Consider the following 288358-nt stretch of genomic DNA (forward strand, 5'->3'; position numbering starts at 1 on the left):
TGAAAAGATACATGCACCCCAATGTTCATAGCAGCACTATTTACAATAGCCAAGACATGGAATCAACCTAAATTTCCACTGACAGAGGAATGGATAAAGAAGATATGGTACATATATACAATGGAATATTACTCAGCCATAAAAAAGAATGAAGCAATGCCATTTACAGCAACATAGATGGACCTAAAGATTATCATACTAAGTGAAGTAAGTCAGACACAGAAAGACAAATATCAGTTGACATTACCTGTATGTGGAATCTAAAAAAAAAAAAAAAATGATACAAATGAATTTATTTACAAAACAGAAACAGACTCACAGTCTTCAAAAACAAACCTACGGTTAGTTACCAAAGGGTAGAGTGGGAGGGAGGGATAAATTAGGAGTTTGGTATTGACATATACACCCTACTATATATAAAATAGATAATCAATAAGGATCAACTGTATAGCACACAGAACTCTACTCAATATTCTGTAATAACCTATATGGGAAAAGAATCTGAGAAAGAATGGATATGTGTATAACTGAATTCCTTAGCTGTATACCTGAAACACAACATTGTAAATCAACTATACTTCAATATAAAATTAAAAAATTGAATTACTATGTTGTATTACCTGAGACTCATATAATATTGTAAATCAACTATATTCTAATAAAAAAAAAGATCAATCAATAGACTGAAAAAACCAAAACAAAAAACAAACCCCAAAGAATGGAGAAGTAGCTCTCAAGGATATCTAGAAATGTAACAAACAAAAAGCAAAACGAGCCGGGGTGGGGGGTGGACACCATGCTCTAAAGGTAAGGAGCTGCTTCAGATCATCCAATTAAGTGAAAAGGGCTCAAGAGACTCAGTAACCAGAGGAATTAAACAATGAGGAATTTTGTTTTTAGGCACTTTCTAGCACTGAGTTATTATTTTTATCTTTGGCTGACAAAGCATATAAGAAAATGGCTTTGAATCACTTCTAATTGCAGAGGGCTGTTGAATAAATTAACAAAAGGTAGTAATATAATATTTTCTTAACTCATGGAAAGGCTGAACTCTCCATATTAGAAGACAGATATTACTTATCTCTGCTAATATTAATTCTGCAAGTAGAAAATTCTCTCCTAGCCCTTCTTTCAAAATATACTCATTACTTACCTCGGAAATGAGCCATTTGAAGTTTTCTGATGTTGGGAGGCACAGTCTTGGTGCTTAAGAATTTACTAGATATTACCACTCAACCTCTTAGTCAGCACTGATCATGCTAGGCTGGAATGCTGTCAGCTTTGACTGCAAAATTAGGACCTTGGGCAATCTGATAGTTATCTACATTTATTTAGAACCCACAGAGGGCAGAGTTTAGATAGGTAAGGGAAGGCTTATTTGTAATGTTTCTAGTTCTATCCAGTAACTAAAGACAGAGGCAGACTGAAGATCAGAAATCTTTATTTGAAAGAGGTACACATAGTTAAACTGGGCAGTCAGTGATCAAGCAATCCAGTTCTACCAATAGCAAGACATTATTATTATTTAGAAAAAAGTCATTGGTGAACATAGCCAACCAATTTTCAGTGGAAAATAAGACTAAGTTCAATTTCAAGAGGAAGAACTTCACTGTAAACGTTTGTGTTTATAAATTAATTATTTTACCAGAACACACAAAATCAAGGCAGAGACTGTATAACGGGCAACTGGGTCAGACATAAGTATAAGGAACCCAAAAGTGAAGGAAATATTGCACCGATGCAGAAACAGACATTTAAAGAACTGTCATCATCAACAACCATATTTTTGCTAAAGAATAAACATTCCAAAGGAGCAGACTATTTGGTCAATACAAAAATTAGTAAGGAAATATTTTTAAAGTGCACATTCCCTGAAGAGTTCAATTTTATATGTAATACACATATTCACTTACGGAGATGATCATTTTAAAAGGTCTACAACAACCTGACCTTGCAACAAGTCCCACATACAATTTCTAATAGTCTGTGAGTGTCGGTATAAAATTACTGACATTGAGAACATTTCAGTGTAGTCTACATTGTTACTTGAACATTTTTCAGCTCCCAAAGTGGAAACTTTTGGGTAGCCAATAGAACGCTGGTGGTATGATGGCATTAGAAGAAATGTTGGGGGTTTCCAACACGATCTATTTTAAGTACACTTCTGATTATTAGACTTTTTATTATATTACTCTTACAGGGTTTCTTATTACAAGGACTTCATTAGAAGGAACCCATTATTAAAGGTATCAGAGCAATACTAAATGAATGTGAATGGTATTCAGCGACAGACAGGGATTTTCAGGCTGACAGATATCACAGCGGGTGCTAAACTATAATACAAATAACTTTGGATTTGTATAAAGTAATAAAAACTTTAAAAATATACTCGTATCAACCTATAAAATTTGAAGTTTCATCTCTTACATGGCTCATTGGGTAACCAGAATTATCAGTTTTTTTTTGGAAATGCCATAATGCTTTTAGAAAAGAACTAATCTGTAATTGTAAAGCAAAACTTTAAAAAAAAATGACATTGAACAATTTACCTTACAAAAGAGGAAATAAAGTAAAAAAAGGTTTCCATTAAAGAAACATGAAGAAGGTTTGTAAAAGAGTAGGATCCAGCATATTCTCAGTCCTTGTGCTGGCCTTTTAGGATAGCCCTGAAACAAGTACTGCTTTACACCAACTGTGGTAGAAAGAAAAGAAGCAGGAGAAAAGGTCTGCATTGATAGCTGTTTTGGGCAATGATCAAAAATATAGATGATAAGAATCCTAAAAATTTTAACTGATCAGTGCTAGCTTGATTAGGTATAGCATTAGCAGTAAGGTATAATTTCAAAAGTATATTTCAAAGGATTGGGCAGGAGGGTGGATGGTCCTCGTTTAGAGTATGCAAAGGAGCTATCAGTGATACTGGGTAGCACCAAAGAAAACCAGAGTGAATAAATTTTGTGTTGAATCTTGCAAAAAGAATCAGGTTATGTGTGTTTTCTACTTGAATCCTACAGAAATTAGGAAATCCAATTATTTTCAGCTAAACAGCACTGGCATTTATTTAGCACCCTCCAGAGAGTAAGTATTTTGGCCCTAAAAGATTGTGACCCATGAATAAGCTCCCCATTTGCCTGTGCCACCTGTACGGTGAATCAGACAGAAGGCAGATGGAGCACACTCAATGTACTTAAAAGGAGAACTTCTGTGCCCATCTCAGTAGAATGCTTAGTGCGCGAGAGATTGAAATACATGTAAAGGATATCCTATGACCTTTTTTGGGTGCTTGCTGTTTGTGGATCTAACGTGTCTATGCTTTTTCTAGACCACTGATATCTAGTGGAACATATTACACAGGTATCTAAGGGTATCTGATACACACCAGGAAAGGGAAACATTTCTGAAACAAGAGCTATACTGTCTTCTCACTCAAAAGAAAAAGGCAGTGCTCACAACCTGACACAGCCCAGATTGTTTCAACAGTCACTGGATGGTGAACGCCTCCTACAGCACTGGCTTCCGAGGGTTTTCTCCCCGCCCCCCGAAATTGCAATTCCCAATAAGAAAGTACGTTTTATATTGTGACCCGGTACACACAGTATAGCTTATTTAACTGAAACGATATTTCAGGAAACAATATTTAACCTTGTTACACGCAGAACTCTCTTCTTTTCTTTGCTATTCGATTTTTAAAATATGCTGATCTTGAACTGATTTTACGGCTCACTAATGGGTTAAGAACTACAGTTTGAAAAACACCCTCCTTGATGAGGATTTTAGCTGATCTTGAGAAAAGGTAAAGCAATGGCCCTGGAACCCAAACAGATTTCTCTGACTTGTGTTGGCTGGGGAATGAAAACACCCAATTCCAAACAGCTACTTCTCCCTTCAGTGTATGCGGTGTACACTTTCAGTTCCTACAGGCAAACTAACCCAGTACCTTGTCCCAACCTTTTTAATACTGGGGCTTTGGCTTGGCCTGAAGTACCAACTAAAACTGGTAACTAATGACTGAATAAGGTTCATAAAATTCGGCACTGAGTAGTGTCTTTATTTTTTACCAGACAGGAATAGGATACTACTTTGTAGGCTATTTCTAAGAGATGAGCTAGGTGCGTATGTATTCACTGGGACAGTATTATATTACTGCTACTACCATTGGAAAAAATGAGAGAGATAATTTTATGGAAATGATAAGTAAGTTTAAGACGATTTTCTTATTTGGAGGCCACAGGATAATTTGGGGTTGGATTAGGATTCTGGAGGAGAGAGGGACAGGGAAGGACTGCCTACAGCTAGTCATGATTATTTAGGAACCAGAAAATAACTCAGCTGTACTAAACTGAGCCTGGGAAAAATTCCAAGGTCTTGCTAACACCAGGGAAGAAGCAGCCAACATACATACTTTAATAGGGAAGCCACTGCAGAAGTGCACATGCTCTTTGGTTCAGAGAGTATTTTGTAAATGTGAAGAAATCACAAGCTTCTTATTGTATCAGAAATCAAAGTTGCTATGTCTAGGGACTTCCTTGGTGGAGCAGTGGTTAAGAATCCGCCTGCCAATGCAGGGGACATGGGTTCGATCCCTGGTCTGGGAGGATACCACATGCCACTGAGCAACTAAGCCCATGCACCACAACTACTGAGCCTGCGCTCCAGAGCCCGTGAGCCACAACTACTGAACCTGTGTGCCACAACTACTGAAGCCCATGCACCTAGAGCCCGTGCTCTGCAACAAGAGAAGCCACCACAATGAGAAGCCCGCACACTGCAACCAAGAGTAGCCCCCGCTCGCTGCAACTAGAAAAAGCCCGCACACAGCAACGAAGACCCAACACAGCCAAAAATAAAATTGATTCTTAAAAAAAAAGTTGCCATGTCTAGGGATCACAGTTTTCTGGAGGAGAGTTGGGAGGGAACAGACACTCTGCCTTCAGCTTCATACAATAAACACATATCAAGATACATGAAGGGTATAGGGCTATAGCTAACACATAATATCAATACAAAGAGATAAAGGACAGGATACTCAGGACATCTTCCATTGCAATTACCAAAAGACGAAGACAAGTTTGCAATTCTCAAGCAGAGAGCCACTGAACACAGTTAAATGTAATTCAGGGTAGATTATTTTTAAATACCATAAGATTATGGACTCTGTAATATTCAAGAAAAAGACTACAGAATCAAACACATAATTGTAAAATGTTACGCTAAAAAGACTGACACATCTAGTGATCTACTTATGTTCTTTGTTTAGATGAAGAAAATCTTCTAAGACAATTGATAAACTACTGCTCTTGAAATCGTGGGTCTTTCCATTCTAGAAACAGGAATTGATGGGAAGTGTTAGTGGGTAGATGACTGATGGGTGGAGAAAGAATAAGGAAAGATATTTCTAGGTTCTTATTGGTAAGGGAACAGGAAGGACAGGCACACTGACTTTGCATGTATAATAGTTACAAGACCCACTTTGCCTGGCCTCCAGAGGATACCAGAAGAATTTCTATCCTCTTTTAGACTTTTCCCTTTTACTATGGGATACCCAAATAGTTATGGGTCTGTATTTTTCTGAGTATAAAGTCATGAAACTGGAGTAGGTAATGAGGTACTTGGCTAATGGCACTGACTAGAACTCCAGTAAAACAACATTTCAGATGAGGACAATCTGATAAAAGCTTTCTGACTACCTCTACTCTTAGGTTTAATTCTAACGTATGCAAAATTGGCAGAGCTCAGCAACAGAGAAAAAGTGCATGTTACTTTGAATAAAGGTCATCATGGGAGCATGCACTATGATGAGATTTGAAATTTGTCATCTCGTGACTAAATTTATGTTCAGCAAAGAAAAAAAATTCTGAAGGAAACTATTATTAATAAACAATGAGATTTGTAATCAGAGGAAAATCAATAATATTTAGTAGCAAGATTTCGTCAGGAAGAAATACAATTACAGTCTGGCATGCTGTTTATTTTAGCTTTTACAACAAAGCAAGGAATCTGAGGAGAATTTCACAACCATTGACTTATATAGTCTCCAATTCTAAAAACAGTTTATAGTAATTTGGCGGTACGTTCAACATGCATCAAATACTTTGTATTATTCAATAACTAAGACACTGCATCATTCTCTTCATGGTTCACAATCATATATTCATCCCCTTTCACTTGAAAAAGTCCATTAATATCAAGGTACAAGGATCTTGGACAAAAATCAAGGAAAATACCCCCCCTGACATCTTTACTAATGTGTAGCCCATGATTTTTGTTCTGACGAGTATACACTTAAGAGTGATTCTCACTTGAATAATTGTAGAGAAAGCAAACCAGGAATTCTCAATCTATTGCCAACAGGACAGGTTACTGGGTTAGACTTTAGGGTACATACACTTACCCGACGTGTATAGAGAGGGGCTGTCTGTTCTGAAGCATAACTCGTATTAAGATGGTGGGACTTTTGTTTATTTCATACTACCAGTGAATAGGAAGTTGGTATTGTTAAGGCCTCAGGAATTTTCCTTTAAGGTCAGCAATCTATTAAACATGACCTTGGTAAACCAAGTAGATCTCAAGGAGTTGGCTTGAGGAAGTATTTCTAAGGCTTGAAAGTTCTGAGAGGGGCTTTCCCTTTTTGGGTAGCACACTCATTTCTTCAAGCCTTTCTTAGGATGAGGCTTGAAGGGGTATTAGTCAATCTGTATTATATAAAATAAAAAAGATTGTTTTTCATAGTCATGCTATGTACTTCAAATAGTAATTCAAACCTACCCTCTATTTAAAAAAAATAAGGAAAATCATACCAAAATATTTATCTGTAAAAAGAACTTCATGTTTCTAAAGAAACTATCCCCAAGGTTATCTTGATACCACTAAGGCAATGTTTGATTTGATCATATACCCATCACTCATTCAGGGACCTTGAAGCAAGCATGATAGAACTGTAAAATGTGAACTAGGAACATTACATTTAGCTCCATTAAATTTAGGCTAAATATGGGCAATTTCTCCACCATTACAGAGAATCACCTGGAGCAAATATTTAAGATTCATAAAAGAAATATTTCCTTTATAAAGTAATTAGAATTGTAACCAGATGCATGATTCAAGTTAGAAAACCAAACGGATCCCCAAAGAGTTGAAATAGTTTCATCACATAACTGTTTTACTTGATTCTGATTTTTTTTTTTTAAAGTACTTGAAATTACTTCTATACTATACTCCCCAAACAGGTTTTAGAAGGTACAAGGTAGAAATTGTAATGATTTATTGCTGTGTATCTTCAGGCAGCAGTCTCTGTCAGAGGCTCGGGGAAGGTTCTCTTGCTTCTTCTAGCTTTCTGAGGATCCACTGTTGTGGGGAAATGAAGCAACATTTACTTAACTTCAATGAACTTGCAATGACAAAATATAATGAATGAAAATCTAGAAGTTGTCTTTCCAGTTTAGTTAGGAGTATACTGCTATAGCCAATAATTAACTTCTCTATGCAGGAGAGATCATTCACTGACTTAAATGGCCCAGATGACTCAGGGACAATGGTACTGGGTTTGATTTAACAGTAGTAATAATGTTTTGCTAAGGTCTTCGGACTTAGATGTTCATCTTCAGAATAAGCAAAATAAAATGAAGCATCCTGAGAGAAGGGTAATTTGACAGCTGGATTGAATAACTCTGGCATAGTGTGAAAATCGTCTATGCAGAATTCCTTTCAACCTATGCCAATTCTGCATCACAAACCTTCACGATTCCATATACTGGATTCTACTGATTGAGTAGGAATAAGTACATATAATTCTACAGTGGTAGCAGCATAGCAACATTCTTGAGCATATTAGGTGCTTTTATGATACATTTTTCTAATTTGAAAGGATCTGAAATCACAAAATTAAAATGCAAATGAAGTGTAAACCTTTTTGTCAATAATGTCTATTATCATTAGGCCTGCGTGACAAATAAAAGCCATGGAGGTGATACTGGTGTTATCCCATTATGAAAAGCTTAAGCAAAGATATTTGTGCTTTTTTACTTAAGAAGAACCTAGTGAAAATAGCTCTAAGGTAAGTAGAGAAAGAGAAACGGACTCAGTAGCCTTCTCTGGATGTTTCTGGCAGAGCAGGAAGATTAAAAAGAAACCTTCTGGGATAAAATAACACGATGACAGAGATTAAATGGAAAACTTATTACAGAGAAACTGAAGGTAATGTCCTTCAGCAGCACAAAGAAGATGGCCTGAACGTCATGCTGTCATCATGCTCTACTGTCTCCCTGTTCCAGGCAACATGCATATTGAGGGTGTAGTAACTTTACCCCTCTCTCTTTGTAACTTGGCCTCCTTTCAGTTTTCTACTGTTAATATGTCAGTGTTACCTTATATCCCAATGTCTAGATAGAAAATTGCACAGCACATGCTAAATGGTCCAAGGTACATGTGTATGGGTGGGAGAGGTTTCTGGTTTGAGCTCCAGATGTGAGAAGTGAACTGGTAAATAATCATAACCAGCCAGGACCAACACAGAGAGGTCGGGAGGCCCAGGGATTCATTCAGTAAAGAACCCATGTGTTCTTATTGTAAGTTTTACGACAGAGTGAGTATACTTCAGTGTCAGGAATAGTGTCTTAGTTGTGACCAACGAGGTAGATACTCAATTCATAGTCTTCCTTTTCTTGACGGTGCACTTCCTTATAACTGCCATAATCCCTAAAGTATGTATAGTGCTTTTCAGTTCACATAATTCACATTTTGAGGAAGCTGAGGTTAACTGACTTCCCCAAGGTCCTACAGTCAAGAAGGAACAGAACCAGTATTTAAACCCAGATTTTCTAACCACAGGCATGGCTCTTTTTCCCTTGTGCCAGGCTACAGTAATTAAAGGAAAAAAATCACTATAGCTGTACAGTAGAGAAATAAACAATGTGGGGCTATACGTTTCCTGCTGGAGCTGGTAGATTAGCATTAGAGTGCATTAATTTCTTTCATTTGTTGGCTTTTTTTGGCAAAGTATTACAGTTAGGATTTAAAATAAGAGAACAATTTGATTTCAAAGACAAGTAGGTGTGTTGAATTCAATCTAATGAAAAAATAATTTGGGGAAAATATTATCTAGTTACATATATTAAAACTGTCAAAATGCAAACATAAAATTAAAAAACAAACACAACTTATCTGCCTTAAAGAATAATGCAACTTACATGGCTCTGAAATGAGAAGCTGCTATCTGTTTAACCAAAAGATTGACTATATTTACCCTTGCATCCTCTGGAGTCTTGAAGTTAATTATTTTTCCAAACTCTTTGGCATGGAATACAGACTTCACCCGCTCCTATAAACAGAATAAGTAGCTTCATTAACATGGGAATCTAGTTGTAGAAATACCATAAAGAAATGCCACCAAAAAAAAGCCAAGAATGAGAAATCAAGAAGAATCAAACACAAATGGAAAAAAAAAACCTAAATTCTAAGCCATCCGTTATCACTAAACCTAAGATAAAAAGTTTTAGGTGAGATTTCAGTTGCTAAAGCCATCAAGGGTTGATGCAGAGGATGGGAAGGAGATCAATCTAGAAGCAGTACCACTGTTTTCCCTCTCCAAGTAATGTCTCAGATAGTTCTTGATATCTGGCTATGGCCTCATGATAAATTCAGCTCAAAAATAATGTACACATGTATGTGTGCATACATATACACGTGTTGTATAGGTATGTATGTGTGTGTATGTGTTTATATATGTAACTTCTGACATTTTAAACCAATAAGAATGCAGTAAGAATGTAGCTTCAGGATCAAAGAAATCAGGGTGGGTCTTAGATTCTATACGATTGTCCTCCACTTTTTTTTTTTTTTTTTTTTTTTTGCGGTACGCGGGCCTCTCACTGTTGCGGCCCCTCCTGTTGCGGAGCACAGGCTCCGGACGCGCAGGCTCAGCGGCCATGGCTCACGGGCCCAACCGCTCCGCGGCATGTGGGATCTTCCCGGACCAGGGCACAAACCCGTGTCCCCTGCATCGGCAGGCGGACTCTCAACCACTGTGCCACCAGGGAAGCCCTGTCCTCCACTTTTTAATCTCCTTTGATATTCTGTTGTGTTTGTGGGAGGAGAACTACCTAATGGTGGATGTTAAGCATTAGAGGGGCAAACAGAATAGGATTATCGAGGAGGAGTGTGGTGATTACTTCTGTTAACCATGGGTAAGGACACAGAAGAAGCAATATTTTACTAGTCTAACAATTTCTATAAGTAATTCAACTAACCATGCATATACAGACTCCAGAAGAAATCAGATTATTAAAAAAAAAAAAGTATGATTGCTGATATAAGGTCTCAAGGGAAAGGTGAAAGGGGAAGAAATCAAGGAGGTAAGAAGTTTAGCCCTGGAGATAAAGAAGCTAGGAAATGCAATATGGGCTACAGCAGAGCCTAACAGCTACTACTATCCATCATTTCATATATGGCCACAGGGTTATGCATTTTCTGAGTGAATCAGAGAAATTCTCAATGGGTAAGTTGGTCTAAGATCCTCAAAAACTAACATCCAGTCTACTTAAGAGCTGCCCCATGTCTTTGGAATGAATGGTAAGATTGGATAAATGGTCTTCACTAGTTAAGCACAAGGCCTAGGGACAGTTCTGTTCTATAGGCTAGTCTAGAAGAAATCTGTTGTTTCTGCCTGTCTGCATCCAATGCCCCTTCTTCCAGTAACAATTTCTTGAATCTTCTTTGGGTAACTATTTTTCACCCTCTTTCACTCCCAAAACTTCATATAGACCTGACCCTTCCTTCTTGGTAGCACCACAATGATCCTGTGACCCTCACCTGGCCAACTGGCCCATTCCAGCCCCTGACTAAAGTGACTGGTTCAGGAACAAGGAAGTGACCAAAGGTGGCCCAGTGAGACCCAGTGAGAAGCTTTCATTCTGCTGAGCTAGTAGGATATGAGCCTGGAACTTCTGCTGGCCATAGTGTCACCAAACGATAGCCTGCTTGAGAATGAAGCCAAACTGAAGAAAGTAGAACCTAGAGATGAGGGCAGCAAAGATGGACAAAATGAAGGAGGAGAGGAAGGGTGTGAGAATAAATACTAATGACAGCATTTGAGCATAATTAAGCTACAATATATAGACTTGGGTTTTTCAGTTATATGAGCCAATTAAATCCCTCAAAATCAAACCAAACAAAAATAACAGTGAACAAAACTAACTTGGGCTGAGTCACATATTTCTGATTAATATAGCCAGTGCCAAAGCGGCCGTTTTCACATAGGTGTCTGGTCAAATACTGTGAGGCCAAATACATTATCTTTTATTTCTCTGTGTCACCTACAACCTACAGTACCTAGTGCAATCATCACAACTTACAGTGGATATAGAGACTCTGATGATTTACCAAATGACTAGCAATTTGCTGTATTTTATATCAATATCCAAATACCAAGTACTGTTCTAGCTGCTAGAAATCAGAGTGAGAAATGGTCTCCGCATTCAAGAAGATTATAACTGAATTAGGAAGATAATATCTATAAAAAGAGAAAGAACTATCAATAATGGGCTGTTAGAGCGAGAACTTTTCAAGTGTCCATCAGCAAGATTTTCAGGGAAAAAAAATTCTGTAGGCAACTGCTAGGGATTCTGAGGTGTACAAATATCTCACTTTAGTGCCGTGGATAGCAGTGGGAAAGCTGCGGTTCTGTTACTGAGTATAAAATGAGGGCCCAGTAACGTTGTGGTCCATGTAAGAGCACATAAAGTAGCACATTTTTTCTTGGCCTAGCTTTCTTTTCTTTAAGCTTGAGTAAGGCAGCAGGTGTAAAGAAAAACCATACAAAGACCAAGCAACATGTAAAAAAGAGGGAGAAACATTACAAAAGTAGAGACTATTTTAATGTGTTGTCTTCAGTTCCAAGTTTTCAAAAAAATCTATTCAACATACCTTTGCTTCAATGCGCAACCTTCTCTCATGAACAATGAATGGCTCTTTGGTAAACTCATCAAAACTATACTGCCACTCACAGGTAAGCTGTCCAAACGTTCCTTTTGTTACAAACAATACACCACTCAGAAAAAGAAAGAAAGAAACCACTTTAAAAACTGAAGCACTTATATCCAATAATATAATAATAATAATAGCAGGATACACATTCTTTGCAAGGGCACATAGAACATTCACCAGAAAAGACTATATTCTGGGTCATAAAAAACGTTAATGAATTTAAGAGAACTGAAATCATGCAAAGTATATTCTCAGATCATAATGAAATTAAACTAGAAAACAAGTAACGGAAAGATAACAAGAATACTTCCAAATGCTTACTTAAAAGCATACTTCTAAAAAAAATCCACGGGTCAAAGAATCTCACAGGAAATTAGAAAATAGTTTGAACTGAATGAGAATGAAAACATAAAATTTATGTAGCAACGTTTAGTGGGAAATGTATAGCACAACATACTTATATTAGAAAACATAAAGTACTTATAAAGTCAAATGTATAAGGAATGTTTTTAAGAAATAGGAAAAATGTAGAGAACCAGCTACCAAGCAATATTTTGGAGAACCTTCATGTAATTAATGCTTTAGAACAAAATGCTTTTAATACTAAGACTCCATGTAATATATTTACCAACCTGTATCAGAAAGAGGTTTTTAAAATTAATTCTTGTTTTACCCCCATTTTGAGGAAGGAAATCAAGAGATGAAAATTCATTCTGTCTATAATAATTCTATTTAATTTTTCCTTCAAAGGTCTTTCTTCCCCAAATCTTCTTTCTGGTTGAAACATCAATTGTAGGTAAAACCAGAGGTTTCTTTAAGTGACATATACTTTAAGTTTAGGGACTAAATTAAAGAAACAGCTGGCACCTGGCTAGAATGGAAAAGGAGAAAGCTAATGTAGATTTATTTCTTTCATCTCAATCTTCTACCTCTGATCCCCTCTTTCACCAATCTTGGATTATAGGGGCTGCTGGAACAAACCTACTGGTCTTCCAGTACATCTTCAACCATGTGAAAAATCAAAGATAGGCTAATCTTATTTCAGGCGCCTAGTACTCCCTCTCCTGATTAAAAGATTCTTTATCTTCAAGTGCAAAATTTGGAAAGAAAGGACCTCCTAAGTATAAATATCATCTTTCAATCAACTACAACTAGCTTACTACATGTACTCTGTCAAGGTTTATGTGACCTCATTTAAAGAGGTCTACTATGCCGAGAAGAAAGTAATTTCTAAAATGTTGCAATGGACTTCCCTGGTGGTGCAGTGGTTACGAATCCGCCTGCCAATGCAGGGGATACGGGTTCGATCCCTGGTCCGGGAAGATCCCACATGCCATGGAGCAACTAAGTCCATGCGCCACAACTACTGAGCCTGTGCTCTAGAGCCTGCAAGCCACAACTACTGAAGCCTGAGTGCCTAGAGTCCATGCTCCGCAACAACAGAAGCCACCGCAATGAGAAGCCCGCACACCGCAATGAAGAGTAGCCCCCACCTGCCACAACTAGAGAAAGCCCATGCACAGCAACGAAGAACCATCGCAGCCAAAAGAAAAAAACATGTTGCAAGATCTGGAAATAATAAACTTTGCAACTGACTCTTGTTTAACTCTGATGAGTCACCCTTCCCTAAGTCAATGGGGAGAAGGGTTAATAAAACATGAGTGAATGCTGCTATGAAGAAAATTGACTGTTGAAGCACTGTCTGTAAGTATAAAAGTTCAGAAACAACTTAGATGTACATTATAGCACAGTCATTTACAAATTAAGAAAGATCTCCACATGCTGACATGGAATACTCTTTAAGACACAGATCTTGGGACTTCCCTGGTGGTGCAGTGGTTAAGAATCCGCCTGCCAATGCAGGGGACATGGCTTCAAGTCCTAGTCCGGGAAGATCCCACATGCCACGGAGCAACTAAGCCCGTGCGCCACAACTACTGAACCTGTGCTCTAGAGCCTGCGAGCTACAACTACTGAGTCCGCATGCCACAACTACTGAAGCCCGCGTGCCTAGAGCCCGTGCTCTGCAACAAAGAGAAGCCAACACAACGAGAAGCCCGCACACTGCATCGAAGAGTAGCCCCCGCTCGCCGCAACTAGAGAAAGCCTGTGTGCAGCAACGAAAACCCAACGCAGCCAAAAATAAATAAATAGATAAATAAAAAGAGATCTTAAGTAAAAAATTAAGGTACAGGATGGTGTTAAAATAGATTCCTATTTACGTTAAAATATGCATGTGTATGCCTTTATAGGCAGATGTATGCTTTGATAGCATGTTTGCTTGTATAGACATAGAATATTTCAAAGATACAAAAGTAGTTGTCTCTAGGAAGGGGAAAAGAGGGACTGGTATCTGAGATGGAATGAATACTGGCTTTCACAACTATACCTTCTAATACTGTGTGAGTTTTCTATATTTTATGTTACTTTTTAAACAAGAAAATTAAGATAGTGCTATAAATTTGGGGCTCAGAAATTATTAGGATTAAAAACATTAAAAATGATTGCTAAGTTCAACAGTCAACTCGAACCAACAAGATGCTTATATAAGTTTACCTTTTTGGCAGTGAACAAAGCCACACAGCTGAATTAGCCACTCCTTTCTATTCAGCCATAATCTCTCCTCCTCAGCCACAGTTTCACTCTGCATCATCCAGAAATCCACCCTACTACTGCACTTGCTTATTCTTTTCCGTGGTTTCATAATAATACTTCCTGCAAACACTTGCCCCTCCGAGGCTATGCCACTGTGTATTTTTACATGTATCCCTCTACTGTCTACAGGTTTATTTGAAGATCTGGCGGTAGTTGGGAGTATCCCCCAAAAAACTAATGTCTCCAGTGGTATATCTACTTATGTGAGTGAATCTCTCTATATTCTAATGATTAGATACCACCAGAAGACTACTGACTTCTGGGGCAACCTGAAATTGCATACCTTTTCAGAGAGGGGGAAGGAATGGTACTGCCTACCCTTGAGAGGATAGTTTTACAGGAATTTCTCTATCCATTTAGTTGGTTGAAACAAATGCTAAAATATTTAATTTAAAATTATGTTTGTGCATGGTTATGCATTTATCTGTATGCGTACAAAGTTTTAGGCACGAGGCTTGTAGAGCAAGAGAACCATAATTAGTATGAATCAGTGTTAAATATGTGGAACAAGATGTGAATAAAAACTGCTTCACTTCATGAGTGGCTATCAGTTAACCCCTTATCAAATTATATTAGAGAAAGAAAGTTACCTTTTGGTTATCATTAACATGTCTGTTTTATTGATCATGACATGGGTAAAATATTTGTATTTTGCAAATCTTCCATTTTCCATGACCTAAAAAAAAAAGGTGAGAGTGAGAAAATTGATAACATCCTATTCTAATACAAGTAATGCCTTACTGATCCTCTAAAAACCTTTCTCAAGGGGGCAAATCATTAGCACACTTACCCAGTAAACGTATTGTCAGAAAGTTGAATATTCACAAAATCACTTCTGCTTCCTTTTTAAAAGCACCTATTTGTACTGCTTTATTCAAGATTACTCCATTGCAGCTATACCAGTGTTTAATGCTAGATTTTTAGAAGATACTGTTATTTTACAAAGTTTAAGTGGAACCTACTGAAGTTACTATTAAACCATCACATTCATTTTGTCTTGGAAAACAGATTAGTATTTGATCATACCTGTACAAAAACACATGTAAACACTAACACATATTTAAACATATGCATCACATAAATTACTATTAGCTCCCACCTTGCCTCTTCCCTGGAATTTCCATTATCTGCCTTACAAACATGCTCTTCTTTGCTAATTTCACAATTCATTCAAAATTAAGGAGCAGACCATTTCTGGACAAACAGGAAACCCCAGGACCAGCATATGCAATAGCCTTTATTTATCTTTAAGACTGCTGAAACACTATCCATGACATGATCAAAAATTCTTTGTCTCAAAAAATATAAAGTTAACGACATAAGCAAAACAGGCTTTTTAAAATCTGTTCTCAATATCATTTGCTCTGAGGATGGAGTTACTCTGGCTATTTAGAATATATAGCAGGCTAGACTATTATTTTTTAAAGGCAAGCAATGTAACTGCGACTAAGATACATCAAAAATTTAGCCAAAAATGTTAGATCTCTTGAAGAAATTCCAAAAGAGAATATAAAGATTCTGGAAAATTGTGTTCCATGAGGCTATATCAAAAAACTAAAATTATGTAATTTAGAAGAAAACTAACAAGTGATTTCATAATAAGGTTGCTTTAGAAGGCTGATACAATAGACTTTTTATGGGAGGAAGAAGTTAAAAAAAAAACCCAGCAGGATAAAACATACAAATTAACTGCATGGAAGAATTTTCTAACTTCAAAGATCCTAATATTGAGGAAAGAGTATCTTTACTATTTACTGTAGTGGGTGGGGCAATTAAACCCCAATTCCTGGAATTACAAATAAAAAAGGGACATAACCAGAGATTCAGAAGAAATTAATAAAAATTAACATAAATTATGCAAATAAATTTGTAAAACTAGGTAAAATGGGTCATGTTTTAAGAAATGATAAATTATTAACAGAAAGAAGCATCAAATATTGGAGAGGAAGAGGAGAAATTACTTTCAGATGACAGTATCTGGAAAACTCAAGTACACAAAATCCAGTAACTTTATTATATAAACAATAATCAGTTTGAAAAATGGAAGGAAAACAATCCTGCTTACAAGAGTAATAAAGATAAATATTTACACATAAGTTTAACAACATGCAGAATTTGTATGTTAAAAGCTGTAACAGTCTACTGAGGGGAATGACGGAAAATTTGAAAATGGAAATCCATGTCTTATTATTATTATTATTATTATTTTGCGGTACGCGGGCCTCTCACTGTCGTGGCCTCTCCCGTTGCAGAGCCCAGGCTCCGGACGCGCAGGCTCAGCGGCCATGGCTCACGGGCCCAGCCGCTCGGCGGCATGTGGGATCTTCCCAGACCAGGGCACGAACCCGTGTCCCCTGCATCGGCAGGCGGACTCTCAACCACTGTGCCACCAGGGAAGCCCCATGTCTTATTCTTGAATAAAAAAATTCATTATAATAAAGATGTTATTCCCCTACCCCATTTTTATACATACACACTCAATGTGATCCCAAAATGCTGTTTGTTCATTTGTTTTGGGGAGGGGGAAAAGTGATCTGACAATATTATAATGAAATTTATCTAGAAAAAAAAGTGATATTATCCAGTAAATTATGAAAAGAGAATGAGAACTACCCTAGCAGATATTAATACAATTTATAAAGTTGCAGGCGTGAAACAGTTTGATGCTAGTGGAAATTGTATACAGACATATCAATAGAAAGAATACAGATTCCAGAAACTGACCAAAATGCAATAGGATTTTATAAAATCCTATATATCCAAACATAGGAATTTAAGAAATCAAGACAGCATTTCAAATTATTGGTCAAAAACATGCATTTTCAAGTAAATGGTGCTTCAAGCAACTTGCTGGCTAAAGCTAGATTCCTACTTCTCTCTCTCTTTTATTTTTTTCCTACTTCTCTCTTTACACCAAATTAATTCCACATGGATCACTGATTTAACTGTACAAAATGAAACTACAGAAGTACTAGAATAAAATAACATTTTAATAATCAAAGTGAAGGGTTAAAAATAAAACACAGGGCTTCCCTGGTGGCACAGGGAACTAATGAATAGCAAAACAGTAAGCAAATAAACAGAAATAAAACAAAAATCAAAGAATAAATTGGGAAAATATCTGTCAATACAGTGATATATAACTAATTTCATAACACACAGAATTCTAGTAATATGAATAAACCAATAGAAGAAAAATGAGTAAAATCTATAGGAAAATGTGTAAAGGATATGAACAGGTAGTCTAGCAAAACACAAAATCTGACAATTAACATATGAGAAAATGTTCAATCTAACTCAAAATCAAGAAAATTCAAGTTAAATATATGTATCCTTTGAGCCAGCAATTCCACTGCTATGATTTATCTTATGCAAAGGTGTGCGAAGACATACTTATAGGAATCTTCATGGTTGTATTGTGTTAAATGCAAAAAACCTAAATGTTCAGAAACAGGAGACTGTTTAATTATAGTATAGCCATACAATGGGACATTACGCATGAAAAAGAAACAATCCTGCTTACAAGGGTAATAAAAGGTAGATCTGGGACTTCCCTGGTGGCTCAGTGGTTAAGAATCCACTTGCTAATGCAAGGGACACGGGTTCTATCCCTGGTCTGGGAAGATCCCACATGCTGCAGAGCAACTAAGCCCGTGTGCCACAACTACTGAGCCTGCGCTCTAGGGCCCCCGAGCCACAGCTACTGAAGCCTGTGTGCCTACAGCCTGTGCTCCGCAACAAGAGAAGCCACAGCAACGAGAAGCCCGCGCACTGCAACGAAGAGTAGCCTCTGCTCGCCGCAACTAGAGAAAGCCAGCGTGCAGCAACGAAGACCCAACGTAGCCAAAAATAAATAAATAAATTTATTTTTAAAAAAAGGTAGATCTGTGTGTACTGATACAGAAAGATGGGCAAGATATAACTGAAAATAAATTACTAAGAATGAATTACTTACTTAATGAATAAATTACTAAGAATTTCTGGAAGGGTTGGTGGTAACACACCAAATCTGTTCACAGCATTTATCTCTGGGCTTGGGAAGGATAACGGTGGAGGTGGGGTTAGAAGTGAAGCTTTTATTTTTAACTTTACATCCTTTTGTTTCAGTTTTTTGGTACTGGAAAAGAAATTAGCTTGAAAGTATTTTCTTTTGTTCTATATGGCCAAGTTTTAAAATATAGAATACAAATGTTGATTTCCTCAAGAACATCACTACTACTAGAAGACAAGAGTCTATAAACCCCATTAATCGATTACAATCTTCAAATAACTTGAAAGCTAATGGTTCAATTCTAAGTAACTAACTTCTATTTCAATATTATGTTAAGTCTGGGTATTGCAGTTGAGTCTGCCTTTCATCACTTTCCACTTTTCAGACCCAATCTAATCCGTACATTTAAGAAATTAAACCACTTTTAATAGTCACAATAGCATCTGATATAAATAAAAGCTAAAAAAAAGTAACTCATGCAGTGCTTTTTGGAGTTCATCAAAAACCTTAAATGCAACACTTGAAACATGAATGGTCAATCTTTAAATAAACACATCGAAGATAACTCAATATACAGCAAAATTTTGCTGGTCAGTCTCCATTAAAACATGCGACTATGGAATAAGAACAGCATTAATGAGAAGAAGCTACAACTTCGAACTAAATCCCATAGAAGGATGGGAGAGAATGTGATAGCTTATCAGCCATCATCTTCCATCATGCTGTAAAGAATCTACAAATGTCATGCCTTTGGTCACAATTTCCTGCCAAATTATTTGACTCTGTAAATTCACTACATATGAAGCTTTATACTTTTCAAAACATCATTTGTATTATTTTGAAAACCTGGAATTTTAGACCTCAAGGAATATTATTGTTCATCCAAACTAATCCCTTCCTTTTACACATGAAGAAATCGAGGATCATTTAAGTGTCCTTCCCATCTAATCTTCACAACAACCTTGTATTATTAGGTTAAGATTACATTTAAGTGACTTGCTTGGGGTCATATTGTCAGTTGCAAAACTGGGCTCAAAAAAGTGGTTTCTTCACTTCTAATGCCAGTGCTTTTCACTACACCATGATAGTATCAGTCACACGTTTCCATGGTACCTGAAAAAGGTCTTCAATATCCCTGGATGCTGGATGTTGCTGAGGAAGGCTGCTAAAGCTGCTCAGGCTGGCTTAATTTTTTTAGGTTAACAGCGTTCAAGTAGTGTAATATTAATACCTTATCTTCCTTCACCCCAATCAGATACTAGGTATGAATGTTTCTACTAAAATAATTTGGGATACCCTTTAAAATAAACGAAGAATTAGCAAAACCAGGGCTAGGAATCACATGTAGTCTTTGCATCAAGACCAAAGTTAGGCAGAAAAATCAATGAATTTGCCTGAAGTATCGAGTACAATAGCCAGTACTATAGACATGTTAGCCTCACTTACATGCTATAGTGTTAAAGGAAAAGCATTTTTTGCCTTATTCATTAAAAAAATATATGAATTATCCATCATCATTTAAGAACTTTAAGAAATAAACAGAGAAGCACAAAGGAAACTATATTCGTTATATATAATTGTCAGAACCTACAGGTAACAAAATGTATGGTTATTGATAAGGGTCAATTAGAAAAGTTGCATTAGAAAAGTTGCATTAGAAAAAGTTGCATTAGAAAAGTTGAGTATGTAAGCCTTAGTTTACTAGATATAAATAAATCCTAACCAAATTGATTATACGTTAGAAACACACAAAAAGTAGGAACTGGAAAGACAGTTGTGTCAGGGTTATCCTCTAATAATATCCGTATTTCCTGCCAGATAAGTCCCAGTACTTTAGAAAAAGAACATACCTAACAACTATAGTAATACAGAAAACACTGCTAACACTTTCCAACCATCTAAATGCTATGAATTAGCACAGTTCTATAACAAACACATTTCTGAAAAAACAAAGCAAAATATGAAAAGATAGACATGAACAAATCACTAACATGGAAGACTTTAAATCCCAAACAATATAAGGTGCTAATATTCATTGCAAATATATTTAAGAAAATTGGGTAAAGATAAGAATACAGTTAAACAAAAAACAAAAACAAAATCTGATCAAGATCTGTTTCTTTTGGAGGATGAGTTTCATAGAGGTGTATATATATATATATATATATATATATTTTAAAGATAGCAGCACGAGTGATAAAAGGAAAATGAAATTCATCTAGATGAAAAAGATAAAGAACAAAATGCTATCGAGCAAGAAAATCTACTGGATAATGAATAAATGGTTTTATAGATTGGCTAATTTGAATAGTTTGGAGACAATGGGGAAAGATGAAAAGTTTATCAACAGATTATACTAAAAAATTAAGTGTACTTTTAAAAATGACAAAATTCAGGGAGGTAAACAAAACAAATTAAAATGGTAAATGCTGCCATTTCTCAATTATTAAAGAAGTAAATAAATAAATGAATTGTAATCTTCTCTTTAGAGAAAAATGTAGTCAGTAAGTATAACTTCCTTAGAGTAATACGATTAAGGCTTAGGGATAAAAAAGGTTTTATCAATTCACTTTAAATATAACAGATCTGAGAGCTATAGCCAGGAAAAACAAGGTATTCAACTAAGCTTCATGGGCAAATATAGTAGAAATTCATTACCTGAAAGCTCAATGATTTCATATATATAGCAGAATAAATATAAACACAAGTGAAGAATTGGTATTTAGCTTATTATGTGAGGCAAATTGGTTTTTAAAAAAAATTGAATCTCATTGACTGTGTCACCAAATCTGAAGAGAAATAAGGCTTTGTTTAATCCCCCCCATACCTTTGTCTCCTCCCATGCAAATAAGCTATTTTGACAGTCAGCCAAAGTATAAACTATGCTGACAGCTTACACAGGACAGCTGAGCATAACACTGTGACATAAAATCAAATAAAAGAAACTATTATCTTAAGAGATGTGAATTGTCACCAACTGGTTCAACTAAAACAGTCTGGAGAAAGGACAGAATTATGCTCATGACATAATTATGTGCACTGACAACAGCAGACCATTAATTAACGTACCTAATACATTCTACAAGAAGAGCCAGAGAAACTGGTCAGAAATACTGTAAGTGGATAGTTACAAAAGTCTCTCTAATGCGTTTCCAGCAGAACCTCTACTGAACATTTACTGACCCATGATACTATATAAACTTGAAAAGAATAACATTTCTTTCAAAATACTGAAATAATTCAGAGCAGTCCAAATCACTGAGGTTTTATTGTTTCTATCGCTTACCAATTAATGTGTGGAAACCGTCACAACATTCTAACTATTCTATTAACCTTAAAAGAAAAAAAAAAAAAGGCAAAATTTAATGATGGCTTTTATTTTGGCAAAGAGGAGACAGATGAGGAATGTAGAATAATGATGACCAGGACCAGCATACACTGGTTATTACTCATCTGGAATAATGAAAATATATTAAGTTCCTATTAGACACTGTACTAATAATCACACGTATTACCTTGCTTTTTAATCTTAGCAACACCATCAAGGTACTATTATCTTGGTATTATATACCAAAGTACTGTTAGTACTACAATTATCTTAATTTTATAGTCTGGAATATGAGATCAGACTAGAATAAAAGACTATAAAGCTAGTAAAAGGAAAAGGCTAGTACTGAGTTCAGGTTTACATGGTTCCAGAATCCAGGCCCTGAGCCATACGGTATTACTGCACCCCAGGTAGCTTTACTGTCAAAATGAGTTAGCATAGAAGAAATACATATATTCCACTAGATGAAGTGCGATCCCATTTTAACAGCTCATTGGAATATGGATTCAGATAGTTCACAAGCTGTGTCACATCTCCTGTAATACTTCCATTTCATATAATACCCAGGGATAATTATCTCTTTGGAAGGTAGTAAGACTAATAAACAACTAACTCAGACTCAAAGTGCACAAAATGTCTAAATGTACATTTCTCCATACTGCTTCCTATAAGATTCTTTAGCGGTAAATTTTCACTGATATACAGTTCATCAGAATCATCACCAGATAGGATATCAGTTTCATTTGAATTTACAACTAAAGACTCTTAACTGGCAAAAAACTATACATGGTGTTTCCTTTTATAGATGACATTAAATTTTGTTTTTAGATGAATGAAAGCAGCCTGCAATCTAATTTTCTATGAAGATGAACTGTTTCATTTGGCAAGACAACAGCTTTTCTCTCATAGGATATTTGGCTAATAAAGAAGACTTTTCATAATTTATAATAAAGTCTTCTAACAATATTATTGTTAGAGCACACACTAAAATAAAATATGAATGAACTTTACTAAGCTCAAGTTATGTTGAGAACCTATGTGCTGTTGAAAGTAACCAAAGGACGTTGTAAGGTAGGGCTCTCATGTATCAGTAGAGAAGTCATGGGTTGAATCCCAGGTTACAATTTAGCACCTTTAGCTAAATAAAGCCTAAAGACCTTTTAAACTAAAACTTACTGCAGAATTTTAGCTCTATTTGCTCATCCTCGGTAAGCAGAAAGACTCAAGTTGAACCTATCTGAGCTTAACATTTTTATTTCTTTTAAATGTGCTACATTTTCTACTTTAATATTTATCCTTCCATAATATATTTATAAATTTATGGGATGAAATGATGACAAACTTTTGAAAAAGATTTAGTAATCAAATTAGTCTCATTTCAGTTACTGGATTAAAAAATAATTTAAAAATTCATTGTACACTTTTTTGACAAAGAGAAAACTGGAACCTCCCCTAAGTGGAACCATCACCTCCAGAAAAAGACTCAATTTCAAAGTCTTATTCACACAGTTATTTTTATGTAATTCTGGAAGGTTCTAAGTGGGGTGAGTTAGTCCACTGGTCCAAAATAAAGTTAGTGGGACTTACTACTAAATGTTCAAAAGTATATGCTTTCAAAAATGATGTGCCAAAGACTCTCCAAGAGAGTTCTATTAAGCTAATAAATGAGGTATGAGAATTGTATCCAAGTTGGACAGGTAATCTTTTCATGACATCTGCTTTATCTGAGATGCTAACTCTAATTTGCTTTGATAACAGAATTTGGCTCTCTTCAGTTTTCTCATCCCATTCAGAAGTATGCTTCTGGAGAGGAAGAGTTAAAAATGAAGAGTGAAATCCAATGGGCCTTTATCTCGTAGTTCTTGTCCACTTACTCAAAATTTCAGATGAAGCCAGGAAGAATGTTCAGCACTACTCTGGTGATCTGACTGCCTATGATAAGCCCGTTTTTTCCCAGATCAGTTGTAATTCTCTTCCGGAAGTAAAGGGAAAGACCACATCAGCTGAAGGTAGTTATCTTCCAATTGTTATTAAGGCAGTGTTTGAAGCTAATTATAAACATTTGTAATTTCTGAAAGAAAAGAAATATACAACAAACGAAAACAGCGTCCCTTCTACAACTTATATAATGGCATCTATGATATCTCTGTAAGACATGTAAGAGATTCAAAGAAAACACAGATAAAATTTTTAAATGTCTGAAATGGCTGAAAAATACTACCCCCATGGGACAACCCAGCTGTCAATATCTGTACACAATGAAAAACACAAAGATTATACATACATGTACATACACAAATGAATTTTGAGAAGATTTATTTAAGGGGTAAAGTTTTAAAAAAAAAGGCAGAGTCAAAAGGTAAAAATATGTTCAATCAAAAAGAAAAAGCTTCTACATCAACTATAAAAACATAGAGGGCTTCCCTGGTGGCGCAGTGGTTCAGAATCTGCCTGCCAATGCAGGGGACACGGGTTCAAGCCCTGGTCTGGGAAGATCCCACATGCCGCGGAGCAACTGGGCCCGTGAGCCACAATTACTGAGCCTGCGCGTCTGGAGCCTGTGCTCCTCAACAACAGAGGCCGCGATAATGAGAGGCCTGCGCACCGCGATGAAGAGTGGCCCCTGCTTGCCAGCCACAACTAGAGAAAGCCCATGCACAGAAACAAAGACCCAACACAGCCATAAATAAATAAATACATACATTAAAAAAAAAAACAAAAACATAGAAAGGTCCTGCTGGTGATAATGTATTCCAGAAGACCAGGTTTCCCACACTGGGGACCGAATGGGTCACATTTTTACTCTTTAGAAGTTAATAGTAACTCTATTTATAAAAATTTACAATAATAAAAAATATATAACAAATTTATATATTTGAATCATAATTACATGAATAAAAATTTAAAAATGAAATACACCATAATAAATGGTGGGGAGACAGGGTAAGTTTTTTCCTTTCTATTCCTATTTTTCTTTACTGAGCATATATTACTTTAACAATGTAGAAAATAATCTACTTTAATTTTTGAAAAATTTCACATCTTTTGTAAAATACTAAAACTGTAGATTGAGAATCAATGTTAGTCCAGTGATTCGCAAGAGAGATTTACCTTTTTCCATGGAGTGCGAGTCTCTAAATTTTTTAATTCAAAGAAATTCCAAGTTTTACTGATACATTCAAAAAATCTTTGTAGACATAATATAGTTAACAAGCTATTCATAGATAATAATTTACAGTATAAAAACATAGCATTCCCGATTAAGAATTATATACACTATCCTGATTATCTGTTTATAAAAACACAATGACTATATTTTGAATGCTCAAATAATTAAGGATCTCTAAGAAATAGCATAATGCAAATTTAGTAGATATCTTTGTTACCATTTCACTGCATAGGATATGTATATGCAATAAAGATGGTTACATTAAAAACCAATTTTACAAAATTATTAAATGTTTATTTTAAAGCTGATATTTGGAGGTACACTATTCCTATATACATATTGGTTGATACGAAATAATTGTTAAATAAATTTATCACACTGATTGAGAGATAATTACAGACATGAAAATAGGTCTACCACATTAAAACAAACCAAGCCATAAACTCCTACATATGACCATCATAAATTATTCTAATTAGCTCCCTAACATGGTCTGCGTTATTTGAAATCATGTTTCATTCTTCTTTGATTCAGGCCTTTCTGTAAGGTTTTGTATATAGTATGGCTTGTACTCACTGCACTTCATAAACTTGAATATTCATCTACTGAAATTAAAGATTACATTAACAATCTAAACATTTTTAATTGATCTCCATTTATTTCAAAGGTGTAGGGATAGGATAATAAATAAAACTGACATTCTCTTTACATAACCATCATAATTTTTATTTGACTTAAATGAATAATTTGTGTATCTTATTTAGACCCTATAGGACCTATAATATTTTGGACTACTACAATAAATTACAAATATGCAAGGAAACCTATAAAAGAAAAACCTGTGGCTTGAAGATACAGTAGAAAAGTACTCAGTAACAGTTGGATTGTTGTTTCTGGTCCTCCTCCCATCACTATAGGAAAAGTATAATGCAAAATTTCACCATGGGACTTAAATCAGACAAACTACTATAGTAGCTGTCACAGCAGTCATCATTCTATAGTGTACATGACCCTGGGATGTAAAATACAGCAGCACATACTTCTTGTTGAACTTTGATGTCCTACTCACAGATCTAACTCCATCTGTTAATTTTCATAACATGACCTTAAAGTGAACACTCAACACTACATCAATGATACGTGTTTTGAATAATTTCAAAAGGTAAAATTTATAAAATTCTGATTATTTTAAAAATAGAAGTAAATTGAAATTTATTCCAACTTCCTTTTCAATAAGGAATATTGAAAGTCAGTAATATTACTCTGGATTTACTCTGTTAAATCTATACCAATATGAGCATCAATTAATTTCATTTATAGGCTCTTAAAAACAGATTATTTATCCATGATGATAGGTGTTCACAATTTTAGGATTTTTATAAACTCTTCTTCCTGCCAGTTTTCACTATGTTATTCAAGTGCCAAGTAGACACAAAGGAAAATGGAGAATGAGTGATTATTCCCTTAGAAAAGAAGAAAGAACTCTCCATCCCTTTATCCCTTTTTCTATATATAGGCAGTGACCACATAGAAATTTGGAATATAAATAAAGTTAAAGGATATGGAAAGGTGTGGTATTACATAGTCAATCTTTCAAACTCAGCTTTCTCACTAGGCTTTATTAGATGGATACTCCCATTTTTAAAGTTCTAATTAATTACAGGGCCACTAATAAACAAACAAAAGAACGGTTCATCTCATTTAAAGTCCCAAAATTGAACTAATTTTCTATATATTTGATGAGGAATAAGAAGATATTTTTGTCCAAGTCCTATTTCTCCATCAAGAAAACAGAGCAATCCTCAGGCTTAAATTTTTCTCAAATAAAATTAACATAATAAATACATTTTTTAAACTGAAAAAATAATTAATACCTGTCAGCAGAGAAGCTTGAAAAGATTATTTCACTGGGGCAGGAAAACAGAAACAGAAAGAACAAGGCCAATTGTACTGTTAAAAGAATGTATGCCACTTTTAAGGGCTAAAAACTTAAGGATGAATCCCTAAGGTCACATGAACAAAGTTTACTAGTTACTAGAATATTATTTTAAATCTTTTTACTGTTTAAGAGATTTTAAATAAATGTAATTCTACCTCCAATTTTCTTTTCATTAAAATGGTAAGGCACTGCTAAAATATCCAGAACTTTTCCCAGATAAATTCATAAGGACCTTTGTGAAATCTGTACCACAGAATTAAGTGTCACAGACCAACCACAGGAAACTCAGTAAATTTCTTGCAAACAAGCAGTTAGCATTTTCTCCTTTAGAAAGGCCGCATGCTTAGCATAGTTGGAATCAAGAAGTCAATGAAATTACCAAACCCTTCCTTCCTCAGGCATACACAATACATAACAATAGACTATGTTCTTTCCAGCTTCCAGCAGAAGCAGCAAACTTTGATTTTGGCCAAGGGTGAGAGAGCAGTGGATGCAAGACAAAGACAAATTGTCTCTGATACCAGCAGTGACTATTTTAATGGTCACTGTTTTAATTTATTTACTTACTCCAAAAAGATAAGAATACTATATTTTGATGAAAACAGTAATTAAATTCTTTGACATTCACATATTTCTTAGTCCTAGCATACACAACCTGGATTTCTACTTAATTTGAATCAATGCTACTAGGCAGGTAGAAATTTCAAGAGCAAAATTTTTTAGCTTCTTTTTTTGTAAGCTCAATACTAAAAATCTGAAATAGTCATTTTCTAAGAAATAATGATTTATAGCGATAAAATCTTGATAAACCTAAGAATTAGAAGAGACTCAAGTCATTGGCTGAATAAATTCAACCAAAAGCTAAACAATTAAGGCAATGATCTACTACAGTCTAATATAAGCTCATTATAAGCAAAATGCTTAACATAAATTAAGGTAAATGTTCCTTTGTTGATCCAAATGCAGAGCAGTCATAAAGGTTTACACATCATACTATTAACAGTCATTAACTTTTTCGAGTTTTTTTTTTTTTTAAAGTACATCTGATATACTAGAAAAATAGAACAAAAAGTTTCATCTAAGTTTGAAATTAAAAAAAAAGCCTTCAGTATGCAAAACATAAAACAGATTTGCTTATACATCTTTCAGAAACATAGATAACATTTTCCCAATATTATCTAGAAGAAATACATATAATTATGCTTACTATAACAATTCTTCTGTCCTGAATTCATAACATTTTATAATAAGGATATAGCAAATGGACATGTACGCTAATAAGTAAATATAATGATTGTAAAACCAACTTTGTTCACTGTTTCAGAAAATGTATGCATAATAAAATGAAAGAACCAAAGAACATTTTTCTTCATTCTCAGACTATAAATTATTTCACTATCTAAGCTTTATGACAAATCATGAATGTTTCTTATAATAGTAGTTCAACCTATATGATTTTGGAATAGAACAACAAATTCGTATTGCTTCAAGTTATATAAGTTTGTTATTATTAAAAGAAATTTGACAAAGATGCTTTTAAAATACTAAATAAATATAAAATATTGACTGGCTATTACTATTCTTTTTCTTTTTTTTAACTCAATTACATTATATTACAGCCCAGAAAATTTACAGAGAACATTAAAAACAGCATTTTGCTAACAAATAAACAGATAATTTAAAATGAAACTAGTGCACATTAAAAAAAAAATTGTCTAACTTTAAATCTTAAAGACAAACTGTTATTACAAAGCTATAAAACACATAAAGCAAATGCTATAATATATGGTATGCCCTACTTTGGCTATAAAATACATTTTTCCGTGCTTAAATAATGCATAAATTTTTGTTTTTGAAAATACATAGAAAAACATTTTAAAAGGAAAACGTACTTTTGACTCCATATGGGCATTATGGTAGTAGTCATACAAAACATGTTAATGAAACATTCCAAATAAAATGACAAAGAACATATGAATTTGAACATTTCAGATCTGACTAATCATCGTCATCATCACTACTTCTACTGTGAGTCATAATCCACTCCCTGTAGACCTGAATTTTCTGTAAGCATGGTAAAGAAAAAAAGAAGCACAAATGTTAGTTAAGTATGGCAAATTGCTCGGAAAACATGTAAAATTATGAAATGTTCAAGAAGTCAATAATTTTGAAGAAGACTTCAGCTCTAAGTGTGGCAGTAATTATGGATATAATTTCTTAACCTAATAAGACTTAACTAAACTTCACTGGTTGGTACACTTAATGTATAGAATAGCTTGATGATACCAGTAAATTATTTTGTGACTATGTTAGAATTATTCTGTTTCTCTAGTGGGTAGCTTTAATCGACTATTAGGAAGCACTATAATTATGTGCCACTTTCTAGATAGAAAGGTACACAATAAGAGAGTGTATCTCATAATTATCATATATAGGCATATATAATTTAGTGAACACAGAGCACCCTTTTTAGAAAATCAGAAAACAAAAGGACGAACATTTGAAAGTATTAAATATTTTCTAAGGGCATTATTATTAAATCAGATTAAATCTAGGCAGATGAGATTTGAAATACTGTTTATATGTCATCTACTTCTTTGCCACAGCACTGGTATTTGTATATTTCAAAGTGTTTGCTAATAGTAAAGTTTTGATTCAAAAAAAGCACCATTACCACTAAAGCAACAACCCAATTCTTACACCTGTAAGAGAGTAATGCCAAACACAAACATCCTAAGGCATCTGGTGAATTCCTATAGGTATTCTGACTAATACTGTTTAATACTCTTGCTGAAAAATAAGTAATGGCTGACAAGGATTGTGAGATTTTAGTCATTTAAACAGCTCTTTTAGCAATTAATTCTACAACTGGCCTAATGAAAATAATAGGCATGTTTAAAAATACAGTCAATAGTCATGATCTTAAATTCCAAACTTCAGAGCTTTAGAAAACAATCAGTGGAAAAAAGTGTAGAACAAATTTACTTGTTACTGAAATCAGGTTATCAGCTGTGAAAAACTTGGTATGTCATGGCTTTCTTATCATCTGTTCTCTAATAATGAGGATGTATGTCTAAACTCTCCTCACTACTCATCCTTACTTCCTACTAAGTTTATAAAATAGTTTCTCAAGAAATAGTTTTGTGAAAGGTGATGTGATCACTATTCAGGTTAGTAAAATGAATTAGTAATATGTTAACTGTGTTCTAATAGGGGAAGGCACGTGCTGAGTAGATATGTATGTTTCAATTGTATAACTATAGGTGACTTCTGCAATATTTTCAAAGAATGATATACTGTCATTGTAGAGTTTGTCAACCTGCCATTTAGAACACATCTCTCAGTAGATTGCCAGTTCTATCCCAATATGCAATTATTCTGATGCTTTAAAAACATTTTAAACACAATGTAAAACCACTTAACTAAATATCACACATTAACACAATACTTGTAAGTTTATGGAAGTACTTTTAATGCAAAATTATATACTGTGAACGTAAAGATATCAAGTACTAGCAATACTTTCAAGTCTGTACTATGAGTATTTTCAAATATGTACAATTTATTATTACTATGAGTATTTTCAAGCCTCCTTGTTTTCAATTAAATGATTTAACTTAGTATTTCACAACTAAACAACAGAAACGACTTTAAATTGGTATATCCTATTGTGTATGTTATCTGCAGCATAATCCAGATTTTAAAAAGTCTAACTTTCAAAGTAGAAGTTATATAAACAGATAAAATATTCTATCTTCAAACTATTGTTCTAAAAGCTAATTTTCCTTACTAAAAGATGTTGGTTTTCATGTAAATTGCTTATCAATTCCACAGGGTTTTAAATAGACCACACAAACATAAAGCGGGAAGAGGGTCATGGCCATTTGAGCATCTTCAAAAGAAAAGCAGGAGAACCCAAGAATTCACAATAGCAGTGGTCATGATTTTTTTTTCCTTATGCATGCCTAACTGGACATGAGGATTATATCTGGAATAAAAGTTGTTAGTGGTTTGAAGGAAGCACCCTAAATAGAAATGGTCTAACTGGGTAAATAAGTACCATCAACTGTGAGGGCACATAAGGCACAATGGCTTTCGACTACTCTAGTAAATCCAGTACAGAACTAAGGTATCCTATAAAAAGGTCAGATTTGCTAAAAATCCTATACAAAAAGTTACCAATATAAAAGCTTTTCTTTGCATTCAAAATACTGAAACAGCTGTACGTAGTCTGTAAATGTTAAGACTAAAATTTACTGTTGGCTTTCACTTGCAAAGTCATGCATTAACTGTTTTCATATCAAACTTTTTGATGCCTGTAAAAAAGAAAAAAAAAATTCTTACAGTAAATAAATGTACATTTAAAACCTAAGTAAATGTAAGAAACTTTAAATGGAATTAAGCAAAACATAAAAGCCCAAATAATCTAATACATATTTAAAGCATTATATAGCTACTTTAAATAAAAAGCTGACTTGACTATATTAATCTTAATTCATAAGATATTTCTTCACCCACCTGTAACATTTGATTTCCAGTACCATCCCTCAACCTGTAAGGTCTGATAACTCCATCTTCATTAAAGAACCTAGGGGGTCGCAGACTCTCCACTTCATTAGAAGTCTCTGTAGCTCTAGAGGGAAAACATATAACTTGATTTTAAAAATTACTCAAAAACTCCTAAGTACACTTTAAAATGAAACTACTAAAAAAACGATCTTCTTTTGGATAAAATGAGACTATTACATCACTTCTCTTTTTTAAATTTTGTCTTCTGACACAAATAATAAGTTCTCTAGACAAATGTAGAACTGTAAAGAAGTGTGATTATAGATTCTCTTGGATTTTCTTTGTAGACAATAATCAGAGAATCAGCATATGAGTACTGCTTTTTCTTTTCTGGTTTAAGACTTTTAATTTCTTTTGCTTTTCCTATTTCCTATTATATTGCATTATTAGCTCCTCCAGCACAATGCAAAATACATGAGGGGATTGCAAGCATCCTTCTCTCATTCTCAACTTTAAAGGTAAAGCTTCTAAGAGTTCTTCATGAAGTATAGATATCAGCTTTTTTTTTTTTTGAAGGCACTGCTTGTTAAGTCAAGGAAATTCTACTCTTAGTTTGCTAACTTTTTTTTGTCATTGTTATTGAAAATCTTGAATGAACAATGAATTTTAAATACGGAATTTTCCCCTGGTCATTGCTGTGATCCTGTGGTTTATCTCCTTCAAACTGTTAATGCTTTAAGTCACATTACATGGTTTTCTAATGTTCACATACCCTCACATTCCTTCTAAGGCTTGATATGTACTGTTTGAAACACATATACACACTGCTGAATTTGGTTAATATTTTATTTAACATTTTTTGACTGTATGGACCTACATGAGAAAGAGTCATTTATTGTTCATTCATTCATTCAACAAACATTCACATATTCAACAAATATTAAGAGCTTACCATGTAATGTATCCATATGTATAGACACATACATATGGATCAATCTCCAATTAAAAGCAGAAATTGGCAGAATGTATAAAAAAATGTGATCCAACTATATGCTGTCCAAAACAGGCTCATTTTAGAGTCAAAAGACACAGATAAAGTGAAAGGAAAAGGATGGAAAAAGATATACCATGTAAATAAGAACCAAAAGAGAGCTGGAATGGCTATACTAAAATCAGAAAAAAATTAGACTTAAAAAAAAAATTCCTATTAGACACAAAGAAGGACATTTAATTTTTTTAATGAATTTTTATTGGAGTATAGTTGATTTACAATGTTGTTTTAGTTTCAGGTGTACAGCAAAGTCAATCAGTTATACATATACATATATCCATTCTTTTTTAGATTCCTTTCCCATACAGGCCATTAGAGAGTACTGAGTAGAGTTCCCTGTGCTATACATTAGGTCCTTATTATTATCTATTTTATATATAATAGTGTATATACATTAATCCAAATCTCCCAATTTATCCCTCCCCCACCTTGCCCCTTGGCAACTGTAAGTTTGATTTCTACATGTATAACTCTATTTCTGTTTTGTAGCTAAGTTCATTTGTACCACTTTTTTAGATTCCATATATAAGCACTATCATATTTGTCTTTCTCTGTCTGACTTACTTCACTCAGTATGACAGTCTCTAGGTCCATCCATGTTGCTGCAAACGGCATTATTTCTTCTATGGCTAAGTGATATTCCTTTGTATATATGTACCACATCTTCTTTATGCATTCATCTGTCGATGGACATTTAGATTGCTTCCGTGTCCTGGCTATTGTAAATAGTGATGCAATGAACACTGGGGTGCATATATCTTTTCAAATTATGGTTTTCTACAGATAAATGCCCAGGAGTGGGATTGCTGGATCATATGGCAGCTCTATTCTTAGTTTTTTTAAGGAACCTCCATACTGTTCTCCATAGTGGTTATACTAATTTACATTCCCACCAACAGTGTTAGAGGGTTCCCTTTTCTCCACACCCTCTCTGGCATTTACTGTTTGTAGACTTTTTTTTTTTTTTTTGTGGTATGTGGGCCTCTCACTGTTGTGGCCTCTCCCGTTGCGGAGCACAGGCTCCGGACGCGCAGGCTCAGCGGCCATGGCTCACGGGCCCAGCCACTCTGTGGCATGTGGGATCTTCCCGGACTGGGGCACGAACCCGTGTCCCCTGCCTCGGCAGGCGGACTCTCAACCAATGAGCCACCAGGGAAGCCCTGTTTGTAGACTTTTTGATGATGGTCATTCTGACCGGTGTGAGGTGATACCTCATTGTAGTTTCGATTTGCATTTCTCTAATAATTAGTGATGCTGAGAATCTTTTCATGTGTTTTTTAGCCATCTGTATGTCTTCATTGGAGAAATGTCTATTTGGGTCTTCTGCCCATTTTTTGATTGTGTTGTTTGTTTTTTTGATACTGAGCTGCATGACCTGTTAGTATATTTTGGAAGTTAATCCCTTGTCGGTTGGTTCATTTGCAAATATTTTCTCCCATTCTGAGGGTTGTCTTTTTGTTTATCGTTTCTTTTGCTGTGCAAAAGCTTTTAAGCTTAATTATTTTTGTTTTTATTTTAATTTTCATTACTCTAGGAGGTGGATCAAAAAAAGATCTTGCTGAGATTTATGTCAAAGAGTGTTCTGCCTATGTTTTCCTCTAAGAGTTTTATAGTATCTGGCCTTACATTTAGGTCTTTAATCCATTTTGAGTTTACTTTTGTGTATGGTGTTAGGGAGTGTTCTAAGTTCATTCGTTTACCTGTAGCTGTCCAGTTTTCCCAGCACCACTGATTGAAGAGACTGTCTTTTCTCCATTGTATATTCTTGCCTCCTTTGGGTGACCATAGGTGCATGGGTTTATCTCTGGACTTTCTATACTGTTCCATCGATCTATATTTCTGTTTTTGAGCCAGTACCATACTGTTTCGATTACCGTAGCTTTGTAGTATAGACTGAACTCAGGGAGCCGGACTGCTCCAGCTCCTTTTTTCTTGCTCAGGATTGCTTTGGCTACTTGTGATCTTTTGTGTTCCCATACAAATTATAAAATATTTTGTTCTAATTCTGGGGAAAATGCCATTAGTAATTTGATAGGGATTGCACTGAATCTGTAGATTGCCTTGGGTAGTACAGTCATTTTGACAATATTGATTCTTCCAGTCCAAGAACATGGTATATCTTTCCATCTGTGTCATCTTTGATTTCTTTCATCGGTGTCATGTAGCTTTCAGAGTACAGGTCGTTTGCCCCCTTAGGTAGGTTTATTCCTAGGTATTTTATTCTTTTTGATGTGTTGGCAAATGGGACAGTTTCCTTGATTTCTCTTTCTGATCTTTCATTGTTAGTGTACAGGAATGCAAGAGATTTCTGTGTATTAACTTTGTATCCTGCAACTTTAACCAATTCACTGATGAGCTCTAGTAGTTTTCTGATAGCAGCTTTCGGATTTTCTATGTATAGTATCATGTCATCTGCAAACAGTGACTGTTTTACTTCTTCTTTTCCAGTTTGATTTTTTATTTCCTTTTCTGGTCTGATTGTCATGGTGAATTCCCTATGAGTTATTGACTTTTGAGCTTCTCTGATGATTATGACTCAATAATTATATTTGTGAAACTAAAGTTACAGGTAGAAAAAAACTGTACCCTTTTTTCCAACCGTAACTCTAAACTAAAACTGGAAACACCCCATTATGGGCATAGTATGAAATACTGACTTAAAAGGAGCAACTAATTTAATGACAATACTTATTGCCATAGAACAGAAAGCTGGAGAAAGTACAAAGGAAAAAAGGTCAGGGAGATATCCACCCACCAATTTTCTAAGTTAGGTTTCTAAGTTAAATTCATTAGTATGAATTTAATCAATTGTTTTATGTGTTACAAACTTCTAGAAGAGAGGTAACAATAACACAACTACTAAATTTTAGTCTTATGCTAAATTTAATTTGGAGGAAAAGAGAACATGTTTAAAATTATTTGCACAAGTGAAGAGAAATAGAGGGAAAGGATATAATAGTTTCATAACAAAATAAGACCATAAAGGAAGGGGTGAACACAAGCTGAGTTTGAACCTGGAATGTAAAATGCCATTCTTTATTTCTCAAAAAAGGAGACAGAATATTATATTTGCTAATTTTGTAACTGATGTATAGCATTACATTATTGTAATGTATTGCAATCAAGGAAAGTGGAAAGCTTAACCTGCCAAACCTTCCCTGCCAAGGCTGCTGGGAATGAATGACAAATGAAGTAGAACTCTATGAAGCTGAAATGATGCAATACCAACAATTTAAGAAGTATCAAAAGCAATTAGGAAGATCATATGCAACTTGCCATTATTGCAGGTTCATAATTAAGTGCCTCAAGCCAAAGAGATTTATCTCATTTCTCTTGGTTTAAGCATTTTACTCATATTTTACATCAAAGAGAATTTACCTTTTTATTCCCTGAAATGTACTGCTAGCCATGTCTATGATGCCTCCAGTTGGCCTTGTCACTGCTCCAACTAAACCTTTCCCAAAACCTTTAAAGAAACCAGCCGCTCCTTCTTTTTGAGCTCCTGGATAGAAAAAAGACAGAGTTTTAGACAATTGGATTAGGAACGAAAATGGAATCAGTTTATGAAAGCCTTGGTAATATATATCACCCAAAGGAATCACTATACTTGCCTTTGATCGGTTTTGTAACAATTCCTGTTATGCCACTTACAAAACCCTAGAGGAAAAGCACAATTGAAAATTTACAATACTTTGACATGATACCTTGAAGAACCAAGTCTGGCTAACAAAAGAAATGCAAAGATCTGCTTTCTAGATACCATAAGAATTAACATATTTCCTAAGTATTTTATTTAAACAGAATATTTCTGGAGGCTACTGACATATTTTTTATTATGTCACAACCCATTGCTCCACCAACATCCAAATAATATTTGAGTGAATGAAAGTTTTATGTCTATTTCCTTACTCACAGATCGTGGCTTTAAAAGATATTCCTAAAATGTTCACAACCATGGGAAATTTCTTACAGAAACTAATCCTTTTCCTCCACGAGTGATGCCTTCTCTAAGACCAGCTGGTTGCTTGTTCATGGCTTCTCTTCTCTTCTGTTGGTAGTCTTCATCCATAGTCATAGCTGCTACCCCTTTAGCCATAGCACTGGTGATTTTGGAGGCAGCACCAGCTAATCCACCTAGCAAAATTGTAATACCTTTAGTAAAACAAAACATATCATTACTTTCTAGCATAATCATTCTTGGTAGGCATTCTGTTTCTTACCAACAGCTCCACCAACTAGTGCTTTCAGTCCCAGTGCCATTCCTTCCACAAACTCTTCAGGACCCTGGATGGCTCCCTAAAGGGTCAAAAAAGAATAACAATAAATAAAGTTACGCTTACGTTTAAAGGTAAATTTTTTTTTGGTATATACAAGGAAAGTAGTAGTGACAAAAAGAATAAAGATGTCCCAGAGAAAGTGATATCAGAAGAAAACTTCACATTAACATAATTCTCAGATATTTCATGACATTCAAAGTACAAAAGATAAAATGTTAGAAGTTGATCCAAACTTAGAAAGGAATATGACTCTTCACCAAAGTGTACAAAAGATGCTTGCTCGGAGTATATGTTATATTATGAGAAGGTAACCACAAACTACTCTATATAATATTTTAAAAAAGAAATAAAAACACTTTAATTCTTAATATTTTAGATTATAGTGTACAAAATAAATACTAGTTTTACTTTGTTTTTCATTATCTTCTATGTTTAAAAGTGAAAGTAGGAGAGTTTTGAATGTTTTGACAGAAATTTTTAAGGGACAGAGAACAATCATAATTTTTGCCATTGATTATTGTTTCACACAGTGTCAGCTTGCATGGTTATTTTTACTGTCTCACACCACTGTGCAAAGCAAGACTGTGTGTCCATGGGAATCTTCCTTCTACTATAGTACAAATTTTATCCACCTTTAATATTCCAACAGAACACTTAAAATTTGGTATTTCTTAGTAAAGTCTTAAGTTTAAGTTCTGAAGAAAAAGGTAAATATTTCTCCCAAGACTTCTCAAAAACCTCTTACCATTGTTTGCTTCAAAATAATGTCCTTTTGTTGTGTTTCCAAAAATCCATTCACAACTACAACTCAAGTTAACAACTGGGGTGATTATTATTATCATTTTTAATTGAAGTACAGTTGATTTACAATGTTGTTTTAGTTATTGGTGTATAGTAAAGTGATTCAGTTATACATACATATACACAAGTGTGTGTATATGTATGTATATATATACTTTTCATATTCTTTTCCATTATGGTTTATTACAGGATATTGAATATAGTTCCCTGTGCTATACAGTAGGGACCTTGTTGTTTATTTTACATATGGTAATTTGTGTCTGCTAACGGGATGCACTATTTATTCAAAAGTATTAGTGTGATATATTGCACAACACAAGATTAACTATTTTACCTGGTAAGGCTCATAAAAAAATGCTTCTACACCTTCAGAAAATTCTCTAATCAAGCCAAAGGGATTTCCCAAAACATCAAGTCCAAGAATGAGTACATACATCTGCTTAATGGCCTAAAAATGAAATAGAAACATTAGTCAAATCAGGTTATCAGACTTAATATTTTTTCCCCTTATATTCAGTACACACATCCAGTTTTTTTTCAGGCTAACACCCTCACCACCAATTTCAGCCTAAACCGTATCACCTTATTCATCAGTAGTCTTAGTTTTAAAAAGCAATTTGGTGTTAGAGTACGAGAAATAATATGACCTATTTACATAAAGTTTTAGAATATTCAAAATACTTTTACAACTATGTGTGACAGTTATTATTACTGCCACCATTTTATAGACTAGAGAAACATACAGGTCAAATGATGCCTGGAGCCATGGTGGGTAAACAGCAAAACTGGGATCCAAACCCAGACCTCTTAAGTCATGCTCAGTGATCTGTCCACCATACAACAGCTATCTCAATGCTCTATAAATTATACCACAAAATACAGGAGTCTTCAGAGGTGGACAAAAATCCACTAAAATAATATATCTGTCTGACTAAACAACTTAATTACACTAAAAATGCCCTGTGTTCATCAGTTACTTACTGATAAATAGTTTCCCTTGACCTATTCTTTTAAGTAAGTGAGCTGAATTACTTAGCTAATTATTATTTAAAGATTTACATCTAGTCCACACTGATCCAGGAAAGATTTCCGTCAAAGGCTAAAAGTAGAAAGGCAAAAAACTGAAATGGTGGTTGGGCTCAACTTCTTTCTACAATCCTGAGGGAAAAAACCATGTTTTAAAATTTTGAAACGGCTATTCCCTTCCTGGCCAAATCATTATACCTCTATAGACACATATGGCTTCACCATTTTATCACTTTGTCCCTCTGTAAAATAATCTCAGACAAACCTGTTTTGAATAGTGTCTTATTACTTCAGACTGTAGTTCAGATGTTGTATGGAACTGATAGTTGAGTTCAAAAAATGCAAGCCTGAAAAAAAAAACCCACACAAAAATGTATAAATATATAGAGAAAAGGAGATTGTTTTTAATATTAATGAATGGTTTTATTTTCTTTAGAATTTTTCTCCAAAAAAATTCCTTTTAGTACATTTTCCCATACCAGTCAGAATATCCACTCCTATATACATCTCTGCATATTCTGGTCAAAGAACCCTCTTAATCTGATAAAAGCTATGGATCTTATCTTCAGAAAAGCCATCAATATACACATATTTTCACAGAATTCAGGCATTTTAGAGACCCTTGGGTCCCACTCCTGGACATGAACTATATTTCTCAATTCTGCCCTATCATGGCCCACACAGAAAATGCCTGACGCACTGAGATAAATGGAAGAGGCTGCTCAAGAATGGCCAGGGTTCAGCTGCTGCAGGTCCTGCCTGATCAGCTGACAGCTGAAGAATCACCATCAGTTTATTTATAACCTATTCACAGCATATACCTGGAACCACTAATCGGGAAGTTCTATGCTAAGGATAGGACAGCAGCAAGATTAGAAATCTCATCCTACTTCTGATGTCTTCAAACTTGTGTTTTTAATTTTGACTGTTTCCTAACTTTTATCTAGATTTACAGTTATGTCTTATTAGACTCACTGATTCTTACTACTGTTCTTAATAATAGCTCTAGGTGCTATCTGCAAAGGTCATGCTCATCTAAAGTCTCCACTCAGACTCTCTGTCTCTTTGGTCAGATACTCTAATAGCTTACATTATGACTCACATTAAATTCTTGACTGTAACATTTAAACTGATCCCTTCACTTCTGCTATCATGGCATTCATTTTCTTCTAGTCACATATGCTTTGAAGAGTCTTGATCCCACAGGCCTTAAAGCAACATCTTTTAAGCACCACACATCACATCTTTGGGTATACACAGCTTCTTAGGAATCCTTCCCTAGGCCAAAAAGGCCTTATATAACACACAAACTTGCATGACCTCTGTCCCTCTTTCTTAAGGAAATTATTTAATAATTATTCTGTTACTTAATAGTTAAGGGTTACCAGGCAATATGTTTCTTAAATTATATTCCATTTAACAGCAAAAAACCATATTCAACCTATGATCTGCAATGTACTTTACATACTTTTTCACTTATAAAATTTTAATGTAAATATAAAATGGACTTTTCATCAATTTATACATTTGAATATTAAACATACTTAAAAACTACATCTTGTACATCTGTAAGAGTGGCACCAATACTCTTCAGCAAAAGATTTAAAGAATGAACTGCTACCAGTCCTTCAGGTTGTTCTGAATCTTTAGCTTCTTCACCACCTGAACTCAGTGAAACACTTAAATGCAACTAAAGAGATAAAGAAAGAAATATTTAAAGCACTTTCTTCATAATGACAGTTTTAACTCTTAAAATTCAATATAATCTTAAAGTCACTATACCATAAATAAGATTTCAAAGTTACCTAGATTATATCAAAATTAATAACTGGAATGTTGAAAGAATTTAAAATGTAAACAGCCCTTTAAAAAATTTAAATTCAACCATGTAATGTATGATATTTAGTTCAATCCAATTCTTTTGGTAAACCTAGGAAAATATTAATCTTCATATATTTTTTAATAACATTAACAATCTAGAAGTTGAAATTGTTGAAAATTAACTCAAATATCTCCAAAAGTGAACTTTTCAACTATTAGAATTAAGTTAGCGTGGTAAAGCCAGTTAAAAAGCACTTTTGTATTATATGTATTATATATAGTATAAGTAGTTAATACGTAATTTTCTTCAAGTATTATGTAAGTTAACTCATAGAAATTTTATGTTAAGAACTTACTTTTAGTTCCATTCAATCTTCAATTTTAAAATCAAGGTTACTTTATAAATTAATTTCAAACTTATACTAATATCATACACAAAAGTTTGAAAATTGTCACTCAACACCTTAATAGATAGCAAGTTAACATAATGTTAGGTCAAGGTGTAAACATATAAACATACTGTAGGTGGCTCCACTATTATTTCCACATGATAAAAAATTATTATAAGAATAAATAATAAAAATTTAAAAGTATCATTACTTTGTTATTTACTTATATTTGTAATTGTGAAGTTATAGAACTTATATACTATTAAGAATATAATTTAAATGTTGTATTCCCCCAAACAGATCAAATCAATCTGCTATTACCAAGATCATCAAGGACAATAAAAATGACTTATTTTCCCCCTACCTTGATAGGAGATATATGAAAGTATTCATAGAGACTGACTTGTGATGAATCTCCTAATGAAACTATTTTATATTCTTCTTGGAAAGCTTCTGTATCTTTATGAAAAAGCTCAACCTATAAAGGAACATAAAATATTAAAAACATAAGGGATATTTCTGTATAAGTATTAAGCTAATAGCTCACATGCTGCAGAATACTTCCCCATAATATCCAGATTCAACACTGCTCATGATTGGGAACCTACAGCCTTAGAAGGGAAACTAACATCTCTACTGTTAGGAAAGTTCGGTCACTCACAAACTGATAAGCATATCTTCTATGTTTCCATCCAATACGTTAAAAGACACTAAGGTTTTCTTCACGTGACCATAGATTTTATTCCAAAAGGCCACTAATCCAATCCATCAACACTTTCTTAGGAATAATACAATCATAATGTACTTGCAGCTGTTTGATAAATGCATTACTGACATCTACAGAGGTCACTAATATAAATCAAAAAAGGGAAGGCACTGAAAGTAATTTTTCATGAAGTGATTAGTGCTTTCATTCTTGATAATCAACACTATTTCTTTTGCAAATGCTCACAAATCTAGTACTTCTGTGTTGAGAAACGGCCCAACATTCACATTTTAACTTATTAACAAAAACTTCAAAATGATAACCTTATTAAAAGTATATTTAGAAATTCACTTCTGGGATAATGGTGTAAGGAGATCTTTAGCTCTCCAGTGAAACTGGTAAAATTTATTTAAAAAGACAAACTTTTAAGGCCTCTATACCTAAGGGTATAACCAAATGAAACATCTATTCAAGAAAATCTATAAAAATTTGGTAGGAAAAGTGACTCTGTGGTATTTGAAAAAGGACCATTCTCTCAGTTCCCCCTCCCAACTCAGTAAGCCAGAACTCCAATCTAGACTCAGAGTTCCCTCTCTGCCCCACCTCCAACTGGAAGACTTTCATCTTGGGAGGAACAGAGGTCAGCATTTCTCATCCTGCCCCTAGCTACTAGCTGCTGAGCCTAAACTACAGGGGAAGAAGGAGCTTCCCTCTTCTGCCCAGCCTCCACTCAGAGAACAAAGGCTCTACTTGGGTGTGACACCACTGAGAATACTGAGGTCTGATCACCCTTGGCCCACCTCTAGAGCTCCAAAGCTCTGGTCCAGAGATATTGCCTGGGGGTGGGGGTGTATGTGTGTGTGGGAGTAGACTTTAAAACAGACAGCTCCTCATCTCTTCCCAAAGAAACTGACTTCATTTACAACAAAATGTAAAGTTCAGGCCTAAGAGTGCTCTAGGAAACAGTGAATGTTGTGGTGGAAGGCAACTGGGAGGAAAATCCTTGATTCAGTGAAGATACAGGCTAAACTGTAGGCCTGTTAAGTTTCTGTGAAAGAAAGAACTGGGGAAAGAGACGGGGGTTGGAACAAATAGCAAACACTTATCTTCAAATCACTTCCTTCAAAGGAGGCCAAATTTGACTGGATTAGTCTGTAGAGCAATTTATGCCCTAAGGCATTACTGAAAAAAACCAGAGCAATCATCCAGCAATTAGCAGTTGTGATCATGGAAAGAAATGCAAAGAGCCCTGTAAAAATCACTTTTATTCCAGGGTAACTGTAGGTGTCCCAAATCTTCACCTCCCTGAGGAGCGACATCAAAGGCTTAACAATGCAGGGAAAGGTAAGGGTGGGGGTAGGGTAGACTTCAAAAAAATAATCCAGCTAGTCACTGAACTAATAAATAAACCAGTAACAATAATAAGCCTTGGAGAAAGGGGGACAAGTACCCAGCACTGTTTCAGTATACAGTTGACCCTCTGTATGCACAAGGTTCCACATCCGTGGATTCAACCAACTGTAGAATGAAAATATAAAAGAAAAAAAAAATCCAGAAAGTTCTAAAAACCAAAACTTCCATTTGCCACACCCTGGCAACAACTGACATAGCATTTACATTGTACTAGCTATTATAAGTAATCTAAAGATGCTTTAAAGTACATGGAAGATGTGTGTAGGTATATGCAAGGACATCTTACCTTTTATTTGCTTTATCCCTTTTCTCATCAAATATCCTGGCATATCCAAATTTCTAAATTATTAATCAATACAAAGGTAACCCAGAAAAATAAAATAGGAAAAAAGTGATGTAAACATGACTGATTATCCTCTGCCCCTTACTACTGGCCTAAAACCTTTCCTCCTATTTGCTAAGTCATCTTAAAAAGGTTATTTCTCTTGCTTCCAACTTCTATAATCTGAAAATGTGATATCTGCCAATGTAGAACCACGGCAGCATAATAAAAAAATTTTAATTTTTAAAACCATTTTAATACATTTAAGAATGTATAATGTTATAATTTTTTAAAGTCCTCCTCTTTCCCTAATTCTTCCCATCATATTATAAATAAGTCTTACCTCCGTTTTTTCAGTTACTTCAGCTGCTGTCATAAGTTCTGATATAGCATAGACAAACCCAAGATCTAACCTGAGATCCATTTCTTGGATCAACACTTTGAAATACCTATAATACAAGGTGAAAAACATTTAAAAATCATTGATTAACTGCATTAACAAAATTATATAGGAAAAAATATTAGATAAATATTAAAACATTGAAACTTAGGACTTTTTAGGTGAATGAATTAAAAAATGTCACGGCAACACTGTTCATAATGGCAACAAACTCATAATATGAAAATGCCTACAAAGAGGAAATCGGTAAGTAAACTGTGGTATATAGTCACACAAGAGAATACTACATGCTAGTGATAATAAATAAACTCTAGCTACATATAACAAAATAAATTGTAGTAAAAATCTGAATGAAAAAAGCAAGTCCCAGGAATATATTTAGTTAAAGAATTTTTCTTTAATTAGGAAAAATTTTGGCAAAGTAAGAAGCATAATGTTTAGGTACACATAAACAATAAAACAGTATTTTAAAAAGGGAATAAAAATAGTATTTATCTTGGTGATAGGGTGGAGGAAACAAGAAGTATGGTAGTGATACACAGATGGATGTTTCTGTCAGTGTTCTATTTTTTGAACTGGGTGGTGACTGAATTGAAAATATTATTTTCTTGTTTCTAAAACAGTATGCAGTAATTATAGACAACTTAATAGAGAAAACAAATAAAAAAGAAAATAACAAAATACACACAATTCAGAAATGACTATTGTTAATACCTAGGTATAATTCATTTGGAGCTTTCTGACTCTCCAAGATTATGAAATAATTGATTTTTCCTATGACCTTTATAATTTAATATTTTACACTTAAATCTTTGACTCATCTGAAATTTATTTATTTAAGAGTACAATTAACTCATATTTAAATTAAAACATTAAATGCACACACAATAAATGTACTAAGACGCTTACTTAATACGTGATATCTGCGAATGTCCTGCAGATCTCATGACAATACAGACATCTGTAAAGGGCTTTGGTGCTGTAAAGATTAATAAATATGATTAATAATGCTTTAAACAAAAGATAAGCATTTTCTTGCAATTTAATACACATCACAGTGGACAACTAAATTATTTACTAAATCATGAGTATCAATTAAAATTACTGATATCTGTAAGATCTATCACAACCTTAATTTCAGACTCCAGGATTGTTTTTTTAATTATCTGTATTCACTCTAAGGTTAACTGATCCTTTAAATTAGTGATTTTAAACCAGAAGTATGCATTAGAATCATTAGGAAGTCTTTGTGAAAACAGATTCAGGGTCTTATCTTTTTATTCAAAGGTTCTAGTGGCTTCTAAATTAGGGGTTTACAAATTAGTAATTTTTTTTTAAATTAATGTCTCTAAACATTATATATATATTTCTAAATAATCTTTTCTTCAGTATTCACTCAGTTTTATTGAAGTTAGTTGAGTACTTCCTGGTTTTTTTTCAAGCTGTTTAATTTTCCAGTGATCCTATAGACACTAAACTTGAGAATGGTTTCACTTCATATTTTTAAAGTAAAAGAAACCAAATAGCTAATACAACCATTTTTATGGCAATGTAAAAATACAAACAAACCTGAATCCATGGTGACCGACTTAGGAGGTTTAATGGGGTAAAATACAAATGGAAATATAGCACCATGTATCTGGTTTTGGATCTAAGAAAACAAACAACAGGTCAGTATATTAATATGTTAATTATAGAACCTGACTGGAATAACAAAATTTAAGAAGTACAAGGAATCAAAAACTCTAGTCCAACAATGAAACTTAAGTACTAGACAAAACAGACTATGCGAATACATTTATTGCCATATTCCTTTAGAATATAATTTGACTGTCTTTTCAAACTCACCTGTATTCTGTAAATTTGAATTCTAAATGATGATTGATGTGCAGATGTGCTATATTCTACTTTTAACGCTGGAAGGTAATTTCTTCTTATAGCTATTACATGTGGCTGCAGAATTTTCATGTTAGTACCACTAGGTGTGAAGCGAACCTGAAAAATATGCCCACACACACACACAAACACATGGAATTTCTCTTTATTTATTAATTGATTAAAATTAGAAATCTGTATCAAAAAACTTTAAACATAATATTAAATAGTAGGCTAAATATTTGATGAGATTTTGACTGAGATCTTTATACTCCATATCCATACAATTCACAGAAATATTCACATAATCCTTATAACTTGGTTTTATCACTTTTTATATAACTTTACTAAAATTTATCAAAAAAATAAAGCGATAAAAGAAAAAACAGTTTTAAAAATAAAATAAAGCAACTTATTGCCTTCTTGTTAACCAAGGAGTAGATCATTAGCGGCTTAATAAAGTCTGAATCTTGATACAGAGAACTATCCCTTTAAAATATTCTATATAAAGTATGTATAATAGGATTGATTGTTTTGTAAGCAAACTAGTCTCTCCTTAAAAACTAACTTGTGATTCACCTAATTACAACAGATAAAAATTAAAACTTCATATCAGTACTTAAAAATATTACCGGAATGTTAGTGTCCAACTCAATAACCTTATCTTCTGATGGTGAAGATTCAGTATATTCCTTAAATTCTTTCTCTAACTTCTCAGTGTGCTTTACACTCATTGGCTTCCATCTTGCCTTCTTCTTGGGTTTTGTCTCCCAAACCACATCAGAACTTATATATGAAAGCAAAAATCATGGTACTAATTTATAAACATTTTCATTTTATCTGGTTTATTACATGAATTACCATTACTGAAAAACCTTCAGTAAATTTTTGCAATATCCCTAGTTGTAAGCAAGCACATTACAAGTTTAAAAACATGAATTCATTCAACCAGTACTTATTAAACTCCTATTTAGGCACTATTCTAGGTGGCAGGGAGATTATCAGTGAACATTTCTGCCATTTTGGAGCTTTCTTTTACCTGAGGAGTGATAGACAATAAATAGTAAATTAGCATCTTTTAATATATTAGGAGGTGAAAATGCTTTTGAAAGAAGAAAAAGTAGACGGGGTAAACTGGATGTGGAGTACGGGGATATGCAAAGTGGCAGGGGTTGCAGCATCAGAAAAGAGTGGCCACCAGAGGTGTCATTAAGAAGGCGAGATTTCAACAGTCTTAAAGAAGATGAGGGAGTTATCCAGCACAGAAGAGAAGAACAACATTTCAGGTAGAGAGACAAGCTAGAGCAAAGACTCCAAGCAGAGCATGCCTGTAGTCGTCCAGGTAGAAGAGCAAGGAGGCTGGCAAGCCTGGAACACATTAAGAGTAGAAGATGAAGTAAGACAGATAATGAGAGGTAAAATAACGTAAAGCCTTGAGGATACTGTAAAGACTCCGAGTTTTATTCTGAGATGAGGACCCACTGAAAGATTATGAGAAGATAATCAGCCACATAGTCTGACTTAAGGTTTAAGAATGTACTATGTGTTGGAGTGGGAAGAAAGAAAAAAAAGTGATGAAGACTAGAACAGGAAAACTTGTTAGGAATGTAATGTAGTAAGCCAGGAGAAAAACGGTGATGGCTCTTCCTGCGGTGGTCTAAGAGTGAGGCAGTACAAAGTGGTCAGATTCTACGTGTGTTTTGAAGCTAGATCCAAAACACTACTTTTAGATGGATTAGACGTGGGGTGTAAGATAAAGAGAGGAATCAAAGATGATTCCAAAGTTTTTGGCCTGAGCAGCTGGAAGAACGTAGTTGTCATTAACTCCAGTGGGAAAGCAGGTTTTGGTAGAAGGAGATCAGGAGTTTGGTTTTACATACTACAAAGCTTAAGAAGTCTCTCAGATACCTGAGTAAAGATTTTATGTAAGTCGTTGGATAGATAAGTCTGGAGTTCAGGACAAAAGTCTGGCTGAAGATATATTTTTAGAAGTTTTGGGCATATATATGGTATTTGAAATCAAAACTGAAACAGAGAAGAGGACTAAGGTCTGAGAGCCTCAAGGTACCCAATATTAAGCAGTTGAGAAAAAGACAAGCAAGCAACAAGTAAGAATAAGAAATGTTGGAACAGAAAGAAAAACCAAGGTGGTGAGATATCCTGGATGTAACATCAAGGACACTGTATCAAGAAGGGATCTGTGTTAAATGTTATAAACATAATCAATACAAAGACTGGTAATTGTACACTGGACCTGGCAATACTTAGGTCTCTGGTGATCTTACTAAGACCAGTTTCATGGTATACTGAAAGCAAAAACCTGTTTGGAATAGTTAAAAGAAAAATGCGTAAAAAAAGAATTGGAGATAGTGAATATATCTTCTGTTATAGATTAACACTTCTAAGGGGTTTGGCTATAACGTAAAGCAAAGAAATGTGCAGTAGGTAGCAGGAAAAGTGGGTCCAAGAGAATTTGTTTTTAGTTGAAAGAAATTACACTGGTTGGAACAATTCAATAGAGAGCCAAAAATTATTGAGGTAGGAGAAAAAAAGAAGAGAATTGCTGGATCAATGTCTCAAGAGGCAAGAGTGAATGAAATATAGTGCAAAAGTAGAAACGTATGTTTAAATAGGAGCACATACAATGTATCTATGATAACTAGGAAATGTGCCACTGCAATATGTAGGTAAAAAATATTGGTGCATAGGAAGCTGAGATATTGGGAGTGGGTCTTTGGACGTTCCCTTTTGATTGTGTCAGTTTACTTGGTGAAGTAAGATGCAAGGCAGTGAGCTGAGAGAGAATGGAGGTTTAAAAAGAGATAAAGTGTGAAACAGTAATCTAGGAGAGACAGTGAATGGAACAAATCTAATTTACTAAAAAATTGCTATAAGACTTAAATGCAGAATTTAAAAATCTTTCCACATTCTAAAATTACTTCACTTGTTTTGCTTACTGAAGTATGTAAGTTATCTAATTTTATTTATGCTATTTGTTTATTCCTTCTAAAATTTATGTTCACTTAATAAACAGAAAGGTAGAAACCATGTATTAATCCCCTTTGCATTCACATCATTTAGCATAGGAGATAGCACATATCAGGTTTCACAGGCTTAAAATCTGTTATCTATTAGACATTTTAATTTAAGTAATAAACATATTTTTGAGAACAAAAAAAATTTCTAAGAAAATAGTTTTAACATGCCTTTTTATTTATTTATTCATTTGGCCACGCCGAGTGGCATGCAGGATCTTAGTTCCCTGACCAGGGATTGAACCCGTGCCCCCTGCAGAGGAAGTACAGAGTCCTAACCACTGGACTGCCAGGGAATTCCCTTTAATATGACTTTTTAAATGGCATGGATAGCATTCAAGGAGAAGTCAGGGGCATTTCTAGATGAATTTACATAGAAAAACAAAGTCAAATCTGTATCATATACCTTTAATTTATATATTTATTTGAGAGTTTAACTCAAGTAAAGGATTAAAACTACATTATCCTTGTTATACAGACTGCAATATAGAAACGCTCTCAAATTTGGCAGTAATATACATAAATTAATTTTAAGTGTTTATAAACAGGAATATTAAGTGCAAAAGGGAAAGAGTTTTACTGGTGATGACTTATGTGGGAAATGGTAAATACAGTATTATCTTATTAGATCTTAAAGTGCCAAGGTCAAAGTAGAAAGTGATTAGAAAGTGAAATGTACAGTGTGGGGAATATAGTTAATAATAATATAATATCTTCGTATGGTGACACATGGTAACTAGACTTATTGTGATCACTGTAATGAACAGAAATACTGAATCACTATGTTATGTACCAGGAACTAACACAGTGTTGCAGATCAAATGTACTTCAAAAACAAACAAACAAACTCATAGAAAAAGATTAGATTTGTGGTGTACCCTGCACTGTGGTAGGCGGTAATGAACAGTTAAACATTTCCTTATGACATATTAAAGAAAGAAAATATACCTTTGATAAGTTGAATAAATCTAATTTTTAGAGAGCTGGGAAAATCAACAACATGATGAGATAAATTTGATTTTTGGTATGTCTTTATCTCAAAAGGCAAAAAAAAAAAGCATCAAAGCACTTTTAAATTAGCATTACCTCAGATTAGTATCAATGAATAGTCAAAACAGAAAATTTAAACTAACTCATTTTAGATTTTACGATCACCACTCTTAATGATTAAGAACTGAGCACTTAAATGTATCCAAATTTTAACGCATCTAACCTTGTAATGCCAATATAGGCTACTTCTTGCTTTGTATAATTGTTGACAAGAGAAATTCCAACATCTTGTAATGCCAACACAATTTCTTGCTCTGCTAACTCTGCTTTCTCACTTTCATATGTCACTTTAAATACCCTTGGATCTTCAGTGAATAAAATAATGCGTTGTAAGCCTTCAAAGAATGAAACTAAATAAATGGTCTTTTCCTCCAGATTTATAGGTGTCATCATATCCTGAAACAAAATCATCAAAAAAATTAAATAATTAGAGTTTGGTCACATCCAACATGAAATCTAGATTCCACATTTGAAAAATGAGAATAGTAATGGCACTTCGTTCCCAGGGTTGAACAAAATAAATTTGTAATTGTATAACATTTGGAAATTTACATAATTAAAATCAGTTGATGACAGCTTCTGCCATCATCATTATGAAGTCAGGAAGACAGGTCAACTGTTCTTTTAATACCATAGTAAAATCTAATTAAATAGTCTTCCTTTCTAGGCTAATCAATAACACAAAATTTTATTTTCTCTGATTTATTATAAGACTAATCAATGTGTTATGCATTAAAAGTTGTTCAGTCAGAAATTCATATTTCCTTGTAGAGCTGATCTAAATAAGATAAAGAATATCTGACACCTCAGTTGCATGCTCTACAAAGCACAAATACTACAGGGTTAATTCTGCAGGAAGCCTTTATATATAAGTATTGTGCTGATATCAGGGTCTTCAGTTTCAATAATTAACTTCTAATAATTAACTGTCAGCAATGAATTTCTAGTTAAGTGAACACTCTGATTAACAGGAAATTATAATATATAGTACACATTCACGTTATAATCCACTAAAATTAAAAATGAGTTGTTACCACAGTCATGTTACTTATAACACTTTCTAAAATAAAATACATAGTACTAAAACTACATTAAGATATAAATAAACTAATTTCCAAATAATTCTGAAGTTTTTCTAATATTTACACTGGATTACAGATTTACCTTTATAAACGATCTATCATTTTGATATAAATATTATGCTATAAATATGCAAAAGTACTAATCAACAGGTCAAATATTTGATTATTTTTATATTAAAATGAAGTCTTTTTTCCTGAATAAATCTAATAATCATGAATTTAAAAAATAAAGTTAGGCCCATTATGGGCAGCCCTCTCAAATACATTCAAAGAACACTGGATTCCACAAGAGCAACACTGAAAGGACAATGAAAAAATACCATCAATATGCTAAGAGAAAACAATTCAGAACCCAGAATTCCTTACTCAGCAAAAATATCCTTCAGTGAAGAAAAGTATAGGAAACAAAGATGCCTAAAGACAAATGAAAACTACTAAATATCATCATCAACAGAGACTCACTCAAGGAAATTCTATAGGAGGAATTAAACACTGGCAAAAGGAAAGTGATCCAAGGTGAGTGTCTGAAGCAAGAAAGGAATGTTATGTAAATAAAATAGTACTTATGTGGGAGAAAACATTTTACAAAATTCAATATCCAGGCATAATAAAAATTTTTGGCAAACAAAGACTAGATGAGAAGTTGTTTAACCTCTTATCAAACCCCCGAAACAAACACACACACCAGACTTTGGCAAAGATCCCACTTAAAGGTAAATATTGAAGTTATATAACTTGAGACCAGAAATAAGGCAAAGACATGTGTTAATATCAGTTTTATTGAACAGTATATAGAGATGCTAGCCAGTCCAGTAAGGCAAAAAGAAATTAAAGATGAAAGGACTGAAAAGGAGAAAACAAAACTCTCATTATTTCTAAGTGTCATGATTGTCCATACGGAAAAATAAAAAACAAATAATCAATATTAATAAGAGAATTCAGTGAATTTTCTGGATAAAAAAATCAACACACAAAATGCCATTACACTCCCCTACGCTAACAAGCTTAATTTAAAAAAGATACCCGGGGTTTCTGCTCTGGTAACTGATGACTAGGTGGTCCTGGACCAACACTCTTCCTAACAGCAAAAGCTGGACAAAATCTAAAAAGGAAAAATATGTGTTTGAAAAGACAGAAAAGTTACCAAGGTAGTGAGAATGGGGCCAAGATCTGAGAGAGAAAGAAAGCCAACAAAAGTGAACTTTGTATTCAGAGTTCACAAGTGCCAGTTCTAAAAGTAGAAGCAAACACTGAGAGCTTAAAAAAAACATTAAAATTGGGAGTCTCATGTTTGGAAGGACCAAAACTGGAGTGCAGGGCATACCAAAAAGAATGGTCAACAGCTTAGGCTTTTAGTTGAGTCCCCAAAGGGCGATTCTTTAGGTGCCAGGGTAAACTGGAAATACACAAGTCCTCACAAGGACTGAAGACCAGGTTCAAATAATTTCAGTCCCCATTAAGGTACTCTCCCCCTAGACTAGCTACCTTACAAAGGTAAAATCACATGTTTTTAAGAGAAAGGGAACATCATATGGAGCCTCGAATTACCTTTAAAATTTTTCATATACTATGGCCGGCACACAGGCAAAAATAAACATGCATAAAGTATGGATTTGAGTGAAAAACAAGAAAAAAAGAAAATATAAAAATATCCATATGAAATCTAGATATTGAAATTGTCAGATAGGCTTCAAAGTAGTTATGATCAAAACATTCAAGAAATTATGTAACAAGACAGAATTTTGGAACAAAAACTTCTACAATAGAAGTCTTAGAACTCATCATTTCAATAACTAATATTAAGAACTCCATGGATGATTTTAAGAGCAGATTAGATACAGCGAGAGAAGTATAGTGAAAAATAGGTCAGAAGAAAATATCCATACTGAAGGAAGGAGAGAAAAAGATGAAACAATACAGAACAACACATAAAAGTCGTCAGACATGATGAAAAGTCTAACATTTATGTAATAGTGAATTCCAAAGATAAAGAGAAAAAAAGAGGTGCCAACCCTGAAATTTGATATCCAGCAGAAATACTCCACTAAAAACAGGGCAAAATAAAGACATGTCCAGAATGAAACTGATAGAAAACTCATCAGCTGCAGACTCTGATAAATGGAATACTGGCTGCCATATCAGTAAACAAGGATGTTACAGTCATCAGCTATTGTAGCTACAGCCTATGGTGAGCAGGCGAGCCCTGAGGAAACTCACGAAGAATACCTGCCATCTAGCAGCCATCGGACTGCAGCCACTCCCCACGGTGAGCCCTGAGGAAACTCAGGATGTGAAAACACAGGATACTGGCCCGAGATAGCTGAGGTGCATATTAAAGGAATGATTTCAGTGAGCCCAGACTCTTGCATCTTCCTATACACAGAAAAGTGCTAAGTTCCTTAACTTGGGATATCTGGTTTTCTTTAATTAACAATAATCTTTTGATGTTCCTGACTACCTGCCCTTTGTTGTAAAACTTCTATATAACCTGGCTTCCCCTATTGCCTCCTCGGAGCTGTTCTCTCTCTGGGTTACTCGAGATGCTGCCTCCCGGGCTCGAAGTCCTAAAAGCTCCCACCCAATAAAACATAACTCTCAACTTTTAGGTTATAAATAATTTTTTAGTCAACAACTCACACTAAAAAAATAGTAAAGAGAAGAAAAATGAACCCAAACAGAAGTATGGAGATGCAGGCAGAAATGAGAAGTGGCAAAAGGAGAAATATGTGGGTTAATTTAAATGGAATACTAATTGTAGAAAGCAGTAATAATACTTCTTATGGGAGTTAACCTATTTAGAAATAAATCACACGACAATATTACATAAGACAGAAGGAGTAAATGGAGTTAAAGAGTTCTAAAGTCCTCACATTACTGGGAAAGTGGTACAAGTACTAATTTACAGCAGGTTTTAATAAGTCAAGAATGAATGCTGTAATACAGTAGGAAGCTAAAGCTTTAGGCTTCTGTTAATGTGATGATCTTTTTGTGTCCCTTGCAGAAAACCTACAAGCTATGCTCATGGGTTGTTATAAGAGATATCTGCTACTGTGGGGTAGGGCTTCTAGGTCAAGGGGGCTCATAACACACCCAGTGAGCTTTGTTTTCCCTCACATCAAAGCTGTTGTTTGAAGTGACCAAAGAGAATACCTCCTAAACTTGTCTGATGCTCCCTGCTGGTATGCTATGTTTCCTGGCCTGTATCCACCCAAGCAGGCAGTTGTAAACTGTGGCCTATGATAGTTTTGTAAGTCTGAATGTTTAAGCCTAAAAAGATACTGTGGTGGGCACTGTAATATTACATACTGATAAAAGAATCAATTTAACAAAAAGACATAACAATTCTTAATTTGTATCTACCTAATCACATAGTTTCAAAATATAAGAGCCCAAATTAACAAAACCAAAAAAGGAATGTGTAAATACATGATTTTAACCACCACTCTCCAAGTAACAGAACAAGCAAACAAAAAATTTAATGAGATAGATTTAAACAATTCAACAAAACTTGAATAAATCAACATATATATGTAACAGGGAACAGCCGATTTTGACTCCATGTTGGATCTCTTTCTTTGACTTTAACCTTTGCTTTTTGTTGCTTTTGTTATTATAATCATACATAATGGCCTGCCTCAGGGAACCCTGCCTCTCTGCCTGAACCTTAAACTAAAGTACCTCTGTTCAGCTCACAGGGAGACAATCTGACCCTGCCCACCTGTGACTGGCTGCAGAAAAGAAGAAACTAACACATTCCCTCCCCAATGAAGGCCACTGTGAGGAGATGTTTTGCAAGATAAATGGGCTTTTTACTTTAGTTCCTAATCTCCTCCCCTTCTCTGTTCTATAAAAGAAACTGGCATCCAGATCCCAACAAGATGGTTTTTTGGGTCACTAGTCCGCCATCTTCTCAGTCTGCTGGCTTTCTGAATAAAGTCGTTATTCCTTGCCTAAACACCTCCCAGGGCTTCCCTGGTGGTGCAGTGGTTGAGAATCTGCCTGCCAATGCAGGGGACACAGGTTTGAGCCCTGGTCTGGGAAGATCCCACATGCCGCGGAGCAACTAAGCCCGTGAGCCACAGCTCCTGAGCCTGAGCGTCTGGAGCCTGTGCTCCGCAACAAGAGAGGCCGTGACAGTGAGAGGCCCGCGCACCGCAATGAAGAGTGGCCCCCGCTCACCGCAACTAGAGAAAGCCCCTGCACAGAAACGAAGAGCCAACACAGCCATAAATAAATAAATAAATAAATAAATTTACAAACACCTCTCAATTTACTGGCCTGTCATGTGGCGAGCAGAGCGAACTTGGACCTGGTAACACATAGAATACTGTAACCAACAACTACAGAATACATATTTTTTTCAAATACACATAAATTATTTACAAAAATTGACCACATGCTGGCCTACAAAGTCAATTTCAATAAATTCCAAAAAATTGAATCAGAGTATGTTCTCTAGTCACAGTGGGATTAAGTTAGACATAAACAAACAAAACTAGAAAATACTTCTGAAAAGTGATAACCTAAGTAACCATGAAGCCAAAATATAAAAATAAGTCACAATGAAATTTAGAAAATATTTTTAACTAAAAAATAAGTAACATAAAACACAGGAAAATTTGTGAGATAAAATTAATACTGTTTTTGGTAGGAAGTTCGTGACTTTAAGTGATTTGAAATAAGAAGTGAAGAAAGCCTAAAAAGCAATGATCTAAGTATCTGCTATGAACTCATTTGCCCCCTCCCGCAATTCACATGCTAACGTCTCAACTTCCAATGTGACTGTGTTAGGACATAGGGCCTTTATGGAGGTTATTAAGGTTAAATGACATCCTGGGGGAGGGGGAAGGTGTAAATAGGGTTCTGATCCAACAGTATTAGTTTCCTTATAAGAGATACCAGAGGGCTCGCTCATTCTCTCTTTGCCACGTGAGGACACAGCAAGAAGGCAGTCATCTGCAAGCCACGAAGAGGCCTCACCAGATTCACCAGAACCTGACCATGCTGGCACTCTGATCTCAAGGTTCTAGCCTCCAGAACCATTAGAAATAAATTTCCATTGTTTAAGTCATCCAGTCTAAGGTATTTTGTTATGGCACCCTGAGCAGACTAATACAATATCTATTTCAAGAGTTTAGAAGAAACTTATCAAATTAAAACAGAAGAAAGGTGAAAGAATATAGATTAGAGCAGAAACAGGTGAAAATGATAACAAATGTATAAAAGAGATCATCAAAAGAGCAAATTGATGGTTTTCTGACAGACAAAGCTAAACTGAAACTAATTAAACTAATAAAATCTCAGCAAAACTTATCAGGAAAAAAGGAATGAAGGGACAAATAGTCTATGCTAGGAATGAAAAGGAGAATCATCCGCATAAATATTAAAAGATAAAAAGGTGGATATTATGAAAACATTTATATCAATATATTAGAAAAGAGATGAAATAAAAGCATTCTTAGAAAACCTCTTACCAAAATGACACAAGTAGAAATAGAAAGCTGAACTGCCCTATATTTAATAATAAAATAGCATTCATAATTTAAAACCTTCCTACAAAGACTACTGCAGGTTAAGATGGCTTGGCTTCACTGGTGAATTCTATCAAATATTCCAAACATTCTAGAAATCATACCAATCTTACATAAGCTCTTCCAGAAAACAGGAAAATCATAGATATTTCCCAGCATGTATTAGAATGACCTTAACATCAAAATCTGGTTAGGACATTACAAGGCAGGAAAGTTACAGCCCAACTTCTCTCATGAATACAAGCAAAAGTCTTAAACAAAGCATTAGCAAGTCAATTCCAAAAATACAAGGTTGGTCTAATATTAAAAAACCAACCAAATAAGACAAAGCCCAGATTACATATAATCATCTCAAAAGATTACAAAAAGTCATAAAAATTAATAAAAGTTCAATACTCATTTGATAAGAGAAATAATAACTAGTGGCAAGAAAAAAGACACTGGAATAGGGAACAAATTAAGATAAAATTTGAAAGACCAATAAAACTTTAACAAAACAATTACTGAAAGTCATTTAATATGTTACTGCAGAATGTTTATACCTAACTTTATTATTATAAAAAACAACAGTTTGCCATCCAGAGATAAATTCTTTCATTAATAGATCCCTAAATATCCTTCACAGAAGTTAAATTGACTTGGGATGACTTTCAATGCAAAGAATGTATTTATATTGGTTTATAAATTGAATGCTGAAAATACCTGTTTACCCTTTATAACATAATAGAAGCAAATAAAAAGGCAGACAAAATAAGACTGTTTCCAGTTTTAAACATTTCTGGTTAAGTTAAAGTTTCAATACTGTTTTAAAAATCTTTCGCAGTTTTTAAGAAGTGGAAACACAAAAGAGTCCTCAAAACTAGTAAGGCTGAAAGAGAGTAACTTAAAAAATAAATAAATAAAAGACTTCTGAGAACACCATAATAAATCAATCCAGTACATACATCCTTTTGTGTTACTTCACCGTGGCTTTCTCCACATCTCCACTTCAGCTTTCTAGAGCCTGCTGGATCAGCCCACGTGTAAAGAATTGCTTTTCCAGGAGGGAGGGAATCTTCTATTTCACAGAGGGAACTGACATAAATAGTAAAAAAATATGCATTAAAGTAAGTGCAAGTATACAATTATTTAAAGAATCCAAAATAATACTTCATTAATTCTGAGTCCGTTAATTGAGATTTGTGATAGTTCTGATTAAGAGTAGCCTGAAAATTTTCCTCAGGCTTCCTTGGTGGCGCAGTGGTTGAGAGTCCGCCTGCCGATGCAGGGGACATGGGTTTGTGCCCCGGTCCGGGAGTATCCCACATGCCGCGGAGTGGCTGGGCCCGTGAGCCATGGCCGCTGGGCCTACGCATCTGGAGCCTGTGCTCCATGGCGGGAGATGCCACAACAGTGAGAGGCCCGCATACCGCAAAAAAAAAAAAAAAAAGAGTAGACTGAAAATTTTCCTTATACAATAAAAAAGTGGTTTTCTGAGAAAATAATGAGAATATTTCAAGGGAAATATTTGTCCTATTTAGGAAATAAATATCTCCAGGTTGCTGAAACTACTTTGCGAACTTTTGTTTTAATACAAATTAATTATAAAAGAAAATTATTCCACTTACTTTATCTTATCTATACCAAATCTAAGAGAATTTAATTGGTAACCCTTTCCAAAGTATTGTTTTTACTGTGGCAAAGACAATACAGCTCAATTATTTCTAAAAACCATAAGACATGGGATACAAATCTAAGAAACTCAGTCAACTCATAAAACGATTCCCCAAAAGAAAATGGAGAAGCTACAAACCAAAGAAATAATAAAATATAACTTTTCTGAGCTGAAGAAGCTGACTCTGCAGATTAGACTTCATTGCGTATCAGACTAAATTAATGGAAACAGAATATCATCCTAGATAGAGCTTTGCAAAATGTTCAAATTTTAAGAAAATAGAGGAAAACCTGCCTATAAACATCTAGGACAATCACAGTTACCCATGAAGAAATAAAAGTAAGACTGTTCTTACACTTTTCTGTAATACTGAATGCCAGAAAACAATGGAGCAGTGGCCACACAATTTTGAGGCAAGAAGTTATGACTTAAAATTTTCTGTCAAGTTGTTAATTTGCAAGAGAAAGACATTTTCAAATAAGCAATAGCATAACCTATTATCCACAAACCCTTACTTTTTCCAACCAAGCCAGAGATGACTAAAAATAAAATTTTAAGAACTAGGATGTAGAAATATTAAACAACTAAACCAGTCAAATAAATTAACTTGTTGTTAATATGCTATGAATCAATGCAAATACCTTCAAGAACATATTTTTGAAAAACTAACCATTTTATATTCATCTGGGTCAAAAATCCCAAATTATATTGATAAGAAACTGAGAATTTGGAAAGAGAAATTAAAGATGTCAACTACTCCAAATTTTTCATGGATGAATTAGCAGATAACTGTTTCACTCTCAAAATTTAAAATGCATCAAAATCGGGACTTCCCTGGTGGTCCAGTGGTTAAGAATCTGCCTTCCACTGCAGGGGACATGGGTTCGATCCCTGGTCGGGCAACTAGGATCCCACATGCTGCAGGGCATCTAAGCCCACACGCCGCAACTACTGAGCCCACACACTCTAGAGCCTGTGCATCACAACTAGAGAGCCTGTGTGCCGCAACTATTGAGCCTGCATACTCTGGAGCCGGTGTGACACTACTAGAGAAAAGCCCACGTGCCGCGACAAAGAGCCTGCACACTGCAACTAAGACCTGATGCAGTAAAATAAAATAAAATAAAATAAAATAAAATAAAATAAAGTAAAATATGCATCAAAATCTCCAAGAACACAAAATAATTATCTACAAGAGAAACAAAATGTATATTTTCCAAATCATCCTTAGAAGAAAATAATCCATATTACCAAAAAGTATGGCAAGGAATTATAAATTAGTTGTTATAAGAATTACAAATGGGTTCAACATTTTTTTTTTTGGGTTCAACATTTTTATTAAAAGACAAACAGGTTCTAACATTATAAAACTGGAAATAAATTCTCAACAACAGAAGAACATTTGATTATAGTGCATCTAAATGATGGAATATCATGCATTCATTGAAAATTGTGTTTTTGAAGCAAATTTACATGCTCACAATAGCTGTTAAAAACAAGAGATTCAGAAATATAAACAGACAAAGAGCAATAGTAAAAAAAATAACTGAATCAAAATGCTGACAGTGTTGGGATTCCAGGGATTATGTTTTTCTTTTCACAGTTTTCCTACAGAATTTTAAAAAATAATGGACAGTTGTTATTTTTATATGTAGGAAACAATTAAAAACCATATTAACAACAACAAAAAAGCCAAGGGTAGGGAAGGCAGAGGAAACAAAAGCCCTATATTCCTTATTTTTCTATGAAAAAATATCAAATGTAACCGTGTTGATCAGATAAATTTGGTTTAAAAATATTTAGAAATGCTTTAATTCATATAAATTTTAATCTATTTAATTCACTGCAGAATATTCCTCATGAAAAAATTCATCTCAAATTTATCTCAGGAGGGCTTCCCTGGTGGTGCAGCGGTTGAGAGTCCGCCTGCCAACACGGGGGACACGGGTTCGTGCCCTGGTCCGGGAAGATCCCACATGCCGCGGAGCGGCTGGGCCCCGTGAGCCATGGCCGCTGAGCCTGTGCGTCCGGAGCCTGTGCTCCGCAACGGGAGAGGCCACAACAGTGAGAGGCCCGTGTACAAAAAAAAAAAAAAAAAAAAAAATTTATCTCAGGAAATTCAAAGAAAATAAAAAGTAACCAGAGTCCTCAGAATGTTAACTATATATGTGTACAAGTCTTAACCTCACAAGAAAATAACAACACAATGTGACAAACACTTTAATCTATATATTAATTTTATAAATTTCCATTAAAACTGTAATTTTTAAGTTTCAGAATTTCTACACAGGATCACATTCTAGTTTCTCCCTTATCCCTTACTTTTACAACTGTAACAATGAAGTAGATAAAATTTCTAGACACTTTATATCTGAAATGTACTATAAAGAAGAGTGCAAAGTCAAGGCTGAGCCTGTGCGTCCGGAGCCTGTGCTCCGCAACGGGAGAGGCCACAACAGTGAGAGGCCCATATACCACAAAAAAAAAAAAAAGGGAACCCTTGTGTATTGTTGGTGGGAATGTAAATTGGTGCAGCCACTATGGAAAATAGTATGGAGGTTTCTCAAAAAACTAAAAACAGAACATGTGATCCAGCAGCTGGATTATCTGTTCAAAGGAAATGAAAACACTAATTCAAAAATTATATGCATGTTCACTGCAGCATTATTTATAATCACCAAGACATGGAAACAACCTAACTGTCCATTGATGAATGAGTGAATATAGAAAATGTGGTATATATAAAATGAAATATTATTCAGCCATAAAGAAATCTTGCCATTTGAGACAACATGGATGGAACTTAATGGCATTATGCTAAGTGAAACAAGTCAGAGAAAGACAGATACTGTATCATCTCACTTATATGTGGAATCTAAAAAAAATCAAAAAAAGAAAAAAGAGAACAACCAAAAAAACCAAACACACAGATACAGAGAACAGATTGGCAGTTGCTAGAGGCAGGGTTGGGGTGGATGAAATGAGTGAAGGTGGTCAAAAGGCACAAACTTCCAGTTATAAAATGTATAAATCATGGGGATGCGAGGTACAGCATGGTGACTATAGTTAATAATACTCTATTGTATGTGTGAACGTTGCTAAGAGAGTAAATCTTAAAAGTTCTCATCACAAGAAAAAAAAATCTTAACTGTGTTTGGTGATGGATATTAACTAGACTATAATGGTGATGATTTTACAATATATACGAATATTGAATCATTATGTTGGACACCTGAAACTCATATGTTATATGTCAATTATGTTGGAATTTTTAAAAAAGTAAATTATAGATCTCAAGTCAGTTTTAACCCTACATACTTCAGTATACTTTTTTTTTTTTAATGAGGACATTGTTTTACATGGCCATAATGCCATTAACGGTGTTTATACTCTTAGGAAATTATCATAAAGTCAATGTCTCATCAGCTAGACTCTGCTAAAATCAGGGGATATTGTATTTGTAATAATCTTCTTACCTTTGCTTATATTGAACAATGTCATTCTTGGTGTGATTTATTAACAGGAATGGAGCTGCTCCATCACGATAATCTGAAAATGTAATAACTGTAGAATGCTCAGCCAAATTAACTTCTGCTATAATACCTCCAAGCTAGAAAAAAGGAAAAGAAAATATTCTCTAATGTGATAATTTTCCAAAGAATATTAACCAATAACATTTAATAATAAAAACTATTCATAACTTAATATATTTTTTGATGATTTGAAAAGTAATTCAGGATTTTATACTGCATTTCTGGAAAACCATGACTCTCAATTATCATATACAGATGGGTCAAATTCAAGATGTGGTATATTGTAGTATTCTAGGCACTTTAACTCAGCAGTCCCCAACGGCGGGGGGGGGGGGGAATGTTCAGACAGTAATGTGAGCCATGGTTCGGTCAGTAATGTGAGCCATGGGGAGCGGCACATGAAGCTTTGCTCGCTCGCCTGCCACTCACCTCCTGCTGTGCGGCCCGGTTCCTAACAGGCCAAGGACCAGTACCAGTCCATGGCCCCTGGGTTGGGGACCCCTGCTCTAACATTCCATATAACAGTTAAATTGTTTTATGTCTCTTGCTTCCTTTTAGAACTTTTTCCCTTTGCAAAGAGAAATGTTTGTTCATTTTTGGTGAAACAAACAAACAAAAATCATTTAATAAAAAAAAATTAGTAAGTATATATTAGCTTCTCTAACTACACACACAAAAGAATCACTTACCTCATTACCCAGATGCAATAAAATACAACTTTCTTGCTTGTTAAAATGTATCTTTTTGGGAGAGCCTTCACTTCTTTCAACTTGAATAAGAAGTTTATTAGAAGCATCCTCAGGCCAAAAGGGGATACACTAAAACATATATTACATATATTTATTTAAGTAAAACTGATTTCACCATAAAGACCTTTATCATTTTAATAAACCCATCAGAGTAGACTCAAAATAGTCTTAAACCTCTTTCAACACTGCTCTGGTTACTGAACTGCTTAGCTATAAACTGCTGACTTCAAGATGGGGTGCCACTTGGGGGCACTTTGAACACAAGCAGTAATGGGTAGTAAGTTGAAGAGTTATTGATAGAGCGCTGTGAAGAGGCGTTAGTGTGGTCCAGATCTAGAGATGGATTGAAAAAAAGTAAGTAAACTGAGCCAAGTGATCAGTTTAAAACAGGGGAATGTTCAGTTACTAAAAGTTATAATTGGGTTGTGGGCATCACTTAGTAATTAAGCAGTAGTCAAAGTACACACAAATGTCAAGTCAGGACATATATTAAATCCAGAGTCCTGGAAGTCAAATAAGGATTAAAAAAGCAAAAACAAAAGCAAAAACCAAGAGAAGTATCTAAAGTCTAAAGTTCAGAGTAGAAAACAGGCTCAAAATCTTAAGAAACCACCTGGACATCAGTGATCTGGAAACCAGACTAACGGAATAGGAGACAGTCAATGCACCCAGAAAGAAGACCAGACAACAGGAGCTGGAAACAAAGAAAAGAGCTAAAAGGACAGGAATGGAGAGCCAGCCTTGTCTGTAAACTATTATGTAAATCAGGTCTTAGTGTGATCCGACTCTGACCAGGCTGGTAACTTCACATAATTCAATGAGACTGCACATGTGCTCATCATCACCATACGACCTGAGGGCAATGTAGAAGAAGCGAGATGTTAGAGTCAAGTGCCTTAGCTTGATAAAGTCAGTTTTATTCAACCATAAAAAGTAATTAATGGAACTAGACATGGGACATGGTTAAGGCTATAACAGGCTGAGAAAATTCCCACTTGAGGCTTCTTGCAACCCAGTGGAAACTTATCTGGGAGTCAAAACAGTAGCAATACTAATCCAAGCATATTTCCCAGGAGGAACTGAGAAGACTAAAAACGATGTGCTCTCTGAAAATCCCCAAGCCTTGCTTATTTGTAAGCCTTCCTTACAAATCAACACAGCTAATAATCATAAATATGCATTTTAAGTTAAGGTTGACTACTGTAAGCCAAAATTAAAATGTGAAGATTTTAAATTAGCAAAAGAAATTTATCTTAAGAAAAGCTAAGGGACTTCCCTGGTGGTCCAGTGGGTAAGACTCTGGGCTCCCAATGCAGGGGGCCTGGGTTTGATCCCTAGTTGGGGAACTAGACCCCACATGCATGCCTTAACTAAGAAGTCTGCATGCCACAACTATAAGACCACATGCTGTAACAAAGATCCCACATGCCGCAACTAAGACCTGGCGCAGCCAAAATAAATAAATAAATGTTAAAAAACAAAACAAACAAAAAAAACACAGAAAAGAGAAAAGCTGAAGTTGACAACAAAAAGTAAAATAAAAAATAAGTTGTTGTGCATTTGTAATTGTAATTACTGTAAATATAAACTAACTGTTGGAAGACAGAAGCTTAAATAAATGTTAAAAAAAGAGAAAAGCTGAAATTGATAACAAAAAGTAAAATAAAAAATAAGTCCTAATGCATTTGTAATTGCAATTACTGTAAATATAAACTAATTGTTGGAAGACAGAAGCTACAGATTAGGTTTTTAAAAAGAGAAAACCCAATAATCTTATCTGCAATTGACATATAAGGCAAGACATAGAACTACTGTAAATAAAAGTATGGAAAAAGATATACCTAGAAAATATATAGAGTAAAACAAAGCTGCAGTTATAATTTGGCATCTAGATATATAGAGAGCTCTACATCCAACAAACCAAGAATCCACAGACTTAATGAGCACATATGAAACATTTGCCAAAGAAAATCTATATTCACTCGACAAATATTTATTGAGAGCATACTGTGTTTAATCACTGTTCAGAGCCCTCTAATAGCTCTCTCCATTTCACTCAGAGCAAAAGCTAAAATCCTTGTAATTCACAAAGTTTTGTGTCACAAAGTTCTGCATGATTACTCTTTATCACTGTTATGTCTTGTTCTCTTCTAAATACTTTTCCCTCTCCAATAATATCGGCCCCTTTTGCTATCCCTCAACCATGCCAAATATTCTCCCATTTTAGGGCACCTACCCTGGCTGATCCTTTGTCTTTAATGCTCTTTCCCCAGATATCCACACTGCTGAGGGGTCCAGCTCCTGGCTAAAAACCTATGTGCAATTTTTCAAGTCAGACCACTGGTAATTACAAAGGCTTTACCTTTATCTGGCAGGTCTCACAGGGCAAAGCTGCCCTCCCCATACCAGACTAGGTGCACAGCCAGCGCACTGCATTCTCAAGAACTCAGCCCTCACTTCTAGCCATGCCCTTACAAATATCTGCATTCCTACTACAGGCATCTTTGTCCAGAGGCCTCTTTACCAGGGCCTTTGGCAGAGGCCTTCCTCAAGAATCTCTGCAACACCTCTTTATCAAGGAGAGAGGTGGAACTTCAAGATGCTTTTTCTCTACTCTGACTTGGTGCTCAGTACTTTTCCATTCCTAGCCCTTCCCCTTTGTTTTCTGCCACCCCCAGATCCATAAAACAGTAAGAGTTATTTGTTCAGGGCTCCCCTGACAATGACACTACCCTCACTGATCCACCTCACCCCTAACTAACGTTGTTCCATAGGAAAAATGGTACAAGGGGAGGTGGTGCTTTCTTCAGTTTAGCCTCTTACTTATACTATTGCAGTAAGTAATTAAAGTCCTGAGTATTACTTTCATTTTAGCTTGTTGTCTTTATCAGCTATTCCTGTACCTGGCATCTCAGCTCCAACTCAGCTGAACTCTTGACAAGTGTACCTCTCACATTTTCTCCAAGTTTGTTCAAATGTGACCTCAGTAAGTCCTATCCTTGACCACCTTATGTAAAATTATAGCCCACTTCTTGCTCATTAGAACTCTTAACACCTCTTAGCCTGTCTTATTTCCTTTTTCCCTATTAGACCTGTCACCTTTAAACATACTATGTATTTTACTAGTTGACTATAGTATTATCCATTTAATGATTTCCCTATACTCCCACTGAAATGTAAACTACACAAGGACAGGTACTTGTGGTTTTGTTAAAAGATGTATCACAAGGCACATAGGGAGTACACACAATAAATATTGTTGAAAGAATGAACAAACAGGCAAACATGAAAAAAGGTACACCTTCTAGAAATGAGAAATGTAATTCAAATAAAAAACTCAGTTGGGGCTTCCCTGGTGGCACAGTGGTTGAGAGTCTGCCTGCCAATGCAGGGGACACGGGTTCGTGCCCCAGTCCAGGAAGACCCCACATGCCGCGGAGCGGCTGCACCCATGAGCCATGGCCGCTGTGCCTGCGCGTCCGTAGCCTGTGCTCTGCAACGGGAGCGGCCACAACAGTGAGAGGCCCGCATACCGCAAAACAAAAAAAACTCAGCTGAAGGCTCAAATAGCATATATATATATATATATATATACTGCATAATATATATAGTAAAAGTGAAAATCTATGAAAATATATATGTAGAATTTATCCAGAATGAAGCAAAGAGTTATACAGATAGAAAATATAAAAAAGATAATAGGATATATGGAAGAAAGAATATGAAGTCCTAGAACAAATCTGATTAAAGACCCAGAAAGAGGAAATGGACAAAGAGGAGAGGTAGTATTTAAAGAGACAATAGCTGCAAATTTTACAGAAGGTATGAAATATATTAATCTACAGGTCTAGGAATAAAGTATCTCAAGCAGGATATATCAAAGGAACCCACATGCAGACAAACAGTAGTATGACTGCAGAACATCAAAGACAGAGAAAACTGTGAAGGCAGCTAGAGAAAAGGAAAGATAACCTCCAGAGATATGACAGAATCACAGCAGAATTTTCAACAAAAATGGAAGCCAGAATATAATGCTACAACATGTAGAAAAAAATAGAATTGATTATCAAGAAAAAGTATCATAAAAGAAAGGTGATGATTAAAACTTTTATGGATAAACACAAACTGATGGTATTTACCTCCAAATCAGCTCTAAAGGAAATGCCAAAGGATGGTACATCAAGAATGATTCCAGAAAGATGGTTTCAAAGCAAAAAGGCATAATGAATAAAAATAGCAAACACTTCTCTAATAATCCTAACATACTCAAAATAAAATTTCTTCAGAAGTATTCTGTTAACCTCAGGCAGTCTTTCAGAAAGCTCTTACCCAGAGTCCTAATAGCTACAGATAGAGTAGAATCAAAATTTCATTCCTAAGATACTACTGTCTTCCTAAAATAACTAGCTTAACCTACCCTGTAAAGGCATTTCTAACAGCTTCCTAAAGAGAATAAATAATTTCCTTCTCTTTGCTGCATTTATACTTTACCCAGTCTTCTACTGCCATATTTAACGACATTTGGTTAGTAATTATTAAATGTCTACCTCTATTATCAAGCAACACATTCCTAGATGACAATGTTCGGATTTTAATAATTAATTATTTACTTGGTTTATTCTGGTACAAATAAATACTCAAATGTTCATGGAACTGAAACAAAATTGGGAGGTGGGGGTGGAGAGTTAGAACATTACATAGTGATTTCATGTATCAAACTTCAAGGGAAAATGAAAATCTAAAGAGGTACCTTTTTGAAATTCATCTACCCACCTGCTCCAAATCAAGAGAGAGCCATTTATCACTTCCCTCTTCAGCCACTGATATACGATATTTACTTTTGTTTTTAAGCAAAAAAAAGGGTGTAAAGGTGACAATTCTGGTAATGTTAAAACTGCTAAGATCTATAGTGACACCAACCTACAGGAAAAAAAAAATAGCAACATTTCAAAAACTATTCCATTATCATAACATCCTGATAAAAATTAAGTACTCAGTACAGCTTAAAAAAAATTTCCTGATGAGCATAAAATGAACTCACTTGATATTCCATTTTCAGGCCCTTACATTTAACAGCTCCGTGACTACCAACAGTATCAATTGAAAACTGATCTGACAATTCACTATCAGTTACCATAAGCTGAACCTAGAAAAAAATATTTCAAATATATTAGTATTTAGGTACCTTTAAAAATTCCTACCTAAGTTGATATATTTTTTGCTTTTTAGCTTAAACTAATATTATACTGTTAATGCACTAAACCCTTCCCAAGACTAAATTTTAATCTTTTTAACCTCAAATATTTCACAAATGTTATTTCTACCTACTTCATAATATTTTATTCTTCTAAACAAACAAAAAGGAGTGATAAGTAGATAAAGAATGAAAGTCAAAAAAACTTCGCATACCTTATTGTTATTAAAAAAGTGCTTTGGCTGAAAAGAAAAGAGAACTGGCTTTTTATAATTAGGTGGATGCTTTCGATGAATTCCATCTGCTTTATACTGTAACATTCGACCAGTTTTATTGACCATCCAATAAGGACTGTGAAATGCCATAACCGTCTGGCCAGTATTATAAGTTACATGGATAGCAATATCTAAATCAGTCTTTTCTATTTCTGTAACACAAGTAAAACTGATGAAACTAATATCTTGTTGATTAGGTTTTATATGATATTCACTTTTCCAATCATGATTAAGATAGTCAAGTAATTTTAAATGCAGCCTGGGTTTATCCAACTGTACAGTACAAATCTGGGCTGAATGGCCTTCATGTAGAGTAAAAACTCTATGTTCGGTGCCCTATAATAAAAAAAAAATACAGTAAATTTTTAATGTTTCAGAATAATACACCAAAATATTCTATTTAATGATTCCAAATGCTATACAAATGATTCTGAAATACCTCTGTCAGAAAAAGAAGACTTATGTTCATGTTCTAACTTTGTCAACTGTATAAATTTCTATAAATTGAGATTTGAGTTACTATATTTGTAAAATGGTCTAAATGATCTACTTCAAAGGACTATTGTGAAAATAAAATAAAATAATATAGTGTGAAATTCTGCTGGCACTAATGAAGATTATAAAACACTATAATTAGTAAAACAAAAATCTTATCCACTAGTGATTTTAGTTGTGAAAACTACAAAATAATGAAAAATGTATGTAATCCAAAATAAGCAATCCCTACTAACTCTCATTTTTGATTTTTAACAAACTCTCATAACCCATTTCCAATCACTGTTTATACTGAATCTTACGTAGCTTTTAAAACTGTTCATTTCTCTCCACTCACGCTTGCATTACCTTAGTTCATGTCACTGTAACCTCTCCCTTTAAGAGTCTCCTAACTGCTCTTATCTCCTCTAAGCCCTTTTCTACACCGCAGCTAAACTGTCTTTCTAAAAAGTGATCATATCCTTTGGAAACTAGCAAACAGAATGTGATCCCTAAAAGCATCAAGTTAAAAGTTCTATTAAAATGCAACATAGATAGACATTCCATCTGGGTATTTCACCTGTTTTTCCAGCAACTCTAATCTGGTTCCCTCCTGTTATAACATGGGAATCTCTTCACTTTAAGATTTTAAATTACTTAAAGCAAAAACAAGGTAAGCTATCAATACTTGACATGCTCCACAAAATAGAAGAGTAGTGCTGGTGGTGCTAGAGAGGTAAATAAATGGGAACGATATGCCTGTCAGGCACTGTGCTAAGTCCTTTACAAACATTATTTAATTTGATTTCACCATATCCCAATCATGAAAGTTTTATTACTATCCCCCTTTTATAGGCTTGGACAAATGATTTAGAAAGATAATGTAGCTTACCTAAAGACACAGCACTAGTAAGCGATAGAGGTAGGATTCAATCTCAAATCTATCTGACAGCAAAGTGTAAATTCTTAACCACTATGTTATCTGTCAACCATATGGAAAACAGATATTCTTAAACCACAGATGTGTTCACTCCCCCACTCCGAAAAAAAATTTAACAGAAAAGTGTAAACAGAGTAAATCCCAATAATTAATAATTAAAAGACTGCAATAAAATAATATACTACAATGAAGAACTACTTTCTTATATTTGAGAAGCAATGGCAAATGGAATATTTACTTAAAATCCCAAGATGGAGAGATTCCTGTTACAGCAACAGGAAGGAATCAGATGTAATATCTTAAAAAAAAGAGTATTTAAAAGAAAAAGCATCTTTATAGGGCATAAAATCCTTTTAGAAAACTAGCACAAGAATAATACAATGTAGCAAGTTTTAAGTCTAGTACTATCATTTTAATACTAATTCTCATACATGTTTGAAAAGTTAGTATCCATCTTTTAAATATACATGAAATATACATGCATGGAAAAGACTGAAAAATATATATTTTAGAACTGAAATGATAACTTCATCAGAAGTGCTACCTTCAGATAATGTGATTATAGACAATCTTAATAATCTCTATTTTCTAAAATTTTCTACAGGAATATCTATTACTTTCATAAATGATTTTTAAAATGGCATATCATATTTGTGTGTATGAATTATATTCAACTTAGTAGTCAGATTTCTAACGTAAATCAGTGGAAAAAAATTTTTTTTAATCTTCTTTCATATAACATGATTGAAACATTTCTTTTCCATTTGAAGAATATCTGTACTGTCTATTCACCAGTACTATAATTTTTATTAGAATTTTAAAACATTGTTTTATTGTTCATAACTTTAAATAACTAAAGCTACAAAATCAAAGACAGGAGGGCATTAAAAAATTCCAGAATACCTCTATATAATAAGCAATCTTGTAAGGAAGAAAATTTCGGAGTAGAATAGGTGGCCACAAATGCATTATATATGGTAAGTCCCAACCATCTTCTGAATACACTGACAAAGATGTCAAATTATCTTTTTCTGGGACAATATTAATGATAAATGGCTTCTTGGAAGGGTTTATAGATCTACATTTCTTCTTGAGAAAAGTGCCATCATTTTTTATAATTTCTTCAAAATCAATTCCTTCACACATTTGATAGTCCTCATCTTCTGGCTTCAGGGAAAGGAGTGATCTACATAAAAGATTAAAAAATACATTTTAAAATGCTTTAAAAGAAAATACATGTTTAACTGTTTGATTACAGCTTCGGAACAATGAAATTATCTCCCTCCATACTACTGTAATAAATTTTTATATTTTCACATTCTTCTTAGAGATAGGTAAGATAGACATATAGATACCAATTTCCATCTTAACTTTCTGGAAACCAATCAAGTTATTTGGCTTCCAAGAGAAGAATATTTTTCTTACAAACTTGCTGTCTTAAAAGTATGTTTACAAGATAATTGGTTTCTCGCAGAAAATACGTAATCATACAGGTCATATATGCAAAACACACACATACAGCTGTGACTTAAACACTAACTTAAAGAAGTTGGCTTTCCTGGGTATGTGGTCCCAAGTACATACCATGATTGAGTTTGTGAAGCAAAAATATATTTCTACTGAAAAATTAATCATCGGCTTCTCAAGGTTAATCAAATGAAAGCTTTCAACAGATACTTAGCTTTACAGAAATGTTGAGCATAGTTGCAGAAGTGGTTGTAAGAAGACAGTAATAAAATTACTAGGTGTCACATATGATTAATCCTTATATTTAAAAATCACATTCTTTTACATTGCAAATGTACTTTGGGTTTAATAATTTTTTTAAACCTAAGGTGTGTCCACATATAAACACTTAAGTATTTTTATACTTGTAAAACTAATTACCTATGATTGTGACACTATCCCTTACTGTGTGACAAGTGTCAATACTATCTCTAGCTGTGATTGTTTTCTTAAGCTCTAGTCCCCCCAATTTTAAATATCTACTACATATTTCTGTAATGATGTCGGATGGTGCTTTAAATTGCTAAATTGAACTCTGAACCCTCCACACCCACTTCTCTGTGCGTCCTTTTTTCAGGAACTTCCAGCTATTGGCACTCTGGACTATAAAATAATATTAACTCTTCCTTATTCCCCCCTTACATACATAGATATAGTTACCTGTCAAATCAGTTATCAGATTTAGCCTATTTTACTTCTACATTCTCTCTGAAATTTCATTTTTTCTCCATCAAGACATTTATTGGACTATTATTTACCAATGAGAAGGTAAAACTGAAAATGAACAAATGGTAAGTCATTCTTTACTCTTAAGGAGATACCAATCACATGGGAAATGTAATGTTAAAAGATAACTACTGCACTGTGATAGGTACCCCCCCTCAAAAAAAACCCAGATGTACACTGAAGACTAAGGGCATGAAGAGTGTGGTTAACTCTTTCTAGATTGGCTGCAGAGTGTTTTCCAGAGGTCACAATTTCCCCCAAAAGCTTTGTTTCTGAAGGGTAGAGCTGAACTAGAGACATATGCAAGGTTAAAGGAAAGTTTAAGAAATGAATGAAGAGAAAACATGAGACAGATGATCAATGGCAAGAGGTTTTGAGTGAGAAGAGCTGATGCATTAAATGGTCTTAAAACAGAAGAACACCAAATGTTCTGAGAGAGGAAGAAAGAAATAGGTATTAAAGATGAAGATAAAATTTATATAAATGGGGGCAAGACAATGAGCGAGCAACTATCCCAATGTGGACTTAACCTTTCAAATTTCATATTCCAACATGCACACTACATTCCAGTCAAACCCCTAGTCTTTTATAAACCTGTACAAATTCTGTGCATTCACGCCTCCTTATCTTTGTTATGCAATTCCTTCCATTTAAGATTGCCCTTCCCCACTAATCTCCACATTATTATATTTTAACTACAATTCATGTACGTCTCTCAGGAGTTAATCATTAATCCCTTCTTTCCTTTTCATAGTTTTCTGCAACTAAAACGTTTTCTGTGATTCTCAACAACCCATTGTTTTCTACTTTCTGTACCTATATAATATATCAATCTCTCAAGGGGAATAGCCATGCCAATTCCTCTTGGTATCTTACAGTAGTGCCTTCCACACAACAAAACACTTGGTAAATACTTGTTAAATGAATTGAATTTAAGAATAAGTATACCTAAATTCTACAGAATGATACCCATTTGTTAATTTAAGACCTCACATCTTAAATATGAGTATCTATATCTAAGCATTAGATTAGAAGAATATCTAATGTGAAGTCCAAGCTAGTCAGTCATTAATAATTCTAATTAAGATAGATTAACTTCCATGTAACACATATTTAGCCTTGAACAAAAAAGTGTAAAGATACTCTAATGGCCTAACTTTTCCCTTCTATGGACAGAAACACAAAATATATAGTAATATTTACTAAAAATAAAGCAGAATGCCATTAACATTTATTATCCAAGGACAAAATGGATTTCCTCACAGAAACTTTTGAACATATCTTACATGCTACTTTTTAATCTAGTCTTATAACCCACTCCAAATCCTCTCTAGAACAAGGTCAGATACTATAAACAACTATTTTGTGGTTGTTCTCTAGACAATATAACTCTTTCCCTCAGCAAGTCTGAACTAAGCAATAAAACTCATTAGGGTTAGAAGGTCTAGGCAATAAAACACTCATTAAGGTGAGCAGGCCTACTCTCTGAAAATATGTGCCTAAAACTGCTAGGCTGTATTCTAAGCATTAGGGACCCAATCTTGAACTCCTACGTATGGGGCAGAATAAATAGAGGTAAGGAATATTTTGGCACTGCTCGTAATTTTGCCTCCATCCTTTTGTAGCATAGGTCTAAAGGTCCATGTCTAGAGTGTGTTTTGAAATGGTACTTAACAAACTATGATGCTTATTCTGAGGAAGTTTTTATTCTCCAAGAGAGTTTAATCTCCCTAAAAGAGATTATCTTCAATTCCAGATTAAATATCCTAAATAATAATAATACTTGTTTGTAATATTAAGCCTATGATTAAGAGACTAGCCCATCATTAGTACTGTTACAATTTTAATAGTCCTTTCTTAATACATAAAAGATTTTATATGTACTATACAGCTGACCCTTGAACAACACGGGTTTGAACTACACGGGTCCATTCATAAGCAGACATTTTTCAGCAAATAAAGTACTTGATGACTAGCAGTTGGTTGAATCCATGGATGTGGAAATAGAGGTGTGGAGGACTGACTGTGGGACTTGAGCACCCAAGGATTCTGGTATCTGCAGTGGGTCCTAGAAACAATCCTCTATGGATACTGAGGGACAACTGAATGTGTATTTTTGACTACATGGGCGTCAGCACCTCTAACCCACATGTTGTTGAAGGATCAACTGTCTATCTCTATTTACATTACAATTCTATCAATGAACAATTAGATAAATATGTAGATTAGAAGATAAAATATTTTACATTTTCTAAAGAAATTTCTTAAAAATTCTATCATAAAACCCTAGAAAAGTAAAAATCACTTCATAATAGTGTAAATAAATCTAGAAGCCACCAATCATGCTCAGTAAGAAATTTTTTAAAAATCATAAATATATATGACTATGGCCATGATAGTTATATTGCAAGCATGTAATTTATATTTACTAGTGAAAGCATAGATAATTTATAGGATATACATTATACACATTAAGTTAAATAATATTTCTTTAAAAAAATCTTCTAAGAGTGCCGAAACTTAAATAAGTTAGATGAGATATTAACAAGATAGATTTGATCATGGTTTGACAACTTAAAGATAGATATCACTACTAAATCAGAAACTAAAGAGTGTATAAGAGACCTTAGGGCAAACAAAAGGATAAAGAAAAAAATCACCGGTAAGATGCTAATGGTATGTTAAATTCACTTCCAGGTGAAGCCGTTCCCAATAAGGTGTCCCCTCCATAAACATAAAGTGGTATTGAAAAATGATTTCTAATCTGGGAAAGAAAAGTAACATTTAGTATCATTAATCTAAGAATCTAAAGACATTTAAAAAATATTCCATCTAAATATCCCAGCAAAGGAATTATCAGGCAATATTTATCTTGCTCATATAAATTAGAAAAAAAAATCCAAACATGCAATTATCTTTGCTAAAAATTACAAGGAAAAGTTTCCAGTTTTAGAGAAAAGGAATCTCAAAAACAAAACTTTAAAAATCTTAGAAGAAAATAACATCTTCTTGAACTTGATATAAGGAATAACTTTTCATTTAGACAAAAATAGAAAAAATTAATAGGAAAAATATTATATCCAAGTTTTAGATGTCTATATGATAAAAGTGAAAAACAAGCCACTGGCTGGCAAATGTCTACCTTTTTACATCACTGTTGTATGCTACTCATTGAATCAAAGAGTGTGGAGGGAATAGCTCACCCAGTGAGTAGCATACAACAGTGATGTAAAAGATTAACATTATTTTGATTAACACACATTATCAGATAAACCTCCGTTTATATTTGGGATAGACCAAACTGGTTAGTAACACCATTTTCTTGTATTATTTCTATATCTTACTAAAATCTTTATATTTTAAAAATCATACCAAAATATAAAACATACTGAGTGCAAACTAAGAACTGATAAATATATAAACTTAACTACACTATATTTTATTTCTAGATAAACTGTTTGCTCTACCGATTTAAAAGAAGAGACATATATTTTCATTTCTATGAAAGTACCTATAAGAAATTTAACATTAATGTTTTACTATTTAATAAAATTCAAAAGTAATCTACGATAATGACGCAGCCCAATTGTCATCTTTTATTTTATTTTTTTTTTAGCGGTACGTAGGCCTCTCACTATTGTGGCCTCTCCCGTTGCGGAGCCAAAAGGCTCCGGACGCGCAGGCTCAGCGGCCATGGCTCATGCGCAGCCGCTCCGCGGCATGTGGGATCTTCCCGGACTAGGGCACGAACCCGTGTCCCCTGCATCGGTAGGCGGACTCTCAACCACTGTGCCACCAGGGAAGCCCTGTCATCTTTTAATACAGTTCATCGTAAATCAAAAATGAAAGAGAAGGAACCTCTGTTTTCAGCCCTGATGGAAAAATATAGACCAGATATAACTTCCCAATATAAACAACCAAAACACCAGGGAAAAAAAATACACATGAAGTAATGGACAAAAAGGTGGCACAGGAAGGAAGGAAAGGAAGGAAAGGAAAGGAGGAAGGGAGGGAGGGAGGGAGGGAAAGAAAGAAGGAAAGAAAGGGGGAGGGGAAGGGAAGAGAAGAGAAGGGAGGGAGGGCTAGAGAGAGAGAAAGAGGGAGAGAAAGAAAGAAAGAAAGGGGGGGAGAGAGGGAGGGGGGAGAGAGAAGGGGAGGGGAGAGAGAGAGAGCGAGAGGAAGGAAGGAAGGGAGGGAGGGAGGGAGGGAAGAAGGAAGAAAGAAAACTCCACCAAGATAAGCCCTAAGATTGTCACCTCATCTTACTACCTGGAGAGTTTCTGGATTACTGGGTGGAGAAGAAGTCAAACAGAGCCCAGTCTGAGTTGAAGAGATAGATATAAGAATATGGGAAAGCCAATGAGGCTTACTCTAACAGCACATTACATGAGAGAGAAGATAGCTGCATGGAGAGGTGAGAGTTACAGAGAGGTAACTCCTGAGACTTTAAGAGTGCCCCCTGTTCCAAAGACTTCAGTACAGTACTGTCTGGCACATGCACGTCAGTACACTGTCTAAGGCTCAGTAAAGATCCATCTGAAAGCCGCAGGCAGAACAATCTCTGGTGCTGACACACAGTTCCTTTTCTAACCAACCGAAGTGGTAAAATCTTGTTTAGTACAAAGGGTATTGGTTACAGTGCTTTACTAGTGGGGCAAAATTAACCCTAGGCTACAGGCTGCTTGAGTCTCACCTAAGAAGTTTTAACACAAGCAATGAAAGGATCACTTTCCAACGAACATAACTGTGTTGGAGAATTAAGTTCAAGAATACATAAAGGGGTACAAATACATCTAAAGCACCTGACGAGGTAAAATTCACAATTTTAAGCAACTGGTAAAAAAATTACTGGACACACAAAAAGAATTTTAAAATGACCCATTAAAAAAATGAATAAAATGAAACAAATCAGAAATGAAACACATGACAGAATTAGTAGACAAGGATATTAAAACATTTATATAACTATATTTGATATGTTCAAAAGTTAGGGGAAAGCTGAGGATATATAAAAAGACATGGAAAATGTAAATAAAAATGCAAGTTGAACTTCTAGACATAAAAATACATTGGATGAGATTAAGAACAGATTAGACATTGAAAAGTGAACTTAAAGACATAATAATAGAAACTATCGAAACAGAAACATGGGGGTCGGGGGAAGCTGAAAGAAAAAGTGAACAGAGCATTAGACAGCATAAGTTTAAACACTCTAATATATACCTACTTGAAGAAAAGAAGAGAGGGGGAAGACAGAAAAAAATATTTGAAGAAACAATGGCAACATTGTTTTCTAAAGTTGATGAAAACTATAAATCCACAGATTCAAGAAGCTTAAAAGACTCAAGTACAAGAAACATGTAGGATTCATCTCAACCAAATTTCTTAAAACCAGTAATAAAGGGAAGAAACTTAAAAGTATATAAAAATATATCACACATTTCGTAGAACAAAGGTTAAGAATAACAGCAGACTCTGGTCAGAAACAATGTTAATAGAGTCAATAGTGAAATGACATCCTAAAAGTATGGAAAAAATAACTGTCAATCTAAATTTCTACACCCTGTGAAAATAAAAGTGAAGTAAAAGCAAAAATAGTTCACTGACAAATTTCATTAAAGACACAAAATTACTAGAAGAGCTCACTCAAGAAGTGACAGATAATATGAATAGCCCTTAAAGTGAAACTGTGGTTTAAAAACTTAAGAAAAACATCACAAGAAAACTCTATACCAACACCCCTCATGAACATAAATGCAAAAATTATAAACATGAATTTAGCAAATCAATTCAACAATATATTAAAAGATTAATACTTCAAAACCAAATGAGGTTTATCCTGGGAATGCAAGGTTCATTTAATATTTAAAAGTCAATCATTATTTAATATAATAATTAAAAATCAATGTAATTCATCATATTAACAATTTTTTTAAAAGATCCTCTCGATAAACAGAGAAAATCATTTGACAAAATGCAACATTCATTTCTGATTTAAAAACTCTCAGTAAACTACAAACAGAGGGATCATGAACAACAATAACAAAAAAACAACTCAAAATATACTCAATGGTCAAAGATTGAATACTTTTCCCCTAAGATTGAGAACAAGATAAAAACATCCACTTTCATAATTTCTATTCAAATTGTACTGGAGATTCTACCCAGTGCAATAAACAAGAGAAAAGAAAATAGGGCTTCCCTGGTGGCGCAGTGGTTGAGAGTCCGCCTGCCGATGCAGGGGACACAGGTTCCTGCCCCGGTCTGGGAAGATCCCACATGCCGCGGAGCGGCTGGGCCTGTGAGCCATGGCTGCTGAGCCTGCGCGTCTGGAGCCTGTGCTCCGCAACGGGAGAGGCCACAGCAGTGAGAGGCCCGCGTACCGCAAAAAAAAAAACACAATAAACATCAGATTGGAAAGGAAGAAGTAAAAATATTTTTATCTGCAGACATCATAACTATCTCTATCTATAAAAAAGCTACTAGAATAAATGTATCTAGTAAGGTTGTATAATACAAGTTAATACAAAAACCAAATGTATTTCTACTAGCAAGAAAAAATCAAAAATTAATATTAAAAATGCCAATTTAATCAAAATTTCTAAATAAAAATTGAAAACTTGAAGTCTAAAATTTAAATGGAAATGGAAAGGACTTAGGCTAGCCAAAACAACTTTAAAAAAGAACAAAGTGGTACAACTTGTACTACCTGATTTCAAGACTGAGGATTAAGTAGTAATCAAGACAGTGTGGTACTGACATAAATAGATCAATGAAACAGATTAGAGACCTCAGACATAAACACACACAGATATGGAGATATGGTCAATTTATTTTTGACAAAAGTGTCAAGGCAATTTAATGGAAAAAAGGATAATCCTGGTCAGAACAAATGAATAGACAAGCGGAAAAAAATGAACCTCAACCCTCACTTTATATCATATACCAAAATTCATTAAAAATGGTATGTGGTATATACATAGAACAGATTACTACTCAACATGTAACTGCATGCAACATTAATACACAAAAGTTGACACATACAAAATTATCCTGAGTGAAAGAAGCCAGACTCCATTCTCTACTTCATTCATTTACATAAAATTCTATATTGTGTAACTAATGCACCACAAGAACATATAAGTGGATGCATGGGAATGGGGAGACAGGTGATGAGGAAACTTTTTGGGGTGATAAGTATGTTTATTACTTTGATTGTGATGAAGGTTCATATGTGTATTTTTGGTCAAAATTCATCAACTTTAAATATATGCAGTTTATTGTACATCAATTTTACCTCAATAAAGGTGTACAAATTTCTCTCACTGTATTCTCTAATTGAAACGAAATAATAAATACATACTACAAAGAACTAAAACAAAATATTCAATTTTTTTTTGTTTTTGTTTTTTTACAAAATAATATTCCAAAAACATTTACAAAATATTCCTACAACTGCTCGTATTACAGTAGTATAATTACTGATAATGATTATTCTTTTTGCTATTAGCTATATTTCTATTACAGTTTGTATTCTTTTGGTAGTAATTTGCTTTAGTTTTTTTTTTTTAATTAGCATACAAATATACACAATATGACCTCACAAAAAAATGAATCATTCCGTACCTGCACTGGGGAGCGAATTGTTACCTTCTTACTTCCTTCCACTGCATCAATTTGACAAACAATAGATCTTTCAACTCCAGACTCTCTGTGTCTTACAGTGTACAGTCGTTGTCCCACTTTTGTTAAAGGGATTTTATCAGCAGTAGAGTGGTTAGCAGGTGCTAAATTAAATATACATGTTTGAAAGTTTTTATTATAATTCATCATATATTAATTTTAAGTAGACATTTTAAACCAGAAACATCAGATGATTTCTTAAACGTATGAATAATTATCACTGAAAGCTACACAAAGGGATATTTTAAGAATCCACAATACATACCTACATCATTCATTTAAAACCTTCAAAGCATTTTACCAAAAAAAGTTTTTAATTGAAAAAGAAATCTCATTCAGTAGTTTAACCTAAGACAACAACATAACCTTTTAAAAATAACTGACTGATGAGAGAAATTACTAGAAAATACAAGAACACTGTTCTCTGGTTTGCTGTCATAATAACCAGAGCCTAATACATTCAGGCAGTCATTGGCAACTACCAAGTAGCTGCAATTTTTCAGTTTTTAAGTTTTTCTACCAACCTGTGACACTTTGTGATATCTAAGGTTTGATTAAAAATTTACAGTTTTATCTAATATATATATATACATATATTGTACTGGGGTGAATTATCTATTTATATAACCTTCTTCCCTACTATCCCATAAAAATGTCAGTTTAAAAACAAACAGAGGTAAAATTGATGAGAATAATTCATGGACAATGCTGGGACAACACCTGAAACCTAGCCACTGTTATGAATCATTTCCTGACTAGGAAAAAGTATTAGCTATCAGTTTTAGTACCCCTCCTCCATGTCTAATTAACCTTTCTAATATCCTCCCTTCCATAACTACTTAAATGTCAGACTGTCAGAAAGTGGTGTCAGTGAGGCTTTGGGACTATTTAATATTTAACTTCACAATGACTATATACTATGATAATTTTAAAATGTATTTACTTTCACCTCTCATGAAAATGAAAAACTTCTGGGAAACATAAAGGACAAAGGAAAAAAACCTCTACCTCAATAGGCAGAACACAAAAACCATTTACAAACCCCAAAACCATTACCCTGTGCCATTTCATGAATTCAAACCTTATTCTGAATTCGTTCAGTTGCAAAACTGGTGCAATTCTACTGAGTTATACTAAAAGTGATTAAAACAACCACCTATAGCTAAGTCTGTAAATGCTGACTGAGGATGAGATTTAATAATTTTCCTCTCCAAAACATAAAGTAGTAAGTTACCATACTCTAAATAAAGCAGTGGCCAAAGAAAGTCAGAATTTGAAATACAAAGATAAAGTGACAACAGCAAGCAAAGCCCCGCAAAGGAAATAATGAAATTTGCAAAATATTAGAAAGGAGATAAAAAACCTGTGAGACACCACAAATGAGTAAAATGGGATATAAAATGTAACTTAAAAGAAATTAAAGCCCCAGGAAGGTAATTTATCACTTACTAAGAAGAATGAAGAAGAATTTGCTGCTTAGGCTGGTCATTGCATTGAAATGATCATTGTCTTTAGTTCGTATATAATCCATACTTAAACTCTCCTCATTTTTCAATACATATGATTTTGCCATAGGTACGCTGAGCACACTAAAAGAGTCACTTGGTGAAACAGAGATACTAAGTCCAAGAGAATTTAAAATCATAAATGGTGCTAGATCCCTTATGAAGGCAGCTGAAGATCCAGTGGCAGCTTCTGTAAATGCCTAATAAGAAAGGGTTATCATAAATAAAAGAAAATGTAGAAAACTAAACGACAAGCAGAACACTAATGGACATATGACAAATAACTAAGTTAACAAAAAACTTCTTGTTCAATAAAAGAAAAGGGTTAACTCAGACTAGTACACCAACGTTTAAAGTTTCAAGTTACTTTTCTTACCTTGACTAAATTATTTAACATTACAAGGCCACATTTGGATAATGTAATGTTTAGTTGGTCTTTTGAATGGAAAGTGATGACAGTTTTATATTCTGGTACCTTGTAATTTTCTTCTTCTGTACTTGAGTCAACAATGGCCTTTTTGGCTTTCTTTTTCATCTAAAATAAAATATAAATTGTAGAAATATGAGAAAAATTTGTTCCTAGGAGCACAACATAACTCACTTTGCAAAGGAAAAGCAAACATTAGACAAATTCCAATGACAGCATTAGAGAGAGCAATACATTTTATCAGTTCCACTGCCTTACTTGGAATTACTTGGACATCAGCCAACTAAGGTCGCATTGGATAGAAGCAGTATTGGAAGAAAAATTCTCCTCCTCCTCAGTTATACTAAAATGGCAGGCACAATTTAGAAGGGAAAATAACCCCTAAAATTACTAAATGCATGGAGCATCTGAATGAAAATTAGAAGCCCATACATCATAGCATGTGGAAATTCAGGGCAAGAAAAGTCATTTAATCTACTGGTGCTATAAATGCTATAAATAAAGAACAGAAACCTAGGGACTTAAAAAGTCCAACAATAGTTGCAGAACAGTGCCACTAGGACCTAGGGCTCATGTGAATCAATACCACCTACCTCTTTTTAGAACTCACAGGTCTACTGCCTATGTGTATCCTGACCTAACAACCGCCAAATAAGTTCCTTTATCCAAATCTTTTATCTGAAGTATGTGGAAAATCAAATGTCCTGGTTTAATACATAAAGCTGGATATGCCAAGCTAGTCACCTTTACTGTTCCTTTAACTGGCTTTAAACCACTGAACATTTGTCTGCAGGTTGACTGAATCATTATTAGGGAGGAGATATGCTAGGAATGCTGCAGTCTCTTGCTTCAGAAGCACAATTTCATCCATCTAAAGGTCCTGATTCGTATGATTACATAAATATTATATTTTCTTCTATATATACACCCTTCAGAGATCAAAGAAAACTTGGGATAGACAACAACCTTCAAGAAAATGCTGGCGATATTTTAACATGACGGTTATGTGTGGGGACTCTGAAGCCAGTATTTAATTCCACCTCTTCCAATTTAAAGGTATTATTGCTTTATGGAAGTCCTTTAACTTCCACAGTTTCAGTCCCATCACATGTTAAAATGAAGTTTAAAACTGTATATTCTTCAGAGGTTTGTTGTAAGGGTTAAAGCAAAAGTAGATTATTTAGAACAATGTCTAGTGCATAATAAATGTTACATAATTATTTGTATTAGAAGCCCATGAGGCAATGGCCTTGGGTTTGAAAATTACATTCAGAGGTCAAACAAGGAAGCATGTGGAAAGGCTCATAATGAGATACCTGAACTCTGTTGCGACTAAAGTATGTGTAATGTGGACATCCTCAATATTTGAAAAAAATTTTCAGACTTCAAAAATACCTTGATTCCAAGATTCCATGGTCTAAAATCCTCAGTCTGATCAATTTCTAAGGGTTCAAGCAAAGGTTCCCACACACCAAACATTTCATTGTAATAATGTACCTAGAGAGAGAATTTTTAATTTTTTAAATAAGGCACTCTGATATTTTCTAAAATGATCTTCCATGCTGTTTCCCACCAGCATTCCATTTTGGCTGTGCTATTTCTTCCATGTGAAAACCATCTACATGGCATTCATTAGTTTCCTCATGCTTTCTTCACTTGGCTAACTTAGTGGTGTAGTCTTCACAATTTAATCCAGAAAAAAAATCTTTTTTAGGTATCTTCCCTTGACTTTCAGGCTGGGCTTAACATCGAAAGCTGTGTTCATCTATCAAACACTACTGACATTTTTTAAACATATCTGTCTACCTCCACTGACTTTTCGAAAGCCCTTGAGGCAAGTAACATATGATTCAATAAGTATGCACTTATTTGAATTCTCTGAACTTCTTGGACATCCTAGATCAAATCCTCTGCAAAATACAGATAATTCTAGCTAAAATCTGGAAAGTTGAAATCTAGTCTGTCAGTTCCACCTCTATTAGCATATAACTCTGTATCAACACAAATGTTATAGGAGCTTATAAATTTTCATATTTACTGACTTAGGTAGAGTATCAGATTAGTTTCTACTTGACATCAACTCAATTAATAATTTAAAGCAAAATATCTCTGGGATGATTCTATGTAGATAAATTCTGAAGCAAAATATATGTTGGTTCAAAGCAAATATCTTCCATATAACTAAAGGACTCTCACAAAAATCTGAAAGACCTTGGTGGAGTCTCACTACATTATAAAGATTCTGCGTTATATAAAAGTATAAGGCATATTTTTCTCATTCTTTATATTACTATTTTAGAAGAGATTAAGAAATAGTCTATTATCATTTTAAAGGAAAAAGGATATTCAATTTAATTCTTAAAATTAAGAATTTTTCACCTACTCAAAACTGTCTATTAATATCATCAACTTTAAGATGAATGAAACCAGTTGAAATATAAACTTAATATGGACATGTACTCTAAAAGTAACATACACATAAAAACAACTATATCAAGGGCATAAATTTGTACACTTTCTTCCAAAAGTTTTGTGAACCAACATCATACTTAGGATAAATTTAATTTAAATGTTTAAGTAAGAGTCCCCAAATAGTCTGTGTATAGCATTATTTGTTATAAAATCTGGAAAAATACTACATATGCTTACTTCTAGCTCAAGCTGACAGTGGAGATTTATTAGGGAACTCCAGTTTTTGCCTTCCCCTGAGAAACGTGACTTTGCCAAAAGCATAGGTACTGTTCGATGACCAATTCCAGCCCCAAGAACTAGAAAAATAGAATCAATGTTCATTCTTATTATCTCTCCTTTGGGTACCAATTCAGTTGGGGAAGCTATTTTTTCAACTTCATTTGGTTCTTCAAGAAACCACATTTTTAAATTCTTTGTATCCTTCTTTTCCCATAAATGTGCTGTAGAAGAAGCAGTTTCTTGTGGGATGGTTTCCTTAGCTGTATAAAGTGCTGAAGTTATGGTAATCACAGTGTTTATGATAACTGGTGAAACCTAAGGGGAAAAATTTAATTAAAAATCTACATAAACCACTTTCAAAAAATACACACTTCAAAAAACATTAAATATATTTGTAAAGGATCAAGAGGAATTAATATTGAACTAACCTTACTACCAAGAAATAGTAGATACAATTTGCTGCCCACAAAAAAGTTTTTTGATTATCATAACTAATTTCAATAGTTAAAATATTTATATGTCGATATTAAATGGATCAACTATACATACTATAAGGATGTTAACTACAGAAGCAGTCAACTGCCAATAACAATATATGAAAACATTCATTATAAAATATGTATTAAATACCATTTTAAAATTACGTGTCAAAAAAGATTTTCAAAAATAGCTTTTTTTTGCTTATTTAACAAAAGAGTTGCTATAATAATTGCTTATTTCTAAGTTTTATTAATTTTTTCAAAAGGGCACCAACTACATTGTAACTTACCTTCAGTGTCAGGGATTTTACTGATAATTCAATCACTTGTGGATCTGTACGTATCTGAGTAGCTTGATAGAACAAGTCACAAGGCTGCAAAACCTGTGAGAGAAAAACCAATACTATTAAATTAACATGTTCTTAAAATATTTTTATTTAAAGACTTGCCCAGTAATAGATAAGTATGTTAAATAAACAAGTTAGTAAAAATAACTATTTAAAAACAAGTGAATCAATAAAACATTTCTTAATTATCCTCTTATTCATTATTTATAAAAAATAGAAAGTACTAACATTAGCAACACTATTGATACAATAAGTAAAAGAATTTCTTAAATATGCTTAAATACATGAAAATTCCTCAAAACTTGTATTCTGTATTTTATTTTACATAAGTCCATTGGAATCCCTGGGGAATTGGTTCCAGAACATACACACCTGTCCCCTGCCCCCTACCCCTCACCCATGGCAGATACTAAAATCCAAGGATGTTCAAGTCCTATATATAAAATGGCATAGTGTTCAAAGACAAATACTATATGATTTCACTTACATGTGTAATATAAAAAATAAAAAACAAACAATATAAATGAACAAACCAAACAAAAGAAACATGTAGATATAGAGAACAGAGGGGAAGGGGTGGGGGACAAAATGGGTAGAGGTCAACTGTATGGTGACCGATGAAAACTAAATATTTGGTGGTGAGCATACTGCTGTGTATGCAGAAGTAGAAAAATAATATTGCATACATGAAACTTATATAATGTTATAAGCCAACATTATCTCAAGAAAAAAAAGGCATAGTACAGTCAGCCCTCTGTATCCACAGGTTCTGTATTTGTGGATTCAACTGTGGATTAAATTACTAAAATAAAATTTTATCATGGTATTTTTTTCCACTATAAAATGAAGTAAAATGAATTAATCTATATAGGACAAGCTACAAAAAATGAGAAGAAAAAATTAGAAATACATTAGACTTACTAAATAATTCTTAATATAATTATAAATTAACTGAGTTTTCCCTAACTATGGTAAGCATAAATCTGTCCTGTAGCCCCTAGTGACTCACGTTCCTCCCAAATGCAAAATATATTCACCACCTCCTAAGGGTTCCTTTTTAATATTTATTTATTTATTTACTTATTTGGCTGTGCTGGATCTTAGTTGCGGCACATGGGATCTTCGCTGCGGCATCCAGGATCTTTTTTTTTTAGTTGTGGCATGCGGGATCTTTTGTTGCGGCATGCGGGATCTAGTCCCCTGACCAGGGATCTAATCCGGGCCCCCTGCATTGGGAGTGTGGAGTCTTAACCACCGGACCACCAGGGAAGTCCCCCTCCTAAGGTTCCTAATAGTCGCCTCCCATCACAGCCCAAAGTCCAAAATCTCATCATCTAAATCTGTATCTCATCACATAATCAGTTCATCTACATCTCTCATTAAATAAAAATTCTAAAATCTCATCTCTCTCATCAGCTCAAAGTCTAAAATCTAAATCAAGTCCAAATGTTGATGAAGTTCCTGGGTGTAATCTATTAAGTACAACTGCTGGGGCACAATTTCTCTTAAAACTGAAACTAAGATGAGTTGCTTGCTCCCACCACTCTCAACATAGAATGGTGGGACAGATATAGGATAAGAATTACAGATATTCCAATTCAAATATAAGGCAGAGGAGGTTCCTTAAAAAACTACAAATAGAACTACCATATGACCCAGCAATCCCACTACTGGGCATATACCCTGAGAAAATCATAATTCAAAAAGAGTCATGTACCAAAATGTTCATTGCAGCTCTATTTACAACAGCCAGGAGATGGAAGCAACCTAAGTGTCCATCATCGGATGAATGGATAAAGAAGATGTGGCACATATATACAATGGAATATTACTCAGCCATAAAAAGAAATGAAATTGAGCTATTTGTAATGAGGTGGATAGACCTAGAGTCTGTCATACAGAGTGAAGTAAGTCAGAAAGAGAAAGACAACTACTGTATGCTAACACATATATATGGAATTTAAGGGAAAAAAATGTCATGAAGAACCTTGGGGTAAGACAGGAATAAAGACACAGACCTACTAGAGAATGGACTTGAGGACACGGCGAGGGGGAAGGGTAAGCTGTGACAAAGCGAGAGAGAGGCATGGACATACATACACTACCAAACATAAGGTAGATAGCTAGTGGGAAGCAGCCGCATAGCACAGGGAGATCAGCTCAGCGCTTTGTGACCACCTAGAGGGTGGGATAGGGAGGGTGGGAGGGAGGGAGACGCAAGAGGGAAGAGATATGGGAACATATACATGTATAACTGATTCACTTTGTTATAAAGCAGAAACTAACACACCATTGTAAAGCAATTATACTCCAATAAAGATGCAAAAAAACAAAACAAAAACAAATACAAGGCAGAAGGAAGCCACTAGTCCAAAGAAGCTCTGAAATCCAGCCAGATAAATAAGTTTCTTGATTAGATTTCAAAGTCTAGGAACAATTCTCTGTGGCTCTCAACTCCACCGTGAGTCATCCTTCCTTTTTTTTTTTTTTATAAAAGGTTGCACAGGGCTTCCTTGGTGGCACAGTGGTTGAGAGTCCGCCTGCCGATGCAGGGGACGTGGGTTCGTGCCCCGGTCCGGGAGGATCCCACATGCTGCGGAGCGGCTGGGCCCGTGAGCTATGGCCGCCGAGCCTGCGCGTCCGGAGGCTGTGCTCCACAACGGGAGAGGCCACAACAGTGAGAGGCCCGTGTATCGAAAAAAAAAAAAAAAAAAAAAAAGTTCGTGAACCTTTAATAAACATGTGCATGTGTCTTTTTGAAATATGGTTTTCTCTGGGTATATGCCCAGTAGTGGGATGCTGGGTCATATGGTAATTCTGTTTTTAGTTTTTTAAGGAACCTCCATACTGTTCTCCATAGTGGCTGTATCAATTTGCATTCCCACCAACAGTGCAAGAGGGTTCCCTTTTCTCCACACCCTCTCCAGCATTTGTTTGTAGACTTTTTGATGATGTCCATTCTAACCAGTGTGCAGTGGTGCCTTACTGTAGTTTTGATTTGCCTTTCTCGAATAATTAGTGATACTGAGCATCTTTTCATGTGCATGCACCCCAATGTTCACTGCAGCACTATTTACGATAGCCAGGTCATGGAAGCAACCTAAATGCCCATCGAAAGACGAACGGATAAAGAAGGTATGGTACACACATACAATGGAATTTCACTCAGCCATAAAAAGGAATGAAATTGGGTCATTTGTAGAGACGTGGATGGACCAAGAGACTGTCATACAGAGTGAAGTAAGTCAGAAAGAGAAAAACAAATATCGTATATTAATGCATATATGTGGAACCTAGAAAAATGGTACAGATGAACCGCTTTGCAGGGCAGAAATAGAGACACAGATGTAGAGAACAAACGTATGGACACCAAGGTGGGGAAGCGGTGGGGGGGTGGTGGTGGTGGTGTGATGAATTGGGAGATTGGGATTGACATGTATACACTAATATGTATAAAATAGATAACTAATAAGAACCTGCTGTATAGAAAAAAATTAAGTAAAATTTAAAAAAAATGAAACTATTTTCTAATATAAATGACTATGATATCAATTAAAGTTCAACTAATTGCAACTTATCAAAATGTATGTGGCTAAAACAGCTAGCTGGCCATAAATATCTTTCTCAAAATTCCCAATAATCATAGATGTTTCCCTTATATGGTTGTTCAGCTAAGGATCTCCTTTTTTAGACTTCTACTTCCATCTGTGAAGGAAAAAACTTGTGACCAAGCAATAATCCACCTACAAGTTGAAAAGTCATGTTAAAAAAAAAGTCTGCGTGATATAAAAGAATGAAATTGGAACAGTCTCTAACACCATATACAAAAATAAACTCAAAATGGACTAAAGACCTAAATGTTAAGATGATACTATAAAACTCCTAGAAGAAAACATAGGCAGAGACCTTTGGCATAAACTGCAACAATATTTTTTAGGATCCCTCTCATGAAGCAAAGGAAATAAAAGCAAAAATAAATAAATGGGACCTAATTAAACTTAAAAGCTTTTGCACAGCAAAGGAAACCATTGACAAAATGAAAAGAAAACCTACCAAATGGGAGAAAATATTTGCAAGTGATATGACCAATAAAGGGTTAATATCCAAAATACAGAAACAGCTCATACAACTCAACATCAAAAAACCAAACAATCAGATTAAAAAATGGGCAGAAGAACTGAATAGACATTTTTCCAAAGAGGACATGCAGATGGCCAACAGGCACACGAAAAATTGCTCAACATAGCTAATCATCAGAGAAATGCAAATCAAAACCACAGTGAGGCATTACCTCACACCTGTCAGAATGGCTATCATCAAAAAGAACACAAAATACAAATGTTGGCGAGCATGTGGAGAAAAGGGAACCCTTATACACTGTTGGTGGGAATGTAAATTAGTGCAACCACTATGGAAGACAGTATTGAAGTTCCTTAAAAAACTGAAAACAGAACTACCATATGACCTAGCAATTCCACTCCTGGGTAATAGCCAAAAAACCCAAAAACCCAAATTCAAAAAGATACATGGACCTCAATGTTCAAAGCAGCATTATTTACAATTGCCAAGATATGGAAGTAACCTTAGAGGCCATCAACAGATGAATGGATCAAGAAGATGTGGGGTGTGTATACATACACACACACACACACACACACACACACACACACACACACACACAGAGGAGTACTACTCTGTCATGAAAAAGAATAAAAATTTGCCATCTGCAGAAACATGGATGGATTTGGAGGGCATTATGCTAAGTGAAATAAGTCACACAGAGAAAGACAAAGATTGTACGGTATCACATGTAGAATCTAAAAAATAAAATAAACTGGTGAATATAACAAGAAAGAAGCAGACTCATATTCTAGTGGTTACCAGTGGGAAGAGGGAAGCAGAAAGAAGGGCAATATAGGGGTCGGGGAATAAGAGGTACAAACTATGAGTTATAAAATAAGCTACAAGGATATACTGTACAACAGAGGGAATATAGCCAATATTTATAATAACTATAAATGGAGCATAACCTTTAAAAATTGTGAATCACTATATTATATACCTGTAACTTATGTAATATTGTACAGTATCTATGCTTCAATTAAAAAAAAAAGTCTGCTTGAAACTATAAGCATGCTACCTAGGCAACCTTGCAAAGTCCCCAAGGAAAAAAACAGGAGCAGAGAAGTTATCTCAAAACTTCATGGTAGTTTACCTTCTAGTTATTTGTGAAGTGCTTTAGACACACACACACACACACACACACACACACACACACACACACACACACTAAGCAGAAGGCAATATTGCTAAGTAGAGTGAAATGGTCAGCAATTTCAGAATGATATGGAGAATGGGGCTGAAAAAAAAAATTTTTTTCAGAATCTGCCAAAAATGGGCTTTAATATGGGCCCTAGTAAGTACTCCTGGCTGTCAGATGGGATGCAGAGAGAAATACTATATACTAGTGGATATGAACCAGGAGTAAACAAGGCTTTACAACAACTGCAACCCAGCCTCTAATAAGTTTAATTCCTACTAGATAAAGGTAAACTGTTCCCAGTCTAGATGTCGAACAAAGAGCAAGTGAAAACCTCCTTACAGGAAGAAAATAATCAGTGAAACCTCTATAACATTTCATTATACTGTCTGGCATTCAATAATAAAGTATCTGATATAAGAAGAAACAAAAACTAAAGAGAAAACAGAAATAAACAGAGATGACTCAATTATTGGCATTATCAAGAACAAACTTTAAAGTAATTTTGATTAATATGTAAAAAAAATGAATGACAGAGGGGTCAATAAAAAGAAATTATATAACTTAAAAATGCAATACTAGAAATTAAGAACTTGATAATAATGTTTAATAGCACACTAGACAAAACAGAAGACAGAATTAGGAAAAAAATTAAGAAAATTAGGAAAAAACATCCAGTGTGAAGCATGGAACAATATGAATGGAGAATAAAGAAGTGTGCTTAAGTGACATATGGAATATGACTAAAATGTCTAACAAGAAACTGAGAGTCAAAGAAGGGAAGGAGAGAAAATATGTGACATAGAAGCAATATCTAATGAGATAATGACAAAGAATTTTCTAAACCTATGAAATACACAAAGCTACAGATTCAAGAAGTACCACAGGCTCCAAAAGAATAAATATAAAGCACATCTAGACATACCATGAAAGTTTTAAATGTACATAGCTACCAATTTAAAACTTTATATCCAGCAAAATTATCCTTCAAAAGAAAAAGCAAAATAAAGACATTTCCACACAAAAACTGACAGTATCTGCCACCAAGAGACCACATTAAAATAAATACTAAAAGGGGCTTTTCAAAAAAATAAAAAATAAATAAAATAAAAGGAGCTTTTCAGGAAGAAAATGATTCCAGATGTAAAAATGGAGATGTAGGAAGAAGTAAAAAATAATAGAAACAGATTATATGTGGTTAAATATAAATGAATACTGACTGCAACAAAAACAAAAATACCCTGTAGATTCTAAATATATATTGAATTAAAATCTATGACTACTATTACAAAATGGTAGAAGAGGATTTAAAGCATTCTAAAAGACTTAAAAGTGGTAAAAACATTTATATTAGACTTTACTAAGTCTAGAATGCATGTTATAATATCCAGAAAAATTTAAAAGTCCTATTAATCCCCCAAAAAGAACAATACAGAGAAGAAAACAACATAAAACATATGGAACAAATAGTATGAATAGTAGGTCACAGATTTAAAACCAATTACAGTACAGGAGTTACAGTGAGTAAATGCACTAAATCTTAATTAAAAGACTCAACTATGAAAAACAAATAAATACGCTGCTTACAAAAATACCGTAGCTTAAACATAAGGAAACTGAAAGGTTAAAAGTAAAAGGATAGGGCTTCCCTGGTGGCGCAGGGGTTGAGAGTCCGCCTGCCGATGCAGGGGACACGGGTTCGTGCCCCGGTCCAGGAAGATCCCACATGCCGCGGAGCGGCTGGGTCCGTGAGCCATGGCCGCTGAGCCTGAGCGTCCGGAGCCTGTGCTCCGCAACGGGAGAGGCCACAACAGTGAGAGGTACCGCAATAAATAAATAAATAAAAATAATTTAAAAAAAAAAAAAAAAAAAAAAAAGTAAAAGGATAGGAAAAAATATACCATGCAAATGCCACAAAGAAGCTGGAATAGGTATACTAATAGTAGGTAAGTAGAATTTAGAAATCATTTCCAGAGATAAAGAAGACATTTTAATAAAATGGTCAAATCTACCAGCAAGATTTAATACAGAATGTGTACATATTTAAATGATCTAGCTTCAAAATATATAAAGGAAATATTGAAAAAACTAAACATAAAATAGCTAAATTCACAATAAAAATAGATTTTAATAGATTTCTTTCAATAAACTGATAAAATGGACAGGGAAAAAAAAGGTTCTAAGAATATAGCAGATCTGAACAATGTTATGGACAAAATCTATCTAAATAGAATGCTATTCCTCAAACAACAAAACACACTTTTTCCCCAGTGGACATTCAATATTCATAAAAACAAAGCCAACCATATCCTGGGCCATAAGATAAGTCTCAACAAACTTCAAAGAATTAAAATCAGAATATGTTAATAGACCACAGTGATATCAATGTAAAAATCAACAATAAAAAGACAACCAGAAAACCCCTAAATATTTGGAAATTAAGCAAAACCCTTCTAATCCACGCATAAAAAATAAAAATGAGGAAGTATTTTTAACAGAATAAAAATACAACATATCAACACTAGTAGCTGTGCTTAGAGGAAAAATTACTCTCTTAAAAGGCATATGCTGGGAAGAAAAAAGACAGAATATCAATTATCTAAGCATCCATTAAGAAGTTAAAAAAATTACAGCAATTTAACCCAAATAAAAAAACAACAACAACAATAATAAAACAGAAAACAAATGTATAATGAAGGGAATCAAGCAGGTGACATTTTGGTCTTTAGAAAGACTGCCTTTGCTGGGCTCCCTTAAAACTGTGTGCTGACATATTACTAAATTCTGACCAAAAGGATGTGAGCAGAAGTGGTATGTGCAACTTCTGGGCAGTGCTCTTAGAATGGGCATCCCTTTTTGCCTTCATGTTCTCTCCTTACCACCACCACTCACCCCCAGCAACCTGCAACGTAGGTACATTGTGAGCTATCTTTGAACAAGCAGATTAAGTTACAGCCTACGAATAGTGGAACAAGATGGAAAGAGCCTGGTTCCCCTACATTACACCAGAGCCATTAAACTGAGTCATTATTCCATGTTTCTAGAAAGAATACTTAGTTCTACCATGCATTAGCTACCTTTTGGAGGGGGGACCTCTTGTTACAGCAGCCTAATTAATATCCTAATACAAAATTTCATACCTAAAAATTGGCACAATTGCAACAAAGTAAAAAGTATCTGTGACTGATTTAGCAACTGGATAGACAAGGGATATATCAAAATACAAAGCTGATAATTCTAACAATGCTACAGCAAAATATTTGGTAAAACTGCTACTGGTGGTACCTAGGAAGACAGACCATGTTCTTAACAACAACAACAAAAAAGCCTAAAATTTTAGCTAGACAGGTCTGGCTAGAATCTTGATGTGTATTAGCTCCTTCTTTCTATTGTTTGCAAAGGCCTATAAGAGAAGGGAAAACACTGAGGAGAGCCAAGCTCTAAAGAGGAAACTCAGCAAGAAATAAGACTGTGGCTGCTATTTTTTCTCTGGCAATTTTTGTTAAGATCAGACATGGGAGCCAAAAAAAAAAAAAAGATAACAGATGTGGCTATCCCCCTCCCCCAAACCTACTGTTAAAATAGCCTTTACTAAGTCAGGATGAAGGGAGGATAGGCAGATGACAGATTCGTAAATAAAACAAGAAAACCACCCTGTGAATAAATAGTAGCTTTGGATATTAAGGTTACTTACAAATGGAACCACCGAGATGGCAAACTAAACGTTTAATGAACTAAGGACTGCCAAAGAGACCAGTATCTGGCATACAAAAGCTTGTTATTATTAAAACTGCTAAAACAATCTCCAAGTAATAAACTCAACAGGAAGTAAGCTGTGAAAAAAGTGCAGTTCCCGAAAAAAGAAAACAGCCACTTCAGATGTGTCTACAGTGCATAATGATTAAAAGAAAAAAAAAAAAAATCTCTCAGAGGGGAAAGCCAGAGCCACGTGAGAAAATGAGGACAATGTTCTTTCAAGAGAAAAAAAATCAAGGACTCCAACTCGGTCTATCCAAGGAATTTACTCCACTGCTGGAGCTTAAAGTTTTCACAATTCCACTCAGCAGGATATGATAATTGTTATGAAATCAATGACTGCCAAGTGTTTCCCATTCTTTCTTTTTCTGAATGTGTTTTTAAATTGCAATTATCCTGTCCTTACAGCACTGTTACACTAGTGGTTGTGTAGATAGTGGTGAAGTGTGTGCCTGTTGAAAAGTGGTAACTTATTTGTCTAGTACTTAATATACTGCCAGATCAAAAGAAGTCACATGCAGACTCAACAGAGAAAACTGTCACCTAAAGATCTTGAACTCTGAGCTGAGATTTTATCCCTTGAGGAACAAGTGAATATGTTTTATGGGTGAGAAAAGACAAGTATGGATTATCTGTATGAACAAAGGAAGAAACCTTTGAGTGGACTGTAAGAAGACCCTCTAGTTGCCACCTGTTATCTGTTCTCCTTTTCTTCCACAGTAACAGAAATTTCATCTGAGCATAACATAGCTCAGAAAAGAGACCACATTCTCCAACCTTTTTTGAAGGTAAGGGTGGTCATACAGCTACATTCAAGCCAAAAGACTGAATAGAAAAAATACACATAAAACATCTACGTATAACCTAAAAGAGAATCAGTATGCCTTCCATTTTTTATTTCTTCTCTTTGCTTAGAAGTGAGCCATCAGCCTTGCAAACTAGGGAAACAGTCTATCCTATATCCTAACCAATACATAGGTATTTACTTTTAACAAAATTACATCTTGTATTTCTATGTTGTTAATACTTAGAATATTTATACTTCTATTACTCCTGTGGGAGTCTAAATATTTTTATAAGTGTTTTATACGAGTACTAGGAGTCAGATAGTTAACTTGAAAAGACGTTTTTGAAGAAATGAATTTTAATCAGTTATGAAGAGGAGGAAGGCCAAGAGGATATTAGAGAATAAAATACAAATGTGAAGTATGTCAAAACAAGTGGCTGATGGTACAAATAAGCCATACGGAAAAAAGGAAAAAACGTGTCTGAGCAAAAATGTCTAGATGGGAGAAAAAAATTAAAAATAATAAAACTGAAACAGCACCAGAAACAATTGGTAGTAAGTCTTAAAGGCCAAAAAGCAGTGTGGAATTGATATGGTTAGAAAGTCAGAGTAAAGTCTTCACTGAGAAGTATCTAGATGAAAGCAACTTCTTAGTGAGACTATCTCCACAAACACATAAAACAATAAGGAACAACTGGAAAAATGAAAAAGAGTTTCAAAGCTGGTGTAATAATAATCTACATTAGGCTCTACAAGCAGAAAGAAAGGCATTTTACAGAGTAAGGTTGGAAAGTATGTAGGCACTTTCTTAAATGACATACACTAAATACAAAATAGTTTACAATTAAGCTAATAAGTAAATAGTAAACTCACAGTAGTGATTTTTCCTTTTCTCTTGACTGGAAGAAATGGGCATGCTCTCACTTGGAGATCTTTAATGGCAGCGGTCATTGTATTATTTTCAAAGTCACCTTGCCAACAAATCTCACATTGTGTTGTAATGACTAAGGCAGGGGCATCATTTCTTGTCATATCAGCCACAAACACAATTTCAGGATTTTTAATAATAATATTAATTTCCCACTTCTCTGATTGCTGTACAAGTGCTAAAATAGAAATAAAAACAATGTTTTAAAATAGTTATAAATCTTTCTTATATACATTACTTATGAAAAATTATTATTTATAGGAAAATGTTACTTTCATTCTAAGTAAAAAGTAAAATAAAAGAATCTTAGGTCCCAAAGGAATTTACTGCAACCCTCTCGGTATAAGATTTAAAGAAGGTATAGCCATAAGAATATTTCAAAATGTAGGGAAAAATCTCCACTATTTAATGGCAGAGCTGGAAATAAATCTAGTTTCTAACTCTCAGCTTGACACTCTTTCTACTATACCACAATGAATGAAATATGTAAAAGATAGTAGAAAATTATAAATATTGAATATAACAAGAATAAAAGAGGACTTTAAGTTAAAATACTATCTTTAATTATGAAAAGGAGTGGCTGTTTCATTATTCTCTTTCCGTTTTCTTCCAACGAATTCTTTCAAATTACTGTCTTCAAAGAAGTACAGTTACTTATTTTAATAAAGGTCTCATAATTTTTGAACCCAATATATATTTACACCTTGAAAAATATGCAAACTGTACATCTTATCAGAAAACACATTTAAGTTTTCCTTTTACCTCTGAAAAATAAAGATTTTTAACTTATTTAATCCACTTAACCTCATCATCTAGAAGGCTAATCAAGGTAAGTGCTATTATAGCACTTCAATAATACAGATATTAAATGTTTTAGCCAATAACTAACCTTCTTCTTTAGCAGTCCATGTTTGAACACTGGTTTCTACAGCAGTGCCTGTAGTGTAGGCCTCAAGAAAGACATTTGCAACTGTCAGCAGAAATTCCACACTTGCACAAATATACATTTCTTGAAGGACTAAATCAGCCACCCAACCGTCTCTGACTCTCCTATACCTTATATCCATCATGTCCTTTTTGTCAAACCCAACTGTTAGTCCTATCATTCTGAAAAACACAATAATAACAGTTCCTATGAGTATCTTACAAATAATCAAACACACCAATAAAACTCAAAGACCTCTTATCCCTTTCACTGATAGCAAACCAGCATTCTGAAGTCATTTCTCTTAGTAAGATCACAAAGGACTCCAAATAATAAACTTACAGACTTTGGGAGCTCAACTGTTTCATAAATTAGGAAGTATATCCTTAAGAAATTATCAGAATTTTGAATCTCAGCATATTTTTTCTCAATTTTTCATATATTTCCCATTACAATTTGCACGGATTAATAATTTAGATAATACAGATTAATTTAAAAACTGATTTAATTACACTGATTATTTCTATATAACCCATCAATCAACCATTCAGCAAGAACAGCACATAACCAGTGCATTTCAAATGTTGGCTTAAAACTATGGACTCAACTGCATTGAAGCTCTGAAGATTTTAGTAAATTTCCAGAAAACGAACATGCAACTTTGGGAGTAAGTTCTGTAAAATATACCAACCATTTCTCAAGTAAAAACTTAGAACACTATTACCTAGGAGTTGCTTTCTTGACATGAGGCCTTTTGTCATCTAAAATACAGTTTTTTAATGAGAAGGAAGAAAATGTTGAGTCATCTGTATACATTTTTAAAGTACTTATAATATTCTCCAACTTAAATTCAGCAAGTTTCAGAGAAGGATCACGAATATCTGTAAATGAAGTCTGTGGAAGAGGAAATCAATACAAATTTTACACAAAAACACAAATTTAAAACATATTTTAAGACATGAAATACCACATTCTCTATCTCCAAAGAGCTCATAATGAAAGGCATGAAAAATAATAACTTTAAAATTTTATTTTTCATATCACTGGCTATAGGAAAGAAAACTCATTTTAAAAGGCAAATAGTTAAAATTATTTTATTATTAAAGTGAAAAGATCAACAATTTTTCTCAGAGGAACAGATATTCCAAAATATAGGAAACAAGAGAAAATATATTTTTTCTTCTTCACCTTACCTGTTTAGGACCTGGACTATACAATACCATGGTGAGATAATCAGTTCTGAAACTCATATTTAGTGTTGTCTTAACTTGGGAAGCATGTGAATGTACTTCTACCACAGCAGCTGTCACTACAGTTGTTCCTTGGAAAAATTAAAGTTATTGGACAAAAGAAGAAAGTCAGGAATGGTAGAACTCATTAAAACAGACCTGAACTAGATTTAAGATAATTGTTAAATAAATGGGTATAGTATAATGTTTTTCCAAAAAATTTAAAAGATTTAAAAATTCTGATGTTGAACTCACTAACTCCTGGCTTAGGATTCTTTACATAATAACCTGAGAGTATTAATTAAACTCTTGGTTTACTTTTAATAAACTCTTGGTTTAATTTTTGTAAAACAAGAATAAAAGAACTAACCACTGGGTTTGTTTTGGAGATTAAGCAAAACAGCATGTGTAAAATGCATACTAGAGTACCTGGTATATGTGTTTGGTATTTAAATTTTACTTCAAAATCTAAAACCAAACAAGATACTTTAGATGACATTTAAAAAATTGTTCCACTAAACAAAAGGATCCAAAATTCAATCTTTTCTACGTTTTATATTTTGGGACAAGGTATTATATATACATGGTACATATTAAATGGACATATAATAAAAACACAGCAATTCGTAATTCTCATTCTACTAGACTCCAGAGACAAGGACCACCATTCCAGGTAACTTATTTTTTAATTTCGGTAAAATTTACATCCGTGAAATGTATAGATCTTATCTGAAACATTTAATGAGATTTCATAAATACATACATCCATGTCACCAACACTCCAATTAAGATACTGAACATTCACATCACTCCAAAAAGTTCCCTTACAACACTTTCCCAGTCTATCCCAACCTCCCTACCATTCTAATTTCAATCACCTTAGATTAGTTTTGTGGGTTCTTAAATTCTGTATAAATGCAGTAAGATATATCATACTCTTTCATGTTTAGTTTCTTTCAGTTAATATTTCTGAAATTCACCCATGTTACTGTATGTGTCAGTAGCTCATTCTTTATGTACTCTGAAAATACACTGCATGAAAATTATTTCCAGATTTAAGCTATTATGAATAAATCTGCTGTAAATATTCCTAAATAAGTCATTTTGTGTATATATGCACTTATTTTGGGGTGCAGTGGGAGTAAATACTTAGGCTTATAATTGTTTGTTATAGGGTAGGTATACATTAACTGCCTAACTTTGTCAAAAGTAGTTATACTATTTCACTTTCCTAAGAGCCACATGTGAGAGTTTCAGCAGTTTCACATTCTCGTCAACATTTGGTGTTGTCAGTCTTTTAAACTTTAGTCTGGTAAACGGAAGTCTTCCTGATAAATAACTACGTTAGCATCTTATCATGTGCTTACTGTCCATTTAACCCATTATCCTTTCTAAAGTATCCAAATCTTTTGGGCATTTGTTTTTTAAAAAGTTACTAATTTCAAGGAGTTCTGTATTCTAGATATAAGAACAAGGTCAGATAAAGGCATCTTGAATATTTCGTCTAGTCTGAAGCCCAATCTTTCACAATCTTGATACTATCATTTCTCCCCCTTTTTTTAAAATTAATTAATATTTTTTTAGCCGCGTTCGGTCTTCCTTGCTGCGGCGGGCTTTCTCTAGCTGTGGTGAGCGGGAGCTCCTCTTCGCTGCGGCGCACGGGTTTCTTATTGTGGTGGCTCCTCTTGTTGCGGATTGCAGGCTCTAGGGGCATGACCTTCATTAGTTGAGGCGCGTGGGCTCAGTAGTTGTGGCTCGCGGGCTCTAGAGTGCAGGCTCATGGTTGTGGTGCATGGGCTTGGTTGCTCTGCGGCATGTGGGATCTTCCCGGACCAGGGCTTGAACCCATGTCACTGGCATTGGCAGGCGGATTCGTAACCACTGTGCCACCAGGGAAGTCCCTGACACTATCTTTTGATGAGCAGAAGTTTAACATTTTGACGAGGTCTACTTTACGAAGTTTTTCTTTTATGGTTAGTGCTTTTTTATCTATCCAAGAAATCTTTGGCTATCCCATGAAGATATTCTTTCATGTTCCTTCTTCTAGAAGTTTAAAAGTTTTACCTTTCAAATATATGCCTTTCATCCATCTCAAATTGATTTGTGTATGGTGTGAAGGGACAAGTTCAATTTTTCCTACATTTACCTAGTTATGACAGCACCATTTGTTTAAAAGTTTATCTTTTCCCTATTGACCAGTCTTTGTTGAGTATCAGTTTACTTGTATGTCTTCTGGACATTCTGTTTTACAAATCTATTTGTCTATGTTATGCCAATAACATACTAACTTAATTATTGAAGATTTATTGTAAATTGTGAAATTAGATAGTGTAAATCTTTGCTCTTTCATACACACACACACACACACACACACACATACACGGCTATTCTTGATCCTTAGCTATATAAGCTTTTAAAGTAATTTTTAAATTTCTATTAAAGTTTGACTGGGATTATGTTGAATATATAAATCAATATGGTGAGAACTGACATTTAAGCAATACGGATATTTTAACAATACTGAGATTTTTCAATGCACAAACATGGCATACATTTTCATATATATAGGTCACTTAGTTTTTCTCATGAGTATTTGGTATCTTTCAGTGTAGCAGTCTTGCATAATTTTGTTAAATTTCTTCCTAAGTATGTTTTCTGATGTTATTGCAAATAGTTTTAAAAGTCCTATTTCTCAATTGTTACATATTAACCCTGTAATCTTGTTAAAAATGCGAAATTGATTTAATTCTAGGAATTTGTTGAAGACTTCTTAGGGTTTTCTGTCTAATCAATCATGTTGAGAAAAAAGGCATTTTTAATTCTTTCTACTCTGTAGACCTTTTCTTGGGGACTTCCCTGGCAGTCCAGTGGTTAAGACTCTGCGCTTCCACTGCAAGGGGCGTGGGTTTGATCCCTGGCTGGGGAACTAAGATCCCACATGCCACGTGGTGTGGCTGAGAAGATATTAAAAAAAAAAACAAAAACCTTCCTTTGGCTGTATTGCTCTGTCAATGACTACCAGCTGAACAGGAATGGTGAATGTGGACATTCTTGCCTTGTTCCTATTTTAGGTGGAAAACTTTCTACTTCATTATTAAGTATGCCTTTTTAGACATTTCTAGTTTTTATCACAAATAGGTGCTGAATTTTAAAAAATGTTTTTCCTGCATCTATTGAGGTGATATAACTTTTTCTCCTTTCTCTATTAATTTGGTGAGTTAGCTTAATTGATTTTTGAGTGTTAAACCAACTTTTCATTTTGGGATAATTCTCAGTTAGCCAAGATGAAATATCCTATATCCTTATTGCTGGATTCAGTATACTAATATATTGTTAAGAATTTTAATGCCTGTGTTCATGAGGGATACTGGTGTGCGATATTCGTTTCTTGAAGTGGCTTTTTCTGTTTTGTTTTTGATTTTAGTTTTTGGTACCAGGGTAATGCTTGCTTCATAAAATGTCTAAGGAAGTGTTCCCCTCTCCTCTATTTTCCAAAGAGTTTAACACTGGTATTATTTCTTATTTAAATATTTACTAGAATTCACCACTGAAATTCAATTCTTTTAATAGATACAGAGCTACTCAGATTTTCTATTTCATCCTATGTCAGTTTTGGTAATTCTTTTTTTCCAAAAAATTTTTACACTTCATATAAGCTCTAGAATTTATTATCACAAAATTATTCATAATATTTCCTTATTGTCCTGGTAGTGAACTACTGCAATCTAATTAATTCTGATATTGATAATTTATTTTCTATCAGTCTTGCTAAGGATTTATCAACTTCATTAGTCTTTCCAATGAAAACAATTTTGGACTTTGGTAATTTTCTCTCCTGCTTATCTGTTTCTCTTTCACTGATTTCTACTGTTGTCTATATTACTCTCTTCCTTTTATTTATTTTGGGTTTGATCTGCTCTTCTAGTTTCTTGAGGTAGAAGATTTTATCTTTGATTTTTAACTCCAGTATAGTCCTTTATAGCTACAAATTTTTCAGCACTGCTTTAGTTGCATCCCACAAATTTTGACATTTTATGTTCATTATTTTTCAGTTTAAATAATTTTGATTTCCCTTGTTTTTCTTTTTTAACCCATCAGTTATTCAGAAATTGTTTAATGTCCAAGTATTTCAAGCTTTTTTGACATCCAATTGCTATTGATTTCTAACTTAATTCCATGTGGTCAGAAAACTTTAGCCCCTCCCTCCCCACAATGGTCTATCTTTGTGAATATTCCAGGAGTCCTTTAAAAAAAAGTATATTCTGCAATTGTTGAGTGAAGTATTATATTATATCAATTAGGTCAAGTTTTTTTAACAGTATTCAAATATTCTATATTCTTTCTGATTTTTTAGTCTATATTCTATCAACTAAGAGTGGTGTGCTAACTATCCAACTATGATTTTGTATATGTGTATATCCTCCTTTAGTTCTGTCACTTTTTGCTGCACATATTTTGAAGCTCTGTTATTAGCACATATACATTTAGATTTCTTTGTGAATTGATCCCTTTAACTTCATTAAAAAAACCAAAAAAACAAAATTGTATGTGTCTTTTTGAATTATGGTTTTCTCTGGGTATATGCCCAGTAGTGGGATTGCTGGGTCATATGGTAATTCTATTTTTAGTTTTTTGAGGAACCTCCATACTGTTCTCCATAGTGGCTGTATCAATTTACATTCCCATCAACAGTGCAGGTGGGTTCCCTTTTCTCCACACCCTCTCCAGCATTTATTGTTTGTAGATTTTCTGATGATGCCCATTCTAACTGGTGTGAGGTAATACCTCACTGCAGTTTTGATTTGCATTTCTCTAATAATTAGTGAAGTTGAGCATCTCTTCATGTACATGCACCCCAAGGTTCACTGTAGCACTACTTACAATAGCCAGGTCATGGAAGCAACCTAAATGTCCATTGACAGATGAATGGATAAAGAAGATGTGGTACCTATATACAATGGAATACTACTCAGCCATAAAAAGGAACGGAACTGGGTCATTTATAGAGACGTGGATGGACCTAGAGACTGTCATACAGAGTGAAGTAAGTCAGAAAGAGGAAAACAAATATCGTATATTAACACATATATCTGGAAACTAGGAAAATAGTACAGATTAACTGGTTTGCAAGGCAGAAATAGAGACCCAGGTGTAGAGAACAAACATATGAACACCAAGTGGGGAAGGGGAGGGTGGGATGAATTGGGAGACTGGGATTGACATATATACACTAATATGTATAAAATAGATAACTAATGAGAACCTGATAGACCTTCTTGACTCAAGAGTTGCTACACACTTTCAATTTGTATAAAATACAGAATCTGAAAAGCACAATAAAAAATGAAGTACAATGAAACGAGGTATACCTGTAATTTCTTTAGGAATGGGTATAAAGAAACTAAACTTTGAGTCACTGGAAATCTGAAAATTATTGTTTTCACATTTAGATGATGGTTTGGCCATATATAGAATCCTAACTTCAAAATAACTTTCCTTAGAAATTTGGCTATATTACTCCATTGTCTTTCATCCTCCATCCATCCCATCCCATCCAGTTTCATTCATGATAAATCTGATTCCAGTCACTTTTTCCCCAAGCCCTAAAAGGCAGCCTGGTTTTTCTTCAACTAAAAATATTACTTTTGTTGTTCTGACATTTCATGAACATGTGTTTGCATGGGGAGTCTTCAATCAGCTTGAAACTTGGTAGATTCTTTACATCCAAGATTTTGTTCCAATATTTACTTAGTTCTGGAGAGTTTTCTTCTATTATTTCTTTGAAAGATTCTTCTCTTCCATTCCCTCAGTTCTTTCTCCTGAAATACTTATTATTCTGGAAATTGGACCTTTTAAACTAAAGCTCTACCACTCTTAAGTTTTATATCACTTTCCATCTCTGTGCTTATCTTTTCTCTGTGTCATAGGAGATTACATTAACCATACAGTCCAACTCAGTACTTACATGCTAACCCCATGCTTTGTGCATTTGTTTTGTTTCAAAATTTCGGCAATCATATTTTTGGTTTCCAAGAACTCTTTCTTATCTTGGAAAGGCAGAAAGTAGTGAAGGTAGGATCCGGTTCTTATATTCTCAAAATCCTCTGATTATGAATTAGAGTTTGTTTTCTGTTTGTTCACGTTCTCTTTTGTTTCCTTAATTATTTCTGTTTCATTCAGGAAACACTATCTCTTTATCTTGGTTGCTTTCAGGCTTAGGTTCTTGTGATTTTCTTTATATCTGACCATAATATTTAACAATAACGGACCAGGCTGGTTATTCTAGCTAGTAAGAATGAGGATTCCGGTAATGTTACAAATGTAGGTTGTTTCTTTGCTGGGATTCTCCCTGACTGGAAAAGCTGTGCAATATATTAGTGCTTTGCAAGAGTGGGTCTTGTGAACTCGCAGATTTCACTTTGAGGTAGGCAGATTTGGGGTTCCTCAAAATGCCAGAATGAAGAGAACTTTATTCTAGTGAAGCAAAATCATCTCAGCAGTTCTAATTAACCCAATTCTCTATATGTGCTGGTGCTGAACTTAGCACCTAGTTAGGATTCTACATAATAAATTAAATCCAACATTGGATGCAGACTTCTTCTGAGTTACAATTCCCTCTGCTCTATTCCATCCACCTTCTAATTATTTGTTGAAATCCATCATTTACTAATGATCATCCTCTCTTGACATCTCTAATATTTTGATACTCCTAATATTAATACAAAATATTCCATCTGGAACATATGCTGCACTAGGAATAAGGGAGAAGGAGGGGATGAAGAGAAAAATTGAAAATAAGGACTTACAGGGAAGTTGGGATAACAAGAATAAATACATACTAAGGAATTTTGTCACAACGAGACTTGAAATTTTGATTCAAAGAAAAAAAATCAACAGAATGACTAATAACAGACAAATCAGAAATACCTGAATGAGATTAGCTAAAGAGAAAAGATTTATAAATCTTATTTTACCCAAACCTAGAACTAGGAAGAATGAAAGGAAGGATAGAAGGAAAGAAGAAAAGAGGACGGGGACTAATTTAAGGTTAAGCACATACCTCCTGAATGGTGTGAAGCATTAGTAGCACCACTAGTAACACTAGACTGATCTTTTATTACTCCACATGAGGCACTATCACTTTCTTCATACCATATGTTGCCGTGTAATGTTTTAAAAATAGTTGTTATATCTTCTTGACTAAGAATGAACTGTTAAAAAATAAGATTTGCTTATTTTAACATTACTATTTCATGCAGTCAAAAATTTTCATACAAGAAAAACAATTTTCATTTCAATCCTCTAAAAAGCCAACTTTTAACATATTAGATAATTCTACTAACTGAATATTCCATTTTTGAAATGACCATGTGATCTTCAGTACCTTGTGAAATACAGAACTAAACTAAATGTCAGCATCAATGAAGCTATGAATGATGAACGTTTTTTGTTATGAATGTAGCAATTAACCTACTAATTTTAAACCTTTAAAATGAACTTTCATTTTCAAGTATTCATGTAGCGCCTTTGTATTTTTTTGGTTAGTAAGCATCTCAATTTACAAATATAGAATAATCAAAAATAATAAATTTATACAATTGAAAATATTTTACAAGAATTATTTTAGTTGATCCTCACAAAAGTCGTAGGTTAAAGAGTATAATCCTGATTTTATATGAAGGTGAGGCTTGAATCATTAAGCATCATGCTTAAGTCCACTTGAAGAATGCAACACACTAACTCAAAACTCCATGTGTTGCAAATTTAGCCTAAAACCACTAGCATAAGACCTGTCTTGAAAGCTGTGACTGTTAATTTTATGGCAACCTGACTAGGTCGTGGTATGTAGAGATTTAGTCTAGATGTTATTATTCTACATGTTATGTGTATATATATATGTATATATTATATAATATATATATAAAGAAACACACACACATATATATACACATATATGTATATATGTATATGTATATGTGTGTATATATATATATATATATATATATATATATATATATATATATGGTCCTGCAGACCACCTACAAATGCCCAGCTGCCTTCTGGGGCAGATCCACTAGAATGAAACTGAGTCTTCCCCTATCAAGAGACACCCGAGGAGTTAGCAGCTGTTGCAGTCCACCTTAGGGGACCACATATTTGACTCCCCCTGGATCTCAACTTCAGAGTCAGGGAGAGGTTAAAACTGAGTCTTCAAGAAGTCAGTCTAACGCATCCAGACCAAGAGTATACACCCTCATACATACATACACACACACACACACACACACACACACACCCCACATATCCTATTGGTTCTATTTCTCTGAAGAACTCTAATACAACAGCAATTCAGTTAAAAAAAAAAAAAAAAAAGACCTGTGAGTTTTAAATTGGTATGTCTAATAACCTCAAAGGGATAACTTTAATTCCACAAAATTTAAGTTTTATTTGCATCAGGCTTCCTTTGACTACATTTCAAAAGTGATAAACTAATCTAGTGTTTTAAGATTAACTCCATGTGTACCTTATTCCTGCTACTTATGTTTTGTTTTTAAATTTTCATTTATTCATGACACTTATTTTGTGATTATTACGTAGCAGGTATTGCAAAAATAGTATATTCATATAAATTAATAAAATGAAATTAAATATTACAACTTCTAAACCATAGTCTTTCAATTAGTGCATGTTTACTGAATACCCCCGAAATAACTGATATTAATCATTACTCTTCACTCTTGCCAACAGCTCAGTACAGGAAGCTGGAAGAACTGTAAGGATTCAAGGAATACTGGTCTGTGGCTCCTACATTTCAGGACTGGCTGTGTATGCTACCACCGAACATCTGACAAGTCAAAAATCACAAACTGCAGCACTTAGCCTGGATGCATTAGAGCAACCGATTCTAGGCTCTTTGTGATGCAGAGGATGATGTCCAAGAGGGTTCCAATGTGTGAACCTGGGGGTGAGCCACAACAGCTGCTAACTATTCAGACAGATCACTGCAGGGGAAGACCCAATTTGATCTGTCCTGGAAGGCAGCTGGGCATTTGCAGAAGGTCTGCAACATCATCTGAACATTCTGCATGGATTCTTCTCTGGAGAAGAGTGAAGGAAAAGGGTGTCCCAGCCGCCCCACACAAATCTGCCTAATGACTGGGCCCAGTGGGGAGAAGATTTGCCCAGTATGCTAGGTAGAACTTGCTACTTATGTTTTATAAGTTTCTAACTGTTGTCTTACCAATACAAAGAGACTTCAATTATTTATCTTAAGAAGATATGGCCCATTTATAATTTAAGGAGTCCATATGATCTTATACACAGAGTTGAAAGATCTTGAGTTGAGATCATCATTTTCTTTTACATCTTTATTGGAATATAATTGCTTTACAATGGTGTGTTAGAGATCATCATGTTTTAAGCTTTAAATACATTTTTAAGTTACAAATCTGAAATTTTTTAAATGATGATTTTCTCTTTTTGAATATAATTTTTATGGGGAGAAATAGAAAGGGAAACGCGGGTGAAGGGAGGGAAGAGAATCTGTTAAGTAGGTTTCTTAAAGAAATCTTCCAGAAAGAGTGTGTGTTGCTGTCACTTTAGCAAAACATGTGATACAGTTTTGACTTCCATCCAGTCGAGAGGTAAAAATACGAACTTGTGGATAATTACACTGGAGATCTGTGACGCGATATCAACCAATAGGGAAGTAAAGTTACGTCTAAATTACTAACCATTTGCCATTTTCATCTTCAACCACTCCATTCTTCTAGGACCTTTGCTACGTTACTTCATATATTCCCATAGCTTCAAATACCATCTATAATCTGATGATTTCCAAATCATTATTTCCAGCCTTAGACCTCTCCACTAACATCTTTATTAAAATATCTAACTGACTACTTACAGCACCATGTCTAATATTTGTTTCCTTCATGATATTTACCATAATTTAGAACTATTTTAATTGTGTGCCTGTGGACTTTTTTACGGTCTATCTCACCTCTGGACCACCACCACCACCAACCCCTACGTTACACTGGTAAATTCCATGAAACCAGAGATAATGTCACAACTTCTTTGCCACAGGATCTCCAATATCTGGCACAGGGTCTAACATTCAGTAGGCACTCAAATATTTGTTGAATAAATGAATGACATTCAATGCATTCTAGGTTGTATGCTATTATTTCATTTGTGACCAAGGTAATTAATATACAACTTATACACACAAAATGACTTATGTCCCCAAGCAATATTTTTTAAGAAACAAAACAGGAATCAATAAGCATTCAAAAGTTACCTCCATGGGCTTTAGTTGAGCATTTACGTTAAAACAAGGAACTTCCTGGTACCACTCCCAGGATAAATTTCGCTCAACAATCACCTCAAGATTTAGTGGCAATAGTAGATCCAGTACTTCCTGGTATGCATCATTAATAAATTGAGACCTATAAGTAAAAATAAAATTGTTTTGAATAGTTTCATACAAAATCAGATAGTTAAAAAATTAATCTTTTTATATACAAATAATAGAAATCAATAATGTTGTGTGTGTGAAGAGAAAAATAAAATCGAACAGGCTTTCCATGTAAAATGAGAGATGAAAGTCACACACTTTCAAAGTCACCCACTAGAAACCTACAAGAAACCTGGGTAACTTTCTCTGAGGTGAAGTGTTCCATGTTGAAGAAAAATGAATTTTTTCAATAGGATTTTACAATATGTTAAAAAGCGCCAAAAATATACAAGTTGAACCGGTTTGCAGTGCAGAAATTGAGACACAGAGGTAGAGAACAAACGTATGGACACCAAGGGGGGAAAGTGGCGGGGAGGGGTGGTGGGATGGTGTGATGAATTGGGAGATTGGGATTGACATATATACACTTATATGTATAAAATGGATAACTAATAAGAACCTGCTGTATAAAAAAAATAAAATAAAATTCAAAAATAAAAAAATATATACAAGTTGGACAATAAACTCTTAAAATGAGAATTATCTCTACATCATCTATAAATATACATTACACGAGACATTATGAAAACATTTAGGGGCTTCCCTGGTGGCGCAGTGGTTAAGAATCCGCCTGCCAATGCAGGAGACATGGGTTCAAGCCCTGATCCGGGAAGATCCCACATGCCACGGAGCAACTAAGCCTGTGCTCTATAATTACTGAGCCTGCACACTAGACCCTGCGAGCCACAACTACTGAGCCTGCGTGCCACAACTACTGAAGCCCGTGTGCCTAGAGCCCATGCTCTGCAACAAGAGAAGCCACCACAACGAGAAGCCCGCACACTGCAACGAACAGCAGCCCCTGCAACTAAAGAAAAGCATGTGTACAGCAACGAAGACCCAATGCAGTCAAAACTATATAAATTAATTAATTTTAAAAAAACATTTAAATTCACTGATTTACACATGTTAGCAGATTACCACATATCCCCTTACTTCATAAGAAACCAATTTGCACCATATGAAATTCCTATTTCTATGGATCAAATATACTTGAATATGGACAATTTCATATTAAGTTGAACCATATTTGCCTTTCCAAGTACTTATAAGGGTAGGACTGATGCTCAGGAATGATGAAAAGAGTAGTAGGTTACCAAACCCCTTTCAAGTGACATGTGACCAAAGAAGCCTCCCATTATACCTTCAAACGACAATCTCAAGGTGGTACTCCTCAATAATACATTTATATTTTAATTGGCAGCAAATCCCAAATTCTTCAACTAGGGAATGAAGCTATGATTGTAGAATTTACATATCACCTATTCAATTGGAGAGAAATATGGGAGTCACCAGGGATCTCCTAGAATTCCTAGCATCATATCATTGAATGTATTAACTATAGGGTAACATTATACTTAGCATGTATGCATCCTTGCAATCTCCCTTAATGGTACTAAGTTAAGGAATCTAAAAGCTCTAAGCGGATACTACATGTACAATTTTAACAAGTGAATATGAAAATATATAGCTATGCCATAAGTCATTAAGTCAACCTTATACTGTTAAAAAGTTATGCTGTTTCCAATTCATCACTGTAATAAATGATACTTGGTTCATTATCTTTGTACATGTCTTTGAGTAAATTTCTTCCTCTGGACTAATTTCAAGAAATATTAACTGCTGTGTCAAAAGATTACTTCCTCTGGAAAAACCTTTCCTTACCAGTACTAGTCTTCCAGGGAATTAAAGTTTTTTCCATTAGGAGAATTTTGTAAAGACTGAAAGAAATGGAAATCCAAAGGTGCAATGTCTGGTGAATACGGCGGATGAATCAGAACTTCCCAGGCAAGCTGTTAACAGTTTTTGCCTGGTCATCAAAGAAACATGGGGTCTTGTGTTATTCTGATGGAAGATTATGCATTTTCTGTTGACTAATTCTGGATGCTTTCCTTCGGGTGCTGCTTTCAGTTGGTCTAATTGGGAGCAGTGCTTGTTGGAATTAATTGTTTGGTTTTCGGGAAGGAGCTCATAATAGAGGACTCCCTTCCAATCCCACCATGTACACGACATCACCTTCTCTGGGTGAAGACGGGCCTTTGGTGTGGTTGGTGGTGGTTCATTTCTCTTGCCCCATGATCTCTTCCGTTCCACACTGTTGTATAGTATCCACTTTTCATCGCCTGTCACAATTTGTTTTTAAAACAGAACATTTTCATTACGTTTCAGTAGAGAATCACATGTGGAAATATGGTCAAGAAGGGTTTTTTTGCTTAACTTATGTGGAACCCAAACATCAAAGTGATTCACATAACCAAGCTGGTGCAAATGATTTTCAACGCTTGATATGGATTTTTTGAGTATGCTGGCTGTCTCCTGCGTGGTATAACATTGACTGTTCTCAATTATTGTTTCCATTTGATCGCTATGAACTTCAGCTGGTCTACCCGACCATGGAGCATCCTCCATGGAGCACCCTCCAGTGAAAAATCTCCAGCACGAAACTTCACAGTCACAGCACCTTCTCCATACACTGCACAAATCTTTTTTTGTGTTTCAGCTGCGTTTTTACCTTTCTTGAAATAATAAAGCATAATATGCCAAAAATGTTGCTTTCTTTCTTCCATCTTCAATATTAAAATGGCTACACAAAAATTCACCAACTTTGATAAGTCTTTTTTTAAATGCACACTGATATGAGAGCTGTCACATATAATCTAACGAAACTGTTTCGAATGAAGTTAAAGACAACTAAGTGCTACTATAGCCATCTTACGGAAAAAACTGGACGACCCTTTTGGCCCATCCAGTGCATTTAATAGGTCATTGTCTTGTCTGTAGTTTCAATTAGAATGAAAGATTCATGAGGGTAAGGACTATATTTATGTTATTCTTTCATGTACTGCCAGTACTTGGCTCAGATGATTACAATATGACATGTACTCCTCAATTATTTGCCAAACTAAATACAAGAAATTGGATCAATATATAAATAACAACATATGAGAGTATCCATCTCCCTGCACCGAGTGAGAATTACTGATTAAGATTTTCTAAATTTAATATGCAAACATTTCACTGTATTAATTTTCATTCCCTTGAATATTAATGAGGTTGAACATTTCTATTAGCTATACACACCAGCTATCACCATTCCTATAAAGAATCTAGTCATGTTCTTTACCAATTTTTCAAATTATCTTTTACTTACTGTCTTAAAATATTTAAGGATTTTTATCCTTTATTACAGATGTTGCTAATTACCCCATATGCTATGTTTCCCAGAATTTTGTTTTGGTAATTAATATTCAGAAACTTATACTTTTATACAGTCAAAGCCAATTGATATTTTTCCCTTATCACTTTTCTTCTTTCCTCAGTGCTTAAATTAGCAAGTTCTTCTCTACCATATGACTGGTACTTATGTGTTATTTGTCCATAGTTTTTTTTTTTTTTTTTTTTTTTTTTGCGGTACGCGGGCCTCTCACTGTTGCAGCCTCCCCCGTTGCGGAGCACAGGCTCCGGACGTGCAGGCTCAGTGGCCATGGCTCACGGGTCCAGCCGCTCCAAGGCACGTGGGATCCTCCCGGACCGGGGCATGAACCCGCGTCCCCTGCAGCGGCAGGTGGACTTTCAACCACTGCGCCACCAGGGAAGCCCCTGTCCATAGTTTTTCAAAGAGCATTACTGAGATAATTCATATAATATACAATTCACTCACCTTTAGTTTTTTTATGCTTATAAATGGCATTATGCTCTGGGGCCATTTTAAACAGCAAAATCACCTAGGAAAAGCCCCTAAATGCAAAAAACATGGCACACAAAAAGGACACTGTTTACAGCATAGAGTTCAAATAAGAAGACAGGGCGTCACCTTGTTTAACACCTCAGCTGGGAACAAAGGCCTTGGGAGACCCAAATTTCTTGCAGCTCTGCGCATGTCCACAAATGACTGTAAAAGTGCCATGAATATTGATTTTGTGGTTACAAATAGGTTTTAGTAAGCAGAAATATTCACAAATATGGAATCCGTGAATAATGGGGATTGACTGTAATATATATGAATAATGATGCACACACACATACACACACAGTCAGCTGCTGAGTTTTCTACTGTTTCACTAACTTAATTATTTTAATTTTGTAATATATTTTACTGGTATTTAATGTAATTTATTTTAGTAGTACCTCTAATGTTATGATTCTCCCATGCCCAATCTCAATTTAAAAAAAAAAATCTTTTCTACATCTTGCCCCCAATTTATATTTCCAGAAAAACTTTACAATAATTTTGAAAGGCTTTTAAAAAGAACAGCTGTTGTGATTTTTCTATTATCAGTGCATTAAATGTATAAATTAATTTATAAGAAACTGACACCTTTATAATATTAGATGTAGGAAAATATTCTCTGAAAAATTATTCAAGATTTCTTTCTGGCCCTTGGTTAAGTTTTACAACTTTCCTTATAGAAGTATTATAAACATCTTTTAAAAATTTTATATTGCAGTTAACATCTTTGCGATAAAATTACTTCAGGGAAAATTGGTTTACTCTATAAATGAGTAATTATGTTTCTAGGAATTCATCTGAAGGAAATGAATTATCCTGAAGAAATGAGTAGAAAATCATATAAGTATTGAGAAACAAAGATATCAATCATCATTATACTGCTATTTAAAACAACAATAAAAAACTTAAATTTTTAACAGGCAGATGGATTTTTTAAAAAACTATGTATTAAAATATTTAGAAAAAATTATACACTCAAAATAATATGGAAAAATGTTTATAGCACATTTTTAAGAGAAAATTACAATCTGCAATATACAACAGAATTCTTATTTCACTTAAATATATGTGCAGATATAATAAAATAGAAAACAATTCCAAATTATTAACAGTAGTTATCTTTGGGTGGTCATATCACCAGCAATCTTTTACATTCATCCCCAATACCATTTTATGTATTTCTTCAATAAAAAAATTCTTTTTTGGACAGAAAAGAATATATATTATTTAATGCTCTAGAAACGCTTTTTAAAAACAATCTATTTGTAATACAGACTCACACCTAATTCATATCTATATCATTGTTTTTTTAATTTTTTAAAATTGAAGTATAGTTGAATTACAATGTTCTGTTAATTACTGCTTTACAGCAAAGTGATTCAGTTATACATATACACACATTCTTTTTTTATACATATTCTTTTACATTATGGCTTATCACAGGATATTGAATATAGTTTTCTCTGCATTACAGTAGGACCTTGTTTATCCATTCTACTGATACATATAAAAGCTTACACCTGGGACTTCCCTGGTGGCGCAGTGGTTGAGAGTCCGCCTGCCAAAGCAGGGGACACGGGTTCGTGCCCCGGTCTGGGAGGATCCCACATGCCGGGGAGTGGCTGGGCCCGTGAGCCTGCGCATCCGGAGCCTGTGCTCCACAATGCGAGAGGCCGCGGCAGTGAGAGGCCCGCGCACCGCAAAAAAAAAAAAAAAAAAGTATACATCTGCTAACCCCAACCTCCCACTCCATCCCTCCTCACTCCCCTTGGCAACCACAAGTCTGCTCTGTATGTCTGTGATTCTGTTTCTGTTTCATAGATAGGTTCACTTGTATCATGTTTTAGATTCCACATGTAAGTGACATCATTTGGTATTTGTCTTTCTCTTTCTGACTTACTTCACTTAGTATGATAATCTCGAGTTGCATCCATGTTGCTGCAAATGGCATGCTTTCATTCTTTTTTATGGCTGAGTAGTATTCCATTGTATATATGTACCATAGCTTCTTTACCCATTCATCTGTTAATGGACACTTAGGTTGTTTCCATGTCTTGGCTATTGTGAATAGTGCTGCTATGAACATAGGGATGTATGTATCTTTTTGAATTATAGTTTTGTCCAGATACATGCCCAGGCGTGGGACTGCTGGATCATCTGGTAGTTCTGTTTTTCATTTTCTGAGGAACCTCCACACTGTTTTCCACAGTGGTTGTACCAACTTACATTCCCACTGACAGTGTAGGAGGGTTCCCTTTTCTCCACACTCTCTACAACATTTGTTATTTGTAGACTTTTTAATGATGGCCATTCTGATGGCTGTGAGGTGGTACCTCACTGTAGTTTTGATTTGCATTTCTCTAATAATTAGTGATGTTGGGGCTTCCCTGGTGGCGCAGTGGTTAAGAATCTGCCTGCCAATGCAGGGACACGGGTTCGAGCCCTGGTCCGGGAAGATCCCACATGCCGCGAAGCAACTAAGCCCGTGCACCACAACTACTGAGCCTGCACTCTAGAGCCCACGAGCCACAACTACCGAGCCCGCGTGCCACAACTGCTGAAGCCCGCACACCTAGAGCCTGTGCTGCGCAACAAGAGAAGCCACCGCAATGCAACGAAGTGTAGCCCCCTGCTCGCCACAACTAGAGAAAGCTCACATGCAGCAACAAAAACCCAACACAGCCAAAAGTAAATAAATTTATTTTAAAAAAGAAGAAGAGTTAGCGATGTTGAGCTTCTTTTCATGTGCCTGTTGGCCATCTGTATTTCTTCTCTGGAGAAATGTCTATTTAGGTCTTCTGCCCATTTTTGGATTGGGATTTTTTTTGTTGTTGAGTTGTATAAGCTATTTATATATTTTGGAAAATAAGCCCTTGTCAGTCACATCATTTGCAAATATCGTCTCCCATTCTGTAGGTTGTCTTTTCATTTTGATTATGGTTTCCTTTGCTGTGAAAAAGCTTGTAAGTTTGCTTAAGTTCCATTTGTTTTTGTTTTTATTTCTATTGCCTTGGCAGACGGACCTAAGAAAACATTGGTATGATTTATGTCAGAGAATGTTTTGCCTATGTTCTCTTCTAGGAGTTTCATGGTGTCATGTCTTATGCTTAAGTCTTTAAGCCATTTTGAGTTTACTTTTGTGTATGGTGAGGTGTGTTCTAACTTCACTGATTTACATGCAGCTGTCCAGCTTTCCCAGCACTACTTGCCAAAGAGACTGTCTTTTTCCCATTGTATATTCTTGCCTCCTTTGTCAAAGATTAATTGACCGTAGGTGTGTGGGTTCATTTCTGGGCTCTCTATTCTGTTCCATTGATCCATATGTCTGTTTTTGTGCCAGTACCATGCTGTTTTGATTACTGTAGCTTTGTAGTATTGTCTGAAGTCTGGGTGGGTTATGCCTCCTGTTGTGTTCTTTTTCTTCAGGAAGGCTTTGGCCATTCTGGGTCTTTTATGGTTCCATATGAATTTTAGAATTGTGTGTTCTAATTCTGTGAAAAATTTCATGGGCAATTTGATAAGGATCACATTAAATCTATAGTTTCCTTTGGATAGTATGGTCATTTTAATAATCCAAGAGCATGGGGTATCTTTCCATTTCTTCAAATCATCTTCAATTACCTTTATTAATGTTTTACAGTTCTCAGCATATAAGTCTTTCATCTCCTTGGTCAGGTTTATTCTTTAGTATTTATTTTTGGGGCTGCAATTTTAAAAGGGATTGTTTTTTTACATTCCCTTTCTGATATTTCATTGTTGTTGTAAAGAAATGCAACTGACTTCTGTATGTTAATCTTGTATCCTGCTACCTTGCTGAATTCGTTTATCAGTTCTAGTAGTTTCTGTGTGGAAGCCTTTAGGTGTTTCTCTATATAGTGTCATATCATCTGCATATAATAACAATTTTACCTCTTCCCTTCCAATTTGGATACCTTTTATTTCTTTTTCTTGTCTGACTGCTGTGGCTAGGACTTCCAATACTATGTTGAATAGAAGATGTGTCTAGATCATTTCTTGAAGTCAAACAAGACATGATTAAATATAGATGCATATACGTTGTTTTTAGTAAATTCAGACTTTTACACAGTTTAAACTCCAAGTTAATGAGCCTCCTAAAGGTTTAAATTATTATTGTATGTCTACAGCCTATTATTAAAATAGAAGTCTTTCATTTCAATATTTCCCTGTAATTTCTGAAATCCCTGGACTTGGCTAAACAAATCATTCTACATTTTCCTATGTCTTCACTAAATGTATCATTCATTTCTTATCTTAACTGAAACCCAGCTTTCCATGAAGCTCTATTAAAGTCTGATTTCTCTCCAACACTCTATCTACCTCAGAGTTGAGGGATACAAACCATTTTTCTTAATTTGGAACAATGCTCATCCACTCTCTCTTCTACTCCTTTAAGAGTAACACCATCCAGGTTAACCACCTTCTATTCTTGCTGCAATCTATCAATAACTAGTCAGTGTTCATTTTTGAAGACTTTGAGACTACTGAATCTCCAGTTTATAAACCACTCTCTATATTCCATTAGTCTATCTGTATTTTCTTGTCTTCAATTTCTTCCCTCTCCATTATCTGTCAACATGACTTTCAATATTTACAATCTTGTCTCACTATCTTCAGTCACATCTGCTTGTTAAAAACTGTCTTGCCTAAATCCAACAGACTGTTGGATTCCAAATACCAAATATCAAGTACTACATGAAAAAAAATCATATACTGTTAATTCATGGTTATCAACATCAACATGATCCTCAACGCTACTTCAATACATTCTCCTGGTTCCCTTTCCATCGTTTTGCTTGCTCCATCTTAACCTCTTTTGAGGGATTTTCATCTGCCATTCCTTAAGTATGGACATTCCTCAGCATTCTGCCCCACATGTCCCACTCTACAAATTCTCTGTGTGACCTTATTCACTTTGATGGCTTCTATAACTAGTTAAATATTATTAAACACTCCCAAATCTAGAAATTCAAACACTTTCCAATATCCAGACACTATATCTAGGTGCTTTCCAGATCCGGTTCTAGATATCTTCATATAAAAGTCATGTAACCATTTTCAAGTTACTTTGCCCATAAGAGAACTTGTTAACATCTCCACTCTACTTTTTTTCTGCATTGCTCTGTCATATCTCGCTGAACTGCATTATTACCAAATGCTGAATTTTACAAACCTGCAAGCTGGAGTCTATTTTAACTACTCTCTTTTAACCCTGACACCCCTTTAATAATCAGTTACCTTTAATTCTACTTCTCAAATTTGTCACACCTGGTTAGTCCTCTACTACCTCACTTCCTTATCCTAGACTGAGTCACATCTAATTCTTATGTGAATTACTCCAGCAGTTAGCAAACCATTCTTTCAACTTCCAGTTTTGTCTCCTTTTGACCTATTTTCTACAACCCTTCCAAAATCTAAACGTGATCCTGTTTTTATGCATCAGCTCATAAAATTCATTAAATAGTACCTATCTCAACAATCTAATGAGGGAGGTACTATTTATTCATCCCTTGTAAAGACTGCTCACTACGATACTTCACGTTCCTAGCACAGTGCCTGGGATACATTACATGCTTAATAAATACTCAAATATTCAATTGATGGAAATTTCTCCTTCCATCTAAGATGAAATATCATGAACTAGATTTACTCTCCTGCCTGAAACAATTCCTCCCTCCCCTCATAAAGACACACATGCAAGATATGTTAAAAAATGTTTTTCAAGATACAGGACATTAGGCAATGGGCACTGATTACTGAGACAAGAAAAAACAAGATAAGCCGTAATGCTCCAACTTCAATTGTTTTGAGATAATTTAAAGGTCATGGAAAAGCGGAGAGATGGATAAGCCAAGAAATAACCAGTAAAGTCCATGAGTTATGAAGACAGACCTGAGAGTCCAGGGAAACCAAGGCAGCTAGAGTTCATATGGTAAAATTCCAGAGAGGACAGAGCTACAGAGAAGGACTCCAAAATTGTAGTACTAAATGCCTATACTAGAAAAGAAATATTCAAATCAATCATCTGAGCCACCACCTAAAGAAACTTAGAAAAAGAGCAAAATTAAACCCAAAGTAAGCAGAAGGAATAATGAATATCAAAGTAGATATCAATGAAAAAGAAAACAGAAAAAGAAGAGAAAAACCCAAAGCTGGTGCTTTAAGAGCAATAAAACTGAACTGTCAAGAATGGATAACCAGGGAACGGCCAAGATAGAGGAATAGGAAGACTCTAAGATCACCTCCTCTCAGGAGCACACCAAAATTACAAATATTTACAGAGTAACTATCAATGAGGATGACCTAAGACCAGCAGAGAAGAAGCTATTTAAAAACTAAAGATATAAAGAAGGAACCACAACAACACAAGTAGGAGGAGTGTAGACACGGTATAGTAAAGAACCATACCCCCAGGCCACAGATGGGAGGATAATTATAATTGCAGAAGTTCTCCCCAAGGAACGAGGGGTACAACCCTCCTCATCAGGCTGCCCAGCCTAGAGTTCCCAGAATGACTGGCTTTGAAGACCAGTGGGGCATACTTTTGAGAGAGTCAAAGGGCAGTAGGAAACAGACTCTACTCTTAGAGAGTGCACACAAAATCTCACATGTTCTGAGACCAAGGGAAGAAGCAGTAATTTAAAAGGAGCCTGGGTCAGACCCACTTGCTGATATTAGAGAGCCTCCCAAAGAAGCAGGAAGCTTCTGGTACTCACGCTGGGGACACAGACGCTGGCAGAAGCCACTTCTGGATGCTCATTCAACCATGAGGACAATGCTGCAGGCAAGCAACATTTTGGAATCCTCCCTCTAGCTCATTAACACTGGGACCCGTCCCAGCTCACCAGTCAATAGGCACCAGTCCTGGGACATCCCACAACAAGTAGCTAGCTGAGCATTGACACAGCTCCACCCACCAGCAGACCAACTCCCATAGGACCCCCTGAGCTCCTGGCCTCCCCAGGACCCAGCCCTGCCACCTGTAGGCTGACACCAGCTCTGGGACCACCAAGCTCTACAGCAAGAGACCACAGGGCCCAGCTCTGACCATCAGCAGGCCGGCACGCTCCCCCTCCGAGGACATGACCTTACTCCCGCAGTGGGCAGACACCAGCCATGGGACCACTGGGCCCCAGCCCTGCCCACCAGTGGCCCAACACCAGCTCTGGGACACCTTGAGACTCTCAACCACCCCAATATCTGGCCCTGCCCACCTCAGGGATGACACTAACTCTGGGACACCCTGAATACCGCAGCCAGCTTTGTCAGGAACTGGCCCCGCCCAGGAATCCCATTCCTGAGTATTTATTCAAAGAAAATGAAAACACTAATTTGAAAAGATACACATACCCGTAAGTTCATTGCAGCATTATTTACAGTAGCCAAGATATGGAAACAATCTGAGTGTTCATCAGTGGCTGAATGGATAAATAAGATGTGGTGCGTGTGTATATGTATGTATGTGCGTGTATACACACACACACACACACACACACACACAATGAAATATTACTCAGCCACAAAAAAAGAATGAAATCCTGCCATTTGTGACAATATGGATGGGCCTAGAGGATATTATGTTAAGTGAAATAAATCAGACAGAGAAAGATAAATACTGTATGATTTCACTTATATATGGAATTTAAATAACAAAACAAATAAGAAACGTTGACAAAAGAGAAACCAGTCATAGATACAGAGAACAAACAGGTGCTTGCCATAGGGGAGAGGGGTGGGGGGAGGAGAGAAATAAGTGTGAGAGATTAAGAGGTACAAACTTTCAGTTACAAAATAAATGAGTCGTGGCTATGAAATGTACAGTGTGGAGAATACAGTCAGTAACTATGTAATATCTTTGTATGGTAGAGATTTACCATGGTGATCATTTTGAAATGTACAGAAATACTGAATCACTATGTTATGATACAGGAACTAACATAGTTCTGTAGGTCAGTTATGCTTCAAAACAAACCAACTCATAGAAAAAGCAATAAGATGTGTGGTTACCAGAGGCAAGGGGTAGGAGGAGGGCGAACTGGATGAACGTAGTCAAAAGGTATAAACTACCAGTTATAAGATACCTAAGTACTAGGGATATAATGTGCAACATGATAAATATAATTAATACTCTTGTATGTTACATATGGAAATTGTTAACTGAGTAAATCCTAAGAGTTCTCCTCACAAAAAAAATTCTTTTTCTATTCTTTTAATTCTGTATCTATAGAAGATGATGGATGTTTACTAAACTTATGTGGTAATCATTTCATGATGTAGGTAAGTCAAATCATTATGTTTACAGCTTAAACTTATACAGTGCTGTATGTCAATTATATCTCAATAAAACTGGAAGGGAAAAAAATAATGGATACCCAGTTATCCCATAGGAAAAAAAAAAAGATCAATAAAACCGATTAACCTCTAGCCAGGCTGATTAAGGTTATAAATTATAAATATCAAGAATGGGGGAGGTAACATCAATATAGATACTAATGAGTAAGAAGAGAGTATTTTGAACTTTATGTCATAAAACTCTACAATGTAGGTGAAATAGACACATTTCTTGAAAAAAATTAACAATCACTCAAAAATAATTAATTTGAATAGTCCCAAGTTTACAAAAGAAATGGAAATTGTAGTTAAAAATCTCCCACAAGCAAATACCAGCCCCCGTGGCTTCACTGGTGAATTCTACAAAATATTTAAGGAAGAATTAACACAGTTGTACTCAAACTATCGTAAGTGTATACGTATCAAACTTATCAAACTGTATATTTTAAAAGTATGCAATTTATTATATACTAATTATATCTCAATAAAGCTGTTTTTAAAATATTCAGTTGATGGAAAGAATGGCAGGAGGGAGACAGACCTGCCAGAAGCCAGAGAAGCAGCAAAAATAAAAAGGAAAAAAATAAATAGAATGAGATCAAAGAAAAAAATTACAGAAAGAAAGAAAAGAGCAAGTTTAAGTAGTGATGAATCCAAGTTGTAAGAGGAAAAGGGCATTAAATCTAGAATAGATGATTAGAAACAGCACAGTAAAAGTTCTGGAAACTATCTGGATATTCACTTATTCCCCTAATTCCTAATCCTATGCAGAGTGAATATATAAGATTGTACTCTACTGTGTGTGTGTGTGTGTGTGTGTGTGTGTGTGTGTGTGTGTGTGTGTGTGTTGTGTGTGTCTTTAATTAGCGTATCAGATCCACAGCACAAAGGTGATAGAGTACTTCGGGTACTGCTGTGTTTGCTGAGTGAATAAATATATTAGAAATTCTCCCATTTCTTCCATAACCTTATAATTTATAAAGAACTGCAAATAAGTACAAATATTCTTCCTCAGATAACAAATTTTACAGCATTCCTAATTACCTAATGAGGAATTTCCCAATACTTCCTAGGTTTTTAAAAACTAGAAGACTATAATTGATCTTACCAAAAAATACTTGGGGAAGAGGAAATCACAAAATTAAGTACAGTTATAATAAAATTAAGTTCCACTCTAAACAGAAAACTCAAGATACCAAAGCCTTTAATGTAAAAAGTTAGAAAAAGATTGCATTCTACATAAGTATATTTGTGAAAAGCTTACCTGTATAGTCGCATTTCACTCAGCTTTATCGTTATCAAATCAATAATGGGTGGGGGGTTGATCTGACTCTCTGTTATCACATGGAATGTATTTTTCATTGTAATTAGTCCAAAATCAGCAACAAAAACATTTTCAGAAACTGGAGACTGTGGGATAACCACAACTGGGGCTTTGATGTCAACATCCAATGCCATTCTAGAACTCCTTTGTGCCAGTTCTTTTACACCAGTAGCAGCCATTTCTGCTGCCTGAACAGTTGCCTCTGCCAAGGCTTGTTTAGCTGCTTGAAAATTATCTATAAAAGCCTATAAAGAAAACAGAATTATATTCTTAAGGCTACCATTAATGAATAAAACTATTAAATGTATATTGATATTTCCGATTTTACCTCCATAAGAAAAATTTTCTCTTGGAACAACTAAGCATTATTTATTCAAAGTCTGACTTGTCTATATTAAACCGTAATTTTCTGCAATAAAGGTTGAGAAACACAAAGATACAGATACAAAAACACAGTAAAACAGTAAAAATCTAGTCCCTGGACTAAAGCAACATGTGGATGCTCCAATGTTTCACTGGCATCTATTTCCCTTTTTATCTCACTTTCCTTAATGGCTCAACAATCACACTGTATTTCCCTACACAACCACAATGGACAGAGAGCTTATTTATGTTTTTAAGATAAAACAGTAATAAAAATATGTCTGTCAAGAACTCTAAAGTTTTCTGATTCCTGAAATGTGGGGAAAATACTAAATGATGTAAAATACACCCAGAATTATACTTAATTTTCATGTTTAATTAATTTCATGTTTTAATTATTTTCAATAATTTTTTAGTATAAGGCTATCACAAAGGGGCTCAGTGATATAATGCTTCTGAATTATAAAAAGAAATTAGAAAAAATTAAACAAGAATACTTTTTCATTTTTACTTTTTATGTACAAAAAGGTTTTTATGGCTATAGGAAAAACTGTATGATAACCTCAGTTAAAAAGATCACAAAAACAGCAACATTATTTATTTAGAATCAACTGATTATTTAGTTTATATACCACAATTTAGTTAAAAGAATGAATAGTGAAGTCATAGAGACAGGTATGACACAGGAAAAAACATCAGCTGACAGCAAGGGAAAAAAAAACACAAAACTATAAAAGGCAGAAACAGAACTTAAATACCTCAGGGAAGTGTCATATAGGGATTAAATCTAAATCCCTCAAAGCCCCAAATATTCACAGAACTAGAATGCAATAGAAAACATAATTTTCTTAATGACCAAAACAAACTTCAATTATATATTTAGCACTTTTAGTTAGAGCTGGAAGTCAGGTAAAACACTCAAACTAATAATGTATAAAGAATTCAATTAATATAGATAACATATATGATATATAATATACATATATTTAATATGTTTATAAAATACATATTTCATTAGCTAGAACATTCCCATGTGAAAATGATGTTATATAAACAGTATACTATACATTTCAGTCATGATATATGGTACCCAGAATATCTTGAAAAATCAGGACAAAAAAAAATCAAGTAAGGAATGCTTCATCTATGCTTGATGCACAGCAAACACTTTCCAACTAGTAGGAAAGAATAAATAAAAAACCGATTAACATACTTACCAATACAGAATACAGAAATTTTGTGACAAGAACTACTTCAATGCAACCAACAGTTAAATTAACTTGACTGTCAAACACATTCATGTCTGTGTACGCAGAACCAGCAGTTGCACCCATATAAGAAACGATTCTGAAGCTGAAAACTTCTTTTCCAGTAATATAAACAGCCTTAATGAGAGAAAATTTAATTGTCAAAATCCACTTTCGAAATGATATGTCTTCAGTACAAAAATAAAGCAAACGCAAGATATACACACATATCTGGAAAATCTTATAAGTAGTCAAGACAAGTACAAATATGACAACAATTCTAACTTTTTTTTTTTTGCGGTACGCGGGCCTCTCACTGTTGTGGCCTCTCCTGTTGCGGAGCACAGGCTCTGGACGCGCAGGCTCAGCGGCCATGGCTCACGGGCCCAGCCACTCCGCGGCATGTGGGATCTTCCCGGACCGGGGCACGAACCCGTGTCCCCTGCATCGGCAGGCGGACTTTCAACCACTGCGCCACCAGGGAAGCCCCTAACTTCTTTATTAGAATCTACACTGCAAGTTTTTTCAAATCAGTAGTGGCAACTCCCTTTATGGGCCATGAAATCAATTTACTAGGTCTGGCACAAGACTTTTTTAAATGGAAAAAACAGAAAAAAAATCAGAATACACATTTTCATTTAGTGTGTATACATGTGTACTGAGAACTGCCATATAAAGGTATTTTTCAGTCACTGTCAAAACTTAATATAATCTATTTTCTTCATTTGAGATATGTGAATAATTATCCAGATCCTTCCAAGGAGTTTTCTCCTATCACTATACTTCTGTTCCTTACTAGTTTGTCAAGAGTCATCTCAATTGCCAAACAAGAATTACCTACAGCAGTATAATGTCTCAAGCTCTGCAATACCAGTTAAAAATGGTGGAGATATTAGCAGATGTGAAATGTCAAAAATATTCTGAAAGATAAACAGAGCACTCACTAACTTAGTTTATAGCTTTCTTGACCCTCTAGATGCTAGAAGTAAGGCAGAGGGGCTGAAGAATCATCAAGAAGTAAATGAATTCCAACCATGGAACAAAAAAACCTCAGGAATCAAGGATAGTTGTCTGAAGGTTGAGGTGTAAGATGAGACTAAACAGAAGTCTATAGGAATTCTGCTTCTGCCTAGGATGTAGAATGCTGGAGAGACAGTTACTCCAAACCTTAAGAACAAGAAAAACAAAAACAGATAAACTACAAAATCATAACTTTTCTTAAAACCATTAGAAATCTGAGGTCACAAGCCAACTAAGCAGCCTAAATTCTAAAGAAAAAAGGTACCTTCAAGAGAGAACCTTAAGCACCAGCTCACCTGTGGTAAGGGGCAGAAGAAAAGAGCTGTCAGATACCATACAAGCTAAGTAAGAAGTCAGATAAAATGGTAAAGGTTGACTATGAACTTATAATGTGATATACAGAATCCCTGGGAGTCAACAGACACAAGAGGAGCTCACACTTAGTTGCAAGCACTTCACTGTGTGCTTTCTGCTGGGAACTCCTGAGGGACTGGGGCCAGAGTGGAATACCAGAGGAAGCTTTCCTTGGTACAACCCTCAAAGAGAGGAGAAGCCTCCACTCTAGAAAAGGCCCAAAGTTCCATCAGGATTATTCTCTTAGAAAAGAAGCCTTAAGAAATTAGCAGACAGGCAGTAACCTTGTTGCCCTCAGAGCACAGGTGAAGATACCATACCCTAGAGGAAAAGATAAAACTCCCTCTACACTCGGGGGAAGAAACCGTCCTGGGACCCATTATAGAGCACCTTCTACTGGAGCAGGAAGGCATACTCTCCCATACAGGAGCTACCAAAGATCTGAGTCAAATGCCATGGGAGGGATGGACAGGATCACCAAGAATGCCCCATTTCTGAGACCTGGAGAAACAGATCTGGCTAGACTGAACCTGAACTAGGACAACTGACAAGCCTACCTAAAACATTTTCCCACTCTACCGCCACCCCCAAATACCATCAAGATGGCAAGCTCTACGAAAAAGCAGCAGTAGACTCTAAACATCAAGGAAAGAGCCAAGAGTATGGAAAGAGAACTTTCTGAGGTACAAGAGTAGAGGAAAAGTCAACAGCACAGTATGAAGCAGCACTCCAACAAAAAATCCCCCACATAGCTGAAGGGATGTGAAGCAGTGGTATACTGAAGGGAATCATATTAAACAAGAAAACTCAAACCCAGTTCAGCTCTCCATTAACTGGATTCAATCCCCCATGTTAATAGACTAGCAGAAATAGGAGGCACACTCACTTTCAGACATAAATACTATTCACTTCTGTCTCTATTATCCTACATAGGATGTCTGACCGTCAATCATTAGTGACGAAACAACCCAAAAAGCAAGAAGAAAATAAATGACAAAGCAATCAACAGAATCAGACTTGCTTATAACATAGATGTTGGAACTTTCAGCCGGTGGATTATGAATTATTATGATTACTAAGGTAAGTGCTTCTAGTGGAAAATATGAATGAACAGACTGAAGAATATGAGCAGAGAAATGGAAAACAGAAAAAAGACTCAAAGGGAAATATTAAAGATTAAAAAAACATGGTAATAGATGAAGAATACTTTCAATGGGTTTATTAGCATATTCAATGGAGCCAAGGACAAAATCAGTGAACTTAAAAATAGGTCAAAAGAAATTACACAAGCGAAACATAATGAGAAAAGAATGGGAAGAGTTGAACAGAGGATCCAAAGGTTATGGGACAATATCTAACAGGAATCTAATAAGAATTTTTGGAACCCAAGAGGAAGAAGAATAGGAGGAGGCAGAGGAGGAAGAGGAGGTGAGGAAGCGAGAGAGGTGGAAGCAGAACTATTTGAAAAGGTATAAAAAATATTGAGACAGATCCAGAAAACTCTGAACAGGACAAATATGAAAATATACTTTCATATACCTAGCATACCATACACAAATTCTCAAGGCAGTCAGATAAAGATGAGAAATTATGTACACCTAGCAAAAATATCACTCAGAAAATGAAGGTGAAATAAAAGCCTTTTTTTTTTTCCAGTTCTGATGCCTCCTTCCTGCCAAAAGATGAAATAATTCGTAACCTGCAGACCTGCATTATAAGAAATGATTAAGTTCTTCGAGTAGAAATACAAATAACAGAATTTTGAAGGTACATGAAGAAATGAGTTCCAGAAATAGTTAGAATAAAGGTAAATACATCTCTTATAAAAAATTAATTGCTCTAAAGAAAACTGGCTAAACCCCGATTGGTAGGTATACATTGTGGGCTTTCAGCATACACAAAAGTAAAATACATTACAATAATACTGTAATAGGCAAGAAGTAGGAATTGACAGTATAGCACTGTTAAGATATGCGATACTACATAAAGCAGTAAAATATCAATGGAAGGTAGACTGTAATATCCCTGATACTATTAATCAATAAAAAACAATATCTTCCATAAGTCACATGAGTGACTTGTGACTATCCCCCTTGAGCCCAACAGAAGAGAAGAAATTTTCATAAGGCAGTGTTTAGTGCACAGAGGTTGTGGCCTAGGAGACAACAGGTGCAGATAAGGGGTAAATAAAACACCATACTGAAAAAATGGGTATTTTAAGTAAAAATCTGTAAATTGAAATGTAAGGTCCCCACATTCTTCAACCAACTGGCTCCCTGAATCTAGACTGTCAGGCCTATACTTATAGTACTTTTCTAAAAGGAAAATGACTGGCCTGAGAGAGGGGAAAAAAAAAACAAACTTTAGATACTCAAGTTTTGAGGCCATCAAATCACTACATTACTGACTGACCATCTACCGTGATGTCCACCTGTCCCAACTCCTGCCCACACAAAGCTTCCAATCAGCTCTGAATATCTAGGCAAAATTACAAAGTCCTTCTAGGAGAAAGAAAGTGAAACTGTCATCAGAATCATAAGCAGCAATGTGACTGAACACTAGGCCAGAAGACACAGAATAACGTGTTTAAGATCATCTAGAAAAAAAAATGCAAGCTAAAGAATCAAAATCCAGCCAAAGTACTCTGTAAATATAAATGTAATGCAACATACAGACACTCATGGAGTACTACTCTTATGACTATGAGCCCTGCCTACAGAATCTACCAGGGAATAAACTTTTAAGTAGCCAAAATTTTGAAGATGTCAGCATAAAGACTGGTGAAAACTCCCATTTAATAAAGAAGAAATGTTTGAATCAGAATATTATCATTTTGCAATCCTTAATGAAATAATGGTTTTTAACATTACAAAAACGACAGCTAGACACTGTGCATCCTTTGAAAATACACAACACCAACTATGAAGTATTCTTGCCCTCCCCAGCCCCTGTAAAAAAAACCAAAAATAACCCTGAATCTCACTGAATGAGATTTAACTATCAATTTACAGGAAATACAGGGAATAGAGGAACATGTTAAATATCATGAGAACACAATCAGCACAAGCTGATGGAAAATTCTACAAAACAAATAGGATAGCAACAAATGTCAAGGGAGAGAAAGACAGAAAATTATAGATTAAAACAGACTTGAGAGGCATATTAATCAAAACGCAATGTATGGACCTCCTCTGGATCTGATCTAAACAAACTAAAGGAAAAAAATTATGAGACACTCAAGGAAATATGAGAACTCACTGTATGGTTGATAACATTAAGAAATAACTGTGCCACCGGTCAGAACGGCCATCATCAAAAAATCTACAAACAAGAAATGCTGGAGAGGGTGTGGAGAAAAGGGAACCTTCCTGCACTGTTGGTGGGAATGTAAATTGATACAGCCACTATGGAGGACAGTATGGAGGTTCCTTAAAAAACTTAAAATAGAACTACCATACCACCCAGCAATCCCACTACTGGACATATACCCTGAGAATACCATAATTCAAAAGAAGTCATGTACCACAATGTTCACTGCAGCTTTATTTACAATAGCCAGGACTTGGAAGCAACCTAAGTGTCCATCGACAGATGAATGGATAAAGAAGATGTGGCACATATATACAATGGAATATTATGCAGCCATAAAAAGAAATGAAACTGAGTTATTTGTAGTGAGGTGGATGGACCTAGAGTCTGTCATACAGAGTAAAGTAAGTCAGAAAGAGAAAAACAAATACCATATGCTAACACATATATATGGAATCTAAAAAAAAAATGGTTCTGAAGAACGTAGGGGCAGGACAGGAATAAAGACTCAGATGTAGAGAATGGACTTGAGGACACGGGGAGGGGAAGGGTAAGCTGGGACGAAGTGAGAGAGTGGCATGGACATATATACACTACCATATGTCAAATAGATAGCTATTGGGAAGCAGCTGCATAGCACAGGGAGATCAGCTCGGTGCTCTGTGACCACCTAGAGGGGTGGAATAAGGAGGGTGGGAGGGAGATGCAAAAGGGAGGAGATATGGGGATTTATGTATATGTATAGCTGATTCACTTTGTTATAAAGCAGAAACTAACACACCGTTGTAAAGCAATTATACTCCAATAAAGATGTTTTAAAAAAAGAAATAATTGTGCCCAGCCCCAGGCCGGGAGGCCCACATGGGGGAACTGCAGGCTGGGGCCCCTCTGGACGATGGCAGCGGCTGGACAGGAAGTGAGGAAGGAAACGAGGAGGGCACTGGCAGCAGTGAGGGGGTGGGGGGAGACAGGGGCCCAGGCACAGAGGGTGTATGGAGTCCAGACATCGAACAGAGCTTCCAGGAGGCCTTGGCCATCTACCTACCCTGTGGCTGGTGGAAAATCATCCTGTCTGATGAAGGCAAGATATATGGTCGGAATGAACTGATTGCCCGCTACATCAAGCTGAGAACGAGGAAGACTCAAACTTGCAAACAGATCTCTAGTCATATCCAGGTTTTGGCCTGAAGGAAATCGAGGGAAATCCAGTCCAAGCTCAAGGACCAGGTTTTCAAGGACAAAGCTTTCCAGACAATGGCCACCATGTCCTCGGCCCAGCTCATCTCAGCACCTTCCCTGAAGGCCAAACTTGGTCCTACCGGTCCTCAGGCCCCAGAGTTTTTCCAGTTTTGGTTGGGGGGTTTTGGGCCCCCTGGAATGTTCCAGATGTGAAGCCATTCTCGCAGACACTGTTCTCCTTGTCACTGACTCCTCCTGACCTCCCAGGGTACAAGACCCCCAAGCCCTCTCACCTCCTGCTTTGCCTCCACCTGCCCCATCAGCCCCAGCCTGGCAGGCTCGGGCTCTGGGCACTGCTCGGTTGCAGCTGGTGGAGTTCTCGGCCTTTGTGGAACCTCTGGATGCAGCTGACTCTTACCAGAGGCACCTGGTTGTACACAGCAGCCAGCACTACCCCAGCCCCAAAACTCCCCCCTTCGGGATTGTGGACGTCCGGCAGATCTATGACAAATTCCCTAAGAAAAAGGGCGGTCTGCAGGAGCTGTATGACTGTGGGCCCCCCACGCCTTCTTCCTGGTCAAGTGTTGGGAGGACCTGACCTGGGGGCCGAGTGGTGGAGGTGGGGGCCGGCAGCAGCAGTGGTGGCTTCTATCTAGTGAGCAGCCAGTAAGAGAGCCTGGAGCACATGACCCTCACCTGTTCTTCCTGTTCCAAAGAAGAAGGTCTGCTTCTTTGGCAAGCAGGTGGTGGAGAAGGTGGGGACGGAGCATGCCCAGGTGGAGGACGGGAGGTTCATGTACTGCCTGCTGCGCTCACCCATGTGCGAGTACCTGGTGAATTTCCTGCACAAGCTTTGGCAGCTACCTGAGCGCTATATGATGAACAGTGTCCTGGAGAACTTCACCATCCTCCAGTGGTGACAGAGACACCCAAGAACTGCTGCTCTGCACCACCTACGTCTTCGAGGTCTCCACCAGTGAGCGAGGGGTCCAGCACCACATTTACCGCCTGGTCAGGGACTGAAGGGGGACCCCAGAAGTGGCCCACCCCCGGAATACCCTCCTCCCAGGAAGGACCTCCAGCTTTCCTCACGTTTCGTCCTTGGGGAGGGGGCTGCTCCCTATTAGGACCTTGAAAGGTGGGTGGTGAGTTGAATGGGCTGGGACTGAGAAGAAAGGATGGATCCTGATATTGGGACCTCACAGGGGTGTCTGAAAGGACAGGTCACTCCAGAGCATTTGACACTGGGGGCAGGAGTGAGACAACCCCTGGAACAGCACTGGTTTCTGTCTCTGACAGGTACCCTTCCCCTTCTCTGTTTTGGATGTTTTGGAAGGCCCCAGTTACACACTGGCTTGTCGCTCTCTGTTTTTCAGGGCCCTCTTTTTCCCAATCTGCCTCACCTTACCAGCCCCATCCTGGGACCCTGATACCAAATTTTGAAGGTTAACCCTTTCTGTGCAGGAGTAAAGCCAGCTGGGCCCTGGAAATTTTTTTTTTTTTTAACATTACAAGAGATATTTATAAGTGGGTGTTAGGGTCATGACATTTTCTCAGCTGGGCAAGCCAGTGGGGTGAGGCTTTTAAATCTCATGTCCCCTTCTAAACAAGCTGTGGCGCTAGGCTGTGTTGCCTCCTTCTCCTCTCCTCCCCCCAAAGTGTGTTCTGACAGAGGATAAAGCTATTTTACCAAAAAAGAAAGAAAGAAAGAAAGAATTGCTTGCTTTTTAAAGGCGAAATACCAATGGGATTTTTTCTTTGGTAGACCATGAAAGATTCTAAAATTTATATTTATATATGTAAACGCAAAAGTCCAGGAACAGCCAAGACATTATTGAAGAAAACAAACAAGATGGAAGATGAATTATAAAACTTAAGAATTAAGCTCAATAATTCAGTTTGGAATTGAAAGGCAGTATAAAATAGTTGTTAAGAGCATAAACTACAGAGCCTGAATGCATTACATCCAGGATGTTAGATGAAGCTCTACTAGATATGTGACCTCAAAAAAAACCTTTATGTGCTTCAGTTTCTTTATCCATAATATTGGAAAATGAAATTCTGATCTAAATGACATTTGTGAAGATTAAATAACTTAATATTTATAAAGCATTTAGAACACTATCCAGCACCAGGTAAGGACTATATGTATGTTTGGTACTGATTCAAGAATAAGTAAACCAATGGAACACAAAAGAGAGCCCAGAAATAAATCTATCCATATATCTACACTTAATATTTAATAGATATAGTACTATATACAAGTAAGAAAAGGATAGCTATTTAAATAAATGATACAAGGAAAAAAACAACCCAATGCGAAAAGAAAAATGAAATTGGACCCCAGCCTCAATTATATAGAAAAAATCAATTCCAAGTAGGATGATAGACCTAACAGTGAAAGGCAAAATTATATAACTTTTAGAAGGTCACATAGGGGAATAACTTTATGAATTCAGGGGATGGAATGATTTAGAAGACAAAATTCTCAAACCAAAAAAGAAAAGAATGATAAATTCAACTTCATTAAAAGTAATAACTTTTGTTCATCAAAAGACATCATAACCAAACTGGGAGTAACTATCTGAAACACAAACTAAGCAAGGAATAATGTATAAAATATTAAATGATTTCCTACAAATCAATAAAGAAAAAAATAAACATTCCTTCCTCTGAAATTGATAAATTAAACCAGGTGTCAGCAAACTACAAACAGCAGGATTAGGTAAAAATGGTTTACATACTTTTAAGTAGTTAAAAAAAAATCTAAATAATATTTTGTGACATATGCAAATTATATGAAATTTACATTTTATTATCCATAAAATAAAATTTTACTGGAACACAGCCAAATCACTCATTTACACAAATGACTGCTTTCACACTACAAGAGCAGGGCTGAAGAGTTGCAACAAAAACTTCATGGCCCACAAAGCCTAAAACACAATCTGGCTATTCACAGAAAAAGTTTACTGGCACCTGAGTTAAACTAATAGGCATCTCATAGAAGAGCAAGTATAAATAGTCTCTAAGTATATGAAAAGATGTGCAATTTCATTAGGGTGGTAAGAAAAATACAAACTGAAAACACCATATCATACACTCCAGATCTTCAAAAAATGTAATATCTGACAATTCCAAGCACTGGCATTGAAATGAAGTACCAGATCTCTCTTCCACTGCTCCTGGGAGTACATATGCCACTAGAAATAGATTCTCTGAAAAATGCTTGCATGAGATATGTCCAAGAACATATCAGAAGACATGTATTGATACAAGACTAGTTACAGAAGCAATACTCATAAAAACAAAAGAGTAGAAACTAAATATACATCAACAGAACAATGAATAAATAACCAGTGGTAATAAAAATGAATGAACTATACCTACAAACGACAACATGGATACACCTCAAAAATATAATGAATGGGGCTTCCCTGGTGGCGCACTGGTTGAGAGTCCACCTGCCGATGCAGGGGACACGGGTTCATGCCCCGGTCCGGGAGGATCCCACATGCTGCGGAGCGGCTGGGCCCGTGAGCCATGGCCACTGAGCCTGTGCGTCCGGAGCCTGTGCTCTGCAACAGGAGAAGCCACAACAGTGAGAGGCCCGCGTACCAAAAAAAAAAAAAAAAAAAAAAAAAAAATATATATATATATATATATATAAATAAAATGAATGATAAGATGCAAGGCTAAAGAAATACATATAAAATATGATCTCCTTTAAAAAGGGGAGTGCAAGATGAAACAACGTGTTACATAAGGATTCATACATAGTTGGTAACTATGTATAGTTGGTAAAAATACAAAAAGCCGGACATAGTTAACTCTCCAAGGAGACAGTACAATAAAGTCAAATTAGGGCATACTGGTGACTTCTGGGGTATGTTCTATTACTTGACTTGAGGGTTGGGTATAAAGGTATTTGTTTTACTGTTGTTCTTTACATTATATTACTTGCTTTTGTGTATATGCTATATTTCAAAATAAAACATATTTCCAAATACCACAAAACTGGGCAATATATTGTTTAAGGATGCAAACATATAAGGTTAAAAACTACAATGAAGAGTAAGGAGGAAAAAAAGCAAGGATATACAATTTATATAATAGCTTGTTATAATCTCAATTTTTAATAAAAATATGTAAGAATAGAAAAACCATATGTGCAAAAATTCCAAAAAAGATCCACATTACCAAATCTCACTCAAGAAGAACAAGAAAATCTGATTAGACTTACATCAAGTAAAGAAATGGAACAGTAATTAAAAATTCTTCCCCACAGAAAACCTCAAAGCCACACAGCTTCACTGCTGAGTTCCATCAAACACTTAAGAAGACATAATATATACCAATTCTACATAAATCTTTCAGAAAACAGATGAGAAAACACTTCCAAATTCATTTTATGAAGCCAATATTAGCCTGATACTAAAGACAGAAAAGTATAAAACAGTTAGAAATACTGGTGTACCTACCCCCAAGAATTAACAAGCTTAACAACTGGATAAATTTTTAAACACTCATAATTTACAGTGATATTTTATTTCATGAGAATGTCAGGTCAGCTAGAATCTTTTTCAGGTTATGGCACACATAAATAACAGTATCTGTACAATGATACTAGTATAAATGAATGCTGCTCCAGGACAGAGCAAAATAATCTGAGAACTCTAGTCCCTTCTCCAGCTGCCCAGAAAGCTGAAGGGCTCAATATATTATACTTAAACCCACTCAGGGCACAATAGTGTGTCATGGAACAGTTAATTACAAAGCTCTGATCCAGGGCAAAAAGATTATGTCTCTTTGGTTCATTGACATGTGGAGAGTTAATGAAGGTAGTTTGTTTAAAAATCATATATATTGGAATCAAAGTCAAAAAATATGGAAAGGAAAATGGGGTGGGACAAGAAGACACAAGTGAGAAACTTCATTTCGTAGCTTTTCTTAAGTTGGATTTTTAACCTTAAAGATGCATTAAAAATAAAATTACAGAGAAAAAAAGTAAATGTCTTAGGTTATAATATCAGTTCCATTACTAACTACTTGTATGACTTGTAGTAGATTCATTTATTTATATTAGCTTTACTTTCTAAATAGGACAAATAAAATGGACAATCTACTTCCTGAACGCTCTAATACTATAATTTTTCAAATAAAAGCAATGGAAGCAAATCAAACCATGGCTTCTGAAAAATTTCTTGTTCTTTATTCCTATGAGCCATGTACCTTTGATGTTTTGGGGACTCTTGTTATCTCATGCTAACAAACCACAATAAGAAAATATAAGGCATAAGAATTTTTATTTAACATAAAAATCAGGTCATCACTGTATCTCATCAGTATTATTTGCTAATAAGCCTATACATCTATTTCCTTTCTTCCTGTCACATTCCGAACTTTGACTCCCTGACTCAACAAGTACCTCAGCCTTTTCTAATCCTACTATTTGATAGTCTCTTCACTCCTTTAAATATACCACCTTACCCAGATGCTCCACTGTTTAAAAATTACCTGTCCAACTCCACAACAGTATCTAGTCCAAGAACCTTACTCTCTTGCACCCAGTAACAACAAAAGGACCTATACTTCAACCACTAGCCACCTAGTTCCAAGGACTCTCTTAACATTATAATGCTACATTAATAAGTATCCATGAAAATAAACTTAAAAAAAAAAAGCTCGTTTATTCAATCTGACTTCATATCCTCTGCTCTGAAATCTGAAATGCATTACAAGGTTCATAATACTTCAAAATAGCAAAAAGATAAAAAGTAAATAATGCATTTGCTACTCCCCTCCCCCCCTCCCCACAAAAGCACTCCACAACTAAGTTCCAGCAGTATCACTTGTACTAATTTCATTTATGAGATACTTAATCGTCATTTTACAAATAAACAGATTCTGAGATTAGGCCACCCAACTACTGAAGAGCAGGGCTAAAATAAGAACCTAATTATGCCTAACTTCAAAGCCCATGGACCTACTAAGACACACTGTTAAAATCCGATGACTGTTTAATTTATACCTATGAACAATCTTAAAGGACAATTATATTTAATAATGTTAAAGAACAGAAACAAATTCATACCTTTTTGTATACAGCTGCTACATCAGAATCCAGAACAATTATATTCCTTAGCTTTGCATTTACTTCAGTCACTGATGGCCTCATAATCATCTCAGAATCAAGCCCTAAGGGAAAAAAAAATTATTAAATTCTTTTTCCTTCATTTAAAAGTTCTGAATTTACTTTTCCTCAAATCTTATTACCTTCAATCTTAATTTCTGAAATGTTGTGTTTCTGATCTTGAATAAAGATCTGTAAACATGATAATTCTGCTAAAATCTGTAAGGTAATAATATCTTCACTCTTGGATAGTTTTAAAGCTGCAAAAAGAAAGTCATATTGTAAAACACAAGACAAAACTTTTAGTAGTTACCTCACTACACTTATAAAGTAACTGAAATATCACAACAATGATAATGCTAGAGGAAAATGTGATTTGCAAATTGAAAGCAAGCAATATATTACCTACTAAATTAGGAATGCTAAAGAAAATCAAATCCAATGAAAACAAAGCCAAACAAATGCAAAGAGACAAAACAAAAATAGTTCCTAGATGAGAATAACATTTGAAACTAAGAAGTTGTAGTTCTAAAATCATAAATCTTTTGCGATTTAATGATTACAGGGTGATACATATTATTATCAAACTTGCAACTTTTGACTGCTTAAAAAAGCACTCCGATTAAAAAATATACTCTCATATTATTCAAATTTTGTTAGTTCTATTTTTCTAATTTAAATAATATTAAATGCATGAAATTTGATTACATTAAATACTTCTACTGTATAATCTTCAACGAAAATGAATGATAAGATAAATAAAAGCCACTTTTCTTCAGCAATAATCACTTTACTATTATTTTCTAAAATTAACCTGGTATATAATGAATCTTTCTAAATATTAATCTAGCAATAGAATTCTAAAGCCAATATTATAATAATAACACAAGAGCCAAAATTTATTGATCTACTTAGTAAAAATTTGATGTTGAATTTTAAAGAAACATACGTATTTTTTTAATAAACTCTCCTTTGTCTTCAGTCTCTGCAATATGCACTGGGGCTGGTTTTTCCTCCGAATATGGAAGGATATTATTAAAATAATTTATTGTATTCAGAAGTGCTTCAGTATGTAAATGAATATCCAAAGAGGAAAAATTCACCTAAAGAACAAAGCTGATTTTAGTAACACAACAAATATTTGTCTGTATTCTTTGTGGTATAAAGGATACAATTTATAATATTCAATTTTTATCCTCAATGATCTTACAGTTCTAGTTATAAAATAATTTTCATAATATATTTGCTTAGAAATACAGTATCTAATTAAAAAATAAATTACTATTCACCTATACCTTAATCAGTTGCACAACATTGTTATAGGTGTCCTTCAACGTTGTTATGGGTAAATTCTTTTCAGCCTATACAAAGTGAAAAAAACAAATCTGTTAGATTATCATAGGAAGACATACGTATATATATAATTACATAATGGTCCTAACACACATTTATATAATTTTGCCAGCTATTTATTTATATATATATATATGTAATTACTTAAACAAATGACTGCTTCACCAGAACAAATTTGCTAAGTATTCAATAAATGTTACATACTATCTTGCTTATTATCAAGAGTGGATATCTAGGTATTATCACATGTAGAGGACAATCATTTAGTCAGCGACAACTCTGTAAGATACTTCCCAAATCTTCCTATATGTTAAAACAAAATTTTGACGCAACAGTCTGCCAGGTATCAAATACTCTGTGGTATCTTTAGATTTGGAACATTTCTACAATATAAAAGCTGTTAATTCATAAACAACAAAACACTAAAATAGCTATATCAATAATAGTAAAAAATGGTCTTAAAAGTGATATAATTCTCATTTACCATTAAGTACTGTAATTATTAAAATAACATGGCACTTACATAAAAACAGATCAATGAAAACAAGGGCTAAATCACATGTAGACCACAGTACACATAAAAACTTAATAAATGACGAAATGGTTATCATAAATCCATAGGAAAGGAATAGAGTCACTGACAGCAGGAAAATTAGGTAACTTCAAACAATGGTGGGAAATCAAGTGAAAGCCTCATCTTATATCCTATACCACAATAAATTCCATCAAGACTGAAAAGTTTGTTGACATCCTGATGGGGGGGGGAAATAGCCAAACTGCAGGTCATTTCTACTTAGAATGTGGGCTGCTTATTATCTTGCTATGTGAAGTGTTTATAAATCACAAGTATCTAACAGAGGATGACAAAACAAAAAAATCTTTAACTTTTAGGAGTTATAGCGATCACATCAGAATGAAGATTAAACTGAATATTGCTAAACTTATAAAACTTGATTTTAATATTTCAGCAGCATGCTTACCATAACAAGAACATAAATCAAACTACTTACCTTCACATATTCCAGGGTTAACAGATCTTCCATTGTGTTATCCAGTGTTGTAATCAAATAAACTGGTTTCTTGTTTTCATCTAAAAATAATTTCTAAAATTATTCTTTCATAGAAAAACTAATGGAAAATAAATGCAGGCAATATTAATAATTATAGAATTGGAAAAGAAGGATTTCCTGTATCATATCAATTCTGGGCCTTGATTTCTGTATTACTCAACTCAGGTCCTTCATCCTTTATTTTAAACTCTAAAAATGTAATTTCATCTCACAATTCCCTTCTCTTATGCCACAATGCTGAAGATTCTTACCCTTCTAAACCTAGATAGGAAGATGAAGAGATTCTAGTCCTGAGTCATAGAAATAGCTAGAAAGAAAACTGTCAGTATCTCTAAAATCCTAATTGTAGAGAAAAAGCATCAGGTATCTGATGAGAAACTAAATTGTTGGCTGTATTAGTTTAGATTAAAATAAACTATTACCATATTATCAGTCTTTACTAGTTGTATTGTTGCTGCTGCTCAAAATCTACGAAGATAAGTGAGGAAACTGCTGTAGAATAGTATTTTGTGTAAAGTCTTTATAACTATCATCAGCAAATTACTTACGACTGTTCAAAATCAATAACTAGATACTGGAAGAAAGGACTACAAACCAATCATACTACTCTTCAGGAAAAAAATGCAACATATTTCCACAGAATCCTCCAGATTTAAAAGCTTATTAGCAATTAAGCTAGTCTTCTACTGTAGATGCTAATCACATTTCAATCCTTAAGAAGGTCTCCACTTTTTTCACACATTTATTCATTCATTGAATAACTATTTACTGATCATTTACTTTGTGTAAGAAATTGTGCTATTCACTTCTTCCTACTCTTTCTAAGAAAACAGAAGCAAATATATTACAAAATAGGTGCACTAATAATTATATATCTTGTATTATGTGTGTAAGGGTTTTCTTATCATTTGTTTTTGGGAAAACAAAAAATTATAAAAAACATAAATATTAACAACTGCTATGATACTTCTGGATTACTGGTGAACACTATCAAGTTGGTTTACTTTTCTTTCCAACTGCCAGAGCAAACTTGATGTAAAAAGCATAATAAAGCAGAACTCTGTATCTTCCATGTATGATAATTTTTTCAGGAAGAGATAATCATAACACAATTCACCACATGCAAGTTCTCAGAGGCTACAGAACAAGTGTAGAGTATGGAACTAAAATGTATAAATCATATCCAATGATTAAGTTTTCAGGTCACAATACTTAATCTGCTTCCCAAAATACAAAGATCACATTTAATTCAGGGCTCACAAAAAAGGGGAAGTTTTCATTATACCAGTTAACTGACATCTTTTGTCTGGGAATGAGTTCCCAGAGAAGATGGCCTTCTCAAATCCTTGAGATGTACATAAGCATATTCCTTACCTTTCTTATTCCCACAGATAGTTCATTTTTACTTTAGTTCTCTAACTCCCTTATTTTCTGTATCTCAATTCACTGGGGAAAAAAATTCCTAAATGAGCTCAAAAGATTTCACAAGATAGCTTCCATTAAAAACTTAAATAACTTATAAACATTAAAAAAATAAAAAGTCAACCATCAAAAGAACATGGAAGAATTTCCTGGTGGCCCAGTAGTTAGGATTCGGCACTTCACTGCCAGGGTCCAGGTTCTATCCCTGGTCAGGGAACTAAGATCCTGTGAGCTGTGCAATGCAGTCAAAAAATAAGTTTTTTTAAATTAAAAAAAAAAAGAACATTGATTCCAGGACAGCTAAGAGTAAGGTACTTTTATACACATGCAAATAGAACACATTCATGTGGTCTCAAAAACAAAAGTAAAGCCCTACTAACTTTTAGTTAGAAAAAAATTATTTTAGCCAACTGTATCAATGATCACTTTGAACATCAATGATCTAAATGTACCAAATAAAAGACAACAATTGCCAAAATGGATCAAAAAACAAGACCCAAGTATACACTGTCTACAAGAAACCCACTTTAAATACAAAAGTATGTATAGATTGAAAGTAAACAGATGTTTAAAAATATATTATGTTAACACTAATAAGGAGAAAGCAGAGATAGCTATATAAATTTTCAGACAGAGCAGACTTCAAAGCATGCAAAAGTTATCAGGGATAAAGAAAGGCATTACATAATGATAAAGGGGTCAATTCTCCATTAGAACACAACAATCCTTAAGGTGTACTTATCTAACAATAGAAAGCAAAAGTGATAATACTGCAAAGGGAAATAAATGAACCCACTACACTTCACACCCCTCTATCAAAAATGGACAGATCTAGCAGACGAAAAATCAGTAAGGACATAGTTGAACTCAGTAATACCATCAAATAACTGGATGTAATGGATATCTACAGACTACTTTATCCAGCAAGAGCAGAATATTCATTCTTCTTAAGCTCACATGGAATATTCACCAAGATCAACCACATTCTCAGCCACAGAACACACCTTAGCAAATTTTAAAAAAAGAAATCATACAACGTCTGCCTTCAGACCACAACAGAATTAAAATAGAAATCAGTAACAGAATAGTTGGAAAATTCCAAAATATTTGGAGAATAAACAACACACTTCTAAGTAACACGTAAGTCAAAAAAGAAATCTTAAAGAAAGAATTAAAAAACACTTGGAACTGAATAAAAATGACAACACACCTAATCAAAATCTGTGGGCTATAGTGAAAGCTGCACTTAGAGGGAAACATAGCACTGAATGCATATATTAGAAAAGAAGATTTAAAATCAATAATCTATGCTTCCACATCTTAGGAAACTAGAAAAAGAAGAAGAGAACAAATCCAAAGTAAGCAAAAGTAAAGAAATAATAAAAATTAGATCAGAAATCAATGAAACCAAAAGCAAGAAATCATTAGAGAAAATCAAAGAAACCAAAAGTGGTTCTCTGAAAAAAATCAACAAAGTTATACATCTCACCAGGCTAACTTAGGAAAAACAAAGAGAACACAAATTACTAGTATCAGAAATGAACAGAGGACATCACTATAGGTATCATGCACATTAAAAGAATAAAGAAATACTATGAACAACTCTGCCCACCAATTAGATAACCTAATAAAATGGAACAATTCCTTGAAAGACATACCCTGTCAAACTCACACAGGAATAAACAAACTGAATATTTATTAAAGAAATTAAGCCAATAATTAATACCCTTCCAAAACAGAAAGCACCAGGCCCAGATGGGTTCACTAATGAATGTTAACAAACATTTAAGGAAGATACTATACCAATTCTGTACAATCTCTTTCAGACTATAGAAACAGAAAATACTTCCTAACTCATTCTATGACGCCTGAATTACCCTAATACCAAAACTACAAACGCACAGACCAAAAAAAAAAAAAAAAAAACGGGGGAAAGGAGGAAGAAGGGAAGAAGAGAACTACAGGACAGGAATTTTCATTAACACAGATGCAAAAATCTTCAACAAAATAATAGCAAATTAAATCCAACAGTGGAAAATATTATGCACCATGACCAAGTAGGATTTATCCCAAGATAACAGGCTGGTTCAACATTCAAAAATCAACTGACATAATCCATCACATCCATAGGCTAAAGAAGAAAAACCATATGATCATATAAATTGATGCAGAAAAGGCATCTGACAATATCCAACAACCACTCATGATAAAAGCTCCCAGTGAACTAGGAATAAAAGAGAACTTCCTCAACTTGATAAAGAGTATCTTCAAACAACCTACAGCTAACATCATAATGGTGAGAAACTCAAAGCTTTCACACTAAGGAACACGGTAAGGATGTCCTTCCCCTCTTACCACCCATTTTCACATTGTAATGTAGGTCTTACCAAATACAATAAGAGAAGAAAAGAAATAAAAGGTATACAGACTAGGATGCAGACTGGGATGGAAGACATAAAACTGTTCACAGATTACATGATCATATATGCACAAAATCTAAAAGAATCAACAATAAAAAAACTCAAACTAGTATGTCATTATAGTAAGGTTGCAGGATACAAGTCAACGGCTTTCCTATATACCAAAAAAGGACAAAGTGGAATTTGAAATTAAAAACACAATTTTCATTTACATTAGCACCCCGATAATGTAATTCTTAGGGAAAAAAATCTAATAAAATATGCACAAGACCTCTATGAGGAAAACTACAAAACTCTAATTAGTGTTTAGAGTTCAAGAATCCAAATATATGGAGAAATGATCCATGTTCAAGGATAGGGAGACTCAACAGTTCCAAGATGTCAGTTATACCCAACCCGATCTATAGATTCAATGCAATACCAATCAAAATTCCAGGAACCAATTCATGTATACTGACAAATTGATTCTAAATTTCATAAGGAGAGGCAAAAGACCCAGAATACCTAAGACAATACAGACGGTCCCCAACTTACGATGGTTTGTATCATGATGGTAAAAAAACTTATATCCACATCTGGTGGCAGGGTCTGGGGAAGGGGCGGCAGGCGCCATGTCAGGCCGTGAAGGTGGCGAGAAGAAGCCCCTGAAGCAGCCCAAGAAGCAGGCCAAGGAGATGGACAAGGAAGATATGGCATTCAAGCAGAAACAGAAGGAGGAGCAAAAGAAACTCGAGGAGCTAAAAGCGAAGGCCACGGGGAAAAGCCCCCTGGCCACAGGTGGAATTTAGAAATCTGGCAAAAAGTAAGCTGTTCCTTGTGCCTGAGGCAATGATGATCCTTAGTTCCATTCCTGTTTAAACATCTGGATTAAACATCTGGATTCCCTGCCATAACATCTGTTGCCACCTATAGCTAGAATGAAGTGTTGTCTTGGAACCTATTGTACATTTAAGAATAAACTTTTGTGAAAAAAACCAAAAAACAAAACAAAGAAAAAAAAACTGATAAACTTACAACTACTGTACCCTTACAACCATACTGATTTTCACTTTCAGTACAGTATTCAATAAATTATATGAGATATTCATCACTTCATGATAAAACAGGCTTTGTGTTAGATGACATTGCTCAACTGTAGGCTAAATAAGTGTTCTGAGGATGTTTAAAGTATGCTGGGCTAAGCTATGATGTTCAGTAAATCAGGGGAATTAAATGCATTTCAGCTTAGAATATTTTCAACTTACAATGGTTTGTTGTGACATAATACCATCGAAAGTTGAGGAAGATCTATATTAAAGAAGAACGAAGTTGAAGGACTGACACTACCTGATTTTAGAACTTGCTATAAAGTTACAGTAATCAAGGCACTGTGGTACTGGCAAAAGAACAGACAAAACAGATCAATAGAACACAACTGAGAGTCCAGAAATACACTTCCTTAAATATACTCAATTGATCTTGGACTAAACAGCAAAGCAACACAATGGAGAAAGACAGTCTTTTTGACAAATGTTGATGGACTAAATGGATATCCACACACAAAAAACCACCCTTCACAAAAATCAACTCAAAATGGATGATGCATCTCCATATATAATACAAAACTATAAAATTTCAAGAATATGGGAGAATATCTAGACATTCTTGGATTGGCAATGACTTCTTTTTTTTTTTTTTTGCGGTACACGGGCCTCCCACTGTTGTGGCCTCTCCCATTGCGGAGCACAGGCTCCGGACGCGCAGGCTCAGCAGCCATGGCTCATGGGCCCAGCTGCTCCGCGGCATGTGGGATCTTCCCGGACCGGGGCACAAACCCGTGTCCCCTGCATCAGCAGGCAGACTCTCAACCACTGCACCACCAGAGAAGCCCAGCAATGACTTTTTAGGATCCAACACCAAAGGCATGATCAAGAAAAGGAAGAATCAATAAACTGGACTTCATTAGAAATAAAAATTCTTCTCTGCAAAAGACTATAAGAGAATGAAAAGACAAGCCACAGACTAGAAGAAAATATTTGCAAAAGACACATATGATAAAGGACTGTTATCCAAAATATACAAAGAATTCTTTAAATTCAACAAGGAAACAAACAATACAATTTAAAAAATAGGCCAAAGAATTTAACAGAGACCTCACCAGAGAAGATATACAGATGGCAAATAAACATATGAAAAGATGTTCTACGTTATCAAGGAAATGAAATTAAAACAACAGTAAGATACACTACACACCTTATTAGGATGCTCAAAATCCAGGCCATTGACACCAAACACTAGTGAGGATGTGGAGCAACAGGAACTCTCTTCATTACTGATGAGGATGCTAAAAGGTATAGCCACTTTGGAGAATGTTCGAGAGCTTCTTATAAAACTAAACATACACTTATATTAGACTCAACAGTTGTGCTCCTTGGTATTTATCCAAAGAAACTGAAAACTTATGTCCACACAAAAACCAGCATATGGATGTTTACTGCACCTTTACTCAGAACTGGCAAAACTTGGAAGCAACCAACACATCCTCTGGTACTTGAATGGATAAACTGTGGTACATCACACAGTGTATTAAGTGCTAAGAAGAAATGAATTATCAAGTCATGAAAAGACATAGAGATAACTTAAATACATATTAGTAACTGAAAGAAGCCAGTCTGGAAAAGCTAGATACTATATAATTCCAACTATATGACATTCTGGAGAAGGCAAAACTATGGACAAAGTAAAAAGATGAGTGGTTGCCAGGGATTGAGGGATGACAGGAAAGGATGAATAGATGGATCACAGAGGGCTTTTAGGGCAGTGAAACTACTGCGTACGATACTGTAATATTGGATACATGTCATTATACATTTGTTCAAATCCCTTAGAATGCACAACACCAAGCTGAACCAAGTAAACTATAGAATTTGGGTGTAGTGTGTCAATGTAGGTTCATCAGCTGCAACAAATGTATCACTCTGGTGGAGAATATTTATAATGTGAGAGGCTATGCCTGTGTAGGTGCAGGGGATATATGTTAAATCTCTATCATCTGCTCAACTGTGCAGTGAACGAAAAACTGCTCTAAAAATAAAGTCTATTAAAATAGTTTTAGTGTCATCTCTACACATAATAATGTTCTTATGCTAAAAAGGAATATAATGAAATTAAACTAATGAATAGTTTGTCTTTTCCTTTAATTGAGGTATAAATGACATAAAACATTTTATTAGTTCCGGGTGTACAACATGACTCCATATTAATACACATTGTGAAATGATCACCACAATAAGTTTAGTTAACATCTGTCCTCACACTTACTTAGAAATTCTTCTTCTTGTGATGAGTACTTTTAAGATTTGCTCTTTCAGCAACTTTCAAATATGCAAAACAGTATTATTAACTACAGTCACCATGCTGTACTTTCCATCTCTATGACTTACTTTATAACTGGAAGTTTGTGCCTCTCGACCCCCTTCACCCATTTTCTGCAGCCCCACCCCCCCACCTATGGCAACGACCAATCTGTTCTCTGTACTACCTTGGTTGTTTTTTTTTTAGATTCCACATATAAGCAAGATCATACCATATTTATCTTTCTCTGACTTATTTCACTTAGCATAATGCCTTCAAGGTCCATTCATGTTGTCACAAATGGCAAGATTTCATTCCTTTTAATGGCTGAGCAGCATTCGATGGTATCTATTGGGCTGGCCAAAAACTTCGTTTGGGTTTTTCCATAAGCTCTTACGGAAAAACCCGAATGAATTTTTTTGGCCAACCCAACAGACAGCACATCTTTATCCATTCACCCATTAATGGACTCTTAGGTTGCTTCCATACCTTGGCTATTGTCAGTAATGCTGCAATGAACATGAGGGTGCACATATCTTATCAAGTGAGTGTTTTTGCTTCCTTCAAATAAATACTCAGAAGTGGAATTGCCAGATCAGATGGTAATTCTATTTTTAACTTTTTGAGGAACTTTAATACTATTTTCCATAGTGTCTGCACCAATTTACATTCTCATCAACAAAGCACAAGGGTTCCCTTTTCCCACATCCTCACCAACACTTTTTATTGCTTGTTTTTTTGATAATAGTCATTCTAACAGGTATGAGGTTATATCTCATGGTTTTGATTTGCATTACCCTGATGATTAGTGAGTTGAGCATCTTTTCGTGAACCTGTTGGCTACTTGTATGCCTTGTTTGGAAAAAATGCCTATTCAGATCCTCTGTCCATTTTTGTTTGTTTGTTTTTTTCCCTATTGAGTTGTATGAGTTTTTTGTATTATTTTAGATATTAACACCTTATATCAGATATACGAATTGCAATTACATAACACTATTTCATAGACTGGCTTTTCATTTAGTTGATGGTTTCCTGTGCTGCACAGAAGCTTTTTAGTTTGGTGTAGTTGCATTTGTTTATTTTTGCTTTTGTTCCCTTTTGGGAATCAGAACCAAAAAAATCATCACCAAGACCAATGTCAAGAAGCTTACTGCTTATGTATTCTTCTAGGAGTTTTATGGTTTTAGGTCTTACATTCACATCTTTAATCCATTATGGGTTAATTTTTATTTATGGTGTAAGATAGTAGTCCATTTTCATTCTTTTGCATGTGGCTGTCCAGTTTTACCAGCATCATTTATAGAAAAGTTACCCTTTCCTCAACGTATATTCTTGGCCCCTTTGTCATAAATTAATTGATCACAGATATGTGGGCTTATTTCTGGGCTCTCTATCATGTTCCACTAATTGATGTGTCTGTTTTTATGCCAGTACCATACTGTTTTGATTACTATTGCTTTGTAATATAGTTAGAAATCAGGGCTCATGATGTCTCCAGCTTTGTTCTTCTTTCTCAAGATTGTTTTGGCTATTTGGGTCTCCCATGGTTCCACACAAATGTCAGAGTTTCTTGTTCCAGTTCTGTGAAAAATGTCATTGGTATTTTCATAGAGACTGCATGGAATCTGTAGACTGCCTTAGGTAGGATATACATTTTAACAGCATTAATTATTCCAACCCATGAGGCACAGAATACCTTTCTGTTTATTTGTGTTTTTTTCAATTTCTTTCATCAATGTCTTATAGCTTTCAGTGGATAGGTCCTTTACCTCCTCAGTTAAATTTATTCCTAGGTACTTTGTCCTTTTTGAGTCAATTGTAAATGGTGTTGTCTTCTTAATTTCTCTTTCCTGATAGTTTGTTATTAGTGTATAAAAAAGTATGTTGACTTTGTATCCTGCAACTTTAATGAATTTGTTGATTAGTTCCAACAGTTTTTTTGGTGGAGTCTTTGGAGTTTTTGTACATATAATATCGTGTCTTCTGCAATAGTGACAGTTTTACTATTGGGTCAATTAATAAATCAAAAGAGAAATTAAAAACTACCTTGAGACAAATGGAAATAGAAATACAACATACCAGGGGGCTTCCCTGGTGGCTCAGTGGTTGGGAATTCATCTGCCAATGCAGGGGACGTGGGTTTGTGCCCTGGTCCGGGGGGATCCCACATGCCGCAGAGCAGCTAGGCCCGTGTGCCACAGCTACTGAGCCTGTGCTCTAGAGCCCGTGAGCCACGACTACTGGGTCCACGAGCCACAACTGCTGAAGCCCACATGCCTAGAGCCCATGCCCCGTGGTGGGAGAGGCCACCGCAGTGAGAAGCCTGCACAACACAAGGAAGGGTAGCCCCCACTCACCACAGCTGGACAAAGCCCGCACACAGCAATGAACACCCAACGCAGCCAAAAAAAAAAAAGAAATACAACATACCAAAATTTATGGGATGCAGCAAAAGCAGTTCTAAAAGAGAAAAGCATGGATGCCTACTTTAAGAAAAACCTCAAATAAACAACCTTACTGTTTACACATCAAGAAATTAGGCAAAAAAAAGAACAAAACCCAAAGTTAGTAGAAGTAAAAAATAACAAAGAAGAGAGGAGAAATAAATGAAATAGAAACCAAAAGACAGCAGAAAATATCAATTAAACTAAAGAGCTGGGGCTTCCCTGGTGGCGCAGTGGTTGAGAATCTGCCTGCCAATGCAGGGGACATGGGTTCAAGCCCTGGTCTGGGAAGATCCCACATGCCGCGGAGCAGCTGGCCCCATGAGCCACAATTACTGAGCCTGCGCGTCTGGAGCCTGTGCTCCGCAACAAGAGAGGCCGCGATAGTGAGAGGCCCACGCACCACGATGAGGAGTGGCCCCCACTTGCCACAACTAGAGAAAGCCCTCACACAGAAACGAAGACCCTACACAGTCAAAAATAAATTAAAAAAAAAAACAAAAAAACCCTGAAGAGCTCATTCTTTGAAAAGACAAAATTGACAAACCTTTAGCTAGATTCACCATGAAAAAGAGAGAGGGCTCAAATAAATATTATCAGTTATGAAAAAGGAGATGTGACACATGATACCACAGAAATTTAAAGGATCATAAGAGACTAGCATGGATATTTTTATATGTTAACAAATTGGACAACCTAGAAGAAATGGATACATTTCTAGAAACATACAACCTTCCAAGACAGAATCATGAACACATAAGAAGTCTGAATAGAGCAATAAGTCCTAAGGAGATCAAATCAAAACCTCCCAACAAAAAAAAAATCCAAGAATAGATGACTTCACTGGTGAATTCTATCAAATATTTAAAAAGAATTAATACCAATCCTTCTGAAACTCTTCCCAAAAAAATAGAAGACCAGTAAACATTTGCAAACTTATTTTACGAGGCCAGCATTACCCTGATACCAAAACCAGACAAGGACGCCACAAGAAAAGAATATTCATCGGGCCAATATTCCTGATGAATATAGATGCAAAAATCCTCAACAAAATATTACCAAACCAAATTCAATACTATACTAAAAGGCTCAAACACCAAGATCTAGTGGAATTTGTTCCAAGGATATTGCAGTTCAACATCCACAAATCAATCAACATGATACACCATGTTAACAAAATGAAGGATAAAAATCATATGATCATCTCAATAGATGCAGAAAAAGCATTTGACAAAATTCAACATCCATTTAATATAAAAGCTTTCTACAAAGTGGGAATAGAGGAAATGTATCTCAACATAATAAAGGCCATCTATGACAAGCCCACAGTTAATATACTACTCAAACAGTGAAAAGCTGAAAGCTTTTCCTCTAAGATCAAGAAGAAGAGAAGGATGCTGACTTTGCCATTTTTGTTCAACATAGTATTGGAAGTCCTAGCCAATGCAATTAGGCAAGAAAAAGAAATAAAAAGCATCCCAATTGGAAGTGAGTAGTTTTTCTTAATATTCTGATGGAATTCATGAACCATTCAGAATTATGTTTCAAGGAAAAACCTCAAAATGTAAAGGAGGAAAAAAAAAACATAAAACTCTTCTAACAGCCTGCCAAAGCAAACAGAAACATTTTCTAAGATATCATATAATTTATATGTTAGGATTTGGGATATAAATTGTTTGTGGTAGGTAGAATATTTTCACACCCCTCCCACAAGGATGTCCATGCTCTAATCCCCCTAAACCTGAGAATATGTTATTTCATATGGTAAATGTAACATTACAGAGATGATTAAGGTTAAGATTAAGGGGAAATTATCCTCAATTGTCCAGATGCACCAAATCTAATTACCTTAGTTTTTTAGAGTGGAAGAAAAAGGTAGAAGAAAAGGCTAGAGAGATTACAGCATGAGAAGGATCTAACACCCCATAATGGTTCTGGGATATAAAAACAAATTAGTGCAAGGACCTAGAGAGGCCTGTAGGAGCTAAGGCCAATCCTCACCTTATAGGCAGCAAGAAAACAGACTTAAACCATATAAAACTAAATTCTGACAACACCTGAGTGAGCAAGAAAATAGATATTCCCCTACAGCCTCCAAAAAAGAAGTCCTATTGACAGCTTGATTTTTTTCACATTGAGACTTGTGTCAGACATCTGATATACAGAACTTTAATAAATTTGTGGTAAATTGTTACAGTATCAATAGGAAACTTATTCAGTATTTTAGTATTCAGTTAAGTAGACTTAAAATTAAACCATTTTCCTTAATGAGAAAAATTGTCTTCATTTTCTCTCTAGTCTACACCTTAGATTCCAAAGTATAATATGAAAGTTTAAGATTAACACATTTCTTTGATAATATTTTATCATATGTACTAAGCACCTAGAGAATTTATCTCCAGAAGGTAATCAAACAGTAAAATTAATTAATTTAGTTTTTTAAAACAGAGATTCTTACCAAAATATTCTGGGCATTTTAAGCAGACCTCTTTCAAAAAGGCATTTGCTTTCAAATCAAATGTTCTAAGCTCAATGACTGTGCCCAATCCCAAGACATTAATTTCTACCACAGGTAGTTCACAATCTCCAACAAGGTGACAGAATTGAATCAAAACCTGAAAAAGAAAGAAAAAAGAAACTACGACTACCTAAAACAAAAAAATTGTTTATACTGATGGTGGCTATATATGGATATGTGAGGTATACGTGTAGTATAAATGACACATATTTAAATTTAGGAGAGATTTTATACACACACATATACAATACACACATTGTACAAATTATTTTCAATAAATATATACTGAATAACAATAATACATCTAAACTCTTAAATCTTTTTTTTAAGTGAAAGCGGATTTATTTAGAGAGATACACATTCCACAGGCAGAATGTGGTCCCTCTCAAAAGGTGAGGGTGGCCAAACCTTTAATTATTAAGGAAATTAATCTTCAAAGAAAGGGGAGGAAGAACCACAAAGTAACATCTGGATTGAGTTTAAATAGGATGAAAACAACACTGTCCATTAGTAATGAGACTATATAAATGAGCTGTGAATAGTAGAAATGACTGACAATTTAAATAAGCCATATTAATTTTACCATAGTACATACAATGCATACCTCTGGCACTTCAAATCTTATTTTATATTCAGTCATATTTTTTGAACAATCTGGCTTTTGAAGCTTTTCTTGTTGAGGACTTTTAATTCTAGATGGAGGTTGAAGAGGCTCTTCCAAGGGACTACATGGGGCATCAAAAAACTCCTCATCTGAATCTAAATACCATAGAACATTTAAGTCAATAATCAAAATGACTGATTTAATAATAACATTCTAATAATTTTTCTGAAATAAATATGAACACTAAAACACTATTTCAAAAAATTGAATGTAAGGTCAAAAATAAATAGAAAAGAATATAAAGATTACATGTGAAAAAATAACATTCTTAACAACAAAATGTATGGAAAATACAATCTTTAGCTTAATGAACATCATCTTTAAAATCACAATACTAAAAACTGCTAAAGAAAATTTCATAGTAAATGCCAATGCCAATTATTACATACATGATGAATACTCAAAGGAACACACTAATATGCTCACTCTACCTGGAAACAGGTAAACAGGACTTAGTTACAAGCACTGCAATATTAAAAGTAGAAGGCAGGCCCTAAAGTTTGAATGGAGAAACTGAGATCAAGCACTACTTCACATATGCATGACTATATAGGAATATATATATGATAGTAAATTTCTACAACATGCTATTTAAATGAACCCAAAATCTAGTAAAACCATTAAAAGAAGGTTTAAAGGAAACTAAAATCATCTAAGTATATCCCTAAGAACATAAAATTGAATTTTAGGGTAGATGATCTCACAAACATTTCCTCCCCCTCCCCACCCACCCTGGTCACTACAAAGAAAGGAAAACATTCTCTAGAAAACTGAGGATCAACATGGCAATTTCTGTTATTTAACATTTACAATTTTTAAAGTTTTAAAAATAGAAAAATACATGTATTTTTCTTTCTAATGCAGTCAAAAAAGCATGTATTTCATAACAAAGTATTTACCAGTTTTCATATGTTAATGAAGGTATTAAGGTTTGATTTTTTTTTCCTTTAATAACAAAAAAGGAAGTGTAAAAAAAAATTACTATAATGAAGATCTCCAAAAGCTAAGTAACACATTATAAATTAGACACAAAGTTTCATGGGGTCTCTTAGATCACAAAGGATAAAGACGATTAATTTGCTAGCGGTCCCTGTGATTATGGGGTTCAACTTTTATATACCAAAAAAAAATCCCACTGCAAAAGCAACTTTAAGGAACATCCAAATTACACTGTTTTAAAGGAATTTTAGTGAAATTCTGTGGATAATATGCAAATATCTGCTATTGCCTGAAAGTTTTTATGTGGTCCCAAAATGAATTTTTTTCATAATATATTTATAACAAGGAAAATTTCCTAAAGTAGTTTCATTTTACCATCTTCAACACATGGAATTTCCAAAGGAGAAAACTTTTTCTGTGAAATCTGTGATGTTCCCAAAGAAGTGGATCTTTGAATCTGGAAGAAAAGTTAATTCACTGTCAGTTAGGACACAGAGTTTTATTATACGTTCTAAGACAATTCTGACAACACACACACACACACACACACACACACACACACACACACATACACACCCCTCAATGTGAATTAACTGGAAAAAAATCCAGCCTGAATTAGAAAGTCAATTTGTAAAATGTAGATTTAAAGAAGTGCTTTTACAATTTCAAGGCTAAATATAAATTGCAGAACTGTTATAATCAGTTAATCAGGACTGTTATAATCATACGTATACACACAGAGATGTGCATGTTTCTATGTGTGTGTATTAGTACATGCTATAAACATTTTCAAAAAACTAGAGAAGCAGTAGTTAACCACTGAGAAGAGGGACTGGAAAAGAGAAGAAAGGTAGACTTATTATTTCATTCTTTTGTTTACTATTTGCACCTTTTACTATTTCATCATTCTGTCTTTCAATATGTAATTTTAAAAGTCTATTCACAATGAATTGAATTGTTTTACCCAAAATTTCTGTGGCTGTTACATATACTGTTTGTGGAATTTTCTTTTTTAACTCGTGCTTTCATTAATTTTGAAAATACATTACCTGAAGTGGTTTGACAGGGACATTTACTTCAGTTGCAGGTGGGGGTTTTGGGATGCTTTCAATCAATTCCAATATCCCTTGCAGTTTTTTGTCTGAGATTCGTAAAGAAACCAGTGGTAAGTTTCCAAAAATCTTGAATCTGTATCAAAAAGACAGAAATCATTATAAAAAGATGACTGTTCATCTTAAATTATCTAAGAATAATAAAATGTGATTTTAAGTACTAAATATTATCTACACAGTCCATGGGACAAATTATCTCACAATCTACAGTCAAATTCCCATCATTTTACCTTATTAATCAATCTCATCAGCTGAACTAACGTCATTATTTTTCAAAGGCTTATTTTCTATTATTATTATGTTTACTATCTCTCTGCTATTTTGCCAATGCTAACTGACAATATTTATGAAGTGTTTACTTCAGACAGGCATTAAGGAAAACACTTGATATGCATTATCATAAATAATTCTCACAACCTAATAGGAGGGAGACAACCTATTTCTGCTCGCTGTTTCTTATAAGAAAGAAATGTGTACATATGTACATGGTTCCTATCAGGAAACTAAGGTTGGCAGGTACAAATAACTTGTCCAAGAGATTATATATTTAAAACCAGGTTTAAAAATCAGATCTGAATGAAAAATCAAAATCATATAAGTAGATGCATATAACAAAATCCAATACCCATTCACCGTAAGAACTCACAGTAAACTAGAACAAAGAAGAACTACCTCAACTTGATGACGAATATCTTTGAAAAACTTACAACTAACATCATACTTAATAGTGAGAAACTCAGTTTTCCCACTAAGATTAGGTGCAAAACAAAGATATCCCTCTCACCACTCCATTTCAACATCACACTGGAAGCCCTTAAATGCAGTAAGCCAAGAAAAGAAAACAAAAAGCATACAGATTGGTAAAGAAGACATAAAACTGTCTTTGTTCACAGACGACACGATCATCTATGTAAATTATCAAGAAAAAAATTCCTGAAACTAATAAGCCAATACAGCAAAGTTGTAGGATATGAGATTAATATGTAATAGTGAATTACTTTCTTATATACCAACAATGGACAAGTATAATCTAAAATTAAAAATACAATACCATTTACATTAGCACCCCAAGAAAGTAATACTTAGGTATAAATCTAACAAAATAAATACAAGATCTGTATGAGGAAAACTGTAAAACTCTGATAATATATTAAGAACTAAATAAATGAAGAAATATTCCACATTTAAGGGTAGGAAGATTCAATCTGTCAAGATGTCAGCTCATCCCAAACTGATCTATATAGAGTCCATGCAATCACAATCAAAATCCCATCAAGTTATTTAATGGATATTGACAAACTGATTCTAAAGTTTAAATGGAGGGGTAGAAGACCCAGAATAGCCAACATAATACTGAAGAAGAGCAAGGTTGGAGGGTTGATATTCCCTGACTCAAGACTTACTGTAAAGCTACAGTAAGCAAGACGCTGTGCTATTGGCAAAAGAATAGACAAACAGATCAATGGAAGAGAACAATGGAACAGAATAGAGAGTGCGGATACAGACCTCCATAAATATAGTCTATTGAATCGCTGACAAAGGAGCAAAGGCAAAATAATGGAGGAAAGACATTCTCTTCAACAAATGGTGCTGGAATAAATGAATACCCACATGCAAAAATTAATTCAGACAGGCTTTACACCCTTCACAAAAGCTAATACAAAGTGGATCACAGACCTAAATTTAAAATGCAATACTATAAAACTCCAAAAAGATAAATCAAAGAAAACTTAGATGACCTTTTTAGATACTTTTTAGATACAACACAAAGGCACAATTTATGAAAAAAATAATTGATAAGCTGGATTTGATTAAAATGATAAACTTCTGGGACTTCCCTGACAGTCCAGTGGTTAAGACACCACACTTCCACTGCAGAGGGCACAGGTTTGATCCCTGTTCGGGGAACTAAGATCCCACATGCCGGGGCCAAAAAAATTAAAAACTTCTGCTCTACAAAAGACAATGCCAAGAGATTTAGAAGACAAGCCACAGAGTGGGAGAAAATATTTGCAAAAGATAGAACTCATAAAGGACTATTAACCAAAAAGTTCAAAAAAAATTTTTTTAGTTTATTTTCTTACATAGCAGGTTCTTATTAGTTACCCATTTTATACACATCAGTGTATACATGTCAATCCCAATCTCCCAATTCATCCCACCCCCACCCCCACCCCCTGCCACTTTCCCCCTTTGGTGTCCATACGTTCTACATCTGTGTCTCTACTTCTGCCCTGCAAAACGGTTCACCTGAACCATTTTTCTAGGTTCCACATATATACGTTAATATACGATATTTGTTTTTCTCTTTCTGACTTACTTCACTCTGTATGACAGTCTCTAGATCCATCCACGTCTCTACAAATGACCCAATTTCGTTCCTTTTAATAGCTGAGTAATATTCCATCGTATATATGTACCACATCTTCTTTATCCATTCATCTGTCGATGGGCATTTAGGTTGCTTCCATGACCTGGCTATTGTAAATAGTGCTGCAATGAACATTGGGGTGCATGTATCTTTCTGAATTATAGTTTTCTCTGGGTATATGCCCAGTAGTGGGATTGCTGGGTCATATGATAATTCGACTTTTAGTTCTATAAGGAACCTCCATACTGTCCTCCATAGTGGCTGTATCAATTTACATTCCCACCAATAGTGCAAGAGGGTTCCCTTTTCTCCACACCCTGTCCAGCATTTGTTGTTTGTAGATTTTCTGATGATGGCCATCCTAACTGGTGTGAGGTGATACCTCATTGTAGTTTTGATTTTCATTTCTCTAATGATCAGTGATGCTGAGCAACTTTTCACGTGCTTCTTGGCCATCTGTATGTCTTCCTTGGAGAAATGTCTATTTAGGTCTTCTGCCCATTTTTGGATTGGGTTGTTTGTTTTTTAATATTGAGCTGCATGAGCTGTTTACATATTTTGGAGATTAATCCTTTGTCGGTTGCTTCATTTGCAAATATTTTCTCCCATTCTGAGGGTTGTCTTTTCATCTTCTTTCTGGTTTCCTTTGCTGTGCAAAAGCTTTTAAGTTTCATTAGGTCCCACTTGTTTATTTTTGTTTTTATTTCCATTACTCTAGGAGGTGGATCAAAACAGATCTTGCTGTGATTTATGTCAAAGAGTGTTCTTCCTAATTTTTCCTCTAAGAGTTTTACAGTGCCCAGTCTTACATTTAGCTCTCTAATCCATTTTGAGTTTATTTTTGTGTATGGTGTTAGGGAGTGCTCTAATTTCATTCTTTTACATGTACCTGTCCAGTTTTCCCAGCACCACTTATTGAAGAGACTGTCTTCTCTCCACTGTATATCCTTGCCTCCCTTGTCATAGATTAGGTGGCCATAGGCGCGTAGGTTTATCTCTGGGCTTTCTATCCTGTTCCATTGATCTATACTTCTGTTTTAGTGCCAGTACCATAGTGTCTTAATTACTGTAGCTTTGTAGTATAGTCTGGAGTCAGGGAGTCTGATTCCTCCAGCTCCGTTTTTTTCCCTCAAGACTGCTTTAGCTATTCGGGGTCTTTTGTGTCTCCATTACAAATTTTAATATTTTTTGTTCTAGTTCTGTAAAAAATGCCAGTGGTAATTTGATAGGGATTGCATTGAATCTGGAGATTGCTTTGGGTAGTATAGTCATTTTCACAATATTGAGTCTTCCAATCCAAGAACATTGTATATCTCTCCAACTGTTTGAATCACGTTTAATTTCTTTCATCAGTGTCTTATAGTTTTCTGCATACAGGTCCTTTTTCTCCCTAGGTAGGTTTATTCCTAGGTATTTTATTCTTTTTGTTGCAATGGTAAATGGGAGTGTTTCCTTAATTTCTCTTTCAGATTTTTCATCATGAGTGTATAGGAATGTAAGAGATTTCTGTGCATTAATTTTGTATCCTGCAACTTTACCAAATTAATTGACTAGCTCTAGTAGTTTTCTGGTGGCATCTTTAGGATTCTCTATGTATAGTATCATGTTATCTGCAAACAGTGATAGTTTTACTTCTTCTTTTCTAATTTGTATTCATTTTATTTCTTTTTCTTCTCTGATTGCCATGGCTAGGACTTCCAAAACTATGTTGAATAATAGTGGCGAGAGTGGACATCCTTGTCTTGCTCCTGATCTCAGAGTAAATGTTTTTAGTTTTTCACCATTGAGAATGAGGTTTGCTGTGGGTTTCTCATATATGGCCTTTATTATGTTGAGGTAGGTTCCTTCTATGCCCACTTTCTGAAGAGTTTTTATCATGAATGGGTGTTGAATTTTGTCAAAAGCTTTCTCTTCATCTACTGAGATGATCATATGGTTTTTATTCTTCCGTTTGTTAATATGGTGTATCACATTGATTAATTTGCGTATGATGAAGAATCCTTGCATCTCTGGGATAAATCCTACTTGATGATGGTGTATGATCCTTTTAATGTGTTGTTGGATTCTGTTTGCTAGTATTTTGTTGAGGATTTCTGCATCTATATTCATCAGTGATATTGGTCTGTAATTCTCTTTTTTTCTAGGATCTTGTCTGCTTTTTGGTATCAGGGTGATGGTGGCCTTAGAATAGAATGAGTTTGGGAGTGTTCTTTCCTCTGCAATTTTTTGGAAGCCTTTGAGAAGGATAGGTGTTAGCTCTTCTCTAAATGGTTGATAGAATTCACCTGTGAAGCCATCTGGTCCTGGGCTTTTGTTTGTTGGAAGATTTTTAATCACAGTTTCAATTTCATTACTTGTGATTGGTCTGTTCATATTTTCTGTTTCTTCCTGGTTCAGTCTTGGAAGGTTATACCTTTCTAAGAATTTGTCCATCTCTTCCAGGTTGTCCATTTTATTGGCACTGAGTTGCTTTTAGTAGTCTCTTAGGAAGGTTTGGATTTCTGCGGTGTCTGTTGTAACTTCTCCTTTTTCATTTCTAATTTTATTGATTTGAGTCCTCTCCTTCTTTGTCTTGATGAGTCTGGCTAAAAGTTTATCAACTATGTTTATCTTCTCAAAGAACCAGCTTTTAGTTTTATTGATCTTTGCTAATTGTTTTGTTTCTATTTCATTTATTTCTGCTCTGATCCTTATGATTTCTTTACTTCTGCTAACTTTGGGTTTTGTTTGTTCTTCTTTCTCTAGTTCCTTTAGGTGTAAGGTTTGATTGTTTGAGATTTTGCTTGTTTCTTGAGGTAGGCTTGTATTGCTATAAACTTCCCTGTTAGAACTCCTTTTGCTGCATCCCATAGGTTTTGGATCATCATGTTTTCATTGTAATTTGTCTCTAGGTATTTTCTGACTTCCTCTTTGGTTTCTTCAGTGATCTCTTGGTTATTTAGTAACATATTCTTTAGCCTCCATGTGTTTGTGTTTTTTATGTTTTTTTCCCTGTAATTATTTCTAATCTCAGAGTGTTGTGGTCAGAAAAGATAACTGATTTGATTTCAATTTTCTTAAATTTACTGAGGCTGATTTGTGACCCAAGATATGATCTAACCTGGAGAATGTTCCATGCACACTTGAGAAGAAAGTGTAATCTTCTGGTTTTGGATGGAATGTCCTATAAATATCAATTAAATCCATCTGGTCTATTGTGTCTTTTAAAGTTTGTGTTTCCTTATTAATTTTCTGTTTGGATGATCTGTCCATTGGTGTAACTGAGGTGTTAAAGTCCCCCACTATTATTGTGCTACTGTCTATTTCCTCTTTTATAGCTGTTAGCAGTTGCCTCATATATTGAGTTGCTCCTGTGTTGTGTGTATATATATTTATAACTATTATATCTCCTTCTTGGATTGATCCCTTCATCATTATGTAGTGCCCTTCCTTGTCTCTTGTAACATTCTTTAAAGTCTATCTTATCCAATATTTGTATTGCTACTCCAGCTTTCTTTTGATTTCCATTTGCATGGAATATCTTTTCCCATCCCCTTTCAGTCTTTATGTGTCTCTAGGTCTGAAGTGGGTCTCTTGTACACAGCATATATATGGGTCTTGTTTTTGTATCCCTTCAGCAAACCTGTGTCTTTTGTTTGGAGCATTAAATCCATTCACGCTTAAGGTAATTATCGTTATGTATGTTCCTATTACCATTTTCTTAATTGTTATGGGTTTGTTATTGTAAGTCCTTTTCTTCTCTTGCGTTACCCACTTAGAGAAGTTCCTTTAGCATTTGTTGTAGAGCTGGTTCGGTGGTGCTGAATTCTCTTAGCTTTTGTTTGTCTGTAAACCTTTTGATTTCTCCCTGGAATCTGAATGAGATCCTTGCTGGGTAGAGTAATCTTGGTTGTAGGCCTTCCCTTTCATCACTTTAAGTATATCATGCCACTCCCTTCTGGCTTGTAGACTTTCTGCTGAGAAATCAGCTGTTAACCTTATGGGAGTTCCCTTGGATGTTATTTTTCATTTTTCCCTTGCTGCTTTCAATAATTTTTCTTTGTCTTTAGTTTTTGTCAATTTGATTACTATGTGTCTCGGCATTTTTCTCCTTGGGTTTATCCTGCCTGGGACTCTCTGCACTTCCTGGACTTGGGTGGCTATTTCCTTTCCCATGTTAGGGAAATTTTGGACTATAATCTCTTCTCATATTTTCTCAGGTCCTTTCTTTCTTCTCCTTCTGGGACCCCTATAATGCGAATTGTTGCATTTAATGTTGTCCCAGAGGTCTTTTAGGTTGTAGGCTGTCTTCATTTCTTTTCATTCTTTTTTCTTTATTCTGTTCCACAGCAGTGAATTCCACCATTCTGTCTTCCAGGTCACTTATCCATTCTTCTGCCTCAGTTATTCTGCTATTGATTCCTTCTAGTGCATTTTTCATTTCAGGTATTGTATTGTTCATCTCTGTTTGTTTGTTCTTTAATTCTTCTAAGTGTTCTTTAATTCTTCTAGGTCTTTGTTAAACATTTCTTGCATCTTCTCGACCTTTGCTTCCGTTCTTTTTCCGAGGTCTTGGATCATCTTCACTATCATTATTCTGAATTCTTTTTCTGGAAGGTTGCCTATTTCCATTTCATTTAGTTATTTTCCTGGGTTTTATCTTGTTCCTTCATCTGGTACATAGCCCTCTGACTTTTCATTTTGTCTATCCTGTGAATGTGGTTTTTGTTCCACAGGCTGCAGGATTGTAGTTCTTCTTGCTTCTGCTGTCTGCTCTCTGGTGGATGAGGCTATCTAAGAGGCTTGTGCAAGTCTCCTGATGGTAGGTACTGGTGGTGGGTAGAGCTCTCAAAGAATACTTAAAGCTCAATAATAAGAAGACAATCTGGTTGAAAAATGGACCAAAGATCTTAACAGACACCTCATCAAATAAGATACATAGATAGCAAATAAGCAAAGATGTTCCACATTATGTATAATCAGAGAAATACAAATCAAAATAAGAATAATGAGATAGTACTACACACCTACTATAATAACCAAAATCAGGAATACTGACACCACCAAATAATGGCAAGGATGTAGAGCAACAGGAACTCACAATTACTGCTGACTGAAATGCAAAAGGGTATAGCCCCTTTGGAAGACAGTCTGGAAGTTTCTTAGAAAACTAAAGATACTCTCACCATATGACCCAGCAATTGTGCTCCTTGATATTTACCCAAAGGAATTTAAAGTTATGTCCCCACAAAAACCTGCACATGCATGTTTATAACAGCTTTACTCCTAATTTTATATGAATCAAGTTTATCCACAAAAATTTTATATTCCAATTTTATCACCAAAACTTGGAAGCAACCAAGATGTCCTGCAGTAGGTAATGGATAAACTGTGATACATCAGATCATGGAATATTATTCAGCTTAAAAAAAAATGAGCTCTCAAGTCATGAAATGACAGGGAGGAACCTTAAATGCATATTACTAAGTGAAAGATGTCAATGTGAAAAGGCTTTCTCTTCTATAATTCCCACTATATGACATTCTGAAAAAGGGAAAACTATGGACACAACAAAAAGATCAGGGCTTGCTAGGGCTTGAGTGTGACAGGGGAGGGATGAATAGAAGATTTCTAGGGCAGTAAGAATACTCTATATGATAAACTCTATATGAAACCACAATGATGGCTACATATTATGCATTTGTCCAAACCCATTCAAGGTACAACACCAAGAGTGAACCATAATGTAAACTATAGACTTTGGGTAATTATGATGTGTAAATGTCGGTTTATCAATTCTAACAAATGTACCACTAGGTGGGGGATGTTGTTAATGGGAAGGCTATGCATGGGTGGATGCGGGGGGTGTACGGGCAATCTCTGTAGCTTCCTATCAACTTTTTTGTGACACTAGAACTGCTGCAATATGAAGAAAGTCTTTAAAAAGTAATAATAATTTTAAAAGAGACTGACATCAAAGAGAGAATAAGTTTTCATTCACCATTTTTATCCCTGCATTTTAACTTACTTTTTCAATCACACACAATGACTGCTAAAAATATACCTGAATTACTTGAGAAAATTATATGCTTTCTTTTACCTCCAGTAACCTAAGTATTTGTAACTAATCCCATACATCCTAATTTAACAGGTACATATTATAGATCTGTCTCATTAATGTACCTAAACTTTTCAATTTCTTTAAATATGCCAGCTTAACAACCTGAGGATGACAGGTACCAAAATAATACCTAGCAAATAACAGAGGATTTCCTTTTATCTGCCTTAAACTTTTTAAGCTCAAACTTCAAAGGAAGTTGCCTGATACTTGTAGAGTTCCAGGACTTTATATAATGTCATATCCACTTTATATTGCTCACAACTTACAAAACTGAAATCAAATGCTTCTCAGATTTCATCTTTCTAAATCATTATGGTTTCTGCTTGTGATTGTTTTCGGCACAATTTTCTGGTCCTAACTTATAGCCATTTTAGTATCATAAGAATACTAGTACAGAAGGCTTTCCTGGTGTCTTCCGCCTTTATTCGCTGTGTCTGGGTGTAACGCACTGAACCAGAGTTTGGCAAAATATGGCCATGGATTAATCCAGCCTGCTGCTTATTTTTGTAAATAAAGTATTAACTGGAATACAGCTATGCCCAGTTACTATGTACTGTTTATAGCTGCTTTCATGCTAATATAGCAGAGTTGAGTAGTTGTGACAGACAATACAACTTCAAGCCTAAAACATTTAATATCTGGCCCTTTAAAGAAAAAGTTTGCTGAGTGTTACACTGGATTAATCTCTCATACTCTTGCATTCCATTATCTGTCTATATATAGACATTTTAACCAACTGTTTTAATTCCTGCTAGGCTATGCATATTCCCTACATTACTGGACGTAAATTCTCCCTAATCATAGACTAACAGCAATCTAAAGCAAGGGAAGTTAGCCATTTCTTCTCTCAGAGTAATATCACTTTTTTTTGGTACCCTGTAACATCCTAGATTCTAGCATATTTAAGTATAAAATGCTGAAAAAAAATCTATTCGCAAACATGTTTGCAACAGGAAATTACATACATCTTTGTCCTTTCTCACATACTGACAAACTTTAAAAGAAATATCAGACAATAGTAAATAGGCAGGAGGACATTTGGGAAGGAAGCCAAAGAACCTAAGCATGCCTAAAATTAACCTATACCTAATGCTTGATTGTAAACAACAGCAAAATGTATAGAATGGTTTTCTTTCCTCTTCTCTTTCTCGAACCAAATTCCTGGCATTCCTCTGCTTTAAGACACTCAGAGTCCCAGTTTGATATTCTTGAATAAGGAAGTCTAAGAGAATGAGAGTAAACTGCACAATGTTTTCTAGAGAATTGAGTCCTATAATTTGAAAGGCAAAAAAAAAAAAAAAAAAAAAAAAAAAAGGCGGCGTGTAAGTTTCTCTTAGGTCTCTTCCTTTCACATGGTGACAACAGTAAGTAGTATGAACCGGGTCTGCAACATAGCATATGGGAAAAAGACCAGGCTATCACTACTTCCTACTATCTCTTCCCTCCATACTTGAGCCACAAAACCTTGAGCACTGCTATATGAGCATTCTCTTCTTGCCTCTCTAATAACAATTTCACTTAGATTGTTTGGTAGTTGCTAGATGTGTCTTTCTTTAAATTTTAAAATAGATCTGTGGCTGAGGTTTGAATGCTTGCAAGGGAGAGAAAAATTACTGGTGGAAAGAAAAGGTGAAAGGGCTACCTATGGTCTTAAACTATTTAGGACTAAATCAGCTAACTAGTCCAGTCTAATTTAACAGACTTCTATATTTAGGATACTGGGCTCAAAGCATCAGTCAGCTAACAATAAAATATAAAGATTTTGGTAAAAGCAAACACATGATAAATATAAAATCAAGTATTATGATTTTTTATTTTAACTTCACCTTTTATTTTCTACAGGACTTAGAAAATATAAATCTGTGCTAATGGGTACAATATATAATAAAGATATAACTTGTGACATCAATGACATAAAATGGAGGGGGTGGAGCAGTAAATAGTAGAGTTTTTGTATGCAATTAAAGTTAAGTTGGTGTCGGTTTTTTTAAAATTGTCAACTTTACAATGTTATAGGTAATCTCCATGATAACTAAAAAGAAAATATCTATAGAACGTGCATATGTGGAAAAGAGAAGGGCAACAAAACACGTCAGAACAAAAAATCAACTAAACACAAACGAAGGCCATAACAGGAAAAAAGGGACAAAAAGCTATAAGACATACAGAAAGTAAATAACAAAATGACAAAATTAATTTGTTCCCCATCAGTATTTATTTTAAACATAATGGTTTAAACTTCACAAAGATATAAATTGACAGAATGAATTAAAAAAAAAAGATCAAACTATATGTCTACAAGAGACTGACTTTAGATCTAAGGACACAAATAGTTTGAAAGTGAAAGATATTCTATGCAAATAATATCCAAAAGAAAGCAGGAATGGCTATAGTATCAATCAAACCAGACTGTAGGTCAAAACCTGTTACAAGAGACAAAAGACATTATTTAATAAAAAGTCACTTCATCAAGAAGATATAACAATTAGAAACATATATGCACCAAACATCAGAGCTCAAAAATATATGAAATATTGACAGAGTTGAGGGAAGAAATAGCTCTACAATAACATTAGACTTCAATACTCCACTTTCAATAACTGATAGAACAACCAGAAAAAAGATCAATAAGGAAATAGAGGACTAGAACAACACTGTCAACAAACATAAACAAAACACTCCTCCATCAACAGCAGAATACACATTTTTTCATACATGCACATAGAATATTCTCCAGGATAGACCAAATTTTAGGTCATAAAGCAAGAGTCAATAATTTTTTAAAGATTGAATAAAAAGCATCCTTTCTAATCACAATGGAATGAAACTGGAAATCAACAGCAGAATGAAAAATGTAAAATTACAAATATGTAGAAATTAACACATTTACTGTTAATGAGTCAAAGAAGAAATCGCCACGGAAATAAAAAAATATCTTGAGACAAGTGAAAATGAAAACACAACATACCAAAATTTATAGCATACAGCAAAAACCGTGCTGAGGGAAATTTATAGCTATAAACACTTATATTGAAAAAGAAACATCTCAAATCAGCAACCTAACTTCATGCCTTAAAGAACTAAAAAGGAGCAAACCAAACCAAAAGTTAGCAGAAGTAAGGAAATACAGATTAGAGCAGAGAGAGAGAAAATAGAGAATTGAAAAATAATTGAAAAAAAATCAACAAAAGAGTTTGTTCTTCAAAAAGATGAACAAAACTAAAGAACCTTTAGGTAGATGGAGATAAAGACAGAAAAGACTCAACTAAAATCAGAAATGATAGTGTGGATATCACTATCAATCCTACAGAAATAGGAAGGATTTAATGCCAACAAATTGGATAACCTAAATAAAATGGACAAATTCCTAGAAACACACATCTATCAACACTGAATTTTGAAGGAACAGAAAATCTAGATAGACCTATAACTAATATGGAGAGTGAATCAGTAATCAAAAATCTCACAACATTTCACGAGTGAATTCTACCAAACATTTAAAGAATTAACACAAATTTTTCTCAAACTCTTCCTGGAAACTAAAAAGAAAGGAATACTTCCTAACTCATTTTAAGGACAGCATTACTCTGATACCAAAACCAGACAAAGATAATACAAGAAAAGAAAACTACAGACCAATATCCCTTACAAACACTGATGCAAAAATCTCCAAAAAAAACACTAGCAAACAAAATTCAACAGCATATTAAAAAGATTATACACCATCACCCATCACCCAGGATTTAACCCTGGAACGGAAGAATGGTTCAACATATGAAAACAAATCAATGTAATACACCACATTAACAAAATGAAGGGATAAAATAACATATGATCATCTCAACTGATGAAGAAAAAGCATTTGGAAAATGCAACACGTTTCCATAATAAAAACACTCAAAAACTAGAAATAGAAGGAAACTACCTCAAAATGATAAAGGTCATATATGAAGAAACCACACATAGCACACTCAATGCAAAAGACTAGAAGCTTTTACTCTATGATCAAAATAAAGGATGCCCACTTAAATTACTTGTATTCAACATAATACTGGAAATTCTAGCCAGAGTAATTAGGCAACAAAGAGAAAAAAAAAAGGTATCCAAATTGGAAAGGATGAAGTAAAACTGCCTCTGTTCTAACATGAAGTGGTCGTATATGTAGAAAACTGTAACAATTCCACACACACAAAAAATGTTAGAACTAATAAACAAATTCATCAAAGTTTCAGGATACAAAATCAACTTGGAAAAATCAATTGAGTTTCTATTAACCAACAAAGAAATTAAGAAAACAATTCCATTTATAATAGTATCAAAAAGGATAAACTTAACCAAGGAAGAAAAAGACATACACTGAAAACTACAAAATAATGCTGAAAGAAATTTAAAAAGACACAGGTAAATGGAAAGACATCTTGTATTCATGTATTGGGAGACCTGATGTTAAGATGTCACTACTGAAAACATTTGCAGATTCAATGCAATCCATATCAAAATTTCAATGATACCTGTTGTTAAAAATAGAAATATCCATCTTAAAGTTCAAAAGGAATCTCAAAGGACCCCAAATCACCCAATCAATATAGAAAAAGATTAATGTTGGATGACTCATGCTTCCTGATTTCAAAAGTTACTACAAAGCTACAGGAATCAAAACAGTGTAGTACTGGCATGAAGACAGACACAGAGACCAAGGGAACAGAACAGAAAGCCCAGAAATAAACCGTCACATATATGGTCAAATGATTTTCAACAAGGGTGTCAAGACTATTCAATAGGGAAAGGCCAATTTTTTTAACAAATGGTGCTGAAAAAAACTACACATCCACATGCAAAAGAATAAAGCTGGATCCTTACCTTACACCACATCCAAAAATTAACTCAAAAAGGTTTCCTAAGCACTAAAAATATAAACTCTTTGGAAAAAAATATACAGGAAAAACACTGGATTTGGTGATAATTTCTTAGATATGACAACAAAAGCACAGGCAACAAAGATAAATTAAACTTAATCACAATTCATAGATTTTGTGCATCCAAGGACACTATCAAAAGAGTGATAAATAAGACAATCCACAAGAAGAAAGAAAATATTTGCAAATCATTTTATCTGGTAAGAAGTTAATATCCAGGAAAATATTTTAAAAAAACCAAACCTCCAACTTAACAACACAAACAACCTAATTAAAAGGTGGGCAAAGGACCTGAACAGACATTTCTCTAAAGAAATATATAAATTGCCAATAAGAACATGAAAATATGCTCAACATCACTAATCATTAGAAAATGCAATTCAAAACTATAATTAAATACTACTTCACACCTGTTAGGATGGCTATTATTTTTTTGAAAGGGAGAAAATAACAAGTGTTGGTGAAGAGGTAAGAGAATTTGGAACCCCTGTGAATTGCTGATGGGAATAGAAAATGGTGCAACTGCTATGGAAAACAGCAGTACAGTTCCTCAAAAAATTAAAAATAGAATAATCCAGCAATTCCACTTCTGGATATATACCCCCCAAAATTTAAAGCAGGGACTCCAACAGATATCTGTATACTGATGTTCACAGCAGCATTATTACAACTGTCAAATGTCCATTAACCCATGAATGGATAATATATGATATATACATGCAATGGAATTAGGCCTTAAAAAAAATGAAATTCTGACATACACTACAACATGGGTCAACACGAAGACATTATGCTATGTGAAATAAACCAGGCAGAAAAGGAGAAATATTGTACGATTCCACTTACATGAGGTACCTAGAGTAGTCAAATTCATAGAGACATAACACAGAATGATGACTGCCATGGACTTGGGGGAGGACAGAGTGGGGTATTATTGTTTAACAATGGGTAGAATTCCAGTCTGTGAAGCTGATATGGTGGAGTGGTTGGACAGAAATGTGAATGTACTTAATGCCACTGAATGATACACTTAAAAATGGTAAATTTTGTTACATATAGTTTACTACAAAAAAAATCAATGAAACATGGCATTTCTTAGCTATATAGCTACTAAGAAAATCTACAATCACATGAAACAGGTAATACATACTTGGGCATCCTTATATCCATGAAAACCATGGCCTTAGAGAGTTCCACATTGAAGTGCATAGGTACCAAGATATGCTGTGTGGATACATTGAGTTTTCGTGCTTCTTTCCAATTATCACCTAATTACAGAAAACAGTACGTGTTTTAACACATGTGTAATTTGAAAAACATACTAAACCTAACATTACCATTAATACTTCATAGTCATACGGTGCATGGTATGAGGAAATCTTCCTACATCTAGATAATCTTAATGCCATATTCCCAGGTACACATACTCAGCAGGTAAATTCTTTTCCCTTTCAAAGACTCTATGTTTTAATAGGAAAAATGCTTATTAAAATGTTAACAACAACATAGCTTTAATCAAATCTACTGTGCATCCTTGGCAATCACTATGCCAACCATACATTACTCAAAAAACATGGCTCTGATGCAATAATGAAAAAGGTAGGGAAAAGTGCAGTTCTTCAGTATTAATTAATAAAAGTTACATTTAAGATTTATAACTGACACTGTTCTAGGCAATGTTTAAATTTTCATTTAATTCTCACAATGATGTATAACATCCCATTTTAGAAAAATGAGACTGAGAGGAATTTACAGCTTGCTTATGGTCAAAAAGCTAGTGAGTGATAATAAGGCTGAAACTGCCACCCAGGTCTGCCAACATGCAACCCTCTGGCAACATTCACTGCAGTGTCACAAGCCTAAATGTTCAGTAAAGGAATGGCTAAATAACTGACAGCATAGCCTTAGAACTTTAGCCAGTAAAAATCATGAATTTAAGTGCCCAAAATATTACTGGTAAATGAAAGGGAGGTCAGCATATAAAACTATGTAAATCATGTTAAAAACGCATTCACAAACACTCCCAAACACCACACAAAATACATCCCGTACATTCATAGGCACACACATTGAAAAAAACACCAGGGCTTCCCTGGTGGCGCAGTGGTTGAGAGTCCGCCTGCCGATGCAGGGGACGCGGGTTCGTGCCCCGGACCGGGAAGATCCCACATGCCGCGGAGCGGCTGGGCCCGTGAGCCATGGCCGCTGGGCCTGCGCGTCCGGAGCCTGTGCCCCGCAACGGGAGAGGCCACAACAGTGAGAGGCCCGCATACCGCAAAAAAAAAAAAAAAAAAAAAAAAAAAAAAAAAAAAAAAAACACCAAAAGGATATCCACTAAAATATCAACAACGCTCATGTGTGAGCAGTAGGATAAAGAATGATGTTTTTGTTTTTCTGTATTGTCCAGATTTTCTAAAAGACATGTCTATATTACAAAGAAATAACTTTTAAAATTTATAACAAGATTAATGGGATCCATATAATACAAAGCAGTTTCATGTACATTATTCCATTTGAACCTAATAATACCATAAGTCAGTTAAAACGTCAGTCAAGGAAAACCAAGCAAATGAAAGCTTAGACTCCTGAAGACAGGTAGTAAAATGGACTTTATTACAATTTTTAAAATTCCAACAGTACCGAGATAAATCAAATATTTCCTTCACTTCTCAATTTACAGATAAAAAATAAGATATTTAGAAGCATGTGTTTCAGTATTTATCAGGGAAGTCTATGACAATTACATAAAGTAACCCCAATGTCAAAAAAACCCCTGCCCCCCAAAAGATTTAATTATTTAAGAATAGTTAATGCTTATCAAAAACAACTCCAAGGAATTCCAATAATTTTCAGATAATAATAATGAAATACTGAAAACAATTTTTTACAAAGCATCTCAATATCTTAACTATTAGTATGGCTCATGGACTTTGAAAACCAGTTACCAAAATGTATCAAACACACCAAAATATAGTAATGTATTCCTTGAAAATAAATTTATGGATTTTTCTATAAACAATTTGCATTTGCCATCCACTATACTTCTGGGCTCCTTTTACACCAACTGAAATATGATAAAAATAAAAACCAAGTTCATTACTCTTAAAGCAAGTACAGTTAAAGAAAAAAATCAAATGTTCCAGTCCTATATACACTAACATTTTTAATAATCGTAACTTTAGGATCTCATTGCTCCTCCTTCTATTAGTTAGCTCAGATAATTAAAATTTCACCATATACACATCTCAATGTTCACTAACACCCTGGAGATTCAGAAGCAATATAACAGTGGAAAGAGGGCTCAACTAGTCTGGGCTCTCTATCTATTTTAATGGATCCTGACAAGTGAATTTCTGGCTTTGGTCACTTCAACTAAAAAACTAGATCCAGATCAGAGATGCCTATTTGTACACCAAAGTGAATAGGGTAAAGGTATTCCTAAGATAGTGACCTTCTGCAGTCTTTGTGTAACTGTTTACAGTCTGGGCTATCAGAGCCCCTAAGCTGGCTGCCTCTGGCCTTGAGCAGCCTCTTCTGGTTATCCCATTGTGTAATACAAATACCACTTTAAATATGTGCCAGTGCTTTCCAACCTTTACTGGTATAGATCAGGATTTCTCAATCTCAGCATTACTGATATTTGGGCCAAGTCTGTTGTGGGGTGGCTTTCGCCCATATTGTATGAGGTTTAGTAGCATCCCTGACCTCCACTCACTAGATGCTAGTAGTGCCCCAACTCCCCACTCGTGACAACAAAAAATGTCTCTAGACATTGTCAATGTCTCTTGAGGGATAAAATCACATCTACTTGAGATATTGCTCCTAGGAAATATCTACTATCACTTCTAATTCAAAAATATAAAAGTTCTAACATATTTAGGATGAAAGTCTTCAGAGAAACTGTCTAAAAACCTAATTAACCACTTCAGCAAAATGAATCAACAAATAATGCACTGTATACTTACCAACTCTGCTATAAAGCAGCTGTATGCTTGTAAGCTGAATATCAAAGGAATCATAAGCTCTATGCATTATCTCTTCAAGTTTCGCCCCACCTTGTTTTAAATCTGGTAATTCTGAACGAATTTTACTTGTCACCTTGAAGATAATTTTAATAATTTAAATTACTTCAAAATGAAAATATAAAGTTTTATCTTTCAGACTATAATATAAAAATTTAACAGGAGGAGATAAACTCACAAGCTGACATACATTATAAGACTATTAGAAATGTCTTTATCCATGACATATATAATGAGAAGGCCAGGTATAAAGTTTTACATATTAAGTTATATTTTCCAATCATTTATATTAAAAAAGGGGAACAAAGCCAGTCCTGGTAAATAATAGATCTAAAAATTTTTTTAATCTGCTAAGAAGCCTTTTTATTAAAAGCAAAATTAAGAGACAAATATAACTTACAAAATGTTTCCATGGCACGATGACAGATATTTAGATAACTTTATAAGAAGAAGTGAGAGCCCACAATTAAATATTAGTGTACCTGAATTTTAGTTCCAGCTCTGCCATTTATGCAACCCCAAGCAAGTTATAGTTGTACTTCCCCTTGCTTGGTATACTATGCATACTACTGTTTTCACTCAAGTATCCTGGAGATCACTTCACAGTAGTATATAAAGATCTTATTAATTCATATTTATACATATATATATATATGTATACACACACACATACATGTATGTGTATATATATTTTTTATTTTTCCCTTTATTTTACATAGTTCATGTGAAGTAGACAGTCAAAATTGATTATCTGTTTGAAAGGTAATAAATTTTAGGCAAAAGGTTAAGCAAATTGCCTCAGGTCATAAAACTAGAGAGATACCCTTCTGACCACTATACCTTTCCACTGGCTGTTTCCACTATACCGTACTGCCCATAAACCAATTCCATAACTAAGTTCAAATATGAATAATTATCTGTATAAAATTTTATTATAAATGTAAATCCAGCAGTGTCTACATAATTACTAACTGAAGAGTAATATATATATATATATATATATATATATATATATATATATATATATATATATATATATATATATATAAAATAAGGAGAATGTCAATATTAAGGAAAGGCACGTATTTGTTAGGTAGCCAGAAAGAGCATTCCAATATTATCCATCCCTTCTGGGTCGTTAAATTGTTAAAGTTATTCCTCTACATTTCATGATCTGGAGTACTGCTGTCCAACAGAACTTTCTATGATGATGGAATTGTTCTCCATCTGTTCTAATACAGTAGCCACTAGCCATCTGTGACTATTAAACACTTGAATGTGGCTAATGTAACTAAGGAACTGAATTTTTTAAAATTTTAATCAACTTAAACAAATACACGTGGCCAGTGGGTACCATACCGAACAGCATAGATCTAGAAACACCGAAAGAAACGTATTCTCTACTCAATACTGAGGGGAAAAATCATACATAATTGAATAAGAAGCAAAATGCAAGAAGACCATCTCTCAATTTTAGGATTATTTAATAGAAATATTAAAATGCCAATATCTAAAGTATATACACAAAAAATTTCAGAAGGATGAATATATATTTGATTACTTCCAGAACTCCCCTTCATTCTACACACTTTAATTGACCAAGTAATAAATTTAAATTGAAAAGGAAATAAACTCCTCAAGCATTACTCTCAAATTTTATAAATATAATTCTTAGGTTCACCTCTGACCTTCAGCATTCAGTTGGTCATTTTCCTATTAGAAATGTAGGGAAACTATCTAATTAAATGAAACTTCACTTTACTTGCCAGAAGGGAAGATTCCTCAAATCCTAGTTTCTGCTATTAAGCTAAAAATATACCAAATCAAACCTCTAAAAACCAAAATACATCTTAAACAAAGAAACACCATAAGTGGCATATTATAAAATAATTATTAGTAGTATATACCTTTAGATGACCAAGATCCAAAAGAAGCAGATTTGATGTAGGGTTAAAAATTCCATCTTGTGGGATAATAATATATGAAGCCTTCAAATTAATTTTGAGATCAAGAACTTTCTGTGTCTCAATAATATACAGCAGACCTGCATAAAAGTTAAATCTTTAAAATGAATTGTTTTCACAAATTACTCAAGAAATAGAGAATCATTAAACACATGAATTGGTAGCACAACCTTAAAATAATGTGAAATTAGTATTAATTTTAAAATAAACTTGAGCAAAATATTTTCAATATAAAGTAAGATATTTGTTAGTCAATGTGTATACTCATTAAATATAACTGAGTACAAAACTGGAATACTTCTTCAAAAAGAAGTTTTTGACCCATAAACCCAATTTGGGAAAACTGGGGAGATACACATCTAAAAAAATTAAGTTACATGAAATATTAGAATCTATATAATTCTTCCCAATTCGTGAACTTAATACAGCTACTTCTACCATACTGAACAATGATACTTGATCTTTATATTACTCTGAGACAACGAAAATCCTGGATTATTAAATCATCTTCAATAAAACTGTATGTAAACCAGAAAAAGCAATCAGAACTTTCTATGAAAATGGATGAATCTACCAAAGTGAATTTTAACTAAGATAAAGTCTTGAACTTATACTAAAACATTTAACTAGATTTCTAAATCTTGGTAACATGAATAAATAGGTAGGCAAACCTACTCTTCCACTAAAAGCAACAAAAATGGTTGGATATAAAGCAAAACAAACAAACAGCAACAACGAAACCTACTAAAAACACTAAGAGGAGGCAAGAAAGTAAGGATCTATGAAGCCAAAAATCAGATTGAAAGAGAAAACCTAACAGATTTAAATGGGAGCCATAAAAATTTTATCCTGAGACCATTTTCTGCACTTGGTAAACTCTGGAACTCCTTTCCATAGCCTCACAGAGTATAAAGAACAGATGACAGGGCTTCCCTGGTGGTGCAGTGGTTGAGAATCTGCCTGCCAATGCAGGGGACATAGGTTCGAGCCCTGGTCTGGGAAGATCCCACATGCCGCGGAGCAATTAGGCCTGTGAGCCACAACTACTGAGCCTGTGTGCCTGGAGCTTGTGCTCTGCAACGAGAGGCCGCGACAGTGAGAGGCCTGTGCACCGCGATGAAGAGTGGCCCCTGCTCGCCGCAACTAGAGAAAGCCCACACACAGAAACGAAGACCCAACACAGCCAAAAATAAAAATAAATAAATAAATAAAAAAGAAAAAGAACAGATGACAAAAATGAGGAGTCTACGGCTTCCCTGGTGGCGCAGTGGTTGAGAGTCCGCCTGCCGATGCAGGGGACACGGGTTTGTGCCCCCGTCCGGGAAGATCCCACATGCCGCGGAGCGGCTGGGCCCATGAGCCATGGCCGCTGAGCCTGCGCATCCGGAGCCTGTGCTCCGCGACGGGAGAGGCCACAGCAGTGAGAGGCCCACGTACCACAAAAAAAAAAAAAAAAAAAAAAATGAGTCTAGCAGGAGTTCTTTTCATAAATCTGGGATCTAAAAGGTACATACTCAAAGTAAGAGTAATCCATAAGTTAAACCTCCCTGTCCCTAAAACCTACCCATAGAATGCAAAGAATGTCTCTGAGAAAAACTGGGAAAAAGGGGTCGTCTTCCTGTGAATCATAATCACAATACAGTCCTCGAGTGGATATGTAGCACAACTTTTGTCATTCCAAAATATCTCAAGTAATGACTTTAGATAGTGGTCCCACCAACATGCTCGAGATACCTGGCAGGAAAAAATGAAATTCTTCCCTGAATGAAAGTCCATTTATCCTAGACTTCAGGGAATTCTCCCAAATAATTTTCCAATAAAAATGAGCAGCTCACAATCAAAACTCAACAAAAAGACAAAGGTTAACATGAATATAAGAAACAGCAGAAATAAAAGAGAGGAGAAATAAAAACACAAAAGTCTTAACATAATGGAACTGAAGAGATAATTATCTGGTGAGACAATATAAAATAACTATACAGTTGACCCTTGAACAACACAGGTGAGTCCACTTACACAAGAATATTTTTCAAAAGTAAATATTTACATTACTACATGGTGTCTGGTTGGCTGAATCTGGGGATCTGGAAGAACTACAGATACAGACGGCCAACTGCAGATTATACACAGATTAACTCTCGCATTATTCAAGGGTCAACTGTGCTTACAATGTTTGAAGAAATAAAAGACAAGTTTGAATATATCCATGGGAAAGAGAACTATAAAGAATAAAAAATCAGATTTTAAATATAACAAAGCAGAATTCCTAAAATGAAAATATAATCATTGAAAGTAAACACAATGAAAAAAAAAAAAGAAAGTAAACACAATGGGAAGATTATTAAGCACATTAGACAGCTGAAGAGGGATTCAGTAAAAATCAGAAGATAAATTAAAGGAAATTACCCAGCATGCAACAGAGGAAAAACAGATGGAAAGAAAACAAAATATATAAGTTAAGAATGACAGAGTAAAATAAGCTAAAATATATTTAGCCAGAGTTCCAGAAGAAGAGAATCAAGAGAAAAAAATCTGAAGAGTTAATGGCTAGAAATTTTCCAGATGGATTTTCTAGAAATAATGAAATCTACCAATCCTCAGATTGGTCCACAGTTGGATACATCATACTGAACCTATAGAATATAAAAGATAAAAACACCTTAAATGTAAAAGAAAAAGGATAATCTACAAAGAAACAGCAAACACACTAACACCTGAATTTTCAACATCAGTAACAGGAGCCAAAAGACAGTAGAATGGTCACTTCAGTGTGCTAAGAACAATATAATCATCAACTCTGAATTACATATCCAGTAAAAAAAATATCCTTCAAAACTGAGAACAATTACTTTCAGACCAAAACCAAACGATACAACAAACAAAAAAGTTTGCCATCAGCAGACTCTCAATAAAGAAAACAATGTATAAATGAACTACCGAAAGAAAGGAAATAATCCCAGATAAAGGGTGTTAAGTTCAAATAGGAATGAAGAGCAAAGAAAGTAGTTGATATATAGGTAATTATAAACCAATGCATTGACTCTACAAACAAAAATTTTTCTATGAAGTTAAAACAAGAAAAAACTAACAATAGCATGTAAGTAATGAGGATGGTGAAAGGAGTTAAAGTGTTCTAAAGTGTTCCTTGCAATGATTGGGAGAAGGTAAAATGTTTTATTACATTTTATCTCAACAAAAATTTGTGTTTTAATTACTACAGTAAAAAGAGAAAGAGAATATTTAAGTTTCAAATGGTACAAGGGTGGGAGTGGAGGAAGTAATGCTAAAATTTATCCAAAGGCAGGAAAGAAAAGTCAAGAAATATGACTGTCAGTATCACAGCTTGAAAAACATCCCAAAATATGTTGTTGACATGACACATCTAAAAATAAAGATAGAGGGAAAAAGTAAGTAAAAGAATAAAAAAACTTATAGCAGGCAAATTATAACCAAAAAAAACCCTAGAATATCCATACTAATATCAGAACAAAAAAAGAAAAAATATTAAAAAATTAAAGCATTACTAAAAATATTGACAACTTCATACAGATAAAAAATTTGGTTCATTGGGAAAAAAATATCTCTGCATGTAAGTAATATAGCACCAAACTCTATAAGGAAGAAAATTAAAGATCTACATGAAATAGACAAATCCAAATGCAAAGTTTGGTGTTCTTCATATATTTCTCTAAATAACTGTTAGAATATGGTGAAACAAGAAGGAAAAAATTCCAGTAAGGATACAAAAGATTTGAAGTACATGATAAACAAATGTGACTTAAAGGATATGTATAGATATTAAAAAGATATGCTTTTCAAACATATATGGAATATTTTTTAAATTACCATATATTGAGCCAGAAAGCAAGTCTCAACAAACTACAAAGCATCAAAAACCAGAGATCATCTCTATAGTCCACTATATTTTGAAAATGGAATCTCTAATTTAAAATCTTCCCCAAAGAAATCTCCAAACCCAAATTATGCCAAACACTGAAAGAAGAAATGAGACCCAACAAACCAATTGGCTGAACAAACCAATCTTACACAAATTCTCCAAAGAATAAAAGATGCAACTTTTATTTTCTGAGGCCAATATACTAAAATCTGGAAGTCATTACAAGAAAGGAAAATGACAGGCCAGTTTCTGTCATAAACAGAATTTCAAAAATCCTAAAAAAATTTTTGCAATTAACTTGAATGTGGTACATAGGTTAGACCTTTCTAAGTGTAAGAAATGATTATCATTATATCTAAATTTAAATATAAAGGTACCAAATTAGCTTCAACTAAAACTGTATCTAGTCTAGAAATATAAACTCAAAAAATACTTTACCAAAATCAGCATAACATGACTGAAAGTTTAGTATAGGATAAGTACTTAATTCACCAACATTAATACTGGCATTTACCTGCTGCTGTCTTATCACGAAATTCTTCAAGTTTTGTCAAAGTCACTGAAGTCAGCTGTGCTAGATTTACCTCTTTTGGAGGTCTGAAGAATTCCACTATACTATTTACTGTTCTCTGTTAAAATAAGCATCATTAACATGAGGCACAAACGCAAGGCAAATTGAAATATATTAAAACTTAGGAATTACAAAAATGCTTACTGCATCATATAGCATTTCTAAAGGTTCAGCTTCTATGATACACCTTTGAGCAACAGTTTCATCTAATGGATTTATCTCAAATATAATTCGCAAGAGTGATGCAGCATCATCCAATGAAGACAGGAGGCGGGGTTTTGTTGAATTATCTGGTAAGCCAGTAATATGAAATGAACCTATTTTGGTTTCGAATCTGCATGAAAAAAGATAGGACAGAAATTAGCAATCAGTACAATTTTAAGGTATTTTTCAAATTAAAAATAATAAAATAAAAATAAAAACAATTGCACTTTAGGGCTTCCCTGGTGGCGCAGTGGTTAAGAATCCACCTGCCAATGCAGTGGACACAGGTTTGAGCCCTGGTCCAGGAAGATCCCACATGCCACAGACCTACTGAGCCCACAAGCCACAACTACTGAGCCTGCGAGCCACAACTACTGAAGCCCGTGCGCCTAGAGCCCCTGCTCCGCAACACAAGAAGCCACTGCCAACGAGAGGCCCGCACACTGCAACGAAGAGCAGCCCCCACTTCCTGCAACTAAAGGAAGCCCGCACATAGCAACAAAGACCCAACATAGCCAAAAATTAAAATAAATTTATTTTAAAAAAAAATTTCACTTTGCATTTCTTGCTACTCCATTCCATGCACACTGAAGAAAATACACAACTATTAGATCTAAACTGACATAGATTAGTTCACAAAGAACTCTATTCACATGTTGATTTCCAGATTAAGAAGCTTTTGAAGGGTCAGGGGTTTCTGGTTCCCTATGAAAGGAGTCTGAAGTCACCACTCCATATTAACAACAAGTAAAAGGCTGAACAAACCAAAAAATCAACAACTCTTCTTCGATATGTAAGAGAGGGGAGTACACAGGGCAAACTGCTGCCCCTAAGACGGAAGACACAGACAGGGAGTGCAGTCATGGCTTACCAGAGCAGAGATCTGCAAAAAGGAAACCACCACGGACACTAGAGCCAAGGTTGAAAAACCTAAACTGTAACTGAATTGCTGGAAACTTAGTGTGGACAACTCGGAGAGTTAAAAACTCCAGAGGGAACTATTACCTGACACCGGGCAGAATGGCCATCATCAAAAAATCGACAAACAATAAATGCTGGAGAGGGTGTGGAGGAAAGGGAACCTTCCTACACTGCTGGTGGGAATGTAAAATGGTACAGCCACTATGGAGAACTGTATGCAGGTTCCTTAAAAAACTAAAAATAGAGCTACCAGATGACCCAGCAATCCCACTCCTAGGCATATAACCAGAGAAAACCACAATTGGAAAGGATGAATGCACCCTGATGTTCACTGCAGCACTAGTTACAATAGCCAGGACACAGAAGCAACCTAAATGTCCACTGACAGAGGAATGGATAAAGAAGACATGATACATATATACAATGGAATATTACTCAGCCATAAAAAGGAATGAAACAGTGCCATTTGTGGAGACATGAATGGACCTAGAGATTGTCATACAGAGTGAAGTAAGTCAGAAAGAGAAAAACAAATACTGTATAATATCACTTATACGTGGAATCTAGAAAAATGGTACAGGTGAACTTATTGGCTAAGTAGAAATAAGAGTCACAGATGTAGAGACCTTATGGTTACCAAGGGTGGGGGAGAAGGGGGACGAATTGGGAGATTGAGATTGACATATATACACTACTATGTATAAAATAGATAACTAATGAGAACCTACTGTTTAGCACAGGGAACCCTACTCAATGATCTGTGGTGACCTAAATGTGAAGGAAATTTTAAAAAGAGTCAGAAACTAACACAATATTGTAAAGCAACTATACTCCAATGAAAATTAATTAAAATAAAAAACTCTAAGGGGACCCAGCCACAGGGGAGTCCCCCAAATAATATGAGATACACCTCCAAGAATTCGACCAGGTTCCCACAGTAAATATTGGAAAAATATCCCCTCCTCAGTTAAGTGGAGAGGACGATGAACCATTCAAAAATATGCCAGAGCACTCTGTTGTTCTTAGCAAGGGCTGCCCTCTGGAGACACAAGTTAAGTAGAGCCTTACCTAATGGGGTATTATCAGAGCCAAAATGACCAAAGGAAGGGAAATATCCAACTCCAGTCAAGTCTACCACTCCATATGGGGGGAGGGAAATACCCAACTCCAGCCCATACTGCCCATTCTATCCCCGCTAAGTGGGTAGGGGAAAAATCTGAGACACTGTTGTTAAGTTCACAGTACAGAAGCACAGGCTCATTCAAAGACTGAGAGCTCATCACAGAACTACAAAACTCTTCCCTTTCTCCCACATCTTATAACCAAATTATTAAGGACCTATTTACAGCAATTCCTTTTACCCAGTATATAATGTCTGGCTATCAGGAAAAAATAACAAGGCATACAAAAAGGCAAAAAACACAATTTGAAGTGACAGAGCAAGCATCAGAACCAAACATGGCAGGGATGCTGGAATTACATGACTAGAAATTTAAAGCAACTACAATTAATATGTCCAACGGTTAATATGTCTAACAGATAAAGTAGACAATCTGCAAGAGCAGATGAACAATGCAAACAGAGGGATGGAAATCCTAAGAAAACCAAAAATGAATGCTAAAGATAAAAATCACTGTAACAAGAATGACTTTGATGGGTTTATTAGGAGACTGCACAGTTACACAGCTAAGGAAATCCCTGAGCTGGAGAATAGATCAGAAAAATACAGAAAGCATTTCTAAAAAATCAGAATAGAATACCCATGCATAACTACGAAAGTTGTACTGTACAAGTAATGGGAATACCAGAAGGAGAAGAGAGAAAGGAACAGAAGAAATATTTCAATCAATAATGATTGAGAATTTCTCCAAATTAATATCAGATACCAAATAGCAGATTTAGGAAGCTCAGAGAACATCAAGCAGAATAAATGCTAAAAAAAAAACCCCACAAAACAAAAAGCAAAAAAACCCCACTGCACCTAGGCATATTTTCAAACTACAAAGAATCAAATATAAAGAAAAAAAATCCTAAAAAGAGCTAGAGGGGAAAAAAATCCTTACTTATAGAGAAGCAAAGGTAAGAATTACTTCCACATTCTCAGAAACCATACTAGCAAGAACAGGGTATAATAAGTATTTTAAAGTGTAAGAGCAAAAAACTCTAAACTAGAATTCTGTACCCCGTGAACTTTCCCTCCAAAAGTAAAGAAGAAATAAAGACTTCCTCAGACAAACAAAAATGGAGAAAAATTGTTGTCATTAGACCTGCCTTTCCAGAAATATTAAAAGTAGTTACATAGAGAGAAGAAAATAAATGTAAGTTGGAAACTCAGATTACATAAAGAAAGAGCACTGAAGTAGGAAAGTGAGGGTAAAATACAAACATTTAATTGTCCTAACAGATTATTAGTATGTTCATTGTTAATAATCTAACAGTGTATTGAATAACAGGAATGACACAAGGGATCAGAGGAAGGAATTAAGATATTTTGTTATTACTGGGTACTCACATTACCTGTGAAATAGTATAGTATTATTTCAAAGCAGATTTAGATCAGTTGTTTAAGAAAAAAAAAAAAAATGAAATTGAGTTATTTGTAGTGAGATGGATGGACCTAGCGTCTGTCATACAGAGTGAAGTAAGTCAGAAAGAGAAAAACAAATACCGTATGTTAACACATATATACGGAGTCTAAAAAACAACAAAAAAAAGACAGGTCATGAAGAACCTAGGGACAAGACAGGAATAAAGACACAGACCTACTAGAGAATGGACTTGAGGATACGGGAGGGGTAAGGGTAAGCTGGGATAAAATGAGAGAGTGGCATGGACATACATACACTACCAAACATAAAATAGATAGCTAGTGGGAAGCAGCCACACAGCACAGGGAGATCAGCTCGGTGCTTTGTGACCACCTAGAGGTGTGGGATAGGGAGGGTGGGAGGGAGGGAGGGAGACACAAGAGGGAAGAGAAATGGGGACATATGTATATGTATAACTGATTCACTTTGTTATAAAGCAGAAACTAACAGACCATTGTAAAGCAATTATACTCCAATAAAGACTTTTTTTTTTTTAAAAAGAAAGGGGCTTCCCTAGTGGCGCAGTGGTTGAGAGTCCGCCTGCCAATGCAGGGGACACAGGTTCGTGCCCCAGTCCAGGAAGATCCCACGTGCCACAGAGCAGCTGGGCCTGTGAGCCATGGCCACTGAGCCTGCACATCTGGAGCCTGTACTCCACAACAGGAGAGGCCACAGCAGTGAGAGGCCCGTGTACCGCAAAAAAAAAAAGAAAACAGGTATTCCACAATAAAGATGTTAAAAAAAAATTAAATAAATAAAAAGGCAAAAAAAAAAAAGCTATACATACTACTATATATAAAATAGATATCTAATGAAGACCTACTGAATAACACAGGGAACTCTACTCAATACTCTTTAATGACCTATATGGGAAAAGAATCTAGAAAAGAGTGTATATGTATAAGTTTTTCACTTTGCTGCACAGCAGAAACTAACACATTTTAAATCAACTATACTCCAATAAAAATTAAACATTTTTTAAAAAATTAAAATAAAACAAACAAAAAAGTATATTAAATGCTCTAGGGCAACCACTAAAAAAAGTTTAAAAAATTTTAACTGATGTGCCAAGAAAAGAGAGAAAATGGAATCATACAAAATGTTCAATTAAACTGCAAAACGAAGAAAAGACATGGTAGACAAAAACAGGAACAAAGAACAAGGGCAATAAATAGAAAACAGTAACAATTATAGTAGATATTACTTTTAAGAAAATAAGAAAATAAGCCACAGAATAGGAGAAAATATTTGCAAACAACACATCTGATAAGGACCTGTTATCTAAAATATATAAAGAACACTTTAAACTCAACAAGAAGAAAACAGACAACACAATTAAAAAATGGGCTAAAGATCTTAACAGACACCTCACCAAGTAAGACTGACAAATAAGCATATGAAAAGATGCTCTACGTCATATGTCATCACGGAAATGAAAATTAAAACAACAGTGACATACAACTACATACATATTAGAATGGCCAAAATCTGGAATAATGACAACACCAAGTAATGACAAGGATGTAGATGGAGCAATAGGAACTCTCATACATTGCTGGTGGGAATTCAAAATGGTACAGTCACTTTAGAAGAAAGTTTGGTGGTTTCTTACAAAATTAAGCATATTTTTACCATGTGATCCAACAATCGGCTCCTTGATATTTACCCAAAGGAGCTGAAAACTTATGTCCGTATAAAACCTACACAGCTGTTTACAGCAGCTATATTCATAACTGCCAAAACGTAGAAGCAACCAAGATGCCCTTCAATAGGTGAATGGATAAACAAACTGTGGTACATCCAGACAATGTAATGTTATTAAGTGCTAAAAACCATGAGTTATCAATTCATGAAAAGACATATAGGAAGCTTAAATGCATATCACTAAGTGAAAGAAGCCAGGCTACACACTGTATGATTTCAACTACAGGGCATTCTAAAAAAGGCAAAACTATGAACACAGTAAAACAATCAGTGGTTGGGGGAGTGAGTAAGGAATGAATAGCAGAACGGAGGATTTTTAGAGCAGTGAAAATACTGTGTGTGATACTGTAACAATGGACGCTCGTCATTCTATGTTGTCCATACCACAGAATGTACAACAAGAGTGCACCATGATGTAAACTATGGACTTTGGGTGATTATGCCAGTGTAGGTTCATTTTTAGTAAAAATGTACTATTCTGGTGAGTGGTGTTGATAATTGCAGGGGGGCTCTGTATGTGTAGGGGTAGAAGGTATATGAGAAATGTCTATACCTCCCTCTAAACTTTGTTGTAAACCTCAAACTGCTCTAAAATAATAAAGCCTTAAAAAAAAAAGTTAATGGATAAGTATTGTCTTTGGAAGTGACAGAAAAAGGTGCTCAAATAATCGAGTTTCTCCACTGAAATGACGATTAAACTAACAAAAACTCCCAGAATCAACTTTCTTGCAAGTCTGGAATTTAATAAAAAACTTACAGCAACCAGGGAAAAATGAAAGAGGAAAAGACAGCTGAATTTCAGAAAGATAGCACTCTGGCATTTCTGTTTATCTGCCTATCATCCCCATTCCTTAGCAAAGCATTCAATAAAATTCAACATCCATTCATGATAAAAACTCTTACCAAAGTGGGTATAGAGAGATCATATCTCAACATAATAAGAGCTATTTATGACAAACCCACAGCCAATATAATACTCAGAAGAATTCCTGCTAAAATGTAGAACAAGACAAGGATGCCCACTCTTATCACTTCTCTTCAACATAGTACTGGAAGTCCTAGCCACAGCAATCAGACAGGAAAAAGAAATAAAAGGTATTCAAATTAGTAGGGAAGAGGTAAAGTTGTCATTATATGCAGGTGACATGATACCATATACAGAAAACCCTAAAGACTCCACAAAAAAAACCTACTAGAACTGATAAACGAATTCAGCAAGGTAGTAGGATACAAGATTAGCATACAGAAATAGGTTGCATTTCTTTACACTAACAATGAAATATCAGAAGGGGAATGTAAACAAACAATTCCTTACAAAATAGCATCAAAAAATAAAATACAAAAAAAAAAAAAAAAATAAATAAAATAAAATAAAATACGTAGGAATAAACTTCACAAAGGAGGTTAATGACTCATATGCTGAAAAGTACAAAACATTAATAAAGTAAACTGAAGATGATTCAAAGAAATGGAAAGATATCCCATGCTTTTGGATTGGAAGAATATTGTTAAAATGGCCATACTACCCAAAGCAATCTACAGATTTAATGAGATCCTTATCAAATTACCCATGACATTTTTCACAGAACTAGAACAAATAATCCTAAATTTTATATGGAAGCATAAAAGACCCAGAATTGCCAAAGAAATCCTGAAGGAAAAGAACACAGCAGGAGGCATAACCCTCCCAGAATTCAGACAGTACTACAAAGCTATAGTAAACAAAACAGTGTGATACTGACACAAGGACATATGGATCAACAGAACAGAATAGACAGCCCAGAAATAAACTCACACAACTATGGTTAATTAATCTTCGACAAAGGAGGGAATATACAATGGAGAAAAGACAGTATCCTTAGCAAATAGTGTTGGGAAAATTTGGATAGCCGCACGTAAATCGATGAATTTGGAACATACTCTCACACCATACACAAAAATAAACTCAGAATGGCTTAAAGACTTAAATATAAGACATGACACCATAAAACTCCTAGAAGAGAATATAGGAAAACATTCTCTGACATAAATCATACCAATGTTTTCTTAGGTCAGTCTACCAAGGCAATAGAAATAAAAGCAAAAATAAACAAATGGGACCTAATCAAACTTACAACCTTTTGTACAGCAAAGGAAACCATAAACAATATGGAAAGACAACCTATGGACTGGGAGAAAATATTTGCAAATGATGCGACTGACAAGGGCTTAATTTCCAAAATATACAAACAGCTCATACAACTCAGTAACAATAGCAACAAAAAAACCAAAACCACTGTAAATCAAAAAATGGGCAGAAGACCTAAGTAGACATTTCTCCAAAGAAGATATACAGATGGGCAACAGGCAGATGAAAAGATGCTCAACATCACTAATTATTAGAGAAATGTAAGTCAAAACTACAACAAGGTAGCACCTCACACTAGTCAGAATGGCTATCATTAGAAAGTCTACAAATAACAAATTCTGGAAAGGGTGTGGAGAAAAGGGAACCCTCCTATACTGTTGGTGGGAAAACAGTATGGGGGTTCCTCAAAAAACTAAAACTGGAGTTTCTATATGATCCTGCAATCCACTCCTGGGCATATATCTGGAGAAAACTATAATTTGAAAAGATACATGCACCCCAATGTTCAATGCAACACTGTTTACAACAGCCAAGACATGGAAACAACCTAAGCGTCCATCAACAGAGGAATGGATAAAGAAGATGTGGTAGGTATATACAATGGAATATTACTCAGCCATAAAAAAGAATGACATAATGCCATTTGCAGCACCATGGATGGACCTAAAGATTATCATACTAAGTGAGGTAAGTCAGAAAGAGAAAGACAATCCCATACAATATCACTTATATGTGGAATCTAAAAGATGACACCAATGAACTTACCTATGAAACAGAAACAGATTCACAGACATAGAGAACAGACCTGTGGTTGCCAAGGGGTAGGGGGGAGTTTAGGATTAGTAGATGCAAACTATTATATATAGAATGCATAAACAACAAGGTCCTACTGTATGGCACAGGGAACTATATTCAGTATCCTATGATAAACCATAATGGAAAAGAATATGAAAAAGAATACATGTATGTATAACTGAGTCACTTTGCTGTACAGCAAAAATTAATACAACACTGTAAATCAACTATACTTCAATATAAGTTTTTAAAATTAAATAAAAGAAAAAAATGGGCAAAGGAATTTAATAGACAGTCCTCAAAAAAACTATACAGAAACAGCCAATAAATACATGAAAAGATGCTCAACATCATTAGCCATCAGGGAAGTGCAAATCAAAACCACAGTGAGATACTACTTTACACTCATTTAGGATGGCTGTAATCAAAAGGACAGGGAAGTGTTGGCAAGGGTGTAGCTAAATGGAAAACTCACACAATGCTGGCGGGAATGTAAAATGATGCAGCTGCTTTGGAAAACAGTCTGTCAATTCCTCAAAAAGTTAAATATAGAGTTACCATTTGAGGCAACAATTCCACTCCTAGGTATATAAACCCAAGAAAACTTGAAACTTGTCCATACAAAATACTGTCCATTAATTTTCATAGCAGCATTTTTCATAGTAGCAAAAAAGTGGAAACAAACCAAAAATATCCATCATCTGATGAATGGGCAAACAAAATGTGGTGTATCCATACAATGGAATATTATTTGGCAATAAAAAAGAATGAGGCACTAATTCATGCTATACCATGGATGAACCTTGAAAATATCATGCCTATTAGTAAAAGAAGCCAGACAGAGAAGGCCACATATTATATGATTCCATTAATATGAAATGCCCCAAACAAATTCTTAGAAATAGAAAGTAAATTAGTGCGACTTCCCTGGTGGTGCAGTGGTTAAGAATCCGCCCCCAATGCAGGGGACATGGGTTTGATCCCTGGGAAGATCCCACATACCATGGAGCAGCTAAGCCAGTGTGCCACAACCACTGAGCCTGCACTCTAGAGCCCGCGAGCCACAACTACTGAAGCCCATGCACCTAGAGCCCGTGCTCCACAAGAGAAGCCACCGCGACGAGAAGCCCGCAAACCACAACGAAGAGTAGCCCCCGTGCGCCACAGCTAGGGAGAGCCCATGCGCGCAGCAAGGAAGACCCAACGCAGCCAAAAATAAATAAATAAATAATTTTTTTTAAAAAAAAGAAAGTAAAATAGTTTTTACCAGACACTGGGGAGAGGGAGCAATGGGGAGTGACTGCTAATGGGTATTACTGTTTCCTTTACGGGGTGTTAAAATGTTCTGTAATTAGGTAATGATAACTGTTGTACAAGCTTGTAAATATACCATGTGGATTTGGTATACAATACAATGTGACAAAAAAGTGAATTGTACACTTTAATGGGTGCATTGTATGGTACGTGCATTATACCTCAATAAAGCTATTTTAAAACAGAAGATAAAAGAAAGACACTCCCAGATAAAAACAAAATTGTTAATGCTGTTTCTTTTTCAATACTGTGATTGCTGACATTTTTGTATTATTCTTTAGTGTCTCTCAGCATGAAGTTTTCTACTGAACATGTGTTATTTTAACAATCCCAAAATATATATATTAATGAAAAAAACTACCTTTCTAAAAATACAAAAGGACAAATTAAACCGCAGTACTCTTTACAAAATACTGTATGACTAAATTCCAATCTCACAGTGAAATATTTTCTTACGGATAAGAGAAAATAAATTAATACTTACTTAACTGCTTGTGCTCCTGGTCTTTGCACAATCAAAGTGCTAAATTCTTCCACTACAATATCTAACAGTTCAGATTTTTGTTGTTTTTCTCTTAGAATAATAGACATACTTTTCAAGTGAACAAAAAACTTCATGGCTTCAAACTAGAGTATATTCAGAGGAATAAAATGAAAAAAACTATTATATATATATATATATACAACAAATACTCCTATTTATATAGTTTATTCTTTCCAAAAACCAGAAAAATACTTCAAACACAACCCTTCGTATATTAAAGGATCACCACATAACACTAAAAAGTAGGGGACAATTTTCATCCCTACCTTGGAAACTAAAATAAATGCAATATTTATAGACTCAAAGAAAGATGACAGAACAACTCAGTAACGTATATTTCTGAAAGGATTAAAAATAGGCATATCTATCACTAAATGCTCAGGTATAAGGCAAGAAAACATTTTACTGTTTTTGGCAAGGTTGGATCAACTGCTGTTTCACTATAGCCAATTGCTTCATATAGTAAAGTTTTTTCTTCAGGTGTCAACATTTCTTCAAGACCTAAAAATCATAAAGAAGTGTTTTATGTTCTTAACTGGTAACAAGATAAAACCGACCCAAAATTTAGCTGTTTTTAATAAATTAAATGCAAATTTTACTCTCTTTTTATAATACTTTTAAGAAATTATATTCACTGAATGCTAGATGGCATTGCCAATTTTAGAAGGTTTATTCTCCCAAAACATGAATTGCTAGATACATAAATTTAGCAATATTAATTTCTAAATATTTGTATTAAGCACACAAAATAGATACCTGTATTAGGCACTTAATGGCATTGTGTTAAACAACATACTTAGTGTACAAAGTAGGTAATATTAATACCATTTCTCCACATTTTATTACAGATGATGAAATTGAGGTTTAGAGAGCTTAAATAATATGCCAGGGCCACACTGCTAATAAACGATAGATCTAGGATGTAAACCTAAGCCCCTAAGCCTCCATGGTCTTAAGCATTTTGTTGGGAAGCAAAAATCTTTCCAACAAATAATTTCGATAAAAATTTACAGTGGTTTATACCCTTTCGGAATTTTTATTTTATCTATGACTGTGCTATATGCACTTACTAAATCCTCTAGACATAATGCTCTTTTGCAAGCATTAGTAAGATTTTAAAATTTATTTTATTTGATTTTTATTTAACACATATATTTACAATATTTAATAGTAATATTACTGATAATAAGAATTATAATAAATAAATAAATAAGACTTAAAATGTCTATTTTAATGAAAGAGAAAATTTCCTGCAAAACTTAATTTCACACCTGATGGTTAGCTACACTACCATAGCCTGATGATTAACTGCACTACTATAAAATGAAATGGACATACTCCCAGGTTTAAGATCTGGTTGTTGTTTAGTATATGATTCTGACCAAGTCCACAGCCAGCTAAACCATCCTTTATTATCCTCTGACTCTTGTGCTCCTTCTCTGAAAATCCTGTATCCAGCTTTCTTTACCTAAAATGAATAAATTTACAAATAAATGACAAATTATCCTTTATTTAGTAATCTAAAGAAACAGGATGATATTTCTAAAACTTATCTACTTTAGTGAATAAGTGTAAACAATAATCATACTGACAATAAAACATAGTAACCACAACATTGGCCAAACATCAGAATTTAGGATTACCAGGTACTTAGCACCACTGTCTTATAAGCAATGGTAATGGGGGGGAAAAAATTGGCTTTCACCTTCATATGAACTCTCAGTATTTGATAAACCCAATTAGTTAGAAAGAATTTTTTTCCCATAGAACCTGTCTGGTTTAAATACATGTAGCAAAACAGTGCATGAAATTTTCTTGTAAAAGAAATAAGCAAATTTGAACCCTTTTTAGGAAACAGTATATTACAGCACAATACCAGTAACATTACAACATCTATCAAATCTGTATAAATTCTAGATTTATTTTTACTAATTGAAAGACAATCTGGAATTACCTCAACTTCTGCCTGTTGTCTTGCTATAGTTATATTAAATACATCCAAAGTCTTTTCCAACTCCTAAAAATATAAATAAAGTGTGTTTACATAAATAACTTTATATAAATAATTTTCATTTTTCTCTATCAAATTGCTATACTAAAGAAGAGATAGGAAGCAGAAAACAGGTCACCCATCAACATAATATTCCTGTTAAATTCTGAAAAGCAATGCTTGTATATACGTCAGCTTGGAAATTAGTAATGATGGAACAACTTTCTCAACAAAGAAATCATACATGTCATGCATGTAAGAGTTAGAATACTACAAGATACACAGGCACGTACTAGAAGATAACATACATGCACTGTTTTAAATGACTTTTATTTGGGCTTTAACTACAGTTAAGGGTAAACACATTAGTGTCACTTTCAACTAAAAATACAACTATACGTCCTTCATATTACATGCACATTTCATACGTCATCATTAAGATATATATATCAAGTAGATCTAGATACACTTAAATCTTGTTTTTAAATTTTATACTTTTCCAAGTATTTCAGTATAGCTACTGAAATAAATTTTATACTCTTCCAAGTATTTCAGTATAGCTACTGAAATAAACTGAGATAAGCTCAATCTTTCATCATATCTATACATTATTTCCATGATTACTTTTGAGAGCTTCATGCTCAAACCACTTTTAGTCCCAAAGAGAAACAGTGATGACCAACCATTACCTGGAAAACTTTACTCAGGGTTCTACAGTCTAGTAGACTTAGAGGGTTAATGTTAAGATCCAAAACTAGGTAAGGAAATCTGTAACCACCAAAGCAGAAACCCAAGCATTCATAATAGCCTAGGTCTTCAGAAAGTCTTCTATTTCAAAAATAAAAATAAAACTCAATCTTAGGGAGTTTTTTGGAAATTGGCCTGGATTCAAAATAATTCCATTACTTTTGAGAGACTAACTCTTCTTAGACTCCCTAAGCTGTACTTCATCCATCAGTAAAACAGTCCCGTCTAGAATATACCATAATGCTAAAAGATTACGACTAATATTTAGAGAACTCAGGAGCCAGCTAATTAAACGTAAAGTTGCTGGTGAAGACCAGAAATGCCACAAGGATTAAGAGGAAAAAAAGCACTGTTTGAGCAAAAAATTCAGAAAAGTTCATACAAGAGATGGGATGTAAGCAAAACTTGAGGAATGAGTGAAACTGAGATAGAGATGAAGAAAGGCAGATGGAATGCATGAGCAGACTTGGCTATAAGTATAAGCATATACATATAGAAGACAGGAAATTTATTTGATTAATGCACAGTTAGATGGTAACATAGGGAAAAATGGAGTGGTGACATAACATAAGGCTTTGAAACCAACACAGAGAAGACTGGAATCAATGGAACAAATACTTTCTAGGCTTTTGAGGTTTGTAAATGTCATAATAATGAGGCTTCCAGTTACTATTTGCATAAACCCAAATCTCTCCAGATTGAGGAGAATCTCAAATTCCAAATGCACACAGGAAAACATCACCAGGGTTTGTAACATCCAATAGAAGTTAAGGAGTATGAAAAAGTCTAGTAAGTAAAAGAGACAGAGAATGATCAGTACAAATTAGAACAGATAAGTAGGGAGTGTTAGTCACTAAAGACTGAGGAGTTAAGTAGTACAAAATATTTAACAAATTTTTTAAATGCTAACCTCCAAAGAGTTGAAAAGTTCACCAGATGGCTTCTTACTTGTTAGCTTTTTTTTATACAGTTCTTTATATTGCTTCATTTTTTGCCTATGTTCTCTTATATGCTTCCATGACCACATCCGTAAGTGGGGCCGAACATTTACTTCAAGAATACCACATATAGCATAAACCCACCTAGTTAAAAAATAAAAACAAAAACCCTACACTTAAAAACACTCTCAGACCAACAGTATAAAATATAACTGATACTGCTTCTACTCTAACAGCATACATAATACAGAGACTATGAAAATGGTATATTATCTGGGCACTTGCTTCTTCCCAGCCCTATTAGTAATTAACAATACACTATTTAGTCTTACCTCTTTCCTAAATGAAAATAATCAAAATCACTGAATTTTGTTACAATAAATATAGTTCTACAGAAAAACTATTAAAGTATTAATTGGCAACTAGCACTTCAGCCACTTCTATAGTAATTAAAATAGTCAACTGAAAGAGTAATTGCAACTTCTAGAAACTAGGAAAGAGCTTAATAACTGGAAAAATAAGACTTTTGAATTTTAAAAAGGGGTTGCACTTTATAGACTACCATAACCCTTTCAGGTTTATAATAGGTTTAATATGTCTGATACCAAAGTTTGAAAACTAAAAAAAGACACGGTTAGAAAACAAACTGGGATATGTTTCTTAATAATTCCAAAAATACAGTAAATGAATGGAATGCTAGTATTTCCAGTTGTAAATTCATTATAAAGAATCCTTTAACTTAATTTTACTCATGTAATAAGCAAAAGCCACTACAAGTGTTTCAAGACAAATATTACATTATAGTTTCTATCAGCCCTTAAAGAGTATCTCAAAAAGTCAAGAAATTCACTTTTATACTGTATTTTTTAAATCTTAAAAAACTTAGATTGAGCAATTCCACTGGGTATCTACCTGAAGAAAATGAAAACACTAATTCAAAAAATATATGCACTCCCATGTTCACTGCAGCATTATTTACAAGAGCCAAGATATGGAAACAACCAAGTGCCCACTGATGGATGAATGGATCAAGAAAATGTGTGTATATATATACACACGATGAAATGTTATTCAGCCATAAAAGGAATAAAATCTTGCCATTTGTGACAACACGAATGGCTACTGAGGGCATTATGCTAACTGAAATAAGTCAGACAGACAAAGAGAAAGACAAATACTGTATGATCTCACTTATATATTGAATTTTAAAAAATGAGCTCATAGATCCCGAGAATACACTGGTGGTAGCCAGAGGCAGTGGGTCGGGGATGCTCAAAATGGGTGAAGGGGATCCAGAAAACTTCCAGTTATAAAATAAATAAGTCATGGGGATATAATGTACAGCATGGCAACTACAGTTACTAATACTGTATGGCATATTTGAAAGTTGCTAAGAGAATAGATCTTATAAGTTCTTATAACAAAAAAAATAGTTTTGTTAACTATGCATGATATTGGATGTTAACTAGACTTATTGTGGTGATCATTTTGCAATATATACCAATATCGAATCATTATGTCATACGCCTGAAACTAATATATGTCGATTATACTTCAATTTGAAAAAATTTAAGGCATATTACCATTCTTTGGCATGGTAGTGGAGAGGTACATCAGGTTTGAATTTCCTATATGGTAGATTTTGCGTCATCATATCAACCGATTCAAGAAGTTCCATAAGACTGAAATACTGAAGAATGAAAAAATTAAAGTTCTTAAATGTTTCAGATTTTTGTTTAATTGTCAAAGATAAAAGTTATTGACTTTTTAAGGAAATGTTATCATATACCATTGAGTTTTTGAAAAACATTTAAAATCTTAGCTCTCCTTTTATCAAACTATAACTCACAATTTAAAATTTCATTAAAAAAAATCACCTGTGGTTTATTAAGTTCAATTGTTATGTCATGTAACTCAATATCCAGGCTTATTTTGGGGGCAGAAAAGTCAAAATCCAATCCGCGATTCATCTGAAGTTTGGCATTAGCAGATATGGGGCGAAATACTGGAAAATAACACAGATTTTTAAAAATTAAATTGAGTTTTTTTCAAGAGTCTCAAAGTGCTAAAGGAATCAAGTTGAAAATGCTGATTTTCATTTCTTATATACCCTTTCTACAGCTCCCAGATTTCCATACTGCTATGATTTGATCATATGAACTGTCAGTGTTGAAGAGTCTTTTATATTTTTCCTATCTATAATTCATATTGTCTTTTATGAGTACAATAAAAGCTAAGCGAACTCCTCAAAACAACAAAATAATCCTTACAAGCAGGAACACTCTCTAAAAGGCAAAACAGTCCAGTAAGACAATTTTAATAAAAGTATAGTTTTAAGGAATGAATATAATTAGAAATGCTAAGGGGAAAAATATTTTATTTAGCCACTGACTTTCATTATATAATTATAATTCCTGAATTTTGGGTCAGTGTCTCTGTATCCATCTGTCCCCCCCCTTTTTTTTTTTTTTTTTGTTTGTTTGTTTGTTTGTTTTTTGCGGTACGCGGGCCTCTCACTGTTGTGGCCTCTCCCGTTGCGGAGCACAGGCTCCGGACGCGCAGGCTCAGCGGCCATGGCTCACGGGCCCAGCCGCTCCGCGGCATGTGGGATCCTCCCGGACCGGGGCACGACCCCGCGTCCCCTGCATCGGCAGGCGGACTCTCAACCACTGCGCCACCAGGGAAGCCCTGTCCCCCCTTTTAACTTGAAAAAAGAGAGGAGATAAGATGAGAGTTTATCCAAGATAACCTTCTTGGCTCAACTCATAATCTAAGATTTCTCTCAACCCTTTGTATTTAGTGCCAAAAAGAATAAGAATAATGCAGAGGGAGACCAGTAATAGCAGAATCTAGAAAGATATCAACCCCTAAATTATAAGCTAATTTGTATACAAAGATAATATATTCCTCTTCTTTTAATCATCCCTCAGGCATAGCACTAAATTCAAAAATACTTTTTTTTTTTTTGCGATACACAGGCCTCTCACTGTTGTGGCCTCTCCCGTTGCGGAGCACAGGCTCCGGACGCACAGGCTCAGCGGCCATGGCTCACGGGCCCAGCCACTCCGCGGCATGTGGGATCTTCCCAAACCGGGGCACGAACCCGTGGCCCATGCATCGGCAGGCGGACTCTCAACCACTGTGCCACCAGGGAAGCCCCCCAAAATACTTTTAATTTGAATAGAACAAGAAGGTATTCATCAATAGGGGACCAGTTAAATTCATTACTCTATACAACAGAATACTATACAGTTAAAAATGAGAAAAATTTATATGTACATAAATGGAAGGATATTGAAAGAGAAAGTTTAGAAAGTATATGTATAAAGCAATAATACCAGTATTTGAAAAGTAAAATTATTCCTCTCCTCCAGCTTTAACTCTTGTTAAACAAGACTATACCACCCACTATACCCTCCTTGGTTACAATAATTTATCCACCCCTGGGCTTCACCCTCTCCTATCTCTCTCAGATTTTAGCTCCTGGCAACTCTAATTTCTGGATTATTTCAATATACAAATGATCGTTCCAATATCATAGCCTCTCAGTTCCTTGGACTCTTCCCCCCTCACCTCATCCACTAGACCTTATCATACCGATATCCTCAACCTCTCAATAAATTCAGGCTCAAGCATCCAACTCTCCTACCACCACCATCTATCTCTCTAGTAATCCAATACCAAACCTCAAGTCTTAAGGGAACTACCATTCATTGATCCTCTTATCTTTGCTCTGTCTTTCACTTCTGCTTCATGTCCTCAGCTCTCTCCCTACCCTGTTGACAGTTATTTCAGTCATTCCCTTGCATTCACCCTTTAACTCCTTGGCCCTTCTCACTTCGTTAATACTTACTAGGCAAAACTCGAATTCTGAATAAAGCCACTCTATTTACTCCACACCTCTATTTACTCCACATCAATACCTACGCAGCTGTATGTGGTTGGGAAAAAACAAAATCACACTGATTGGTCTCACGTTAATGTCATAAATCTCAAGTAGGTACTTAATGTTGTTGACTAATCACACAACATTCTTTTAGTCCAGGGATAGGCCAAACCTATACCACAGCCTGTTTTTGTATAGCAAGTGAGCTAGGAATGATTTTTTTTTTTTTTTTTTTTGCAGTATGTGGGCCTCTCACTCTTGTGGCCTCTCCCGTTGCGGAGCACAGGCTCCAGACGCGCAGGCTCAGTGGCCATGGCTCACAGGCCCAGCCACTCCGCAGCATGTGGGATCTTCCCGGACCGGGGCACGAACCCGCATCCCCCGCGTCGGCAGGTGGACTCTCAAACACTGCGCCACCAGGGAAGCCCAGGAATGATTTTTATACTTTTAAAGGGTTGTTTAAAAGAAACAGAAAAATATGTGACAGAGACTATACATAACCTATAAAATGTAAAATGTTTGTTTACTACATGGCCCTTTGCAAAAAGAAAACTAGCCAAACCCTACTCTGGCCCAGTGGTTCTCAAACTGTAGTATTCATCAAAATCACTAGGACAGCTTGTTAAAAATAGATTGCTAAGCTTCACTCTCAGATGTTCTGATTCAGTATGTCTGGGATGGGCCCTGGAATTTATATTTCTAACATGTTTCCAAGTGATACTGATATTGCTAGTCTAAACAGCACTTTGGTAATACTGCTCTCATCAATTCATTCTCTCATTCCCCTACATGGCCATCTCATAGCCCCTCCTCCATCTGAAAACCTCTAATTCCTCAGATAGTTTAAAAAAAAAAAAAAGAGTTCAGAAGAAAAAAAACCCATTAACTCCAATCACCATATTTACTTGTTCACCCAACACTAAGACTTCCTTCCTCCCTCCCTCCCTTCCTTCCTTCCTTCCTTCCTTCCTTCCTTCCTTCCTCCCTCCCTCCCTCCCTCCCTCCCTTCCTTCCTTCCTGGCTGTGTTGGGTCTTCGTAGCTGCATGCAGGCTTTAGTTGCAGCAAGCCAGCGGCTACTCTGCATTGCAATGCATGGGCTTCTTATTGTGGTAGCTTCTCTTGTTGCAGAGCACGGGCTCTAGGCGCACGGGCTCAGTAGTTGTGGCCTGTGGGCTCTAGAGTGCAGGCTCAGTAGTTGTGGCACATGGGCTTAGTTGCTGTGCGGAATGTGGGATCCTCCCAGACCAGGGCTAAAACCCGTGTCCCCTGCATTGGCAGGTGGATTCCTAACCACTGTGCCACCAGGGAAGTCCCGGACTTCTCTCCTATAATTGAAATCTACCTTATAAACAAACTGACCATGATCCTACCTGTGGCAAAGCACTCCACTTGTACACTAGATTCTACCCCCTTTCACCCATGTCAATACAGAAATAATCCCTTCTCTCTCTTATTTTTCATGTTCTATGGATCATTCCAATCCTAGTCTATAAACAAGATGCTATCTCTCCCATTAAATAAAAACACAAAAAACAAAACCAAAAAGAAATCCTTCATTCATCCTTCCCCCTCCAGCAAGTGTGCCAGTTATCAACTGATTGCCCATAACCTCCAGATCACCCTTCCCTGCCTGCTCTAAAACCTAGATTTGGGTCCTTTAGATAGTTTTTCTTTATCAGCTAGCATAATGTTAATCTTTATCAGCAGAGGACACGGGAGAGATACTGCAGGAGCAAGGAGTTATGCTTCCTGGTTCTAATGTACTCATTCAGCAGACTCCTGCAGTGCCATGGTTCTGCAACACGCAGCTCCTAAAGAAAATGGCTTCTCCAGTGTCCAGGTCCTCCAGCACAACAGATTTCTTCAGCACCAGACTCCTGCAGTACATGGCAGCTTGCACCATCCAACAGCCAGCAAATTCTCTCAGTACGCTGCTAAGGCAGTTTTAGAGTGGAGTGCCTTCTGGAGACAACTCTCCATGAGGCTCCCTAAAGGGTCTGTTTCCCTAAAGTTCCTGAATGAGAATTTACAGGTTTAACTGGCAGGGCACCACAGACTTTCCTGCCTCCTAGTGACCCATGGCCACACCCTTTCCAACAAGTTCTAGATCTCAGTGCTGAGGGAGGTAGACCGCCTTCTTTGGACACTCCACCTAAGTCCTAGGGTAAGGGCTGTTCCTTCTATCTACTGTTCTTATATTCTTTAGCGTTCTCTTTACTTTTTACTAGCCAATCCCTTGTTACTCTAATCCCCTGTTATATTTAGTAATTCTTCATAAATACTTTCCCTGCTCAAATTAGTATGTGGTTTCTCTTTCTTCATCAGACTCTGACTGAAACAGCCAGAAATAACAGCAGGGTAAAGGAGAAATAAGACAAATTTGAAGTGACAGATTTGAGAATCATCAACACACATGACACAGAAAAGTGTTTTGTTTCTGCATATATATTATAAATATATTTAATTTTGTGGGAAAATTAACATGAAATATCAGTGACATCAACAATATTCATTTAAAATTTATACTGATTACTTTAATTGTACATTTATTTTATGAGATGTACTTACCAAAATCATAACCTTTTGGAATAACACTTTCATCAACAATACCATTCCTCAGGCTGTCCTATTAAAAGACAAATTGATTTTATTTATATTCGTGTCAATATACCTTTATTCTACAAAATCCTATTATATGCAAAAGAAAAATGCCTAAAAGCAATTAAAAAAATAACTCAAACTTAGCAGAACTTGGCTAAGAAAATATTAAAATGGTTAGACACTATCTCATTAAACTATTATATAAGACTGCTCTAGAAATTTTTAGGATATGTGTGTTTATATATATGTGTACAAGCACATACACAAAATTTGACAGAATTCAACATCTATTTATGAAAAAAACTCTCAACAAAGTGGGTACAGAGTTAACGTATCTCAACATATGAAGGCCATAGATGACAAGCCCACAGCTATCATCATACTCAAGGGTGAAAAGCTGAAAGCTTCTCCTCTAATATCGGGAACAAGACAAAGAAGCCCACTTTGACCACTTTTATTCAACAGAATATTAGAAGTCCTAGCCAGAGAAATTAGGTAAGAAAAATAAAGGCATACAAATTGGAAAGGAAGAAGTAAAACTGTCACTATTTGCAGATGACATAATAATATAAATAAAAAACCCTAAAGATTCCACCAAAACCTGTTAAAACTAATACTAAATGAATTAAATAAAGTTGCAGGATATAAAAATCAATATATGGAAAACTGAGGTGTTTCTATACACTAATAACAAACTATCAGAAAGAGAAATTAAGAAAAAAATTCCATTTACAATTGCATCAAAATGTAACAATAAATTTCACCATGGTGAAAGACTTGTACCCTGAAAATGATAAGGCACTGAGGAAAGAAAATGAAAAGGACAATAACTGATGGAAAGACATTCCATGCTCATGGATTTGAATAATTATCATTGTTAAAATGTCCATATTACCCAAAGCAATCTACAGATTCAATGCCATCACCATCAAAATACCAACTGCTTTCTTCACAGAAATAGAAAAAACAATACTAAAATTTGTATGGAACCACAAAGGAACCCAAATAGCCAAAGCAATCTTGAGAAAGAAGAACAAAGCTGGAGGCGTCATGCTCCCTGATTTCTAAATTACAAAGCTTTAGTAATCAAAACAATATGGTACTGGCATAAAAACAGATACAGATCAACAGAATAGAACAGACAACCCAGAAATCCCATGCATATATGGTCAGTTCATTTATAACAAAGGAGCCAAGAATATACAATGGGGAAACGACAGTCTCTTCAATAAATGGTGTTGGGAAAACTTGACAGCCATATGCGAAAGAATGAAATTGCACTACTACCTTACATGATAAATGAAAATAACTCAAAATGGATTAAAGACTTGAACATAAGACCTGAAACCATAAAAATCCCTAGAAGAAAACAGGTGGTAATTTCCTTGACATCTGTTTTGGTGATGATTTTTTGGATTGGACAACAAAAACAAAGGCAACAAAAGCAAAAATAAACAAATATGACTACACCAAATTAAAGGCTTCTGCACAGCAAAGGAAACCATCAATTACATGAAAAGGGAACCTTATGAATGAAAGAAAATATATGCAAATCATATACCTGATAAGGGGTTAATATCTGAAATATATAATGAACCCATATAACTCAAAAGCAAAAAAATAAACCATCCAATTAAAAAATGGGCAGAATACCTGAAAAGACATTTTTCAAAGAAGAAATACAGATGGCTAACAGGTACATTAAAAGATGCTCAACAACACTAATCATTAGAGAAATGCAAATCAAAACCACAAAGAGATACCACCTCATACTTGTTAGAATGGCTATTTTCAAAAAGACAAAAAATAACAAATGTTGGTGAGAATGTGAAGAAAAGAGAACCCTTCTGCTCTGGTGGTGGGATGCAAATTGGTGCAGACACCATGGAAAACAATAGCGGAGCCTCGAAAAATTAAAAATAGAACTACCATGTGATCCAATAGTTCCACTTCTGAGTATTTTCCTGAAGAAAACAAAAGCACTAACTTGAAAACATATCTGTACCATGTTCACTGCAGCATTATTTATAATAGCCAAGATATGGAAACAACCTAAATGTCCTTCAAAAGGTGAATGAAGAAAATGTTTTACACACACACAATGGAATATCACTCAGCCATAAAAAAGAATGAAATTGTGTCATCTGTGACAACACAAATGGACCATGAAATAGCTCAGAGAAAAACAAATACTGTATTATCTCACTTCATGTGCAATTTAGGAAAAAAAGACAAACTCATAGATACAGAGAACACACTGGTGGTTGCCACAGGTGGGGAGTGGGGATGGGCAAAATTGACGAAAGGAGTCAAAAGGTCCAAACTTCAGTTATAAAATAATTATTATGTCATGTGGATGTAATGTACAACAGGCGACTGTAGTTAATGATACTGTATTGCGTATTTGAAAGTTGCTAAGAGTAAATCTTAAAAGTTCTCATCACAAGAAAAAAAAAACTGTGTAACTGTGTATGGTGATGGATGTTAACTAGACTTACTGTGGTGATCATTTTGCAATATTTACAAATATCAAAACATTATGTTGGGGCTTCCCTGGTGGTACAGTGGTTGAGAGTCCGCCTGCCGATGCAGAGGACGTGGGTTCGTGCCCCAGTCCAGGAAGATCCCACATGCCACGTTGTGGCTGGGCCCATGAGCCATGGCTGCTGAGCCTGCGCGTCCAGAGCCTGTGCTCCGCAACGGGAGAAGCCACGACAGTGAGAGGCCCGCGTAACGCAAAAAAAAAAAAAAAAAAAAAAACATTATGTTGCATACATGTAACTAATAAATGCTGCATGTCAATTATACAAAAAAAGGCATGTATTTATATGTTTCTGTACAGACACATATATATTCACCTATTTCCGCTAATGGATTTTGCCTAAGGAAAAAAAGGACAACTGACTACAGTATGTCAGATAAATGACAATGAATAAAACCTTATGCAAAATATGATACCAACAAAAGTGTATATGCATATATCAAAAAAATTTACTCACCAATGATTCATCATAATTACTAAGATAAAACATCTGAGACTTCACATTCCAATAGGCAAAAAGGTTATCCAATAGGATTAACTGAAAATAAATCAATTTTATTATAAGCCTCATTTTCACTGAAGATTCTTTAACATATGCTTTTTTCTGAATCTCAAATATTTGGTCATATAACAGTTAAGCAAGTAAACACAATTCACAAAAATCCTTATCTATATATTATCATTTGCCTTCCTAATTAAAAGTATCTTTTGTCAAGCCCATGGGTTGAAAAAACATATTTATTTTACCTTACGAAATAGTTTCTCAGTTTCATCATGTAAACATGGAATCCAGTATTGATCAGTTGTCTGAAAAGGAAAATAAAAAGCAGTAAAAAACTGTCACTTGCATGTGAAATGGCAGAGTGATAAATAGAATCTATCATGCCCTAGACCAAGTTTCCATTAAAATGTCCTTGAAAACAACATTCAGGGGCTTCCCTGGTGGCGCAGTGGTTAAGAATCCGCCTGACAATGCAGGGGACACAGGTTCGAGCCCCGGTCCGGGAAGATCCCACATGCCGCAGAGCAACTAAGCCCACGCACCACAACTACTGAGCCTGTGCTCTAGAGCCCACCAGCCGCAACTACTGAGCCCGTGTGCCACAACTACTAAAGCCTGCGTGCCTAGAGCCCGTGCTCCACAACAAGAGAAGCCACTGCAGTGAGAAGCCCACGCACCACAAAGAAGAGTAGCTCCCGCTTGCCGCAGCTAGAGAAAAAAAAACCCACAGGCAGCAACGAAGACCCAATGCAGCCAAAAATAAAATAAATAAATTTTAAAAAATAATAATAATAACGTTCAGTCAAAGAATATTAACTGAATATTCTGCATTCAAGGATCTCATTGCTTGGTGGAAAAGCAAACTAGTAAACAAATTACAAACAGGTAAATGCCATTATGGAGCTTAAATACACAGTACTCAGGGAGAACATGGTGGGAGCCTCAATCTCAGGGAGGTGATGGCAAAAGTGATATCTAACCTAATAAGTGACTCATTAATAGAAATTATCAATTCTAACTTCAGTAGGGAATATGATTCGCGGTAGGAAGATATTTGAATATATGACATGTTCAAAGAAGTGAAATAGCCCAATATGGCCCAAGAACATATTCAAAACAACGGAAAGAGGTAAAGTTAGGTATCTTACCTGGGGACAGATTACAAAGGGATTATAAACTATTTTAAGACAAACCTATGGACTTTATTCTAAGAGCAATGAAAAGTCACTGAGGGGAATAAACTGATATCTGAAGCTTATGTTAAACAGACGGTTTTCATTTTTTTTCTAGAGAACTAAATGGACTAGAACAGTGTTGCTCAAAGTATTCATACAATTAGGATCACCTGGAAGGCTTTTTAAACTAGATTGCTGGGTCCCAACCTGAGTTTCTAATTTAATATGTCTGGGCTGGGGGACAAGTTTCCAAGGACCTCCAAAACCAGTGGTGAAAACCACTGCTGACACAGTTACCAATCACCTTCACATTGCCAAATCCAATGGCTAATTCTCCACCCTTATTTTTCAGCGTTAACAGTAGCATTTGACAGTTTACCTCACCCAACTTTATTGAATAACTTTTCACTTGACTTTTCTTTTTTCTCTTTCTGCTTGAGGTGGATCCAAGTTTTAAAAACAAATCATACACAAAAGCTTAATGAACATAACAAATAAAAGAATATAATGAAATACTATAGAGTAGTTGAACTGGATCAACTGAACTACACGTGGCAATAAATACACGTCACAAACAATGTGTAGAGAAAAAGGGAACTTACAGAAGAATCACATAACATATTTATGTAAACTTTTAAAAATCTACCAAATATTACACAGTTTTAATGGATATATTATATAAAGTTTAAAAACTTAGGATGTTTATCTCTTGGGTGGGAGAGAAGAGTGGAGTGGAATACAAAAGGAATTTATTCATAACAGCTTATTCTTTAAAAGTATTTAAAACTTAATCTAAATGACAAATTCAACAATCATGCCTTCTAGATATGAGCAAATGTTTCATAATTCTCTATGTGCTCCTATACTTTAAAAATTTTTCAATTTGAAAAATCAGACAGGAAGAAAATATGCCACGATTATTAATAATAGTGATGATAAAATGATTTGTTTCTTTAGGCTTTTCGTGACTTATCAAAGATTCTGAAATGAACATTACTTTTATTTTGTACTTATGCATTTAAAATTCAGAATGGATTTTTAAAGAAAATAAGTATCAAATATCATAACTGGCAAATAATAGGCTCTCACATTTGAAACTAAATTTGATTGTCAACCATTCTTTGAACTGTAAAACTACCTACCCTCAGTTCCAATCCAGTCTATGCATTTCCTGTACCACTTCTTTATAGATACCTACTCCTGATGCTGGCATATATTAACAGTAATTACTAATTTAATTAACTATACTGCAAAATTAAATATGGTTGAATTTCTTTTTAAACAAAGTACCTGCATGCTGAGATTTTGAAGGGAAATACCAAATGACAGTGGGTTGTCTCGATTTGTGACCTAAAGAGGAAAACAGAGTAAATTTTACTCAGATTTTTAGTAGTTGTATAAAATTCATATTATAGAAGAACTTCACTTTCTGGGAAGTATGCTATTTTGAACCTTCAGAAACATTTTCCGACTTTCTGGAATAATTTTTATTCCTATATTTTTCCTAATACTAATTAAAATATTAAGTATCAATGTATTAGTGTAGTACAATAATACATCTGCATAATGTTTTTCGGTCTGCAAAAAAAGTAGTTTATAAAAAAAGTGATTGACCCTCACAACAGAACTATGAGAAGCCAATGATTATGTGTTTGAGAGAATACATGATCTATTTGACATCAAACAATTAGTTAAGTCTAGCTCTAATGATTCCTAGACCATTGCTCTTTCCAGGAAGAAAACACAGTATAATTTAAAGTATTTTAAAAATATATAACTGCGAAATTCATAACTCCCATTTATCAAAGGTGATTATAATATAAACAAAGCATTTACCTTCATTATCTGATGTTTGAACATTTTAGGAAAGTGTAATCAAGGCACTAAGGACTGCAAATTACAACTATAATTATAAAAAATAAAGATAATGTCATCTTCAGCTCTATATCCCTCCACTTCCCAGCATCTCATAAGTTGACCACTACAGAGCAGGTGTCAACAAACAGTAAAATAAATATAAACCATTATCACCTATTAAAATACTTACATCATCTTCATAGCGAATATGGATGTTGGAAATTTTCACTTGAAGATTTTTTATGATCTGAGTAATTAATTTTTCTGTAAAAGTGTCCTGTTTCTCCACCCGATGTTTTTCTACAATTGCAAATATCCATTTTTGATTTGAATGAAAAATACACTCTATGTGTATACACTTATTGAGGTAACGTAACTGTTACCTTGTTAAAGAAATATATCTGTATTTGTAAACAGAACACTAAAAGCCTGCTTTCCAGAAGTCTTACATACCAAAAGGCTTTCACAGGTGACTAAATGCACACAGTTTTCAAAAGCCACTTTCTTATCCAATCAAACTAAAGCCAAATATGTAGAATTTACTGTCATCAAATTTTATAATTTCTGTTAGCTATACCTGAGTATATAAGGACATAGAAAACAATAAAGATTATTAGGTAAGAATATAATAGGCTTATATTAGAAGAGCCAGAAACAGTAGCAAAGAATGAATCTCTGCTAAAATTTATGCTATCATCATAAGTTGTCTGTGGTTAGAAGTATAAAACAGCTGAATGTGCTCCTTCCCCAATGAATACAAAATAGGAAGATATAAGATCCTTTCCCTCTCTCCTTTTAAGCAAGGATGAAGGAAGTTCATCATTTGTTTCATTTTCCAAAATGAGATTAACTATCTCTTCAATACTTTCCAGGGAAATATAAAGAATTGAGGTTCGTAATTTCTTTTTTAATATGCCTGTGATAATCACTAATTACTAACGTTTTTGCCCCCACTTGAAAATGCCAATGAAGGTGATCTCCTTTCCTATTTCTAGTCCTATTCCACCTGTATCTACATATTGTTTATCTTTTCCTCTAATGACCTACTACTCTCTAATTCATCTGATCCAGAAGGTCTCAAATAAAAAGTTGATGAAGGTATCACATGTACATCAAAGACAAGTGTGAGTGAACAAGAGATAACTGAATATATTTGAATATATTGAAAAGGACTTTAGAATTAAAAAGTGGAAAGTAGAATATAAACTCTTTGAAGACAGAACATTTTATTTTAAATGCTGAATGAATCCCACCACTACCTAATAAAATCCTCTGCTCTATAAATTTATTCAGTCATTCAATTAAATGCTAAATCTTTCTTTCCCTACCCACTAGTTTCTTTCTGACTTCCTTATCTGGCTCTGATTCCATAATAAATTATTTCACTAACACTTTAAACTCTGTGCTCTTTTTTTTCTCCTTTTCCTCTGTCAATAAAGCTCCAACCCTGCATAAAACCAAGTCTACCTTTTATATAAACATGTATGCCTTGCCAGGTGAGTATTGGAGGAGAAAAATTACAACAGAACAGATTGCAGCTACTGTAAGTTAATCATTACCAACTTCAACTCACCAGCAACCTTACTACATTTCTCCAGTTAACTTGTTCACACTGTCTAGAATAACTATTACAAAATTCTTTTTGATACTCTTCAAAGGTCCAACAACCCTTCCACTGCTCTCTTTACTCTTAGCAAATGACCTTACAACTATGGAAAAAATAGAAGCTTATTTTCTGCAATCATCACTCAATCAAAACAGCTTTTTTTTAAGATGACCAATGACCTCCAAGTCATACATAAAATAATTATTTCTTAATCCTCAATTTACCTGATATCTCAGCAGGATCTGACATATTCTTTGCTTCCTAAAACACTCTTTTCCCATGGAGATATAATCTCCAAATTTCTTTCTCCTTATCTAACCATTCTTTCTTGATCTCTCGTTTTTTTTTTTTTTTGGCTGTTTTCCTCCTCTATACAATCCTTAAATGTTGGATTTCCTTACGGCAGGCTCAGTCCTAGAAATGTTTCTCTTCTCATTCTGTACTGTTGCTGCAGGGAATCTCATTCACACCTTATAGCCTGAACTATCATCCTAATGCTGACAACTCTCAAAAGTATACTGGATAAAGTCAGAAATGAGATATAATCACAGAGAAGTTGGTACATTCAGTAAACTACACAGGTCAGTATAGCTGGAACAAAGAACAGAGAAGATATGAAAGGGATGAGGCCAGTAATGAGGCTGGAAAGGTAGACAGGATTCAAATCATAAGAGCTTTTATGTAACCTGTTGAAGAGTTCAAACTTCTACCTGATAACAGTAAGGTTTAACTGATGTAATTTAAGCATGGTTATTTATATTTTAGATTTAAGTATAAATAAGAGGGACTTCTGATTAAACATGAGTTGCATCTACTTTTCTATTCCTCAGTAAAAGTAAAGGCAAAAGTAAAGGGGGAAAATGGATAAATCTCCAAGACCAAAAGAAAAAGAGTATAGAAGAAAGAATGAATAAGAGAGAACCTCAAAAATTTAGAAGCTGGAAAGTAGACAACATGACAGAGGAAGAAATCTGATCCTAGATGCCCATAAATGAAGATGCCAATTGGATTTGGCAGGAGTTCTTGCATATGACACCAAAGGCACAGAAACAAAAGAAAAAGTAGACAAATTGGACTTCATGAAAATTTAAAAATCTTGTACATCATAGGACGCTATCAACAGAGTAAAGAGGCTACCCAGAGAATGGAAGATAACTTGCAAATCATATATCTAATAATGGATTAACATTCAATTATATAAAGAACTCCTACTATTCAACAATAACAACAAAAAAAACAATTAAATGATGGGCAAAAGACTTGAACAGACATTTCTCCAAAGATAACATACAAATGGTCAATAAGCACATGAAAAGATGCTAAAATACTAATTTTTACAGAAATGCAAATCAAAACTACATGAGATACCACTTCATCCCATTAGGACCCTATTATCAAAAATATAGAAAACAACAGATGTTGGTGAGGATGTGAAGGAAATGGAACCCCTGTGCACTGCTTGTGGGATTATAAAACGGTACAAGTCCCTGTAGAAAACATTATGGCATTTCCTCCAAAAATTAAAAATAAGAGTAGAATTACCGTCTGATGCAACAACTCCACATCTGGGTCTATACCCAAAAGAATTAAAAGTAGTGTCTCAAAGGGATATTTGTACACCCATGTTCAGAGCAGCATTATTCACAATGGCTGAAGCACAGAAGCAACCCAAGTGTCCACTGATGGATGAATGGATAAGCAAAATGTGGTATATACATAAAACGGAATATTATTCAGCCTTAAAAAGGGAATTCCAACATATGCTACAACATGGATGAACCTTGAAGACATAATGCTAAGTGAAATGAACCACTTGAAAAAACATGAATACTGCATGATTCCACTTACATGAGTACTGAGAATAGTCAAAATCATAGAGACAAAAAGTAGAATTGTGGTTGCCAGCGTCTGGGGGTAAGGGGGGAAGAATGGGTGGGTTATTGTTTATTGGGTGTAAAGTTTCAATTTTACAAGATGAAAGAGATATGAAGAGATGTGGTGGTGATGGTTGCAATACAGTAACTACTTAATACCACTGAACTGTACACTTAAAAGTAGTTAAGATGGTAAATTTTGTTATATGTATGCCACAAAAAAATTTTTTTTTTTTTTAAAGAGGATGGGGGTAGGAATGAATGACAACAGAGAGAAAAACATAATTACAAGAAGTGTTGCCAGGAAATGTGTTAAATCTCCTTTAATGTTCTTTTACCTGTTTGTCAGCAGGTAAACTGTTTATTATTGCATTTTTTAATTTAAAAAAATAAATGCATGGCAAGGATATTTTGATCAGTACACATATATTTCTTTTAAGATGCTTAGCTATCAAATGAAGGACAGAGGAGCATAAGGTAAGCAGATGACAAGGTTAGGAAAATGACTTTATGTTTAAAGATAAGGGAGGCAACATTATACTTATATGCCAAAGAGAAAGATTCACTAGAAGGAGAAGTTAAGAGTCAGAGTATAGAGCGTAGGTGTTGATGGTGACACCATTGCTATCACTAGCATAAATGGAAAGGGATTAGATTTCTGCAGGACATCTCTGTCACTGACAAAAGAAGTGGATTGAAGTAATGGACCATTTTGGTCTAGGCTGAATAGGAATGGATGTGAGCCAGAGGGTAAACAGATTTGGGAAAATATATCAAGAGACTAAGTAACTCCAAAAGGTGAAGAATTGATACAAGTGGAATAAGAAAGAGAAGACAAGAAAGGTAAGAAAATATACTTGATGAAATTAATTACTATAGTTAAAATCTAACCTTACTCTTATAAGCTAGGGATATTATTTGCACTAAGGTAAATTTCTATAAGGTAAAATTTCTGTAAACATGATAAAACGTAGAAACCACATTAAAATTCCTCATGTAATAAGATTCTGTCATATTTTTAAAGTAATCTCAGTGCTTCCAGAAGAAAATAATACTCAAGTGTGATAAATATTTAGGTCTTTTCCGCTTTTCTTATTACCATTCTTATTTGTTTTTACCTTGATCAGCTACTTTTCGTTTTGCTTCTTCTATCCTTTTCAGTTCCTGTTGCTTTGCTTCAAAGAGTTGTTTTTCTTCTTTTAAAGGATCATATTTTATTCCTACAGGAAGTGTAAAAAAGGAAGAATCTTAATTACCTTAAATTTACTCATTCCAAAAAATATCCTAGAAAATAATCACTAATTCAAAGTCTGCAAAAATTAGAGTAAAAACCAATTTATGTTCTATTATCAAATACCAAATTTAAATATTAAAAAAATCTCCAAAAATTCACCAGAATTATTTGAACAAACATAATTATCAAATATAAAGATTTTTCCACGCACAAAAAAAGAGTAACTGAAATGATAATGTTTAAAATTTGACTTACTAGAAGAAGGCACTATGAGTAAATAAATGTCTTCCAATAGAGCTTCAACTGGTTGGGTATAAAGGTTTTTCCATGGAATTAGAAGACTAAGATTACCTACATGAAAAAAAAAGACAAAAAATATTATTCTTTCAACCTAGATTTACTATCAGCTTATTTTCTGTCAGGCATTAAAAGAGATAACAAAGTAGCCTTTGACCTTATGAGCTCATTAACTTTGTAGAAAGCTATTTTACAACCATAAACAAAAGGCCTTTACAGTGACGATTTGAAATTATTTGTACTAGTACTGTTGGAAAATCTACTAAGCCATATTCTAAATATTTACAAATTTCTATTTCTGGTGATATGTACCACAAACATACCAATATTATTCTCCCATTAATCAACAACCCTTGATATTATAATATTGATTTTCCCCAATTCTTACTCAAAATCTCTAAGAAATATTTTTCTCATACATTAAAAAGGTAGGTTACATACTTTATATGTGTATTTTTTATATACAGGTTTTACATATATATTACATGGTATATATATAGTATATACATAAGTATGATTATCATAAGTGTATGTACTAACAAATTTCTATGGTAATAATCAAGGATCCTAGGCAATATTAGAAAATCGTTCCAACTAATGAAAATATTTTACAACCCAATAGCAAAGTATTTTAAAAAGCATTAGATTTCTTGAACTAAAAAATGCTATGTAAGGGGCTGATTATACTATTAATTCTAGTTTTATGTATTTACAAAATTTCTGTAATAGTTTTTTTCAATATTTTTAAATTTTTTTACAAAGTATGCATCTCTAGATTTAGAAATAGTTGTCATGACTGGAGAAGGGAAAGACTTCTTAAATACACCAGTGTTGCATTAACTGGTTAGTAATACATACCTAGACATGTCACATTACATAACCCCCAAAATCCATGTTTTTAAAAACCCCAAATTGAGAAAAAGATTTCTTCATACTAAGTCAATTCAGAAAAAAACAAAGTATCTGATTTCTAAAAGAGGAATAACTTTCTAAGTTTTAAAATCAGAGAAGACAGTGACCATTTCAAATTTCCATACTATCCAAAATATAACTAAAATGAAGTGAGCAAATTGGGAAAGATAATTGTGACGAATTTGACAGTTTACTTATAAATGTATCAAGCAGACTGCTTACACACATATACACACATACGTTAATAATCCAAAAATGTAAGTGAATAAAAGGACATAGAACAGTGCCACAATAGCATTAAGTATGCAAAGAAACACATATAAAACTAACAATGTACCATTTTTACCATTAAGGTTTTTTTTTTTTCTTTTTAAAGCCAAACTTGCTTTTTCCTCTCCTTATGAAGTGCAGGCTTCTTATAGAAAATTTAGAAAATTCATAAAAATATAAACGAAGGTAATTTCAAAAATCTTCCACGTGAAAACAATTACTTTGAAAATACATGAGTATTTATATTTGATATGTATGTAATTCTGCATGCTTAATGAGGAAAACTTTGAAAGATCAGTAAGATTAACAACCCCCATTAACGGCAAGGGGGTTGACAATACGTTCTTATAAAACCGGCTGTACTACTGTACCACTCATTTGGAAATGTGTACTTCTTTCCTTCAACAAATTGTGTTCCTACTATATGCCAAGTACTGTGCTAAGTGAGGATACAATAAAATTAAAATAAAATTTTAAAATTAAATCCATTTCTGAAAAAACTTACTGTTTAGAAGAAAAATTAATGATATTAAAAAATGTCAGGTTCTATGATAGAGATATGCAAACGACACCTTAAATGATTCTCAGGATTATCTTATGTATTAGGTATTAGCGCAGTGTACCTTCTACCACCTTATATTAACACTGAAAATTACCTTATCATCATTTTTAAACATGGTCAAAAACGAAAAGAGAGAAAGGAAAGAAGGTAGGTTCTAAATGAAAGCAGGTCAATTTACTGCCCTTATATATTTTTAAAAAATTTTTCTTGAATTGATGTTAAATTTATATACACTGATTTACAATGAATATAGTTATAAAATTCAACGACTTTTAGAATATTTTCAAAAGGTATGTGAAAATGTTTACTGTAATATTTTTGTACCAATAGAAATATAAGGTTACATTGTCCAAATATGCATTCAATGGATTATTACACTACCTTAAGAAATAAGGGAGGTCAAATTAACATGGATTATGAGCAATCTTTATTAAATATTAACTTAAAAATAGAATATAAAATCATACATATACCATGATTATAGGAAGTCAAAATGTTCACATGTAAACAATCATTTAAAAATCTGCAAAAGTAAAAAAAAAAATCTGCAAAAGTAAATATAGTAGGTGGAAATAAATATATTAGGTGGGTGACATTTTTCCCGTCTTATCTATACTAAATAGTCTTTAAATTGTGGGGGTGGGAGAAAGGAGGGAAACAGAATTTGAGTCTCAGCAATGTAAATGTAAATGATAAAAACTTTCTTTGGCATACAGTCTAATAACAACTATAAGAGCACAAAATTGTGGAGACATTCATCATGTAATTTATATAAGCTTTCAGAACACCTTGTTCCCCAAGTGACACTAAAACACTGCAATAACATTATATAAATTCTACTACACAAATTATCTGTATAAAAAACTTCCAAGTCACAAATAATAACACTATCATCTTGCACAATACTTAAACCAATAAAGTTAAATAAACCAAAATAATTTAAGAAACCAAACATACATGTCTTTATTAAACACATTAAAACATCATATTTGAATCAATTATTTCTGTTCAACCAATACATTTAATATGTAAACTACAAAAACTGGAAAAATAATACAAAACAAGAAAGATAGCACAGTGTTTCCTAGAAAACTAGAAAACTTCCAGAGCAGAAACTAGGTTTTTGATTGGTTCCTAGCCATACTGCCTGGATGATCCAGACCCTACTCCTTATACCACATATCCATGGCCAATCGGAATACAGCAAGGATAACTAGTCAGAAACCTAAGAAACTGAGACAATCATGCTATTAGATTTAATGCTTTGATCTCAACTCATTTTAACACTTAACAATATGCATAATTTCACCAGTACTAAAGAAGGGATTCATGCACAACATTTTAAAGTTACACAACTAAGCTCTACGTAGATGAAAACACATAATGCTTTTAATTTATTCTCAGAAACATTATAAATATCACATTATAGAGATATTAGACATATTATTCTGGTTGCATGTCCAACAAGGACATTCAAATACTAAGGATAGCTTACCTATATGGCCAACTTTAATTTTAAACGGTACATCCAGTTGACTCTACAAAAAATACACATATGTAAAATATTAGTACATATACAGTTCAACAAAACAGATGACTATTTGTTTCTTCCCAAAATTACTTAAGGGATTTAAGTTAACTTACACCTTCTCTTTACCCTCAACAGTTATAATTGCAATATTATCTTCAAATCCATAAAATTCAGAGACTGATCACCTTAAAATAACTACAAAAAAGTTCTACAGCAATACTGACCCCTAAGTTACCCATACCAGAATCACTACAGCTTTTACACTGCTTGAAAAAAGGAAAAAGAAAGTGGAAAATTCCACTGTCAGTTTGTATTTGTGAGGAGATTAAACTCCACTTTGCAAAAAACATCTTCAAATAAATTTCTCCCCATTCAGTTGGGAAAGGACAACCTTTCCAATAAATGGTGCTGGGAAAGCTGGATATCCACTTGCAAAAGAATGCAGTTGGACCCTTATCTTATGCCATATACAAAAATTAACTCAGAATGAACCAAATACCTAACATAAGAGCTAGAACTATAAAACCTTAGAAGAAAACAAAAGGTAAAATCTTCTGGACACTGGATTGGGCAATGATTTCTTGGATATCACATGAAAGGCACAGGCAACAACAACAATTAAATGATAAAGTCAATTTCATCAAAATTAAATTTTTTTGCATAAAAAAATGTTGTACATAACACTGTTAACAGAGGCATAAGACAACCCACAAAATGGGAGAAAGTATTTGCAAATCATATCTTCTGATAAGGGGAAATAACCAAAATATATAAAGAACCGAAACTAGACCAAAAAAAAAAAAAAAAAAATCAGCAATGCTTTTCAGTAGACATTTCTCCAAAGAACATATAAAAATGGCCAATAAGCACATGAAAAGATGTTCAGCCTCAACAGTCACTAGAGAAGTGCAAAGGAAAACCAAAATGATATACCACTTCATTCCCACTGGGATGGCTGTTATCAAAAACCAGAAAATAAATGTTGTCAAGGATGTGGACAAATTAGAACCCTCATGCATGCTGGTGGGAATTTAGGCATACCTCATTTTATTGTACTTTGCTTTGTTGTGCTTCCCAGATACTGCGGGGGGGGGGGGGGGGGGTGTTTGTTTGTTTATTTGTTTGTTTTTAACCAATTGAAGGTTTGTGGCAATTCTGTGTTAAGCAAATCTATCAGCGCCACTTTCCCAATAGCGTTATTTATTAATTGAGGTATGTAAACTTGTTTTTGAGAATACAGTATGAGTAAATATAATTTTTATATGCACTGGGAAAAATTCATGTGACCTGCTTTATTGCAATAGTATTCACTTTATTGCAGTGGACTGGAAATGAACCTGCAAAATCTCCAAGGTACGCCTGTGTAAAATGGTTCAACTGCTATGGAAAACAGTGTGGCAGCTCCTGAAAAGGCTGAACATAAAATAACCAAATAATCCAGCAATTTCACTCCTAAGTATTTACACACAGGAACTGAAGGTAAGAACTTGAACGGACATGTATGCTAATGTTCATTGTAGCATTATTCACAAGAGACAAAAGGCAGAAACAACCCAAGTGTCCATCAACAGATAAATGGACAAAATGTGGCATATACATACATTTTTCAGCCAGATAAAGGAGTGATTTTCTGATAAATGCTACAACATGGATGAACCTTGAAGGAATTATGCTAAGTAAACTAGACACAAAATGACAAACATAGCATTATTCTATTTACATGAGGTACCTGGAATAGGCAAATTAAGACAGACAAAAGTAGAAGTTAGCAAGGTATATGGAGAGAGGGAATGGGGAGTTAGGTATTTCTTACTGGTTACAGGGTTCCCCTTGGAGTATCAAAAATGTTTTAGAAATACATACTGATGACAGTTGTACAACACTGTAATTCACGCCACTGTATTCTACAGTAAAAAATGATTAAAATGGTATTGGGGGAAAAAAACCTGAAGATGATTGGAGAGGTAAATTAACAATCTAAAATGAAACCATATAGGAAGAGATAAATTTTAGAAATATATATATTTTTTTTTAGAAATATTTTTAATGGGGAAAATTACACTGTCAGTTTGTACTTTTAAGGAGATTAAAAGTCCATTTTGCAAAATTCACATTTTACAAAAATTACTTTTTAAAATTTTTCTCAAACTTAAACAATTTAAGATGTTAAAGTAAATCAGGAAGAAGTCTATGCAGCTAACTGCACTAATACAACAATTTTTATAGTCAAAACCTACCAGGGCATTTTCTTTAATTTCAAGATTCTTCAGGGCTACAGCTCCTAAAAAGAAAAATTATTAAAAAATAAAATTGAAAATTTCAAATAACTTTTATTTTAACAAGTTAGGTAAACTTCATTCCTAAATGTCATATTAAGGAAAATAATCATAAAAATGTACATAACAGAAACAGAATCCAACTATGATTGTTGGCTCACCTTCATCCTTCAACTTAGTCTAAGCTTGTATGTCTGACCAAAACATCATTTACTATAAGTTCTGACCTCTACGGTTGTAGCTCACTGTTAATGAATACATTTTCATTAAAATTATACAAATAATATGAATTTACCAACACAGCATGATATAAGAAAATATAGGAAAAAATGAACTGTATTTAAATATATTTGTTTAAATACAATTGCAAAGAATTTTTAATCCATCAATGTGAGGTTAACAAGGATTTCCTAGAGATACTGGAATGTTGTCATATCTTGCTCTGTTTTAATTCTGCTACACAAAATGAATGCCTTCACTTTTAAGCAATAATTTGTATATGAGTAACTGCTGTCTAGACGTTCACATAACGTCTGGGGAAACAAACAAGAAATAAACATCAGTAAACATCTAATAAAGGTAAGCTGTACAATTAGACAAACTTTTTGATCCATTGTGGTAGTGACCAATCAGTGAATGATATAGGTACATGGAGTATCACTTATTGTTTTTTCTACTGTAATGTTCAAATGTAGAGCGTGAACTTTTCATTTATGGATAATTCTTTGTACTGGCAGCCTTCAATATACTTTGCTCTGAATTTTTTTTCGAGTCAATATACTATACAGACATAAAATGAATCACTGAGTACAGCTGAAAAGTGCTATACTGTAAAACATTATTTTACATTAAAATGTATCTTCTATAAATAGCTTTAAATAAGTCTATAATGTTATACAATATCTCCACATACTGGTTAAAAAAATTAAATTTGATAGAAATATTTCTATCAAATCTTCTTAAATAAAAAAGGGCTCACAGTGCAGCAAAATGAAAAATACATGACACTAAAAAAAAGATTAAGAGATAATGACATTAAAATATCCAACAAAGTTAATATTTCCATATAAAACTAACTTTAGATGCTTGTAGTACCATTTAAAGTACAAGTGATTTTAGGTTTTTGGTTTTTCCAGTTACCATGAGGTTTTTGTATAGCAGTCTATATATATACTGGGTTAGCCAAAATGTTCATTTGGGTTGTTCTACAAGATGTACAGAACAACCCGAACGAACGTTTTAGCCAACCCAATATATATATTTGGCCAACCCAGCATATATATATATTTATATATATATATATGCAATTAAGTTGCTGATCTCAAATGCATTTTTAAAAACTTGCATTTGTACTCTCCTCCTCTCACAATGACTGTTTCTAATATCGCATTTTATATCTAATTGTTTGTGTATCCCTTAACTGCTTATTGTGGGTATAGATGATTTTACTACTTTTGTTTTTTAACCTCCCTACTAGCTTTGTGTGTGGATGATTTCCTACCTTTACTGTATGTTTGTGTTTTACCTGTGAGCCTTTTCATTTAATAATATTCCTGCTTTGAATTGCGGCCTTTTCTTTTTTCACCTAGAGAAGTTCCTTTAACATTTGTTGTAAAGCTGGTTTGGTAGTGCTGAACTCTTTTAGCTTTTGCTTGTTTGTAAAGCTTTTCATCTCCATCAAATCAGAAGGAGAGCCTTGCTAGGTAGAATATTCTTGATTATAGGTTTTACCCTTTCATCACTTTGGATATATTGTGTCACTCTCTTCTAGCCTGCAGAATTCCTGCTGAAAAATAAGCTGATAACCTTATGGGGATTTCCTTCTTATGTGTTGCTTTTCCCTTGTTGCTTTTAATATTTTCTCTTTGCCTTTAACTTTTGTCAGCTTGACTAATATGTGTCTCAGTGTGTTCCTCCTTGGGTTTATCATGTATGGGACTCTCTGCACTTCCTGGGCTTCAGTGAGTGCTTCCTTTTTCACGTTAGGGAAGTTTTTGGCTATTATGCTTTGTATAGATTGCTAAACAAAAACATCATGGTAACCACAAACCAAAAATCTACAATAGATATACACACAAAAAAAAGGAATCCCAAACACAAAGATATTCATCAAATCACAAGAGAAGAGAACAAGAGGAGAAAGGGGAAGAACCTACGAAAATAAGTTCAAAGCAGTTAACAAACTGACAATAAGAACATACATATCAATAATTACCTTAAATGTAAATGGACTAAGTGCTCCAACCAAAAGACAGAGTGGCTGAATGGATACAGAAACAAGACCCATATATATGCTATCTACAAGAGACTCACTTCAGATCTAGAGACACACACAGACTGAAAGTGAGAGGATGAAAAAAGGTATTCCATGTAAATGAAAGTCAAAAGAAAGCCCAACTAGTAATACTTGTATCACACAAAATCGACTTTAAAATAAAGATTATTATAAAAAAACAAAATAGGACACTATATACTGATCAAAGGATCAAACCAAGAAAAAGATACAACAATTGTAAATATACGTGAACCCAAGACAAGACCACCTAAATAATATAAGGCAAATATTAAAAGACATAAAAGGAGGAATCGACAGTAACATGGTAATAGTAAGGGATTTTTATTTTTTTTAAGATGTTGGGGGTAGGAGTTTATTTATTTTTGCTGTGTTGGGTCTTTGTTTCTGTGTGAGGGCTTTCTCTAGTTGTGGCAAGCGGGGGCCACTCTTCAGCGTGGTGAGCGGGACTCTCACTATCACGGCCTCTCTTGTTGCGGAGTACAGGCTCCAGACACGCAGGCTCAGTAGTTGTGGCTCAGAGGCCTAGTTGCTCCGCGGCACGTGGGAGCAACCTGTGCTAAGAAAACTGGACAGCTACACGTAAAAGAACAATGTATTCAGGGCTCAAACCTGTGTCTCCTGCATTAGCAGGCAGATTCTCAACCACTGTGCCACCAGGGAAGCCCAGTAAGGGATTTTAACACCCACATGTACATCAATGGACAGATCATCCAGACAGAAATCAATAAGGTAACACTGGACTTAAATGACAGACTAGACTACCTGAACTTAACTGATACATATAGAGAATTTGGTCCAAAAGCAGCAGAATACACATTCTTTTCAAGTGCACATAGAACATTCTCCAGGATAGATCACGTGTTGGGCCACAAAGCAAGTCTCAGTAACTTTAAGAAAGCTGAAATCATATCAAGCATCTTTTCCAACCACAACGCTATGGGATGAGAAAACAACTGAAAGAAAAATATTGCAAAAAACACAAATATGTGGACTAATCAGTATGTTACTAAACAACCAATGGATCACTGAAGAAATCAAAGAAGAAATTTAAAAATACCTAGAGACAAATGAAAATGATAAAAAACGACAATCCAAAACCTATGGGACACAGCAAAAGCAGTTCTGAGAGGGAAGTTTATAGCAATGCAAGCTTACCTCGGGGAAACAGGAAAAATCTCAATTAAAAAAACTTAACCTTACACCTAAAGCAACTAGAGAAAGAACAAACAAAACTCAAAGTTAGCAGAAGGAAAGAAATCATAAGATCAGAGCAAAAATAAATGAAATAGAAACCAAGAAAATAGAAAAGAACAATAAAACTAAAAGCTGATTCTTTGAAAAGTTAAACAAAATTGATAAACCTTTAGCCAGACTCATCAAGAAAAAAAGAGAGGACTCAAATCAATAAAATTAGAAATGAGAAAGGAGAAGTTACAACGGACACCAGAGAAATACAAAGGACCATAAGAGACTACTACAAGCAACTATATATGCCAATAAAATGGACAACCTAGAAGAAATAGACAAATTCTTAGAAAGGTACAATCTCCCAAGACTGAACCAGGAAGAAATAGAAAATATGAACAGGCCAAGTACAAGTACTGAAATTGAAACTGTGATTAAAAAGCTCCCAAAAAACAAAAGTCCAGGACCAGATGGCTCCACAGGTGAATTCTACCAAACACTTAGAGTTAACACCTATCCTTCTTAAACTACTCCAAAAACTTGCAGAGGAAGGAACACTTCGAAAATCATTCTATGAGGCCACCATCATCCTGATACCAAAACCAAAGATACCATAAAAGAAAATTACAGGCCAATATCACTGATGACCACAGATGCAGAAATTCTCAATAAAATACCAGCAAACCAAATCCAACAATACATTAAGAGAATCATACACCATGATCAAGTGGGATTTATCCCAGGGAAGCAAGGAGTTTTCAATACCCACAAAACAATCAGTGTGATACAGCACATTAACAAACTGAAGAATAAAAACCATATGATCATCTCAATAGATGCAGAAAAAACTTTTGATAAAATTCAACATCCATTTTGCCTGTAATATATGATTACAAACCCACAGCTACCATCATACTCAATGCTGAAAAGCTGAAAGCATTTCCTCTAAGATCAAGAACACGACAAGGACATTCACTCTCGCCATATTTACTCAATGTAGGTTTGGAAGTCCTAGCCACAGCAGAGAAGAAAAAGAAATAAAAGGAATCCAAATTAGAAAGGAAGAAGTAAAATTGTCACTGTTTTCAGATAACACGGTACTATACACAGGAAATCTTTAAGACACCACCAGAAAACTACTATAGCTCATCAACAAATCCAGTAATGTTGTAGGATACAAAATTACATACAGAAAGCTGTTGTAATTTTATACACTAACAACAAAGTATCAAAGAGAAAATGAGGAAACAATCCAATTTACTATCGCATCAAAAAGAATAAAATACCTAGGAATATATCTACCCAAGGAAGTAAAAGACCTGTATTCAGAAGACTATATAAGACACGAATGAAAGAAACTGAAGATGACACAAACAGATGAAAAGATATACCATGTTCTTGGATTGAAAGAATTAATACTGTTAAAATAGCCATACTACCCAAGGCAAAGTACAGATTCTATGCAATCCCTATCAAAATACCAATGGCATTTTCCACAGAACTAGAACAAATAATTTTAAATTTTTCATGGAAACACAAAAGAGCTTGAATAGCCAAAACAATCTTGAGAAAGAAGAACAGAGCTGGAGTAATCACACTCCCTGACTTCAAACTATACTACAAAGCTACAGTAATCAAAACAGTACTGGCACAAAAACAGACACATTAATCAATGTAAGAGGAGAGCCCAGAAATAAACCCACACACTTATGGTCAATTAATCTAAGAGAAAGAAGACAAGAATATACAATGAAGAAAACACAGTCTCTTCAACAAGTGGTGCTAAGAAAACTGGACAGCTACACATAAAAGAACAAAATTAGAACATTTTCTAACACCATATACAAAAACAAACTCAAAATGAATTAAAGACCTAAATGTAAGACCGGATACTATCAAACTCCTAGAGGAAAACATAGGCAGAACACTCTTTGACATAAATTGCAGCAATATTTTTTGGATCCATCTTCTAAAGCAAAGGAAACAAAAGCAAAACAAACAAACAAACAGAAGAACCCAATTAAACTTAAAAGCTTTTGCACAGCAAAGGAAACCATCAACAAAACAAAAAGACAACCTACTGAATGGGAGAAAATATTTATAAATGAAATGACTGATAAGGAGTTAACATCCAACATATATTAACAGCTCATACAACTCAACATTAAAAAAAAAAAAAAGGGCTTCCCTGGTGGCGCAGTGGTTGAGAGTCCACCTGCCGATGCAGGGGACAAGGGTTCGTGCCCCGGTCCGGGAAGATCCCACATGCTGCGGAGCGGCTGGGCCCGTGAGCCATGGCCGCTGAGCCTGCGCGTCCAGAGCCTGTGCTCTGCAGTGGGAGAGGCCACAACAGTGAGAGGCCCACGTACCGCAAAAAAAAAAAAAAAAAAAAAAAAAAAAAAAACCCGGGGAATTCCTTGGTGGTCCAGATGTTGGGACTCCACGCTTCCACTGCATGGGGCCCAGGTTCAATCCCTGGTTGGGGAACTAAGATCCTGCATGCTGCATAGTGTAGCAAAACAAACAAACAAGGAAACAAACAACAACAAAAAAAAGATTAAAAGTGGGCAAGGGCTTCCCTGGTGGCGCAGTGGTTGAAAGTCCGCCTGCCGATGCGGGGGACACGGGTTCGTGCCCCGATGTGGGAAGATTCCACATGCCGCGGAGCGGCTGGGCCCGTGAGCCATGGCCGCTGAGCCTGCGCGTCCGGAGCCCGTGCTCCGCAACGGGAGAGGCCACAACAGTGAGAGGCCCGCGAACCGCAAAAAAAAAAAAAAAAAAAAAAAAAAAAGTGGGCAAAAGAACTGAATAGACATTTTCCCAAAGAAGACAAGCAGATGGTCAACAGGTATATGAAAATATGCTCAACACCATTAATCATCAGGGAAATGCAAATCAAAACCACAATAAGATATCACCTCACACCTGTCAGAATGGCTATCATCAAAAAGAAGACAAGTAACAAATGCTGGCAAGGATATGGAGGAAAGGGAACCCTTGTACACTGTTGGTGGGAATGTAAATTGGTGCAGCCACTGTGGAACACAGTATGAAGGTTTCTCAAAAAATGGAAAATAGAACTACCAGATGACCCAGCAATTCCACTCCTTGGGTATGTATCTGAAAAAAACCCAAAACACTAATTAGAAAATATACATGCACCCCAGTGTTCATAGCAGCATCATTTACAATTGCCAAGATACAGAAGCAACTTAAGTGTCCATCAACAGATGAATAGATTAAGAAGATGTGGTATATATATATAATGGAATAATACCTAGCCATAAAAAAGAATAAAATATTGCCACTGCAGCAACATGGATGAAATTGGAAGGCATTATGCTAAGTGACATAAATAAGAGAAAGACAAATACTATATATCACTTATATGTGGAATCAAAAAAAAATACAGCAAGCTAGTGAATAAAACAAATAAGAAACAGACTCACAGATACAGAGAACAAACTAATGGTTACCAGTGGAGAGAGGGAAGGAGAAAGAAACAATATAGGGGGTTGGGGGGAAAAAGATTATTATGGTTATTATGGGATTATATGAAATTGTATGTGTGAAACTTTTTTTTTTTTTTTTTTTTTTGCGGTACGCGGGCCTCTCACTGTTGTGGCCTATCCCGTTGCAGAGCACAGGGCCCGGACGCACAGGCTTAGCGGCCATGGCTCACGGGCCCAGCCGCTCCACGGCATGTGGGATCTTCCCGGACCGGGGCATGAACCCGTGTCCCCTGCATCGGCAGGCGGACTCTCAACCACTGCACCACCAGGGAAGCCCTGTGTGAAACTTTTGAAAACTGTAAAGCACTATTGGATTTAAAGAATCTTTCCTTCAATGAAAAAATCAATTAAAAATAAAAAACAAATAAAAATAAAATACAAGTGATTATGTGATAATATCTATCTTATTTCGCTGGGTCTGTTCATAAATTTACAATACTGAACAGTTCTGAAATGTACATTTTAAATAAAGTTTAAGTCATTTTACATACTTTAAAAAAAATCAGCAAGCTTGAGGATATGTAAATATAAACTTCCAAACTGAAATGCAAAGAGAAAAATAAAGTAAAATAAAAATAATGAAACAGACTGTCCAAGAACTGTAGGACAATTATAAAAGCTGTAACATATGCCTAATGGAAATACCAGAAGGCAAAAAAGGAGAGAGGAACAAAAATATACACATATATTTGGAGCAATAATGGCTGAGAAACTTCTGAAATTAATGATAAAGACACCAAACCACAGATCCAGGAAGCTCAGAAAATATCAAGCAGGGAAATAAAAAATCTAAACCTAGGAATACCATAATCAAACTGCAGAAAATAAAAGGAAAAAATCTTGAATATGATCCAGAAAACCCACTTCTTCATATACATCCAAAGGCAAAGAAAATGGGATATCAAAAAGATTTCTGCAGGACTTCCCTGGTGGTGCAGTGGTTAAGACTCTGCGCTCCCAATGCAGGGGGCCAAGGTTTGATCCCTGGTCAGGTAACTAGATCCCTCATGCGTGCGCAACTAAGAGTTCACACGCCACATCTAAGGAGCCAGTGAGACGCAACTAAGGAGCTTGTGAGCCACAACTAAGGAGCCCGCCTGCTGCAACTAAGAGCTGGCACAACCAAATAAATAAAAAGATTAAAGAAAAAAGATTTCTGCACTTGCATGTTTATTGCAGCATTATTCACAGTAGCCAAAATATGGAAACAACCTAAGTGTCATCAGGATGAATGGATAAAGATGTGGTTCATATATACAATGGAATATTAAGCCATGAGTAAGAAACAAACTTGAAACAACAAGGATGGACTCCCTCTGAGGGGCTTATGGTTAGTGAGATAAGCCAGACAGAGAAAGATGAACACTGTATGACATCATTTATGTGAAGAATCTAAAAAACCCAAACTTGTAGAAACAGAGTAGAATGGTGGCTACCAGGGACTGGAATGTGGGAGAATTGGGGAGATGTTGTTAAAGGACATAAACTTGCAACTATGATAATTAAGTTATGGAGATCTAATGTAGCACATGGTGACTATAGTCAAATAGTGTATTATATATTTCAACAACTGCTGAGAAACTAAATCTTAAACACTCTCACCACAAAAAAGAAACAAGGGCTTCCCTGGTGGCACAGTGGTTGAGAGTCCGCCTGCCGATGCAAGGGACACGGGTTCGTGCCCCGGTCCGGGAAGATCCCACATGCCACGGAGCGGCTCGGTCTGTGAGCCATGGCCGCTGAGCCTGCGCGTCCGGAGCCTGTGCTCCGCAACGGGAGAGGCCACAGCAGTGAGAGGCCCGCGTACCACAAAAAAAAAAAGAAACAATATTGATGTGAATCGACAGAGGTGTCAGCTAAAGCTATGGTGGTAACCATACTGCAATATATAAATGTATCAAACCAACATGTTGCACACCTTAACCTTATTCAATGTTGTATGTACATGAGATCAACTACAAGTCTTGAAAGAAAGTAGAAAACACACACACACACCAATGGAGATATAAGGAATAACTGGACTGAAAACTCACTAGAGAAAATCAAAAGCAGACTTGAACAGGCAAAAGAATGAATCAGAAAACTTGAAGACAGGTCATTTGAAAATATACAGTTAGGAGTAAAAAAAAAAAAAAATGAGGAAAAGTGAACAGAGGCTAAGGGACTTACGGGACATCATTAAGTGGGTCAATATATTGTTAATCATGGGAGTCCACAAGGAGGACAGATAAAGGGGTAGAGAGCTTATTTGAAGAAATAATAGCCAGAAACCTCCCAAATTTGAAGAAAGACATGGATATATAAATTCAAGAATCTCAAACAAGAAACACAATAATCAAAGAGAGACTATTAAAGGCAACAAGAGAAAAGCAACTTGACATGTACATAGGATCCTCAATAAGATTATCAGTAGATTTCTCAGCAGAAACACTGTAAGCCAGAAAACAGGGGAATAATATATTTAAAGTGCTGAATTAAAACAAAAACTGTCAATCAAGAGCATTATATCCAGAAAAAATGAGGGGAAAATTAAGATATTCTCCGATAAACAAAAGCTGAGGGAGTTCATTACCAGCAGAGCTGCCTTACAAGAAGTTTCAAAGCGAGTCCTTCAAGTTAAAAAGAAAGAATGCTAGGTGCTAACATGAAGCCATATAAAAATATAAAGTTCTCCAATAAACAAAGATACATGGGCAAATATAAAAACCAGTACTATTGTGGTTCAACTTTTTAACTCCATTTTTTATTCTTTTACAGGGTTTAAAAGACAAAAAGATTAAAAAGTTATAAAGCTATGTTACTAGATACATACTATATAAAGATGTCTTTTTTTTATATCAATAACAAAGATGGGGAGGCAAGCTGTAAAGGAGTAAAGTTACTGTATGCAATTGAATTTAAGTCAGTATCAGTTTAAAATATACTGTTATAACGTTAAGATATTATATGTAATCCCTGTGGAACCACAAAGGAAATATCTATAGACTATACATAAAAGGAAATAAGGGAATCAAAACATCACTACAAAAAAATTGAACACAAAGAAAGCAATAAGAAAAAAGAGAAACAAAAAGTCATAAGACATAAAATAATTAACAAAACAGCTATAGTAAATCCTTCCCTATCAGTAATTGCTTTAAGTGTAAACAGTTTAAACTTCCCAATCAAAAGACACAGATGGACAAAAGGGATTAAAAAAAAAACAAAAACAAAACCAAACAAAAACAAAAAAAAACAAAAAACAAAAACAGGATCCCTCTATGTTAGGTCTAATGCCACACACAGCTCACAAGTGAAAGGATTAAAAAAGATTTCCCTTGTGAATAATAAGCAAAAGAGAGCAGAAATAGCTATACTGATATTAGACAAAACAGACTTTAAGTCAAAAGCTGTTACAAGAAACAAAAAAGGAAAAAAAAAAAAAAAAGAAACAAAAAAGGGCATTATAAGATGATAAAAGAAAAAAAAAGATGATAAAAGGGTCAATTCACTACGAAGATATAAAAGTTATAAACATATATGCACCAAACATCAGAAATCAAAAACATATGAAGCAAACACTAACATAATTGAAGAGAGAAATAGACAGGTCTATAGTATTAGTAGGCGGCTTCAATACACAACTTTAGTAACGGATGGAACAACCAGACAGAAGGTTAACAAGAAAATAGATGAATTGAACTTAACAAATATATACAGAACACCCTTACCCAACAACAGAATACACAATTTCCTCAAGTGCACAGGGAACATTTTCCAGTATAAGACTGTTAGGCAACAAAAGAATCTAAATAAATTTTAAAAGATTGAAATTATATAAGCTATGTTTTATGATGGAATGAGTGGAATGAATCCAGAAATCAACAACAGAACGAAAACTAAAAAATCCACAAATAGGGGCTTCCCTGGTGGCACAGTGGTTGAGAATCCGCCTGCCAATGCAGGGGACACAGGTTCAAGCCCTGGTCTGGGAAGATCTCACATGCCACGGAGCAACTAAGCCCGTGCACCACAACTACTGAGCCTATGTGCCACAACTACGGAAGCCCACGCGCCTACAGCCCGTGCTCCACAACGAGAGAAGCCACTGCAATGAGAAGCCTGCGCACTGCAACGAAGAGTAGCCCCCGCTCTCCACAACTAGAGAAAGCCCGTGCGTAGCAACGAACACCCAACACAGCCAAAAAAAAAATTCCACAAATATATGAAAATTAACACACTCAAGCAATGAATCGAAGAAATCACAAGAAAAATTTTAAAACAATTTAAGAAAAATTAAAAGGAAACAACATACCAAAATTTATGGGATGCAGCAAGAGCAGTCCTGGGAGACAAATTATAGCAGTAAATGTTTACATTAAAAAGGAAGAAATGGGCTTCCCTGGTGGCGCAGTGGTTGAGAGTCTGCCTGCCGATGCAGGGGACAAGGGTTCGTGCCCTGGTCCGGGAGGATCCCACATGCCGCAAAGCAGCTGGGCTCGTGAGCCGTGGCTGCTGAGCCTGCGTGTCCGGAGCCTGTGCTCTGCAACAGGAGAGGCCACAACAGTGAGAGGCCCGCGTACCCGCAAAAAAAAAAAAAAAAAAAAGGAATAATCCCAAATCAACAACCTAAATTTGCATCTTAAAGAAACAGAAAAAGATTAACTACACCCAAAGCTACCAGAAGGAATGAAATAATAAAGTTTAGAACAGACATAAGCAAAACAAAGAACAGAAAACCAAGAGAAAATTGATGAAACCAAAAGCTCAAAACCACACATAGCTCAAAAGTGAAAGGATTAAAAAAGATTTCCCATGCAAATAATAACCAAGAGAGCAGAAATAGCTATACTGATATTAGAGAAAACAGACTTTAAGTCAAAAGCTGTTACAAGAAACAAAAAAGTTCAACAAAATTGATAAATCATTAGCTAGCCTGACCAAGAAAAAGAGAGAGGAGTCAAATACAATTGACTCTTGAACAACACAGGTTTGAATTCTGTGGATCCACTTACATGTGGATTTTTTTCCAATAAGTACGTACTTCAGTACTACATGATCCATAGATAGCTGAATCCAAGAATGTGAACCACAGATATGGAAGGCCAATTGTAAAGTTATACGCAGACTTTCGACTGTGTGGGGGTTCGATGCCCCTAACCCCTGCATTGTTCAAGAGTCAACTGTAACTAAAATGAGAAATGAAGGAGGGGATAGTACTACCAATTTTACAAAAATAAAAAGGATTGTAAGAATACTATGAACAGCTGTATGTCAACAAATTTGATAGCCTAGATAAAATGGATAAATTCCTAAAAACACTCACCCTACCACTAATGAATCATGAAAAAATGCATAATCTGAACAGATCTATAATTTGTAATGACATTTCATCATTAATCAAAAACCCACAACAACAACAACAAAAGCCCAGGATCAGATAGTTTCTTCTCCAAACATTTAAAAGAGAACACCAATCCTCCTCAAATTCTTCCCAAAAACTGAAGAAAAGGAAATACTTCCACAAACTTAATATATGAGGTCAGTATTAATCTGATACCAAAGCCAGACAAAGATACCACAGGAAAACTACAGATCAATATCCCCCATGGATACTGAGGCAAAAATCCTCAACAGAATACTAGCAAACAAAATTCAATGGTACACTAAAAGAATTATACACCATTACTCAGTATAACATTCTAAGAATGGAAAGATGGTTCAATATACAAATTCAATCAATGTGACACACCTCATTAACAGAATGAAGGAAAAAACACAGATCACCACAACTGATGAAGAAAATGCATTCAAAAAAATTTCAACATTCTTTCATGATAAAAACACTCAAAAAGTTAGGAATTAAAGGAAACTGCCTCAATATATTAAAGCCATATATGAAAAGCCCACAATGAACATCATACTCAATGGTAAAAGACAAGTCTTCTCCTCTAACATCAGGAAGAAGATAAGGATGCCCACTTTTGCCACTTTTATTCAACATAGAAAGTCATAGCCAGAGCAATTGGGCAAGAAGAATAAATAAAAGGCATCCACATTGGAAAGGAAGAAGTAAAATTCTCTCTGTTCACAGACAGCATGATCTTATATGAAGAAAAACAAATATTCCACAAAAAAACCCTGCTAGAATAAATGGATTCAGCATGTTACTGGGTACACAATCAAAACACAAAAATCAGTTGTTTCTATACACTAACAATGAACAATTCAAGATGGAAATTAAGAAAAAAATTCCATTTACAATAGCGTCAAAAATAATAAAATGCTTAGGAATAAACTTAATTGGGGGGAGGGAAGGGAGAATGACTTACACCCCAAAACCTATAAAACATTGTTGAAATAAAGTAAAAACACATATAAATGGAAAGACATTCCATGTTCACAGACTGGAAGACAATATTGTTAAGATATCAGTACTACCCAAAGCAACCTACAGATTCAATGTAATCCACATTAAAATCCCAATGTTTTTTACAGAAATAGAAATATTCATATGGCATCTCAAAGGACCCACAGTCAAAACAACCTTCAAAAGAAACTTGGCAGTCTCACATTTCCTGATTTTGAAATGTACTAACAAAAGCACAGTGATCAAAACAACATGGTGCTTCCTAAAAAGACAACATATGGAATGGGAGAATATATTTGCAAATGACGTGATTGACAAGGGGTTAATATCCAAAATATGCAAACAGCTCATACAACTCAATATCAAAAAAACAAACAATCCAATAAAAAAAAAATGGGTGGAAGACTTGAATAGACATTTTCCCAAATACAACATATAGATGGCTAATAGGCACATGAAAAGATTCTCAATATTGCTAATTATTAGAGAAATACAAATCAAAACCACAAAGAGATATCACTTCACACCTGTCAGAATGGCTATCATCAAAAGTCTACAAACAACAATGCTGGAGAGGATATGGAGAAAAGGGAACCCTCATACACTGTTGGTGGGAACGTAAATTGGTGCAGCCACAATGGAGAGCAGTATGGAGGTACCTTAAAAAAACTAAAAATAGAACTAGCATATGATCCAGCAATTCCACTCCTGTGTATATAGCCAGAAAAAAAAGAAAACACTAATTCAAAAAAGATACATGCACCCCAATGTTCATAGTAGCACTATTTACAATAGCCAAGACATGGAAGCAACCCAAATGCCCATCAATAGATGACTGGATTAAGATGCGACACACACACATACATACACACACACACACAATGGAATATTACTCAGCCATAAAAAAGAATGAAATACGGCCATCTGCAGCAACAAGGATGGACCTAGAGAATACTACGCTTAGTGAAAAAAGTCGGAGAAAGACAAACATTATACTATATCACTTATATATGGAATCCAAAAAATAATACAAATGAATGTATATACAAAACAGGTTCACAGACATAGAAAACAAACTTGTGGTTACCAAAGGGGAGAGGGACAGAAGGAGGGACAATTTTGGGGTATGGGATGAAGATATACAAACTGCTATATATAAAATAGATAAGAAACAAGGATTTACTATATAGCACAGGGAATTATACCCACTAATACCCTATAGCAGAATATAATCTGCAAAAATAATGACTCACTATGCTGTACACCTGAAACTCACACAACATTGTAAATCAACTCTATTTCAATAAAAACGAAACAAAATCCAGCATGGTGCTGGAACACAAAAACTTAGACCAATCGAATAGAGAGACCAGAAATAAACCCTCACATATATAGTTAAATGATTATTGACAAGGCTACTGAGATCATTCAGTTTGGAATTTGTCTTTTCAATACTATATCCAGACATTAACTCAAAATGGATCAAAGACTTAAATGTCAGACCTAAAACTATAAAATTCTCAAAAGAAAGCATAGGTAAAATGTTGCATGACCTCGATTTGGCAATGATTTCTTGGACATGACACCAAAAAGCAACAATAAAAAATAGAAGATTTGGACTTCATCAAAATTAAAAACTTTTGTGCATCATAGAACACTATCAACATTGAAAAGGCAACACATGGAACAGGAAATATATACAAGTCACACATCTAATTCAGAATATATAAAGAGCTCCTACAACTCAACAACAAAAAACCAAACAACCCAATTAAAAATGGCCAAAGATCTTGAACACATATTTTTCTAAAGAAGATATACAAATGGCCCATAAGCACAAGAAAAGATGTTCAAAATCACTACTAATCAATATGGAAGTGCAAATCAAAATGACAATGAGATGGCTCCTCACATCCATTAGGATGGCTACTACCAACAAAACAAAGTAATGACTTTCTGAAGATATGGAGAAATTGGAACCCTTGTGCACCACTGGTGGCAATGTAAAACAGTGTGACTGCTATGGAAAGTAGTATCGTGGTCCCTGAAAAAATTAATTACCATATGACCCAGCAATTCCACTTGTGGGTATATACCAAAAATATTTGAAAGCAGGGACTCAAAGAGACATTTGTAGCAGCATTATTCACAATAGCTAAAACGTGGAAACAACCACTGTGTCCACTGACAGATGAATGGAGAAACAAAATGTGGTATATACATACAATGGGACATAATTCACGCTTAAAAATGAATGAAATTCTGACATATGCTATAACAGATTAACCTTGAAGACATTATGCTAAGTGAAATACGTCAGACACAAAAGAACAAATATTGCATGATACCACTTACATGGGGTACCTAGAATAGTCAAATTCATAGAGGCACAAAATAGAATGGTGGTTGCCAGAGGCAGAGGGGAGGGAAAATGTGTAGTTACTGCTTAACGGGTACAGTATTACAGTTGTGCAAGACAAAGAGTTCCGGAGATGGATGTGGTGATGGTTACACAACAATGAGAATATACCTAATGCCACTGTACACTTAAAAATGGTTATGATAAATTTCATATTGTATGTATTTAACCACAATCTGTAATGGGGATGGGGGTGAAGGAGAAATAAAGTCTTTCTCAAACAAAAACTGATAGAATTTGTTGCCAGTGGACCTCCCTTGCAAGAAATGTTAAAAGTTTTCAGAAAGAAAGGAAATGATAGAGGTCAGAAACTCAGACCTACAAAAGCATTAGAGAAGGAATAAATTAAGGTAAAATTAAGCCTTTTATTTTCCTTATTCTTAAAGGTCTAATGGAAAATTGTTCTAAATAATAATAGCAACAGTACATTGAGTACAGTTTATGGATAAGTGAAATGAATAATAACAATGTTATGAAGGAGCAGAAGAAATGGAATGGAATACTGTTACAAGATACCTCCACTATTCCTGAAGCAGGACAGTATTATTTGAAAGTGGACCTAGATTAGTTCGAAATTTTACATGTATACTGCAATTTTAAGGCAATGACCAAAAATAAATAAATAAATAAATCATATAAAATGCTCAATTAAAACCAGAGAAAGAAAAAGAGGGGGAGATTTTTAAAAGCAAAGACAGACATGCAACAAAAAGAGTTACAGCTATGATAAATATAAATCCATTAACCCGACTATATCAATAATCATTTTAAATTAAATGTGAATGGTCTGAACATACTAATTAAAAGAGACATGATAAGAGTGGATAAAAAAACAAACCCAACTACCAGGTGTCTACAAGAAACCCACTTTATTTTTAAATTATTTTCTATTGTGGTTACAAACATTGGTTTGTAACATTATATAAGTTTCACGTGTACAAATTATTTTTCCACTTTTGTATAAAAGCTTGCTCACCACCAAAAATTTAGTTTCCAGTCATCACCATACATCACCATACACCCTCTACCCATTTTGCCCTCCCCCCAACCCCTATCCCTCTGGTAACCACTATTCTATTCTCTGTATCTACATACTTATTTTTTGATTGGTTTGGTTTCTTCATTTACTTTGGTTTTTTTGTTTGTTTGTTTTTAATTTTTTGGCCACACCACACAGCATGCAGGATCTTAGTTCCCTGACAAGGGATTGAACCCATGCCCCCTGCAGTGGAAGCATGGAGACCTAACCACTGGACTGCCAGGGAAGTCCCTGTTTGTTTTTTTCACTCCACATATGAGTGAAATATAGCATTTGTCTGTCTCCATCTGACTTATTTCAGTTAACAAAATACTCTCAAGGTCCACCATGTTGTCACAAATGGCAAGACAAGAAACCAATGCTAAATATAAAGACACAGACAAATTAAAAATAAAGGGATATAACAAATTTATAGAACATTTCATCCAACAGCAGCAGATTACATATTCTTCTCAAGCTCACACAGAACATTAACCAAGATAAGTCATATTCTGGGCCATAAAACATACCTTAACAAATTTAAAGGAACAGAAGTCATACAAAGTTTGCTTTCAGAACACAATGGAATTAAACTAGAAATCATAATGATTTCTGGAAGAAAGCTGGAAAATCCCCAAATATCTGAAGATTAAATAAACACTAGCTTTAAACAACACATAAGTCAAAGAAGCAGTCTCAAAAGAAATTCATAAAATATTTTGAGTCAAATGAAAATATGACTTATCAAAATTTGTGACATGCAGCAAATCAGGGCTTAGAGGGAAATTTATACCATCCAATGCATATACTAGAAAAGGAGAAAGATCTAAAACCAATAATCTAAGCTTCCACCTTAGGAAACTAGAAAAAGAAGAGCAAAGTAAATCCTAAGTAAGAAGAAAAGAAATCATAAGAGTTAGAGAAGTCAATGTAATTCAATACAGAAAATCAATAGAGATTTCAATGAAACCAAAACCTGGTTCTTTGAAAATATCAATAAAACTGGTAACTCTCTAGCCATGTTAACTAAGAAGAAAGAGAAAAGACACAAATTACTAATATCAGAAATGAAAGGAAGGGTCATCACTACTGATCCCACGGACATTAAAAGATTAGTAAAGAAATATTATAAACACACCCACAAATGTTATAACTTAGATGAAATGTACCAATTCCTTGAAAAATACACTCTACAAAAACACATACAAGAAAAAATCATCTAAATAGGCCTATATCTATAAAAGAAACGGAATCAGTAATAATCTTTCAAAACTGAAAGCATAATGCCCAGATGGTTTCACTAATGTTCTACCAAATATTTAAGGAAAAAATGAAACTAATTCCTTACAATCTCTTCCAGATAACATATGAACATTTCTAACTCATCTATGAGGTCAGTATTACCCTAATACCAAAACCAGATGAAAATATTACAAGAAAGAAAAACCACTGACCAATATCTTTCATGAACACAGATGCAAAAATCCTCAATAAAATATCAGAAAGTTGAATCCAACAATGTATAAAAATAATAATACTATGGTGAAGTGGGATTAATTCCAGGCATTAAAGCCTTGTTCCACATTCAAAAATCAATGCAATCCTATGGCTCATAGAAAAATCCTATGATCATATCAGTAGATGTAGAAAAATCACTTTACAAAATCCAACACACATTCTTGAACAAAACCTCTCAGCATACCAGAAATAGAGGTATGTACGGTAGAAAAAGTAGTAATAATGGATGTCTCTGGGGGTGTGGGCAAGCAAACTTTTGGGCATGATGGATATGTTCATTAGCTTGATCATGATTATGATTTCCTAGGTGAACACGTGTTAAGATTTATCAAATTGTAAACTTTAAATATGTGCATTTTACTATTTGTCAATTATACCTCAGTAAAACTGTTAATATCCAATTAATGGTAGAATCTAGATTGTGGGTATATGGATATAGACTGTAAAATCTTGTAACACTGATGTATGTTTGACTACTTGTCATAATAAAATGTTCCCTTTCACCTCTAAAGTTTTATGAAAGTATCTTAGAATGTAACCAAGCAGGACCCTATGAGGCCTTCCCAGGATAGACACCCACCCATGTCCTCCGCCTGCCTTTTGTCTGTAGAAAAACTTTAGTCAAAGAATAAATTTAATCAGAGAATTGAGAAAATGCAGAAAGAAAGGAAAACAGTCAAGCAAGGCAAAATAATAACAGTTAGCCATTAACAAAGTCAAGGACTTTTAGTTCCTCCTCAAGGGCTATAGATAATATTCTGAGCCATGTCCTTTGAGCTGTTTTTCAGATACTGAAACCCCCACCAGGTGGAAGAAGTTAACTGTATGCTGCCCACAATCACAGAGACCCCAGACTGGTTGGAACCTCCAGGCTGATGATGCTGACTCTCAATAACCTCACCACCAACCAATCAGAAGAATGCCCACGAGCTGTTCACCTATCTCACAAATCCCTCCCTCACCCTGTCTTTATAAACCTTTCCCTGAAAGCATTTGGAGAGTTCAGGTCTTTTAAGCACTAGCCGCCCTGGACTCCTTGCTTGGCGCCCTTCAATAAATGCTGCACTTTCTTTTACCACAATCCAGTGTCAGTAGAATGGCTTTACTGCATGCCAGCAAGGAGATGGAAATTTGGTTCGGTAACAAGAACATAAAAGAAAAACCAATATTTAATTGGCAATTCCACTAGACAATCATTTGTTTGGTTTCCCAGTATATTCCTATCACAGAAGAATGACTTCTTAAAATCAGGAACAGTGCCCTGGCTGAATTTTCATCTTCCTATAGAGTTACTGTTATACTGGGGGTATGCATTAAGAGGTGACTGAATATAAGACTATATATAAAGAGAAAACTGAGAGATTACCATTTCAAAAATAGAATATGCAAGTTAGTTTAAGAAAAAGAAGAAGAAATCTGAGTTTCTAATGTTACATAAAGATGTCAGGCATAAAAAAATTTTTTAATTTGCCCAAGTACTGTAATTCTGGAGCAAACAACAAGAAAGTGAGAAGGAAAACTATAACATTAAGAGGTACGCTCTATGTTACAAATGATAATTCTATCATACAAGCCACACTATTACTTCTGCCCCTGAATTTCTAGTATTTTTGCCCTGAAAGTGCTCTTCAAATGCACCCAGTTGTACATCACAATCCCCTGTGTCATTGGTTTTAAAAAAAACTTTTTTGGTTTCCTACTCTAGATAAATGAATTATAATTTCTGGGAAGTGGTTCCAAAAAAATCTGTATTTCTAACAAGCATGTATGACTGATTCTGATGCAGCCTAGCTCTTGAAGGAAATATTAAATGCTAGATGGTTTAGCAAAGTAGGGAGGCGAACTTCAGATGAAGTCTATGAAGTATAAATACTACCACCTCCCTAAATAGGTGATACACGGGAAGGGTGGGTGGAAGGGTGTAAATAACACTGTATAAAAAGTATACTTTACCAACATCAGAATTTGCCAAGAGTTTGAGAAAAAACTCAATTCGTCTTTCTCCTTACACGAAATAGATGCTTCTGGCACTCAGTCTACATACTGTACAGGACCCAGTATAGTAGTACTGTTCTGCTGCACTATAATTAGTTTTTGTAAACTCCATTCATATATAACAATGTTTCTAAGGAAAAAGGAATTCTAATTTCCAAAGAGCCATCTCTGAAACAATTTTTCCATTATTAGATATGAAACCATCCATTTAACTCCTGTATACTAATTCATACGATTCATATGCCAATAGTGAAATTGGCTGGATTATTACACAGAAACCTAGCAAAACCATACATTTAAAACTAACAGATCCGGGCTTCCCTGGTGGCGCAGTGGTTGGGAGTCGGCCTGCCAATGCAGGGGACGTGGGTTCGTGCCCCGGTCCAGGAGGATCCCACATGCCGCAGAGCGGCTGGGCCCGTGAGCCATGGCCGCTGGGCCTGCGCGTCCGGAGCCTGTGCTCCGTAACGGGAGAGGCCACAGCAGTGAGAGGCCCGTGTACTGCAGAAAACAAACAAACAAAAACTATTGCTTTTTAAATTCTCCAAGAATTTTTAAAAATTCTAGCTATTATTCAAAGCTTCACTTAACAAAATATAACCAACTTTGATACATAAAACACTAACACATTATTTTTAAAATGTGGTACACACCAAAATTAGAGGGATCACACTACCTGATTTCAAGACACTATAAAGTTACAGTTATCAAGATAAGCATGGTATAGGTGAACAGATGGACACACAGATCTTTGAAACAGATACAGTTCAAAAATAAACCCATAAAATATAAAGTCTACTGATTTTTTTACAAACGTTCAAAGATAATTCGATGGAGAAAGGATATTCTTTTAAGCAACTCGTGCTAGAAAAATTGGACATCTGTATCGACATGCAAACAAAGAAACCCCAACCTTCAACCTATACTGCACTTTATACAAAAATGGATCCAAAATTTTACAATTACAAAAATGTAAAATATAAAATTATAAAACTTCTGGAATAAAACATAAGAGAAAATCTTTGTGACTTTGGGTTAAAGATTTCACAGATATAACTGACTCATGAAAAGCATGACATTGAGACTTCTCTGGTGGTGCAGTGGTTAAGAATCTGCCTGCCAATGCAGAGGACACAGGTTCGAGCCCTGGTCGGGGAAGATTCCACATGCTGTGAAGCAACTAAGCCCACGTGCCACAACTGCTGAGCCTGTGCTCTACAGCCTTCGAGCCACAACTACTGAAGCCTACACGCCCAGAGCCAGTGCTCCACAAGAGAAGCCACTGCGACGAGAAGCCCGTGCACTGCAATGAAGACCCAACACAGCCAAAAACAAAAAAATTAAAATTAAAAAAAAGCATGACATAAAAATTTTTTGATAAACTGGAATTGATCAAAATTTTAAACTTTTATTTTGCAAAAGACAGACTTGGAAAAGACTGGGAGAAAGTATTTTTAAATCACGTATCTTACAAAGGACTTGTATCCATAATATTTAAAGAACTTTCAATACTCAACAATAAGAAAACACTTTGGAAAAGAGTTTGGAAGTTCCTTAAAAAGTCTAAAAAAGTTACCATATGACTCAGAAATTCCACTTCTAAGTATATACCCAAAGCATTTAAAATATATGCTCACGAAAAACTTGTACATGAATGTTCACAGCAGCATTACTCATAAAAGGAAAAATAATAACTTAAATGTCCATCAACTGATGAATGGATTAACAAAATGAGTTATGTCCATATAATGGAATATTAGTCACAAAAAAGAATGAAATACTGATACACGCTACAATATAAACGAACCTTGAAAATATAAAATTAAGGGAAAGAAGCCAGAAAAAGAGGCCATGTATATTGTGATTCCACTTATTTATTTTATTTTATTTATTCATTTTTGGCTGTGCTGGGTCTTTGTTGCTGTGCCTAGGCTTTCTCTACTTGCGGGAAGCAGGGGCTACTCTTTGTTGCGGTGCATGGACTTGTCATCGCAGTGGCTTCTCTTGTTGCAGAGCACGGGCTCTAGGAGAGCGGGCTTCAGTAGTTGTGGCTTGCGGGCTCTAGAGCGCAGGCTCAGTAGTTGTGGCACACGGGCTTAGCTGCTCCGTGGCAGGTGGGATCTTCCCGGACCAGGGATCGAACCCATGTCCCCTGCATTGGCAAGCGGATTCTTAACCACTGTGCCACCAGGGAAGCCCCTGTGATTCCATTTAGATGAAATGTCCAGAATTGGCAAATCCACAGAAGACAGAAAGTAGATTAGTGGTTGCCAGAGGAAGGGTGGGGATAAATTTGTACTGACTGTTTATAGGTATAAGATTTATTTTTGGAGTGTTGAAAATGTTCCGGAATTAGATAGTGTGACAGTTGCACTATTTTGTGGCTATACTAAAAAATACTGAATTGTATATTTTAAAAGGGTGAATTTAATGGTATGTGAATTAAATCTCAACAGAAAAATAATCCAATTAAAATGAGTAAGATTTGAACAGACATTTCACCAACAGAAATATACAAACAGCAAGGAATAACATGAAAAGATGCTCAACACCCTCAATCACTAAGGAAATACAAATTAAAACCACAAGGCTTTACCACTATTTACCTATTAGAAAAGCTAAAAAAAAGTGTTTTAAATGACAATACTAAGTGCTAGTGAGAGTGTAGAGCAACTAAACACCCATACAATGTTAGTGAGATAGCAAAATGGTATAGCCACTTGAAAAGCAGTTCCATAGTTTCATATAAATTAAGTATTCCCTTACCATGGAACCTCGAAATCCCAAAAAGAAATAAAAAGTTATGTCCACACAAAAACGTATACATGAATGTTTATAGTAGCTCTATTCATAATCACCAACAACTGAAATGTCCCTGAACTGGTGAACGGATAAACATTTACAGGACATCGATACAATAAAATAGTACTCAAAAATATAGGAATGAAATACTGATGCATGCAACACATGGATGCCGCTCAAATCCATTTGTATAAGTGAAAGGAGTGAAATTAAGAAATCAGACCCCAAAAGCTACATACCACATAATTCTGTTTATATGGCACTGTAGAAAATGCAAAACTGTAGGGATAGAAACAGATCAGGGGTTGCCAGGAGAAGGGATGGGGGTTGGGTGGGAGACTACAAAGGGGCAGCAGAGGAAATTTTGAGGTCTTCATGTAATTTTGCTGTATCAAGATTGTGGTGGTGGATACTTGCTTCCTTGCATTTGTCAAGACTGACAGAACTGTACATCACAAGAGTGAATTTAGTGTACGCAAATTTTAAATGAACAAATCCGTTGATAAATCACACTCCACACAAACCTCCACCTTGAATGTAGAAGCCATTTTCCAGTAGAGGTCAAAGCACAACACAATGTTCTCAAGGCTTCCTGATGAGGTAGGTGGAGACCACTTTCATCATTTTTATTTTGCAAATGAGAAGCAACACAGTTTAAACCATCTGCAAATTTCCGGTACTAGTCAGAGTGATGAGCTAGCATTTATGTCCTTAGTTCTTGTAGTCCCACTCGCTATCAAGGTACTAGCTGCCAACAGTAGTAACAAGAGGTTTTCTTTATCAAACTAAATTGCCTATTTACACTATTTCATAAAGGAGAAATATTAAGATAAATAAGTACTTTAGAAGAAGGCTGCAGGGGCATATTCAAGAACAGTAAAATTAAAAAAAAAGAAACAATATACTACTCACACACAAAAATTAACTCTAGCTTTGGCCTGGGAGATGCATTTCATAAAGAAAAGAAATCTAATTTCTAATGGGTGTTTAAAATAGATAAAAGTATAATACAAAAACAGTGGAAGCACTGAAAATCAAACTCCAAATAAGGAAGCGCACCAGAATAAACGGACACAAAGTAAAGCGTCGGTCCTTCACCATCTCAGCAACCTAAGGACAAGTTCATTCCCGTCTTTTATAGGTCTGAGATGCTGCACAGCGCACCTAGTTTCTTAAAAAATTCAGTAACTCACTGTGACCCACAAAACCCCAAAGCCTTAACAAGCGTGACACCCTGCTGGGTCAGGTCGTGAATTGAAAACACACAACCAACCGTTCGAGTAATTCTGCCCAGGAGTTTTCACTCTGTGTTATCAGCCAAACCCAGGCGAGCCACCGGGACTCCAGGTGGTGAGGCCGGAAAGGGGAGCCGAGAAACCAGCACAGTTTAGCGGTACCCGGAGACTGGGCGAGGAAGGAAGAGAGCGTCTTCGGTCACAGCGCCTTGCTTTCACGTGCAAGGCGGCGTGCGACACTCCGTGGGCTGCCCGGGGCCTCCGTCACAATCCAAGGGGGGTAAAATGACAGGGACCAGACCAAGTCCAGGTGTGTCTCGTGGCCGCCCCTCGCCCAGCACAGCTGAAACCCGACCGCGAGAGGCAGAAAAGGGCGCCTCTGTGGAATGTGAACTCCAGAACCCTGGAGTCCACTGCGGGTCCCCTCAGCGGAAAAAGGGGGCCCTTTTCATCCCGCACCCGAGACCCCACTCCCCTCCGGCAAAAAAATAACTTGCCGGCGGAGGCCCTGCAACTGCATTCCGGCTCTATGTAATCTGACCCCAACGAGGGCGGCGGCAGGTGGCAGCGAGGGGCCCGAGGCCCCACGAAGGCTGGGCCGGGCTCCGGCAACGGGATCCCGGGAGGGAGGCGAGATGGAGGGGCAGCGGCGGTCTCGTTACCTGCCCAGATGCCCAGATTGAGCTGGGACTTGTCCAGGTTCACCACATAGTCCCCCAAGAACCGGTTCAACACGTCCACGACCACCGACTCGAACACCATTTTTCTCAGCCTTTCCTTCTTCGTGCGCCTGCCCTCCCGTGCTCTTCTGACGAGACCACTCGGTTCACCGGCTCCTGGGCGGCTCCGACCGCGGGTCCGGACGCTCAGCCCCGCCGCGAGCCCTGCTAGAGGCGGAGGCGGCCGCTCGCGCGACGCATGCGCAGCTCAGGCTCCAGGGTTGGGTCGGAGCGGGAGGCCCCGAAGGGTAATAGGGCGGCTGCGCGGCCGCCTCTTCTACGCGTTCCCCTGTCGGGCGGAGCGCCGCTGCTCTTTCTCCTCAGCCCCTCCTCCTCCCCCCCATCGCCTGGCAACGGGACGAGTACCTGGAGTTCCCAGGCGTTTTACGACCCCGCCCCACCGGCAGTCCGGAGCCGGGAGTGGAGACGAGGACGGGGCGCCAGGGGTCGCAGCGGTTACTCCGGGCCAGGAACGCCCCGCCCCTAACCGAAGAGACACGCCCCCACCCGGGCGGGGAGGTCCTAAACCTAAGTGAAGCAGGCGTCGGATTCTAGCCTTTTCTCTGTTAGGCTGGAGGCATCCCGAGGGGGTCCCAGGGAGCGCCCACTTTTTATTACAGATTCGCAGGTACAGGCAGAGCCCGGGCGTTGCCGGCTTCCTGGGTCCGACGCCCCTGAGTGCCTCGGTGCCTGTAACTGCCCCGCCCGGCCCTCCGAGCGCTTGGCGAGGACGCGCCGTTGGTGTCTTAGCTTCCCGGGCTGCAAATCCAGAGAGGGAAGTAAAGAGTGAACTCTGGGTTGTAATTCCACGCCCCCTTCCCTGCATCTGAGATCACACTCTTTTTTGGTCAAGTTATGTAGACGGAGCCGTCTTTCATTCTTTAGAGAGTCAACCGGCCCGGAAGCTGCGGAGCGCCTTCTAAAAAACACTTAGATACCCCTGAGCTTACACAGAATGGCTGACCTTAAAAATTAGAGCGCTTTCAGACCCACTCCCTCCCCCGCGTTTGGTCTTATATAGAAATAGGGCCAAAGGCCTGAGGTCACAGAGATGCTGGATGTGAAGTTTGGAGAACTATAATTAATAACCCTCTTAAGGATTTAAGATGTAGGGGTGTAGTTTAAACTTTTTCTTTCTGCATGGTAAATGATGACTTTCTATTCTTGTATCATTTTAGCGCATTTTGTGTATAGTCATCCAGATTTTTTAAGGTTTAAAGGTTTTCCTTTGCAAGTAGAATGCCTGGCAAATACAGTGTAAAATGTTATATTTACATGAGTTTATGAATTATTTTTATATAATCTCATATTTGAAGGGCCTTTATTATGTCACAATTCAATCTCTCGGTCTTTAAGATAATGAAGCTGCAATGCTAGGGATTCGTCCAAGGTGACACAACTAATTTTCTGCAGAAACAGATGGAACCTGTTACTTCTGGCTGACTCCACTCCACCATCCCACCTGCTTCTCTTGCATTTGGCTAATGACATTGGAAATCCAGCTCAGAATACCTGAACAGAGAAATTAATAGAAGCTAAAATGCCTAGAAAAAGGAAAAGCTTTCTATAATCAGGTATTTTGCTACTGTACTATTATTAATAAGAAGCCAGATATACAGTAGATAGAAAATTCCACTGTTATATCTAGCACCATAAATTTAAAGTACAGGAACTTCTAGAACTCACTCCAAAAATATGCCTTAAGTGTCTTGCAAACACTTCACACTAGTTTTCTACAATCCATGAAAATACTGTGGAATTGGGGTGAGGGAGAGTCTGCTGCTGAAATTTTAGAAGTATCAGCTTTTATTTGCTAAAGAGAACAATGAGGAAAATTCTGAGAAACTGTTGGAAATAAAAAAGAAGACACATGTTGTAACTGAATTCTTATCTAGTGTTAGGTGGACATTTTTTTCCCTCCTAATTGTAATTCCTCTGTCCACAAGTTAATGTCATTGCCATGCTGCTCGTCCTTATCATTCCCCATGTGAGGTCACTATTGTGGAACTAAGCTAGATGTTCAGATAACAAAGCCATTGAAATACACCAGGTTCCTGAAAGGTTTTTTGGAGGAAAAGGTCGAGAAGATGGCCATTCTACAGGACTTTTCCTGACCTAGCCTGATAAAGCCCTGCACTCCTATCTCAGTTAGCAGTTTAAAAATTATAAACGAAAATTAAAGTCCATAGAAAAAAGGACAAGAAATAAACCAAAATGTTAAAAAAAAATTATAAACGATCAAAAGTCATTTGGATATGTGTTCCAATCCTTAAGAAAAAAATAAAAGAGAGAAATTTGTTAGAAGGGAGACACAAGGAAAAGATTAAGAAATTTACAAGAACCTTACCCAGGTAGTGTATGTGAAAATTTAAATCAACACGATCTTTCAAAAAGGCAGTTTGTAAACATGTACAAACTGACATATATATATATATATATATATATATATATGTGCACAAACATGCATATGACTTAGCTCAGCAATCCCACTTCTTGGGATTTACTCTAAGAAAATAACTATAAATATTCAACAAGCTATCCCACAAGCACATTCATTAAAGCATTGTTTATAATAGCAAAAAATTAGAAACAATCTAAATGTCCATTATAGGGAACATGGTTAAGTAAACACACACACACAATGAGTTACTATGCACGTTTTAAAAATGAAGATCTATACTAATATGGAAAGAAGTCAGTGATATACACTTATGAGAAACAAGGTGCAGAATAATATATCAATTATATAAATTGTGGATGTGTTTTAAGTGTGCAGAGAATATATATACAGAAAGAAATCTAGATGTATGCTCACCAAATGTTAACGGTGATTATCTCTACCTAGACAATGAGACTTCGGATAATATGTATTTTCTCTGTTCTCTCAAGCTTAAAAAAATTTCTTTTACAGTGAGCATGTATCTTTTTTCCCAAAATAAGAAATCTGTCTAAATAAAGTAAGAAGATAACTACGAAACAAGTATAATAACACTTCTCTTACTCATACTAATTGAAATGCTTTTAGTCTAAAACAAATCAGCTTTGGAGATTTTGAACCAAGGAGATTGAGTTTCATTACATTCAACTATATGCTGTATACTTGGAACATTAAAAAAAAAAAAGGAAGATGTAAACTTAATTTATTCTTCTAAACTGGTGAAGAGGGGTGTACTGGAAATGTTATTATAGTGGATATTCTTTTGTAATGCTTCGGGAAACTGCATATGCACATGGATGAATTGCTCTTCCTAGAATAACAGCCAACTGAAATTTGTAAGCAAGGTCCCAATCTTGGTGGAGAATTGATATACAAACATATGTGAATTCTCAAAAGTCAGCCAAAAGAATTGAACAGACATTTCCTGAAAAGGATATACAGGTGGCAAATAAGCACATGAAAATATGCTCAACATCATTAGCCATTGGGGAAATGGCTGAAACCACAAATGATCTACCACTACATACCTATCAGAATGGCTATGAAAAGAATAAGGGATAACTCAAAATGTTAGTGAGGATGTGGAGAAACTGGATCATTTATGCATCAGTGGTGGGAAAGTGAGATGGCATAGTCACTCTGGAAAACAGTTTAGCAGTTTCTAAAAAATAATAATAAAATAAATATGCACCTGCCAGCTGAACTAGCAGTTATGCTCCAGGACATTTATCCCAGAAAAAGGGAAATATGTGTTCACACAAAAACTCATACATGAATGTTCATAACAGCTTTATTCATGATGGTCAAAAACTGGAAACAACCCAAATGTTTTCCTACAGATGAATGGTTAAACAAACCATGCTGTACACCCATAACATGGAATACTACTCAGCAATGAAAGGAATAAACTATTGATACATGCAACAACTTGGATGGATCTCAGGAGAATTAAGCTGAGTGAAAACTATGATTCCATTTATAAAAAATTCTTGAAATAACAAAATTATAGAAATAGAGAACAGATTAGAAGTTGCCAAGGGTCAGGTATGGGGTGGAGGGATAGATGTGGCTACAAATGGATAGAAGGAAAGGACCTTATGTTTTTGGAACACTTCTGCATCTTGATTGTGGTAATGATTACATATAATTGCATAAAACTGTACACACACACACAAATGAGTACACATAAAACTGGTGAAATCTGAATAAGCATTGGTACCATGAATGGTACCCATATATTTATTTCCTGGTTTTGGTATTGCAGGATGTTACCTTTGGGGAGCACTGGGTGAACGGGATGTGGGAACTCCTTGAAATTTTTTTGCAACTTTCTATGAATGTATCAATATACTTATCTTGAAACAATATTTTAAAAGGCTCTGCTCATTTGGGGTCCAATAAGGGATACACCTGAGTATCAGCTGAGCCTGAGTCAAGAGATTCCACATGGTTCTTTAATATCCCTACACAGGATACTTGGTAAAATATTTGTTGACTAAAAAGAAAGTGCACAACCTAAAAGTTGAGAATTTGACAGACATTCTGAGGACTTCAAGCCTGGGACACAGCATCTCAGATAACACTAAGAAACTGTCCCAAAGAGGCAAGGGGGAGAGCCATTATATATAGGAGTTTTTGCAACAAAAGACCAAGTAGTCGGAACATCAAAAGATTACTGTTAATAAAAGAAAAGTAGCTATCTCAAGTTAAGGAACTTAGCACTTTTCTATGTATGGGAAGATGCAAGGGTCTGGGCTCACTAAAACCATTCCTTTGATATGCACCTCAGCTGCCTGGGGTCAGTATCCTGTGTTTTCTCACCCTGAGTTTCCTCAGGGTGCACCGTCAGGGGATAGCTGCAGCAGCTGACTGCTAGATGGACTTGGCAGGGTACAGCCCCTTTGTCTCCATCCTGAGTTCCCTCAGGGCTCACCACCTGGGTGGCTGTAACGTGATGGCTTGATGGCTGCAACATCCTTTGTTTACTGATACGGCAGGTAATATTTTAGTTCACATATTTGAGAAAGAAAAGTATCTGAATGTGATGTCTTATCAGAAAGCGTTAAAATATCAATTACCCTGTGGTCCCAGTAAAATACTAGAGAGAGAGAGAGAGAGAGAGAGAGATGTACAATAAGGGATTTTCAAGCACATTCCTCTGGCTCTAAATATCTCAGATGACCATTTCCCAGATTAAGAGGACTCTCAAATGCTGACGCCCATCAGTGTTTGCTGACCCCAAATTTTCACATGGCTGACTGCTTATCATTCAGGTTTCTGCTCAAATATCTAAGGCCTAATCAGAGGCCTTCCCTGACCTTTCAGTCTCCAGTAGCCAGCTGTCATACTCTGTCATAGCCAACTTGTTATCTTCATGTCATTTATCACTCTCTGAAATTATCTTCTTTACAGGTTTTTAAAATTTTTGTCTCCTCCATCACTGCCACCTCTAGAACAGGGCACTGATGTATCTAGTTCACTGTCTTATCCTCAGTACATGAGTACTTGTCACATAGTAGGTTTTCAATTTATATTTGTTGAAAGAATGAACAAATGTTGGATAAGAAGCCACCCCCAACTCTCACAAGGCTGAGCATACCACCAGAGATGTAGGTTAATATATCAAGACCAACTGCAGGAGAGGCTATTCAGAGGGTACAAAAAACAGAGACCGTGATTGTGGAGTGAAGTTGCAGGCCCAGGAGAAGAGGCATCTGAACCTCGGCTGGGCGCCCACTGAAGTACTATGAAAGGCAGGTACAGAGAGACAAAAAGGATGCATTTGGAAGGCCAGACTCTAGACCCAGAATTAGGTTCCTGATGGCTGGGCCAAGATGAATCCAGGGAGGAGAATCTAATTTCAAAAGAGCACCCAGAAGGATCCTTCAAAAACATATGAGATCGTGTCACTTCTGTGCTCCAAAGCTGCTAACATGCGGCCCATATCACCATGGTAATGGCCACACCCCTTCTGATGGCAGATAAGGCCCGACACAATCGGCCTTCCCCTCCACCCAACCCTTATCTAGAAGCTCTTTCCTCACATATTTTCGTGACTCAGTCCCTCCATCTTTGTTTACTCTGTGTCATTTGCTCAACCCTTCCTTGAACAGCCTGGTTAACCTTGATACCTGCCCTTCCCACCCCTCAGCTGTCCTATCACCTTCTCTGCTTTACCTTTCCTCAGAGCACTTACCACCTGACATGCTATGGTTTTTACTTATTTTTTGTCCACCTATCTTTCCTCATTATAATGTAATAATATAATATAATGTAATGTAAGCTACTCGAGGAGAAAATATTATTGTTTTGTTCATTGTTCTATCCTCTGTGCCTAGAACAAGGTAGACACTCACATATTTGTGGAAGGAAGAAAAGGCATACCTGCCCGGTATTGAATTATTGCCAATCAGCTCCAGACCTACACTTCGGTGTGCAGCTCTATGATGCTGGGGCACATTGCAAACCACATTGGGCATTGGCAGTTGGCTCCTATTTAGGTTTTGCCAAAAGGGGGCCCTAGAGGGGCTGGAAGGGGAAGAAGAGGCTTGCTCCTTTATGTTTGCTCCCCATGAAGCTGCCTGGCTACTTCCTTCTGTTGTCACCCCAGCAACCCTTCTTCAGCCAACAGCAGCACCTGAATCTGCCTTGCATTTTCCGCAACTTGCAGAATCAGTATCATCTCACCATCTCAGAGACATCAGAACCAACCTCATTGTTCCTCCTCCTAAGTATGCTTCTCTCAGCTTGGAGACACAGCTTCCTCAGAGGTCCGTGTTTCATCTCGAGGACTCCTCTTCTAAGTTTCCAAGTCTGTCCCTTTACTCACTCAATCCTTGGGGTTATATCCACTTCCTGGAATAACTACCTCCGAAATACCTCAGAGCTCTCTTTTCTCTCTTTCATTATCTAACAATCTTATACCTAATTAACAGTTCTGTATATATCTTTCTCTGCAGAGAGCTGAGTCAGCACCTGCAGTTGAGTCTGTGCCCAGGGAGATGTTTGGCTGAGAGGAAAGCAGTATCCTCAAAGGGAGTAAATGCCAACTGTGGGTGAGGAAAGAAGCCAGACTCAGGGCCAGAGATCAGATTAAGTGTCAGGACTGGCAGCACCTGTCAGTCTATAAATATGTAATGAGTCCAAGGATCAAGGTTAGTCAAGAACAGGTCAGGGGACTTGCCTGCTGGTGCAGTGGTTGAGAGTCCGCCTGCCGATGCAGGGGACATGGGTTCGTGCCCCGGTCCGGGAAGATCCCACATGCCACGGAGCGGCTGGGCCCGTGAGCCATGGCCGCTGAGCCTGCGCATCCGGAGCCTGTGCTCCGCAACAGGAGAGGCCGCAACAGTGAGAGGCGCAGCCTCTCCATTCCTGAGCCTTAGACAGGATTGGAAAGAGCTCTCAGATATGAATTCTTTGCCTCTCTGGACTATTGAATATTGACCACTGTCTCGATTTCCTGCTTCTATTCTCTATCCTCCCTTTGTGAACCATTGGCTGCATTGGAGGCTGTGTGACCCTGTGCGTGTTGCCGCTTCTGTGAAGCCCTTTCCCAGAGCCTAAGCCACCTCAGTGTGCAGTTCTAAGCCCACTCACTGTCACTCTGTCTTGCCTACTCTACCCAAACTATCTGTTAATGCAGATAACCTGAAACATACAGATAGGAGGCACTGACCAGGATGGAGTGGGGTGAGACAGTCCAGAGTTAGAGAGCACCAGGACGTCATTGTTGAGATTAAGGCAGGCGGCAACTATGGATCTCAACTAGGTCATGGCAGTTTAAACAAATAGAAAGGCATGGAGCCTTGGAAACTAAATATGGTGAGTAAGATAAATAAAATAATTCCAAGATTTTGTCATTCGTAATAGCTGAAATATAAAAATGAGGCATTGCTTTTATAGGAGATGATAAGGAGTTCAGTTTTTGCTTGATTTCAAATCTTGATGAGATTTGAAATCTAGGGGGAAATATCCAGGACACAGTGTAATTTATCTGGAAATAGTTAGAAATTAAGGAATGAAACCCCAGTGAGAGTCCAGGACAAAAGATGAACACTTAAGAGCTTCCTACACAGAAGCAATTATCTACATTCAATGTGTAGATGACACAGGAGTAAAGGAATGTAAAGAAAGAAAGGCAGGCCAAGAATAGAACAGTGAGGAAACGTTCTCATTTAGGGAAGAGCCAAATGGACATGAGGTAGGAAGCCAAGGACAGGAACCAGTATGCTTGGAGTGGGATGACAAAGAAATCCAAAAAGGATTTATAGCAAGAAGAGGTGGGCAACAATATCAAAATTGTAGAGATGTTAAAAAAGATAAAAACTGAGAAAACTCAATGAAATTTAGCTGTTGGTGAGTACTTGCAAGGTCTTTTGATTCACCTACTAAGAGATATCTAACTGAAGTCATTTTTTTTAACATCTTTATTGGAGTAGAATTGCTTTACAATGCTGTTAGTTTCTGCTGTATAACAAAGTGAATCAGCTATACGTATACATATATCCCCATATCCCCTCCCTCTTGCGACTCCCTCCCACCCTCCCTATCCCACCCCTCTAGGTGGTCACAAAGCACCAAACTGATCTCCCTGTGCTATGCAGCTGCTTCCCACTAGCTATCTATTTTACATTTGGTAGTGTATATATGTCCATGCCACTCTCTCACTTTGTCCCAGCTTACCCTTCCCCCTCCCCGTGTCTTCAAGTCTGTTCTCTACATCTGCATCTTTATTCCTGTCCTGCCCCTAGGTTCATCAGAACCTTTTTTTTTTTTTTTAGATTCCATATATATGTGTTAGCATACGATATTTGTTTTTCTCTTTCTGACTTACTTCACTCTGTATGACAGACTCTAGGTCCATCCATCTCACTACAAATAACTCAATTTTGTTTCTTTTTATGGCTGACTAATATTCCATTGTATATATGTGCCACATCTTCTTTATCCATTCATCTGTCGATGGACACTTAGGTTGCTTCCATGTCCTGGCTATTGTAAATAGTGGTACATGACTCTTTTTGAATTATGGTTTTCTCAGGGTATATGCCCAGTAGTGAGATTGCTGGGTCCTATGGTAGTTCTATTTTTAGTTTTTTAAGGAACCTCCATACTGTTCTCCATAGTGGCTGTATCAATTTACATTCCCACCAACAGTGCAAGAGGGTTCCCTTTTCTCCACACCCTCTCCAGCATTTATTGTTTGTAGACTTTTTTTGTTTTGTTTTGTTTTACCTCATTGTTTTATGGCCTTATTGTAGACTTTTTGATGATGGCCATTCTGACCAGTGTGAGGTGATACCTCATTGTAGTTTTTTTTTTGCGGTACGCGGGCCTCTCACTACTGTGGCCTCTCCCGTTGCGGAGCACAGACTCCGGACGCGCAGGCTCAGCGGCCGTGGCGCACGGGCCCAGCCATTCCACGGCATGTGGGATCCTCCCGGACCACGGCGCGAACCCGCGTGCACTGCATTGGCAGGCGGACTCTCAACCACTGCGCCACCAGGGAAGCCCCCTCATTGTAGTTTTGATTTGCATTTCTCTAATGATTAGTGATGTGGAGCAGCCTTTCATGTGTTTGTTGGCAATCTGTATATCTTCTCTGGAGAAATGTCTATTTAAGTCCTGCCCATTTTTGGATTGGGTTGTTTGTTTTTTTGATATTGAAGTCACTTTAATAGAATTGATTTTAAAAACAAAAGCGTTACTACCACACTCGAAACTTATGTTATCAGTAATATGCTTTTATTTAGAAAATTAAGTTCATGTCAACACTTAACAACTACATAAACACACACAGATTCAATATTAAAATAACGATTCATTGCTAATGAGGGTTCATCAATTCAACAAGTGTCCACATTATTTTTGTACTTTTGCAGTATATGAATGCTTCCTGTTCTAATATATGCTTTTATCATCACGGTGTAACATAATTCCTGGTAAGAATCTTAACTGATCCATAAATAAACCAGTCACCTCCACATATTCTATTTTTTGCTGTTTTAATCACAGTTTGTCTCTGCATCCTTTATTTAAAACTACTTACCTGGAAATATGCTAACCTATAAATGGATATTTAACCAACTATATGTAAACCTGTTTTCTAAGTTTATGTACTTCTATCAATGTTGATAAGATATGCTGTTAACGAACAGCATAGGCATGTATGTGGGGCTATGAGCAAACAAATCTCTTGCCTCTCAGTCTGCATACACATGAACACACATGAATGTGATATAGAAGTTGTAGTATGCTCCAATATTTTAAAAAGTAACCTTGCCTGTGTCATGTAGAGATAGCATATGTGCTTCCTATATGTACAATTCAGTTTTGAGTTATATCATATTACATATATAATTCACTCATAGTGTCACACATTGAGGATAGATTTTAATTTTTAACAGGCTATTGGGAAATTTGAGCCTTATGTATATCAGTAGTGTGTTTTTTATTAAACTTATTACATTTTATAAATTCAGCACTTATTAAGTAAAACCTGATGGTATCTAAAATTTCTCAATGTTCACATTGTATAAAGTCTTATTTTCTAAAGAGCACAACATAATATTCCCAGAATCTCTTCCTTGAAAGTAATCATGGTATTTTTCCACTGCTAACAAAAGTAGTCTTCATCAATTAGTTATCACAATTATACTGTTCTTAGATTATATCCTGTGCTTTTTATATCCAAGGGAATTCTGAGTCAGGTGCACTAATTTGGTTTTGTTACCATTAAATTAGCTGAGTCAGGCATCAGCTACAAATTCAAACTTCGTCAGTTTTCCTTTAAGGAAGTTAAAAGAGCACCATCTAGTGGAATTTTTGACATAAAATCCTTCCAAATTAATCTTCAAATTGAAGTAATCAATATTTTAAACAACTTTTCTTTTTATTTATTTATTTCTAAATTTTTTTATTTTTTAAACATCTTTACTGGAGTATAATTGCTTTACAATGTTGTGCTAGTTTCTGCTGTATAACAAAGTGAATCAGCTATACGTATACATATATTTCCATATCCCCTCCCTCTTGCGACTCCCTCTCACCCTCCCTATCCCACCGCTCTAAGTGGTCACAAAGCACCGAGCTGATCTCCCTGTGCTTATGCGGCTGCTTCCCACTGGCTATCTATTTTACATTTGGTAGAGTATATATGTCAATGCTACTCTCTCACTTCATCCCAGCTTACCCTTCCCCCTCCCCATGTCCTCAAGTCTGCATCTTTGTTCCTGTCCTACCCCTAGGTTCTTTAGAACCTTTTTTTGTTTTTTAGATCCCATATATATGTGTTAGCATATGGTATTTGTTTTTCTCTTCTGACTTACTTCACTCTGTATGACAGACTCTAGGTCCATCCACCTCACTACAAATAATTCAATTTCGTTTCTTTTTATGGCTGAGTAATATTCCATTGTATATATGTGCCACATCTTCTTTATCCATTCATCTGTCGATGGACACTTAGGCTGCTTCCAAGTCCTGGCTATTGTAAATAGTGCTGCAATGAACATTGTGGTACGTGACTTTTTTTATGGCTGCGTTGGGTCTTCGTTTCTGTGCAAGGGCTTTCTCTAGTTGTGGCAAGCGGGGCCACTCTTCATCGCAGTGCGTGGACCTCTCACTATCACCGCCTCTCTTGTTGCGGAGCACAGGCTCCAGACGTGCAGGCTCAGTAATTGTGGCTCACAGGCCCAGTTGCTCCGTGGCATGTGGGATCTTCCCAGACCAGAGCTCGAACCTGTGTCTCCTGAATTGTCAGGCAGATTCTCAACCACTGCGCCACCAGGGAAGCCCCATGACTCTTTTTGAATTATGATTTTCTCAGAGTATATGCTCAGCAGTGGGATTCCTGGGTCATATGGTAGTTCTATTTTTAGTTTTTTAAGGAACCTCCATACTGTTCTTCACAGTGGCTGTATCAATTTACATTCCCACCAACAGTGCAAGAGGGTTTCCTTCTCTCCACACACTCTCCAGCATTTATTGTTTGTAGATATTTTGATGATGGCCATTGTGACTGGTGTGAGGTGGTATCTCATTGTAGTTTTGATTTGCATTTCTCTCATGATTAGTGATGCTGAGCATCCTTTCATGTGTTTGTTGGCGATCTGTATATCTTCTTTGGAGAAATGTCTATTTAGGTCTTCTGCCCATTTTTGGATCGGGTTGTTTGGTTTTTGATATCAAGCTGCACGTATATTTTGGAGATTAATCCTTTGTCTGTTGCTTTGTTTGCAAATACTTTCTTCCATTCTGAGGGTTGTCTTTTCATCTTGTTTATGGTTTCCTTTGGTCTGCAAAAGCTTTTAAGTTTCATTTGGTCCCATTTGTTTATTTTTGTTTTTATTTCCATTTCTCTAGGAGGTGGGTGACAGTGATTATAAATTAACTTTTATGGATTTTCTAAAATAAGTCCTAAAATATTTTCAAGTAAACTTCGGATTAGAAAATTAAAATCTATAATATGTATGATATTGGGTGGGCCAAAATGTTCGTTTGGTTGTTTCCATAAGATGGCTCTAGTAGCACTTAGTTGTCTTTAACTTCATTTGAAACAATTTTGTTAGATTGTATGTTACAGCTGTCATATCAGCGTGCATTTATAAAAAGACATCAAAATTGGTGAATTTTTATGTAGCCATTTTACTATTGAAGATGGAAGGAAAACAACATTTTCGGCATATTATGCTTTATTGTTTCAAGAAAGGTAAAAATGCAACTGAAACGCAAAAAGAAAGATTTGTGCAGTGTATGGAGAAGGTTCTGTGACTGATCAAATGTGTCAAAAGTGGTTTGCAAAGTTTCACGCTGGAGATTTCTCACTGATCAATGTTCCACGGTCAGGTAGACCAGTTGAAGTTGATAGTGATCAAATCAAAACAATATTTGAAAAAAATCAATGTTATACCACGCGAAAGATAGCCGACATACTCAAAATACCCAAATCAAGTGCTGAAAATCATTTGCACCAGCTTGGTTATGTGAATCGCTCTGATGTTTGGCTTCCACATAATTTAAGAGAAAAAAACCTTCTTGACCATTTCTCTAGTGAAATGTAAGGAAAACGTTCCGTTTTTAAAACAAATTGTGACAGGCTTTGAAAAGTGGATACTGTACAATAATGTGGAACAGAAGAGATTGTGGGGCAAGAGAAATGAACCACCACCAACCACACCGAAGGCTGGTCTTCATCCAAAGTAAGTGATGTTGTGTATATGGTGGGATTGGAAGGGAGTCCTCTATTATGAACTCCTTCCCCAAAACAAAACAATTAATTCCAACAAGTACTGCTCCTAATTACACCAAAAGAAACTGGCACTCGATGAAAAGAGTCCAGAATTAGTCAACAGAAAACGCATAATCTTGCTTCAGTATAACGCAAGACCACACGTTTCTCTGATGACCAGGCAAAAACTGTTACAGCTTGGCTGGGAAGTTCTGATTCATCTGCCATATTCACCAGACATTGCACCTTTGGATTTACGTTTATTTTGGTCTTTACACAATTCTCTTAATGGAAATATTTCAATTCCATAGAATACTGTAAAAGGCACCTGGAACAATAGCTGCTCAAAAAGATTAAAAGTTTGGGGAAGATGGAATTATGAAGTTGCCTGAAAAATGGCAGAAGGTAGTGGAACAAAAGGGTGACTATCTTGTTCAATAAAGTTCTTGGTTTTTCTCCCATTTGAAAATTTTGTGGATTATTTTTCTTTCTTTTTTTTTTTTAGATTCCATATATATGTGTTAGCATGTGGTATTTGTTTTTCTCTTTCTGACTTACTTCACTCTGTATGACAGTCTCTAGGTCCATCAACCTCACTACAAATAACTCAGTTTCGTTCCTTTTTATGGCTGAGTAATATTCCATTGTATATGTGTGCCACATCTTCTTTATCCCTTCATCTGTTGATGGACACTTCGGTTGCTTCCATGTCCTGGCTATTGTAAACAGAGCTGTAATGAACATTTTGGTACATGATTCTTTTTGAATTATGGTTTTCTCAGGGTGTATGCCCAGTAGTGGGATTGCTGGGTCATATGGTAGTTCTAATTTTGGTTTTCTAAGGAACTTCCATACTGTTCTCCATAGTGGCTGTATCAATTTACATTCCCACCAACAGTGCAAGAGGGTTCCCTTTTCTCTACACCCTCTCCAGCACTTACTGTTTGTAGATATTTTGATGATGGCCATTCTGACTGGTGTGCGATGATATCTCATTGTAGTTTTGATTTGCATTTCTCTAATGATTAATGATGTTGAGCATTCTTTCGTGTGTTTGTTGGCAATCTGTATATCTTCTTTGGAGAAATGTCTATTTAGGTCTTCTGCCCATTTTTGGATTGGGTTGCTTGTTTTTTTAATATTGAGCTGCATGAGCTGCTTGTATACTTTGGAGATTAATCCTTTGTCAGTTGCTTCCTTTGCATATATTTTCTCCCATACTGAGGGTTGTCTTTTCATCTTGTTTATGGTCTCCTTTGCTGTGCAAAAGCTTTTAAGTTTCATTAGGTCCCATTTGTTTATTTTTGTTTTAATTTCCATTTCTCTAGGAGATGGGTCAAAAAGGATCTTGCTGTGATGTGTGTCATAGAGTGTTCTGCCTATGTTTTCCTCTAAGAGTTTGATGGTGCCTGTCCTTACATTTAGGTCTTTAATCCATTTTGAGTTTTTTTTGTTTTGTTTTGTTTTTGCTTTTGTGATACGCGGGCCTCTCACTGCTGTGGCCTCTCCTGTTGCGGAGCACAGGCTCCGGATGTGCAGGCTCAGTGGCCATGGCTCACTCCCAGCCGCTCCACAGCATGTGGGGTCTTTCCAGACTGGGGCACGAACCCGTGTCCTCTGCATTGGCAGGCGGACTCTCAACCACTGTGCCACAAGGGAAGCCCTTGAATTTATTTTTGTGTATGGTGTTAGGGAGTGTTCTAATTTCATTCTTTTACATGTAGCTGTCCAGTTTTCCCAGTACCACTTATTGAAGAGGCTGTCTTTTCTCCACTGTATATTCTTGCCTCCTTTATCAAAGATAAGGTGACCATATGTGTGTGGGTTTATCTCTGGGCTTTCTACCCTGTTCCATTGATCTATATTTCTGTTTCTGTGCCAGTACCATACTGTCTTGATTACTGTAGCTTTGTAGTATAGTCTGAAGTCAGGGAGCCTGATTCCTCCAGCTCCGTTTTTCTTTCTCAAGATTGCTTTGGCTATTCGGTTTCCTTTGTGTTTCCATATAAATTGTGAAATTTTTTGTTCTAGTTCTGTGAAAAATGCCAGTGGTAGTTTGATAGGGATTGCATTGAATTGCAATCAAAGCTCCTGGGGTTCAGCTTTGGATTTGGACCCTCCTATGAGTGTAGGTTGCCTGAGGGCGTCTGTTCTTTGCTCAGATAGGATGGGGTTAAAGAAGCAGCTGATTCTGGGGCTCTGGCTCGCTCAGGCCAGGTGCCAGGGTGGAGGGAGGGGTACGGATGTGGGGCGAGCCTGCGGCGGCAGAGGCCAGTGTGACGTTGCACCAGCCTGAGGCGCGCCGTGCGTTCTCCTGGGGAAGTTGTCCCTGGATCCCGGGACCCTGGCAGTGGCGGGCTACACAGGCTCCTGGGAGGGGAGCTGTGGACAGTGACCTGTGTTTGCACACAGGCTTCTTGGTGGCAGCAGCAGCAGTCTTAGCATCTCATGCCCATCTCTGGGGTCCACGCTGATGGCCGCGGCTCGCTCCCGCCTCTGGAGCTCCTTTAAACGGCACTCTGAATTCCGTCTCCTCACGCACCAGGAAACAAAGAGGTCCCATTTCAATGTTAATTATGACATACTAAAAACTTTCTTACTTTTCATGCAGATTCATATCTTTTAAAAAAGAAATGTAATTGATTTCAATTTTAAGTTACTGAATACAAATTTGACGTTTTTTTCCCCCAACATTTTTTGTTAATGGAGCAGTTCCTAAACCAGGAAGCTTTAATTCTACTCACTATTTCAAGCATTTGAGCTGGTCTTGAGGAGGTTCAAAAATTTTAGCTATAGGATTCCAATTTTATCTTTCAGTGGCTATGCCCAATACAAACTATTTGACTTTTTCCCTAGCTACATAAAATCCATTAATACATTTGCTATGAAAAGGCAAACATGGTAGATGGCCAATAGATACAAGAAAAATGCTCAACATCATTAATCATCAGGAAAATACAAATCAAAACCACAATGAGATATCACCTCACACTGTCAGAATGGCTACCACCAAAAAGACAACAAATAACAAATGTTGGCAAGGAGTGGAGAAAAGGGAGCACTGTTGGCAGGAACGTAAATTGGTGCAGATATTATGGAAAACAGTGTGGGTATTTCTCAAAAAATTAAAAATAGAACTATCATATGATCCAGCAATTCCACTTCTGGGTATTTTTCCAAAGAAAACAAAAATGCTAATGTGAAAAGGTATATGCATCTCTATTCATTGCAGAATTATTCACAAATAGCCAAGACATGGAAGCAACTCAAGTGCCCATTGATAGATAAATGGATAAAGAAGATGTGGTGTGTGTATATATATATGTGTGTGCGTGTGTGCGTGTGTGTGTGTGTGTGTATATATATGTATATACATATATATATATATATATATATATATATATATATATATACACAAAGGAATACTACTCAGCCATAAGAAAGAATGAAATCTTGCCATTTGCAACAACATGGATGGACATGGAGGGTATTATGCTTAGTGAAATAAGTGAGACAGAGACAAATACTGTATGATTTCAGTTATATGTGGAACCCCCAAAATAAAACAAATGAACAAATATAATAAAACAGCAACAAAGTCATAAATACAGAGAACAAACTGATGGTTGCCAGAGGGGAGGGTGGGTGGTAGGGGAAGAGTGAAATAAGTGAGGGAAATTAAGAGGTAAGAACTTCCAGCTATGAAATAAATGAGTCACAGAGATGCAATGTACAGTGCGGGGAATACAGTCAATAATCACATAATATCTTTATATGGTGACAGAGGGTAACCAGATTTATCATTGTGATCATTTTGAAATGTATAGAAATATCAGATCAATATTTGTGTACCAGGAACTAACATAGTGCTATAGATCAATTATACTTCAACAAACAAACAAACTTACAGAAAAAGAATCAGATTTCTGGTTACTGGAATCAGAGATATGGGTGCGGAAGGAGGGGGAATTGAATGAAGGTGGTCAGAAGGAACAAACTTCCAGTTATAAGATAAATAAGTACTGGGGCTGTAATGTACAATATAATAGATATAATGAACTCTGCTGTATATTATATATGAAAGTTGTTGAGAGAGTAAATCCTAAGAGTTCTCATCACAAGGAAAAAATTGTTTCTTTTTTTCTTTTAATTTTTTTGCACTACGTGGGCCTCTCACTGCTGTGGCCTCTCCTGCCACGGAGCACAGGATCCGGAGGCACAGGCCCAGCGGCCACGGCCCACGGACACAGCCGCTCCGTGGCATGCGGGATCCTCCCGGACCGGGGCACGAACCCGCGTCCTCTGCATCGGCAGGCAGACTCTCAACCACTGCACCACCAGGGAAGCCCATTTTTTTCTTTTATTTTGTAGCTATATGAGATGATGGACGTTCACTAAATTATTGTGGTCATCATTTCGCGATGTATGTAAGTCAATCATCATGCTGTACACCTTAATCTTATACAGTGCTGTATGTCGATTATATCTCAATAAAACTGGAAAGGGAAAAAAAGCAAGTTGAGGGAAAGATAAAAATGATAAATAAAGGATATTGCAGGGAAAAAAAAAAAGACAAAAGTGGTGACTGCCTCAGTCTGAAATACTGATTTCATCATCAGACTACAGGTCCTATAAACAACATGAGCAGCAAATGAAGTTCATGGATCTTTTCAACCCTGAAAATGCATTAAATAAATGTATAAAAGTGATCATGCAACCATATGGGCTGATGGGAATACAAGTTCATAGTTTCCAGCTGAGTTTTCTTTTCACTTTTGTTTGCTTATTCCTTTATTTCATTATTTTAAAATTTTGTTCCTTTTAGCCTCTATTCCTCAAATTCCCTAAATGGGCCCTCTTCACGATAAGGTCTCTCCTCAAATATCTCCTAATCAAAGCGGGTTTCCTTGACCATCCTATCAAAAGTAGCACCCTCCATCACCCCTATCCCCACCTTAACATTATTTCCATACACTATTTTTTCTTATGTAGTTATCACTACTTCTCATAATATATGTTCATTTTCTGTCTCCCTCTGTAGTAATTTCAACATCGGCTCCATTATTTTACCCACCTATGCAGCTTGTCATTTATCTTTGTTGGGATTTCCCATTGTGGATGGGATATTCAGCCCCACCTTTGACTCCACGTTCAACTGTGTAACTTGCTTATGCCTGTGAGATATTAGCAGGTGTGATACAGGCAGAGCCGGAAAAGCACTTGCACAGTTGGGCTTGCTCTCTCCCTCACAGCCATTGCAATGAGAACACACCTGGGCTAGGCTACCAGAGGGTAAGCAATGAATGGAGGTGTGCCAAGTCATTGGGCTTGCCCCAGTCATCCCAACTGGCCTAGTTAAGCTGCCTCTCAGCCTTATGTTTTGAAAACTGTAATAATAATGATTATTTTTTAAGACATTGCATTTGGGGGTTGTTTTGTTACCTAGCAAACGGTTTTAAAACACTTGGTTAAATAGGATCATAGGTCACTGTGAAACATTATTCATTTAACCAAAACGAAAATAAAAGATTTTTAAGGCAAATACAGATCATTTAGAAGGCAAAGAAACTCACAATGTGTTATCAAAAGTAGCTCAACATTCCAAGAAAACTTTGTGGTCTTAATAGAGAGAAAACCAAACTCCAATCCTGCACCAGCTCACCCTCAATAACAAAATTCACTTACCCGGTTAAATTCAATCCAATTCCAGCCTGACCATGCACAAAGCTCTTTCCTCAGGGCTCTCTTTCTACAAAGCTTCCACAACTTTCTGTATCTATATTAGTTTATCTCTCATTTTGCTTTCCCATTTAGAAATAACCAGCTTTAGGACAAAACCACTTTCTTTTCCCTAAGCAAAATGCATTTCCATTCCTCATACCTTCTTTTACTGAAAACACACATCCCACTTTCCTCGCATACTGAAATGCTTCCCTAATTATCCCAGTAGCTTTAATAACATATATTACAATTTTAACCCTTAAAAACCTTAATCTCCAAGAAGCAAGCGAAAATCAAAAATCAAGTAATTATGAACTGTTTGTCATACCAATATTTCCTGACTGGCAAACTTAGGAATATTACATAACCTCTAGAAACATAAATCTTCTCCTTGTATAATTTCTTTCTTCAATATGGTATAAGACATAAGTCTAATAAACCCAAACATCTTTAGTTTCCCTCTCATGAGAAGACAAAACTAGGCAAACTTAGACCCATTTAGCAATTAATGTTCCAGTACTTTATCTTACTTGAAATGATTTAGATATTCAGTGAATTCTCATCATTTAACTAAATTTAGCAAAACTCTTAATTAGTTTTAAGTTACTAAAATATCTGGAGGGCTTCCCTGGTGGCGCAGTGGTTGAGAGTCTGCCTGCCGATGCAGGGGACACGGGTTCGTGCCCCGGTCCGGGAGGATCCCACATGCCGTGGAGCGGCTGGGCCCGTGAGCCATGGCCGCTGAGCCTGAGTGTCCGGAGCCTGTGCTCAGCAACGGGAAAAGGCCACAACAGTGAGAGGCCCGCGTACCGAAAAAAAAAAAAAAAAAAAAACAAAACAAAACAAATAAAATTGCATAAAACATCTGGAGAAACTATTTTAGATAAACATACCCCAAACATAATTATTCCTAATGAGTTCATCTGAAAACTTCTACCTCATTTACCTCTATTTTATAAATTATGAAAATATCATCATACCAAGTTAATTTTTCGTTTTGACAAACCCTGCAACATAAATAATATGAAGTGATTGACCTTCAGTAAACCTAGGTACAATAAAAGTAAGACATATCTGTATTGATTAAACCAACAAGCTTAAGCTAGCTTTAATACCAAATATTAATTTAATACTGAGTATTTCCTAGACCACATGAACCTGAAATTCATTCTTGCCAGTTTAATTTTATATATTTAGAAATATTTAATTTGCAAGCATTTACTTTAAAGTCAATTAAATAGAGCTCTTTTATAATTTAATTTTGATAATACAATTCTGAGGTAAAGACATACCATATGTGTAATGTACACACAGACATAAAAACAGACATAACTAGAGATCTCATAGCTTCACTTTAAAACTTGGTTATAAAGCAGGTATTATAATATAATATTACTAGTATATAAATAACAGTTGGAATAAGTTAAATTTATTTACTCAGATGACTAAGGCTTTACTATTTGTGGAAAAGACTTTTAAGATTTGTATTCGTCCTTGATAAATCCTTAAGGGGGCTATGAATTAGATTTTGGGTAAGAGAGCCTTTACAGTCGTTTGAGTTTAAAAAGGCCTTTTGCCCCCTCTTTTCCCACTTTGGTTTCAGGTTTTACCTGATTGGGCTAATTAGGCTCAGTCTCAGGTCATTGTGGACTGTATTTACATTTCTGATTTGTAGAGATTTGCAAGACAAAGACAGTTGCTTTTAATTCCCCAAATAACTGGTCTGCCACCTAAATGATATTAAAAGATTGATTTTTCCAGCTACCTTTTCTTTAATTTTCCTTTTTATATCAGTGAGATGATTTCCAACTAAACTGAAAATCAAGAGTTCTATGTTCTAGAACTTTAGAGTTCAATTTATCATGCCTTCAAAAGTCTGCACAAGGCATTCAACAAAGACCCTCTTTCTGAGTGCACAAGTTCAACCCAGAACAAAAATCTCCATTATTGTTTTTATTAGCCCCTGAATATTAGCTCCCAGTTTTTATTTCATATTCTGTGGGCTCAGCTAACCCTACTGGTTTTCTTTAGTATAATTAATATTGCCTGGGGGGCAGATTTCTATGCCCTGTCTTATAATACCAGGTAGAGGAAGCATTTCCCAGTGAGACATAATGTCTATCCCACAATATAATCAGGCAAAAGAGATATAATCATCTTATATAAGCCCATTTAAATATACCAGTTTTTATAAACTTTCATCTCAGTTCTACCAACATTTATACCATTAAGTTTAGTTTCTTTTAGGACCCCATCAACAAGCCTTGGTCTTAAAAGGAGTCCCAGGGCTTCCCTGGTGGCGCAGTGGTTGAGAGTCCGCCTGCCAACGCAGGGGACACGGGTTCGTGCCCCGGTCCGCGAAGATCCCACATGCCGCGGAGCGGCTGGGCCCGTGAGCCCTGGCCGCTGAGCCTGCGCGTCCGGCGCCTGTGCTCCGCAACGGGAGAGGCCACAACAGTGAGAGGCCCGCGTACCGCAAGAAAAGGAGTCCCAGAAGTTCTTCTTTTATACCCTCATGATTTTGCCTATTTTTGTATATAGGGTTTGGGGACCCCCAGTGAGGGGTTGAGCCAAAGGACTCAGGCCCCTTTGTCAGTCTTTTAACTTGACTCATTGGCCTAGCTGTTGCCCTAAGCAATTGCTGCTCAGATATCTCAGTGTAATTTTCTTCCAGCTTTATAAATAAACAAACACACACCACACATATATTTAAACTTTCTATATATTTAAACTTTATTTGTTTATTTTTTTGGCCGTGCCACACAACTTACGGAATCTTAGTTCCCTGACCAGGGATTGAGCCTGGGCCCTCCACAGTGAGAGCATGGAATCCTAACCACTGAACCGCCAGGGAATTCCTAAACTTTATATATATATATGTTTATATATTTAAACTTTATCTATCTATCTATATCTCTATATATCTAAACTAGGGTAAATAGAACAGATTTGTTTGGGGCCCTTTAATGTTGGGGACAAATAGGGGGTCACTTTGGCCCATCCAACCTTACGTAGTGTTGTATCAAACCTTTGTTTTAATCACTTTAACATCCATTTTTATTTATCCCATTTCTTAATGACCATCTAAAGATTTCTTATCCTTTTGGGATGAGTCCCTTTAAAATTTCCACCTTGTTGGGAAGAAGCCACTAGACTTTCCCCTCAGTTTTTTCTTATTTCCTTGTTAAGCAACCTACTAAACATTAATTAACCTAATGTTTTTATTAGGTGAAGCTGAGACCACAAATCAGGCTTCCTAAACTGGTTCATTTTGTTTGTTTTAAACAAAGCGATTTCTTAGGTTAGCTGTTTTATATATATATAATTTATCCACCTTCTAATTTGTTTTTTTATAGTTTCCAATAAAACAGCTGTTTATAACGAGAGCTCTCTAAAAGTTTACCAATTTAGAAGTTTCTCCTCTTCAAAGAATCCATCACCTGGCCATTGATGAGTATTATCTTCATAGCCTCAAACCAATAAACTCAAGAGACAGCTCCACAAGACAGTGCAGAGCATGAGCCCTCACGAGATCTAGAAAGTTTACTCTCAAAAATGTCCAGGAAAGTAAAGGCCTTCGTTGTACAGGTGGACACGATGAAAGTTAAGGTGACAAAGGCCTTTGAGAGTCGGCACAGCCAGACAAAAAGACTGCTCAGAATCCCAATCTATTTGACTGGCTGTCAAATATATGCTGTATGCGTACCTTCTGGATGGCAGAGACCAAGCTCTCGAAACCCAGAAAAGACAGCCTAAGATCAGGCTGAACGTTTACATCTCAAAGACACAGGGAGAGAAATGCAAGTTCTCCCTAGAAGGGTTTTTGTTCTTTTAAGGTCAGAATTCTGAAGAGATGTTTTACCAAGCTGGCTTTTTCTAGCTGTGCAAACACACACACACACACAAATTAATTTTGGAATGTCAAAAAATCCCCATATGGCCATTTTTAGGGCAAGATTTCCTTTAGTTCCCAATTGAGTAATTATTTGTAAGAATGAATTCTCTACGCATATAATAAAATCTTCCCAGTGTCTTTCAACTAAGGATAACCCACTCCTGGAAACTTAAGTTTCAAGCAAAACCTACTCCTCCAGAGAGGACCTTAACACCACCAAATAAAACTTAGGATCATCAGCCAATAACAGGAGATCCAAGACCCAGAAGAGGCTCACCCAAAGTCATCTAACTCTCCAAGTAGGCAAACGGGCACAAGAGGCCTCTCTGCTGGTGCCAAGGCTCCAGATCCTCGTAGGGTTCAGGTGAAGGAGAGAAATTTGCTTGGGTCCCTTCATTGTTCACCAAAAGTGTCGAATGATGAAAACGCACAACCTAAAAATTGAGAGTTATGTTTTACTTGGGGCCCTTACCAAGGACTATAGCCCAGGAGACAGCCTCTCAGATTGCTCTGAGAAACTGTTCCAAAGAGGTAAGGGAGGAGCCGGGATACATAGGAGTTTTTGCTTGAAAAAAAAATCAAAAGTTTACTGCTAATCACAACAAACAGCCGTCTGGAGTTAATGACTGTAGTGCTTTCCTATGTGTAGGAAAATGCAAGAATCTGGGCTCATTGAAATTATTCCTTTGATGTGCATCTTAACTATGTAGGGCCAGTATCCTGTTTTTCTCCATCCTGAATCCCCCTTAGGGTGCATCGTCCTGGCTGCTGCACTGGCTGGTGCCTTGATGGCAGGCGACATTCTTTGTCCACATCGCTCACTTAACTTTCATACATTTCTATATGTGTACCTAAAAAGAACTAATAAACATAAAACATGCTGTCAGAATTATGATTATTTTAATACATCTTAACCAATATGGATATTTCCTTCCTCAAGAATTTCATTCAACACCATGTCAATCTGAGAAAGCATTTGCACCTGGTTGGTATAAAGCAACTCAGTTTATCTTTCAGTCTTACTGGAGCCCAAATTTTGTAAAGGGTTAAATTATATGTATACAGTCTGTATATATATATTTTAATATATGAAATTTTGAAATTTCCCTTTTCAATACTATTTAAGAAACTGGGTACTCAGTCACTATGAACTCAGACATAGTTTCCTCTTCAATCTTTAAATTTCTATTTTCCTAAATGACCTACTTTAAAGGTGTGTTTTCAGCATTACAGAAGACACTAGATTAATCTATGCAAGCAATTAAAAGGCATTGTGTGGGATCGGGGAAAGCACAGATATATTCAATTGCCTTCATTTTAAATCAATGAACTAATATGGATCTGTATACAACACCCATTTGGTGGGCAAGCTCACCTTGCCTATAAAACAAGCTACTTCTGTTAACTCTGATCTCAAAACTAATGAAAGTCAATAGTGATTTTTATCTTGATACCAGAATCATTAGGGCAGCAGGATGGCAGAGCAGCCGAGAGCATTGCAAGGAAAGCCAGAGGGGTGCCATGCCAGTCATCACTGATGGGAGGTAAGGGACATGTCAAGTATTTGGAAGGTCTTAACGGAAACTGCAGGGAGGCAACACGAAGGCACCTGCCTTGAGGAAAGATCTGCTCCTTTGTCCCTGGTTGCTTCATATTACTGGTATCCATTTGCCCTGAACACCTGTCCCTCCAAATACAGTACTAGAATCATCTTTGTTTATTCACTCCTATAGCCATTATTCTCTTCACCTCAAAGGACAGCGCACATTGAATTTATTACTCAGCTTGGTTGTACACAGCCACTAATCCTAGTCATGGTGTAAACCTGCATTTGATCCAAGAGCACACAATGAAGGGCCAGGAATATTCTGAGTTCTGACTCATTGAGAAACGAAAATGATTATAATAGGAATAATATGTAAAACTTAAAATACATGAATTACCCCCTGATATACATATAACTAGGAGAAGTGTTAGCGCACTGTCCTGCTTCCCTTCAGGACCAAGACTCACCCCCTCAGCTTCTGATACTGCAGATGGCTCACAGCTGAGTCCTTCTCTGAGCATTGCGCTGGGCAGGAGAGAGCTCGCACCTGAAAGTTTATGCTTCCTGTCCAGGAGCTGCCCACATCCAGTGATTTGTTGATGCAGGGGTACAATGACTCAGCCCCCTTTTCTTGACATAGGAAAACTTCTGAAAGGCCCTCTCAGCTCCAGAAATTCGCATGAAATCTGCTGAGCTCTCTCTCGCAGCTGCTCTGCAGCTCAGCTTCTCCCACGGCCCAATCCTGTTCACCTTCACTCCCTCGTGGGGATTGTTCCCAAGAGCCTTCCTGTAAAACTCCCGTATGTAAATCTCCACCTCAAACTCTGTTTTCCAAAGAGAATTTTATTGATCTAATTTTCATACTCCCAGTTTTATTAAAATTATGGTATGTCAGGTTTAGTCGCTTTTAACAGAAAATCCAAAGAAGTGGCTTAAATAAGGTAAAGTTTGATTTTTCTCTAGTAAAAGAAGTCTACAGGAGAGAGTCCAGAGCTGGGATGGTAGTGCCATGGTTATCAGAGATTTAAGTTTGTTCTTTTTTCTTCACCATGTTGAACCTTTGACCTCTATCCTCATGTCAGCTCAGAATCCAGAATAGCTGCTGAGGGTCCTGCCATCATGTCTGCGTGCAGGAAAAGGAAAGAGAGGATTTAAAAAAAGTTGTCTCTTTGTAGTTGTCAGCCATTTTTAAAGAATATTCCCAGAAGTCCATTCCATAAACTACCACATATATCTCATCGGTGATTACTCTCTGCAAGGGAGGAGGGGAAATATAATTTTTAATTGGGTCCATTCCATCCCTGATAACAGAGACATCAGTTACTAACAAAAAAGGGGAGAATTACTAATGAAAAAAGAGGAAAATGCATGAGTAGAGAATGCAACTAGCAGGCTCTGCCTCACACAGGTTAAAAGTCTCTACTTTAAAAAAATAGAGAGAGAGCAAGAATGATAAGTAGCATCTTACCCTTGGGCTCCATGCAGGGAGATAACAGGAAGTGATGGAAACTGTTGAGCAGGAGACACATCTCATCTAATGGGCACAGCAGAGCCTGCCTGGCCATGTGAGAATGGAGTCCAGTTTCGTCTGATGTTTGAATTTTTCAAAAGAAGCTAGCAATCCAGATTTTTATGTGAATTTTCCTTATTTTAAAATCAACACCCCCCAGCGCGCCTAGAGGCCGTGCGTGCTCCGTGACAAGAGAAGCCACCGCGATGAAAAGCCTGTGTACTGCAACGAAGAGTAGCCCCTGCTCGCCACAACTAGAGAAAGCCCGCGCGCAGCAGTGAAGGCCCAACGCAGCCAAAAATAAATAAATTTATTTTAAAAAATAAAATAAAATAAAATCAACACCCACATTTTAATAAAATTCTAGGTCTAAATTTTGTAATCTGTATCTTACCTTCATTTTGCAATCTCTGATTAAGAAAAGCCAATTTTCCTTGGGGCAACATTTTAGGAAATGTCATGCCACACAATAAGAAATGGACTCTATAGCTAATCATGTTGTACACCTGCAACTAATATAATGTTACATGTCAATTATACCTCAATTAGAAAAAAAATGAAATGAACTCTATTCATTGGCAATCAAAGGTGTGGGGGGAGGAACTTGAAATGAAGCTGCAGGTGACCAGATACTTGGACCAGGATGGACACTTATGCTTAATCTGTGAGCAGGTAGCTCATCTCCCCTCTGCCATTCAGAAGGGGCTCGCTGTGAAGCCGGGGTGCACAGTATTTTTACACGCACAGTTTTGGATAATTAACTACGGCCAGCCCTGTAGAAGTGCGGTGGCAGAAATCTGATCCAATTCCCACATTTGTCTGTTCCTGGCAGCTTTCTCTTTTGACCAACAGATGGCAGCAAACATTGACAGGTTGGGTACTAATTTACACTTTAATAGTTGATGTTATTTTTGATGCATATTCTTTGACTTGTGTCAATAAAAACAACGAATGTCATTTACATTTGCCTCACTCTTTGCTTCTCACACTGAGAAGCAAGAAGGTTAATCCATTTTACACAGGATTTATCCTTTTGAAACGATCGTCATGAAAGTCGACATGAAATAGTGGAGCAAAGGTCTTAATTTATTCCTTGGTAACACAAGGATATAAAGTTTAATATATACTACCAAACAAGGATTACTTATTTAATCTTGACTCTGAGAGCTGCTCTTAATAAAAGACTATAAATTTTTTTCTTATGTGTCTAAGTAGAATACAACTACTTCAGGACATGAATATTTACTCTTATCATTTTATGAATAATGCCCACATTTGTCCCCAAACACCCCTTTTAAAATGTACAGCATCCTTTTAGTCACCTGGAGATGCAAATAATGAGATATACATCAGGAAAAGTTATTAAGAAAATCTCCTACACGGCATTAAATTAAACTTGTTACATTATCTTTTGGAGAATAGCAATTTTTGAGAGTTTTTGTTATATCAGCAGTGATTATGGAATAAATAAATGTCTTTGAGGAGAAACGAAAACCATACTCAGCGTTTCCCTGGTGGTGCAGTGGTTAAGAACCCGCCTGCCGATTCAGGGGACACGGGTTTGAGCCCTGGTCCGGTAAGATCCCCCGTGCCGCAGAGCAACTAAGCCCGTGCACCACAACTCCTGAAGCCCGCGTGCCTAAAGCCTGTCCTCCACAACAAGAGAAGCCACCGCAAAGAGAAGCCACCGCAATGAGAAGCCCACGCACTGCAATGAAGAGTAGCCCCCATTCACCGCAACTAGAGAAAGCTTGCGCACAGCAACGAAGACCCAATGCAGCCAAAAATAAAATAAATAAATTTTTTTTAAAAAGAGAACAAAACCGTACTCAATACAGTAATGCAGGCATTAGAGGGGATTAGGTCTTATTCCCTTACTTCATGCTTCAAAATTTTATACAATGTAAACTAAAATCTCAATAACCTATGAAGAAAGAAATACGAAAAAGGAGCAATCAGGCTACACAACAAGAAAGAAGGAAATCTGATGTGAGAAGTAGGAATTACCAGTGCCTGCAGATGTCAACAGCATTTACATCTAAGTTGTTTGGGTTTCTTAAGAGATGCAATGAAACCTAAAAATGATGGTTAAAGGTAAATGCATGGAAAAGCAACAGACTGAGAAAGATGCTGTGATAGTTCTAAAATAATCAAAATTTTTGTGAAGTTAAAAAAAAAACCAGACAAATTTGTTATGGATTGCATCTTAGAATTACAGAATCACAGAAGTTGAATGAGTGTGGAAATTTTCCTAGTGTAGCTTTCAGCCTGCCAGAAATCTATGGATTTCTTTCTCTGTATCTTTGGGCATGTTTATCTGGCCTTTGCTTGAGTGCTTCCACTGATCCAGAGCTTTTGACATTTTACTGTAAAGACTTGCTATACATTTCCTTTTTACAGAGATCTGAAACCAGTCTTCCTAACGTCTCTCATTGGTTCTCCTCTGGAGGAATAGTTCTAAATATTTTTATTTTGGGTCACAAACAGCTTTGTGAGATTTATGAAGGTTATGGATGCTCATCCTAGAAAAAGTGCATTCCTTAAATTCACTCACAGAGCTCAGATTAAAGCATCCCTACTACGGGGAGGATAAAGCCTTTTCTACATGACAATTCTTCAGAATCTTAAAACAGCATCGTGGTCTTCTTAAAACGACCTCACTAGTTTTTTCTATTCCTGCTTTCCTTACTTTTTTTCCTCTCTCTGTCCCTTCATCCATCTTCTAAGCATCTATTCTGTACCAGTCGCAGTGTTAGACACTGGGGATGAAAAGATGACTAAGACACTATTCTCTCTTTGGGGAGTTCACAGCTTAACTGGGAGGATGGATCTGTAAACAGATGAGTTAGGTCAGGGAAGTGACATTTGAATTGAGCATGGCTTTAGGATTGGATTTCGTCTAAGTTGAAATCCCAGCTTTGCCACCCGTAAGTTGTGCCCCCTTGGGAAAGATACTAAGTCTCTTGGGACCTCACTTGGCTCATATATAAAATAGGCACTCGATGTATCACCGTTATTATTGTCACTTGTCAAATAACGAATCTGGATTTAATTATGTAGACTTCTGCAATAGGAGTAACAGAATGATTTTATTTTATCATTTTTACTACTTTTATTTTAGGGCAAACCACTCTACGAGGGAATACGATGAATAAACTGGACCAGGGAGAGACAGAAGAAACAGAGACTAGATAGGAGACTTGCAATTGGAGAGGTGAGAATGGTGAGGACTTGAGCTAAAACAGGGGTAGTAGGGATGGAGAGTCGTCAAGCGATATTTTTCTTTCCCAACCAGGGACTGAACCTGGGCCACAGCAGTGAAAGCCTGGAATCTACACCACTAGGCCACCAGGGAACTCCCCTGATATTTTTGAGGTATAAACTATATATAGGACTTGGTAGTCAGTTGACAGGGAGAAGGCAAAGTGAAATATGACTCACAAATTTCTTTCTACCTTGGGAGACTGGTTGGGTGGTGATTTAATTAAATTAGGTGATAGTTATAGCAGAAGAAGCAGTGAGAGATGATACTGAGTTGGTATGTTAAGTGTAAGGTGTCTTTTAGTTCCTTTGGGCATTGGAAATATGGGTCTGAAATTTGGAATGGAAGCTTCCACTGGAAGTAATAGATTTGGAATTTTTGTCCTTGGTAGCCAGTCATGAAAATGGGTGAGCTCACCTGGAGGAGGCACAGAGTGTGTGAAGAAAACGTAAGGCAACCAAGGAGAGAACTCAGGGGACCACTAGCATTTAAAGGGAATAGTGTGATGAACTGAGAGATTGGGATTGACATGTATACACTGTTGTGTATAAAATGGATGACTAATAAGAAAAATAAATAAATAAAAAATAAACATAAAAAAAGGAAATGAGGAGGAAGAGTTAATAAAGGCAACTGACGTAGGAAGTTAGAGAAATAGAACTCAGGAGGATTAAAAAAAAAAAAAAGCTATCACTCTTTTAAGAAAAATCGGAATGCCCAGTAAACCCCAGGCATTCTGCTAATTGTTAATCTTATTTTTCCCCCTTATGGATAGCCCATTGCCCAATGCCATCCTTTTCTACGGATCTATGGCCACTCCTACAATAAGCTAAGGCCTCTCCCATGCCTGGATGTGTTTCTGTGCTCTTTATTACGCTCCATTGGGCTAGATGTCTATCTTTGCACTAATGCCATGCCATTTTAGTTACTCAGTTATAAAACCTTTCAAACATTACCTCCCCCTACTCCAAAGTAAGTGTGAGTTATTGTCATATTTCAAATGGACAAAGTTGTTGGCACACTTTCAGTCCTATAGATACGTGCTGCATATGTGTACTGATTTAGAAACCCTTTCTCTGTGAAGCCACCTCTAAAGTGAAATTAGAGAGAGTTAACATACCATATGGTCCGCTTTCTCTCTTTCCTCTTTTGATCTACATAAATCACATTCTCTTAGATTAGACAGCGATTCACAAACCTGGCTGGGTATCAGAATCACCTGGGGAGTTTTAAAAAGTGTGAATTCCAGAGCCCCATCCCAGATGTACGAAACTGGGTAGCATGGGGTGTTTGGGGCCAAGGGATAGGTATGTGCAATAAGATATTCCTTAGGTTATTGTGATGTGTGCAGTTCATGGACTGCCATTTGGGAATCCTTGATTAGGGTTAGAAACTTATAAGAACATTGGTTAAAGACATTGTCAATGATTTTAGAGTGCTATTTTACAATTATCCTTCAGAAAGCAAGCAATTTTTTAAGCTTACTGTTTTTCTTTTTGTTACAAACAATAAGTGTTAGTATAAAAATTACAAACATTGTACAAATAAAAAGGAGTGTAATGTAACCTCATAATTTCCTCCTGATGTGAACAATTTGGTGAATACTTTGTATGTTTTCCAGTGCATTTACTAGGTTATTTTTTTCTGGAAAAAATTAGATCATATTATTTTGGGAATCCAGACTAAGAGCCTGCATTTGGGAGCCAGGCTTATCTGGGTTCAGATCCCGCGTCTGGTCCTTACTGGCATCCTTGGTCAAATCATTTAAACCCTCTGAGTCTCAGGTCTTCCTATCCATTAAATGCAAATAGAAATACTACCTACATCATAAAGTAGAGGGCTTAACACAAAATGCAAAATGAATTCTCAATGAATATTAACTTTATTACACTTATTTTTATTATTGTTATAATTGCTACTAATAAAGCTGCTCATACTATAGGCATTTTCATGTAATATGTACTGAACATTCTAATAATACAAGCTTTTCTTAATTATCTTATATTTATATATAGTTTTTCACTATATGGATGTACAATAACTTATGTAGCCAATACCCTACTCAAACATATTTAGTTTTTTCCCCCCAATTTTTCATGATCATAAACAATCCTGCAGGGGATATCCTTGTACATATATCTTTTCATATTTGTGTAAGTGTCTTTCTAATACAGGGAGTTTTTGAGTCAATGAGTATGAATATTTTAATAAATTTTTACCCATTAGCTCCACAGTTTGTTTATTTATAAATAAATAAAAGAATAAATCAACAAATAGTGTAAGACTGTTTCTCTACATACTTGCCCAAACTGGATATGAATATTTTCCCCAAGTTTTGCTAATGAGCTAGGCAAAATTATATATTATATAATAATCTATTTATATTAAATATTAATCTATAGATAGGTTAATATTTATCTATATTAAAATAATCTATTTATGTCTCAGTTTTTTTATTTAGCTTTGTATTTTCCTGGTTTATCTTCTTTTTTAAGAGTTTTTTTCCTTTTTTACCTTATTCCTTTCATATCTTTTTCTTCCATTCACCTTCTAATTTTCTTTCTCCTTGATTTGGCATCTGACTAATATTTTACAAGTCAATGTCATTTTCCATCTTCCCTTAATATTAGCTTGTCTCTCAGTCCCTTTAAGTTTCTCTTTATTTGCCTTCTTTAAACAGAAAACTCCAAATGATTTCATCCCATGACTTATTCAAATCAGTGTTTTCTCTTTCCCTGACGCCTCGTATTCTGTAGAAGAGGGGAGGGTGCCCAGTATTGTACCTTCCCACTACCTGTTTGAAGTGGAAAAGAGCTGGCTTGTTTTATATTTCCTTCCTTCCCAAATCAAGTTATCTTCTGCAGCATGTAATTGATTTCTTGGCTTTACAGCTATTACCCTATTGCTGATAGAAAAATGTCACAGCTTGTGCGAGTGCCAGTAGCAGCCAATTATATCCTAAATGATCTGCGTTGGCATGAACAGGGTTGGCAGAATGCGTTTTGCTTTGGTGAGATGAAAATTTGCTTCAATAAATTGTGCTCGCATGAGATTTGACCGCAAACGAAATCACATCGCAGTAGAAACTGAAGCAGGGGTGGCAGGAAAGTATTAAACAACCATGATACCATGAATAACCAAATGGTATTTTTAGATATGTTACTATTATAGCATATTATAATAACAATGTCATAAACAGGACCCCATTCTTTTTATTCCAAATTCACTATATTCTAATTTTACCAAAGTTGATATCTTTTCCTTATCTTCTACAAAAATAATATATAGATAAATCCCCTAAACAAGCACATAACATATTTAAATTTTATGTTAGATAAATTAATATCATTTGGTATTTATTGCGAAAGTAATTTGTACCTTCAAGGTACGTTTTCACATTTTCCAAGTTGAATTAAGTTAGTTCACACCTTAGGATTACAATGTTTTCAAGAGCCTAAATCATTAAAATAATAACTAACTGAAAAAATATTTTTAGTGGCTTGCATTGTATAAGTTCAAATATATAAGGTGTGCCAAAAACATTATTACCATTACATCTAATCTTAAAGTGATAATGTCATAGTTAAAATCAAAACTATTTACATTAACATAGTATGCAGCCATTGAAATATGATTAGAAAAACTATGTAGAGATAAGGAAATATTTATTACCATGTAAAGTGAATAAGGCATAATATTAAAATAGGATCACAGGCCTAACTGTAAAGTCCAATGAAAATAGTTACCTTCTATTTTGGAAATTAAGTCTTATTTATCCTGCTATTATATTGCCTTCTCAATAAAAAATTCCTGTGCAATAAATCTGAACAGTGGCTAAAGGCTCAATGTTTATTCAGTAATTCAACAGTTCTATCTTTCATTAAACAAAAATCAGTAACAGTCACCTGATTAATATTTATATTATGCAATTAATCTTCAGAATGTATTTATTCCCTGTCTTCTTATTAATCTTAGAAACTTGGTCCTGAATAGGTTTGGCTAGAAACAAGGGTCATATTTAAAATATTAAAAGTCCAGTGAGTCAGAAGAGACAATGAACAAGCAGAACAGACACAGCCATACTCGAGTGTAGGGGCTGAATATCCACGTTGGATGGAAGTGAAAATGTGCGTCTAGAAACAGACTGGAGGGAGCCCTGATTTTTTGGACATCAGCATAGTTTGATGAATAACACATTTGGTTTGCGAAGAGAAGGCATAGGTTCTGGTTCCAGCTTTGCCATGTAACTCCACTGAGTCTTATTTTCTAGATCGATAAAAATACACTATTGAAAGAATGAAACAATACTTTTGGGAAAACACTGGAAATTTCAGAGTACAACAGAATCCAAAAGATCTTAACAGTCATTAATGAAACGTTAACATATTTTATTGATTTCCTTGTAAGCTGTGAACACAATAAGCATTCTTGTTTTTCTCACTTCTATCACTTAATAAGTCTAGTAACTGAACTCTGACTTTTTAAATAATGCAGATTTCAGATGATATATGCTGATTCAATCAGAAATCTTTCCCTGTGAACTGTGAATGATTGAAACTGCCAAATGTATACGAAGTTGTCTTCTTTAATTATAAAAGCCATAATTTTCTTTTTTGGCTGTGCAGCACAGCTTGTGGGATCTTAGTTCCCCGACCAGGGATCGAACTTAGCCCGGCAGTGAAAGCGCCGAGTCCTAACCACTGGACCGCCAAGGAATTCCCTAGAGAAGCCATATTTGTGTTCAGTGAAATAAGAAGCATGTGCCACATGTGGTCACAAGGCTCAGAGTTAAGACACATATTTCCTATGTTAGACTCTTCCAGGGCTCATTATAATTTGCTGAACATTTACAAATAGTGCTGACATTTTATTAATCCTATGGAGTTTTGCTATTTCATTGGCATGTCAACTATAGATTCTCTGGGTCTTTATACACAGATAAAGCAGTTTTATACTTCTAAAACTTCTAAAACCTTCAAACTTTTGATTTACTTTGCAAATGCTTGAAAAGCACCACAAAGTTATGTTGTTTAAGTAGATGGTGGGAAGCGCAGGCAGTCTTCAAAAAATTTTTGCAATCTATTAAAGTTTGCATACTACAAAAACTCTGAACTTAATTTTAGAAAACTTACTTAAGCAAATGCTCAAAAACTCCTACAATTGTTACCTCACTTTATGGACCACCTATCAGGGTCAACATTTAAAAAGTACTTGACAGTCATCTCTTGATAACAATATGCCTATATATTATATATATAATTGTATGTACTGTATATCTAGATATCTGGATATATTTCTAGGAATAGTACTAGGGACAGAAGTAGTACTTGTAGTAGAGTAAAGACAATTTTGAATACCTTATAGAGACTGAGGACTAAGACAGTGTTATTTGTCCCAAATGGTTAAATCAAATCTTGCCCTATGCATTTTTTTTTTTTTTAACATCTTTATTGGGGTATAATTGCTTTACAATAGTGTGTTAGTTTCTGCTTTATAACAAAGTGAATCAGCTATACATTTACATATGCTCCCATGTGTCTTCCCTCTTGCGTCTCCCTCCCTCCCACTCTCCCCATCCCACCCCTCCAGGCTGTCCCAAAGCCCCAAGCTAATATCCCTGTGCCTTGCGGCTACTTCCCCCTAGCTATCTACCTTACTACGTTTGTTAGTGTGTATATGTCCATGACTCTCTCTCGCCCTGTCAAAACTCACCGTTCCCCCTCCCCATATCCTCAAGTCCGTTCTCCAGTAGGTCTGCGCCTCTATTCCTGTCTTATCCCTAGGTTCTTCATGACATTTTTTCCCTTAAATTCCATATATATGTGTTAGCATACGGTATTTGTCTTTTTCTTTCTGACTTACTTCACTCTGTATGACAGACTCTAGGTCTATCCATCTCATTACAAATAACTCAATTTCATTTCTTTTTAAGGCTGAGTAATATTCCATTGTGTATATGTGCCACATCTTCTTTATCCATTCATCCGATGATGGGCGCTTAGGTTCTTTCCATCTCCGGGCTATTGTAAATAGAGCTGCAATGAACATTTTGGTACATGACTCTTTTTGAATTTTGGTTTTCTCAGGGTATATGCCCAGTAGTGGGATTGCTGGGTCATATGGTAATTCTATTTGTAGTTTTTTAAGGAACCTCCATACTGTTCTCCATAGTGGCTGAACCAATTCACATTCCCACCAGCAGTGCAAGAGTGTCCCCTTTTCTCCACACCCTCTCCAGCATTTATTGTTTCTAGATTTTTTGATGATGGCCATTCTGACTGGTGTGAGATGATATCTCATTGTAGTTTTGATTTGCATTTCTCTAATGATTAATGATGTTGAGCATTCTTTCATGTGTTTGTTGGCATTCTATATATCTTCTTTGGAGAAATGTCTGTTTAGGTCTTCTGCCCATTTTTGGATGGGGTTGTTTGTTTTTTTGTTATTGAGCTGCATGAGCTGCTTGTAAATTTTGGGGATTAATCCTTTGTCAGTTGCTTCATTTGCAAATGTTTTCTCCCATTCTGAGGGTTGTCTTTTGGTCTTGATTATGGTTTCCTTTGCTGTGCAAAAGCTTTGAAGTTTCATTAGGTCCCATTTGTTTATTTTTGTTTTTATTTCCATTACTCTAGGAGGTGGGTCAGAAAGGATCTTGCTGTGATTTATGTCATAGAGTGTTCTTCCTATGTTTTCCTCTAAGAGTTTGATAGTTTCTGGCCTTACATTTAGGTCTTTAATCCATTTTGAGCTTATTTTTGTGTATGGTGTTAGGGAGTGATCTAATCTCATACTTTTACATGTACCTGTCCAGTTTTCCCAGCACCATTTATTGAAGAGGCTGTCCTTTCTCCACTGTACATTCCTGCCTCCTTTATCAAAGATAAGGTGTCCATATGTGCGTGGGTTTATCTCTGGGCTTTCTATCCTGTTCCACTGATCTATCTTTCTGTTTTTGTGCCAGTACCATACTGCCTTGATTACTGTTGCTTTGTAGTATAGTCTGAAGTCAGGGAGCCTGATTCCTCCAGCTCCTTTTTTCGTTCTCAAGATTGCTTTGGCTATTTGGGGTCTTTTGTGTTTCCATACAAATTGCGAAATTTTTTGTTCTAGTTCTGTGAAAAATGCCAGTGGTAGTTTGATAGGGATTGCATTGAATCTGTAGATTGCTTTGGGTAGTAGAGTCATTTTCACAATGTTGATTCTTCCCATCCAAGAACATGGTATATCTCTCCAGCTATTTGTATCATCTTTAATTTCTTTCATCAGTGTCTTATAATTTTCTGCATACAGGTCTTTCGTATCCTTAGGTAGGTTTATTCCTAGATATTTTATTCTTTTTGTTGCAATGGTAAATGGGAGTGTTTTCTTGATTTCACTTTCAGATTTTTCATCATTAGTATGCCCTATGCATTTTATCACCAAAAAGCAATATTGTCCTAAAAACCCCACAACTTGAGTATTTATGTGAATTACAATCTCGTTTTTTACTTAGGGCAAATATATGTATTATATCCTCAAGGCCCTCTTCTCATAAGAATTACTTCATTTTTCTAACATTGAAACAATATGGCATTACAGATAAACTCCTGTCATATCATTTACCTTAATACAAATACACCTACAGCTCATATTTTCATGTGTTCTTTACAAAGTACCAACTTATTTTGTACCCATGCACACACATCAGAATAATACAGTTACAGTAACACAGTATAATCTTAATGATCTTTTCAATGAAATGATTGAAATGCTTACAGGGACTAAGGGATTCTCTACCCTCCCCATCCTCCCTCTTCAGGAGTTTGTCTCTGGCAGAGAATGTGTCACACTGCCACATCAAAAATACTTATATAGGGCTTCCCTGGTGGCGCAGTGGTTGAGAGTCCGCCTGCCGATGCAGGGGACACGGGTTCGTGTCCTGGTCCGGGAAGATCCCACATGCCGCGGAGCGGCTGGGCCCGTGAGCCCTGGCCGCTGAGCCTGCGCGTCCGGAGCCTGTGCTCCGCAACGGGAGAGGCCACAACAGCGAGAGGCCTGCATGCCGCAAAAAACAAACAAAAAAACTTATATACACATAAAATTACACACACAACAAATATCAAATCTGCATCTTCCTCTCTGTTCTTTTGGATATTTTCATGTAACATCATTTCTTGGCTCTCTGCCGTCTTTCACAATTCCCAAATCAGGAACAACGTTTCTTCCTACTATTTTCCTATACACACTCCTAGTTGTAGTTCAACTAATTTTCATTACGTTCAAAACAAACAAAAAACAAGGAAACAATGGTTCCATCTTATTTATTTTTGCTCTGCTAACTTATCAGCTACAAGTTACATGATGCAGGGCAAGCAAGCCTCTCTGGGCATCAGCTTCTCTTCTATAAAACAACTGCTTAAAGACCTCATCTGGTTGCAAAATGCTCTATTTTAACCCACAGAGCCCCTTACTCTTGGGACCCTGTTCCAGAGCATTATATTAAAATGGAGTTACTGCACCCACAGATTTTCATTGCCTCCATTTGAACTTTTTATCTTAAACTGACCAGCATTCCATTTTCCAAACTCTTGTGCTAATCCCTTTGCCTTCTGACTCTTGGGTTTGTTTTGTTTCTGGCTTTGCCTCCCCATCTCTTCAACCAGAAATGTTTGTCTGTTCTTCTAGCACTAAATCTGATTTCCCTCCAAGTGATCCGTCACCCCCTATTTCTTTGCTTTGGCCTCTGTGTGTAAAAACTTTGTCTTGGCCACATGTTTGGTCTTAGATCTTCACCTTTGGCAGAACCACTTGGGGCTGATGCCTTTGCCAGGTTTACCCTGGCAGGAGTGGGAACTTGCCATTATGATTCTATGCTTCTCTTGCCTACAAATTTTTCTGCTTCTTATACAAATGCTGTCCATCTTTCAAGGTTCAGCTCAAGTTCTAAAAATTCTATGACTATTTCCTACCTTTACTATATCAGCTACCATTGATCTTTTTCATTATGGACTCTTACAATACCCACCTGCATCACATCAGGCATTAGATTACAGGATAGACTTTTTTTTTAGTAAATTTAGAGGTCATTTAGTCAAATTACACTGTGCAAGAATCCACTTTTTCTCATTCCTCACCAAGCCTTAATTGGGATAATTCTTCTACTTGGGAAAACAGTCATTCTGTTTGAACAAAGCAAATATTTCAGATATCATTTTCTTCTCTAGACATATTGGCTCTGCGATATTTCCAATGAATGTGTATCAACTCATTTTTAGAAAAAGTAAAATGAATTCCCAGGAAAGATAAAAATTCTGCTGTTCAGGACATACCAGCTTGTCAGCTTTAGGTAGAGGGCATGGCATAGAGGATTCAGAGTAAGGGAGGAAGTTTAATGGATGGTTGGCAGGAATCTTTTGTCTACGGTCTGCCAGTGGAGAAGACGAGAGGTGAAAACTCCTAATAGTTTACTCTTCAGAGAGTGAAACTTCTACATGGACAGATCTCTTTTTTTTTCCTATTAAATACTTGATGATGATGATGATGATGACAATGATATATAAATGGGTTAATGATGGCTCATGTATCTTGGCCCCTATATTGTTTACTTCTTTGCAGCAGGCTAGGACTATTAGTTCAAACTCCACTGATGTCAAATTTTTACTAATTGCTTTAAATAAAGCCCCATTAGACAGATTTTTTAGCCATTTAGAGCCAATTGCTTTGCATACCCCACAAAATGGCACCTAACATCTGCTAGCCATAAATAAGACACACCTTGTAGTTATAAAAGACCCCAAAGCACTGCTGCCCTTTGGAGCTCTCTGACCCAAAGATTCCCCACTTTGCTGCTTGGCAGTGTTGCATAAACATGTGACTTCCCTCTCCAATTCCCTTCTCCTCTGAGAATTCTCTGGCTTGCTTTCTTTTCTGGGTAGTGGAGCTACTGTCTCTAGAAGGTCTCCTGCTGTGAGGGCTCCCTCTCTCATGCAAGCTTGTTCCAGTGGTGCCCAGTGAAACTTGTGCAATACTACCATCTCCTAGTCCTGGCTTTTTCTTGATCAGCCCTGAAATTCTCAAACTAACCACAGATGTAGATGGTAAAAGTTAAAGCAGTACCAAAGTTAGTCTCCTTTCCTCCTCACACCTCTAGTTACCCTCTCTGAAGATAAATACTATCGACTGTAAGAGACATCCAGAGCTGTCCCATGTGCATATATGCGTACATATGTTGTATTAGTCTGCTAGGGCTGCAGTAACAAAATAACATAGACTGGATGGCTTAAACAACAGAAACATTTCTTACAGTTCTGGAGGCTGGAAGTCCAAGATTAAGGTGTCAGCAGGTTTGGTTTCTCCTGAGGCCTCTCTCCTTGGCTTGCGGATGGCGGTCAGGTATCCTCACATGGCTTTTCCTCTGTGCCTTTGTGTTCCTGGTGTCTCTCTCTATGTCCTAACCTCCTCTTCTTATAAGAATATCAGTTTGGGCTTCCCTGCTGGCGCAGTGGTTGAGTGTCTGCCTGCTGACGCAAGGGACACGGGTTCGTGCCCCGGTCCGGGAAGATCCCACATGCCGCGGAGCGGCTGGGCCCGTGAGCCATGGCCGCTGAGCCTGCGCGTCCGGAGCCTGTGCTCCGCAACGGGAGAGGCCACAACAGTGAGGCCCGCGTACCGCAAAAAAAAAAAAAAGAATATCAGTTAGATTGGATTAATGCCTACCCTAATGGCCTAATTTTCACTTAATTAACTCTTTAAAGACCCTATCTCTAGGGCTTCCCTGGTGGTGCAGTGGTTGGGAGTCCGCCTGCCGATACAGGGGATGCGGGTTCGTGCCCTGGTCCAGGAGGATACCACATGCCGCGGAGCGGCTGGGCCCGTGGGCCATGGCCGCTGGGCTTGCGCGTCCGGAGCCTGTGCTCCACAATGGGAGAGGCCACAGCAGTGAGAGGCCCGCGTACCCAAAAAAAAAAAAAAAAAAAGAAGACCCTATCTCCAAATACAGTTATGGTCTGAGGTACTAGAGTTTATACACACACACACACACACACACACACACACACACACACACACACACACACACATATATACACACTGTCCTTGTTTTCCTCATTTACTATATACTGATGGTCTTTTCACACATATATACACACTGTCCTTGGCTTTTTTCATTTACTGTATACTGATGGTCTTTTCACATCAACAAACAGGGCTACATCTACTTTATTGTTTTAATGGCTGCATAGTATTTCATTGTCTGACTAGATAGTGTATTTTATTTTCCAGAGTCCAATTCTTGAACAATTAGGCTGCTTCCACATTTTATTTCTTTTACAAACAATTCTACAATAATATCTTCATAAATGTGCTTTCTTTTACAAGTGGAAAGATAGGTGTAAGATAAATTTTTATAATGGAGACTCAGTCAAGAGGTATGTGAATTTTCATTTGGATAGATATTGCTAATTGCTCCACAGATAGACAGTACCAGTTTACCCTCCCATCAACAGTATATGTGAAACCCCCCCAAACCCATGCCATGATTCTACATTATCAAATGTTTTCATCTTTGTTCATTGAGTCATGGAAAATGATATCTCAATATAGTTTTTTTTTAATATGTTTTTTTGTTTGTTTGTTTGTTTTGTTTTTGCGGTATGCGGGCCTCTCACTGTTGTGGCCTCTCCCGTTGCGGAGCACAGGCGCCGGACGCGCAGGCTCAGCGGCCATGGCTCACTGGCCCAACCGCTCCGTGGCATGTGGGATCTTCCCGGACCGGGGCACGAACCCGTGTCCCCTGCATCGGCAGGCGGACTCTCAACCACTGCACCACCAGGGAAGCCCTCAATATAGTTTTAACTTGACTTTCTTTCATGGAGAGTAAATACTTGTATTTACTCTCTTGTAAATACTTAAACAAGAGTATTTCTTGTTTCTCTTATCCACTTTTTTCCCATTGGATTTCTGGCCTTCTCCTTAGTGATTTACTTGTCAGAGCTCTACATATAAGAGAGGAATGAGTCTTCTATAATATGTGGTTTCATAGGAGACAAGGTTGCAAAACGGCGCTGGCACTCTTGGGTCTTTTTTTTTGTGTGTGTGGTATGCGGGCCTCTCACTGCTGTGGCCTCTTCCGTTGTGGACCACAGGTTCCGGACGCGCAGGCTCAGCGGCCATGGCTCACGGGCCCAGCCGCTCCGCGGCATGTGGGATCTTTCCGGACTGGGGCATGAACCCGCGTCCCGTGCATCGGCAGGCGGACTCTCAACCACTGCACCACCAGGGAAGCCCTTGGGTCTTCTTGAACACTTTCCTGGGCAAATGGTTTCCAGAACCAAAGCATCTTAGTCTGATAATGTGGGCACAGATAGAAAGCAAATTTCCATCCCCATACCTTACAGTCTCTTGTTATGACTAGGATATCAGAAAAGTGAGAAAATTCAGTTATTGAACCCATTTCATTGATTCCATGTCAGGCACTTTCCAGAACTTTAATTTTCTTACTAACTACATGACTTAGTGAACTTAGTGCATAATTACAAATTAAATAATTTAGCTTGTAACACATTTTTTCCCTCTAAAAATTAAACTCTCAATTTCAATCAGTAAATATGCCTGGGAAGTGGAATCATCATTCGTGTTGATAGGATCAAAATTTATGGAATATATCTCTAAACCCTAGTGATCTATTCACTAATTTGAAAGGACCACACTTCTTCCTACCACTGGCCATTTGTCATGGAAGATTTTCCCTGCATGGCATCTTCTCATCCTTCGCATTCCAGCTTAAATGCCCTTTCCTCAGAGAAAGCTTGCCTGACACTTACCTGTCTCCTGGCCTGACATAGACCATTCTCACCAGACTCTCAGAGTACTCTATCCTTCCCTTATCAGCACTGAACACAATTGTTAGTCATATATGTATTTATTTAACACAATGTCTGACACATATTAGACATTCAATACAGAGCTGAATATATAAAATATAAATTCCTTTGGGTTCTAACATTGTACAATGAAATGTCAAATTCTAAAGAAGCTATAGACATTTCTTTATCTTATAATTCATGAGGTTACTATAAACACTTTGCCACAGAAACATCCATGTCTGGACAAAACTCGACTTTCCCTATTCATTTTCATCCATATTCTTGGAAGACAAGTATCTGATACATCCCTGACTCTTGTCCTGTTGACTCCATAGCAACCTTTCTCCATTTTGAACTCTCCACAAGTCTTACCTCATAACTTAGAAGTGAAGAATGTGTGAGAGAAGGCAATTAATACGTCCAGTTCTTTGCTCCAGTGTGTAGGTACAGGTTAAATGTCTTTTTAATTTTAATACAACAGACTTTATGACTGCAATAAAGTTGTGAGTGGTTTCCTCAAAGATAAACATCTGAAAGGGAGAGGTGGGTTACATTCTAATAGCCTGTGGCTGCTGTCAGTAATAATTTAATGCTTAGTGCTTTGTTGGCTGACCCAAGTCTTTTGAAAAAGTGAGGCATGCTACTTACACCATCATGGCTGCCCAGAATCCACTCATTTATGTGAGGTGCTCTGTAGTGCTCCTCAATAAAGGCAAGAAGCCTGAATTTGGTCATTGAGAGTGAATGTCATGTAGTGGAAGAGACCTCAATTCATAAGGCTGATAACTCCTTCTGTGATTGCATTTCCATTTTCACAGCTGCTTCAGTGGCCACGTTTGCAGCCTTGTTTGAGAAAGTGTGTACATTACAGGACTCTTGGCACTGCCTGAGAAGAAGCTAGTATTTTTCTATTCATTTTTAAGGGTCGTGGAATTTTCCAACTATTATAAAGGTCAATTTTATAAAATTTATAAAGAGATAGAAGGGAAGAAGAGAGAAACCTTTTAAAAGACAAGAAATAAAGGAAAAACTCTCATCTTTGTGCTGCTCTTCTAGCAATCACACATTTAAAAAAACTTTCGACATTGGCAATATATTTCTTTGAGAGGAAGAAACTTCCTTAAATGAAAATATACAAATGATTAAACGATGGTGAAGAATGAATACAATTTCTAAAATGTTTTAGAAGTATAGTTGCTTACATTGAATAATATACATGTTACCCCTAGCATAGGGTCTAGCCCCTCTTTCTGTAAAGAGCTAGAGAGTAAATATTTTAGGCTTTGGAGGCCAAATGGTATCTGTAGCAGTTACTCTTCTCTGACATTGCTTAAAAGAAGCATAGAAAATATGTGAATGAGAGAGGCAGCCATAGAAAATATGTGAATGAGTGAGCATGGCTGTGTCCCAGTAAAACTTATTTATGGACACTGAAATTAGAATTTTTTAAATCATTTTGTGTGTCATGAATAGTATTTTTCTTTTAATTCTTTTTAACTATTTAAAAATGTAAAACTCATTCTTAGCTCATGCGTTGTACAATTAATAGGTAGTATGCTGGATATGGCTCACGGGCCTAGTTTGCTGATGCCAGGTTTAAACATGGTAGATGCTCCATATCTGTGCCTGAGTCCCTTCTGAAAAACAGTTATGTCTCATGGATGAGCCGCCTATATGGGCAGGAACTGAATCATACTTAGCAGGACCTTTAGTCAGTGCTTCATGCCAGAGTCTTTCAGCTTTGGGCTACACATAGTGATGTCTGTTTTTGTCAACAATTTGCTCCACACACAGAAAACTATCTGGGCAAAGTTAATAGATAAAGGGAAGCGTGAACCATGTCAAGGACTCCTCCCCACTTTCCCACCCTGCCTCTTCAAAAAAAAACAAACAACGACACTTTTGTTTTCTTGGACTGATCTGGAAGTCAGATATAATAGTCAGATACGATATAAAGAATATTGCAACTGAATAAAGATGTTTCCAGTTACTCTGAAGCCAGGGTACCTTTTTTTTTTTTTTTAACATCTTTATTGGAGTATAATTGATTTACAATGGTGTGTTAGTTTCTGCTTTACAACAAAATGAATCAGTTATACATACATATATATATATATATATATATATATATATATATACACATATGTTCCCATATCTCTTCCCTCTTGCATCTCCCTCCCTCCCACCCTCCCTATCCCACCCCTCCAGGTGATCACAAAGCACCGAGCTGATCTCCCTGTGCTATGCGGCTGCTTCTCACTAGCTATCTACCTTATGTTTGGTAGTGTATATATGTCCATACCTCTCTCTCGCTTTGTCACATCTTAACCTTCCCCCTCCCCATATCCTCAAGTCCATTCTTCAGTAGGTCTGTGTCTTTATTCCTGTCTTACCCCTAGGTCCTTCATGACACTTTTTTTCTTAAATTCCATATATATGTGTTAGCATATGGTATTTGTCTCACTCTTTCTGACTTACTTCACTCTGTATGACAGACTCTAGGTCCATCTACCTCATTACAAATAGCTCAATTTCGTTTCTTTTTATGACGGAGTAATATTCCCTTGCATATATGTGCCACATCTTCCTTATTCATTCATCTGATGATGGACACTTAGGTTGCTTCCATCTCCGGGCTATTGTAAATAGAGCTGCAATAAACATTTTGGTACATGACACTTTTTGAATTATGGTTTTCTCAGGGTATATACCCAGTAGTGGGATTGCTGGGTCATATGGTAGTTCTATTTGTAGTTTTTTAAGGAACCTCCATACTGTTCTCCATGGTGGCTGTATCATTTTACATTCCCACCAACAGTGCAAGAGGGTTCCCTTTTCTCCACACCCTCTCCAGCATTTATTGTTTCTAGATTTTTTGATGATGGCCATTCTGACTGGTGTGAGATGATATCTCATTGTAGTTTTGATTTGCATTTCTCTAATGATTAGTGATGTTGAGCATTCTTTCATGTGTTTGTTGGCAGTCTGTATATCTTCTTTGGAGAAATGTCTATTTAGGTCTTCTGCCCATTTTTGGATTGGGTTGTTTGTTTTTTTGTTATTAAGCTGCATGAGCTGCTTATAAATTTTGGAGATTAATCCTTTGTCAGTTGCTTCATTTGCAAAGATTTTCTCCCATTCTGAGGGCTGTCTTTTGGTCTTGTTTATGGTTTCTTTTGCTGTGCAAAAGCTTTTAAGTTTCATTAGGTCCCATTTGTTTATTTTTATTTCCATTTCTCTAGGAGGTGGGTCAAAAAGGATCTTGCTGTGATTTATGTCATAGAGTGTCCTGCCTATGTCTTCCTCTAAGAGTTTGATAGTTTCTGGCCTTACATTTAGGTCTTTAAACCATTTTGAGCTTATTTTTGTGTATGGTGTTAGGGAGTGATCTAATCTCATACTTTTACATGAACCTGTCCAGTTTTCCCAGCACCACTTATTGAAGAGGCTGTCCTTTCTCCACTGTACATTCCTGCCTCCTTTATCAAAGACAAGGTGACCATATGTGTGTGGGTTTATCTCTGGGCTTTCTATCCTGTTCCATTGAGCTATCTTTCTGTTTTTGTGCCAGTATCATACTGTCTTGATTACTGTAGCTTTGTAGTATAGTCTGAAGTCAGGGAGCCTGATTCCTCCAGCTCCGTTTTTCGTTCTCAAGATTGCTTTGGCTATTCGGGGTCTTTTGTGTTTCCATACAAATTGTGAAATTTTTTGTTCTAGTTCTGTGAAAAATGCCAGTGGTAGTTTGATGGAGATTGCGTTGAATCTGTAGATTGCTTTGGGTAGGAGAGTCATTTTCACAATGTTGATTCTTCCAATCCAAGAACATGGTATACCTCTCGATCTATTTGTATCATCTTTAATTTCTTTCATCAGTGTCTTATAATTTTCTGCATACAGGTCTTTTGTCTCCTTAGGTAGGTTTATTCCTAGATATTTTATTCTTTTCATTGCAATGGTAAATGGGAGTGTTTTCTTGATTTCACTTTCAGATTTTTCATCATTAGTGTATAGGAATGCCAGAGATTTCTGTGCATTAATTTTGTATCCTGCTACTTTACCAAATTCATTGATTAGCTCTAGTAGTTTTCTGGTAGCATTTTTAGGATTCTCTATGTATAGTATCATGTCATCTGCAAACAGTGACAGCTTTACTTCTTATTTTCCGATTTGGATTCCTTTTATTTCCTTTCCTTCTCTGATTGCTGTGGCTAAAACTTCCAAAACTATGTTGAATAAGAGTGGTGAGAGTGGGCAACCTTGTCTTGTTCCTGATCTTAGTGGAAATGCTTTCAGTTTTTCACCATTGAGGACGATGTTGGCTGTGGGTTTGTCATATATGGCCTTTATTATGTTGAGGAAAGTTCCCTCTATGCCTACTTTCTGGAGGGTTTTTATCATAAATCGGTGTTGAATTTTGTCGAAAGCTTTCTCTGAATCTATTGAGACGATCATATGGTTTTTCTCCTTCAATTTGTTAATATGGTGTATCACGTTGATTGATTTGCGTATATTGAAGAATCCTTGCATCCCTGGAATAAACCCCACTTGATCATGGTGTATGATCCGTTTAATGTGCTGTTGGATTCTGTTTGCTAGTATTTTGTTGAGGATTTTTGCATCTATGTTCATCAGTGATATTGGCCTGTAGTTTTCTTTCTTTGTGACATCTATGTCTGGTTTTGGTATCAGGGTGATGGTGGCCTCGTAGAATAAGTTTGGGAGTGTTCCTCCCTCTGCTATATTTTGGAAGAGTTTGAGAAGGATAGGTGTTAGCTCTTCTCTAAATGTTTGATAGAATTCTCCTTTGAAGCCATCTGGTCCTGGGCTTTTGTTTGTTGGAAGATTTTTAATCACAGTTTCAATTTCAGTGCTTGTGATTGGTCTGTTCATATCTTCTATTTCTTCCTGATTCAGTCTCGGCAGGTTGTGCATTTCTAAGAATTTGTCCATTTCTTCCAGGTTGTCCATTTTATTGGCATAGAGTTGCTTGTAGTAACCTCTCATGACCTTTTGTATTTCTGTAGTGTCAGTTGTTACTTCTCCTTTCTCATTTCTAATTCTATTGATTTGAGTCTTCTCTCTTTTTTTCTTGATGAGTGTGGCTAATGGTTTATCAATTTTGTTTATCTTCTCAAAGAACCAGCTTTTAGTTTTATTGATCTTGGCTATCGTTTCCTTCATTTCTTTTTCATTTATTTCTGATCTGATTTTTATGATTTCTTTCCTTCTGCTGACTTCGGGGTTTTTTGTTCTTCTTTCTCTAATTGCTTTAGGTGCACGGTTAGGTTGTTTATTTGAGATGTTTCCTGTTTCTTAAGGTAGGATTGTATTGCCATAAACTTCCCCCTTAGAACTGCTTTTGCTGCATCCCATAGATTTTGGGTCATTGTGTCTCCATTGTCATTTGTTTCTAGGTATTTTTTTAATTTCCCCTTTGATTTCTTCAGTGATCACTTCGTTATTAAGTAGTGTATTGTTTAGCCCCCATGTGTTTGTATTTTTTACAGATCTTTTCCTGTAGTTGATATCTAGTCTCAGAGCGTTGTGGTCAGAAAAGATACTTGATACAATTTCAATTTTCTTAAATTTACCAAGGCTTGATTTGTGACCCAAGATATGATCTATCCTGGAGAAAGTTCCAGGAGCACTTGAGAAAAATGTGTATTCTGTTGCTTTTGGATGGAATGTCCTATAAATATCAATTAAGTCCATCTTGTTTAATGTATCATTTAAAGCTTGTGTTTCCTTATTTATTTTCCTTTTGGATGATCTGTCCATTGGTGAAAGTGGGGTGTTAAAGTCCCCTACTATGAATGTGTTACTGTCGATTTCCCCTTTTATGGCTGTTAGTATTTGCCTTATGTATTGAGGTGCTCCTATGTTGGGTGCATAAATATTTACAATTGTTATATCTTCTTCTTGGATCGATCCCTTGATCATTATGTAGTGTCCTTCTTTGTCTCTTGTAATAGTCTTTATTTTAAAGTCTATTTTGTCTGATATGAGAATTGCTACTCCAGTTTTCTTTTGGTTTCCATTTGCATGAAATATCTTTTTCCATCCCCTTACTTTCAGTCTGTATGTGTCTCTAGGTCTGAAGTGGGTCTCTTGTAGACAGCAAATATATGGGTCTTGTTTTTGTAGCCATTCATCCAATCTGTGTCTTTTGGTGGGAGCATTAATCCATTTACATTTAAGGTAATTATCGATATGTATGTTCGTATTCCCATTTTCTTAATTGTTTTGGGTTCGTTATTGTAGGTCTTTTCCTTCTCTTGTGTATCTTGCCTAGAGAAGTTCCTTCAGCATCTGTTGTAGAGCTGGTTTGGTGGTGCTGAACTCTCTCAGCTTTTGCTTGTCTGTAAAGGTTTTAATTTCTCCTTCAAACCTGAATGACATCCTTGCTGGGTAGAGTAATCTTGGTTGCAGGTTTTTCTCCTTCATCACTTTAAGTATGTCCCGCCAGTCCCTTCTGGCTTGCAGAGTTTCTGCTGAAAGATCAGCTGTCAACCTTATGGGGATTCCCTTGCATGTTATTTGTTGTTTTTCCCTTGCTGCTTTTTTTTTTTTTTGCGGTACATGGTCCTTTCACTGCTGTGGCCTCTCCCATTGCGGAGCACAGGCTCCGGATGCGCAGGCTCAGCAGCCATGGCTCACGGGCCCAGCTGCTCCGCGGCACGTGGGATCTTCCCGGGCTGGGGCACGAACCCGTGTCCCCTGCATCGGCAGGCGGCCTCTCAACCACTGTGCCACCAGGGAAGCCCCCTTGCTGCTTTTAATATGTTTTCTTTGTATTTAATTTTCGACAGTTTGATTAATATGTGTCTTGGCATATTTCTCCTTGGATTTATCCTGTATGGGACTCTCTGTGCTTCCTGGACTTGATTAACTATTTCCTTTCCCATATTAGGGAAGTTTTCAACTATAATCTCTTCAAATATTTTCTCAGTCCCTTTCTTTTTCTCTTCTTCTTCTGGAACCCCTATAATTCGAATGTTGGTGAGTTTAATGTTGTCCCAGAGGTCTCTGAGACTGTCCTCAGTTCTTTTCATTCTTTTTTCTTTATTCTGCTCTGCAGTAGTTATTTCCACTATTTTATCTTGCAGGTCACTAATCCGTTCTTCTGCCTCAGTTATTCTGGTATTGATCCCATCTAGAGTATTTTTCATTTCATTTATTGCGTTGTTTATCATTGTTTGTTTCATCTTTAGTTCTTCTAGGCCTTGTTAAATGTTTCTTGCATTTTGTCTATTCTATTTCCAAGATTTTGGATCATCTTTACTATCATTATTCTGAATTCTTTTTCAGGTAGACTGCCTATTTCCTCTTCATTTGTTAGGTCTGGTGGGTTTTTATCTTGCTCCTTCATCTGCTGTGTGTTTTTCTGTCTTCTCATTTTGCTTATCTTACTGTGTTTGGGGTCTCCTTTTTGCAGGCTGCAGGTTTGTAGTTCCCGTTGTTTTTGATGTCTGTCCCCAGTGGCTAAGGTTGGTTCAGTGGGTTGTGTAGGCTTCCTGGTGGAGGGGACTAGTGCCTGTGTTCTGGTGGATGAGGCTGGATCTGGTCTTTCTGGTGGGCAGGTCCACGTCTGGTGGTGTGTTTTGGGGTGTCTGTGGACTTATTATGATTTTAGGCAGCCTCTCTTCTAATGGGTGGGGTTGTGTTCCTGTCTTGCTAGTTGTTTGGCATAGGATGTTCAGCACGGTAGCTTGCTGGTCGTTGAGTGAAGCTGGGTGCTGGTGTTGAGATGGAGATCTCTGGGAGATTTTCGTCGTTTGATATTATGTCGAGCTGGGAGGTCTCTTGTGGACCAGTGTCCTGAAGTTGGCTCTCCCACCTCAGAGGCACAGCGCTGACTCCTGGCTGCAGCACCAAGAGCCTTTCATCCACTCAGCTCAGAATAAAAGGGAGATAAAGTAGGAAGAAAGAATTAGTAGAAGTAGAAAGAAAGAATGAAAGGAGGGAGGGAGGGAGGGAGGAAGGAAGGAAGGAAGGAGGGAAGGAAGGAAAAAAAGAAAGAAAGAATATAAAGTAAACTAAAATAAAGTAAGATAAAATATAATAAAGTTATTAAAATAAAAAAATAATTATTAAGAGAAAAAAAAAAGGACGGATAGAGCCCTAGGACAAATGGTGGAAGCAAAGCTATACAGACAAAATCTCACACAGAAGCATACACATACACACTCACAAAAAGAGGAAAAGGGGAAAAAATCATAAATCTTGCTCTCAAAGTCCACCTTCTCAATTTGTGATGATTTGTTGCCTAAAGGAGGGAAAGAAAGAACGAAGATAACATAAAATA

The 288358-nt window shown here is 35.7% G+C and overlaps 2 protein-coding genes and 1 pseudogene across 7 annotated transcripts; 2 read left to right on the forward strand and 1 right to left on the reverse strand.

The window, feature by feature from the left end:
- Window positions 1–1424: 1424 nt before the first annotated feature.
- Window positions 1425–238358, reverse strand: VPS13A (vacuolar protein sorting 13 homolog A). Of its 6 annotated transcripts, none has more exons than XM_032634365.1 (72): window positions 238052–238358; window positions 213022–213065; window positions 210749–210791; window positions 207468–207563; window positions 207097–207198; window positions 202689–202798; window positions 201932–201991; window positions 199712–199771; window positions 199422–199502; window positions 196390–196447; window positions 191812–191939; window positions 191518–191624; window positions 189907–190078; window positions 188214–188276; window positions 187598–187727; window positions 186666–186760; window positions 186200–186342; window positions 176206–176395; window positions 176005–176119; window positions 171536–171672; window positions 169572–169704; window positions 166757–166874; window positions 152157–152295; window positions 151483–151564; window positions 150109–150263; window positions 149445–149601; window positions 137308–137387; window positions 136240–136305; window positions 135894–136047; window positions 135088–135204; window positions 134906–135009; window positions 122920–123087; window positions 121280–121584; window positions 107721–107868; window positions 104478–104628; window positions 97382–97509; window positions 96913–97082; window positions 96153–96370; window positions 95209–95441; window positions 84476–84568; window positions 83665–84021; window positions 82411–82512; window positions 80965–81123; window positions 80533–80788; window positions 79027–79187; window positions 74061–74164; window positions 70072–70354; window positions 67695–68090; window positions 67327–67431; window positions 67059–67205; window positions 62226–62354; window positions 61480–61613; window positions 57294–57423; window positions 49900–50132; window positions 46284–46437; window positions 45625–45771; window positions 45346–45427; window positions 44686–44755; window positions 43720–43825; window positions 41300–41413; window positions 40270–40415; window positions 38991–39072; window positions 38034–38147; window positions 36842–36917; window positions 36592–36755; window positions 36233–36278; window positions 36000–36123; window positions 31580–31694; window positions 15225–15310; window positions 11920–12043; window positions 9242–9316; window positions 1425–7344 (listed from the first exon to the last, which is right to left on the reverse strand). In XM_032634365.1, the coding sequence occupies exons 1-72, from the start codon at window positions 238149–238151 to the stop codon at window positions 7294–7296; spliced, it is 9525 nt and encodes a 3174-aa protein (XP_032490256.1). In that variant the 5' UTR covers window positions 238152–238358; the 3' UTR covers window positions 1425–7293. The 6 variants fall into 6 exon arrangements, 4 of the variants coding, with proteins under 4 accessions (XP_032490256.1, XP_032490257.1, XP_032490259.1 ...); XM_032634366.1 differs by having other exon boundaries at window positions 5073–7344; window positions 81064–81123; XR_004350289.1 differs by lacking the exons at window positions 1425–7344; window positions 9242–9316 and adding exons at window positions 23828–24024; window positions 28954–29125 and having other exon boundaries at window positions 11998–12043.
- LOC116755236 lies at window positions 128494–129893 on the forward strand (annotated as a pseudogene).
- On the forward strand, window positions 141783–142175 carry LOC116755237 (translation machinery-associated protein 7). Its single transcript, XM_032634370.1, has one exon. It carries the CDS (start codon window positions 141821–141823, stop codon window positions 141995–141997), a length of 177 nt encoding a protein of 58 aa, XP_032490261.1. The 5' UTR covers window positions 141783–141820; the 3' UTR covers window positions 141998–142175.
- Window positions 238359–288358: the final 50000 nt, after the last annotated feature.

Source organism: Phocoena sinus, chromosome 6, assembly GCF_008692025.1.
Source record: "Phocoena sinus isolate mPhoSin1 chromosome 6, mPhoSin1.pri, whole genome shotgun sequence".
Taxonomy (NCBI): domain Eukaryota; kingdom Metazoa; phylum Chordata; class Mammalia; order Artiodactyla; family Phocoenidae; genus Phocoena; species Phocoena sinus.

Excerpts from the sequence above, each read along its gene's own strand:
- VPS13A (XM_032634365.1), bottom strand. The coding sequence starts at position 238,151 with ATGGTGTTCGAGTCGGTGGTCGTGGACGTGTTGAACCGGTTCTTGGGG. Across the intron at positions 171,673-176,004 it reads TCGTGATAAGACAGCAGCAG|GTCTGCTGTATATTATTGAG; the intron begins GTAAATGCCAGT and ends ACTTTTATGCAG. Across the intron at positions 135,205-135,893 it reads AGAGTTTATTAAAAAAATAC|CTTTAAAACTATCCAAGAGT; the intron begins GTATGTTTCTTT and ends TTCTTTTTGCAG.
- LOC116755237 (XM_032634370.1), top strand. The coding sequence starts at position 141,821 with ATGTCAGGCCGTGAAGGTGGCGAGAAGAAGCCCCTGAAGCAGCCCAAG.